The 243793-nt window shown below is 36.0% G+C and overlaps 2 protein-coding genes across 2 annotated transcripts; both read right to left on the bottom strand.

Moving 5' to 3' along the window:
- Positions 1 to 2826: 2826 nt before the first annotated feature.
- On the bottom strand, positions 2827 to 70843 carry LOC145666617 (uncharacterized). The gene is made up of 7 exons (XM_081734055.1): positions 70823 to 70843; positions 65921 to 65953; positions 60410 to 60472; positions 43081 to 43125; positions 36106 to 36138; positions 33879 to 33938; positions 2827 to 6744 (listed from the first exon to the last, which is right to left on the bottom strand). The coding sequence occupies exons 4-7, from the start codon at positions 43088 to 43090 to the stop codon at positions 3239 to 3241; spliced, it is 3609 nt and encodes a 1202-aa protein (XP_081590181.1). The 5' UTR covers positions 43091 to 43125; positions 60410 to 60472; positions 65921 to 65953; positions 70823 to 70843; the 3' UTR covers positions 2827 to 3238.
- Positions 70844 to 72272: 1429 nt separating this feature from the next.
- On the bottom strand, positions 72273 to 161760 carry LOC145666096 (uncharacterized). Its single transcript, XM_081733188.1, has 6 exons — positions 161507 to 161760; positions 151748 to 151832; positions 106853 to 108169; positions 84514 to 84546; positions 77622 to 77648; positions 72273 to 72323 (listed from the first exon to the last, which is right to left on the bottom strand). The coding sequence occupies exons 1-6, from the start codon at positions 161549 to 161551 to the stop codon at positions 72289 to 72291; spliced, it is 1542 nt and encodes a 513-aa protein (XP_081589314.1). The 5' UTR covers positions 161552 to 161760; the 3' UTR covers positions 72273 to 72288.
- Positions 161761 to 243793: the final 82033 nt, after the last annotated feature.

Genomic DNA, 243793 nt, shown 5'->3' with positions numbered 1-243793 from the left:
GGTTACTTATTTATAGATTCAGATCCAAACAATCTTAAAACATATTGATTGAATTATATGAAAACAAATATTTGTTTAGATTTATTGTTGTCTATATATCTGTAATAATATGTCTGTACAGTATATAAATATTTCTTTTAAAGAAATTGTACATTAATTTATCTAATACTGGTGTTATAGGAGGAGTGAAGGTTGTCCCACCTTGGAATGTATTTTCTTCAATGGGCGCAGGATTACGAAGAAAAGTATAAAGGCCTGTTTTTTTCGTCGGTGATTGTTCAATTTGTTTATTTTACATAAAATAATACTTGAAGTAAAATACGCTAATTTGAAAATCTTAAATTACTTGTAGTATACTAAATAATTGTAATATAAGAGTTATTCAGTTATTTAACTTGTTTTATAATAACACTAGCCTACGATGGTTCTGTTCTTCAACATTTGATTATGAATTCCTATGTATCTTGGTGCGCTTAATCCATAAAGGATCTCAGTTTGTTTCCATCACGTCGGAAGTGTTTGCAAATGGCAATGTACCAAATATAGTACTGAATATGTCGAAAAATATCACAATATGCGACGTAAAGACATAGTTGGTTTGTTCTGCAAAACACGTGGTATTATGCGGCTTAGCAATGGAAGAAAATAGAATAGAATATAATAGAAAATAACTAATGACGAGTTTAGGCGTTGTGTCGACGTTCCTTTAGATCTGTCATGCTGTGTTTCCGACTTTTCCGTGCATGTTCTTTTCTGTGTTCATTTCGATGCAACATCCAGCAACGGTCCGTCATCATTATTGTATTCCATCGTCCTTTGTAACACTTTTCCATTTCTTGAATGTCCTGGTGGAATCTCGCACCCATCTCTTCACTAACAGCACCCAGATTCTCGAGAAGTAGTCCAAATGGAAGTGTAGGAAATGAACCTTCAAACTCATGGAACAGTCTAACTTTTCGTACTTCTGCAGCATAGTATCAACAATAGACTTGAAATTCAGTTCCTTCTTGTTGCCCAGAAACTTGGTTACTACGTCTTTAAAGGCGACCCACGTTTCTTTTTCAGCAACCGAAATACGCGAAATACACTTGCTCTACGAACGTTGTTATCTGTCCTTTTTGCCTTTCCAACATGAATTTACCACAGATGCAACAAAATGAATCTGCAGACGTTTTAAAATCTCTTGTTACCATGTCGAACACAGTATATTTGCTGCTCCGCCGACACACGCACTTTTGATCGCGGAGGATACTTACGAACAGTTGCACCAACACTAACAGTTGCAGTGTACACCAAGTGCTGTCATCTACCGGTTTGTTTCCAACAATTCGCTTTCATCATAAACAAACCGATGGCACATTTCCTATGTTCTGATATCTGTCCGTACGTCTCATATTTGTAATGCTTAGACCTATAACACGTTGCGATACATTGCAATTGCAACAAATTCTGACGTGGTGGAAAAAATTACGGTCCTTTTTAAATTAAGCGCCCCAAGATACATAGGAATCCATCATCCAATGATAAGAAAACATGACACAACCGAAATAATGCAGGCCTGTGTAATCAATTGGAAGGCAGTTATCATCTTATCATATTCATTTGAATGTGAATTTAAAGTCGGTTAGTTATTTAAATTAGAAGTATTTTGTTTATTAATTTAATTTCGTTCTACGGTTCAAAATTGATTTATTTTTGAATACTTATTTTACACCATTCGTAAGTTATTATTGTGAAAGCTCGAGAGAGTACTGATGTACTACAAATTATCTAATTTCCGTGTTTATCAAGAGGAATTGTTTCCATATTCTTTTTATCAAGTCTATAAGAAAAGTCTTTCGTTTTTAAACCTCCAAAATAAGGTGTGATTTCTGTTGCATTGTTCTCCAGGATTATTCAATTGATTTAAGATGAGACAATTTTTTTTTTAAGTTAACATTGGTATTTCTTAACAATAAATATTACCACGAATTCAAGTTAAATAAAATGTTCAAAGTAATATCTAAAATGTTTAATAATTTCATATTAATTTTATTTTAGGTTTCCAACAAGAAAATAATTACGCAGAATGTATGTTGTGTTTCTTTCAACTTGCTTTAAAAAGTCATATTTGATAGATGATCTTACAGTTCTTACCTTAGATTTACTTTAGATAGAGTAGATAAGAACAGCATAAATGTGCTTTTTCTCAGGACAAATCTACGTCTCACCGTATATTAGCATTGCTTTTGAAACTAATATAGAAACGTCAGTTTTCGTCAGCTAATTTAATTTTGATTGTAGTTACCTTATGACACACTAATTTCCATAGATGTGTCATATGTTTAGCTTCGGTTGAAGTAGGTTAGTTTAACCTAGAGTTATTCAGAGCTACTTATGTTCACTATATCTAGCTTAGAGCTCTTAAACTTCTGTTAGACAAAAAGCTATTTTATTTTATTTTTTACTTTTAACATTTTCGTGCATGTATAAAGTTAATCTACACCTGCATTAACTAAACAATATAAAGGTATTCGTGAAACACGTCTCTCTCAAGCACTAGCGGAAGACTTGTTTATTGTCCATGCATGGAGTAATTTTGATGAATAAAATTTCGAGAGAAATGCTAAATAGGCTTTTGTTTCTTTACATAATTGTTTCACTTTTAGAATCATAAAATCATAACAGTTTGATAAATCTAATATAAATGTACATGTTTACTAATACACAGAATATTTTTGATAAATTTAGAATTCCACTTACTCCTCACAATGTATAAGTATTAACAGTCTTCCTGGAAAGTTATGAAATAACATTCGTTTATGTTATATTTACTTATATATCTTTTATTAAAATGCAACTTTAGTGCCTTATAAAAACAATAAGGACATTACTTGATTTACCATAACATGATACTGAACTGTAGCCATCATTATTTAAACATATATTATGTTAATAACCAAGATGCCCATTGATTCCTCAAAACATTTTTGTATTGGCATAGAAGATCAGATATAGTATCAGAGATCAGTATTACATATAATATATGCTGTGTTGCTTTGCTTGAAATTTGATTAGATGATTCACTATTTAGAGATTCACTACCATGGATTCGGTTTCCTTTTGAGGCAACAATTTGCCATTTGGTTCCATAATACATAAATTCAATGTTTTTACATAAAATTAATCTTATATCTAACACAGACATATAGCAATGCACTACTAGAATCATTTTTGATGTTAGAATTAGAAACATATTTTATCGTATTACTATAGATGAACCTGGCCCAGCACTAAAGTCATTAGCATATATTTGTCGGATTAAGCTGTAAATACCTCTATTGTTTTTTTGTATTTCTTCCGGACCAACATATCTTAGTTTACCTTTCCCAAATGTCAAGTAAGCAAATCCATCTGGTGTGTACAGAGTGCGGTATGGCCACGACCATATCAAACAATATTTGTCACTAACTCCATTTATTAAACATTTAAATGTTACGTAAGTGCCGCGTTTTTTAGGAGTTCCAAATTGGCCAGTATAATGGGATTGAAATGAAAATTTGTTGACAGGTGGTCCTACGTTCTCCATATATTCTTCATCTGTCTCGTAGTAGTCCCCTTCCTTCCATTTGTCTGCACCAAAGTCCGATCCACTCTCATAGTCATTATCTATCAATGGATGTAAAGGTTTGTTTTTTCTTCTTTTCTTCTGTTTTGTACTAATATCAGTGTTGAGGATATCATGTTCAGGTATCGATGGTTTGTCAGAAGTAAGTGGTAAAGCATCTTCTTGTAGACCATAATCAGAATCATCGTCATCATAATCATAAAATATATTATCATTCCTTGACATATAATTCTCTGGCGGTGGTCTTCGTTTGCGCTCTGGAACCTTTACACGTTCCCCATTACTAGTGATACCAAAATTTTGTTGCAAGCTTTGTGAATTTATTGATGCTGTAGATACATTACTTTGCAGTAAACTGTTTGTAGTGTTTAGCAAATTTGTTATAACGTCTAGTGCGTTTGAAATGTTTGTAATTCTAGCTGGTGTATCATATATTATAGAAGATTTGTTTGTTGCTAAATTGTTTAATATACTCGGAATAGTTTCTTGCTGGTCATATGAACTTCCATTTAAACTGTTTGGAGTAATTGAAGAGTTAATATTTTCTGATGATTTAAGTGTATTTCCACTTTCTGAATTTTGAACATATCCAGGAACATTCACCATATTTATCTGGTTCAGTACAGGTGTACTGGGTAATTGAGAGATCAGTTGTATAGGTTTAAACAACCTTACAGATTCGGAATCTTGTTTTCCGGGACTACTTTTGTTATAAACTGCAGATTCCATGCGTTGGTCCATAAAATTTGCATTTCCTGTTAAATTTCTAGTTTTAGGAGTTTCGCTTTCTTTTACAGGCACATTTTCAGAAAGTTCAATCCTTGAAGATATTCCAAGATTATTGTTTTGTTCCATAGGCATTTCACGAATTGCAAAATTTAATAGTCCAGTGGAACCAGCACTCTCGAGATTAATAGGAAAATTCTGTATACCGCTTCCTATATTACTGCTTATGTTATTTTTATCAGCATTTGCAGATCTCAAACCTAATCCTCCTGATGGAAGAAGTACACTAGGAACTTCTGAAATCCCAAAGTTGGGAACTTCCACATAACCCACAGTGCCTAGTCCTGGAACATTGACCTTCACAGTATTCTGATTTTTTGCTACAACAGGTACATTGTTTACTATTCCCGGTTGGGGAGATAATTTTTTTTTATTTTCATTATTCAACATAGATGCCTGATTGTTAGTCGTATTCAAATTCTTCGACTGTGATGAAGATGCCACAGGAAGGGGAATATTTTTAGGTTCAGAATCAATTATACTACTTGATTGGTTGTCTGTATTAAATGATCTATATTGGGCAGAACCATTACTACGGGAATTCATAAGTGATGTTCTATAATTGGGACCCTTCGTTGTACTTTCAGTGTTACTGGATATATTAGATACGTTCATTGTATTCTGCAAAAAGTCATTTTGAACCATAGGTTGTTGACCATATACAGTCGACTTGTTTGAAGTTAAATCCTCTACTTTGCTAGTACCCTTCAAAATTTCCCCATTTAAAGATTTCTGCATATTATTATTTAAGCTCATAACGGTGCCCGTTCCAAACAGGGTCGAGTTAGGAGATAAAAGAACTCCTAATCGCAAAGGACTAAAAAACTGAAAATTAAGACCGTTTGGAGCAGTTACATTCTGTACTATTGAGTTTTGAGTTGAATCCGCTAAGTTCGTTCCATTAACGGAAGATATTTTACTACCCATAGATCTCATTATATTTGGCAAAGCTGTAGTGGCATTTATTAAATTGTAAATAGAAAGTACTTTAGAATTAAAATTAGTGCTTACTTTAGGTCGATTTGTTACCGTACTTCCTACTTCGGGCTGATTAACTGCTGCATTGATTTGTTTCAAATCGGGACTATTGATAAAAACATTGTCCATAGCATTCGGGATATTGTAAGCACTGACACCGATGCTGGGTCTCTGCAACTGCAAAAACATATTACTGCTAATATTGTGAAGCATCGATGGTAATGTTTCAGTACTTATTATCTGAGAAGACTGGTTATAACTCTGTTCGTTTATCAACCCGCTTTGTGACGTACTCGTATTTGACACAGAAGACTGTGGAAGTGGGTCAGCAAAAATGTGCTCCGGATATGTTGTGTTGTACTGGGAAGGTTTGTCTCGTATAATTGTTCTTAAACCACTTATTGAAGCACCGTACGCAGTTGGCGTGTTTCGTACTCCTCCATTTTGATTTTTCTTAGATTTTCCCATATTTCGTAGTTCGGTTTGTGTTTCTTCTCTAGGTGATTGTTCATTAGATGTCTTACTTGAAGGACCCATTCTGAAAGAAACTTTGGGAAGTCTTGAGTTTTTTGGGCCATCTACAGGCGATATGCTTGTTTCCATACTTCTAATACCAGGTTTATTGCTATTAGCTACGTTTCCTTCATCATAGCTAGATGTTTTCTGTGAATTCATCGTCCGTAGTCCATATTGAGGATTTTGCAGTGAACCTGAAGATTTCTCAATAGCTTGTGCATCATTTAATGTAATAAGCTTTACTCCAGTATTTCTGATATTTGTAATTCCGAATTTGATTTGAGGTTGAGAAACGTAACCGATGTCTCGTGTTGGATTTAAAGGTTTGTTGTTCCCTCTTTCATTTTCTCGGTTAAGATCAACAATTTTTGACTGTCCAATATCAGGAGCTTTAAGTTTTGGTAATAAATATTCATTTTCGTTAGCGGAGCTAATGGCATGTACAGCTGCATCTGTTAAATCTAAAAACCTTTGGCCTATCTGATTAGATGGTTTAGCTGTTTTCTTTTCGTCTGATACTGGTACATCATGAAATACATTACGTTGTTCTGTCTCTTTCCTCGCTGTTGCACCAGTATCCATTTTGGTCTGCCTGGGGCCACCTATCTTAAATTTAATTTGTGGACGCTGAATTCTTCCCACTTCTCTGGGGGTGGAGCTACTAGGCGATTCAATATTCCTAAGCTTAATGTTGATCGAGGGACTTCTGTAAGGGCCTGTGATACCCATTGTGTTTACTTCATCTTCTATGGCGCTTGTGATTTGAGAAGGCGCGGCTATATCTCTTAGGTCTAGTTGATCCATATTGAATCCATATGCTCCAGCTGAACCTGGATTGGATATCGGAATTGCGTCACCTGAAAAAAAAACACCCAGATCAAAAAAGGAACTCTAAGATAGTATACTATCGATTGGATGTAATTTTTGAATAACAACTACATTTACCCCAAATGATATTGATTTATAAAAGAGGGAAATACTTCAACCATGCTTCATCATCTTTAGATTCGATTATGAATAACTGCATAAAAATACCTAGAACTTACTTTAATGTGTGTCTATTAGATAAGTAGGAATTTTGATTTGGGCCTGGTTTGAATGTGTGATATTTTTTTCTGCATTATGCAAAGTGAGACAGTTTCACAGTTTAACGTGGGATTTGAATCATGTAAATTCATAGAAATAGGAAAATGATAGATCATGTAAATATTATAAATATTACGTAGTTAAAATAAACCAAGAATATATACACCATCCGCCAATTATGTAATAAGACTGATTTAGTGACAAAACCAGATATTACAACGATACGTTGTATATACTTATATTTTTGGGGGGCAATGAGTATTTCTTTATATGTACTAACCCAGGTTATTTCGAAGAAGAAGTTAGTTACAAATATATAATTGTCAAATATACAGAAAGATATTCAGATGTCATAAAATAATGAGTTTGTCAATATCTGGTTGGCAGGCAACCAGATAAATAATAAATAAATAATATATAATAAAATGGAATCAAATAGAAACGAAGTGTGCGTATGATTTAATGTGGCTCAGTAATAAAGAACCAGTGTCCTGATTTATCGTTGTAATATGAAGTGGTCAGTGGGTTAAGATTTGTGAGTGAATCAGGAGTTGTGGATCAACAGGGCGTGACCGCTGTGATCCACTACCTACCGTGACCCACTCTGACCCATCGACCCATTCTGCTCAGTGAATTGTAGACAGCGTGTTTTGAACACTGGTGAAATTGACTACGTTTTACGTTCAATGACTGCATTTTTTCTTTCTTTTTCATTTGTTCCTATTTACATTTCTAATTTAACAAGAAAATAATTATAATAACAAGTGAATTGAAATTCACCGTAATATTGTCCATGATAAAAATTTTACCATTTTATATCGTAACGGTTAGATCCACCACTATTCTAACAGAGCAATGCTTGAGCGGTTGACCGTAGAAATTTAAACTCCAATTGGTGATAATGTTACAGCCTTGCTTTATTAGTGTAAACCCTTTAGTCAGTGGAGAGGAGGGCGTGGATCATGATTCAGTGTTGATGACGATGGATTTTGGTGGGTCAGAGTGAGTCGTGTTGAGTGGGGAGTTAGAGTGAGTCATAGTGGGTCGCGGTCTGTGGTGTGTCATGGTGGATCTTGGGTAAGAGTGGGTAAAGGCGGATGGTGGGTCAATGGATCGTGGGTCACCTTTTCATTGACCACACCATCTCTGGACGAAAGAATGAACTGCAATCTGTAAACCAATATATGCGTTCGAAAGAGTAATCCGTCCTCTACAATCTGGCAACATCCCATTGTAGCACGCAAAGCAGCATGACGTGAAATACAGGTATTATTACATTATCTTTGTTTGATCACAATAAAATCAACCTCATTACGCAATTGTCGGACGGAATATATATGCGCGTACGCTCTTTTATGTTTAGAATAAGCTAAAGGGAGTGACATTAAATATTGGATGGTAATAATGAAAAACATCTATTACTATATTGTACTATCATGGCGGACACGTTGAAATCTGCCATCTTAGATTCAGGTTCAAGACATTTTAATAAGAGGGGATCATATGACGTATTGTTTCAGAATAGCTTTTCACCACAAACAGATATATGGTAAGGTCGGCCGAATAGGGTCAGGAAAAAGAAAAAGAAGAATTACTCAGAATTACGATACATTAATTTCTTGCTTTTTCTTGTTTTATATACACACATCCTTCCTTCACATTTCTCAATTCGTTTGGTCTTCTTATTCGTAATTCTTAAAATGTTATTTTTAAAATTATAAAAGCTGAGCATGACCCTACTCAACCAATCTCTGTTGGGTGAAAAGGGTCAACGAGTAGGGTGAAAGGGGTCATTAAAAATCTGTTCAAATACATACAAATATTAGCATATTCACTCAAGATACACACAATAACATTACTACATTGCACACTGACAGACTGACAACCCGATATAGGAGCCTGGAACTATTCATTTTTAAGAAAATTGCATTACATTTTTATAAACTCGGATAGAAGTCTAAGAGGCGCATAAATACGAAATTTTTTTTAAAAAAAGTAGCTGATACAAATTGTGCATTGTATTAGTTGTTTAAGATAAACATTAGTTTTATACTGACACACAAGATAGAAGGCGATAACTATATATTGTTGTAAAAAATAAAAGTAATGTATTGATAAAGCCTGACACAGTTATTTCACTACGAATGTTGAAGAATCTAATAAGTCTCTGGTAGATTTTACGTGAGTACACTTTCGTCACATGGAAATTTCAAGTTTAGGTGTGCCTACACTTGCCACAAATAAAACACTTTTTACCTTCAACTCCGACGCAAACTTCATGATACCATTCTGTATCTTTACCTTGACATGTGATCCAAGAACCCAAGTCTTGTGAATGAGGATCCTTGTATGACACAAAGCAAAATTTGCACACTGTATTTTCCTCAGATTGCTTAGAACTTTTGTTTCAAAATTTTCTAAAAGATCTTCATCATCAGATGATGAAAATGTTCTATCGATTGCATATTTCCCAGGCGGTTATGATTTTTTTTTGTTCTTTGCGGCGGCTTCTTTGCTCAAACCACCATGGATCATTCTTCTGGTTTGCGCAAGAATATCTGAGGATTGTGCTTTCAAAATAGTTGTTACCATTCAATACCAGCCAGTCGATATAGCTACACGTGAAAAGTTGTGCTTCAACCCGTTACTTTCTGCGAGTACGTACGCAGTACGTCGTACGTCATTACGATCTAACCCAAACCACACTCAGACAGCTTCAGAATTCTGGATTCTAGTTCCTTCTCGTGTTCTTTTGAAAACACTGTCTGCCCTCAACGTTTTTGTACTTTTCAATGGATCACCTACATGTTGTTGTAGTCTTGTCTGGAGGCAAGAGTGTGGCACATTAAACAAATCTACCGCATGTATTTGGCTCCTTCGTTTTTATATGTCTTTATTGCCAGCTGCGTCTGTTCTTCTGTCCATTGTTGTTGCATTTTTCGCCGATATCTCCCCATCTGAAAAGAAAAAATATAAAATAAAATTAATCAGTAATATTAATTTTCTTACGGTTAAGTTAGTAAGCAACTTTAGCAAGTTAGTATATACGGTAAGCTAGAGTACACTTAAGTACATTTAGTAACTACGGCAACTTTAGTAAGCAGATATACTCGAACTGGCGAAAAAAATTACATGAAATTAAGAATGATATTCTAAATGCCTCTTGTAATATATTTTGTTATCGAACATGTGTGACCCCTTTCGCCCACATTTTACTGACCCTAATCACCCATATCCGTAACAAATTGTTTTATGAGTATTGGCAACACTGTCATGCACCTGCATCGCATGACTCCACTACCTCAGGTCACACACACTATGAAGTAACTATATACAAAATTTCTTACTGATACGATATAGTACATGAGAGAAACGACATAAAACAGTTACCTTCGAAATTTAAATTAAGTAAATTTTCCATGCACTTACCTTTTAGAGAGTAATTTGCGCTCACTTTTCTTCCTGAATGTACCTCCAAGCTACTTCTTTTCTTTGTTTTCTAAGACTAGCCATGTCTAAAGAATGTCACCAGACAGTAGCACAGGTTCGCCAATTTCTGTTCCACATTTCACAGCGTCAAATGCAAATTTGACCCTATTCGGCCGACCTTACCACGTATTATCTTATTTCCAACTAATCTTCAATCATTTAATATTTATTAATTTCATAATCTCTGTTAATTAATTTACGGACAATTGTCTTCGCAAACTTACAAGATACATTTGCCTCATATTGTATACTGTGAGTGCATTGAAAAATTTAGAGCTCTTAAAGGTTACAGGATACATTACTTACACTTATATATATGTTTCCATTCCGCCACGTATCAGAGCTGTTCTTTAAAATAATCACGTATGGTATTGATCAAATAAGTTATATTTACCCAGACTTTTCCGTTGTCTTGATAACCATGTACACCTTGTCTCAAAAAGGTTGAGCGCATTCTTTATTGGTGTTTTGAGGCAAAAATTTTCAAAGTCCAACTTCGGGTATCTTCGGGAAATAGTAAACCAGGTTCGAACCTCCAAGCCAGCCTTTGCAATCGGGAAAAAGTTTGCAGATGTGTTTTTCTTCTTTTAAATATAATAAGACTTGTTACCAAGTGTACAAAAAAAGCAACATTGATTGAAATATTTAATGATACAATATTTCGAAACTTTGTATTAATGTCAGCTCATGTTTGTTTGTCATTTAGCTCTCCATACGTGATGGGACATTTAGATACGTAAACGAATCTTTCCATATGTAAAAGAATGCTCAAAGTTAAGACATAGAATATAATTATCATCTGAATACTAAAATAAAAGTCAAAGTAGAACAAAAACAGCGTTTCTAGTGGGTATGAATGTCATAATTTTCTTGAGAACCGTTATACATCGCTAAAAGTACCTTAGCAGAAGTCCTTGTGTTATCTCACTGGTAAGCTGTCGGGTTTCAAATCATAAGGTTGTGAGTTCGAATCCCATCTGGGTCAATGCTCTTTTAAAAATTATATTTTCCGCAATGCATGAAAAATTATATAAAATAATGACATTAAATACATCAGTTGTATATATATATAACATAATTATATATAACATAATCATTGCAGAATGTAGTAATTATTATGTTTAAAATATAACATCTGAAATAGGTAGGTGTTCACAGTAGGTCTGTATTATATATATGAGAATGTTAAATACAAGTTAAGAAACTTGTTCACTAGCAATAAATAAATCATGTAGTGTATTTATTTGCAGCTATTTGTCATACAGATGTAACTTCTCAATATTCTCAATACAGCATGTCATTTACATTCGTGAAATACAGTATATTCCTACGGATATAGAAAGTGTGTAAACAGAGTATCCAAAGTCGGATCCTGCTTCAAGACACACAACTTTTCCCGATCCCCTTAACGTCACGGGAAGAAACATAAATTCTCTTTAGAACGGAATATCGTTACTTAGAGTCTCATTCGAATACGTTGAATATGCTTTTGTATATTCATTTCTCTCTCTCTCTCTCTTTCGCTTTGTTTATGTGTTGCGGAATATCCCAAGTTGAATACAACATTTGCAAAGTATATGACCATCAGTGTCATGGAATACCGGAAATTGAAAGTCCTGTTTCTTCAGGTTGGATTTGCGTGTTCATGTTAGCTCACTGGTAGAGTACGGGCTTGTTAATAAGGTCGTCTTGAGCTCAAAGCCTGCAGAATTTTTTTTTGTTAGTAGAATTGCACAGAAATCGGATTCAAGGAGTGGTTTACTTCTAGAAATATTTTCAGAAGCGTTTAGGTAGCCCTGAAAATGACTGTTTTCGGGAGTTAAGGCGGGGACATTAATATTGTGTCCAATACCGTTCTGAATTTATTACACGCCCCATTCTTCTGGGCATGGAATCTATTAAATGGGCGACAAATTTATCTCCTTCTCCTACCTCCAGCTATGCTTCGGAAACAAGATGCCACAGGTCATCCTGGGTTCTTGGTGGATCTGCCTCAGGCCAACTATCCCTTAGAGTACGCTTCACTTCTGCCCACATATTTTCCGTGAGATTGAGGTCTGCTCCACGAGGCAGCCAGTCAATTAAATCAATCTCAGGCTGCCCTGCGAACCATTCCTGAACCACACGGGAAGTATGTATTGGTGACTGGTCTTGCTGGAACTGAATTACATCATCAGGCGGAAATACTCGTACAGATGGCACCATGATATTACTCATAATATCTAAGTACTGAGCACTGTCCAGGTGTCCTTCAATTCTGTGAAGCTGTTCTGCTCCGCGCCTGAAAATCCAACCCCAACATGAAATAGATACATGGCCACTGCGATTTCAAGCAGCAACACATCCAGGGTCATATCGGGTGCCTCTCGGGCGATACACAAAACGGCGTCCCTCATTTGATGTTGTGAATATGGATTCATCTGAGAAAACTACGTTTTCCCAATTGCGACCCACATTCGCCTGTGCAAACGCGAGACGGCAAATTTTGTGGTCGTCTGAGAGTTTTTCCTTCACGGCAGCAACACAGCCACGTAACCCAGCATGACGAAGCCTTCGCAGAGCTGTATGCTTACTACCAGGAAAGAGAGAAGCTTCCCTTAGCTGTCTAGACGTCCGTAGTGGGTCTAACCGGGCTTCGTTTACTAATCTCGCATCTTCTGCTTCGGTTGACACATGCGGACAACCAGAAGATCGTAAATTACCAGTTTGACGTGTAGGACCATATTTCCGAATCCATCGCCTTCCTTAGAGGCCGGGACACCTACTCGCCTGCTAGCTGCAGTTGCAGAATAGCCTTCCAACTCCCATAAAGTAATTACTGCTGTACGTCTATCCATAGTTACCAATGTTCTGAGCTGTGAGCAGGAAGCAATAGGTAAAAGCTAGTACCTGACGTGAGGTTGGTTGATTGCACGACACGCCTATTGTGGGGAACGACTTGGTCAACGACTCGCGAAAGAAATCTGAAAATGGTGCGCCGTAATAATAATATTAAAAACAGTTTTTATAAAGGAATATTAATACATACGAAAAGCTGTTTAAAGAATGAATTTTTATACTGACTTTACACGTATAAAAGCATATACCATATACCAAACAGATTGAGCGATATGATGATAGCTGTATTGAGACGAACACTTTCGAAGTCCAACTTCGGGTATCTTCTGAAAACAGTAAACTAAAGCTGCTGGTTCGAACCTCCAAGCCAACCTTAGCAATCGGGAAAAATGTACAGGTATGTTTTTCCTTCTGTTAAATATAATAAGACATGTTGAAATGGTATTAAGTGTAGAAAAAAGTAAAGTTGATTGAAATACTTAATGATACAATATTTCGAAACTATATATTCACACTTTCGTTTCGTCATTGTGATTTCCATACGAAAAAAATAATTTACATATGAGCTCAGTTATATTTCAGAAGCAGCTTCCGAAAAGCGGTCATGTTAGCTCAGTGGTACACCCCCGAGCGTTTAAATCGTGAGTTCGATACCCGTTCAGGTGAGATTCTTTTATGATATTCTACTTTCCTCAATGCATGAAAATTATGTAAAATAGTTACATTACAATTCATCAGCTGTATATATCAGTTGAATATATATATTCATATCATTTCACGACATAAGCAATTCTTATCTTTAAAATATAACATTTGAGGTATTGACAGAACGTCGGTATGTTATATGTGAATATTAAATATAAATTAAGAAAATCGTGTAATAGCAATAAATAAGTTATGTAATGTATTTATTTGCAGCTATTTTCATACGCAGGTAACTTCTCAATATTCGCATTACAGCATTTAGGTAGAGAATATCGAAAATCGGATCGTGGTTCAAGACAAAAAACTAGCTAGCCCCAAACTGTCACGTAAGAAATTCACCAATCGCAAAAGTAAAGTGAAGAGATTGAGAGCGGTAATATCTTAATCGCTCTCTCTCAACTCTCTTATCTGCATTTATGTTCCAACATAACTCATGTATGCCTAGAGCAGGGTTTCTCAACCTGGGAGTCGTGGCCCCTAGGGGGTCGCGAAGATAAGCGGAAGAGATAAATATAGTTAGAATCTAATACCGGAAATTATTTTGAATTTTGTTCTGATAGGCATACTTTTATTTTTTATACATACTGTAAAGAACAATAAAAAATAAGTCTACTGAACATTTTCAAAGGGTGCAGAGTTGTTTAAAAATGAATTTAAATGAAAGACGTATGATATGATACTAATGAGAACTGTATATAGAAATACTAGAAAAATACACATGGAACAAAACCTGCACATTGAAATACAATTAAAATTGAAACCTAATGAGATACCTAAGCATGGTGTAATTTCACTAGTGCAGCAATGCCCGGTTCAATCTTCGTGACGAACATTATGAAGCCATTTTCAACTGATAAGCGATTTCTTGTTTTTGTTTTAATGTTTACCATGAAAAAAAAAATTTCGCACAAGTACGATGTAGCAAATGGAATTATCACTTTTAAAGCAGCAGATACCAGACCAGGATATTCTTCTCTTCTCATCAGGCAGAACTTGCCCAAGTCTTCGTTACAGAAAACCAGTTGCAAAGACTTGTAGCATGATCATTCTATTATTTGGTCAAGAAGTTGTGGGCTTAGATCAGATACGTTAATGGCCTCTTCAATGAAGGAGTTTAACATCCATCTTGAACCAGCACCTTCGTCGTTGGGAATATAGATAGTACAGTTACTGTATCCACTGTCAATGCCGGGCGCCGAAAAAAGAGGCACAAATTTCGGAGGAAGTGTGTTACTCATGTTAGGAAAGTAGGGATGCACGCGAGACAAGACGAGACGAGAAATGGAAAATTTCGTCTCGTCTCGCAACCTCAAACGTTGGTCTCGTCTCGCGTAAGGTCTCGTCTCGCGTCTCGCATAAAATTTTGAGTCTCATCTCGCGTCTCGCGCGAGACTTTCTCGCATGGTCTCGCAGTCTCACATATATTCTAGGTCAAAATTTTGCAATGTGTTATTCTATGGCTGTTGAATGATGATGTGATATTCTGTCCGAAGGCAGGTATTTGAGCTAAAGTCCCTTGGCAAGGTGAATGGTGGTTTGCCATTGCTTTCCATGGGATGAATGTTCATAACATCCTAAGGAGACGGAACCTAGAGTTCAATATGGTATTCGAACTTGTGTCCCCTCCGCTACAAATTAAAAGAAAAGTTGTGCTGGAATTTGATCGCTGGACCATTAATTTTCGTCAAATTAATAGCATAATTTACAGCAAAACCAGCATAAATTGTTGCTGGATCCAACATTGTTTTCCAGCTTAGAGGTGTCCAGCAATATTTGGCTCTTCTAAAATATCGTCGCCACTATCAACATTTACACGTTTTGGTCGTTTCCTTGAAGGGTGATTTTTCCAGTATAAAGATGTTTTTATACCACCAAAAGCGCTTGTACACAACAAAAGAACTCCTCACAACACAATACGACCCAATTCTTTTGGTTCGTTCGTGCTTGTAGCAATGTTGGATTATCGCATTTTATCAACTTTCGCTTTCAACTTATACTGCCAGATCTAGAAAATAAAATTTCTGACAGATATAGGGCCATTCCTACCATCTCCCACGAAACCTATAGGGACATCCTGCCAAACCAGTATTTGAATTAAACTTCCGAGCTAGAGGGGGATGTTTTTGATAAATATATAGAAAGAAAATACTTATTCCATGTAAAAATATCATGTTATTTCTGCGAGCCGGGCCGGGGATAAACTTTGAGAGAGAGGATTTCCCCGCCATCCCCCAACATTAATCGCTAGTAGTAATGTGAAAAAGACAGAAACAACAGAAATAACATATTTCGCAGCAATAGGGAGTCTTATTCGCTTTTCAGACCAAAAATAGAAGTTCATGTATTCGTGCGCGCCCGCGTGTATGTGTTTGTGTCGCAAAAAAAAAAAAGTCCTAAATCTATGCTGTAATAAATATCCAATTTACAAAGCTTTTCTTTTTTAGAAACTAAAGAAGGCTTTAATTCTGAAAATTAACCTTGATTAATAATAAATCTCATAAAATGTCTATTGCCCCAATCACTTTTTTTGTTCCTGGAGGCATTAACGCTCAACTTAGAAAACTCAATAAATGTAAAATTACTAAATATACAATTAAATGTAATTCATAAATGTTGCGAGACTGCGAGAAGTCTCGCGAGACTTCTGGTGCGAGACTTAACTGAGTCTCGTCTCGCATGGTTTAGTCTCGTCTCGCGTCTCGCATAAAATTTTCACTCTCGTCTCTCACTCACGCAAATGCGAGACGAGACGCGAGACGAGACGAGACGTCTCACGTGCATCCCTATAGGAAAGTGCATGTGCACATGTATAAAATAGAAGGAAAAACGTAATAAAATGTGCTGAAAATCAAGGAAAGGCAGGGTTTACTTTTGAAAATTTTATTGAGCTTCGTGCCAACCATGGTGGCGCTTCGCAGCTAGTCTGTCGACCTCACTCATATGTACGGAGACATCGTCGTATAGTCTCGCCCCGAGCGCTGATTTTCAATGCCACGGCACTGTTCACTATAAACAAGAAATGGATTCTACTATTATAGAAATAGGTATGTTAAAAATCCCACACAAGCTTATTATAAAACACAAATTATAAAAGGGTCGCTGGCAAGAGGATGTGATAAAAGGGGATCGTGATAGGAATTAGATTGAGAACCACTGGCCTAGAGTAATTTTAACCAAATTTCTTATAGTTTGAAAAAGAATGCTGTCGGGTTACCTATGGTGAATGGGAGGGGGATACATATAAAAGATTGCTAGAAAATGATCGGTATTAGTGTCGAATTCATAGTTTTCGGGGTCGCTTAGATAAATAGTGTGACTTTCGATTTCGCTTAACTCCGATTAAGCTCTCATTAGTAGGGATGGGCACGAGCGATTTTTCTTTGAAACTCGACTCGACTCGAAACAGACATCTTTGAGGTCTACTCTAGGACTCGGCGCGAAAAATATCCTCCAACTCGACTCGGATTAGAGTCGAGTCAAACTAAAACGAGCCAAATCCTGTGTGTAGTCCTACCGAGACAATACATAGACAATATAATTATTCTATTATCAATTATACTACTATTACTACAAATAATAATAATAATAATAATAATAATAATAATAATAATAATTATTATTATTATTATTATTATTATTATTATTATTATTATTATTATTATTATTATTATTATTATTATTATTATTATTATTATTATTACAACACCGTGTATAAACATGAACGATAGATGGTTAGTAAAGGAATACTAAAAGCTAGTTGACTGCCGACGTCGGTAGTCATGACGTCTACAAAGCAAAGACATCGTTCATTACCCTAAGCTGTAAGCGTCGGTGGACTACAGATGGTCAACTATTGACCTCTCGCCAAAAATTGGTGGCCCCGCAGCGACAATCCGCGGTGGCCCCAGTTCCATTTTGAAAACTTTACTACCAGCGGCAGAGACGCGATGAAACGACAACGAACCACAAAATTACTCTCCCAAAATATGTTAAAATGCCTATATGTGTGATTTGTTTATATTTAGGTGAGTCAAAAAAACAAAACAAATACCCCGGGGTGGACGCGAACTATCAATATTACGATTACTAGGCACGTGTTCTTCTGATTTCCCCACGAAAACGATCATAAAAAGCTTGCTTGTTGATGGATAAATCATTGACGTCTTAATTTAGCCAATCAGACAAGCCCCTACATCTCGAGTTCTAGGAGGTGATACTGTGAACCGTTTCAGATTTATTGCTTTCTGGTGGGGTACTATCTATGTGCAAAATTTGAGTATAATAGCCGACATGCATCTTCGGTGCCTCTTATCTTTAGTACAATTTTAACCAGAGATGGTGTGGGTCAATGAAAATTTGATCCACGAACCACCATGATCCAGTATCACCCACCACCCAAATGACCCATTGGCCCACTCTGACCCATCATCCATCGTGATCCACTCTGACCCACCGCCAACTATGAACCACTCTGAACCATTGCGACCAACTCCGACCCACCAACACCCATCGACATCAACTCTGACCCATGATCCACGTCCTCTTCTCCGTTGACTAAAAAGGCTACACTTGTAATAAAACAAGACTGTGAAATTATCACTTATCGGAGTTTGAATTTCTACCGTCAATGGCTCAAGCACCTCTCTGTTACAATACTTGTGGATCTGACCTTTACGATATATAATGGCAAAGTGTTTCTCAACTTCCGAATTAAAATGAATTTAAATTTATCATATATAATTATTTCTTTGTTGCCTTACAGACACATTTCAGTAGAAAATAGGATGAAATTTGAAAGTCTCAAATCAAGGAAAAGTAGACCAACGTAAAAAAAGAAAGAAAAACTAATTTTCTATATCATTAAGCACCTGGAGTGCCACTCTTTATCTAATCCACCTCGAAAATTATGGATTCGACACTAATGTCGGTCTTTATATATATATATATATATATATATATATATATATATATATATATATATATATATATATATATATATATAATTTTGATGTCAGTCCCTTTCATTTCTCCTAGGAGAGCAAACGGATACTGCCACCGTTAGGACTAAATTTGGTCTTAAATGACATTAAAATTTCTACCAATTAATTTAGCGACCAGTGTTGCATTTAAAAGCTCGGCGCCCCTACGCACTTTTGCTCTCGGCGCCCCCAATAACTACATATTTCTCCGCCCCTTCATCCCTAACTTAAAAATAAAACTTAATTCAAATATGCTTAGTTAGTGAATTTATTACATTTAAATACCACTCACTACATGCTACAGCTAGAACTACGTAACAAAAAATAACAAATGTGAAACGTGTTCTGAATTATTTTTAGATTTCTTACGCTATTATTATACATATTAGAACAGTAAAAGAGGATTGTTCATGAAATAGTATATTTGCTCTTGATTTTTAACATTTTCATACGGAAAAAATTAAAATATTATTCAAGTTTTAAATTTTGCACTCTGCAAATATATTGCCCTCTAGGCAGTGGGACTAATGTGAAATGTGGACTAATGTGAATTGCGGCGCTGAAAACTTACGATTCGATTCTAATATCGGTTGATTTCGATATTTTTATGTCGCTACGTAACCACCCTGGGTGCTAATGGGAGCTTAATTGGACTTGAATTGAAAGTATAACTATTCACCTAAGCGACCACGAAGCTATGGATTCGATACTAATATCGACCCGTTTCTAGCATTTTTGATATGTATCCCGACAGTACTCTTTTCCAGACTGTAAGAAATATAGTTATAATTGCACTAGATATATCAGAATTATGTTGAAACACACACATACATCCACTTTTATATTCTGTATAAATAGAGAGTGAGCGACCGAGCGAGAGAGAGCGACTAAAGGCATCACCACTTCCACATTGCAAAAGCATATATCAGGAATTGAATTGAAAATCTATGTAAAGACTTTCTGCTGTGGCGTGCTTCATAAGGACAATTCCAGTCTGCTCACGTGACCTTTGGGGTTCATGAATTTCTTGCGAGCGTTGCGACTTCGGATTCTCTGTTTATACCTTCTGTTTATGCATCGAATAAGTTTTCAAGAACATAAATGACATGCTGTATTATGAATGACGAGAATTACCCTCTATATGACAAATAGCTGCAAATAAATACACTACATGATTTATTTATTGCTAGTGAACGAGTTTCTTAACTTGTATTTAACATTCTCATATATATAATACAGACCTACTGTGAACACCTACCTATTTCAGATGTTATATTTTAAACATAATAATTACTACATTCTGCAATGATTATGTTATATATAATTATGTTATATATATATACAACTGATGTATTTAATGTCATTATTTTATATAATTTTTCATGCATTGCGGAAAATATAATTTTTAAAAGAGCATTGACCCAGATGGAATTCGAACTCACAACCTTATGATTTGAAACCCGACAGCTTACCAGTGAGCTAACACAAGGACTTTTGCTAAGGTACTTTTAGCGATGTATAACGGTTCTCAAGAAAATTATGACATTCATACCCACTAGAAACGCTGTTTTTGTTCTACTCTGACTATTATTTTAGTACTCAGGCGATAATTATGTTTTATGTCTTAACTTTGAGCATTCTTTTACATATGGAAAGATTCGTTTACATATCTAAATGTTCCATTACGTATGGACAGCTAAATGACAAACAAACATGAGCTGACATTAATACAAAGTTTCGAAATATTGTGTCATTTAGTATTTCAATCAATGTTGCTTTTTTTGTACACTTGGTAACAAGTCTTATTATATTTAAAAGAAGAAAAACACATCTGCAAACTTTTTCCCGATTGCAAAGGCTGGCTTGGAGGTTCGAACCTGGTTTACTATTTCCCGAAGATACCCGAAGTTGGACTTTGAAAATTTTTGCCTCAAAACACCAATAAAGAATGCGCTCAACCTTTTTGAGACAAGGTGTACATACAATAAGGAAGAAACTAAGAATTTCATAGCAGCGAGTTTCATTTGATTGTGAAACTAGACAGGCTTTCAAACGTTAGAGACAAAGTATTGACACAAATCTCTATACATACCACGTCTAGTCTTTAGTAGTTGTTTAAGGGCTTATATGCAGTGTTTCTTCCAGACCTGTTTTTTGGGGGACACTGCCCCCCAGAGCTCTACGAGTGCCCTCCGAAATAATAAGTATAATATAATAATAAATAGTATAGTATCAGTAGTGCCCCCCGGAATACTAAGTGTATCCCCCCAGGAACATTGTTTCTGAAAAAATACTGCTTATATGGAAACTATTATTTTGACGCTGTATCTGTATCAGAAACATATTTTGCACCATGTTTTCTCTTATATCCGATTGAGACAAAAACTTGTCATACTTGTCTCATGAAATTTACCAAATCTTATGCGTAGCATGGTTTGGAAGTCTAAAAATCATTCAAGATGTTTTGACATGGTTCTTTTTATTATTATTAATTTACATTTTAAGTACATTGTTTTCTAACGAACAATAAAGAGTTGACTTCAAGTGCGTCTATACTTAACAAATACGTATAGGATAACTTATTATGTAGATCTTATATGCGGAATTATGTGGTGTTATGTATTCTTTTTTAATATTAAAAATGTCAATTTGTGAGTAATACTAATTCCTAATAGTGCACAGCCGAGCTAATAGGTGCCGCTACCAGCTGGATTGAGGCCAATAGATGCCACACTAGCATACAGGTAGTTTGAACATTTAAAGTTATTGTGACAATTTAATTGCAACTTAAAAACTGCGTTGTTTTAGTTGAGTTTCCGTTTTCTATATAGGACCAGGACCGTAAACTGTGACCTGTAATATTTGTGTATTTTTAAGGGAATATAACGTGACGATTTAATTGGAACTTAACCCTTCAGATACGGCGTGGCACTATGAACACACAACTGAATTTTCCGACGATAATAGGTGTACTTTTTACACACAACATCTGAACAAAGAGGACGGATGAGGTTTATATGCTTCATTTCCGTCTAATTTGTAAAATAAGTAATTCTTATGTATTACAACATAATAAAAATTCAATGTGATAATTGTTTACTTTTATTCTTTTTTATATCTCTGAAGATAGAATGATTTAAAATAGCCGTCCCAAATAGACCAATGTGTACTATTTCATATTAATTGTTTGAAAATGGACGAGATGATACTGAACATGAACGTGTTTGCTGTTTATTATTAAATCAAGTAAAGAATTACAGTTTTTAATTAAAAAGGTTTCATAATGTTAACTTTTAGTGTACAGAGAGACAAAGACTTATGCGTTTCAACTAGTATATTTAAAGACACAACAATATTACTACCGCTGTGAAAAAACAATCCAATCGAAGTAATGGACCTGATCGCCAAAGGAAAAGAATGGATTTGGATTTCCACAGAAGTAATATTAAGTTATAGAAACATATATGTTAAATGAAACTTCCTGCTTATTTGAGAACGTTATATTTCCTTCATTATTTCTATTGTAAGTAAATACCAGTGTAATATATACTGAACTCAAAGAAATACGGTGTAACAAAATTAAAGATAATATCTAGCCAGCCATACAGCCATTTATAAAATGTAAACATTGTTTGATATTTGCAAGAGTTAGTTCATACATAAGATTTATTTTTCTTTTAAAGACAATCATCACACTACGATAGCCTAAAACAGGGATGGTCAACCTTTAATGCTTCTCTTTATCTCTTTTCGCGTACTGAGATGAATGCGTATTTTTTAAAAAGGAGCAAATTAAGAGCCTGCCTTACTAAAAATAATACAAAATTTCCCATTTTCTTTTGCCTATTTATTCATAAGTGAAAGGAGATAATAAAATGCAACTTACCACAATTGTAGATAATGTTATTCTACAATAGAAAATATGAACCTGAAGAATTTTCGATGTTGCCATCCATAGAAATTGCAATGTTGTCAGAATTGCAGTTCTCCTAAAATCTAAGTTAAGGCTGCAACTAGGGGAACGAACTCCAATGCATGTGATTATGTATAATGTTGTTTTCGTTTGCTGTGAATTACTTTTTAAATAAGAGCTGTATTTAGTTTGTAATAAACAAAATAGTTTTAACATACAGTTATTAAAATTAAATAATAAAGTTATTTAAAAAGTAGTTCCCAGTAAACCAAAACAACACGATATGTAATCAAATGGATTTGAATTCTTTCCTCCAGTCACTGTTTTAAGTTAGATTTTAGGGGAATTGTTATTCTGGCAACACTGTAATTTCTATGGATGGCAGCACTGAAAATTCTTCAGAGCCATATTTTCTGTTGAAGAATAACATTATCTATGATTGTGGTAAGTTGCATTTTATTATCTCTCACTTATGAATAAGCAAGCAAAAGACAAATGGTAATTTTTTGTAAATTTTTAGTAAGGCAGGCTCTTAAACATGAGCTCTTTCTAGCGTTCGTGTTAATGTCTGTCTGCGATACAAAATTTGGAGTGGTGGAAATAATGGCTCATTGCTGAGTATGCTATTATTATGTATATGGTATTTTAGTGTTTCATTCTTTTAAATTATTGATTTTGATTCTTTAAAGGGCCAGTCCTACAATATCCTGATATTCTTTCTGATTACTATCAGTCAGAATTAGATGTCAGGAAGTTGTCAGTTACTTTAACCCGTGGTTCGTTCTACAATGGACTGTGCCTGATATATACTCTGTCAGATAGTTAACCCGAAGCAAGGTTCTAACGGACCATTTGATTGGTTGGTTTTCTGTTGCTCATACTGAAAACAATTGAAACGTCAAGTGCGTTTTCAGTGTGCTTGTTTAAATTATCCTATTGAAAACATGGGAAACAGAAATGAGTACCGGTATTTTTTGTTATGTACGTTATAATCTAGGGGTACACTATCGTAAAGGCAAACACAAACTTAAGTAATAAACACTTTTTAGGCTACACTTACCTATGCATTGGTACCATATACATAGAAATTTGCTGTTCGTCCTTACAACCTAAGAAGCAATACTAAAATTTATAACGTTAATTTCGTTATATATTACACTCCATTTTATAATACTACACGTGATAACACAATCTGAGCTTTTAATTAATTCATTTACTTGACATTCCACCTCTAAACATATGTAAATTAGATTAATAATTTAGCTATGCTTTTACATATAATTCAATTTCAATAATTAAACTCTATATTTTTATATAGCATATATTTCTTCATCTCCTAACTACACAAATTACATGGCGCTTATATGCGGGCACTTGTAGCCAACGGATACTACTTATCGTTATAAATTGGCATATATTCGAATTAAAACTTATCTATCAGTTTGAGTTCTTATCTTGTCAGCAATTTCCTCATGCAGCTGACGACAAGTGTCTTTTGTCAATCGAAATCGATAAAAAATCTCTTCTTCAGAACATTTATCAAAGTGATCGATTCGTTGTCTGATGATTTTTGGTCTTCTAGGCCTCGCTATATATTGAACAATCTCCTCATCGTCCTCTGACAACATCAACAATTCTTCGATTTCGTCCATGATTCACTACACGACAACTAACAAGTAGCTGATAGCTGTTAACAGGCAATTGAACTTCCTGTCAAAGTACCAACCAGCTGATAGGGTTTATCAGCCACCTGATTGTTATCAGAACATTGTAGAACACTTATCGGAAAGATGTCAGGAGGATATTTATATCAGACAGATATCAGAAGATGGTAGGATTTTTCCCTAAAGAGACAATTTTTAGAGATACAACTTAATTGTTAACTTTGGCTATTGAAAAATTAATTTAATTTGAACAAAATTTGATTTATTGGCGGTTACAGTTACAAAATTAATAAATAGTATAATGAATAAGAGTGAATCTGTTATCCCCTCACAGGATACCGATTTTTCTATCCAATCCACAGCTCATAGATCGGAGAAAAGGGAAAATGACTTATATTATTGTCTTCAGTTTCATGCTCCAGAAAGGTTTGATCTTCTATCGCTTTGCAGTGGAGTGATCAGACGAGAAGAGCGGCGATGAGAGTGAGATGACCCCGCTGCTCCCACCCAGTTTTTTTATTTGGAAATTTATTATTTTTTCTTTTGTGTAGTAAAACACGTATTAAAAACCACTTTGATAGTCATTTATTTAAAGGTTGGGTGTATGCGGGTGTAAGACGAGTATGCGGGGTCAGGTTTTATTCAGTTGCCTATAGGTTTTCATCGTTGTTAGTCATTTACTATCTTAAAATGTTTTTAACACTTAAAGATTTAAAAAAAAATCGTTCGTCCTTCCTGGCGGGTACGTAACACTAGTATTATGTGCACAGCAATCCTGTCACTTTCCATTTTTGCTATCTTTAAATATTGCGTCCTTTAAACGTATTGTTGCTATCGTTACCATGGCAACGAGTGTTGGTCAGTTATCATCAACTCTGTGAATTATATACATATTTGACTTATATTTCATTCCTTCCATAGTGGCATTTTCCGTTTGCTAGTTCCTTTTTGGCACCAAGCTGTTATTATCGAAAATTGTGTTTGTAACGAAGGTTAAAAAAAAAACTCTTCCTAGGAAGAAAAAACTTCTCACTTGTTTGAGAAGAAACAAAGACAAATCATGGGAATTTTAGTTAAGAAGAAAATGTTTAATTTTACCACTTCACTCTACGTGATTGTTCTTTGCAATAACTTGGAAATACGTGTCGAGTTTGCAAGAGCTTTTTAAGTAAATTATAGAATTTCAAAACCACATTTCGTATATGAAAAAAAACACTCATTTACTTGCAGTAATTCGCTGAAATTCATGCAACACCTCAAGGTAAAACTACTACGGTTTATTTGCTTGAATATCATTCTTGAAGGCGGAATGATAACTGTAAAATTACAATAGGCCCTATTGTTATATCCGGTTTCTACCAGCTACAAAGGATTTTAAACATAATAACTGGAAAATCTAATTCGGAACTCAGAGGCATATGTAGAATTTCATCAAGATAAATTCAAGCACTCAGTTCCTAATTCGTTTTGTACAAGTGTAATTATGTTATTTGTTCCATATAATCTCGCTCAAGACGAGTTTGAGCCCCGAATATTTCTTATTCTACTGTCGAAACTTATTGCATTATGAACTCACCAAACATCTCCTTATCGAAGAGATAAAAAGTTGTTTAATTGAATTGTATAATGGGCGTCACAAATCTGTATACATGTAATAAAGTGTGTATCAAGGTAGTTAGATGTTAGTTACAATTGCCACTATTGTCGGACTTGTCATGCATTCATTGCTCTGTTATTCTGATTATTTTACACTTTCGATAGGAGTGTATTTTATAAAGCAAGGAAAGCTATTAAATATTTTCGCATCTTAAAGTGCGTAATTTTTTTGGCATTATTAGTCTATGGGCCAGTATAGGTAAGGTTAGTATAATTTGGGGGTACCACATTTCCTTCAAACTACAATTGTATTAGTAGGCTGAGGACCACGAGAAACCATGATAGCCGTCTCGGAACGGTAGCTGTTCAAGATGGCGTCGAATCAAAGATGGCGCCCGAGGATTTATAAAACTGGCAATATCTCGGCTCCTATTTATTGAATTTTAACGTTCTTTCTTTAAAATGATAGCTCATTATATTTGCAACAAGTATTGTTGTCATCATTTTGCCGTATCTTGAACGATATATGAGGAAAATAATTTTAAAAAAAATGAATTTGAAAGCGCTTTAAGTTTTATTTAATCTATATTAATCGTAACAATAAAAGACTTTTTGAAAAAATACTTTAAACAAAAGAAACGAGACATTAATTAGCTTTAGTTTGATGTATTTGAGAACATTCTATCAATAATACAGCCGGAAATATCAAGATTTGAATGTTCAAAGGTGCTCGCCTCAGCACTGCAATTCAATGTAAACAATGAATAGTGAGGCGGAATGTTTTCATAAACTGACCGAGTTAATGGCATTATAATTCAGAAAGTATCAGAGTCGTATATACCTTTGAGACCTGTATTTAAGGATAAGAAGAAAAGATGCATGGTATTTCACCATTCACCTTTACCAGAATATGTTGCAGGTAAGAAGATGGAGCTCCCTAACATTACAGCACAGAAAATTCCTGATTGCCTTGGCTTGTTTTCAAAATCTAAAGGGGAAAAAATTACTTTGGATTCTAAGCCGGCATTGCAACTCTGGAAATTAGACAGTTAACTCTTGGACAGGATTTAATATACTAGTCAGGAACAAGACCATAGCTAAAACAAATACAATAGCTTATTTGCTTTTATAAATCATCCAGCAACTGATAAGTCAACAGTTTATGTAATATTGACTGAGTGTAATCAAATAAATTCAAAACTAAATTTGGAAAATATTGTTGTTGTTGTAGATCAGGCCATTTTTTCAAAAGCAACAGAAATTAAAAGGACACATCTCAATGAATTTGACAGTATTTTCATAATGATAGGGTCTTTTCACATAGTTTGTAACCTACTTTCTAATATTGGAAGTTATTTGTAATGCTGGTCTTAGACTTAGCAGTAGAATCAGAAAGAAATGCAAATGGCTTCATTTGTCAAGTTTTAGATGGAAAGCAATACAACCGTCCTGTAAGACAGCACGAATGCGTCTACAAAACCTTAATGAGTATAATTTGAAATGAGTTCTTGGATCACGTTGAAGTCGAAAATATTCAGCTTCCTTTTACAATTACAGAATTAAATTAGTTATTTTGTTCATTTGCTGAAAACATATCTCAAAACAGTTTTGAAATGTACGGAGACGACAAAATCAAGGAAATTTTTATTCTTTTCGAAGGCTATATGAATCATTAGAAACATGACAATGGCGTACTTTGGTCTTTCTGGATGCTTTATATAGATTTACTGAAGTCACTGTTGGGCTTGATTTGAGCTCATAGGGAAGGTAATTGGTTTGTGTTTAGTGTTTACAAGAAATGATCCCATGGTGTTTTCTTTAGATGAACTATACCAGGCACTTATCAATTCAATTGGCTGAACTAATCCAATCGGAAAATACAAATCTCTCCATTTTCTGAGTTTTACATGTCTGTAGAATTATCTGTCCAGTTTAAATCAAAGAATTCATTTGCACAATTCCGGTTGATCAGGCTTTAGTGAAGGCAGTAAATAAAGATATACAGACAACAAGTGGAACAAAAGGATTTAGTTTAAAACTTGGAGCAATCAGTAAATACTATTTAACTGCAGAATATCTAGCATCAGCACTTCGGAAGATGCAAAAATTTGTGGAAATCATTCCAGATGAGAAATATCAACATCTGGATCTTCCCAAGACACGTATTTCTAAAGAGGAAGAGCAAGTCTCTGCCTTAGTTGAGCTTCTGTATAATGAGCTGATCAACCCTTTCAACAAAAATCAATTATGCACATTTAAAAGGCTTAGAAGCGCAAACAGAAGTACAAAATGATTTATTATTGGCAAGACAGAAAAGGGAAAAAGTTTACCAAGACTTCCAACATGATCGTTTTGAAAAGAATAATTGTTTCTTTGACTCAACTAAAAAATTCAGTAGCAAACTTTCAAAAATAACCAGAGGTTAGGTGTAAAACAATACCAAAGAAATTATTTTAAAGACAGATAGAAATATTTTTTGGAATATGATTTTGATAGCAGAAAACCGTAACCTAAACATAGAGGAAGTTTTCAGTCATCTTTTGGGTCTTTGCAATTGAGTCTAGCGAATCCTGATGATACTTGAAGGTAAATTAATAAAGCCACACTAGCAAAGTTTCTTGAGAGTATGCTTTCGCCTACACATCGTCCGCAAGGTAAATCTGCAACAGTTATTGACGCAAAGGAGCGTATTCATAAGTTACATGGAGAAAATGTACTTTAGATGAAATATCTAATTTAATATTGCTAGAAATTTTCAAAGTAGGTCATGTCAGTGACCGAATAGACTTAGTTTTTGACACTTATAAAGAGAAAATCAATAAAATCCACTTAAAGAACTTTGAGAGGTGCTGATGAAGTGATATCATTTCATGGTTTGAAGAGTGCACATAAAGTACAAACTGGAAGCGACTCTTACGAAGTAATGACAGCAAGAACAAGCTAACGAGAATCTTAGCAAAAAGTTGGCAGGAAAAGGAGAAAAGAACGGATTTGAAAGGAAAAATTTTGTTCGTATGGAAATAAGTGTTTAAAAACTACAGGAAAAGATATCAATGAAGTACCAAAATTGTCAAGAAGAAGCTGATACGAGAATGATGATACATATTAAACATCACTCATCAGAATTTTCAAATGTCATATGTAAATCAAATGACACGGATGTGTTCGTTCTGTGTGCATATGCGTCTGTACATATTGAAAATCGAAGTAATGTTTCCATTAAACGTGAAACAAAAAAAAAAAAAAAAAAAAAAACTGAATACGACTTATTGATGTAAGGAAGCTTGTCTCAGTTTTGTGATGTGTAGTCAAGAAAAATCAAATGCAGTTAAACTGTTGCGAAATGATGATGAATTTTTAAATTTATTTTCTCTCTTTAGAAGAGATTGGAATATAAATAGTGAACTACAAAAGTTTGTTTCCTGTATTTGAGACATAAGCGTATTGATCAAGTAAATGAGGCATACTACCAATATTTCGAAGTAAACGAGGTGTAATCGATTTTGTTCAACTTACTCCCTGTGAAGATTGCCTCTATCAGCATGCCCCCAGAGCAAATTACCAATCAGTAATTGTGAAACTATGCCTGGAGAACTTTCCTGAAATTTCCGAGCCTGAAACCATGGTTGTACAATTGACGAGAGTGCATATGTACCTGTTCAGTGGATGACCAATTACCAGCGCCAGAAGCTGTCTTGGGCTTTTTGAGTTGCCCTTGTTTTCGTAAATGTAAGCTATCTAGAAGTTCTTGTTTGCTTAATAACATGAAGTATACACCTGCTTGTAAGTTCCCAGACTGTGACAATCTACCTCAAACAGATCCTGAGAAGTATACAGTTAACGAAGAGGTAGGGTTTTCTGACAGTGAAGAGGAGAACTAAAATTTGCAAGGTAAGTTCACTTTTAAAGAGAGTAAAATAATATGAAATGTAGCTCGTTACGTATTTTTTTTTCTCAGAAGAGAAGTTTACTTTAAAAATCATTTTTTATTTGAGTTTTCTGAACGCCGCGCAGCTTTGAACATTGAAATCTTGATATTTCCGGCTGTATTATTGTTAGAATGTTCATAAATATATCAAAGAAAGCTAATTAATGTATCTTTTCTTTTGTCCAAGGTATTTTTTCATGAAGTCTTTTCTTGCCACGATTAATATAGATTAAGCAAAACTTAAAGCGTTTTGAAATTCATTTGCTTGTTATTTTCCTCATATATCATTCAGGATACGGCAAAATGATGACAACAATATTTGTTGCAAATGTAATGAGGAATCGTTTAGAAAAAAGAGCGTTAAAATTCAATAATTAGAAGCCGAGAGATTGCCAGGTTTATAAATCGACTCGACATCTTTGATTCGACGCCATCTTGAAAAGCTATCGTTTCGAGACGGCCATCATAGTTTTTCGTGGTCCTCAGGTACTAATACAATTGCGGTTTGAAGGAAATCTTGTACCCTTAAATTATACTCAAATCTTGTCTGGCCCATAGACTATATTGCAGATATTTTAAGTCGAAAGAACATTAAAGTCTGTTCCAGGCAACCTGATAGGAAATCCCCCTACCTTCTACCACTTACCACTGCAGAAGGAGAAAGGGGGTCGTTGACCTTCACTGGGAGGGAAGTTTTTCAAATAAGCAGAATCGTATAAACTCTAAATTCGTACCTCAATTCGCTCGCACCTGATGTTGAGAAAGCACTGCTTTTCCTTAAGCTATCAATACGAGTAACAAACAATTACTGTTTGTAATTTTTGTCTTGTAGAAAAAATATTGCATATTATTTATGTAATAAAGTAAAACATTTTGTTGTCTTAACGAATATCGAAAACATTAAAATCAATAAGAGCTTAATTTGCCCAATTTTGTATGAATGTGGAAGTTGATCCCTAATACAAATACAAGAACGGGAACTGTGGGGTTTCGAAAATAAAATGTTGGTAAAAATATTTGGAGCGAAAGAGGCAAACATTCAAATGAATTAAAACGCTATACAAGTTTTTACTTTACAACAACTACAGGTCACCGAGTATTACAGAAATAGCAAAGTTAATACGTATAAGATAAACATGAAACATTGCTTGTATGGGAAATACGCACGAAGTCACTAAGTCCTATTCAAAAAGCCTAGGAGAAGGAGACTATTAGCTGGGCGAAAAAGAAGGCTTCCGGACAATGTAAAGCAGGATCTTTGAAGGACAGTTGATAGCAAACGTGGCACAAGGTGATCTGAGAGGGGGCGTACCCCTAATTCGTGTTTTCTGACGGTTTTAGGTTTTCACCACATTTGATTGGTAACATTGCTTGGCATTGTCTGGCAACATTGCTATCTATGTTCATTTGTTTCCTGCTTGGTAACAGTTATTTGCAGTGAAGTTGGAATTATCAACAATGTAGGAGGTTGTGCATCTTCACCAGCTCCCTTTGCCTCACCTCCAAGAAGTCCCGATGTGACGACACCAGACAATGCTCTCTGGTTTCATAAAGCAATAAGTAAGAAACACTCGATATCACACAACGCAGGAATTACGAGCAGCTGTGGAACAAGCCTTCACCCTCGTGACTCCGGAGTATCTCCACAAAACATCTGCAAGAACTTGGCGCAGAATTCAGCTGTGTTACGACATGGATGGTGATCATACCGATGTTTATGACTCTTAAGACTTCAAGGTAACTGTGTACAGACATTCTACCATAACTACACTATACTGTTGAAACTAAAGGGGGGTACGCCCACTTACGGAATACCCTGTATTGACTTTTCACAGGTTAAAATCTAATGGAAATGTCTGTTCCTTTAGCCGATGATCCGATGAACCTTTGAGCTCTTTAAACCAAAGCGTTCGTTATTTCTGTATAACTGAACGAACTCGTATTTATTGTTACTCTTTCTTTCTTATACAATAATCAACTCTTGTTACAACATTAGACTACCCTGCAAGCCTCGGTCTCGGTGGCTCAGTGATAGAGCTTTCACTAGTTGTGCATGAGGTTCCTGGTTCGATCGCAGCTCACACTAAGTGCACTTCGTTTTGGACAAACACCGTGGGTTTCCTCGAGGATTTCCCGTTTCCTCCCAGTTTTTTCATTCTACCATTTCCTTCATTTCTCATCATCACCGTCTCCTTTAGCATAGCCGGTATAACCGTGGGACGTAAACTCAAAGATTTCATTTCATTTTATATTCTGCACACCATAATCGTCTCTGTCTTCCAAGTTAAATACTGCAAATGATTATTCCTATTAATGGAGAGCGATAATATTTCTCTTGTAAGACAAGAAAAAGTCATTTTTCTCCTGTTCTGCAAGAGAGGCTCTGCAAACAAAATTTATTATTGGAACACTACTATCAGTGTGTATGTATATAGTTTTTTTCTTCTTGTTCTTTTTTATGTAAGAACATCTATAAGTAAGAGAGAAAACAAGATGTGTTTTCTTATAGCATTTCAGATTCTATTGTTATCATCCTAACACTCTGATAATTTACACATACATATTGTACCTGATTTTCGATTTTACGCCGTGTGAGTGGATTCTTCCGTTTCCTCCCACTTTCGTCATTCCACCATTTCATTGATTTCTTATCACCGTCTAATTTAGCCTAGCCGGCATATCCGTAGGACGTAAAGATTTCATTTTCGGTTTTCGATTTTATGAAATTCTTGTATCAATAAGTAAATATCCATTCAATAAATAACCAGCGCTGTCATCCCTTGCCATTCCGACATTATGTCACAAGCCTGACTTCCAAAAGGAAGGAAAATAAGGAATACAACTGTTCAATAAAATTTCCATTATAATACCAATTGTTACTTACCTCACTAATACAGGCAAACGTAATTAAGTGTTTTAAAATACGTTGTGTTATTATGAAAGTTGTAATTTATTGTTTAGACATAATTAGATACACTATACTTCTGTGTACGGGGGCTGATGGTGGAAGACGGAACACCAGCATTCACCTGTACTTGAGCATGGTGGGGGGAAACTTCTTGTTTTTCCTATCAGGTTACGTGAAACAGGTTATAGTTTCATTACAATTTAACATTTTGTATAAACTAGGTTGTCGAACACTCAATACGTTTCGTACCATTTCTTAATGTGCTTAGTACTGAATACACTTAATGCAACTTGAGCTTCCTCGTGCCTAAGTGATTAGCGTAATTACATACGTAACTAAAGAGACTGGGGTTCGATTATTGGTAGGAGCTCATGTTATTTTTATTCCACATTAAGCTGCAGGTCCACGTCTCATCTACCCTTCCTGCTGAAAGGAACACTAAACTAAAAATGAAATGCAATCAAACATAACATAACTTAGCGTAAGTCCTAGTTTATAACAATATCAACTAATACTTCCAGAGGTTGCGCTAGAAACGTTTCTTCAACGTAGAAAATTTTAAACTGCAGTTTCTTAGATACTTTCCTGTATATACTTTCTTGGATACTATTACAAAACACACATGATTCAAAATAGAGCGTTTTAACTAGGATGGTAAAGGCAAATTACGGTACAGCTTTACATTTTCCGATAAAATAGAGTTGTATTTTAAGACTGTAATAAGTATCCGCATCAATAATAACTTACTAGTTTTCAAATGACAGTCTTTCTTGAATGTCACCATCGAAAGTGATTGCACACAGTAGAGACGCATATACTATAGGTTGACCGTCCCTGTGACAGACGCATAACAAACAATGTATAAAGAGACTTTTTTTTACTTACTCATTACTTCTCTTCCTTGATATTCTTTTGCTTTTGCAACAACATCATTTAAAAATCTTGCTGTTGTGAAAGAGAAAAGAAAGAAAGTTCAAAGAAAACATCTTAAATTAAATAACAATTGTAAAGAGATATTTATCGTAATAAAGTACCTGTACGAGAAGACTAACTGCCTTTTCATCAACATTAATTAAGACTACGCACTTTATCTTATTTGTTCAGCACCAGTCACATAAAAGACGGAACTCATTGCTTGAAGAGGAATCCGAACCAATACTCGGGTTTTTATCCAAAGGAAGCATACCCATTAAGAATATTGAATCATATACTTCATAAAATGAACTAAGAATTTTGAAAATAGTATTAAATGTTTTTTTATTATGATAATTGATACTGTTAACCGATACGTGGTTTTTAGACTCAGTTGATAATGAGTTCACTCATTCAGGTCAAGCAATCTCAACATTTTTAGAGCATTTGAGATAATCATTATATATTCACCAACTGTTGGTGAAATCAGCTGTTCCTCATGTTACAAAAAACAGTAAAGAGTTATATATATACTTCTTACTGACGCAATTTGACTTAGTAATATGAGGAGACCCCTTTTCTATTCCAGGCATGTCAGATTACAGTAAACAATTTGTCCGTGGATTTCGGTGGATTTCCTCCATCTTCCGTCCTCCAGGAGGTAGTCCTTGTAAGCTCAGAACAATAACTCTAGCACAATGTTGGGACACGAACGTATAAGCCTTTGGATAGGGATTACAGGTACTATGGATTTTAACAGAATAAATAAGGTCCTTGTAAAGGTTACCCTAACTAAAAAGAAAGATTATTGTCAAATCTTGAAATCGAACTTCACGAATTCTTGCCGATATATCAAATAATCAGAATATTTCTCAACTAAGTAAAGGGAGATCGCTAATAACAAAATGTAGCAGCAATAAATCAATTTTATCAGAAAAAAAGTAACGATCGATCATACCACAAATAAAAAGTGCTCGTACTTTGATAAGTTTCTCATTTCTGTTTTTGTATTGATTCGAGGATACTAAATCCAATGAAACTATTTTATAAAAGCATATCCATCCATGAGATGACCAGAACACTGACCTCAAAGTAGGGATCTTTTAAGTATCACTTACGCCAATGGTGAAAAGTGTCCACAATTTGATACATTTCTAATTGCAGTATTTATACTAATTTGAGAATGCTGAATAAAATGAAACTATTTTAAAACATATCCAGCCGTGAAGTGCCTAGAAAAGTGATCTTAAATTTGGGATATAATTAAACACAAATACCTCAAGTTTGAGACCATATTTCTCTTGGTTCCGTGTATAAATATGTTTGAAAATAATTTCGTTTGATTCAGAATCCTAAAATTAGTAGAAAACACGCTATTAGAAATATATGGAAACGTGGGTACTTTTACTGTTGGCATAATGGGTACCTCAAAAATTTCAAATTTGAGATTATTTTTCTCGTGAACTTATGCACGAATACGTTTAAAAGTATTTTCATTGGATTCGGCATTATCAAAGTAGTATAAAAAAAACGCAATTTTAAATTTATGCAAGTGTGGGCTCTTTTCTCGAGTAATATTATTATTAGTCCTTGATATTATGTATTATAAATTTTTCTATTGTCATCCTGTATTGAAAAAAGCAAGAACTTTCTCTTATGTTTTGATGAAACGCCAATAAGACAATGTTGGTTCTACTTCGAGCATTAAGTTATACCTTGCCTGAATGTTTGTAAGTGGTCTGATATATTTAGTACTGCTAACGTTATTCTTTATGCAACTTTGCACAATAACTAATTTTCTTTTAAAATGCGCTATATCTAATTTGAATTTTTCTTCTTTCCTTAACTCTTGATTAGTTTCTGCGAGAACATGTTAATATTTATATATTTACGAACACAGTTTACTTACTGTCACACTGTAGGCTACTTTCTAACTTAAGCACACACCCCAATCTATGGTATACTAACAGAAAACTTCTTTTATTCATGCACCTATTATTGTGTCTTAATTTTTCTTAATGCTCATTCATGGCATATTTAACCTAGACAAAAATGCCTGGTAAGACATATAAACATATAATTATCTCTTTACTGCTACGATGGTGATTTATTAAAGTCTATAATCAATGTGATATTGTAGTTAAAACCTGACTGTCAACAAATTCATAAATAACTTACTAAGCATAAAATATGTACTTACTAGCAACTTTCGATGGTTCTCCATTAACTTCTACTATAAAAGAGAAAAAAACAGTGAAGTTTTTTTAAATACAACTCGAAAGCTATAAGAATGCCACGTTCCTACCAAACTAGAATACAAATGCTTTATATGGAATTCTCATTCACAAATAAACATAACCAGATTTAAAATGTTCAGAACAAATGTTTAAGATATAAGACATACAGAAAAACCCAAGTAAAATGACATGTAATAGCCATCTTTAAACCTGAACTTTAATACAAATTCTACAATAAAGGCAAACAATAGAGGATTGTTTTTGAAAATAAATACGATTTCATTATCACGGTAAATACAGCTTTAACTCCAGGAATATTACACATCATAAAACTTAAAAGATGTTGAGCAATGTTAATGTACTGAAGAAATAGGAACCTTTAACGGCCCCACTTTCCAATTTCAAATTGATTAATTTAAAACGCTTGGAACTAATTAAATTGTTAATATCAGTACCTGCCTATGGGTCATTTATTACCAAGTTAACACTAGAACCAAATAATTGGAAGATACTAAGGCACTTCATAATGTTTCTCAGTACAAATTATTTATATTCATAAAAAAGGAAAAAAAGCCAGAAATATTGATTGGCTACTTTGCTTCCAAACGCGTCCTAAACTGTGTACACCTTTTCTTACAGATAATCAAATTATCTTTAATTACTACTTTTCTACTTAACATCTTAAATATGTTGGCTCTTCAAGATTTATTATACAAAACATAGGAGATTCAATGGGACGTATATAGTGGACTTCAGGACTTCAGGATTTAGGTGAATTGAACAATTTAATCTATTCCTTTCTAAACAATTATCTCTTATTGAGATAACTCACTACATAACTAACTAACTAACTCTGTGGCTTATGGAACCCGGAGGTTCAATGCCGCGTTCACAAAAGTTCTCCACTGACTTCTATCCTTAGCCAACTGGATCCAGTTTCAATTATGTATTCCTATCTCTGCGAGTTCTATCTTAATATTGTCCTCCCATCTGCGCCTAGGTCTTCCTAATGGTCGTTTCTCGATTGGTCTTCCAGTGAAGACTTTGAAAGCGTTTGGGCTTTCTTCAAACCTAGCTACATAACCGGCCCACCTAGGCCTCCTAGACTTGATGACCCTAACGATGTTTGGTAAACCGTATAAATTACGTAGTTCATCGTTATGAAGTTTCCGCCATTCCCCATTCTCGTTTCTCTTGGATCCGAATATTCGTCTTAGGATCTTGTTCTCAAATACTTTCAGTCTATGTTCTTCTCTCAGAGTAAGCGACCATGTTTCGCAACCATACAGAACAACAGGCATGATTATCGTTTTACATATTTTAAGCTTCAAATTCCTCGACAGAATTCGCGACGACAAGAGATTTTGAACTGAATAATAACAAGAATTCCCTGTTTTTAGTCGACATTTAATTTCTTTGTGAATATGATTTTCGTTTGTTAATATTGATCCTAGATATTTGAAAGTATTCACTTTATCAAAAGTATTATTTAATATTTTATTGCCGCATTACGGTCCCGACGCACTTCCATGTATTTAGTTTTCTCTGCATTTACTTCTAAACCCATGTCCCTGCAAGCGTTTAATAAGATCTCTGCATTTCTTTCTATTGTTCTCCTGTCATCCCCTATTAAACGTACATCATCAGCATATGCCATAACCTGGTGAATACCGTTCAACTCTAGACCCTGGTTGCAATCTTTGATTTTCCTTATAGCGTATTCCAGAACAAAGTTGAATAATAATGGCGACAACGCATCTTCTTGTTTCAGGCCATTTTCGACGTAAAAGCTCGTAGACAAAAAGTTTCCTACCCGGACTTTACTTTGGGATTCATTTAAACATATCTTAATTAATCTAATTAGCTTTCTCGGTATTCCAAGTTCTGTAAGAACGTTGTATAATGTTTCTCTCCTAACCGAGTCGTACGCCTTTCTAAAATCAATAAATAATTGATGTACCGGGGTATTGTATTCCCACTTTTTTTCGAGTATTTGGCGAATGGTAAATATTGGTTCGATAGTTGATCGATTTCGTCTAAATCCTCACTGATAATCTCCAATACTAGAATAAATACTAGAACATATCACGAGGACTATGCTCACGTAGCTCTAGAATAATGAAGTATTTCAAAACGTACTTCTTAATTCGACATAAAAGAACCAGCTAAATCACCAGACATTTTTGGTATTGAATCGGGACTAACTTAAGTAATTCGTATTTTGCTCATAAGTAAAGAGATATTAACGTCACAGAAACATAATTTAAAATCAGTACAATACCATAGAAAGCTGCGAACATTGTTAGAAGTAACTGCTTCAAATTGTGTAAGGAAGACATAAATTCAGAGAGTAAAGAACGGAGTTTGTGGACAATACGCGCAAGCAAACCAACATTTTAAAGAAGTCTAAAACAATTGTACTCATTTACTATAATATACAAACCATTGGGATGAACACGGAAAGACATTCAAAAGTAATCAGTGATTTATGTTACATATATATAAATGAGAAGATCCAGGAACATCATGAAGACAAAAGTTCCGTGGAAACAAATGATGACTTTTCATAAACGTAATATTCTATTTTACCAATACCAGTATCTTCTGGACACTTGGTGACATTTGACGTTTATGGCATTCGTACGTAATAAGTTGTGTCGGAATCTTAGTACATTGATAACAATTGATCTTTTATAGTTCCAGGACTTCATTTATTTGTTGGTTTGGCACAAACTTGCACTGGCGCAAATCCCGGGGGGGACGAGGGGGACATGTCCCAACCAATCTTGGACCTGGGGGGGACTGTCCCCCCCCAATAATCTGATTTAAAAAGTGCTTTTTCGGATAAGTGTCATGATTTGTGTCCGACTTCCCCAAAGGAATGTAAGATGAAATTGATTTCTCGTGGTTTTTCATTAAAAAAAAAAAAGAATCGTATTCTGTGGTATTTAAAACTGAACTTCGTGCTGTAGTGAGTTTAGTAGTCTCATCAATATGTATTAATTCCACTTCCGCTATTTGGTCACAAATTGCAATAAATGCCAGAGGAGGATGTGCTCCTCTCCTCATGCTGGAAGTTGTCTCAGCTGTAGGTACGGGCACAAATTCCGGGGAAATGGGGAGACATGTCCCCCCCCCCAACATTGGAACTGGAGGCTCTCCCAATAATCCGATTTGAAAAGTGCTTTTTGCAGATAACTGTGATGAGTTGTGTCCGACTGCCACAAAGGAAAGTGAGATGAAATTTGTTTCTCTTGGCTTTTCCATTTTTAATGAAAATGAAGGCGTGCGACTGTGCGTGACGTAACCTGATATGAAATCTTATCTCCTCCTCTCCCCTAGGCCCTAGCACACGAAAAGTATATAGACTATCCAATGTCAGTAGAACCCATCTTTTCAGTAAATGCGCATTTAATCTATTTGTAGTATCAGCCTAAGCATCTACTCATGCTTCGTAAGCTAACTAACTCTATAGCCTATGGAACCCGGAGGTTCAATGCCGCGTTCACGAAAGCTCTCCACTGACTTCTATTCTTAGCCAACTGGATCCAATTTCTACTTTGTATTCCTATCTCTGCGAGATCCATCTTAATATTGTCTTCCCATCTGCGCCTAGGTCTTCTTAATAGTCGTTTTCCGATTGGTCTTACCGCTAACACTTTGAAAGCGTTCCTACTTTCTTCCATCCTGGCTACATGTCCTGCCCACCTAACTAAGCCTTCTAGACTTGATGACCTTAACAGTGTTTGGTAAGCCGTATAATTTACGTAGTTCGTCGTTATGAAGTTTCCACCATTCCCCATTCCCGTTCCTCTTGGTCCGAATATTTCTCTCGGGATCTTGTTCTCAAATACTTTCAGTCTATGTTCTGCACTCAGTAAACGACCATGTTTCGAAACCATACAGAACAACAGGTATGATTATCGTTTTATACATTTTAAGCTTCAAATCCCACGACAGAATTCGCGACGACAAGAGGTTTTGAACTGAATAATAACACGAATTCCCTGTTTTTAGTCAACATTTAATTTCTTCGTGAATATGATTTTCGTCTGTTAATATTGATCCTAGATATTTGAAAGTATCCACTTTATCAAAAGTATTATTTAATATTTTAACCCATACATAATTTGCCGTATTACGGTCCCGACGCACTTCCATGTATTTAGTTTTCTCTGCATTTACTTCTAAACACATGTCCATGCAAGCGAGTCTCATAAGACCTCTGCATTTCTTTCTATTTTTCTCCTATCATCCCCTCTAAATTTACATAATCAACGTACGCATAACCTGGTGAACACCGTGCAGCTCTAGGCCCTGGTTGCTATCTTTGATTTTCCTTATAGCGTATTCCAGGACAAAGTTGAATAATAATGGCGACAACGCATCTTCTTGTTTCAGGCCATTCTTAACGTGAAAGCTTGTGGCCAAAAATTTTCCTACCCGGACTTTACTTTGGGATTCATTTAAACATGCCTTAATTGATCTAATTAGCTTTTTCGATATTCCAAATTCTGTAAGAACGTTGTACAATGTTTCTCTCCTAACCGAGTTATAAGCCTTTCTAAAATCAATAAATAGTTGATATACCGGACTACTGTATTCCCGCTTGTTTTCGAGTATTTGGCGAATGGTAAATATTTGGTCGATAGTTGATCGATTTCGTCTAAATCCACACTGATAATCTCCAAAAATTTCATCTGCGTATGGGGTCAATCTTGCTAATAGAATGTTTGAAAGGATTTTATAGGATGTTAACAGAAGAGAGATGCCTCGATAATTATTACAGTCAGTTTTGTCGCCTTTCTTGTGGATTGGAACAATGATTGATTCTTCCCACTCTTGTGGCAATTCTTCCTTGTTGTAGATAAGGAGAATGAGTTTGTGTATCTTGTTCCACAATTTTTTGCCTCCAGCTAAAATTAACTCAGCCGGAATTTGGTTTACACCCGAGATTTGTGTTTCTTTAATTTCTTTATAGCGATTTTTACTTCTATTCGATTGGGTTCTGGAATATATGGTTTTGCGGTGTGTATCTTCCTTTCTCCACGCACATTAGTTTTTGGCTGCGTGTTATGCAAATCGTCAAAGAAATCTTTCCATCTATTTAAAATGCTATCTGTATCAGTGAGAACTGTTCCATCAGCTTTCTTTCATATATAAGAACGAGGTTGATAGCCTTTCTTAAATTCGTTGATCCCTTTATACATGTCCCGAATGTTTTTATTTTTACTATTATCTTCAAGTTCCTAAATTTTAGCTTTCAAAATATCGCGTTTTTTGTTCTAAAAGTTTTGAAAGTTCCTCGCCTGATGTCTACGAAATTTTGTGTAGTTATTTCATTCAGATTTTGTAGCCAACGTAATTTTGCCTGTTTTCTCTTCTCTGCTAGTTCGAACCATGGTTTGTTCCTACGTATTTCCGCGTGTCCCAATTTTTCTTTTGAGAGAGGATGTTTCGTAAGCAAAGAAAATAATTCAATTGCTGGAATATTTTTCTCTATAATCTTAAGGTTACATCTGTTAAGTAAAGAGTATGACATGCGTCAGATTTCTGAAACGATTCCTGTAATGTTACTGAGATTATAATCATTTTGCTCAAAGAGTATTGTTGCGTCATACATAATTGATATTCTTTCTTCATAGTTTTGGGGAAGTCGTCATTTATGTTGTTATATTACTATAAAACAATTTTAACGTGGATCTTTGTGGATGCCTAATTAGAAACATACCAATTATAAATATGCATGTATTCAGATTTCAGAATGTTTTCACGGCAGTGATTTATAATACTGATATGTACTACTACTTCATCTACATCACCTAATATATAATATACTCTACAACAGTTGATCAGATCCATCTACCGTAATATGAGTTTCATCTCCCTTATCTAGAATAAGCCTCAAATTTGCCCACCTTCCAATGTTGAAGACAAACAATGGCGTATTTAGGATTTTCTTTCGAGGGCTATGTCCAACACAAGGAAGGAATCGGGCAATTGCCCACCTGAGTTTGAGAATTAAATAAATTTTAATTTATGCATAAATTGAAGTTATAATGGCAAGAATTGCAGACCGATAAATCCTATGTGATATAATACATAAATTTAGGAGTGAATCTATTCATACAAGAAAAAGGAAGTATCCTCTTGGCCTTCCTAATTTCCCGTGCTAATTATTCCCCCGTTTCGATTTTTTAAAATTCAAACATTTCCTTCATTTAAAAATAACTAAACGATATAATTTTTCCTTTGTTATAATAACTAAAGTCCTGTCATGTTGGTATCCGCGCAAGTTGGTGTGGAACACTAGTTTCGCTTATCAACTCCTCTTAGTTTTGGTGTTACTGATGACGGCCAACTTGAATCACAACTGACAACGGTCGATAAAGTATGATAGGCAAAATGAAAGTAGTAACGTCAAGAAAAAGAAAGAGAAAAATAGAAAGGATGACAGAAAGAACAATTAAGGACGCGGTTCTTACATGGAATGAAATTTGACAAATACAGTATTATTTCTAAACAAAAAGCATAAGAAAATGGAAAGTCAATGGCATTCTTAGAAATGGTAAGAAGGATTATTGTTGTACGTAGAATGCGCAAAACTAACAAATTATTTCGAGGGGAGAATGAGTCCGATAGCCTCCTAAATACGTCACTGAAGACAATTGTGCTCCCCTGATCCTTCACAGCATTGTTTTTCAACTTCATAAATATTTTGAACGTCGCTTATCTCTCTCTCTCTCTCTCTCTCTCTCTATATATATATATATATATATATATATATATATATATATATATATATATATATATATATGGGAACGTCTTACCCGTCCCCCCCAATGTTGAAGACAGATTTGCGCCTATGCAAACTTGCCAACGAAATTTACACTTATTCTAAGAAGTTGATAAGATACAAAATATTTATTGGTATTTACCTGCTGCCATCGGGTCATTTTGTTCTTCATCGAGAAGAAATCTTGCTAAAAGTAATCAAAAACAAGAAACAACATTGTTATTATTAATATTTCATAACTGGTTTAATTTATATTTATGCTCAATGATACTAATGCTAATAAGCAAGTTATTTGTTTCCCTCTAAACCACTTATTTAAAACTAAATGCTCGATGACGTCACAGTTTCCTGTTCGGTTTCTCACTAAGAGGAAAAGAAGTTGGCACGTAATGCGATGCTGATAAAACACAGTGATGACAAGAGAACAAGAACATCGTTAGCGTAGTCGATGGTGTTGCAAGTATACCACAAGTACGTATACATTGCCAACATGTAATTCAACGCCTCATCTTTCCTCATTATAATTCACTCGTTTGTTTTTATGTAAAACCGCGCCACTACCTTACACATAGACCAGTTGGAGATAACTACCTTAAGTAGATTAAATTCTACGATCTACGTATTCTACTTTCTACGTATGATTAACAATTTAACATAGAAAGTATTTTTTTTAAATACTTTTCAATACCTAAATAGAAAAGTACATTACTAAATTTACTATTAGAACAAAATTAGAAAAGATTTAGAACAAAACACACAAAGTAAATCAAACAAATACAAAAAAAATTCTTACTTGCGAGATATAGTAATACAACACATTTTTATTTTAAATTATTTCAAATGCTATTTGTGTGATTTAGAATACAAGATGTATTAAAATGAAACCTTGGAATATAAGGCAGACAAAATTATCTTGTATCCTGATATCTTCATTAAAAAACTACTCAATCAATCCATTAGTCAATAAATGTTTATAATTTCAGCTTAAGTAAGGACATGTTCCTATTACATTTGTGTTTGTTTTCTCTATTCTTTAGCCCTTTTAAGATTTCCACTTTTTGAGGTAAATTTTAGACTTTCATTCAAACAGTTACTGTTTCCTTACTATTCACCGTAGGATCATGGTTTATATCGTATTTTTCAGGATAGAGTGTACTTTCCAACGGTTCCACTCGCTTGTCAGACTATTATACACCAGAAACGAGAAATTCGGGTAAAACTGAGAGATTTTTTTAAAAAATTCGAAAATTTTTGCACCCCTCTAGCCTGGCCCTGGGTTCACGTAGGGATCTGATTTTTTTTTAATGTGTTGCTATCTACATAATACGTGTGCAAAAGTTTGACTTTCTATCTTCAAAACTAAGGTCGAGAGAAATTTTTGAAACTCTCTTTAGTATAAATTTTCTTTACTAGACTGTAACAAACCCTTTCCAACAGTACCACTCATATCTCCGTACCATACACCTGAATCGGAAAATCGAAAAAAAAAAAAAACGGATTTTTTCTGAAAAATCTCCCCCTCGGAACACTGCGCCACTCGGGCTACTTCCTGGTTTTGCGTAGGGGGCTCAAGAACATTTCAGAAATACTCAAATGTACACACAATTTATATGCAAAGTCTCAATAGGATATCTTGGAAACTAGAGGCGTGAAAAACTTTTGAAATTTGCCTTAAGAAAAAATAAAAAATCACTCTCTCCGCTCCATGTCTATGAAGTTAGCAGGCCACCTATGGCAGGCCAGAATTTCGACTTCACACATCGTTAGTGCTTCGTTAGTGCTTGTTAGTGCCGCAAACCCCAGTTAGTGTTACAAAAATAACGTCTCAATTTTAACAGTTACTATTGACCTGCTAACTTCATTCCAGCAGGCCAACATATCAAAATCACCCTATAAATGGAATTCCAGCGACAGTGCTCGTTAGTGCTATAAACATTAACGTTAGTGCTTCTATATATACAGTTTTTAGGGTAATAAAACGGGTCTGTTTTCTGAAGTTGGCAGGACACTTATGGCAGACCACGATTTCGATTTCACGCATCGTTAGTGCTCCGTTAGTGGTTGTTAGTGCCGCAAATCCCCTCGTTAGTGCTACAAAAATAACGTTTCAATTTTTAAAAGTCACTATTGGCCTGCTAACTTCATGCCAATGAACTTGGAACGTCACATATAGCAGGCCACAATTTCGATATCACACATCGTTAGTGCTTCATTTGTGCTCCTTAGTGCCGCAAACCCCATCGTTATTGCTACAAAATAATGTCCCAATTTTAAGTTAGTATTGGCCTGCTAACTTCAAGCCAAGGAACTTGCCAGGACACTTATGGCAGGCAAGACAAAATTTCGATTTCACACTTTGTCAGTGCTTTGTTAGTGCTCGTTAGTGTCGCAAACCCCATCGTTATTGCTACAAAAATAACGTATCAATTTTTAAACCACTATTTCCCTGCTAACTTCATGCTAATGAACTTGGCAGGACAACTATGACAGGCAACAATTTCGATTTCACACATTGTTAGTGCTTCGTTAATGCTCGTTAGCAGTGGCGTATTTAGGGGATGGCTTCCGGGCTTAAGCCCCCCCCGAAATCTTACTTAGTATAGTAAAGTAAATTAAATATCTTGCAGAATTTTAACATTTCCAGGCAAAGCCCCCCCCCCCGAAAGTTAACAAAGCTCCTCCCGAAACAAAATCGTAAATACGCCACTGCTCGTTAGTGTCGCAAACCATATCCTTAGTGCTACAAAACTAACGTCTCAATTTTTTAACAGTCACTATTGGCCTGCTAATTGCATGTTAATGAACTTGGCAGGTCTCCTATGGCAGGCAGGACAAAATTTCGATTTTAGACCTTATTACTGCTTCGTTATTGCTCATTAGTGCCGCAAACCCCATCGTTATTGCTACAAAAATAACGTCAGTCACTATTGGCCTGCTAACTTCATGCCAATGAACTTGGCACGTCACCTATAGCAGGCCACAATATCGATTACACACATTGTCATTGCTCCGTTATTGCTCGTTAATGTAGCAAACCCCATCATTATTGCTACAAAAATAACTTATCAATTTTTAAATCACTATTGGCCTGCTAACTTCATGCTAATTAACTTGGCAGCACAGCCATGACAGGCCACAATTTCGATTTCACACATTGTTAATGCTTCGTTAGTGCACGTTAGTGTTGCAATCCATATCGTTATTGCTACAAAACTAACGTCTTAATTATTAACAGTAACTATTGTCATGCTGACTTCATGTCAATGAACTTGGAAGCACAGCTATGACAGGCCACAATTTCAATTTCACACATTGTTAATGTTTCGTTAGTGCCCGTTACTGTCGCAAACCATATCGTTAGTGCGACAAAACTAACGTCTCAATTTTTAACTGTCATTATTGTCCTGCTAACTTCATGTCCATGAACTTGTCAGGACACCTATGGCAGGTAGGACAAAATTTCATTTTCACACATTGTTAGTGCTGCGTTAGTGCTCGTTAGTGCCGCAAACAACATCGTTACTGCTACAAAAATAATGTATCAATAATTAACAGTCACTATTCGCGTGCCAACTTCATGTCAATGAACTTGGCACGCAACCGATTCAGGCCACAATTTCGATTTCGCACATTGTTAGTGCTTCGTTAGTGCTCGTTAGTGTCTTAATTTTTAACAGTCACTAATGGTCTGCTAATTTTATGGGAACAAGCGAGCATATCAAAGTCACCCTATAAACGAAATTGCCGGTTCGAGCAGCGTGAATGCTCGTTAGCGATATAAACATTAATGTTAGTACCTCTATATATACAGTTTTTTTAAAAACAAAATGGGTCCGTTTCATGAAGCTGACAAACCATCTATGGCAGACCACGATTTCGACGTCACATATGGTTAGTGCTCGTTAGTGCCGTAAATCCCATCGTTAGTGCTCCAAAAACAACGTAGGGTGTTACCGGCAAACTGTAGGAGGTGATTCCTCAGATCAAAATAAGACAAAATGTTCATATGGACCTACCTCGAAAAGTACATAATTTCAGAGCTAGGTCTATCCAAAATTGCGAAAAAGCTAAACTTCAATAGGCCCTACTTCGAATTTCAGAAACTGTGGATGGTGGTTCTTATCAGGAAGCCACGCATACACAATCCAAAAGTGCATATTTAATTGATTGGTAATATGTGTAGAGGGTATTCCCTACAGGGTGTATTTCTCAGATATGTTTTCAATAGAGTTTTCAGATATACCCTGATTTCAAGAAGGGTCAAAAGTAGGCAGGAGGTAAAGTAGGCAGGAGGAAGTATTAAGAACAGGCAGCTCCACGTTTCTTTGTGTTCGGAATAACGCGTGATGATATGTGTTTCGTTACCGTATATTTCACGTTTCCGTCACTTATAAGCGTGAAAGAAAACATCGCAGCATTCGTTTTCCCGAGTAGTAGAGATCGTGCTGTTGATGATCCTTGACACTTCCGACATCGCGAAAAAGTATTCCGTGTTCACTGCTACCAAGACTTATCGTTTGCCTGCTTTGGATGAATCATAAAGTCAGAGCATATCTGAAAATTCGGTTGAAGGCATGTCTGGGAATTTCACCCTGCAGGGAATAATCTGTACACCAATCGAACATTAATGAAATATGCATTTTTGGATTGCGTATGCGTGACTTCCTTTACGCTGAGAAGAGCCACCGTCCACAGTCTCTCGAATTCGAAATAGGACCTCTTGAAATTTGGCTTTTTCGCAATTTTGGACAGCCCTAGCTCTAAAACTATGCACTTTTCCCTATAGGTCCATATGAACTTTTCTCTTATTTTGATGTGAGGAATCGTATCTTAAAGTTTGTCGGTATAGTTCATTAACACTCTGTATGTATGTATATATATATATATATATATATATATATATATATATATATATATATATATATATATATATATATATCCATTTTTCACACCTAAATTCGTGTCAACACGCCCTACAGAGCTTACAGCGGAAGACAATCTCGATTTCACTCATCGTTATTACATCGTTAGTGGTCGTTAGTGTCGCATGTCCCATCGGTAGTGCTCCATAAATATTAACTAGAATTTAAAAAAACAATTATTGGCCTGCTAACGCGTGCCAGCAGACCAAAGACAATACCTACTGCATACTACAATTTAGGTTACTCCCATCATTAATGCTTCGTTAATGGTCGATACTGAAGGATACCACATCACTAGTCCTCTACAGGTAACGACTACATATTTTAAATAAAGCCATTATTGGCCTACTAACATCGTGACGCAGGCCAGGGACAAAATCTACGACAGGTGACACTTGTCATTAGTGTCTCGTTAGTACTCCCTACTGCCGAGTATTATATCGTTAGTGATCCATAGATAATGGCTTCATTTTTAAAAAAGCCATTAATGGGGTACAACATAATGCCAACAGACAACGGACGAAATACACGAAAGATTACAATTTCGATTACACCCGTCATTAGTGAGTCGTTAGTGCTGCATATCCCTTCGTTAGTGCTCCAGATATAATGGATACATTTTTTAAAAGATCAATTTTCCATTTCTAATTTCATACCAACCTGTAAGGAACGAAACCTACAAGAGACTAGAATGTTGATTAAACTGGACATTAGTGCTTTGTTAGTGCTGGTTACTGTAGCACAGGCCTGCCCATGAATTGGCTCCCGGAGCCGAAGCGTGAGCGACAAAGAGCGGAGATAAGAACAGGTGAGCACAGGTGTTGGTAGCTCCGCCCCTTCCACTGCATCCGATAAGTGTTGCCAACCACACATGATGGTAAAAAACCTACGGCCAAGCCTGGTCACAAATTCGCACGATGTTGAAGCATTGAGCAGACGCAAGCGTGAAATGTGCAGGTGTGCTCTCCCCCTCCCCATTTCGAAAGCAGTGACGCTAAAACACTGCAGGAAATAAAATTGGTACGTTTTTTGATCGAGGAAGACGCATGATAGAGGTTACAGTTAGCGTTGAAGTAACTAACAAATGAAAAAGAAAGAAAGAAAGAAAGAAACTAATATTAAACATGTCAGCTTACAGACGTAAAAACGACTGTAAAAATCGGAAACGAATTGTTTCAGGCCTTTTTTAGCTTGCTTACACAATTCGTGACATTGTATTACATTAGCACTCGGTCTGTAACTTGTCACTCGCTTCACGTTTGCTAAGTTGTGAACGCCTTTCGTTGCTAGATTGATAGCAGAACGACGGGAGGTTGAAAATAATAATAATAATAATAATAATAATAATAATAATAATAATAATAATAATAATAATAATAATAATAATAATAATAATAATAATGCGTATTATTATTATTATTATTATTATTATTATTATTATTATTATTATTATTATTATTATTATTAGTAGTAGTAGTAGTAGTAGTAGTAGTAGTAGTAGTAGTAGTAGTAGTAGTAGTAGTAGTAGTATTCGGACCAAAGACGGATGAAAATGGGGATTGGAGGGGAAATTCATAACGAGGAATTGCATAGTTTATACCGCTCATTTAACATTGTTAGGGCCATTAAGTGTAGAAGGCTCAGGTGGCCATTCCGTGTAGTCAGAATGGAAGAAATTAGAAACGCTTTCATAATTTTAACTGAAAACCCAATTGGAAGAAGACCACTAGGAAGACCTAGACGTAGATGGGAAGACAATATTAAGATGGATCTTGCAGAAATAAGAGTACAGAGTAGAAACTGGATCCAGTTGGCTAAGGACAGAAGTTAGTGGAAATATGTTGTAAACGCCGCATTGAACCTTCGGGTTCCATAGGCCATAGAGTTAGTTAGATATTATTATCTAAAAGAAATGTTCAAATGTTGTTAAGAGACAATTACACAGAAGAACTGAGTTCCGACCAAACACTAATTTGCCGGAAGGAAATTCCAGTGCAGTCCAGCCCACTTTAAGCGTTATCCGTGCAATCCACGTTTCATGTTCAAGACATTGGGAATAATTGTTCGTATCATTCAGTTGGAACGTTCCCTTCCAAGTTTACGCTGTTACAGTAGGTCTACAACATCGTGACTTTCAAAACCAGTCAGTAACTATCGAAGAAAGACAAGCGTGTAGCTTCAGTCGTTGATATGATTTAACATTCTTTTTCACTTTTAACAAGCTACCAGCAAGCAACCAGCCAGGGACAATATATTTTTCCTTATTAAAAAGACACTCCTTGTTAAAAAAAAAAAAGAAAAACTAATGGTACCCACTAATGGTCACTCTTAAAAATGGAAAATCTCTTTGGCTCTCTTAATATTCTGTTTGATTCTTTGCGATCAAAGTAACATTAAAAGTGGAAAAAATGAAATGAAATATTTGGGTTTTACGTCCACGGTTATACCGGTTAGGCTAAAGGAGACGGTGATGATGAGTAATAGAATGAAGAAAGTGGGAGGAAATGGGAGAACCCCGAGAAAACCCACGCACACGGTGTTTGTCCACCGCAAAGTTCACTTGGCGGGGGCTGGGATCGAACCCGGGACCCCAAGCACCAGATGTGAACGTTCTACCACTGAGCCACCGCGGCCCCACTTTAAAAGTGGAGTAAGGAATACTATTCTTCCTATTGATAGTGTAATAGTGGCTTCTAATCTCCACAACCAACCCCTTGCTAAGCCTATTCGTACACACATACATGCATAAGCTAATTTTCTGGAGATAGTACTTAGATAATTACAAACAAGTGCTACAGTATTTTTTTTCGTATCAACAGATTATCTCTTTTCCTATAAAGCGAAACAACAAACCCACACTCGGATTAAGAACTTGATAATATATATTGAAAACTGGTTTTCCATTGGGCAAACTGGCAAATTTTTATAAATGTAAGCGATGGTTTGGTTCCACCACATCCTTCTTTAACAAAAGGAAAGAAAAAAGAAGAAAAGGAACGTACATAGTTTATCATTTGATTGCTGTTACCAGTTTGTGTTGTCTATAGTTAACGGTTACCACATTGTAAAAAGCACTATACACTAAATGGCAATCAGTTACCATGCATACTTTTTTTTATTTGGTAAGCTAATGATTACCGCCAAGGTTGACAACACTTCCGCTTCTCTAAGGACAAAACCCGAAGATTCACGAAGCACGAACAACGGTATTTGCTCATAGAATGCTCGTGAGCGTTCACGAGGAGAGTTTCCACTATCTGCTCGCCGTGGCCAGGGCTGCTGTAGCATATTGCACCGTTAGTGCTTCACAGAAAACGAATATATTTTTAAAGAAAGACATTATTGGCCTGCCAACTTCATGCCAGCAGATCAGAACCAAAAATGTACAGACCACAATTTTGGTTGCATCCCTCATTTGGGTTTCTTTAGTGTTAGCTAGTGCTGCGTATCCCATCATTAGTGCTCCACATGTAAGTGTAAAATTTTTACAAACTCCATTTTCCCCTCATAATTTCATGCCAAAAGACCACCCAGTAAACCTACAACCGACCACAATTTTGATTACACTTGCCGCTAGTGCTTCGTTAGTGCTCGTTAGTGCCTTACATTCCATCGTTAGTGTTCGCTGGTGCTGCATATCCCATAGTTAGTACTGCATATATAACGGCTACATGGTATGCTAAACTCTACCAAGGAAACGAAGCACGAAATCAACTGGAGACTACAATTTTGGTTACACCTGTCATTAGTGCTTCGTCAGCACGCGTCAGGGCCACATATTCCAATGTTAGTGATCCACTGATAAAGGCTACATTTTTTAAGAATGTCAATATTGATCTGCTAACATTATGGTAGCAGATCAGGCACGAAATCTACGGGGAACCACAATTTTGATTACGCCCCTCATTAGGCTTCGTTAGTGTTTGTTAGTGTGCATATCCCAGTCAATATTCCACATATATCGGCTACATTTTTTAAAAAAGCCATTACTGGCCTTCTAACTTCATTCTAGCATACCAGGGACTAGGGTAGACCAAAATTTTTATTACACCCTTCATTAGTGGTTTGTTAGTGCTCGTTAGTGCTGCATATCCCATCCTTATTGCACAGTAGATAATGGCTACGTTTTAAAATAATCCTTTTTCCCCTCCTAATTTTATGCCAACACTCAACGCACGAAACCTTCAGAAGACCACAATTTTGATTATTCCGGTCATTAGTGGTTCACGAATAGCAGCTACATTTTGCAAGAAGCAAGTACTGGTCTGCTAACTTGATGCCATTAGAACAGGGACGAAATCTACGCCAGGTTACAATTTAGATTACACTCGTCATTAGAGCTTCATTAGTCCTTGTTAGTGTCTCATATCAGACTATTGGTTCCTTTGGCCTACTAACTTTATGGTAGGAGATTAGGGGGAAGCTTACGGCAGACCACAATATTGTTTATACCCATCATTAGTGCTCGTTGGTGTGGCATATCTTATCGTTAATTCTCCACAGATAACGGCTACATTTTTAAAACATCCATTTTGCCCTTCTACTTTCATGCCAACACACCACGCACGAAATATGCAGACCAAAATTTTGATTTTATCTATCATTAGTGCTTCTTTAGTACTCGTTAATGCTGTATATCATATCGTTAGTTCTCGAAATATAACGTCTACATTTTTTAGAAACCATTATTTGTCTGCCAACTTCGTTACAACAGACAATTACGAAACCTGCTGAACAATTTCATTCACAGCCTTCGTTAGTGCTTCGTTAGTGCCAGTCAGTGCAACATATTGCATCGTTTCTGCTCTACAGATAACGGCTACGGCTAGGTCGTTACTGCTTTGATATGCCGCATACACCATCATTAGTATTTACATTTAGTGCCTATATTTTTTAAAACCCATTATTGGTCTTCCAACTTCCGACCTGGAACGACACCTACTTCAGACACAATTCAATTTCACACATCGTTAGTGCTCGTTAGTTCCGCAAACCTCATCGTTAGTGCTCTACAGAGTACACCTATATTTAAAAAAAAATCATTATTGGCCTACTAACTTCTTGTAAAAGGGCAGGTCAATAATGAAGTTAGTAAACCAATAATGATTTTTTTTAAGCAATGTAGGTGATCTCCGTGGAGCACTAACGATTAAATTTGCGCAACCAACGATGTGTAAAATTGAAATTGTGGTCTGAAGTAGGTGTCGTGCCAGGTCTGTTGACAGGAAGTTAGAAGGCCAATAATGGGTTTTAAAAAATAAAGGCATTATATGTGAGTACTAATGATGGTGTATGCGGCATATGGAAGCAGTAATGACCTAGCCATACCCGTTATCTCTGGAGCAGTAGCGATGGGATATACAGCACTAACGAGCACGTATGACGGGAGTAATAAACATTGTGGTCTGCCGTAGATTTCGCCAATGGTCTGCTGCCATGAAGGTAGCAGGCCATTAACGGCATTCCTAAAAAATATAGCCGTAATCGGTGGATTACTAACGGTGGGATATGCGGCACTGGAAATACTTACGAAGCACTAATGACAGGTGTAATCAAAATTGTGTTCTAGTGTGGATTTAGTCTCTGGTCTCCTACCATAAAATTAGCAGGCCAACAATGCCTTTCTTAAAAAATATAGCTGACGTATGTGGAGTACTTATTATAAGATATGAAGCACTAACAAACACTAACGATTTGATATGCGGCACTAAAGAACACTAAAGAAGCACTAATGACAGATGTAATCAAAACTATGGTCTGCCGTAGATTTCATCCCTAGTCTGCTAGTATAAATTTAGCAGCCAAAAATGTCTTTCTTGAAAGATGTAGCAGTTATCTTTGAGGAACCAATGGTCTGACATGCAACAGTAACGAGCACTCATGAAGCGCTAATGACGAGTGTAATCTAAATTGTAACCTGGTGTAGATTTCGTCCCTGTTCTGATGGCATCAAGTTAACAGGCCAATACTTCCTTCTTTAAAAATGTAGCTGTTATTCGTGATGCTTTAACGACGGGATATGCTGCACCAACGAGAACTGGAAAAGCACTAATGACCGGTGTAATCAAAATTGTGGTCTTCTGAAGGTTTTGTGCGTTGCGTGTTGACATGAAATTAGGGGGAAATTGGTTTTATTTTAAAATGTATCCGTTATCTATTGTGTATTAAGGATGGAATATGCAGCACTAGGAAACACAAACAAAGCATTAATGAAGCGTGTAATAAAAATTATGATCTGCCCTGGTTCCTGGTATTCTGGAATGAAGCTAGAAGGCCAGTAATGGCTTTCTTAAAAATGTAGCCAATATATGTGGAATATTAACGAAGGGATATCCAGCACTAACTAACACTAATGATAGAATATGCGGCACTAACGAAGACGTAATGACTGATGTAAACAAAATTGTGGTGTGCCGTCTATTTCGTCGCTGCTCTGCTGGCAATCAAGTTAGCCAGCCAATAATGATTTTCTTGAAGAATAAAGCCGTTATCCCTAAAGCACTAACGGTTTCATATGAGGCGCCAAAGAGCACTGATGAAGCCTAATGGGGGGTAGTAATCTACATTGTTGTTTCACATAGATTTCGTCTCTGGTCTGCTACCATAATGTTAGCAGATCAATATTGACTTTCTTAAAAAATGTAGCCTTTATCAGTGGATCGCTAACGATGGAATATGAGCTCCTGACGCGTGCTGACGAAGCACAAATGACGTGTAATCACAATTATAGCCTCCAGTTGATTTTGTTCCTCGTTTCCTGGGTTGAGATTAGCATGGTAATGATGAATTTCTTAAAATAAAATGTAGCCGTTATATATGCAGTACTAACGATGGCGTATGCAGCACTAGCAAACACTAACGATGGGGATGTGCGGTACAAACAAACACTAACGAAGAACTAGTGACAGATGTAAACAAACTTGTGGGTGACCGTCTATTTCGTCCCTCGACTGCTGAAGTTACCAGACATGAAGTTACCAGGAAATTAATGGTCTTCTTCAAGAATGTGGCAGTTATCTGTGAAACACAAACTGTTGGATATGCGGTACTAATGACGAGTGTAATCAAAATTATTGTCTGCTCTAGGTTTAGTGGCTGGCTTTTTGGCATTTAATTATGAGGGGAAGATGAAGTTTGTAGAAGTTTAGCCCTTACCTGTGGGACACTAACGATGCGATACGGAGACTAGCTAACACTAACGAATCAGTAATGACGGGTGTAATCAAAATTGTGGTCTATGTAGATTTGGTCCTGGTCTTTTGGCATGAAGTTAGCAGGACAAAAATGTCTTTCTTTAAAAAATATATATATATTCGTTTTCTGTGAAGTACTAACGGTGGGATATGCGGCTTGAACCAGCACTAACAAATCACTAATGTCCGGTGTAATCAACATTGTGGATCTCCTGTAGGTTTCGTTTCTTGCGTGTTGGTATCAAATTAGGAGTGAAAACTTAATTTAAAAAAATAACAAATTATATCTGCAGCACTAATGATGGGATATGCAGCACTAACGAAACACTAATGAAAAGTGTAATAAAAATTGTGGTCTACCGTAGACTTCGTCCCCGGTATATGAGCATGAACTTAGCAGGCGAATAGTTCTTTCCTTGAGGAACGTAGCTATTATCTGTGGAGCAGTAACGATGGGATATACAGCACTAACGACCACTAAAGAAGCACGAATGACATGTCTAATAAAATTTGTGATCTGCCGTAGATTTCGTCTCTGGTCTGCTGGCATGACGTTACCAGGCTAATAATGCCTTCTTAAAAATGTATTCGTTATCTCTGGAGCACTAACGATAAAATATAGGGCACCAGCGAGTACTAACGACTCACTAATAACGGATGTAATCGAAATTGTGGTCTGTCGTACATTTTGCCCGTTGTCTGCTGGCATAATGTTGCAGCCCATTAATGGCCTTCTTTAAATGTAGCCATTATCTTTAGAGCACTAACGATATAATACTCGACAGTAACATGTACTAACGAGACACTAATGATGGGTGTCATCTGTTGTAGATTTCGTCCTTGTCCTGTCGATGTTAGCAGGCCAATAATGACTTTATTTAAAATATGTAGCCGTTATGAATTAATAATGGGAGTAATCGAAATTGTAGTCTGGAGTAGGTTTTGTCTCTGGTGTGCTGGCACGCGTTAGCAGGCCAAAAATTGTTTCTTCAAAAAAACTGTAGGCAACATTTAAGAGCACTAACGATGGGACATGCAGCACTAACGACTACTAACCATGTAATAACGGTGAGTGAAATCGAGGTTGTGGTCCGCTGTAAGTTCTGTAGGGCGTGTTGACATGAAGTTAGGCGGAGAAAATGTATTTTACACACACACACACACACACACACACATATATATATATATATATATATATATATATATATATATATATATATATATATATATATATATATATATATATATTGTCTTTGGAGTACTAACGATGGGATATGCGGTACTAACGAGCACAAACAATATATGAGGTCAAAATCGTGGTCTTCAATAGGTAGCTTGTCAGCTTCATGAAACGGACCCATTTTGTTTTAAAAAAAACTGTATATATAGAAGCACTAACATTAATGTTTATAGCACTAACGAGCAGCAATGCTGCTCGAACCGGCAATTTCGTTTATGGGGTGATTTTGATATGTTGGCCTGTTCGCATAAAAGTAGCAGGCCAATACTGACTGATAAAAATTGAGAAGTTATTTTTGTAGCACTAACGATGCGGTTAGCGGCACTAACGCGCATTAACGAAGCACTAGCAATGTGTGAAATCGAAAGTGTGGCCTGTCATAGGTGGCGTGCCAAATTTCATTGGCATGAAGTTTGCAGGCCAATAGTAGCTGTTAAAAATTGAGATGTTATTTTTGTAGCACTAATGATGGGGTTTGCGGCACTAATGAGCACTAACGAAGCCCTAACGATGTGTGAAATCGAAATCATGGTCTGTCATAGGTGGCCTGCCAGCTTCATAAAACAGACCCATTTTGTTATCCTAGAAACTGTAAATATAGAAGCACTAACGTTAATGTTTATAGCACTAACGAGTACTAACGCTGCTCGAACCGGCAATTTCATTTATGGGGTGATTTTGATATGTTGGCCTGCTTGCATGAAGTTAACAGGTCAATAGTAACTGTTAACATTGAGACCTTATTTTGTAGCACTAACGATGGGGTTTGCGGCTCTAACGAGCGCTAAGGAAGCACTAATGATATGTGAATTTGAAATTCTGTCCTGCGATAGGTGGCATGCTAACTTCATAAATATCTCCACTCCTACTTGGGGCCATCCGGCTCCAAAACGCATCTGGGGTGTTTTTCTTTCATCTTTGACCAATAAAGTGCTCAAAGACGATACTACGCCACAGTAGCAAAACTTACCAAAAATCCTAAAAGGGTTAGTTTATGAAATTATTACACTAATATTTTTGAATTTTATCGAGAAATAAAACATACATAGCCAAATGATGGGATTGTTTTTCTGATTGAAATAGCACTGGTAAAATCAATTTTGCATTTTATTGAAATTAATGGAGGAAATAAAAATAGGTAAATTTAAAATGGAAATATTTAAAGTTGTACGTACAATATTATTAACGTTTAACGAAAAAGAAGTTGTTCAAATAAGTGAAACATACAACAGTCTAAAGATCTCATTGAGCTAAGCAAAGTCATACGCGTGAATGTAACAACTCATGTAAAAATTTAGAGATAATGGAGATAACTAATAAATTTGTAACGCCAAAAGTTGTTGATGTAGTTATTGAGGTGAAACTGCTACTGAATTATACTCTTATTAATCTCATTATTATGGTAATGGAAAGATACAGCACATACCAAATTTAATGACATACAATATAGCCTAAAATTATGATTAGCACTTAAATTTTATTTTTGTTAAACTAAAATATGTTTAACATACATCAGTCCATAGATCTTATGAAGTTAAACAACATAACATGCTCGAGAGTAAATTTTCATGTGTAGTTTTTGAGATATCTTAGAAAGCAACCTTTGTGGCGTTTTAAAAATATGCCGTTAGTTGCCAATACTAACTGATAATTTTTATTTTCCCAGAAAAATTATTTATTTATCCGCTGTTAATGTACCAGTGTACATTATTAACTAACATATTGTTATTTGTCTATCATAACGGTGACCCATATACATCTTATGCATTATTTGTCAACGTCAACCAGAATTTTAAAAAAAATCCGAAGAAGAGCGCTAGATGTTCATTAATATGGGTTAACATCATTGGTAATATCTTCTTGACTTCAAACACATCCTAGAAAAAGCCTGCTCATCGATGGGTTCTTAATTTCGAGCTAAACGTCCGCTTTTAATATCGAACTTTATGCAAAGTAGAACTATAGCCTAGCGTGAGATCCAAACTACATGAAATCTACGTCTCGGGTGAATAGTTTCCACAAAAGTACTGGATCATTCTTCATGCAAAGGAACACTCAATCAGTTTCTTCAGCTATGATTTAGGAAATCTGCGTCGGCGTCACTATTGTAAAATTGATTATAAATGTTTAATAATAGATATTACGGTCCGTGAAGTAGGCGGGCAAAAAGAAAGTATTGAACTTCAATCTCATGTGTCTCGAACTATACCTGAATACGTCTGATATAATTATTTGAGCATTCTCATCTTGGAAAAATTTGGCCTTTGTAATAGAATACCTGTACCACACGATTCCCCTGGTTCCTTAGAAATGTCAACTTTAGTGTTTTATTCTTTGAGGATAATAATTGAACCAACAAAATACTATGAAGTATTGTAGGAGAAATAGATATACCAAATCTTCGATCGGCGAGAGTTTTATTCCGATGACATGAGTCTGAAAAGTGAAAGTATCAGCAACGACACTCAACCACTTATAATAGTGATTCTCAGAAAATACTATTGAAGTGAATCCTCTCGGCACTTTCTCAAAATGTTTGACTATATCTGTGAGCAATTTCAAAATATCTTTATTAATCATTTGAAATTCCGGCTTTTATTAAAGTAAATTATAGACTTTCAGTCAAGCTGCTATAACATCATTCCTGTTTATCGTAGAATCATGGCTTATACCTCGTTTTTTTCAAAATAGTGCAAAATGTCAAATGGTACCATTTACATTTCCCTATCATGTCCCTGTGGCGGGAAATTTTGAGAGAAATAGGGATTTTTCACTGTTTTCTTTTTTTTTAATTTTGAGCTCTTCTGGAATCTCCTGTGTTAACATAGAGATCTGAAAATCAACTGAAAAATACTAATGGATGTACTAAATGTGTGTACAAAATTTCAAGCTTCTATGTTGAACAGTAGGAGTGGGAAAAATATTTACCAATAATCCTCACAATCCTCCAGATTACCGCAAAACACCCTGATCTCAGGTAAAAGATTTCCTAAGACATCTCTATTTATCCTAGGGTCATGTTTTGTACTTCATTCTCTTCAGAATGGAACAACATTTCAAACGGCATGATTCACATGTCTCCATCATGTATCTGGGGCGGGGAAATCGTGAAGAAAGGGATTTTTGGTATATATATATATTTACTTTTTGCCTCTCTGGACCCCCTCTGTGTTAACTCAGAGATCTGAAAAATCTGATAAATACTACTCATTAAACTGAATGTTTGTACAAAATGTCAATTTTCTAGATGCAAAAGTAAACCCGTCAAAAAATAATAAAAATAAGCCTAAAAAATTATTTTTAAAAAAGCTATGACGTCATCGCTTCCTATGTGTGGACGTAGAAAGGCATGAGACTATACGTAACGTGTTCTACAATGCCTCTAGACTTCAAAAAAGTCTAAGTAATAAGTTTTATTGATTTTTTTTAATCGAATAATGAAGACACTAGTTTAGTGCCTAAAATAGGTACCAGAACTCCAAAGGGGGTTAATGATCAAGAATAATGATCAAGGAGGTCAATTATGTATCTTCACACGTTTTCAGAAACACAAACAACTTTGATATGAAACTTATTGTAGCCTCCATTCAAGACAGTTGTATCACGTACTCGACCAACTTGTTACCTATGATGAAAAATTGATTCTGTGTGGCAATCAAAATCAATCCGTACAATAGCTTGGCCATAAGGAGGCTGTCTGAAAGAAACATTAATCAACATTGAGAACAAATAAGCATTTATGAGTGATTGTTGTAGAATACGCGTTGTTAAGATCTAAAGAAACTGGTGACGAACGTTAAATGTTGTGTTCCAAACAGTACTAATGTTGTGTTGTGTATCTTTCATGAACTCTCCCATACTGTTCCTACGAATTTAAACTTTTCCTTCCTTCATTCTATCGTCTACAAAAAACTTTCTTTTATCCAGTAAAGTACTTTCGTTCAGTCTGTTTGTCGACAAAATTGTCTATTTGAGAGTGACAGTAACTTCGAATGTAAAATTGTTCTTCCTTATGTTGAACAGCACTTACATTTGTAAACTCCAAATCGATCATTATTTTCTTAATATTTGGTACTTAAAGAGAATATTTTTGTTACTTTTTTTTAATTTACTTACAGGAAAGTTTTTCTTTGAATTTGTCTACTGCCGCTTTCTTTGCATCTTTTATTGCTCCAATAACTATAAAAGAAATCAAAAAAGGAAAAGGTGAAACAATATGCTGTAGTTTCATTTTCCTTGAAAGAATATATTAATTTTCATTTATCATATTTTGCTAATATGTAATATTTGTAAACCAGTTCATTATTTGTAAAATTTTTAGATAAAAACATTAGTTTAAGATACGCTAGTACATTTTTTTTAAACAACTTATGTATCGCTTGGAATTAATTCAGTTTGTAAAGCGAAATATTTAAATTTACGCTTATTAATATTTAATAAAGAAAGTGAATTGTAAACTAATTCGTGTAAAAGGTTGTATAATTAAAAGGGATAGCCCCAAGAAACCCCACATGCACAATTTTGTCCACCACAAAATCACATAGCCAGAGATCGGGTCGGTAACACCTCATATGAGTAGTAAGCTACCTGCCAGTTATCGTGATTCGTCCTTGATAATCCACTGTGTATTAAAGGTTTGTGCCACAATTATTTACAGTAATATCAGAAGCCAAACTAATTGTGCTTATTGAGTTTAAGACATAATTTTCAAAGTTTGGACTCGTGTCAATTGTATTGTGTTGTAACTCTTAGTTTGGGAGATTCATTACAATTTCCACGTCATTTTCAATTTTCAAACTATTTTCATGAGAAACATAGTAACCAAAAATAACTAGGTTGAATAAACGAGTCAGTACTGTTCTAGTTTTACATTTTCTACCCTAAAATCACGACTTACAATCCTAATAGGTAAAGAGTCCGATCTTATGTCTAAATGTACAGAGGTATTCACAATATTACAAACAGACTGTTACAAGGAGAAACAGACAGACCAAATGAGAAGTAGAATTAATAAAGAAGGAAATAAAAGGATCAATTAAACTAAGGAAGTAAATAAGGAATAATATTTGCTTTGCGATGTTGGAGTCTGTGAATCTCTCTTTTACTTACAACAAAGATGATTGTAAATAAAAGTATTGATTAATTTATTTGTAAATTATAATTAGTTGTATTCACCTTGAAAATGGTTTTATTTATAATTTTCAAATAAATTGTTCAACAATTTTATTTAAAATTATTTTCATTGTTGCCAGCTATAATTAATACCATAAGAGAAACAGTATGTGTGTTTGGGAAATAATTTCTATTGTTGTTTCTATATTACGATGTTGTAAATGTTGCTAAGTATTGTAAGCTACCGTATTCTTGCGTGTATAAGCCGTACTTTTTTCACCAAAAAGCAAACGAAAATGTAGTGTGCGGCTTATACACGCGAATGATTTAAAATTGCTTAAAGATAATTACGGTATTAATTTTTTGCGTTTGTTGTACGGTATTTACCGTACATCACAAGAAACACGTATAGAAAACAAATCCACAAGGCCACAATCAGACGAAACAATAATTCAACACAGGAACAAACACGTTAACTCAAATACCGCTATTGTTGATTTGAATCAACAATTACCTGTAAACGAACAAAAGATTCCTCTGCGATAACAATCGCGCACTCAAGAGTTTTCTCTACGAGAAGGCAGTCTGTCTCGTGCGCTGCACCTATACGTTACGAAGAGCGTGCCTTGTGGATTTCTTCTAAGGAAAATGTCCAAACGACTTAGCTACGACGCACATTTTAAATTGCAACTTATCCGATTCTCTGAGGAAAACGGGAACCGAGCTTCTGCACGTCATTTTCACGTGGATGAATCCAACGTGCAACGTTGGAAAAAGCAGAAGAATGAACTTCAAGCAACAAGGGGCAAGAGGAAGGCGTTTCGTGGAAAAGCAGCTAAGTATCCACAATTGGAAGAAAATGTTTTATCTTACGTTAATGAGAAAAGAAGTTCAGGTTATGCTGTTACAGTTGATATGATACGCTTTCAAGCTCTTGAAGAGGTTCGTCAGTTAAGAATAAGCCACGATTTTCGAGCAAGTGCTGGATGGTGTGCACGTTTCATGCGTCGGAATGACTTGTCACTGCGTCGTAGGACAACAGTTGATCAACGTCTTCCAGCAGACTTTGACGATGAAATTTTGAAGTTTCAGAGATTCATTATCCGTAAGCGACAATGCCAAAATCCAAAATCGGTAATGCTGATCAAACACCCATTTACTGGGACATGCCTATGTCTACTACAGTTTCGCCAAGAGACTCGCGCACCGTAAGAATAAAGACTACAGGTGGTGAGAAGAAGCGATGTACCGATATGCTGGCTGTTCTGGCAGATGGAAACAAACTACCACCCTACGTTGTCTTGAAGCGAAAAACTGTATCAAAACACATACCCCCGGGTATTTTTGTTTGTGCTCAGGAAAAAGGATGGATGGAAGAGAATCTGGTGTTGGACTGGCTACAAATGGGTGGAACAGAAGACCTGGTGGTTTGCTGAAGCCTAAAAGCTGGTGGATAGTTTGGGATAGCTTCCGAGCTCACGTGACTCCTCGTGTGAAGCGAACATTAAATGCGAGTAAAAGTGACATAGCTGTTGTTCCTGGGGGCCTTACTTCCATCCTTCAGCCCCTTGATGTTACTGTTAATCGCTCATTTAAAAGTTTATTCAGGAGACTTTACAATGATTGGATGATTGCAGGAAACCATGATCGTACACCCAAAGGTAAGATCAAATGTCTGACTGTGCGGCTTGTGTGTGAATGGATTCTGGCAGCCTGGGAAAGTGTTAAACCTGAAACAATCGTCAAATGATTTTTGAAGTGTGGAATATCCAATGCCCTGGACGGCTCCCAGGATGATATGCTCTGAGATATCAGCGATAAGGATCGTGATGCCAGTGATGCCTCTAATGCAGGTACTGATAGTGCAACCAACCTGTCTACTGGTAGTGACAGTAGTAGTGACAGTGAATAACATTACAACTGTACATTTTGAGCAACCTCTCTAGTGGTAGTGACAGTGTGATTTTATTTTAGAATAAAAAAGTCTTAGTGTGTGATAAGTACGTACACATGATTTTATTTTAGCTGTAGCTTGATAGACATTCTACCCGCGGCTTATCCTTGAGATTTTTTTAAACGGATGTAAAGGTAAAATTTTAAGGGTGCGGCTTATACATGAGTGCGGCTTATACACACGAGAATACGGTAATTAAGGGACTTCGTATAATAATCCATTCGATAGAGTGTACTTCTGACAAGGAAGATTACCACCTTTGATCGGGAATTCGGGTAAATTCTTTTTCTATTCCTCCTTTTCCTTGAGTATTAAAATTTAAAAATCTTAACCTTGTAGGAATCGCTTCTATGTCGGCCAGGGAGTACCGGCGTTTTAACAACTGGTTGAAATTAGTAGTGCATATATAATTTTTATGTTTCGCAAAGTAAATTAAAGATTTATCTATACTTTCATAGTGAGAAGCTTAAATTTCTAAGTGATATTCCCATCATGTGTGTTAATAAAATTTTCGTTCGTTGTGACAAGTAGAGAATTATATCTATACAATTCCGAATTTCAGAGCCTAGATCCGTTGTTAGTAATTGAACCCAAGCATTATATACTTAATACTAAATTATGAAATAATATGATTAGTTTACGTAAGAAAATAAACTAATGACGTGATTAAACTTAGTTTGTTAATCTTGTGTGGGGGCCGTGGCTCATACAAATATAATAAAATAAAAAAGTAAAAATTAAAAGTGGTGCAGCATTCATCTATGGTGGAAGAATTTCCTAGTATGGATCTCTGACCATATCAGTTTGTGGTGGAGAATATTATTTTCTATTCCCTCTCACGATTTTATTCTACCATGTCTATCATAATCGTTCAGTTTCAATATCTTCCTTTCAGTGGTAGAGCGTTCACCTCTGGTGCATCGGGTCCTTGATTCGATCCCAGCTCGCGTCAAGTGAACTTTGCGGTCGATAAACACCGTGTACGTGGGTTTTCTCAGTTCCCCCGTTTCCTCCCACTTTCTTCATTCCACCAATCTATTCATTTCTCATCACCACTGTCTCCTTTAGCCCAAACGGCATAAGCGTGTGACGTAAAACTTGAAGATTTTCAATATCTTCTTTACAGACCATAGTCTTCGAATGTAAAACAGGAAATTTCATCTTTTTAATTTAATTTTATGAAATTTTTACACTTTTATTCGCTATCATTTTCATTATGTGGTACATGTAATTACACCAGAAGGAATTGTTTGAAATAAGGTTAAATTTAAATCGTATACAACGCTAGATTGAAAGTATCTGTTGTTTCTATGGTAACACATTATGATTAACGAAATTATTTTAAAAATGTATACTACGCATAAGACGTAGATCCTAGTTAGGTAGTGTAAAGTCAAATAGCTTTCAAACTACACGAAATAGATAGATTCAATTACATGACAATTTGTTATACAAATTTGTTATCTTTGCCTCCCTATATCTCAAAATGCCGAATACCTAATTGCATAATGAGTGCTAGCGCCACTTATATTGTTTCCAATTCAGGCCTGAATGAATTTTCGGAAGTGCGAACTAGCTATATCGCCTTAGTACGTAGGTGTTTAAGGTATTGTTTGTTAGGAGTATGTATGAGGATTGAGTATAGCCCGCTCCTCCGAGTGATTTTTAACGAATTATAGTGATTCTAACGATTCATATTAGTTCGTAATGAATCGGAATCGAATGTTATAAAGATTTAAGATGTCAATCTTGTGGGAAGGAAACTTTAGTGTAAGTAGTAGTGGTTGTTGTTGTAGTAGCGATAGTAGTAGTATTAGTAGCAGTAGTAGTAGTAGTGGTGGTAGTTGGTAGCAATAGTTGTAGTAGTACTAGTAGTAGGAACTGGTTAGAAGCCCCGCAGGGGTTAATTGGGTTCTGTTCTCGATATAAGTAGTAGTAGTAGTAGTAGTAGTAGTAGTAGTAGTAGTAGTAATAGTAGTAGTAGTCATAGTATTAGTAATTGTAGTAGTAGTAAGAGTAGCAGTAGTAGGGTATAGTAGTGACTCTTCCAGTTCCGGTGACAAAGAACTGGGGGAAGCGGGCTATACACAAGCCAAGTATGATTTTACTTTGCTTTGTGAATGCCTCGTTCTACCTTTTGAGTAATAGTCAACACTTTGCACATATTTACACTGGTGAAAGCTACCCTAAATGTCTACGTTTTATCTGCTGCAAGATTTAAAAGCTTTGATTCAAAAAAGTTGAACATACTTTATTTAGATGGTCTAATTTAGTCAAAAGGGATCCCATCACATTTTTCTTCGTTATGTCTTGAAAATGATAAAAGCTGTCAGAGAAAATTCAATGTTCAGTATTTTCGTTTGGCCATAACTATAACAGGATAACAATAACAAAGTCAATATCTTTCTATTTTATTGGTAAAATTACTCTTGAACGGGCTTACACTATGAAGTTCAGTTTGTAGTATTTTAAAATCCATTTCAGTACCATATTGAAAATGAGGTAACTAGTATATTTAAGCCCTAGTATCTACAAGCCTAAATCCTAATGTAATGGCTTACCTTTGTCCGCTTTCTTTTTTAATAAATCTGTGACTTAAAGAACGGGTATAAACATATTATTATAATATACAGAAAAATATCAATATCAATGTTTACAAATATATGTTTACAAATTTAATGAATAGGCCAATGTTTAGAATTATAGACCAGCAAGATGAAAAATATCTCCTTTGAAACGCCCTCAATCAAAAATTATGGAATCTATAGCTAGCAACTTAAGGAATTATACAGGAACTAGTAAACTCTCTATTTAAATTTCCGTTTCCCAATTCTTCGGCTATGACGGAATGAATTGTATAAAGAATGTCACTAGACTAGCAAGGAGAGATAAACGAAATTTGATTACGGCGATACACTTTTAAGTATTAAATGAACATTAGTGATATTAAAGTAGAATTTTTTTTTAAAAAAAACACTATTTTATTATAATTGTAATCAAAAATTATCAATATTATTTTTCTCTTTCATCTAATTTCCAATGCAACAACTCATAACACATTTATCTTGAAAAGAAAGTTTTCAATATCAAAGTTAAATTTCTATATCGCATTATAGACTTAGACAATCGTTTCTGTCTGGAAATCCTTGTAACCGTAATTGTTTACTAAGAGCAAGAAATTGTACGGATTAGTTGCTAGAACATACAATAGTATGAAACAAAAATCTTAACGTTCAACTAGCATAGAATTGAATTCATATATCTCATTTACTGATACTTTCACTATTACTGAATTGGCAGAAAAAAATAAGATTCTTTCGATAGAGCTTAATGGGATTCTATGAAAATTAAATAATTTGAAACCTTTTCCCAACCCTTTTTTCCCGCAGGTAGCTAGGGTTGGGTTTTCGGATCGTTGTCCTTCACCTGTTCCTATCTTGTGCCATATTCACTGTGACACTATACTGCATCATATCGTTCTTCACCCAGTCTCCTCACTTTTTCATTGGCCGGCATCGCACTCGCTTCCCATTCAGTTCTATAGCATCTACTCGGTGAACTACGTATTCCAAAGGCTTTTATATCACATGCGCAAACCACCTCAGTTTACTTTCTTGCAGTTTTTGTACTACTGACCTCATCGTTTGCTGTTCCTCGAATCACTTCATTCTTAATTCTGTTTTTCCACATCACTCCATACACCCTCTGCTGTACCTTCATCCTCGTGTAACTTTTGTTCCCCTCTCTTCTTCGTCGTTCAATATTCCGCTCCGTATAATACGGTAGGTCTCACTAGTGTTTTCTAAACTTTAAGGCGAATTGATACCCTATGGTCACACAGTACTTCTGCCACTTCTCTTCATTTTGTCCGACCGTTGCTAATTCAGCTGTTTACATTTTCTTTTATTCCTACGTTTTCCTGAAGGATTGATCCCAAGTACTTGAATTGCCTCGTCGTTAACGCCTTTCTTCATCAAAGGTATTATTGTATTCACGATTATATTTTTCCTGAAAGGACAATATAAATATTCTGTTTTGATTTTATTAATTCTAAGATCATTGCTCTCCAATACTTCTCTCCAAGTACCTAATTCTCTTATAGTACTGTCTTGATTTCACTCAGCAGAACGATATTGTCCGCAAATAGCATACTGCAAGGTACAAAGTCTTGAATATTTATCGTAAGCTCCTCCATCACAACTCCAAAAAGATATGGGCTAAGAGTAGTTCCCTGATAAAATCCCCATTTAACTCTGAACTCTTCTGTCATTTCTGTCCTACATCCATCATACCTATCTTTAATAAGTTATACTGATGTATATGTTTGGAACACATATCTTCTTCAGTTTCCATCAATAAGATCCCGTGGCACTTCATCATAAGCTTTGTCTATGTCGATGAAAACTATATGAAAATTTTTCTGATATTCTTTGTACTTTTCCATTAGCATCTTACGTGAAAATATTGCATCCTTTGTCGAAGGTCCTGACATGAAACCAAATTTGTTCTTTAATTTCGATCTCTGCCTCAATTTTATTTCTATCACTCTTCCCGGAGCTTCAGTGCCTGGTTTATAAATTTTATTACCCTGTTTCCCTGTATTATTGCATATCTGAATTGCTTTTAAAAGCCGGTAGCTGATCTATTCTTTGGCAATATTCTTTTTTCAATATAATACTTAAATGTTGAGTAAACCATTTCACTCATTCTTTACTTAAGTTTTTCCATACTTCAATAAGAATATAATTCTGTCTTGAGGCTTTTTATTTTTAATCTTTTTATGGCATTTTGTGCCTTTAGCATGATGACAGAACGAGCCACTCCCTGACTCGTGGGCAGAAGTTTGCCAGTTTAGCCTGGGGTTTCTTCATTGGGAAGGTTATAGAAATGCTCCATACATTACTTCTTTAACTTCTCTTCACTTGTCAGAACTCTGTTATTTTCATTATTCATTCAGAGCACATGAGAAGTACCTATCTTTTGCCTCTCACTTAACTTCCAAAGTTCTTATTTTCTCCTTATTTTGTTTAGAGTTTTTTGTACAACTCATCATAAGCCTGGGCTTCTGGTGCACTAACTTTGTAGCCAGAGGTGTAAATACTTACTTGGGATAATAGTAGTTGCTCAAATGCTTAGCTGATGTCTGCCTTCATTGAGTTTTACTCTGTTTACTAGCAACGCCGTTGATCAAGGACATCAATAGAGATATAACTTTTCCCATAGCATAGCCTAGGCATCCTCGAGTACAAGTAACAGTTCGTACAGTGCACTAAAGACATACAGAGGACAACAACTATGGGATCGTTCTTGAGGGCACCCTGAACCTGAAACATAACATTAGTCTACAAGTATTATCGTCCTCGGTCTCGTTGACTCGTGCTCCTGCCTGGACTGCGATGGAGAAACATGGCTGTAGCAATGTCATCTTAAAGAAACATTACCAAATCATGTTTTAATATCGAATTGTGATTTCCTTTATTAACAAAAAGTTTTCTTCAGATATATAGTATGTTATATGGGTTGCATAGCTCGTGAAAATCATATTGGGTCGGGAAAATCATAAAAAGGGAAAAGTGATATTGGTCATATTCAATTACTAACAGAGAAATGAAATGATTTTAAGTGACATATTTAAATATATCTATTATTATCCATTTGATATTTCGAAGTATATCCCGTACACCAACTTCCTGTATACAATTCGTTCTGCCAGTATAGGAGAACCGTGAAACATGAATACTTAAATAGAATACAGTACATTCAATAGGTTTTAATCTAGAGCATATCAAAAGGTGATGTTTTACATTTTTTGTGGTTTAAGCATTTTTCGATCCATGTTTTTGCTAAAACTTTTTCTGTCATTTAATATAGAGTGTTCTCCCGGAATTTGGTCATTATAATTCTAAACATATAGTACTAATTCTGGAAAGAAATACATATACGCGTAGGCCTATTATGAAAACATAAATAGTTAAAGATAGTAGTCTATTATCTTATGGCCAAGAACAGAAATTTTACGTGAAAGTTTGATGGTCACTTTTCATTAGTTGCATCTTCTGATGAATTGAAGTTTTATTTATACACACATATTAAAAGTTGATTTTAAAATGTTGAACACATTAGAAACACCTCCCTCTTTTTCTTCCACCGTACATTGCATTACGTCCCTTTATGATATAGTTCCTTTTCAGTCAATGTCCAAAGCTTCTTATTTTCAATTGCATCTTATTTAGCTTCTTATTTTCAATTGCATCTAAAATCGATATATTCTCCCCTATCATTCCTAACACTTTTCCATTTGTTTTCTTTTCAAACCAGTTACTTCTCTTCATTCTTCTTCACATCCACGATTTGAAAACAAAGAGTACATTTATATGGTTTTTGTGTGATGTGTTTCTGCCTCATGAACAATACAACACACGACAAGAAACTGTTCGTACGAATATTTTCTTACGTCTTTATTGAATAACACACAAAGTAAACGTTTCTTACATGCTTGCTATTAGATTCCTATTCTTCCTTTTAGTCTACGTTCTCAACTCATGTTCTCACTAACAACACTACACAGGTACCGAAAAATAGTCACTTCTTTCTCTCTTATCTCTTAAACATGATTATACGCTGAAGTAGGGTAGTTTAACAATTCTGTGTATTAACACACATTTAAGTTTGGATACTTACATGCAAATTTAATTCTCTAACAAAAGTTTAGTTGCAATTTGCGAGAAAAATTGAGTAATAGATCATTAACAGCTAACAACAACGAAAGCAATAATGAAAATAAAATACTGGAAGTAACTATAGCAGTGGATACATATGCTTAAAATATCAATCTAAGGATGGCCTGTTGAAGTAGGTGTAAAGCTTTGCACCCTCAAAGCAATTCCGAGACTCCTATATTTGAATGAAATATACTATATCCTAAGATGAAGAAAGAAGGTCATTTTATTATGCAAACAATAACAGTACAGAGTATGAAACGAATTTTTGAACGTGGTAAGCACTTTTGTCGAGGTGGTAAATTTGCCGTATTATTGGACTTTATATAAGATCAAACCGAGTGACAGAGTTCAAATATACCTTCCAAATATTTTATATAAATATTTTCTTTCCATGTCGTTGTAAATATATAACTAGAATGTCCTATTTATCTATGAATACACATGCTATATATAGGTATCATATTTATGTGTTTCCAAACCATTTTGTTTCTGTACAACATTTTATACAGATAATTGGAAACTCCTTAATAGGTTTATTATATCAACCTGTAATTTATTTTATTTGAAGACATGAGCTTGCATTATTAATATTTAATAAAGCAAATTAACATAAAAATACTACTAATCTTTCAGATACAAAGTTATTTATAAGACAGGTCTATGAAATGCAATATTGATATAAAATAGTAAATAAAGAATATTGATGTATATAAATGCATTATTTGTAAATGTATTACTTACGGGTGTCATTTGACTTTTTGTTATTTTCTGATAGATAGAATTTAGAAGAAAAAGATAATTAACTTCATTTACTGTAAAGTTCCACTACTGATTAATAATCTTACAAATGCATTTACCTCTATCACGACAAAGTTCTTATAAATTTTCTACTATCTTGTGGATATCATAGCAATTTTCCACTAATTTGTAAAGTTGATAATTTTAATATGAGTAAGACAATAATCTTCCCTCTTTGCTTATTAACTCCTTTCTGCATGATTTTCTCTTAGCATATATATTGGTATATCAGTATTGCAAATCCTCGTATAGGAACATGAAAAATGAATTGGTTCTTCAATTTTAGATTTTTTACTTAATTCCGACGAGAAATAAGGAAGTGCCATATATGACACACTTCCAACTCACAAAGAACATGACTGATGACCCCAAAATCTCTTATTCATACACGTCAATACCTCCCACAGCAGACAAAACAGTCATTAATGCCTTTGATAAATCACAAAAAAAAGCTAAAGTGAAAAAAGAGTATGTGCCATATTGCACGGCATGCGGTAAAGGGTTAATTTGAATTCCAGATTCTTTAAAGAGGTCATGATCTCCGTGAGCATTTGTATACTCTAAATGTTATAACTTCAATATTTATTTATTTAAAATGTTAAAATTTCACTACTTATTTATTTAAAATGTTATAACCTCACTATTTATTTATTTTATTTTATTTTATTTTTATTTATTTTTTTGAAACGAAACCAGTGTTAAAATACAATAGTCTGCCTTTATATCAGGTTGTCTAAAAGGTATTGAACTTTGGGTCCAAACTTAGAATAAATTTATTGTGATTGAAAAATAAGTTATGTAACCACATATAATCAATACTGTTCAATGATCTGCCATTCTATGGGGAAAGACCATAATATCGTATCTATAGAATTTTGTGGTTCTGGTTTTAAAAGAATTGACACGTGGCTTTCACACGCTTCCTTCGAAACTATCTTAACATCATTTAAGGAGTTCTGCAAACATTAAAGCCAGTGATAGTCCAATGGTGCTAACTCTAGGGTGTAGGGTTAATGAATTGAAACCTCCCAGCTAGGTTCCCCCAATTTCTGACGGGTCATTTAAGATGTATGTGGTCTGGTGTTATCTGCGTGATATACGATAACCTTTCTGTTGACCAGCTCCTGGACTTTTTTTTTTTTTTTTTTTTTTTACGGCTAGTTGTTCTGATTGTTAACAGTATAGGTCCAAGTCTATGGTTCTACCCGGAAGCACCAGATAGTAACATAAATCGGCATCCAGTCCCACCAAACGTGCATTATAACTTTCCTGGCGTCAGTATGGACTTTGGCACACACTAATCTTTCAGACACAAAGTTACTTATAAGACAGGAGTATGGAATACAATATTGATATATAATAGTAAATAAAGAATATTGATGTATATAAAGGCATTATTTGTAAATGTATTACTTACGGGTGTCATTTGACTTTCTGCTTTTTTCTGTTAGATAGAATTTAAAAACAATATAAGTAATTTCATTTTCTCTAAAGTTCCACTACTTATTAATAATCTTACTAATGCATTTATCTCTATCACGATAAAGTTCTTATAAATTTTCTACTATCTTGTGGATATCATAGCAATTCTCCACTCATTTGTAAAATTGATAAGTTTAATATGAGTAAAATATAATCTTCACTCTTTGCTTATTAACTCATACCTGCATGATTTTCTGTTAACAAAAAAGAAATTCAGTTTTGTAAATCGTCATATGGGAAACTGAAAAATGAATTAAAACTTGAATTTTAGATTTTTCACTTAATTCCAAGGAGAAAAAAGTAAGAGCCGTATATGACACACTAACAACTCACAAAGAACATGCCAGATGACACCAAAATCTCTTATTCATCCACGTCAATATCTCCCACAGCAGACAAAACAGTCATTTGATGCCTTTGATAAATCACAAAAAACCTAAAGTGAAAAAAGGGTATGTGCCATATATGGCACAGCATGCGGTAAAGGGTTAATTTGAATTTCAGATTCTTTAAAGAGGTCATGATCTCCGTGAGCATTGGTATACTCAAAATGTTATAATTTCACTATTTATTTATTTAAAATGTTAAAACTTCACTATTTATTTATTTAAAATGTTATAACTTCACCCTTTATTTATTTTATTTTATTTTTATTTATTTTTTTGAAACGAAACAAATGTTAAAATACAATAGTGTGTCTTTATATCAGGTTGTCTAAAAGGTATTGAACTTTGGGGTTCAAACTTAGAATAAATTTATTGTGATTGAAAAATAAGTTATGTAACCGGGGAAAGACCATAACATCGTCTCTATAGAATTTTGTGGTTCTGCTTTTAAAAGAATTGACACGTGGCTTTCACACGCTTCCTTCGAAACTATCTTAACACCATTTAAGGAGTTCTGCAAACATTAAAGCCAGTGATAGTCCAATGGTGCTAACTCTAGGGTATACGGTGGATGAATTAAAACCTTCCAGCTAGGTTCCCCCAATTTCTGACGGGTCATTTAAGATGTATGTGGTCTGGTGTTATCTGCGTGATATACGATAAGCTTTCTATTGACCAGCTCCGAGAGCTTTTTTTTTACTCTCTACGTCTAATTGTTCTGATTGTTAACAGTATAGGTCCAGGTCTATGGTTCTGCCCGGAAGCACGACATAGTAACGTAAATTGCCGTCCAGTCCCATCAAACGTGCATTATAACTTTTCTGGCGTCAGTATGGATTTGACACAGACTTTGGAGTTTCTCCTCGCTTCGATCACAATATTTCTTGCACATTGTTGTTATAGATCACCCACTTTTTATCACTTATAATCAACAGCTTCAGAAATGACCCGAGTTACGTTTTACTTGAGATTCGTAAATAAATATTTATTCGAGTAAATGTTTTTGAATCAGATCATGAGGCGCCTAAACGTTAAGCTTCTTTTTGCGGCCACCTTTCTTCAATGGTTTTACATTGTTTTGTAAAGTATGATTTGGTCATAAGTGATGTCATAATTTCTTACATGCCTGTCTTGCTTGACTTTTGCCGGAATAACATGCACCTTTAACGTGCTTGGACCCTCACTGCGAAGAGCATCTTGCACACAGATATTTCCAGAACAAAAGCAAGTGACCATATCATTGGCCGGTGCTTTTGATAACAAATCCTGCATGTATGAAGCACAAAGTTATTTGATTATAAGAATTCCAGACACTTTTTATACATCTACTAGCTTCAACTATCAGTCATGAAATAACGTTGGACCTTGATCCGCTGCAACCTACATACTCACTGTAGGACACTTACGCCATTTTGTACGCAAGAGGCTCAATATCTTTTTTTTAGTACTAGATATTTGGTGCAGTTTCAGTATTCAATCTAGTAGGAATAACGAATATTTGTACAAAGCGTTAGTTATAAATATCACGGTTCCTTTTCTCGTGAATCTTGGCAACCTACAATTCCATTCTGCCTTAGTAAAGATTGACTCATGTCACTTTTATTTTTATCGTCATCAATCGGACCAGCATCTAAATATCATCATATAGGGTAGACATATGATTTCAGAGGCTAATTCGGGGCTCCAGGTATTAAAGATAAAACTTGTGGGAGAATTTACAATAGAATAATGCAATTAATATCATACAACTCCGAAACTAAGTTAATAGCAATCCTAAAATATGTCCCAAAACATACACGGAAAAATCCTTCATTGGCACTATTTGCTTTACCTCCTTGTAAAGATATAGTAGAATTTGGAGGTCAAAGGTTTAATAGAACAACCCTAGAATTCAGAAAGAGTGTTTGTCTGATGAATTTCTTCGGATGAAGTTCCGAAAACGTCAAGTACAATTTCGTGTTTTATTTCATAAATACGAGGGTGGTTCAATAATTATTGTTCCCGGGATATTTAAAATATTTTAGCTGGGATGGCTGAATCGGAATAGTGTAACCTAATGTCTAAGAAGCCTAAATGTTAAATTTGAAAACCATAGCTGCTATATTAATATTCTTTTTTGTCTTTTAATTTCTAAGAGGTGGCAAATAGCTTTAAAAATGGAGAAAACCCAACAACGAGTTGTCATCAAATACCTCCAGCAAAAGGGTTAAGCCCAGGAGATTCATGAGGACATGATCAGTGTGTTGGGTGATGGGGCTCCTTTCTACCAGGTGGTAAAGAACGGGTGCGGCGACTACCGTTGCGGCAGGGGAAGTTGTCAACAAGCCCCTGGTGCTGGTCCTCCAACAACATTGATGCTGCGCATGATACTGTTATAGCAGACAGAGGAATCACGGTGCAGTTAGCAGACATCATGCACATCTACGTAGGTTCGGTGGAAACCATTCTGCATGAATCAGAAAAGTCTCAGCGCGATGGGTACCCAAAATGTTAGCTTGTAAGCATCAGAAGGACAAAGTTCGATGTTCAAGGGCTGGTTTGGAGGTTATGGACGCAAACCTGAAACAGTTCTGTGATAGATTTGTGACAGTGGATGAGACGTGGCTCCTCCACTATGATCCCGAGTCCAAACGAGAGAGCATGGTGTGGTGGGACAGCAGTTCGCCTACCCCATGCAAAGTCAAGATGCTAGCATCAGCACGCAAGGTTATGGCCACAATTTTGGGATGCGAAGAGGGTGCCACTTATTGACTACCTGGAGTTTGTACACACTATCAAAGGGGGCCTATTATGTAGCCCTAATCCCTAAACTTGGGTGGAGAAACTTGACTGTAGCAGCAATGTTTTCATAAAGAAACATTACAAATCATGTTTTAATATTGAATTGTGATTTCCTTTATTAACAAAAAGTTTTCTTCGGATATATAGTATGTTATATGGATTGCATAGCTCGTGAAAATCATACTGGCTGTTACATAGAAAGGGAAAAGTGATATTGGTCATATTCAATTACAAACAGAGAAATGAAATGATTTTTAGTGACATATTTGAATACATCTATTATTATCCATTTAATATTTCGAAGTGTATCCCGTACACCAATTTCCTGTATACAATTCGTTCTGCCGGTATACGAGAATTGTGAAACATGAATACTTAAATAGAATGCAGTACATTCATTAGGTTTCAATCCAGAGCATATCAAAACTTGATGTTTTACAGTTTTTGTGGTTTAAGTATTCTTCGACCTATGTTTTTGCTAAACCTTTTTCGATCATTTAATATAGAGTATTCTCCTGGAATTTGGCCATTGTAATTCTAAACAGATAGTACTGGTTGTTGAAAGAAATACATATATGCGTATTATGAAAGCATACATAGTTAAAGATATTAGTCTATTATCTTATGGCCAAGAACAGAAACTTTACGTGAAAGATTGATGATCACTTTTCATTAGTTGCATCTTCTGATGAATTGAATTTTGATTTATACACACATTTTAAAAGTTGATTTTAAAATGTTGAACACATTAGAAACAAATCCCTCCTCTTCTCTCACCATACATTGTATTACGTCCCTTTATGATATAGTTCATATTCAGTCAATGTCCAAACCAGATTAACTTCTTCTTTTCAATTAAATCTGAAACCGATATATTCTCCCCTATCATTCCTAACACTTTCCCATTTGTTTTCTTTTCAAACCAGTTACTTCTCTTCATTGTTCTCAACATCCACGATTTGAAAACAAAGATTATATTTATGTAATGGCTTTTGTGTAATGTGTTTCTGCCTCATGAAGAATGCAACCCACGACAAGAAACTGTTCGTACGAACATTTTCTTACGTCTTTATTGAATAACACATAAAGTAAACGTTTCTTACATGCTTGCTATCAGTTTCGTATTCTTGCTTTGAGTTTACGTTCTCAATTCATGTCCTCACTAACAACACTGCACAGGTACCGAAAACTAGTAACTTGTTTCTCTCTTATCTCTTAAACATGATTAAAGCTGAAGCAAGTTAGCTTCACAATTCTGCTTATTAACACACATTTAAGTTTGGATACTTACATGCAAATTTAGTTCTCTAACAAAAGTTTAGTTCCAATTTGCGAGAAAGAATGAGTTATAAATCATCAACAGCTAACAACAACGAAATTAATAATGAAAATAGAATACTGGAAGTAACTATAGCAGTAGATACATACACTTAAAATATCAATCTAAGGTTCGTCTGTTGAAGTAGATGTAAAGCCTTGCAGCCTCAAAGAAATTCCAATACTCCTATATTTAAATGAAATATACTATATCCTAAGATGAAGAAAGGTCACTTTTTTCGCAAAAAGTAACAGTACAGAGTATGAAACGAATTTTGAACATGGTAAGCACTTCTGTCGAGCTGGTAAATTTATCGTATCATTGGAATTAAAATACGATCCCACCGAGTGACTGATTTCAAATATACCTTCCAAATATTTTGTATAAATATTTTCTTTCCACTCGAAGTACGGGTATTAAGTGTCGTTGTAAATATATAACTAGAATGTCCTATTTATGTATCTTCGAATACACATGCTACATATATGTATCATATTTATTTCTTTTCAAACTATTCTGTTTCTCTGCAACATTTTATACAGATAATTGCAAACTCCGTAATAATGTTTATTATATCAACCTGTAGTTTATTTTATTTGAAGACAGGAGATTGTATTAGTAATATTTAGTAAAGCAAAATAACATAAAAATACTACTAGTTCTTCAGATACAAAGTTACTTATAAGATAGGAGTGTGGAATACAATATTGATATATAATAGTAAATAAAGGATATTGATGTATATAAATCTATTATTTGTAAATGTATTACTTACTGGTGTTATTTGAATTCGTGCTATTTTCTGTTAGACAGAAATAAAAAAAGATACGTAATTTCATTTTCTGTAAAGTTCTACTACTTATTAATAATCTTACTAATGCAGGTACCTCTAACACGATAAATTTCTTATAAATTTTCTACTATCTCGTGGATATCATTGCAATTTTCCACTAATTTTAAAACTGATAAATTTAATATGAGCAAAACAATAATCTTTACTCTGCTTATTAACTGCTTTTAGCATTATTTTCTTTTAACAAAAAAATCAGTATTGTAAATCCTCGTATGTGAACTTGAAAAATAAATTGAAACTTGAATTTTAGATATTTCACTTAATTCCGACGAGAAATAAGTAAGAGCCATATATGACACACTTACAACTCGCAAAGAACATGCCAGATGACACCAAAATCTCTTATTTATACACCTCAATATCTCCCACAGCAGACAAAACAATCATTTGATGCCTTTGATAAATCACAAAAAAGCTAAACTGAAAAAAGAGGATGTACTATATATGGCACGGCATGCGGTAAAGGGTTAATTAGAATTTCAGATTCTTTAAAGAGGTTATGATCTCCGTTAGCAGTAGTATACTCAAAATGTTATAATTTCATTATTTATTTATTTAACATGTTACAACTTCACTATCTATTTATTTAAAATGTTATAACTTTACTATTTATTTATTTTATTTTTTATTTATTTTTTTTTGAAACGAAACAAATGTTAAAATACAATAGTGTGTCTTTATATCAGGTTGTCTAAAAGGTATTAAATTTGGTGTCCGAATTTAGAATATTGGAACTTAGAATTTATTCTGATTGAGAAATAAGTTATGTAATCACATATAATCAATACTGTTCAATGATCTGCCATACTTTGGGCAAAGACCATAATACCGTCTCTATGGAATTTTGTGGTTCTGGTTTTAAGGAAATTGACACGTGGTTTTAACACCATTTCAGGAGTTCTGCAAACATTAAAACAAATGATAGTCCAATGATGCTAAGTCTAGGTTATACGGCGGATGAATTAAAACCTCCCAGCCAGTTTCTTCCAATTTCTGACGGGTCATTTAAGATGTATGTGGTCTTGTGTTATCTGCGTGATATACGATAAACTTTCTGTTGACGAGCCACTAGAGTTTCTTTTTCTCTTTTTTTAACTTTCTACGTGTACTTGTTCTGATTGTTAACTGTATGGGTCCAGATCTATGGTTATGTCCAGGAAGCACCAGATAGTAACATAAATTTGCCATTCAGTCTCATCAAACGTGCATTATAACTTTCCTGGCGTCAGTATGGACTTTGACACAGACTTTGGAGTTTCTCCTCGCTTCTATTTTATTTTTTATTTATTTTTTTTGAAACGAAACAAATGTTAAAATACAATAGTGTGTCTTTATATCAGGTTGTCTAAAAGGTATTAAATTTGGTGTCCGAATTTAGAATATTGGAACTTAGAATTTATTCTGATTGAGAAATAAGTTATGTAATCACATATAATCAATACTGTTCAATGATCTGCCATACTTTGGGCAAAGACCATAATACCGTCTCTATGGAATTTTGTGGTTCTGGTTTTAAGGAAATTGACACGTGGTTTTAACACCATTTCAGGAGTTCTGCAAACATTAAAACAAATGATAGTCCAATGATGCTAAGTCTAGGTTATACGGCGGATGAATTAAAACCTCCCAGCCAGTTTCTTCCAATTTCTGACGGGTCATTTAAGATGTATGTGGTCTTGTGTTATCTGCGTGATATACGATAAACTTTCTGTTGACGAGCCACTAGAGTTTCTTTTTCTCTTTTTTTAACTTTCTACGTGTACTTGTTCTGATTGTTAACTGTATGGGTCCAGATCTATGGTTATGTCCAGGAAGCACCAGATAGTAACATAAATTTGCCATTCAGTCTCATCAAACGTGCATTATAACTTTCCTGGCGTCAGTATGGACTTTGACACAGACTTTGGAGTTTCTCCTCGCTTCGATCACAATATTTCTTGCATATTGTTGTTATAGATCACCCACTTTTTATCACTTGTAATCAACAGCTTCAGAAATGAACCGAGTTACGTTTTACTTGAGATTCGTAAATAGATATTCAATCCAGTAAATGCTTTTGAATCATATCTTGAGGTACCTGAACGTTAAGCTTCTTTATGCGGCCACCTTTCTTCAATGGTTTCCATTGTTTCGTAAAGTATGTTTTGGTTATAAGTGATGTCATAATTGCTTACATGCCTGTCTTGCTTGACTTTTGCCGGAATAACATGCACCTTTAACGTGCTTGGATCCTCACAGCGAAGAGCATCTTGCACACAGATATTTCCAGAACCAAAGCGACTGAACCATCATTGGCCGTTGCTTTTGATAACAAATCCTGCATGTATGAAGCACAAAGTCTTTGATTATAAGAATTCCAGACACTTTTTATACATCTACTAGCTACAACAGTCAGTCATGAAGTGACGTTGGACCTAAATCCGCTGCGACGTATATTCTCTGAGCTGTTGGACATTTACGCCATTTTGTCCGCAAAAGGCTCAATACCTTTTTCATAATACTAGATATTTGGTGGAGTTTCAGTATTCAATCTAGTAGAAACAACAAATATTTGGCCAAATCGTGAGTTATAAATCTTATAGTTCCTTCTCTCGTGACTCTTGCCAAAATACAATTCCATTCTGGCTTAGTAAAGACCCACTCATGCCACTTTCTTTTTTTATTATCAATCGGACCAGCATCTAAATATCATCATATAGGGTATCATAAATATCATCATTTATCATATACCAGCATCTAAATATCATCCCATCATATAGGGGATCATACATATCATCATATATGATTTCAGAGGCTAATTCAGGGGTCCACGTATTAAAGATAAAACTTGTGGGAGAATTTACAAAGAACAATGCAATTAATATCATACAACTGCAAAACTAAGTTACAAGCAATCCTAAAATATGTCACAAAACATACACGGAAATATCCTTCATTGGCACTATTTGCTTTACCTCCTTGTAAAGATATAGTAGAATTTGGAGGTCAAAGGTTTAATAGAAGAACCTTAGAATTCAGAAAGAGTGTTTGGCTGATGGATTTCTTCGGATGAAGTTCGGAAAACGACAAGTACAATTTCGTGTTTTATTTCATAAATACGAGGCTAGTTCAATAATTAATGTCCCCGGCATATTTAAAATACTTGAGCTGGGATGGCTGATGGGAGATATTGTAACCTAATGTCTTAGATGCCTATATGTTAAATTTGAGAACCATAGCTGCTATATTAATATTCTTTTTTGTCGTTTCATTTGTGTGAGGTGGCGCCTAGCTTGAAAAATGGAGAAAGCCCAAGAACGAGCTGTCATCAAGTGCCGGAAAAAGAGGTTAAGCCCTCGATTCATAGTGATGTTAAAATTGTTCCGCACCGTCACCTACAGACACACAAAATTCTCAAATCACAATTCAGCACTTAGCCAGAAGCGGAACTCAGATTTCTTCAGTCGCACCGCACCAACTAAAGCGAAGTTTAAACTTCCACAGTTTATATTAATAACAGAGATTGTGGAAGAAATACTATTCAATTATTCTTATACCAGACTGTAGAGCAGATAAAGCATTGAAAATTCAAACCGGCTGGCGCCGACAATCAGCGGGCGCCAGCGAGACGGCGACGGCAAGTCGACAAGTATGAAGTAAAGCCGGAGGGTCACATTGCAGAAAGTCGTCCTCGTCACACGTGGAGACAACAAAGGCTTACTATTGTTGTTGCATTGCACAATAGTCTTCCCCACGGCTTCTCGGGCATAAAAGTTTTCTCGATTACAGATTATTTAAAACATAAAACACGATGAAATGGGTTTTGAACAGTCTCGCTTGCAAACTGTATTATACAAAGCCAATACAAAATTCCCAGTTCATGCTTACATATTAAGTTTTGCAAAATCCAGCTAGATTCCATACAATTTGAGGAAGGATTATTTTAATGCTCAGCGCGTAGAAAGTTTTCTTTTTATTTGTAGACCTGTATCTAATTTTTTTCGTACTTTACGTATTTTACGTAAATTTCGCGTTTATACGCGTAATTACCCAACCCTGCGTAAGACATATCTGGAAGATCAAACATAGTCTCCATAAGCATCGACGACCTTCAGCCAATGTTCTGGAAGGCCATAGATTCCATCATGGTAGAATTTAGTGGACCACGAAGCGAAAAAGGTATCAATTACATTTTGCATCTCTACTAGGGATTCGAACTGGCGTTCTCTAAGACAGGGCACAAAATTTCCGGTCGCTAGGTTGAATTGGCGACTAGTGTTCCGTAGGAATGGTTTCTGCCTAAACTCACAGAGCTTCGCAGTTTCTGTTTCGCACGAAAATAATTGTGCGAGTGAGAATTATCATACTTTGATTCGAAAACTGCAATCGACATCTTTTACTTCGATGCAGAGAGAGCTTTAAACAAACGTCAAGCTAAGATAGTTTTTAACATGTATATGAATTGTCCAATTCAAAATTGATTATCCTGAATCTAATTGTTTCGTTTTGAAATGTTATGCTCTGATGTAGTCTCTTTGTCAAATCAAAGGCTGTAGGATGGAGGACCTCTCATAATTTGTACTTGAAAGATGCTGGTGACCACCATTTTGGGATTGGCGAGTGCGTCTGACTTCGAAATTTTGCTCTCTGCTCTAAGATGATTGTCTAAGTAATGCAACAAATTATATTTGGAAGGTGTAATGTCCGGGGAGTACAACGGATGCAATAGTGTTCCCCATCCCAGGGTCATCCTAGCCACGTGTGGTTTACCGTTGTCCTTTAACAAGATTACCCCTTTGCGTTCAAAAGTGCTGGATTCACAGTTTTGAGTTTTTCTTGAACACGGCTCAACTGCTGACAGTAAACAGTTGCATTAATGCTCTGACCAGCTGGTAGCAGATACGGTGCACGATGCCGCAAGCTGTCCACAAACACACAGGGGGACCTTCTTCTGCTGTAGTGCTGGTTTCGGCTCTTTCGGCACCAGTTCATGGGATGCTAACCAATGATGTCGGCACCGTGGAGCTCCATACAGGTAAGAAACACAAGTGTCTGCTCGCGTTGCCTTCTGGCCCGGAGTCAAATCATGTGGAACCAATCGACCCAACTTGTAGTGCTTCCCAAGTTGATGGAGTGTGGTTTCTCCACTCACACTGAATTGTAGTCCCAGTTCCTCACATGTCTGGTCACTGTTCGCCTCAATTGCTGACCGAAGATCTTCATTTTATACATGTGTTGGCCTTCCGGCACATGGTGCGTCTTCGAGTATTTCGTCACCGTCTTTAAACTTGTTAAACCACAGCTGCACTGTCCACTTTGCCACGACACCCTTACCAAAGTCTTGACATACCTTTCGCTCCGCTGTAGCGGTGTTTGACCCCAGTTTCTACTCGTACAGTATATACGCAGTTAAGAGCTCTGTGGCGGTCCCATGTTCACTCTATCCTTACGCAAATTCAAGATGTAACTGAAATGCGATAACCAGGTAGTATGTTGGATATACCTACATCAACAACTGACCTTAGCCTTATCTCCATTCGTATTCAACTCAGAATGTGAGGGAGAATTAAACACAGACTTTCGCAAAAGCGACAGGACTTTTTTGGTTACCTTTATATGTTATTAACTAATTTAAGGCAAAAAGTAGAGTACTTCAGAAGTTTCTCAAATAACGAAGATGAAACACAGTACACAAACTTCTCATTAAAAATAATTGGACATACACTCTAACGTTTTCGAAAAGGCACCTTTTAAGAAGGTTAAAGGTGAAATTTCAATATATTTTCTTCACACTTAAATTTTTGTCTTATTATTACGGGAAGACGGCTGAACAGTTTGAAATGTTTTTTTGAACGTAGTTAGCACTTGGGTCCAGCCAGAAATTTTATCATTTCAATCTATTGAAGTAGAATCCTATTTGAGTTAGTCAGATAAAACTCACGAGGAATATTACATTTTTGCCATTGCTGAATCAAAATCATGCTTTCGTTCAGTTTACTGCGTCTATTACCATGATCTTCGTTCATTGTTCTCTCGTAAGCTAATCGAACAAATTCTCGATTTGTAGATTAGTTTGAGGCAATTCTAAAGCACCAAGGATATATGAAACAGGAAACTCCTGTTTAAAATGGGATCATAACCACTTTGTATCCCAGGCAGTACATTTACAAATCATTCTTGAATGAGTGGTCAGGTGCTAATAAAGGAAGTATTTTAGTCATTCGAGTAGGCACAGACAGTTCCTGTAAGAGACAGTTCCATATTCGCTGTGAATATTTGACTCGGATATCCTGTTAGTCTATGAATGTACTGTACATGTCACGTATATGTGAGCGTAATTACCGTGTTTGAAAAAGAAAATAAAAACAAAGAAATTGAAACGTTGTTTATTTTGTCCTTATAATGTTTTATAATGCAAACTACTTAACACGATTTGCACTTCAATTTATAATTTCTTTTAATTAAAAAAACTGTGATTCAGACTTTATTTACTATATAATTTATTTACTCTTTACTATATATAATTCATAAGCAGTGGCGTATTTAGGGGGGTGGCTTCCGGGCTTCAGCCCCCCCCCCCCGAAATCTTACTTAGTATAGTAAAGTAAATGAAATATCTTGCAGAGTTTTCACATTTCCAGGCAAAGCCCCTCCTGAAAGAAAATCGTAAATACGCCACTGTTCATAAGTAAAACCTGACAATAGTAATCCCTACCAATCACTTACTAACAAACAAGCAACATAGTATGAATCAGCACGTAAACCTACTACCATAAAATTACTTATAAAATATATTAGTACAGGTAGATGCATTATATGTAAATTTATTACTTACTGGTGACATTTAGTTTGACTTCCGTGCCATTTTCTGTTCCAAGTAATGAAGAAAAATAAGTAATTTTATTTATTTTAAGATTCTCTAATTATTAGAATTTGTTATTAACATATTTATAATTTTAGATTCTTATATATTCCCTGCCATCTAGTGAATATCAGAGCAATTTCCTACTTATTTATAAAAAGAATCTTTTATGAAAATAATCTTTAACAATTAATTTTAAAATTCTCGGTCCAATGGTCGTTGTGCGTATTTCTTTACTTAACTATTTACTAATATTATTTTATGAAAACAAAATGTAAATGTTGAAAGACACTGAAAAATTGTGTATCATTCATATCGGTGCGGCTTCAGCAAATAATCATAATGATAAGCGAGACTTCCGGTGAAATTGAGTTTTTAGGTTGAATGTGTTGGGATCGAACCACAGAAGAGTATGTAGGTAATTTAATTTCGGAAATATATCAGCAAATGGCAGGAAAAGCTTGTTCGGTATGTGTCATTTGCGTTAAATTGCAAAGGAATATTGAACTTCTTTCTCAGTTTTTCTTGTCTTCTTCACCATTATCTGTGTTTATACATTAGGTGCATCAGTCATAAGGCCAAGTACGCTTAAAAATGTGGTTTTAGTGAATTACGAATACAACGATACTTGTATTTCATCACTCTTTATTATATCTTTATTTGTATTTTGTGGGCAGAAAATAGCTACTTTTAAATTATGCACAAGCTATTCAAGAAAAAGAAGAAGAAATATATGAAAAAAGGATATATAGATATAATTTCTTTGCAATTGTTATACGTTGCTATTTTGTTAATATAGTAATTCGACGATGTGAAATTTGTTGTCATAGCAACAAAGGATAAATAGTTATAATTTCGGATCCATCTTTTGTAAGCTACATGAACAATTCTAAGGAGTGTAATTGATTAATTTCTTATGTGACCTAATAAAAGGTAATATTTAAATGCAGTGCGTAAAACGTTTTATAGTGATTTTCCGTAACCTTGTTTATATAAATACACAAACTGAGGACCTTTGAGTAAAGACGTTCTATATATATATATATATATACTACTAGGTCTACGTTAGCTATAGGTAAGAATATTTTGCATCTTGTTCTCTTTTATTCTGTTCTAGTGGTGAAAAGAATAACCTAAGGTTAATTATAGGTCTATTCTGATCTATAGTTCCTCTTGTTGTAGGTAGAAATAATACGCAGTTTTGATAATACTTTTGGTTGTGCTTGTTACGTAGGAAGTACAGGACTGAATTAAAAAAAAAAGGAACGTAAGCCTTCATAGTATACAAGTTTTCAGTTGCCTACAGTAGATCTAACATACCATTTGCATTATTTGTATTCAATTGTTTAAGATGAATAAAGTCTTTGGCGTGGGAGACGCAGGTTCCATTCTCAGCGGCAGCTCATGTGGTTCGGATTCCACGTTAATCAATAGGTCCCGTCTCATATAGTCTCGCTGCTGAAAGGTACGTTAAACTCAAAATCCACTCAACTCAACTCAATAGTCCTAGTAGTCATTTTAATTATAATGTATAACTTGGAAATACGCTGAATATGAAAGAAATAGGTACAAAATATTCCAATATATGAGTGTGTCCACTTACCCCATACAGTGTGTCAACCAACCCACACCCGCGGCAAGTTGACACATTTCATTTAATGTTATTTTCACACGTCTAGCTTCCATAATATAATACAGATAATATTCCACATTTTTGTAATTCGTAGGAGATAGTATAACGAGTTTGCCAATACTTCCTTTTCTTTTCGTGAAAATTTACCTCACCAGTTATAGTCGACAAATGAAAAAGTGCGTCAACCATTCCCGGTCTCCCCTAGCAAGTTTGTTTCCGAAACAAATATACCTACCAGAAATCAAACGTGGGCATACAGACACAGAAAGTTCACTTGTTGGCCAGTGATCAGGTCAACAAAGGCGACAAAACTGACTAATAACACTGTTCAAGAACGAAAATGTAAATTGAACAAAATCAGCTAATTCTTATTGATTTTGTGGTGCTGATCACGAATTTGAAAGTTATTTTCGAATATTAGCTCTACTTTTCGTTTTACAGGCATGTCTAATAATAACGCTTTAAAAATAAATATATTCGCTTCGTTTGGGGTAAAATGTTACACTGATCCGGCAACACTGGAGAAACTATATGAACGCTTGGTTTCATTGTGTTCCTTATCTCAGTAGTGTTCTGCTATTGTTAGAAAAGACAGATTTAGTTCAGTTATCAGCGTTTTGGGTGTGACGTTTGTGTAGTGCAGGACATAAAAATACAACTACAAGTACGCAAAAATACTGGTATTTCGAATGTATATTTTTAAATAGTTGTCGGAACTATTTCAAGTGACATTTTGAGGATTTCAATAAACAAAAATGCCGCGAAATTGTGTAAACAGTGCGGATAGCTTCTGCTACGTGTTGGGAAGTGACGTTTTCCTCACAAAAGCAGACTATAACACCACTAATAAGAAAAGCCTATCAATATTACTTTGGTTGTAAAATTGGAGACCAAGATAAATCTCGGGTACCCCACATTGTGTGTAACACTTGTGACAGCAATCTAAGAAATTGGATTAATGGGAAGGGGCGCTCAATGCCTTTTGCAGTGCCCATGATTTGGAGGGAGCCAAGCGACCACATCAGAGACTGTTATTTTTGTATGGTTCCTTCCGTCAAGAAGGGAATTTCCACGAAGAAGAAGCGGGCCTTGATTTATCTTCACATTCTTTCTGCAATGCGCCCTGTTCCACATGGAGAAGGACTACTTGTTCCAGACCCACCTAAAGAATACGATCTTTTTTCTGATGATGATCAAGAAGTTGAAGCTCCTGAATCAAGTACTTCGAAGGACCCTACGTTTGTTGTAGAAGAACCTCCATGTGAACCACATAGACTTACTCAAGAGGAACTAAGTGATCTCATCAGAGACTTGGACCTTTCGAAAAACAAAGCCGAAATTTTAGCGTCACGCTTAAAGAAATGGAATTTATTGCAGGAAAAGTAAATATTTCAGTGTATCGGAATAGGGAGATGATGTTCACTTCATTTTTTTACTATGGAAGACACACTTGTAGCATGTACAGATGTAAATGGTCTCATGAGGGCACTTAAAATTAATTACGAACCTACGGAGTGGAGGCTCTTTATAGATACGTCCAAGGTGAGTTTAAAGGCAGTGCTTTTACATATTGGAAATGAACTTCCTTCAATTCCTGTAGGTTACGCAGTTCATATGAAGGAATCTTATGAAAACTTGAAACGTTTACTTAAAGCCATTAAATATTACAATTTTCAGTGGCTCATTTGTGGTGACCTTAAAGTAATAGCACTGTTGCTAGGTATGCAGTTAGGGTATACAAAGTATTGTTGCTTTATATGTGAATGGGACACTAGAGATCGTGGATCTCATTACCGCAAAAGTGATTGGAGTACCAGAGAAACTCTTCAGCCGGGAGTGAAAAATGTGCAGCATGAACCACTGGTAGATCGTAACCGAATTTTGCTTCCCCCTCTACATATTAAATTAGGTCTTATGAAAAGTTTTGTTAAAAGCATGAACCAAGAGGATGAGGCCTATAAGTACCTAAGAGGACAATTCCCTCGATTAAGTGATGCCAAAGTTAAAGAGGGTGTTTTCATAGGGCAACAGATTAGGCAATTATTCAAAGATCACAAGTTCGACGAAATTCTCCAAGGTGAGGAGAAAGCTGCGTGGGAAAGCTTGAAGAGTGTTTGTTCATAGTTCTTGGGAAGACACCGAGCAACAAATTACAAACAACTGGTAGCAAAGTTGTTATTGTGCTACGAAAATCTTGGTTGCAATATGTCTCTGAAACTCCACTTTCTTCATTCACATCTAGACTTCTTTCCCGAAGATTGTGGAGCAGTAAGTGACGAACATGGTGAGCGTTTCCATCAAGACATTGCAGCCATGGAGAAGAGATATGAGGTAAAGTGGAGTTCTAACACATTGGCCGACTACTGTTGGACTATTGCAAAGGATGCTCCAGATGTAACCTACAAAAGGCAAGCCAAGCGAAGACGCTCAAAATAAAATAAACATAATCCTGTACAAGGGATCACTTGAAACTTTTGTCTACATTGCAGCGTAGTTCTTGCACAAAAAGGTATTTGTACATATTTTTCATGTTTTGGTGTTAATGCTGATTTTTATTACGGAATTGTTAATGTTTAACTTGACCACGGTTACTTTATTTTCTGTATCGCTCTGAAACTGGTATTTGCGCAATTTTGAAAAAGGAAGTACAAGGGTATAGAAAGCTATAGGTTAGGGTACTTCTCAACTCCCCAACTTATCACATCACAGTGAAATAGATAAAAAAAAAGTGAAATGTCGGTTTTTACAAGGATTTTGCTTAAATGTTCTATAAATATTAATACATTTGTATATATACAGCTACTGTTGTACAAGGGCGTTTTTCTCACAACCTGAGCTAAGAAAATTCTTCTATTATCATTTCCTTTCATATTATGCTTAAATGAATGTAAAAATCGCAATTTCAAAAAATTTACATCCTTTGATCAAAATTTGTTGAACAGTGTAATTTCTCTTCTGTCAACATCATATAAAATACTTTCAAATATTCTATTAGCAAGATTGACCTCATACCCAGATGAAATTATTCGAGACTATTAGTGCGGATTTAAACGAAATCGATCAACTAACGACCAAATATTTACCATTCGTCGAATACTAGAAAAAAAGTGGGAATACAATACCCCGGTACATCAACTATTTATTGATTTTAGAAAGGCGTACGACTCGGTTAGGAGATAAACATTATACAACGTTCTTACAGAACTTGGAATACCGAGAAAGCTAATTACATTAATTAAGATATGTTTAAATAAATCCCAAAGTAAAGTCCGAGTAGGAGAATTTTTTTCCACGAGCTTTCACGTCGAAAATGGCCTGAAACAAGGATATGCGTTGTCGCCATTATTATTTAATTTTGTTGTGTAATACGCTATAAGGAAAATCAAAGATAGTAACCAGGGCCTACAGTTGAACGGTATACACCAGGTTATGGCATATGATGATTATGTAAATTTAATAGGTGATGATAAGAGAACAATAGAAAGAAATGCAGAGATCTAATTAAACGCTTGCAGGGACATGAGTTTAGAAGTAAATGTAGAGAAAACTAAATACATGAAAGTGCGTTGGGACAGTAATACGGCAAATTATGGATACGTTAAAATATTAAATAATACTTTTGATGAAGTGGATACTTTCAAATATTTAGGATCAGTACTAACAGACGAAAATCATATTCACGAAGAAATTAAATGTCGACTAAAAGCAAGGAATTCGTGTTAATATTCGGTTCAAAATCTCTTGTCGTCGCGAATTATGTCGAGGAATCTGAAGCTTAAAATATATAAAAGGATAATCATGCCTGTTGTTCTGTATGGTTGCGAAACATGGGCGCTTACTCTGAGAGAAGAACATAGACTGAAAATATTTGAGAACAAGATCCTGAGACGAATATTCGGACCCAAGAGAAACCGGAATGGGGAATGGCGGAAACTTCATAACGAGGAACTACATAATTTATACGGATTACCAAACATTGTTAGGGTCGTCAAGTTTAGGAGGCTTAGGTGGGCGGGTCATGTAGCTAGAATGGCAGAAAGTAGAAACGCTTTCGAAGTCTTGACTGAAAGACCAATCGGAAAACGACCATTAAGAAGACGTAGGCACAGATGGGAGGACAATATTAAGATGGATCTCGCAGAGAAAGAAATACAAAGTAGAAACTGGATGCAGTTAGCTAAAGATAGAAGTCAGTGGAGAGCTTTTGTGAACGCGGCATTGAACCTCCGGGTTCCATAGGCCATAGAGAGAAAGAGAGAGAGAGGCGATGAAACTGACCATTTAACTAACTAACAATTGAAGATGCTTTCTAAGATATTGTACCCAAAAATTGCCTTTTTCAGTTCTGTATGGAATTTTATTGGTAAGAAAATAACAATTAAAGTGACAAATCACAGGTAGCCAATCAGAGTCCTTAAATCTTAATTTAGTTGTATTCAATGTTTAAAGCCTTTAACATGTTTTGTTTAATACCAAGTTTTCGAGGCTTGGGTTAAGAGATTTAGAAGTAGACAATTATTATTATTATTATTATTATTATTATTATTATTATTATTATTATTATTATTATTATTATTATTATTATTATTATTTTGATGATAGCTTAACATTCATTTCAGAAGCGAGGTTATGTGAAACGAGGTCCTACAGATGAACGTGAGATCCGAACTACACTCGCTCCGGCCGGGAATTGAATCCGTAGATCCTAGGACAACAATGTAAACACTAATCGTTACCCAGCGGAAAGCTCACATTTTATTACATAAATGAATGATAAAAATGATTAAATTTACACTTGAAAATGTCGAAGATAATAGACAAACATTATGAACAATTTTGTGATAAATTAAGCAATGACTTATATTAAATTAAACTGCAATAAAGTGCAAGGTATTGGAAGTTAGAAAAATTATTATTTCTTTATGTTAAAACACAAGTTTCTAGAATAGATATGTAATGTATCATTTGAAATATACATATTGAATTCGATTTTCAATAAAGTCAGAAATATGTTGAGAGTTTTAAGCCTTGAGGAGCACACTTAAGATTAACGTCCCGTTGTTATAATGTTATCTTTGCAAACTGATTAGGGATAAATCCATGGAGTGACCCCTCTCGGAACCACAAACTCTTTTCCGATTTCTTTATAAATCAGCATAACTAATTGCATTACTACTATATGCAATGTGAGGTCAAAGCCTAATTTTCCTTTGCACATATGTTTGAAGGAACAAGCAAAGGTAGCGACTTAGGAAATTTAATAATGCCTAAAATCGTCTACTTTGTTTGATAACACCTATTTTTGATAGAACTATCTATATTATTTTTTTAAAAGGTTTGTGAATGTTTCGGAAGGTTTGCAGAATCTATATTCTTATACACAGGCGTTGGATACAAATGAAAAATCATTATGAAGAAAATAGTCTTCAAAGCGCCTTCTAGAACATCCCTTTTTAGTTGTTGTTGTAGTTGTTTTAAGTTTAGCGTCCCGTCCAGCAGCAAGGCTGTTGAACGCGGGTGCCTAACCGTATGAGCTCCGTTAGGTAGTTGAAGCTCATTTTTGAAAAACAGAAAGAAAAGAAAAGAAAAAAAGAAAAAGGTATCAGACCATTATCAGTTGTTACTCGTTGGAAATAGAACAAAGTTGTATTACACTTGATGTTGGTAAGCACTAACGAAACTAGTTACGAATTTCATGACCTAGAAACAGTCAGAGCCAATATGACTCAAGCATACCCGAAAACGACTAAAGATCGCCATACACATGGCTAATTCTAATTGTATCCTTTCTCACTAATCTAGTAGCTAGCGCATGCATCTTTGGTTCACACAGTTCCAGTTGCGATTCCGATGGGAAATCATTAAAAACTTCTTTCCACTAATATTTATTTTAATAACAATCCCTCTCCTTTAGGCTAGAGTGTATAACCGTGGACGTGTAACTATTTCCTCTTTTACGTTTATTTCATGATTTACATATAATTCGAAGAAATATTATTCTCTTCCTCTCATAAAGCTTCTAATTTTCTTTCTTCTTGATGTTTGCGTCTCTATCTCAATGCTCAGAAATTCAAGACAAATTTGCAGCAAGCACAGACAAATTCGCAGTTCCTTCCCCTTTTGTTATCTTTACGTGCTTAGCCAACGAAATAAAGTATGGAAAATAACGCTCCCTTACACAAGAAAATAGACCTGCTAAATCGGAAGCGTTTGGGAATGGGTGAATTGGGGAAGAGAGTATCTAAGTGCTGTTTGCCGTGATGCGAAGTGAAGTTCCAATCAATAAATATAGGCCTACAGTACCAAACTCAAAGACAGAAATGCCAAACTTCTGAAAATGAAACAATATTCACCATAAGACTTAACAAAATAAATTCAAACTATCTTTCATCACAACGCGGAGTTGGTTGACACGCATGTCAATCTACCCCAAGCCTTTTGTGTCGACCAACCCCATCGTGCCACGTCAGCTTATTTGCTTCCACAAACAATGACCATGAGTCATACACTGTTTCTCTCAATGCCTGTTGTAGGCGAAATAGTAATCTTTGAAATCCGTCGATCCTTGTTTTCTTTACTAATAAATTACTATCTCAAATCACATAAAAACTAGGATTATAAAAATTTACTTGCCCTCTCTAAAAAATGTTTTTTTTTTTCTTCTCAACTTTTGAAATGTTCTATATCCATGACAATACAACAGCAACTGCGTCGTTCGTAGCCACTATTATGACATGAATATAGGTGCATTTCGCCAGCCCCCCCACCTTGGAGTTTCGAAAAAAAACCTATGCCAATCGTTTGTGCTACGTTTGTGCCGGAATGTACCGCAAAAATTTTCGTTTGTGCCACTTCCGGTACGAAGTTATAATAGTTTTAAAGTGGGGGGCTGGGGAAACGGCAGCCCCCCTACCTTGGAATTTCAAAACGAAACCTATGAAAATCGTTTGTGCTACGTTTGTGCCGGAATGTACCGCAAAACTTTTCGTTTGTACCACTTCCGGTACGAAGTTATAAGAGTTTTAAAGTGGGGGGCTGGGGAAACGGCAGCCCCCCCACCTAGGAATTTCGAAACAAAACCTATGCCAATCGTTTGTGCTACGTTTGTGCCGGAATGTACCGCAAAAATTTTCGTTTGTACTACTTCCGGTACGAAATTATAAGAGTTTTGAAGTGGGGACTGGGAAACGGCAGCCTCCCACCTAGGAATTTCAAAACAAAACTTATGTCAATCGTTTGTGCTACGTTTGTGCCGGAATGTACCGCAAAAAGTTTCGTTTGTACCACTTCCGGTACGAAGTTATAAGTGTTTTAAAGTGGGGGACTGGAGAAACGGAAACAACCTAAAGTGAAATTACGAAACAAAACCTATGCCAATCGTTTGTGCAACATTTGTGCCGGAATGTACCACAAAAATTTTCATTTGTACCACTTCCGGTACGAAGTTAAAAGGGTTTTGAAGTGGGGGCTGGGGAAACGGCAGCCCCCCCACCTAAAAATTTCAAAACAAAACCTATGCCAATCGTTTGTGCTACGTTTGTGCGGAATGTACCGCAAAAATTTTCGTTTGTACCACTTCCGGTACGAAGTTAAATAGTTTTAAAGTGGGGGGCAAACTTCAGAAACATCAAATTCAATACAAGTAGAGTTAGAAACATTGAGTTAACGGCAATCGTTAGTGCACTTAAAAGCACTAAGCACTAACGTTAGTGCTATCATATTTTGGGATTTATTCAAGATTTTTGGTGGGGGGGCCAACTTCAGAAATATCGAATTCTATACAAATAAAGGTAGAAACATAGTGTTAACGGCAATCATTAGTGCCTCATTAGTGCATTTAAACGCACTAAGCACTAACGTTAGTGCTACTTTATTTTGAGATTTATTTAAAAAATTTGGTGGGGTGGTCAACTTCAGAAATATCAAATTCTATACAAATAGGGATGAAACATGGGGTTAATGGCAAACGTTAGTGCATCGTTAGTGCACTTAAACGTACTAAGCACTATCGTTGGTGTTACCATATTTTGGAATTCATTCAAGATTTTCGGTGGGATGGGCAACTTCAGTAATTTCAAATTCTATACAAATAGAGATAGGAACATAGAGTTAACGGCAATCGTTAGTGCATCGTTAGTGCACTTAAAATACTAAACACTGACGTTAGTGCTACAATATTTTGGGATTTATTCAAGATTTTAGATGGGGGCCAACTTCAGAAATATCAAATTCTATACAAATAGAGGTAGAAACATGCAGTTAAAAACAATCGTTATTGCATCGTTAGTGCACTTAAATGCACTAAGCATTAAGGTTAGCATTACCATATTTTGGGATTTATTCAAGATTTTTGGTGGGGCCAACTTCAGAAATATCAAATTCCATACAAACATTTAGTGCTTTCTAGAAGCACTTACGATACACTAATGAATGGCATTAATTTTTTGTTAGTGCTTGAAGTTGACGCAAGTTCACCGTGCCCTCCAAAGATATTGTACCTGTAGCACCTACACTAATGAAGTACTAACGTTAGGGGTTGGTGCACTAAGAACCACTAACAATTGCACTAGAAGATATCATTAGTGCTTTTCAATATGGCGGAAATTTGATGCAATTAAAAATTCTCAATAAATGTCTTATAGGAGTTTAGTGACATGTAATTGTCCATAACTACACTAATATTGAAGGACAAACGAAACTGTTAGTGTTTTCTAGAAGCACTAACGATGCACTAACGATTGCACTAGAATAGATCATTAGTACTCTTGAATTTGACGGAAATTTGATGCAATGAAAAATTTCCCATAAATTTATTATGTGTTTCGTTACATGTAATTGGCCATAACTAAACTAATATTGAAGTTCTAACTAAATTGTTAGTGTTTTCCAGAAGCACTACCAATGCACTAACGAATGGCACTAAATATTTTTTAGTGCTTGAAGTGGGGGCGCTATGTTCACTCTGGCCTCAAAAGGTATTTTAATTGTAGCACATTTACTAATGAAGCACTAACCTTAAGTGTAGATGCGCTAAGAAGCACTAACAATGCACTAACGATCGCTCTAGAAGAGATCATTAGTGATTTTGAATTTGGCGGAAATTTGATTCAATGAAAAATTTGCCTAAATTTCTTGTGAGTCTCGTGATATGTAATTGGCCATAACTACACTAATAGTGAAGCACTAACGAAATTGTTAGTGCTTTATAGAAGCACTAACGAATTGGACTTTTTTACCGTTAGTGCTTAAAGTGTCGGTGCGAAATTCACGCTGACTTCCCCATAGGTTTTTTTTACTTGTAACACCTACATTAATGAAGCACTAACGTTAGGTGTTTGTGCTCTAAGAAGCAATTACGATGCACTAACAATTGCACTAACAGAGATAATTAGTGCTTTTGAATGCGATGGGAATTTGATACAATGAATAATTCCCCATGTGTTTCTTATGGGAGTTTTGAGACTTATAATTGGCCATTTCTACACTAATGGTGAAACACTAACGAAACTACTTGTATCTTCTAGAAGTACTAGCAATGCACTAACGTATAAAACTAATTTTTTCGTTAGTGCTTGTAGTGGGGGCTAAGTTCACGATAATTTCGAAAGTTTTCTTTCCTTGTTACATTAGTGCTTCCTAGTGCACCAACACCTAAGTTTCGTGCTTCATTAGTGTAGGTGCTACACAAACCTAGCACAAACGATTGCAATAGGTTTTGTTTTGAAATTCCTAGGTGGCGGGCTGCGGTTTCCCCAGCTCCCCACTTTAAAAACCCTTATAACTTCGTACCGGAAGTAGTACAAACGAAAATTTTTCCGGTACATTCCGGCACAAACGTAGCACAAACAATTGGCATAGTTTTTGTTTCGAAATTCCAAGGTTGGAGGCTTCCGTTTCTCCACCCTCCCCCCCACTTTAAAACCCTTATAACTTCGTACCCGAAGTGGTACAAACGAAAATTTTTTCGGTACATTCCGGCACGAACGTAGCACAAACGATTGGCATAGGTTTTGTTTCGAAATTCCAAGTTTGGAGGCTGCCGTTTTTCCAGTCCCCCAACTTTAAAACCCTTATAACTTCGTACCGGAAGTGGTACAAACGAAAATTTTTGCGGTACATTCCGGCACAAACGTAGCACAAACGATTGGCATAGGTTTCGTTTCGAAACTCCAAGGTGGGGGGGGGGGCTGGCGAAATGCACCTCATGAATATCGGGAGTACCAACCGCTGAACGTGGAATTAATTTGCAGTGTGTCAACCACTGCAACCCGCCCCTGTCAACCGACCCTGTGTGAACCAGCACCGGTATCCCCTAGTAGATTGAGTTTCATATTAAACAACAATTTATTTGCTATTTTATGCTATATTTGCTACATTACAATTAATTAATTGATGTTTGCTCAGTGGGTTCCTCTCCGTTTCATACAGCCTTGACACTGAAAAGAAAGCAAACTGGTAACCCCAGCAATAAATAAGTTCATGTTTGATACAGTTTCCGTGATGACTTTTCTAAAGCATGGAATGCAAATTTCGATGGAAAATCAAGATGTAGATATATAAGGTATCATATGATCACATTACTTGTCAAACTGAAGCAGAAGGTGGAAAATTATGCTTCTAATTGGGGGAAGGGACAATTTCTCTTATATTAAAATTTCCCTCTATTTATGTCTAAATTACCGACTGTGGGAATTTGCTTAAGCTCGTGATTAAAAACTTAGTTTATGAACTCTTATATAAAATTAAGAGAAAACTAAGGGGGTAAACTGGGGTCAATTGTATAAGATAATTTCCCTTTGTTTCTTCAGATTGTGTCCAATGTGAGTGTTCATTTAATTTGAAGATGTGGTATTCGGTAAGTTAAAGATAAGATGTATATAAACTCATATAAAAATAAGTGAAAACGCATTTCAGCGTTTACAAAAATTCCTCCCCTAAGGGGGAAATGCCTATTGAAATGTGAAGAATGTGAGTTATTAGTTTGAAATTTTTTTGAGATTTGTAAGTAGTCTGCCCTTCAGGCTGGACTCATTGAATAGGTTTTAAACAATATTGCATTAAAGCATTTGGCTTAATTTACTGGTAGTTGTAATTTAGTATCTAATTAATTTGTGCGCGGATCTCTTCAGAAAAGTTTGAACATCACGTCATCCTTTATGATTATTTTAAAATTATTTTAGATATATATTGAACATCCTTTAAATTTTCTTAGTGGTAGTGGAAATTAATGCCCATAGCTTTTGCTAATTTGTTATTCTAATATGTAGAGAGACCCAGAACACCGCCTGTCCTATAATCTTCTGATTGCACTGCTAAGTTTCGCATTGAATCATGGTGAGAAAGTTACAACATCTGAAGATTTACTGCACTTGTTTTGTGAGGTCTCTATTGAGTTTGTGTATTCCTATTGGAAAAGATTGTTATAAGGGAAGACATTTTTTTTTTTTCATTACAAACATTGTTGCTAGAACATAATTGCAGTAAATCTCAGTAGACTTAGTGTATCTCCTAGGATTTTTTAATCATTGAATACGTATGTTGAAGGTATTGTGATTTTGAAAGGACAACCGAAATGCCAGAAAGTTGATAAGCAAAATAATTCGATCAGTTACTGGAAAACTGCTCATAAAATATTGAAATTGTGTAGGGAAGATAATCCTACACCTGCACTATAGACGTATTAATAATAATAATTTGCTAAATATTTTCTATGTTTGAAGCTATTTCTTGATACCTAGACAATTAAGTTAGGAATAATCCAATAGCGTCAGTTTAGGTTGTGCTTGAGAAGGGGAGCGGGACAAGACTCTCTGAAATTCAGAGTATTACTTTTTATACTATCAAAAACCAGGGGGAAATTGCCCTTTGCTCTCCCCAAATTATCCCTTGCAACTATTTACATGGTTTTATGTTTCATCTCACATTAAATAGTTTTACATATCATCACTGTTTGTCGAAAAAATGCCATGTGCAGAACTGGCAACTTTCCAAGATAAGGAAAAAAATGGGTTCAAATCATTTATATTATTAATGAGTGTCAATTTTGTTTCGTTATAACGAGAAAAGAATTAAGAAATCACATATATTAATATACGGGAAGACGAACATTCTGTTCATTTTGTAATATATAATTCATATTCGATGAAAATCTCACATACCTATTTTTCGATTCGCAGCGACGATATATTCAGCTGAAAAGTATGTATGTACACTACCGTATTGATCTCCCACAAATTTGATCATGTTTGATTTCTAGAAAAAGTACGCAAGTGTACGGAATTTAACATAAACGATGTATCTCTGTTCTCTGACAACGCTGCCATAGGTTTGACGTCACTCGTAACCAACGCAATTTGCACACACAGTTGCCGCCTCCACAAATATAAAAGCCGCGTAATACGTACATAGTACACTTGTTTATTTATTTATTTATAACTGAATTAAGCTTATCTCACTTCAACCAGTGTTTCATAAGAAATTTTAAAAGATACGTAAACGTTCTTATAAAACAAATAGCCGAGTATACAATATTTACTGTATTAAAGATTAATTATGAGCAAGCTGGAGTGGGTATGATTTTTAATATGTCGGTTCAATAATGTATTAGAGCCTAGATTATACTGTTTTTTTTCAGTTTATAGGAGGATGTTGCGTTGATTATGTCGAATACTTTCATTGATCAAACTATCTGATTACAAGTGTCATTGAATGATCATTGACCTAAAAGATAAATGTTATTATTCTGTTGTTCATATACATACATATATATATATATATATATATATATATATATATATATATATATATATATATATATATATATATATATATATATATATATATATATATATACCGTCAAATGGGGTGAATAGAAACATGGGGGTGAATAGAAACAAAACTTCCAGATTAGTTTTGGATTTATCTGGACGATAAATTAATCAAGAAAACTGAAATTTTTTAACATAGCCTTATACGGCTAAAGTGTTCAGGGCAGAGACAAAATGTTTTACTGAGTTGGAAACAGTGAGGTAGACGGCAGTAGCATTAATGTGTTACTGAAATCTTAGACGGTATTTTAGCGCTCCTCAAACTTTCTTGGTAAGTATGATATTTCCATATTTGTTGCATCTGAACATATGCCTATTTTGTAGTTTGTTGTTTCATTTACTGACGTTCATAGTAAAAGTTTTCCTTTTGTAAATTATTTTTAATCAAAATTTAACTTTACTGGGTTATTGTTATGATTTTTAATTAGTGGGGTGAATAGAAACACTTCTTGAGGAGTGGAAAATTCTTGAGGAGCGGAAAAAGAGACCTGGTAGAAATGAATCAACCACCCTTAAGGACAAATTTCCAAGTCTTCTTAAAAACAAGAAATGTGTGACAAACTGAAGGAGGAAAATATCAGGGCTGGATTTGAAAAGTGTGTAGCTTTTCCCCTTTGTCGAGGCCAAATGCTGAGGATGCTGCCAAAAAGAGACAATGAACGAGAAGAAACAGAACAGCAAAAGACATCTCAGACTGTAAACCGTTCCCTTATGGTTTTTCAAGAGCATGAAGAGAAGATGAAAAAATTAAACAAGAGAACAAGAGAGTAGGAATAGATGTTTCTGGTAAGAGTTTTGGTTTGTTTTCTGAAAATGATGCATTTTCATCAAATCACAACGAAACTCAATCTACCCTTGTATAGTCGGAAGAGGAGAAAGACAACACTCCAGAAGACAACATTCCAGACGATCACGAACTAGATGATGGTTTTCTAAAGCTGGTGATTTTGCTGTGGTAGTTTATGAGAAGCTAAAACTCGATGAGACTATTCACTACCCAAGTGCGAAAATGTGAACATGATGGATATTTGGGTGTTTTATAAGAAAGCACATAAACAATGAAATTTTCGGAAACTTCTGAAGAATCGTTCTTTCTACATTAGGATATTGTTACGAAACTGTTGGGTTTTATTAGGAGTTCGTCAGCACGCTTTAAGTATATGATAAGTTCCGGGCTCCTTCGTGGCTAAGCGGTTAGCGTACTCGCCTTTGGCTTGGGAGACCCGGGTTCGATTCCCGGCGGGAGCTCATATGGTTCTGATTCCACGTTAATCAGTAGGTCCACGTCTCATATACCCTCGCTGCTGAACGGGACGTTAACCTCAAAATCAACTCAACTCATGATAAGTTTCCCTGGTGATTTCAGTGGTTTAAATCTTATTCATATATCATCGAAACTGTATGGTCGTTTGTACCTATATTGTGCATTGTATTGTTTTATAAGTTTGTAACTTATGTAATACTGGTCTTATTGAACTTATATCGTGCAGGTATCAAATAAATAGTTCGTTTCAACAAATACGCTGTTTCTTTTTACATTTCCAATAGTATAAAAGAAACAACAATGAAAATAAAGTCATTGTTTCTATTCACCCCTACTCATGGGGTGAATATAAACATTAAGAAAAATCAAGGTGAAGAAAAGTGGAGTTGATAAATTAATATGACGTTTACTGAACTTCATTAGCATATTAAGACCTTTCTTTTGGAATAATCTGATACGCGAAATCTTTAACATCACCAGACTTATATACTCATATAGCCAAAAATGTGTTTCTATTCACCCCATTTGACGGTATATATATATATATATATTACCATGGTCATGTTGTTGGATACTTGCTTTCTGCCAAATTACGAGTAGTATCCGAAATGATAACAAATATTCTACTTACGTTAATATACTGCTCTTTCTAGAAGTTTCAATGTTAATATGGTAGATGAAAACCACTGCATGAAGTTTGCTCTCATCTAATGACGTAATGTATAACTTTTAGCATTGTAGAATTATATACATTTATTTCGATAAAAGAAAATAACATATAGACAGCCAACATTAAATTCGCGTTATCTTTGAAGATCTTGACGGATTGACTCTATTTATGAACACTTTCGAAACGATTGCTCTATCAGTTGCAGAAATCAGAATTCAAATATCCACTTTCATTCAAGAATTACCGGTATCTTTTTGGAGTAACGGGCAGGCGTAGGTCACCGTTACTCGTTAAGATGTTAACAAGAATAGTCTAATAACGCATTTGACCCAAATAATTGCTCAATCTATCTAGTAGTAAGAACATAATTTAAAAATCACTTTCGTTCAAGATTTATCATGTGGAGTAACATACGCACTTAAGTCAACGTAACCTGTTAAAGTGTCAAGATATTAATGATTTCACTTCATTATCAGACTCGGTCAAGAGAACAGAATTCAAAATTTCCTTTTCCCTCAAGAGTTATTGCTTGGAGTAACGGACGTACATACATACTAACATTAGAATATTCCCACTTTCATTATCTTAATAAAAGACCTAATAGTGATATTTCAAAAAGAAGAATCACTGTTTTTTTATATTCTAAGTTTTCTTTTAATGAACGGTAATTTATACTTTAATGTCCGACGATTATGCCCTTAAGGCTAAAGAAGGAATTAAGAAATTACCCTTTCGGACCCGGTTCATTTTTGGCTTTTCCCGACATTTTCAATTAGTGGCTTATTGCTCAAACACTATTTATCCGATTGACATGGTTAAATCCTTGTTTTTGAAACAGAGATGTGGCTATTGTTTGGTATAAGTTACATTACAGTGTTACCAATAGGAGCGAACTTATTGAGGGAAATGTAGGGGTGAAAATTTAGGAAAAAAATCCCTAACCGAATTTCAAGATTTTTGTAGCTGGCACCACTGTTACCACATAGGTCCAATTTAACTACAAAATTCTTCGGTGTATTGACACGCACGGTAAAAACGTAAAGTCGTTTTCAGTCATACAAAGACAGAAAGGAAAGATTCTGTGTCATCATACACATTAAAGTTTGACACCTTTTTACGCCTCAAAAGCAAAAAGCAAGAGATATGTTATGGCTACAGCTTCCATAATTACCCTATTGAAACTTTTTATGGTGCGTTCTGGTAGCTAAACACGAGGCTTTCAGGTAAGTGATACGTTTGTTTCAATGTAGCCTGCAAGAGGGAAATAATAGAGGGGAAAAGGGAAATTTTCCGAATTATTCAACTAAAATCGGTAATTATTACTTTTGCCTGGAAACACTGCCATCAGACAAACTCAAACTATCTGAAAAGAAACCTTGGGCCCCGCTAGTATATCCTACAAGTATCATGGCGATATCTAACAAAGTACACTGAGAAAAAAAATGTAGGTGGCGTACTTAAAAAGGTAGCTTACTTGCGTAATTCCTGTAGTTTTGGACTTAACGTACAGCAGACCTATAACTGAAAACTCATGTTTTATAATACTTTCTGTATAAGTGTCCCATCTGTACGTACTTTCCGTATGAAACAATATAGGCTGTCAGGATTTCACATACAAATGGACGTATATAACATATAGCTGACGAAGGTAACATAACTATATGCATGTGATATACGGAAAAGTGTTAAATGTCAGACATCCTGCAACGGCAGGATGTAACATCTAAGGGCAGTGCCTATGTAGCATACGGACAACGTATGCTCCGTACTGATTTCTATAGTAAGCAAGAGGATATCATATCTTTGTACAATATATCGCTGTCCGGAGAACGGATTTTTCTCTGTGTAAGCTTGAAATTTTATATATATATATATATATATATATATATATATATATATATATATATATATATATATATATATATATATACAGGGTTTTCATAAAGTATGGACGGATTTAATTCGCTTATAATTTACATAAAAATGCTCATATTGAAATCAAATAAAGTGCAAACGGTAGCGGAAGGATTAAATTTTTACCTGTAATCTGCACCAGCTCAGTTCATTCACCGTCACACCTCCAACTGGGCGCCTCATCTGAGAACATGATGGCTGAAAGGAGAACGTCGCCATGTTCCAACTGCTTGAGCATGGCGTCACAGAAGTTGAACCGGATGTCCAAATCTTCATCATGCAGATCCTGGACTATCTTGATTTTGTAACCTTTGGCCTTGATCGTCTTCTTGGCTATCTTAAACACGGTTGTCTGTGGAATTCCGAGTTCCATGGACCGTCTAGTAATCGACTTCTGTGGGCTGTTGATGATGCTTTCCCTTACCCTGCTCACTGTTGCAGGCGAGGTTGGCGGCCTCCCACTTCGAGGACGGTCCAGGACGCTTCCTGTGTCCAAGAACTTAGCATGCCACTTTCGGATTGCACTCTCAGTCGGTGCCGGCTTTTTGAACTCTTTGGTGAACTTTCGACACACCAGAATTGGTGATTTTAGCTCTGCGTACCACAGAACACATTGCGCTTTCTCTTTCACCGACGCCATCTTTGATACGGTAAAAAATAGTCTTCTCAGGGGAGTTTTTCATTTATTTATTTCTTTAAAAGACATACACACCAATACAGCTTACAACTTACTTTTAACAGTCAACATTGAAACAACAATGAAAACAACAATGGATGGAATTTGGTAAGAAACTGACCCTTGCCCTCCCTCTCTCAACGTGTTCAGAGTTGCCGCTTATCTAACAGTGTTGCCAACTAAAAATTTAATCCTTCCGCTACCGTTTGCACTTTGTTTGATTTCATTATGAGCATTTTTTTGAAAATTAAATCAATAAGCAAATTAAATCCGTCCAGACTTTATGAAAACCCTGTATAATCTCACTCTACCTCAGAAATTCACCATTTTCTCACCATTTACAGAACATGGTTTATTATAAACCTCAACTATATTTCCAAAATTACCCTATTGAAAGTTTTCATAGTACGTTGTGTAGGCTAAAGACTAGGTTTTCAGACAGTGATACGTTTGTTCGAATGTAGCCAATAAGAAGGAAATAATAGACCCAAATTAGGATTGTTTCCAAAAATTTCCCCTAAAATAGGGAATTGGTTGTTATTGGCTGGCAATACTGGTACCAGACAGACGCAAACAATCTTAAAATAAACATTGGTACACCACTAATATATCCTACAAGTATCATAGCGATATTTAAGAAATAAAGGTTCTAATTACAAGAAATAGTTTACGGTAAAGAGAAAAGTATGGAAAAACTAGAAAAATCAAGGATTAGGACCTAAATACAAATTTTTCGTTTGCCTCCAATTAGCCTATTGTAACGATATGTACCCACACTTGCTCGCTAAGGACCAATATTCGACTGGCGTAAGTTGACTTCCGCTCGGACGTATAGGTACGGATTTATAACAAAAATTTACAATTTTTTACCGAAAATTAGGTAAATTTTGATCTTCCTAGTTGGCAGCACTGAATGTGGGCCTGTCTAATTGATGTCAATATAAGGTATCTATAATATGTATCTACCTGACAAGTCTTAAGGAGCTCACTCTAGAACGAAGGAAGCTACAGGAAAAACAAAAATTCGAAATTCGAAAATTTTCAAGCTTTTGACTTTGGACTGACATTTGAGAAGGAAATTCGACAGAATTAAAATAAACTAATATGATAAACTACGATCCAACAATATTTGGACCAAAAATTATCCCGATATCTTAATTAGTGTCCACACAGTGTGTGCAACTTCCGCCACCAGTATCCGAAAGAGTTAACGGAAATCAATAATTGTAAATTTATATTTTTAATGTTATTATATGCAAGAAAAATTCCACTAAAACAGTGGAGAGACCTCAATCTATGTTTTGATGTATTCTTTAATACATTTATTTCTGTCTCTTCAGGATTTCATTTTTAAAAAATCTTCCACGCTGTGCTTGCTTATCCTGGTATTTAAAAGTTAGATTGACTGGAATACGATACTGTAATAATGTCCATAAAAATTTAAAGTTAGCAAAATAATTATTTTCTTAGGACTTTTAGTTCAGACAGAGAGTGTAGGCTTATATTATGAAATTGACACTTTAATACTTAATGCTACCATTTCACAATAGTTGTCCAGGAAAATGAGACATTAACAGAACTAAACGTCTCTCAGAAATCCAGTTTTGAATACAATGGGAGTTTTTCTATGAACAAATGAAAAAATGAAGGAAGAAAATCATCTGCAAGAATTATATATATATTGTTGGTCCTCTTGCTTTGAATACTCACATTTAATAAAGTAGAACAAATAAAAAGTTAGTTACTTCTTACTTTCAGAGATAACAAAAAAATCAGTATCACAATCTTTTGATCCAGTATATTACATCTACAGGAAATCAAACCTACAGTATTTGATTTCCTATAGATGTAATTTACTGGATCAAAAGATTGAGATACTGATTTTTTATCTCTGATAAGTAACTAACTTTTTATTTGTCCTACTTTATTAAATGTGAGTATTCAAAGCAAGAGGACCAACAATATAATTCTTCAATAGAGGGTAAACATTGCCCCCAAAGGACACCGAAAAAGTTTAACTATATATATTAAATTACTTAACTTAAATCCGCATCCAACAACAAATGGTAAAATACAATACAAAGATAAAATAGGTCGCACAGGGTGTTTTGAAGCATTGTTTAATATTATTCATAGTTCGAGCCAGTGGCGTATTTAGAGGGGGCTATCTGGCTCAAGCCCCCTCCCCCGAAATAAATTTGTTAGTTTTTCACATTCCACCCTACAACAATAAATATAATATTTCTTATCATTTCTAACAATTTCATTGACTTTCCATTTTTTTATGATCTTTGTTCAGAAATAATACTATATTTGTCAAATTTCGTGCTATGTAAGAACTGCGTTCTTTATTTCATTCTTTCGTTCATCCTACTCTTCTATTTCTTTTTCTTACACGGTTAGTTGTTATTTTTTTTTCATTTCTCCTATCATACTTTGAACCGTTGTTAGTTGTGATTGAAGTCGGCCGTCGTCAGTAACACCAAAACTAACAGGCTGATAAGCGAAACTGGTGTTCCACACCAACTTCCAACCTACACAGATATCAACGTAACGGGACTTTAGTTTTTATAGCAAAGGAATATTTACATCGTTTATTTTTAAAGAAAGGTAAATGTTTGAATTGAAGAAAATCAAGAGGTGGAATAAGTAGCCCGGAACATTAGGTAAGCCAAGAGGCTGCTTCCCTTTCCTTCTATGAGTAGAACAAAAGGTTAGATTCACTGCTAAAATTTTGTATCACTTATAGACGATTCACCAGTCTCGTACCATTAAAACTGCAATCAGTATATTTCAGCTTCCACTTGTCTCAACATTTTCTTTCAGGTAAAAACATACACAGATAAAACTGAATGTTTTCATTTTTTTCTAAACTGAAATCAGTTAAGTTGAAATGAGATTACAAATATTCAACTTGTGTTTGCAGGAGCATTATTTCAAATTTGCCTGGGGGGTAAGATCCTCCACCGACATAAGAGTTTCACGTTTTTTCCTAGTACATTAGTACAAAAATTGATTAAAATATTTTTAATTCTCAAACTCAGACAGATAATTGCCCCTCCTTCCTCGTGTTGTGCATAGCCCCCCGAAATAAAATCCTAAATACGCCACTGGTTCTACTTAAAGTTGCAGGGACTGCTTCACTAGCTGTTGAGATTTACCTACATAACAACATTCTTCGCAGTGAGGGAAGAATACATTCTAAATATGTTTTGAATTAAGGAATTATATTAGGATACCAATAATTCGATGGCACACCATTTATTTATTTGTTTATAATCACTTAAATCTTCATACTATATTTAAAATCCAATTAAAAGGCACTAACCTGTTGGATACACTCTTAAATCATCTGATGATGGATATACTCCTAAGTCCTCTTCGTCTGGCTCAGGCTCCTGAACGGCACCTCGTCTTTCTTTCTTTGTATCTGGCTCTCCGTCTGTAAACTCTACTCTGTTGACAGAAGAATCAGCAGGTTGATTTCTTTTTAATGTTTGGTTTGCAGACATAAGATTTTGGAAGAATGTTCGAAGTTGTTGTATATTGAGCTGACCACTTCGTGCATTCATTAAAGCAGTTTGGTAACTTGGATCAGAACCTGTGAGTAATCCTAAACCTGCGAACAGGCCTTCTAGAAAACTACTTACACTATCTGGTATAGCTGCGGCGCCTGCGCCTGCCCCAGCAAGTATACCTGCATTGCTACCGGAAGCTGCTCCTTGGCCTGCACCTAAACCCGCTCCTAATCCTGCTCCTGGTCCTCCACCCATACCAGCACCAAATCCTGCACCCGCACCTGCACCAAGACCTGCAAGAACGCCTGGAGCATATCCTTTATCTCTATTCATATTTAGTCGTAATAAACCACTGCCACGAGCAGTTCCTGCACCTGCACCTGCACCGGCATCAGCACCAGCTCCAGCTCCGGCTCCTGCTCCAGCTCCTGCTCCAGCTCCAAATCCTGCTCCCGCACCTGCCCCTAAACCAGCCAGAATACCACTGCCACCATACCCTCCAGCACCAACCCCAGCACCCAACCCAGCACCAGCACCAGCACCAGCACCAAATCCGGCACCTAGACCTGCACCTAATCCTGCACCTGCCCTAGCATTGCTTCTCGCTGGAGATACAGGTCGCTGACCGCTCGCGCGGGTAGTGTTTGTATTATTTGATGATGACGTAGATATCTTCGATGATGATTTAGTTCCGTTGTTTGCATTTGTGGTCCCCTGTGTATTTGACGACTTCCTCCCACCACTTGAGCTTGTATTGTTCTGTTTATTTGATCTTGACCGTTTAGAGATGGAACCTTTACGTGGGCCAGTTGCGTCATCGTAAAACCCTTCTGACCTTAAGTTATCTGGACTACTGCGTATGATTCTTAGTAATTGCAGATTGTTACCTAAGTCTGGTTGTGGAAATATATTGGAATCAGAATTAATATCAATATTTTTATCCACCGATTGTATGTGGTCATATTGAAGTTTCTCGTTACTTTCGTGCTGTGAATTGTCATATTTGTTTCCAAACAATATATTCAGAAATTCTCCGTAGTTATTGAATTTGTTTTGATTTCTATTCCCAGGATTCTTGGAACTTTCACTGTTTCCATTTCTCTTTAAGGTTTGGATGAAATATGAACCTAAAAAGATATACATATCTCAAGTGAGTTGGTGCACATGGATAATTATTTAAAGTTAAATAAAATACAGTTTACTGAATCTATTTTTGAAAAGAATAAATTATCGTAATTATACAAATCTACAAATTGATAATGAATATATGGACGTAATTATGCAAGTTTGCATTGTATAAGGAATACACAAGCGTAATTATACAAGTCTGATTAATGCACAAGCGTAATTATACAAGTTTGATTACGTACAATGAAAATACGGGCTACCCTTAAAAATGTATCTGCGGATTAGTGTTTACTAATAAAAATGATGTTCATGAGGAGAAAACAATAGTTTTGTAAACTGATAGTGTAGATTGACTTTATACTTCAGTAATAATGACTGGGAAGAAATATTGTTATTTGATTCTATTCTTAACCATTGAAATCAATCAAATAAAAAGTTTCTCATTCGCCAGTTCCATTCATCAAGTTTTCTTTCTTTTTATAATGTTTTTATGAAACATCGTTATCATATGGAACTCGATATCAGTGCCATGCCGTGGAAAATCGGCGCCCTCCCCCCGTACATATGAGTGAAGTTGACATGTCAGTCAGAAGCAGTGAAGCGCCACCATGCTTCGCACGAAGCGCAAGAAAAGTTTCAAAAATAAACCCTGCACTTCCTTGATTTTGAGCATTTTTTATTACTTTTTCCTTCCATTTTATATATATCTTTTCTTTTTACTCCCGAATTTTTCGTCCCCTTTCTTCGGCGCCCGGGACCGTCGCCCCGCTCGCTTACATCCCACACACGGCACGGTACTGTACATAAGGACACAAATAAAAATATTTGACTGACGACCATCCAGAAAGTAACTTTCCCATGCGTGCCATAGCTAGGAGACCGTATGTGGCGCGAAGCGACTGCGTTGACGTGAGAGCGTAAGGTCCTAGCTGGGCGCATGCGCCAGCGAAATTTTCCTACTGCTGTCAGAAGCGTCGTGGCAGGGATGAATATGGAAGTAGTTTCCTATTCCAGCTCCCACCGCGTGTGTAGTGCGAGCAGCTATAAAGTTTTTGAATGCACAGGGCATAACGCCGATTGAAATCCATCGTAAGTTGTGCCAGGAATATGGACCTAACGTTATGAGCAAGCAGATAGTGCGTTTCTGGTGTAGATAATTTGCAGCAGGACGCTAAAATGTGAATGATGAGGAGCGCAGTGGGAGGTCAACCGTCATCACAGACGACCTTGTGAATCTTATTCGGGAAAGCATGATGCAGAATCGTCACTTCACAATAACGGCACTCAGCGGTCAGTTCCCGTAGATTTCCCGCTCCTTATTACACACCATTGTCACTGCTCGCACTTCACACACAGCAGGAGTATTATTTTTCTATTGTAAAAAACTTTTTTCGTTTGCTCAAAAAGTACATATTTCAAACAGCAGTGTAGCAAACTACCTCTTCTTACATCACCAAATAATATATTCATAATAAAATCTAAAGTCCAAAAACTTGTTTGCAATGTTTTTAGTGTGCCTATTATTATTTAGCAATGAGTTATAAATTTTTAAAAAGGCGTAAAAACCCCAGGATACTAGAATAAACAATGTCAAATTAACCCAGGATCGAAAGTGTTAATATGTAGTCAATGGAATCCAATCACATGTGTCAAAGGTGATTGACTCACAACAGTACTCTTTATGAAAGCGTGTGAATCATTTTTGATTGTTAAACGTTTTTCTTACTCGAGTCACGGAAATAAATTATAATGCACCAAAGCGTTTTCTTCTTGCAAACTATGCAACGAATAAACATCAGAAATTTTATAGTTATGTCCTTCTGACTATCTGTTAACGGGTATAAGAGCAAAAATGGCAAGGGATCTCAAGAAGCGGGTTTTGAAATTAATTCTGCGTTTCGTAGGTTCCATCTCATCCACTAACTCTCTATTCAAACCGAAAATGCTAGAAATTATCAATTTCCTGTTTCAATGTTTATCGTCGTAGAACAAGTCCGATAGCTTATAGCGATGGGTGGATTTTCGGAATCTACTCATCTTATCAAGAAACATACTATATTCACCCACAGCTCTCTACTTATACCTGAATTGATTGAAATTTTTATTTCCGGTTTCACCACAAGTTTTCTATAGGACAAAATTGGTAACATATTCTGGGATCTATTCACCTCTAATTTTATTTCTCTACTGCAAAGAAAATTATACAAACTACTGTTTCCGGTTTAAATATGAATATTCATGTAGAAATATCAATAAATGGCATTCTGATATGGTTTAAGCACCTCAAGAATTAGTTCCATCTCTGACTTTACTCCCGTATTACAATTGGAAGTTACAGTTCTATCATGACCAGTTTCAGTATTGATTTTGCATTGTTTGGAAGTTTACCTTAGTTTCAGAGCGTGAAACTAAACTAATATGTTATAGAAACATTATCACGAATGTTCACAATGATGGACTTTAGACTTGCTCTTTGATTTCAGAGTTTCTCAACTCTAAAGGACGTGTGGTTAACTTTTACGTATTCGTTGTGCACAAATCGAAAAATGAAATGAAATCTTTGAGTTTTACGTCCCACGGTTATGCCGGTTAGGCTAAAGGAGACGGTGATGATGAGAGATGAGTGAAATGGTGCAATGAAAAAAGTGGGAGGAAATGGGAGAACCCCGAGAAAACCCACGCACACGGTACTTGTCCATCACAAAGTTCACTTGGCGGGGGCTGGGATCGAACCCGGGACCCCAAGCACCAGAGGTGAACGCTCTACCACTGAGCAACCGCGGCCCCTGTGTACAAATCGAGTAAGAACACTAACTATATGTGTAAAGTGATTGGAACGAAGCGGTAGGTGTCAAATATAGAAGTGGAGGACAGAAAATAGAACAGGTGACTAGTTTTAGATACCTGAGTACTACAATTAGCGATTATATGAAGTACGAACGTGAAATAAAATCAAGAATAAAAATGGTGAAAGAAGCCTTTAGGAAGAAGAAAAGACTTTTGTGAAACCATGAGTAAAGAGTTGAGAAAAAGATACAAAAAATCCTTCGTGTATGAGACATAGACATGGACATTACGCAATAATGAGAAACGACTCGTACCTTTCTAAATTTGTGTAAAGAGAAGAATGGAGGGAATTAGCAGGGTCGAGCGGAAAACGAATGAGAGGGTTTTACAGATGGCGAAGGATAAAAGAACAATTTTAAATATTATTGACAAGAGGGAGATAAGGTTGGGTCATTTTTTTTATGACGGAAGGATGTTATAAGGGACGTGGTAGAGGGTATGGTGGCAAGAAAGAGAGGGAGGGGCGAAGAAGACTACAATTAATGAATTATTTCAGAAGAGAAAAAAAAGTATGTGAAGACGAAGAGGTTAGCTAAAGACCGTGAAGCATGGAAGCTTCTTAGGGCTACCGCTCACTGGCAACATTTTGTCGGGCAACTATCTTGTTGCTCTGGCTAAATGCATTGAGTCTTATGGGAGTCCGCTCACTGAGGCGACAGCGACAGAAAAGTTGCCGAGGTGTCGCCAAGCAGGGCGACAGCAGGGCAACATCTCGGCGACGGAACAGTTGCGCAACATCTAAAAATGCATTGAGTCTTATGGGAGTCCGCTCACTGAGGCGACGGCGACAGAAAAGTTGCCGAGGTACCTCCAAATAGAAAGGTAAAAAATAAATGTTTTCTACAAGTTTTTTTTTCACGTAACAGTTCGTTCCATGTGTAGCGCGTGAAAAGAAGTGTTCGCAATGGAAACATACATTCTTTGATTAGTGACTAGCATGTCTTTAGTGATAAAGACTATGAAAAATTAATTGAGGATATAGAGCAGCGTTTCCCAACCATTTTCAACTTGCGGCACACTACGGGTGTAACTTGAATTCTCGCGGCACAATCATAGATATTATTATTATTATTATTATTATTATTATTATTATTATTATTATTATTTGCAAATATAAAATACCATGGTAATTCTTTTCTGTGATTACTGATCATCTTCTCACAGAGATGAAAGCTTGATCACTGGTTTTCCTCTATGCTAATTCATTATGATGATTTTTTTTATTCTAATTTTAAAATAGCAAAGAATTGCAATGAAATATAGAACTCAGATTTTTAAAAATACGCTTTCTTTTTCGAAAACTGTATCCAACCTTTATCTAAGAACGAAGATCACTAAATAACGAACGAACAAACAAATGTCTTATACTTTTAACTTTGCTGTTTTTACCAAAATCGGTGAATATTATTGCAATCACACAGCTTGCGATACTTCAAAGTCAGAACATACCTGTTGAATAAACTGTTGTTCTGTCATTCACGTGCGAATGAGTGTTCTACGAACGTTCACTTGACGCGTGCCGTACAAGTGCTTTCATTTCTCGGTGTTAGTATAACTCTCAATTGAAGCGTAACATAGCAGCTAACCGTAGAAATGTGTACGAGCAGAAATACTGTCTGCTACATAGTAATAGATGTAGAATAATATATTACAATTACAGAAATTTTTTCCATGGTAGAAATTCATAGTAATGTGAAATACAAAAATATACATTTTTTCGTATGTCTTGCAAATTGGTTGCTATACAATTAATAATTTTGTTTCGATTTCCTCGCGACACACCGGTTGGGAAACGCTGATATAGAGAAACGCTCAGCGTTAAAGAAAAAAATATGGAAGGAAGTGTGTTTCGCTGTAATAGGAAACTAGAATGAGCTTTCCAGCCAAGAAAAAAAACACAGGTAGGTACATTTTTCGATAATGACATATCGCTGTCATACTACACACTACTACTTTCATTAATTTCCCACAACTAGAAAAAAAATACAGATAAAATTATCATTTTCAAGTTTCTTTCCATTTCTAATATAAAAAAGAAAAAACTGTACTGTATAAAAATGGCCGATTTTAAAACGTGAAGAATACGCGGGAAGAACGAAGATAGCCAATTTTTATTTTATGGCTATACATAGAAGATTGAGAGTACAGTTACTGTACAGTGTTGTCGGATTGCCGCTTTTGTTAGTTTTGTTCTGTTAGTTATTTCCAGTCGTTTTATATTTTCGTTATTCTTGTTATCTTTTGATTCAAATAATTGTTCCCGTTCGTATTAGCTTACACAATGCCGTTATTTTTGTCACTCATTGACGTTCAGGGACGTCATTTAGGGGGGCAGGAGGTGCAATTGCTCCCCGAGAGTTTGAGGAATACATATACTTTAATCAATTGTCTACTAATATACTAGTACAAAACATGAAAATCTTATGTCGGTGGTGCTCTTGCCCCCCTAAAGTGAAGACTGAAATAACGCCCCTGTTGAGGCTACCTTCGAAAGTTTATTTAAATTTATTTATTTAACCATTGAAATGGGCGGTAGTTTTTTTTATGTCCGAAACCAGCGATTATGTGAACTGTTCCGGTGTCCGATTATGTAAATTGTGATATCAAATGCTCGGCAACTTTTCTGTTGCCGTCGCCAGTGAGCGAGGGTATGGCAACAAAACTGTTTTGTCTCCGTGAAGTTGCTGACTGCAGGCGACAGCGACGAGATAGTTGCGCAACTGTTTTGTCGCCAGTGAGCGGTAGGCCTTAGTTGCAGCAAGTAACCTGTCAATAATGGCAGAATACCTGTGATGATTGAACATTTTAAAGGTACTTATTAAACTTGTTTAATAATAATATCAGCATAGTGTCACAGCCGAGTGCTCACCTCTGGAGTAATAGGTTCCTGGTTACATCCCAAGGCATGTGAATTTACGGTATAATTCGATAAGAATGATTTGGTAGCTGCGTGAGTTTCAGTTATTGCTAAATATTCCGCAACAGACCGTCACATTGTCAAATGCAGGAAATGAAAATGAAATTATTTTTTCTTTTTAGTTTTACGTCCCACGTTTTATGCCGGCTATTCTCAAGGAGACGGTAAAGATGAGAAATGAATGAAATGGTGAAATGAAGAAAGTGGGAGGAAACGAGAGAACCCTGATGAAACCCACGCACAGGGTGTTTGTCCACCACAAAGTTTACTTGGCGGGAGCAGGGTTTGTACCCGGGACCCCATGCACCAGATTTGAACGCTCTACCACTGAGACACCGTGGCCCTTGTCAAATGCAGGAGTCTACAGTTAGAAAGAAAACTTTCATTTTCACTCAACTATTCTAAGTAGATATCAACAGAGTGTTGTGTTTGTAACTTCCTGCAAATTCAGTGTCTCAAACATAAAGTTTGCAGCTACACCCATAAGCTACGGATATAGGATTTCTTGAATTATAAAAGTAACCACGAAAGTTCTGTCGTTTTTTCACCAACCAACTTCGAACATTGATATGTCACCTAAGATACACCTGGAAGATAAAAAGTTGTCCCATCAGCACTGACCTTCCGCCAACTTTCTGGGAGGCCATAGATTTCATCGCGGTAGAATTTGGTGAGTCATGAAGCTAAGAAAGTATCAAGTACATTTTGTACCTCTACTAGGAATTTGAACTGGTGTCTTCTAAGAGGATTGTCCAAAGAATGGGACAGGTGATAATCGGATGGAGCAATGTCTGGGAAATGTGGCGGCTATAATAGTGTTTCCCATCCATGGCGTAGAATGGTGTGGGGAAACGTGGGGCTTAGCGTTGTCCTGTAACAGGAGAACCCCTTTGCGATTCAGGAATGCTGACTCCAGCGTTTTGGATCTTTCTTGATTAGAGCTCAACTGCTGACAATAAATTGTTGTATTGATGCTCTGATCAGCTGATAGCAGTTCCCGATGCACGATGCCACAAGCAGTCCACCAAACACAGAGAAGGGCCTTCTGGTGCAGTGCTTTTTTCGGCTATTTTGGAGTCCGTTCATGCGATGCTAATCAATGATGATAGCGCCATGGAGCTTCATACAGGACCCATTTATCATCACATGTCAATACTCTGTCCAGAAATGGTTCCTTTCTCAGACGAGACAGCAAAGAAACACAGGTTTCTGCTCGCGGTGCCTTCTCTCCCGAAGTCAAATCATGTTTAAATGTGGTCGTCGAACCAACTTGCAATGCTTCGCAAGTTGATGGAGATGCTGCCGAATGGTTTCTCCACTCACACTGAATTGTAGTCCCAATTCCTTACTGTTCGTCTCAATTGCTGCCTGAAGATTTCATTTTGTACATGTATTGGTCTCCCGGCACGTGGTGTGTCTTCGAGTGTTTCGTCACCATCGTTAAACTTGTAAAATCTCCGCTGCACTGTCCGCGTAGTCACGACACCCTCACCAAAGGCCTAACATATCTTCCGCCCCGCTGAAGCGGCGCTTGATCCCAGTTGAACATAAAGCACGTTTTATTGTTCACCTGGTTTGTAGTGATGCTACGTAATAACAAAAGAATCGTGAGAAGGGACGTTTTAAGGGAAATATTCTTCAATATCCCTCAATTAGTTTTCCTTCGTACACAGAAATGTCCCATTCATTACGTAAACGGAAAGTCCACAATCTTACAAATCGATCGAGGTATAACTTGTTCCAGTGTTGCATTATAGGTGTGATCTATGGTCATTTAAAGAGATCCCATCGATGTCTGTAAATATACACGGGTGCTAGAGGCTTAAGGTCTCCAGGACCCAGGTGTTGCACTTATATGTTGAGCAACAACTATTTTTTTGATTCTAAGGACCGTAAAGAACATTTCTAATATAGTAGCAAAGGTTCTCCAGGGAGTCCCCTTGGCCCTTGGTGTAATATGTTCATGAACAAAAATTGCTATGAAAAGGAAAACGGAACAGAAAACTCACAGCCTCATTTGGTTGGCAGTTACTCAACATATGTTCCGAACTATAGAAGGAAGAATACCACCAAACAAGGAGCAACATCAGAGGTAGTGATTTTACTGCTGCCAACACTAAATAATTTAGCGATATCTCGATCTTAGGTATACATCATGGATCGTAACTAACAAAAGTCAATAAGAATAACAACTGTATATTTCATTATGGTTTTTGATAATCTTGAAACCCACCAAATAACTTGGGACCAGTGAAGCCATATCTAGCATCTTGGTGCTAGATCTAGCATAATCCACATGCATTTAGCATCTAGCATCTTGACTTTAGCATCCTGGCCAAATCTAGCATAATTTCATTCTTCTCTCAGGTGAACAGAAAAAGAGCGAAAATTTAGATGGTTCAAGGACTGCCGGGAATTATTCCTTTTAGGTGAAGCGATGGTTGGAGCAATGGAACCTGTTAGTAATTCTGCAATTCTAATTTTTTGTTGAATTCACGGCAAACGCAAATGTTCAAAAATAGCAAACGTGACTCTGCAAAACATATTTACTTACCCATAGTTTTATTACTGTCAACTGAAACCTGAATGTGTGGTTATCTGGGATGTTTCTGTCCCTTTCAATTTACAACTTGGGAGGGAAGGGATGTGAACGTCAGGGGACAGCTAGTAATACACTAAAATAAATGCTTCAGGGCTATGTCGGAAGCAGCATGTTGTGTATATATTTCTTAAAATGTTATACATTCATAAAATATAAATTCGACCATCCTCCCCTATAACGCGCCATTTACCATCATTCCTGACACCATCATGTTAGTTGTATATGAATACAGTTAATACACTTCATTAAAATAATGAAGATAAATAGGAGTGGGTCTTTAACATTAGTTAGGAAAGATAATTTGAAAATCTGGCATAATTTACAAAAATCTAGCATAATTCAGACCCGTGTTTGGCATCATCGCGAGTCTCGAGTGTGGCAACCCTGCTTGGGACGCTGTTTTTTTTTTTTAATTCTGAATGCCCCGCTAAATTCAAAACAGTGTAAATTGAACAGTATGTAGTACAATCCAAACATTTCACAGATGGCACACGAACTAAAGAAAACATTTGTCTAAACAAAAAGACTTATATTAGAAATTATGTCATAAAATTAGACATAAGTTTTATAATAATTTATTAAGTCATTAAGAATATATTGTCTGTTTGCTCTTGACACATCAGTGATAATACAATTTTAAGAAATATTTGAATTTACAAAAGTAAGAAAAGAAGACACCGGGAATAACAATAAAAATGTATTAAGCTTGAGAAGCATATATGAGTCTCCGATGCAGCGTTGCCGATGTGTGTGTAATTGCACAAAGTGTGTGCAATTTTGGCCTGTTTGTGCATTTTGTGTATAATTTGGCACAATTAAAAATTTTGATCATTGATGATTTTTAAGAAGTTCCTTTCATTCAAATATTCTTTATTTCCATCATTTTTTTTCTGAAAATTGCCTTCTAAAAACTACGAGTTCCAACGCCTAACTCCAGGCCAGCGCAATAAAACCACAGGGAAAATAACAAGTTATTTGTTATTATTGTTAATCTCTTGTTATTTTCTCTACAGTATGATAAAACCTATCTTGCTTCCTTGGTACCTCACTTCTTGTTTTTCGGAGGCGGGTGTCATGACATCCCCAAGCAAAGACGCTTTGTTCAAGCAAGCAATGTGAATGAATGTTGACCCTCGATGTTGGCCAAAACATGAGGCGGAGGTGGTAAGAAGTCTCGTCTTCTCACCACTTGAGAAGAAAATGCCATTTTGCAAACAGATGAACGACAGAGTGGCCGATGTCCAATTAAAAACATTAAGTACGGTGAAAGCAATGGCGCAGACTTTCCAAGATTTATGTGGATGCATATCAATGACGGGTCATATTAGCCTATATGTTTTCAGGGAAGTCTCGATGTTTGATTGATTTACTTTTAGTTAAAATATTTTATGAACATTGTCATAAAGGCCTGTGCTGTGAGAAAGTAAAATATATCGGTACTATAAGGATAAATTGGGGCTGCCCTAGCTCGGTAACACGGCTGATTTAAACGCAAGAGAAACTGGTTCAAACCCGGGTTCAAGCTAAAAACCTTGTGGGTGCGCTGCACACACAAGATTATTTATGTTGGTGCCGGAGCCCTGGAGCACCCACGTAGTCGGTGCGCATGGTTGAAAGTAAACTGAAAGTGACAATGGGCGGGAAGGTGACGGTTTTACAATAATAATAATAATAATAATAATAATAATAATAATAATAATAATAATAATAATAATAATAATAATAATAATAGTAAATCAAACTCTGAATCCTTGAACAATTGCTGGCAATGTACACTCATGTTCAAAATGATTGTCGCATATCTATAACGGTCGTGTTGTGCGAATATAATTGGATAATAAACTCGCAAGGCACATCTAGTACTGTTAGTATGTGTATAATCGGGAAATGTATATTTGTGCTAAATTTCATAGAAAAAAATTATAAATACGAAAATTAGAATGAGCACATCAAAATGTTACTAGCCCTAAATGGACAAGAAAAGTTTTTTCGTTATATTGTTCTTATTTACAGATCTTTTAACATGAAATTTACCACACACATATGTCTGCCGATTATACACATAGTAAGAGTGTTAAATGTACCCTGCGATATCATTATCCAAATATATTCGCTCAACAAGCCTGTTATAGACATGCTACAATCATTTTGGACATGAGTGTACGTATAGGTATGTACGTCATTAGACATAATATATATATAGATAGGTAGTTATGTATTGTGTAATGGTGTGTGCACTGTCTTACAGCTTGTGTGTAAAATTGTGCAATTTGGACGTAAGGTGTGTGTAATTTTGCTTGTCGTGTCTGGCAACACTGCTCCGGTGATTACTGCTACGTTCTACTGATCTACTGCGAAAGAAAAGGAAAAGTGAACAATCTCCTGCTTTTTCCTTACTTCGAGAAGTTGAAGAAATTTATTATTATTAATATTGAATTTTCAATGTTTCCTCACATAAAAAGATGAAATTTCTTTGTTATAATACACAAAGCTCTGTAGAGCATATAGCTATAGAGCTTTACTGTATATAATATGAATCCAAAGAATACAACTGTACGTCATCTTCTATATGCATTATGATTAGCGTTTTACAAGTAAGTGCTGTTTAGATTGGGACTTTAGGTTGGAAAAGCGGCTTAGATCATTTCTTCACGATCGTCAGCAAGAAATCGTCTTACGCCACGATCACATGTGACTGTACCATTAGGGTGGTCCTTAGGTATATGGGAAAAAATAAATTTTCGAATTTCTTCCGCCGCACCCCCTATTTGTTTTCCTTTAGTAATAAAAACGTCATATACAAAATTTCACAAAAATCCATGAACGTTAACCCGTGCCGCAAAGCACTTGATTTCTGAAAAATGAAAAATCCATTAGAATTTCAATGGCACTCGATTTACTATTTGTCAATAAACGTATAATAATTATTACAAATGTAAATAGAACAATATAAAGTTTTCCTTCATAATTCAGAATTGACTGGTGTTCAAATACAGTTGGTTGGTTATCAGGAAACAAGCTATCAGCATCATAATCATCGTCATACATATAGTACTTATAGCAATACATAGAGTTATGAACCACTGTGGAGAAAATATTTGGATCTTTTCCTCATGCCACTTGTTCCTTAAATAAAATTTATATTAGTTAGGAATCAATCAGCTAGTAAATACAATAAAAATGATAGTGGCTGATATTAAATGAAGAAATGTAGATCGACTTAACGATAACTTTTGATTTTTACACAAAGTAGCTTTCCCTGGAAACAAATTTCTACAGTCTTGGACCACTCGCGAAAGGAATTGCTTCTTTTCGTCATTTCTAGTTAGAATTGCATTATAATCTATTACGTTTACGCTCTTTCGGCTGCGTCATTTGTAGCATACGGCTTATCAACCACTTTTTTCCAGAAAAGAAATTCATTATTTGTCGACCAGCAAACCGGATCAAGGTCCAAAACACCTATAGAAATCCAAAAAATTGCAAAGAACTTCTTCGTGTCAGAAAATCTATAATTTCTCTTCCTTCAACACAACCTATTTCTCCAGCGTGCAGTTCAAATCACTTCATCGTTTTATATGAACTTTTACCATTTTAAAATTTTTCAGCCATTCTTTTTTCTTTTGTTCATTACTGACATTCTCGTCAAAAAATGAAAGTGCCGCACACTCCTCTGAGAGGTACCAAAGATTGCAGGAAAACTTCAATAAAGCCACTCTAGAGATATCAAAGTTTGAGTTCGTACGTTTGAAGACTCTTCAAAAATTTAAATCTTGATGTGGTGCACGAGATGCACTGGGACAAGTAAACCACGCTTGTACATGCAACAGAACAAGAAAAATGCACACTTGATGCAGTCCTTCTTCCCGCTCACTTAATTTAAACTGATTACGGAAGAGAAATATTTTTAAGACATATAAGGCTTTTCCTATTCAACTCCCTGATGTACAACTCCAAGGAAACGGAAAGAAATACCTCCGGGAGGCGTATTTCGTAGAAAAAATATTGCTAACTCCAAAAGTTCTCTGTAATCTTCTCTGCAATGCTCCATTTCCAAATTTTGAACAGCATAAACTAGCATATATTTCTTCGTGTTGCACAGAACTGACTTGACACTTCGATCAGAAATTTCTATAACAAAATGAATGTTATCTCAGCATGAATGTGTTGAAATCTTGGGCACTCTTTCTAGAAACGCCCTACCAACCTCCCTATCAATTTCCAGAACGTCCTTTTTGCGTTTGAGAATTATGGAATTCCTTGTCCTCCTGAATTTGTATTAAGTCTAATGCATTTGATTGCGCTATATGAAATAAATCGGCTAACATATCTAAGAAATATGTGTCTTGTCTCTTCTTCCCTTCACCATTTCTTATACTTGATATTTGAAATCGACGCCACATTTCGTACAATCCAATGAGTTTACCGATAGACCCCCTACTGTCGCGAGTATCCTTGATCGGTATTCTTGCAAAGGTTACGCACTAAGTACTTGTCTGTTGGACGTTAACTTAGAACCCAATATCTGTTAACTCATATTACCAACGAGGTAAATACCACTGCGATAACTGTATTCACTAGTCATTGAACACATAACGATCACTTTGTTTATTTAAGCATACGTGATTATACAAGACCCACAAGGAAACTTCAATCCTCTGAAAATAACGTTGACATTATCATGCCAAAAGACTACAAATACGAAATGGCAATTTTTTTTTTTTTAGCTAGCCGGGGCTAGCCACCCGCTCGAGGGTTACGCCCTCCATGGGGAAAGGGAAGTAAAGTAAAGGGACAGATGGAAAGGAATGGGAGATGGGCTAAGGGATATTCAATAATGTTATATAACTTTAGTTCTAAATAAATATACATATATATATATATTAGGACATTACGATCTTTACGATCGTAATCATATGTAGAGGAGAGGAAATTGCACAATGAATTATATACATTAGTGAAAGTACTGTAGTTAGGTTGAATGACAATGAGGGGATGAGTGAGATAGTGATGAGATGAGGTGCAGTTAGACGACACAACACATAGGATAGTGTTAATGGACAGATGCCGATTATTCTTCTCGCTTGGGGGCTGCTCCAAGCATTAATGATGGACGGTGGGAAGCCCTGTTAGTGACAGAGAAGTTACTGTGCAGAAGATGAGGGTATGATATGCGATGGAGGGTGATCGAGAAGAAATGGTCGGGTGAGTAGAAGATCTGGATGATTTGGTGGTAAGGAATAATGATACAATGTGAAGAGAAGGGAGAGGGGGGAATGAGTGATGGGGTGAGCGATATCAAAATTGGTGTGAGCATTGATGGTATCTACGAGGAGTGGATGATGGGAAGAGAGGCGTTGCTGGAAGTATCGAAGGCGGAGTTTTTCTAAATGGAACCAGATGTGGGGAAAAGTCATGCGATCATAGAGCTCTGCAGTAGGACTAGGGAGTTTGATTCTGTATGCAATTCTAAGAGCGTGACGTTCGAGAATTTTAAGTTTTCGATAATATGAGAGGGGTGCCGAGACCCAAGCAGGATGTCCATAAGTAAGCACCGGCCGAAGAAAGACTTTATAAGTATTTAACAGTAATTCTGCAGAAAGACCCCAAGTTGTGCCAGTAAGACGTTTTAAGAGATTGAGTCTATTGTATGCCTTCTTGGTGATGTCCTGGAGATGAGCTTTCCATGTGAGGTGCCTATCTAAGGTCAGTCCTAAGTATTTAACGGTGTTAGAGATTGTAAGACGGGTGTCGTGAACTGTGATCTGAAGTAAGTTTGGATTACGGTGAATTTTGGAGCGTTTCTTAGGAGGAAGAAAGACTATAGTTTGTGTTTTAGCGGCATTGATCTTTAGTCGCCATTTATCGCACCAGAGAACAAACGCGTCTATTGCTGGTTGTAAGGCTTTGTTGATTTGGTGTATAGTGCTGCCAGTTGCCAGGAATGCTGTATCATCAGCATATTGAAAGATGTGAACATGTTGAGGGAGGGGAGGCATGTCGGCTACATAAAGTAGATATAATAATGGTGATAGTGAGGAGCCTTGAGGTACACCTGAGTGCAGAAAGATGGGATAAGAGGACTGTTGGTTTATGTAAACATAAGCAAGGCGGCCGAACAAGAAATTATAAATAAAACGGATATATGCAAGGGGAAGGCGAAAGTTGAGCAGTTTTGAAAGCAGACCCTGATGCCACACTTTATCAAATGCCTTCTCTAAATCAAAGAGTACCAGACAAGACGGCTTAGCGGTGTTATACTGATTATGGATATAGTTGAGGAGACGCAGAAGCTGATCGTTGATGCTGAACTTTGGGCGAAAGCTTGCTTGATGGTGTGGTAAGAGATGGTAATGAGAAAGATGAACATGAAGGCGTTTGACAAGAATTTTCTCGAGGATTTTTGTAAAGACTGGACTGAGTTGTATCGGCCGGTAGGATGAAACGTTAGCAGGAGGTTTATTGGGTTTAAGAAACATGAGAATTTTGGATGTTTTCCAGTGAGCGGGTACATAGCCGGTGCGGAGGATAAAGGTGTAAATGAGGGCGAGAAGAGTCAGCAGAAGCGGTGGACTTTCTTTAACATGTCGATAGCAAATGTTGTCAATTCCAGGAGCGGTATTGCGTTTATGATTGATGACATGAGTGATTTCTGTGATAGTGATGGGGGCAGTGAGTGCTTTATGAGTGGGTAGGTTGTGTGTCTCGTTGGGTTGAAGATGTGGTGAATTGAAGTTGAAATGATCTACAGGATGATGATGAAAATGCCGGGCGGATGGTAGAGGTGTGAAGATCTCCTGTAAGTAGGAAGCAAAAGCGTTAGCCTTTTCGCGGTCTGTGTGTAATGCTTGATCGAGACTTAGAATAGGATATGAGGTTTTAGTAAATTTACCAGCTAATGCGTTGAAACGTTTCCTATATTGCGAAGGGTGCGATGTGGTAGAAAGGGTATTGCAGGTTTTAATCCACTGTCGTAATTTGTATGCTCGGAGGTAATTACATACTGTGCGATGGAGGGCTCTATGATGCTGAAGAGCTTCACGGTTGCCAGTGCGAATGTATTCCTTATAAAACTGACGGGAACGTTTAATCAGAGGAAGGTAGTGAGGAGGGAGTTTAGGACGATGAGGTGAATATGTGGTATGAGGGATGAACTTCTCGGATGCAAGTTGTATATGAGTGGTGATAGAGGCGAGAGTGGAGTATAATTCATCTTCAGTAGAAGGGGGAGTGATTGCTGAAAGGGCATTGGTTAAGTAGGTTCGGTAGTTGGACCAGTCCGCTTTATCGTAGCGAGGGATTAGGCGTGGAGGCGGCGAGTCTGAGATAGGAGGAGAGGAAACTTTTAGAGTGAGTTTAATGGGCACATGGTCACTACCGAGAGGATCGAGGATGTCGATGATGATGCGGTGGGAAAGTGATGAAGATGTGATTTCTATGTCAGGGGTAGTGTTAGATTCGGGACGAGTTGGTTTTGGAAGTGGATGGATGATGCCTGAAGTAGAAGTAGTAATGAAATTGTGAAAAGCTGTCTTATCTCTGTCTGAGCGGCTATGTATGGAAATATCAGCTAAGATAAGATAATGTCGGAAATGATGAGAAATATATTGAAAGAATGCTAGAGGAATTTGATGACCTGGTCGAACATAGATAGTTGCGACTGTGACACATAGGGATTTGTAATAAAGAGTTATGATTAGATGTTCAGGAATGTTGGCAAGGGATGGAGAATGGATACGGTACGGTATGTGAGAGCAAAATCCTATTGCTACGCCGCCATTGGCTCGTCTTGCAGGAAGGTTGTTATCGTGTCGAATTAGTTGGTAGCCAGGAAGTTTGCAACGGAGTTTCGGAGTGAGACGGGTTTCATTAAGAAGGAATGTGTTAACCTGTTCCTCATGTAGGAGTTGTTCAAAGATGAGTTTATGAGTTAAGAGTGAGCGGATGTTAAGAAATAGAAATACAAGTGCCATAGTTAAAGCCATGAGCAAGATGAAGTTAAACAGTTGTTGCAAGTGGAGATGCATGAAAGTGTACGTACGGGCCATTGTAGGTTGCGTGAAAATCGAGGTGAAAGATGTTGCGAGCTGCGTGCTGTACGTGTTGTAACATTAATGGGCGTGCAAAAGGATTAACGTTTTGAAGAGTGAGGGTGACAAAGGCTAATAATTGATGAATGGAAACAGAATGATCGGGCTCTGATGATGTCTCGATGGTTTGATTTTGAGCATCATGAGTTCGCAGCGGTACCACAAGTTCTGGCTTGTCTTCTTCTGGAGCAGGTCGAAATTTACACTTGTAGCTGTACGTCGGATGTGTGCGTTCATGACAGGTGTTGCAAGTTGGAGCTTGTTGCAAATTCGTTCAGCTTTTCGTAGGATGAGGTCCAGTACAATATCCACATTTGAGGTGATTGGTGCAGCGGTGAGTAGGATGCACGTTGTATTCCTGACAGCGTTCACATCTGAGAGGAAGTGGTCGCAGTGAGTGGGATGGTTCAACTCTATGCTTCTTTTTGAAAATGAAGACACCATTATCCAGAAGGTCGTTGATAGTATCCTGGGAGGTGGTCAGAATTCGAACCATGTAGGTAAGTCCCTGATTGTTGCGAATCCGGATGCATTTTTTAAAGGTGTAGCCTCCTTCTCGTAGTTCAGCCTCTATTTCGTCATCGGTGATGCACGGGTCGACTCCTCGTACCACTACGGACATGGTGGGTGGCTGACGTGGTGGCGGTGGTTGCTTGTAGCGGCTGTTGGTGAGAGAAGTTAAGGTTGCAGTTTTCCCGAAGATTTCAAAACTGTGCTTGTCTCTGATGGTTTTTGCGAAGTTAGCCAATTTTGATTTGATGATGAATCCGTTTCGTGTTTCCACTATCTGTGAAATCTCGGAGCGTGGAGGATACTTGAGAATTTGCTGGAACAAGAGCTTCGAATTCCTGTACTTTGGATCATAGTTTTGCAGTAGGAAGCTGTAGATAGGCTGCAGAGGAGGAAAATCGTCGTCGATGATAAGCCGGTCGGAATCAGCGTCGGAACTTGATATGCTATGTGCGTCGGTATGTTTCTTCTTCGATGGTGGTGAACTAGTTGATGGTGCTTGGTTCTTCCCGTGGATTGGAGAACGAGAACGCTCGGGACTTGGGTCGGTGGACGTCTTATCACGATTTCTCCGCTTCTCGATCATCTTCAGAGGTGATGGAGGAGGTTGTCCAGTATCCATGAAGCGATGAAGATAACCGATCTGAAGCAAGACCCACGAGTATAGGATGATGAAAAAATGAAAATGAGGTTCAAAATATGCACTACTTGTGCACTTCAGCTAGCTTCCACTTGGGAGAATCCCTCAATCTCTTGCAGCCTCTCGCCCGCAACTGTGTTCGGATCACCGTGCGTCCACACGTATGCGATAAACACAGCCTGGACTTGGCAACAATGCCTCACTACAAGAGCTGTACTACGCCAGCTGGGAAAGTATGACAATTTTTTTTTTAACTGCAATTTCATTCCCAGTCGAAACTGGGCGGGCCACAGAAGGTAACGCCTTCTCCGGGGCCATGACAAAATTTCAATACATATTATAAATAGTCTAAAGATATTTTCGTTACAATTAGAGTTGTAATTAAAAGCAAAGAGAGAGAACGGTTTAGTTGTAAATAGTTGTAAAAAAAATAATTGACATTTGTTTATTATTTCCAATTTAATTTTGTTCATAAATCTCCTCTAAATTACACATAAAATGGAACTAAATACAAGAACTTAAGCCTGTGAACGCATTGCCATCTATTGAGCAACATAGGAAGCTACTATTTTCTAAATCGCATTCCTACAAAGAATAAATTGTCTTTGCGGCACCATTTATCGTCGTCATAACGAACTCAAATTTACACAGGACACTTTTCTCATTAAAAAGGAAAAAAATTAAGGGGTGCGGTCTCAGATATATACAACTTTAGAAATAAGGACCACCCTACTGTACCATATAGCTACGTTATCGCTACGTGCATGAAAAACATTTTTCCACTCCACTTTGCTCTTTCACTACGTTTTACTTCACACACGTGTGTATAAAATAATAATATAAATCGGGTCTTTTCCCTTTCATTTGTTCAACGTAGTTCATCGGAAATGAATTCTGGACTGCTTGTTTTGACTACTGCTCCCTTAATAATGGCAAATTTTATTGCCTCCTCCCCGGATTTACATTCAAACGCCACCACTGTATGTGTCTACTGCTTTCTCCTGTTTTTTTATCTTCGAATCTCCCGCATTTTCAACTGACTGGTCTGGCAACACTGCTTTGAAGGTCATCAAACGAGAAAATTAATAACTAACCTTAAAAGTATCCTTGATATATTTCAATGCATTGTTAGAGGTTTTTCCATAAAATTGGTTATCGTGTAATAGCTATTTTATACACATTCTTAGACATTCTTCGATATAATTGGTTAACATACAACAGTTATTTTATACACAATCTTAGACGTTCTTTCATATAATTGGTTGACTATAGTTGCCTTTTTATATACATTCTTTGACGTTCTTTGATATAGTTGCTTGCTGTAAAGTAACACCTTTTATACCCATTCTTTGACGTTCTTTGATATAATTGGTTGATTGAGAGTAGCCATTTTGTACCGTTTTTAGGCGTTCTTTGATATAATTCATTGATATAAAGTAGACATTTTACACCTGTTCCTAAACGTTCTTATATAAAATTAATTTACATATAGTCAGTGCCGTTCCATGGAAAATCAGCACCCGTAGCGAGAGAGAGAGAGAGAGAGTACACCGGCGCCCCCATACATAATTTTCCCTCTCTTTTCTCTTCTTTTTTCTCTCCCAAATTTTGCGTCCCCTTACTTCCGCGCCCGAGGCCCACGACACGCTACTGCTCGATATACCTCGTTATGAAAATTTCCTAATGTTAACACCGATCTAATGATAATCATATGGATTCTTCAGCCAGACTCCGGAAATTTTCTAGTATGGCAAAAGTAACAAAAATGATATATATTTCACAATACACTTCTGATTAATGGACTTCGATTTGTCGGATTTCGAAAGCAACAGACGAAACTATGACGTAGTCGATTCATTTTTGGATGAAAAAGTATTAAATTAAAAATATTAAACATACCGCATTATAATGTAAATTTTCAGTTTCATAGTTCTGATTTTAAACTTTATTTTTTTTTAATTTACTGCATTATAATATACATTTTCCGTTTGAAAGTCCTGATTTTAAATTTTAAACTTACTGCATTATAGTGTAAATTTTCTGTTTCAAAATTCTGATTTTAAACTATTTTTTAAATATAAATTACTGCATTACAGTATAAATTTTCAGTTTTAAAGTTCTCATTATAAACTAAACATTTTAAATTTACTACATTATATTGTAAATTTTCCGTTTGAAATTCCTGATTTTAAATTACAAATATTAAATTTACTGCATTATAGTGTGAATGTTCCGTTTGAAAGTCCTGATTTTAAACTAAAAAGATTTAAATTTACTACATTATATTGTAAATTTTCAGTTTGAAAGTTCGGATTTAATGTTAAATTGACTGTAGTATAGTGGTGTCTTCCAGTTTGGTCTATTCCCGTTTCGCCTAGAGACCTTCCAGCAACTTCTATCATTATCACAATTTCATCTTATCTGTAAGATGGGTATTTCCGATTTACCTATTCTCGTTTCGCCTACGCTTATTCGACGAGGGGTATTAAGTGTTTGAAGGAATTTCTGAGTGTTTAAGGTGGGAGAGCAATATAAAGGTAATGAAAATATAAATACAGGGTGCGGCAGCGCTCATAGAGTAATTTGACTTGCGTAGTGCAATGACATAATGCATGAATGCGTGCCAGCTCGTGGCGTATTCGTGTACTAATGAGCTGCCATTTCGAGTGTGACAGTGATATGGAGCGGTGTAGTGCACAATATCGTGCCTCTAGCAGTTGAAAGTTATTTCAAGAATAACGACTCTGTAATTGCTACCCAGCGTCTATTTCGTCAACATTTCAACTTGGGATGTCATGGGAAAGTTCCAGATGGACGGACCATTGTGAGGTGGGTTGCATTTCGCACAACAGCTTTTGTTTCCAATGGCAAACCGGGAAGAAGTGAAAGAACTGTGCGGACACCAGAAGCTCCACAGGAAAATGTTCGTGCTGCAATATTCTTCCAAAAACATCTGCTCGCCATCATTCGCAAACTGTGCATATGTCCGATCGCTTATTCAGAAGAATATTGCACGAAGATATCCATTTTCACGCTGTAGATTGTTCAGGAAAGTAGGCATCGCGATTGGGTTTCACTAGAAAGATTCTGCTTAACCATGCGTGATCTCCTTCGCCAAAATCCATAAATGTTACAGACCATCCTGATGTCAGATGAAGCTCATTTCAAGCTATGTGGTTCAGTGAATAAACAGAATATGCATTATTGCAGTGATGTAAACCCGCATGAACTGCACATCAAGAGCTTGCACAGTTCTCGTGTCACAATGTGGTGTGGAGTTGCTTCCTTTGGAATTATTGGCCCTTACTTCTTTGAGGATGAGGCTGTAACTGTCACCAGTGAACGCTACCTAAAGATGTTGCAAGACTTCGTTCTTCCCCAATTAGGTATGTTCGATATGGATGTGGAACAATTATGGTTTCAACAAGGCGGAGCGACCTCGCATACAGCCAGAATTTGCATGGATTTCTTGCGACAGAATTTTCCAGGTAGAGTAATTTCCTGTTTTGGTGACATTTCCTGGCCACCTCACTCACGTGGTCTTTCATGTGCAGACTTTTTCCTTTGGGGCTAAATGAAGCAAGAAGTGTTTCGAACACGTTGTGCCACCATTCCTGAGTTGAAGGATCGCATCAGAACTGCCGTCGGCAATGTCCCAGGCAATACGTTACGCCGAGTTATGAAAAGCTTCCAACGCCGTCTAGATGAATGTGTTGTGCAGAGGGGGCATCATTTGACAGGAGTCATATTCAAAAAGTAATCCACGCAATGGACAATGACTTACATATTCGCAGAGCTTGATCTTACCACCGCCGCTATATTTACAATGCGGTTCTCAGAATGCGTTAACGAATTCCATTGATACCCATTACCTTACAGCTATTTTGAACAGCAGAATCATTTCAGATTTTCCGTGGGGGTGGGGGGGCAAGTCCCATCCATATAAATAAAGTTTAACGTTTTTCTTTCTTATATAATTATCATATTGATAAAATGCATATAGATCTCAAATTCGCATCAAAGTATTGGAGGGGAGACAATTGCCTCTTATTCCTAAGCTTTGCATTTTTTAAGCTTCTCTATTCACACTTTTGTTTGTTTACACTTCTAAGAGAACTTATGAACATAGACTGAAAGTATTTGAGAACAAGATCCTGAGACGAATATTCGGACCCAAGAGGAACGAGAATGGGGAATGGCGGAAACTTCATAACGAGGAACTACATAATTTATATGGTTTACCCAACATTGTGAGGGTCGTCAAGTCTAGGAGGTTTAGATGGGCAGGTCATGCAGCTAGAATGGAAGAAAGTAGAGACGCTTTCAAAGTCTTGACTGGAAGACCAATCGGAAAACGACCATTAGGAAGACCTAGGCGCAGATGGGAGGACAATATTAAGATGGATCTCGCAGAGATTGAAATACAGAGTAGAAACTGGATGCAGTTAGCTAAGGATAGAAGTCAGTGGAGAGCTTTTGTGAACGCGGCATTGAACCTCCGGGTTCCATAGGCCATAGAGTTAGTTAGTTAGTTAGAGAACTTATTACGTTGCAAACTCGGTTAGTGTCACTTTTCTTCTTTATGCTTATTCGTAGACGCAGAGTTCATTTGTATGTCATGCGCATCCACTAAAAAATCTACATTTGCGTATAACAAAAATGATGTTCAAAGATTACATATTATATGAGGGATGTCAAGAAGTAAAGGGACTTTTGAGAAAAGGTGCATTTATTCTAATGATACAAAACTGAAACATACATTATTTTTTTTTTTTTTTACATATTATCCCTGTACTTCAGCGCACTTTTCCCTACGTTTCAAACTTTTTTGTATTCTGTCAAAAAAAAAAAAAAAAAAAAAAAAGCTTTTCGGTAGCACCTGTAAGGAATTTTGCACCTCATCAATGACTACCTGATGGTCGACGTTTAAATTTCTTAACTTTTGGTGATGATGGGTGTTTTCAAACCATGTCCGCAGCCTTACTTTCTGTTTCGTGGTGATGTACATTCATGACCAAAATGATTGTCGCATATGTATAACTGCCTTTTTGTAAGAATATAATTTGATATTGACTTTGCAGGGTACTTTTAATACTGATACTATGTGTATAATCGAAAAATGTATGTTTGTGGTAAATTGCACAGGAAAAAAAAAGATATAAATACGAAAATTAGAATGAGTAAAACAAAATGTTGCTAAATGGACAAGAAAGTTTTATTTTTGTTTTATTGTTCTTATTTACTGCTCTTTTGACATGAAATTTGCCACATACATGTCTTTGCCGATTATACACATACTAATATTATAAGAAATACCGGGCGAATTCGTTATCAAATTATATTCCTACAATAACATATTTATAGACATGCGACAATAATTTTGGACATGAGTTTACCTAAGCTTTATCTACAGTAACGATTTGCTGTAAAATTCCATCTCCCTCGTAACGATAACGGCCAAACGTTTATGAGAGATATCCAACCTTTGTGCCTTATGCTGCGCTGACAATTCTTTCTGGATTCACTTTGCACCCGCTTTCCGAAACTTTAACCTGCCATGTCGTCGTCAGTCGTAGACGTCGATAGCCTGCCCGATTTTTCCTCGTCACATAAAGAAATTCTTCCCTATTTGAAATGCTCTATCCATTCGCAGATCTTGCTTCGCGATTAAAAAAAAAAAAAAAACTGTAATCATACTGCGCTTGCATTCGACGAATAATTTCCGCAGGTTTAACAATTTCCGCAAACAAAAAGTGAATTACTGCCCTCATTTCCTCCTTGGTGCAGATCGTCAATCGAGCTGCCATGTTTAATGGTCTACTACACTCCAATGACTAACGCGCGGATAAGAATGACACGTTGTATAGAAGTGTTGCAGACGACATTAATTCAGCGCTGGATATTAGCAGTGTTACCAAACCCTAGTGCGAGAAATTGCAGAAGTCCCTTTACTTTTTGAGTTCTCCTCGTATATATACCAATAGAAATATCTTATTGAGCTGAACAAATACTCCCGCGTAGATTTTCAGAAAATCCAGTAAAACAAATTATTTTTGTATGCCAAAAAATAATCTGTAGACTAACTACCTATTAATATGAATCTGATATTCAAAAGTCATCTCGTCAGTTTTCTTATTTTTAATTACAACATTAGCAAGACGGGGCGGCGATTCGAAAAACAGTTGTATTAACTTTTAAATATTATGGTTGCTTTTGAAATTTTAAACATCCAGTGGCAAAAAAATAAATAAATAAATAATAAACAAGATGCTTAAGAGTAAATTTTTATCAGTAGTTTTTTGAGTATTTCAGAAGAAAATAAAGTATAAGGTGATACAAATAAGAAAAACTTATTCTCTGTTGCCAATATAAATTGATAGCCCTCATACTGCTTTAGCGGATTACTTACTGATTTCTTTGTATATACTTTGGATATAAAAAGTACACTGCTAAATAGCATTTTGAATCTATTGTTATTTGATCTCTAGTAAGAGTGATATACATATATATATTCCAACAGTAATACACTTTCGTTGGGCAAAATATGAACTTCAACTCTTACGAATAGTTCATGCCTCTTAGCAAACCTTCATAAATATTGATTTATAAAGGTGGTTGTGGACCTGGGGAGGTGTGACGCGTGAGCAAGGGAACACAAGTTACTTGCACAAATAAACTGAAAATCGTAATTACATGTAAATTACTACGAATGTTGTAACAAAGAGCAGTTAAATTACATACGTACAAGCTCTTAATAACTGTTGAATAACCACTATGGTTTCATTAACAATAAAGGTGGTATAACATAATATTGCACTACAATGGTATGCAGAAGTCTTAATGGAAATACAGGTAAATAGAAATGTGTATTATTATGATTATTATTATTATTATTATTATTATTATTATTATTATTATTATTATTATTTATTATTATTATTATTATTATTATTATTATTATTATTATTATTATTATTATTATTATTATTATTATTATTATTATTATTATTATTGGAATTTGCCTCTTTCATGTTGCATCTGAAATTGTAGGAGCAGTGACCGCTAAGAAAGAAGGCCTGAACTGTGCACAGTTTACTAAAGAAAACGTGAAATATGCAGGGTTTACAATGAGAGGCGCCAGGGGAATAAGATCGGAAATCACTGATTTTGGAAAGTAGAGATTTATCAAGTAAAAATAAATAAATAAATAAATAAAACAAAGGATTATCTTAGTGATTAAGTTCCAATTAATACTTATTATCTCCAAAAGGAAAAGGGAACAAATACAAGTTTTGAAGAATCGGTTATATACTTCACGGAAGTCGACAGTATAAGTTATAAATACAGTAAAGCGACGATTATCCGAAGTAATTGGGGGACATAGGTGTTCGGAAAACTGGTTTGTTCGGATAATCGAACTGTACTGTACTGTACTTCTACAGCCAGTGCCAAACCGACAGAAGTGTGCTGATTGTTGAAACACAGCGACTGGTGGCTTGGCCGGTCAGCAGCGCCTTATGAAGACCCCATTAGAAGCAATGTTCCGCCAGCGGTGGCTTAGTGCGGCGACTACTGTGGGAAACTTGGTTTGGGAGTGAGGGGGATGATGGACGGTAGGGTGGGAGAGTAACAGGTGCGACCGAGTACATAGTTCGGTTAAGCGGTCGTTCGGTTGACCGACGTTCGGATAATCGACGCTCTACTGTACGTTGAGTTATCCGTAGTTTAAAAGGAACTTTTCTTTTACCTTGTTGTATTTCTTAAGACGAAAGTAATAGCTAATTTACAGTTCCGAACGTATGTAATTATAGGTGCACTTCAGGAATTAATCTATCTTGTTATGCAAATTGTCATGATTAGCTGCGAAACTAATTTAATGTTGATAATTTGGTTGTTGATCATTCAATTACCTTCGAGTGGAACTTTTCAAATGCATTTACCTTTGTAATCACTTGCTTGTAAATTTTGCAAATTAAAAAGTTATTTTAACGTAACCGCTGATATGTTCCTGTTATCCAACAAAATAGTAAATGAAATGAAATCTTAGTTTTACGTCCCACGCTTATGCCGATTAGGCTAAAGGAGACGGTGATGATGAATAATGAATGAAATGGTGGAATGAAGAGAGTGGGAGAACCCCGAGGAAAACCACGCACACGGTGTTTGTCCATCACAAAGTTCACTTGGCGGGGGCTGGGACCAAACCCGGGACCCCAAACACCAGAGGTGAACGCTCTACCACTGAGCCACCGCGGCTCCTCCAACAAAATAGTGTCGATGAGTTTTGCTGAGGAGTAACCTATTTTGGGAGAGTTGATCTTGTGTATGATGCTTTGTACACCCCTCTACTGCGCCGGATTGGAGCTTCGTTCATTGTTCAGAGCCCACGCTACCAGTAGGTCCTTTCCTTCATAGTCTCGGTATTGTATAAGTACATAAAAGTAGAAACTTCAACTCAAAAATAGGACATGTTTGCTCAGTGGTACAAGAATAACCTCTAGTGTTTGGTTCTCCCGGTCGATCACTGGTCATATGAGTTTTGGGTGGCCAATATTGTGCTCGTATTATTTTTCTAGGGATTTTACCGTTTCCTTCAACATCTATTAATTCTTTCTAATTAATTAATGTTCATAAATCAAGCATCTCATTTAATCTAAAGGGCTAAATCGTGGGACGTAAACCTAAAACATTTAATTTTCAACTCAAAAAGTTATTTTTCTGCAGGAAGCACGTTTTCGTTCCCAAGCAACATATGAAATCCAAATGTCACAATATTCTGTAGCACCATGCCTCATAAACCCTCGATGTGAAGAAAAAAAATAATCTGCGTATAATCACTACAATCATTCGAAAACAGAAATGGTTAACAAAGTAAAAATTTTTATATTCGAATTCATCTGATTTCAAATTTATCTCTTCGAAAAAAAAAATCCATAATCAATACCTGAAAAATGCTTGTGTAACTACCAGTGGATTCATCTATACTAAAAATATGGGTATTTTTTACCTACTGCACTCTTTCCATGCACATCAAACTTCAATACATTAACGTTTGTTTGATCGAGCGAGACTCGTTAAAGTGAGCTACTAATGAGATTGTATGTGCAGTGTATATTTTTTTACACGTTCCTAATTTTCTTCTTTCTTTGTTTACGCTGCGCGTTTTTTTTTCTAAAGCTTCATATTCAGAGACCTATCTACTCACCCTGTGTGATTGCCTCGCGATCCTGGTCATCTGATTTCCCGAGGGACACGTTATTTTCGGGATCACGTTGTGCTTGTGTATTCGCCAAGTTTATTGCCTGCAACAACAAATACCAAATGCTATAGGTTTGCTTTCTTATATACTGGAAGTTTCTATTTTTTTTAAAATCTATCTTTTATTATTTTATTGAGTTTTATTTTACTTTATCCTTTTTTCTTTCTTTCTTATTCAATTCGATCTAATGTTATCCTAACAATCTGTTCCTACTTTGTATTGAATACCACTCCTATTTGATGGTTATCATTTAAATATGCAATAACAAATAAAACAAGATTATAAGCGTTTAACGGGGAGGAATTGACTTTAATAATAATAATAATAATAATAATAATAATAATAATAATAATAATAATAATAATAATAATAATAATAATAATAATAATAATAATAATAATAAGTCGAAGAAATAAAAAATAAGAAGAGGTATAGAAGTGTACCAGTAATATCAATGAAAACAGAAGTGTTTTTCAAAGGGCAATATCGAATCAATACTATTGGTAGTGTAATACTTGTCTTATTCTTACGTTGTCATCAATGATAAAACATCGACAAGACAAAACAAAATATGTTGCAATTAATATATACTGACAAGCCAAAACATTATGACTAAATTTTGAACGAAGTCGTTGGACTGAAGAAAGAGGCGAACACAACAGCGAAATCGTTTGCTACGTGGTAACATGGATTTCACTCGGTCAGTCAGTTCATGTTTGTTCTGGAATAGTGAACGAGGCCGATGTATCTGAGTTTGATAAGGGATAAATTGATATGACTAGACGGCTGGAGGCAAGCTTCTCGAAAACAGCGTGGCTTCAAAATGTTGGAAAAGAACGAAGAAACCAGGACCTAAGTACAAAACATGGAATGACTACACCTCATTACAGATATCAGACGTTGTAGATTGTCGAGGTCGGTACACCAGAGTAGGTCACAAACTTTGACATAATTAGTAGCAGACTTTAACAAGCTTTAACGGTTTACAAAGAACGAATGTATCTGTGCACTCAGTTCATTTTACACTGTTAGATATTAGAATTTGTAAAACAGGTCCCATACTTGTACCAATGTCAGCTGCGTGGCATTATCAATAACGACTGGAATGGACACGTGCGCATCGTCATTGGACTGCATTGCAATGGCACAGCATTGTGTGGTTCGATTAATAACAATATTGCGTTGATCACATCGATGCCCGGTCAGAATCCGTCGTCTTTCAGCAAAATAGATGTTTAAGATGTGTACAGAAGAACTGTATGAATCGACCGGTGGTGGCTTCGTTATGATTTGGGAAACCTTTATATGGTAATGTATGGTTCAGTACGGGTGTGAAGGGCTCCATGACGGCTCCTTGCTATCAACGGGGAATTGCTAATAAACTCACTCATGTTATCCATATTTCCAGTCGGAAATGTTATTTTTTAGCATGACAACTCTCCTTGCCACAAGGCTAACTTTGTGCTTCAATGGTCCCCTAGATCACCCGATATTAACTCAATTAAACATCTTTAAAATGTCATTGAATATTAGATCCTAGCTCATGGACCCCTCCTCCACAAAATTTACATGAGTTATGGCTTGTATGTAGAGACATGGTGCACCATACCATCATTGCTTCCCCGCCACACTACATTGTTGCTGTCTTCTAGCTAAAGGTGGATATATCAGATATTAGGTAGTAGTCATAATCTTCTGGATGGTCGAGCTCCTCCGTGGCTAAGCAGTTAGCGTACGCGCCTTTGGCGTGGGAGACCCGGGTTCGATTCCCGGCATGAGCTCATGTGGTTCGGATTCCACGTTAATCAGTAGGTCCACGTCTCATATAGCCTCGCTGCTGAACGGGACGTTAAAATCAACACAACTCAACTCTTCTGGATGGTCAGTATATACACACGAAGGAAAGCTACAAAAAACAAAAATTGTACAGTCATCAACATACAGTACACGACTGTAAGATGCGGTAATAATAATCTTGTTTAACACAGATCTTCACAAGCGTTCAATGAAAGAGAACGTTTGTTCGCTGGTGGCAAAGCGCTCACCTACAGGAATCACTCGTTTTATCCATAAGCACGCTTGTTTATAGTATACATCATTTAAGTGAGTTTCCTTGCAGATGGCCACTCTATTCCTACATTCTCGTTCTGTGAAATGTTCCAAACTAATCCATTTTGCTAAGGACCATCTCGCAGGACGTTAATAAAAATTTTAGTACTTTTCGTTTAATGGCATAAACCTACAGAAAATATTGCCATTGAAAAATTGACTGCCGACTCCACTAAACTTTGTCATAATGTGCAATGTACAGGGTGTGAGGTATCTGAGAACATATTTTGGTAACAGTGAGAAAGACCATATACCGGGTGGCCCAAAAGTAGTTAGTATACAGTATCAGTTCATTGCATTTTTTATAATTTCTTATTGTTATCCATCAAGTAGATTTGGTTTCTTTATTACTTGTTCTTAATGCTTTTTTTACCTTAAGCACGTAACAGCCGAAGCAAATAAACCCATAAACAAGAATGTTATACTTGATCAATGCAACCGTGTATACCTACATTTGGGCCACCCTCTATATTGAATGTCGAAATGTATCGATGCAAAATTTGATACACTGATGCATTAATGGTTGAAGTACAGATTCATTCATTGTAACTATCAGCAGCCTTTATAACGGTTTAAATGAGGGTTTGGAATCTTTAGCATGTATGAATAAGATGGTTCTTATTGATATTATTCATTGAGTAATTGTGGCATTTAGAGAATAAGGTATACTGCGCGACCATTTATTAGTGTCCCGTTCAACAATGCATAAAACCTAATCCTTTAGATGATTTAGATGGCCGCAAGTTTGTTGTGATGTGAACGTGAAGATTTGCTGCTATCCAATCCTGGTCGTCACAGATTTAAGCACATGTGCAGTGCCCTACTGAAACACGTACGGCCTACGATTGCACACGATGTCTATCCAGAGCTCAACAACTGCTTCTAGAACTCAATGTAATAAGCAGTATTCACTCGAAGACCTTATGGAAAGACCTGTAATGACGACATTACCAGGACTCATTTATCATGTTCACAGTTTGATCTTCATCAAATTTTTCATTGGAGAGAATTAAAATCGTGTGAGGCTCTTTCAGCTGTTTGACCTTGTTTAGTATTCGTTATGCTCGAAGACGGCATTGAAGTTGGATGTGCGATGACGTGAACTACCTCTTTTCTCACTGTATACGACTTGTAGCGAATTTCCTCATGCATCACTCTGCCCATTGTGCCTTCAGAAGCCTTCAGATATTTTGAAATGGTCTTCATGGACTTCCGGGGTTTGCATCCCATTTTCATTTCCTTTACGCTCTAAAGAAGGCGGGTAATTAATGAAAGTGAATTATTTTTTGTGCTCTCACACGGGGATCGAACCAGGTACACGTGCAAACGAACTACCCACTAGGCCAATGAAGAGGCCTACTCTTCGTTGGTGAATTAACAGATTTTATCTATAAATTTTGCACCTAATAGTTATTGGTTTATGTGTCACTTGGTCGGTCTTGGTTGTTTCTAAAAATAACTGTCCTTCAGGACGAACGGCTCAACCCTTGAGCCAGTAATTCAAACCTCTCTAGCTCAGCTCCTAATTAACCTAGAGATATGATTTTGGTATGTATCTTTTCAGAAAGGACGGAACTTTCTAATCCTGTGTATATCATTCATGTAATGGGTCCCGCCGTGAAGGGGGAGGGGGGCAAAGTTGGGTGTTTATAGTTTTCCCTCTCTCCCTTCAGAATTTGGGGGGAGGTACCCCTCTGATGGAGCTACAAGGATAAAAAATGGCATCCATAGAGACAAATGAACATACTAACTAGCCATATCCAGTCCATGACTTTTGGGCTTGAGAGGGGTGAATAGGAAGGGTATTGAATTTATCCTTTTTCTTATTGTATATTTTCTTATAAAGACAAAAATATATATTTCAAGTTTGAGTAACTCTGGCAACATTGTTATTCATCGTACGCAAGAAAAAAAATCTCACATTTACGACAGATATTTGGGACAATGATACACAAAAGTCAAACCCATCGGTTCAATACAAATGGAAAAAGAAATTCAGAACCCCACACCTACGTGACACATCCTGTATATTATTCAATATCCACTGTAATGTACTCTAACGTTGACAGCCCTAGCGACATTCCTAATTATCACAGACACACAAACCATACCTCGTTAAAAACCTTATAGATCAGCCATTCCAACAATGTAACTTTTGTGTGTCTCGGGCCAAACCAGTAAAAGAAGAAGAAGACGAAAGTCAAAATTTTGGGTGGAAAATCAAATGTTTCGAAATTTGTTGGTCTATGGCAACGCTGTTATTTTTCGTACGCAAGGAAAATAATTCTCACATTTGCGCAGACATTGGAAACAAAGATGTAGAAAAATGAAGGGTTTAGGTGGAATAGGAGTGAAGAAAAAAATTCGGAACGCCGACCCTACGTGAATCATCCTGTATGTTTTCGAGAGATTGTGGTATAAGCAAACATTGGCAGACTTGGCCACGTTCCTAATTGTCAAAAACATATCAGCTATACCTCGTTGGAAAGCTTATAAAACAGTCATTCCAACAAGATAACTTATTGAACAGACAGACAGACACACACAGAGAGAGAGAGAGAGAGAGAGAGAGCGAAAGGAAAACAGTTATCACCTCAGAACGCACCGTTCTATTTTTAGCCTGGTCAAAGTCAGCTGTAGCTATCAGTTGAACCTAAGTGTCGTAAATATGCATTTCTTTCAACTCCCTCCTTTGACAAAAAATCTTCCTGACGAAGCAAAAGGAAAGAAAAGCTATGATCTTGCGACGAACAATGTTAGGTGAACCAATACGAGTTTATTCTCTGCCGTTAGTAAGAGTGCATTCCTACTGCACTTACACGGTTTATTTTTTGCACAATTATTCACAATAACGGAGGTAAATGTGAGAATTATTTTTCTTGCATACGACAAACAACAGTGTTGCCATAGTCCGACAAATTTCGAAAAACTTGATTTTCCACCCAAAATTTTCATTTTTGTCTTCTTTTTCTTTTACTAGTTTGGCCCGACAGACACGAAAGTTATCTTGTTGGAATGTTTGTTCCATAAGCTTTCCAACGAGGTACAGCTGACATGTTTGTGACAATTAGGAGCATGGCCAAGCCTGCCGATATTAGCGTATACCACAATCTATCGAAAAAATAACAGGATGATCCACGCAGATTCGGTGCTCCAAATTTTTTCCTCCATTTCTATTGCACCTACACCATTCATTTTTTATATCATTGTCCCCAATGTCTGGCGTAAATGTGAGATTTTTTTTCTTGCGTACGAGAAATAACTGCGTTGCCATAGTACGACAAATTTTAAAAAAATGGATTTTCCAACCAAAATTTTGATTTTCGTCTTCTTCTTCTTTTACTAATTTAGCCCAAGAGACACGAAACTTGCCTTGTTGGAATGTGTGTGTTATACGAATTCCAACGAGGTATAGCTGATATGTTTGTGACAATTAGGAGCGTGACCAAGCCTGCCAATGTTAGCGTATACCACAATCTCTCGAACAAAATACAGGATGATTCACGTAGGTTCGGGGTTCCGAATTTTTTCCTCCATTCCTATTGTACGTAAACCGTTCATTTTTTATATCATTGTTCCCAATGTCTGGCGTAAATGTAAGATTTTTTTCTTTTGCGTACGGCAAATACCAGTGTTGCCATAGTCTGACAAATTTGGAAAAATAGATTTTTTCGCAAAAATTTTGACTTTCGTCTTCTTCTTCTTTTACTAGTTTAGTCCGAGAGACACGAAAGTTACCATGTTGAAATGGGTGTCTCATAAGGTTTCCAACGAGGTATAGCTGATATGCTTGTGACAATTAGGGGCATCACCAGACTTGTCATTGTTAGCGTATACCACAATCTATCGAAAAAATACAGGATGATTCACGTAGGCTCGGTGTTCAGAATTTTTCCCTCCATTCCTATTGAATCTAAACCCTTCATTTTTTGATATCATTGTTTCCAGTGTCTGGCGTAAATCTGAGATTTTTTTTGCTTGCTTACGGTATATATCAGCGTTGCCACAGTCTGACAAAATCTGAAGAATTGTATTTAAAAAAAAAAAGATTTTCGTCTTCTTCTTCTTTTACTAATTTGGTCCGAGAGACACGAAAGTTACTTTGCTGAAATGTCTGTTCTATAAGGTTTTCAACGAGGTATGGTTTGTTTATGTGTGACATTTAGGGGCGTCACCAAGCCTGCCAACGTAAGGGTAGACGAAAATTTCTCGGGAAAATAGGAACAGGATGATTCACCTAGATTCTATCTTCCGACTTCTTTTTTACCTAGCTATTGTACCTTTGCCCTTCATTTTTTGGTATAATTATTATCAATGTCTGGCCTACAGGTCAGAATATTTTTTCTAGCATACGACTAGAAACAGTGTTGCCAGACTCACAAATTTCGAAAAAAATATTTTTTTTCACTTTTTCTCTTTCATTCTTCTTCTTCTACGGGTTGGGTACGGTAGCCTCAAAGGTTATCTTACTAAATCTTTGTTTCATAAGCTTTCCAACAAGGTATAATTCATACCCATGGCAGAATTAGGAGGGGTGCTAGAGCCGCCAAAGTAAAGGTCTACGATTTTCTTGAAATCCCTGCCCGTCCTGAAAAGGTTAGCTTTTTAATTGAGAATTATCACTAGAGACCAGATGTTAAGCAAGATGCCTATTCTTCAATATTAAAGATATGATAAAATAAATAACGTTTTAAAGCTTGTATGAGAGATTATAGTTTCAATTTAAGCCAATTTTATTTTGCCTTTTTGCCTATTTCGCCCATTCCTGCCTAAATAGTTTCTTTAGTGTCTAATGTTGTCTATTCTTTCCATTTTCTTCAAAATAATACTTTATTGGGGAAAATATATAATTTAGTATTTCAAGAAAAGATTCTGAAATATAATAAATATAAAAGAAATTCCAGTAAGTGTTATTTGTAGTGATAAGATGTCGTGAAACTTTTGATTGCTGTATGTACTGATAAAGTATTGCGAACGTTTGGGCTGCTGTGTGTACTGATAAAGTGTATAAAATTTGGTATGTGTAGTAATAAAGTGCTGTAGAGAATGTATTTACCAAATACACATGGAATACTTGTCAAGCTTCGTTTTTATATATATATACAGTAAAAGAAGATATTAACAAACAAGTATTTTTCTATATTCTTTATATGTCTATATTCTTTATATTTCTATATGTTTTGGGTATTTATCTTCATTGTTTCGATTTACATTTTAGTGCCTATTTTTTTAAATTTTGAGTGACAATTTGTCTGCCTACTTTCCAAGTTTTTAGCGCCTAAACATCCGGTCTCTAATTATTATATTCACATTCACAATTTATTCGATAATCCACCTGTATACATTTCAATGTGCTGCTTTATTAAGAAGAAGTAATTTTAAATCTGCCTCTCGGCTTCGATCCATGGAAGGATTTAGCTTTATTCTCAGATTCTGCATCGTAGGCATATATTAAAAGTCTCTACTACCTTCATATATCAGGTTTCAGGTACCATTTTAGACTATTTATTAGAAATAGTGTCTCTTGAATTAATTCATAGAAAGTTTTAACCAAAACAAACTGTTTAATTTGTTATCAGCAAATAAAACCTTAATTTTTCTATACTTGAATGTTAACGTTTAAAAAAATTGAGTTTCTCACCAATAACAATATATGTTTCATGTAGTTAAGTGAGAATATCGAAAACAGTTATGCTTTCCAAATCTTGTACGAAGTAATATAAAAGACGAGCTTTCACTAGCAAACTGCGTTCCAGTAAACATTTTTTTAATTATTTTTTTTTAAAATGGGAAGACACCTTGTGTAATTTATCGTATCAAAAGACATACTGAATCCAGGACAAACAATAATTCATTCATACTTGTATCCACAATCTTACTGGAATCTTGTTAAACGGATACAACAACAAAAGTAATATACAGTATGTAGATAGATATATGTGTGTAGTAATAAATCACACCTTAATGCTTCTCTTAGACATGGAACAAGTTCTAACTTCGGTTACTTGTTATCTATTGTGTAATAATGTACTCTACAAATTTACTTCAGTATCCCCACCTCCTTTCAAGTCCAAACATCCGCTGCGGAAAACGAAAATCAAAGTCTGAAATGCCAGAACTTTCTATAAAGAAAAAAAATAACCATCTTCTATATAAGTTTGTTTTCGAAGGAAAAAAAATATAAATAAATGGCCAGATTATTCAAAAGGAAACCTAATAGTAAATTTTGAAGATAATTCACCCTTCAGAATGGTGTTTACTATCTAGTGATGTATGGTAGCAATTTTCATGATAGATGACGTCATAAATTACATGTTTTATACACTGAATGCTGACAGCCATTACTAATATCGGATTTAGTTATTCTTTAATGATAATATATAAAAGAGGTTTTGTCTTTATCGAAGTCGGGGAAAAGAATAACGTTGTGTACCGCTGCATCCTGTACAATGCTCAAAGCACGTCAAGTAAGAGTTTGTATCAGCTTTCACGAGTAGCACACGAAATGAGATGGAATCTTTAACTTGGAGTCTTAAGTTGCCAAGTTTAAGGTATCTTTAAAGTAAAGTAAGCACATAATTAATTCAAAATAATTGATTATTAAACAGTTGGCTGAATGAGAATTAAACAGGAAGGGGAAATAAAGTCTAGAAATCTTTGACTGCAATCGAACCAGAGATCTCTGTAAAACAAAGCAAATTTATTTCTACCAATGATTCCACGCTTTTGCTAATTTGCGGATATGTTTTCTCTTGATAGCAGGTTTAAGGACAAAGTGTGGTTTTACCTTTCAGGCCATCTCAACATTCAAAACAAGAGACGCGGGCTGCCGAAAATCTCAAATCTTAGAATCGAAAAACCATTGTACTCTGAAAACATTGGTTGGGGGCGCGGTGGCTCAATGGTATAGCGTTCACTTCCGATGAATGGGGTCCCTGGTTCAATCCCAGCTCACGCCGTGTGGACTTTGTGGTGGACAAATACCGTGCTCGTGGGTTTTCTCGGGGTTCTCCCGTTTCCTTTCACTTTCTTCACTCCACCATTTCACTCATCTCTCATCATCACCGTCTCCTTTAGCCTAACCGGCATAACGTGGGACGTAAAACTTAAAGATTTCATTTCATTTTCTAAAAAGATTAATGTATGGTCTGAGTTTCTGTTTTGATATTTAGTTCCTTTGTCATACCGTATTTTAATTACCTACAATTGGTATGCTGGTTCCAGGTATTCACAAATAGATACAATTAAATTAAGCACGTTGTCTACGGTAAAAGTAAATATAAATTAAAACTTGTATGATAATATTTAGACTGTAATAGTGGAGGCTGATGACGCAATACTTGTCCGCCATGTTGAGGAGAACGACGCCTACTGAATGTATGGACTACGTAGTGAAGTTCCTTAATAAAGGGTGTCAGATTTTGAAAAGCAAAACATATTGACTCAATCATTTGTGCCAAAGAAGACTTATTATTATTATTATTATTATTATTATTATTATTATTATTATTATTAGCGTCAATTACCCGCTTCGTTGGGTTGAAACAAAAGAATAGTAATATGTTCCCTTAATTAGTCACCTTTTTCTATTAATGACGTGCTCTCTGATATTAGTCATTTTCGACCATTTTTATATAGTGTATCTCTCCGTCCCCTTCCCCAAGTTGGAGGGCTGAATTTGGATTTAAATGGCATTGGAAGTGTTACTATTCATCTCAGTGAACCCAACAACTATGAATTCGGCACTAATGTCCGTGATTTTGGATTATTTTTATATATCTTCCCCTCCTTCTCTCCTAAGTTGCACCGTCAAAAAGAAAATATAAAAACTATCCCAGGCCCGAGCCTCATTTATATTGAAAATCTCATCGTCATCAGCCATGTAGTTTAAGAGTTATTAAGTCACTAATATAGTCACTTTTCTTTTATATATATATATATAGAAATAGGTTATTCCAAATCATAAGTGAGGAAAGAGTAGAACAACTATTTCCATTTGTTTGCATTTTTTTTTTTTTTTTTTTTTTTTAGGTGTTAACCTGCACAGTGCACGAACCTATGAGAAAAAATATTTACTTTATCTTTAATCAGCTTCTCAGGGATATGATCCATCTTCATTTGAAAACCGAAAACACAAGAAGTAATCCTTCTTGAAAACCGGAAGTGTTAGAAAAATATTACCATTTCTGGTTTTATTATTTTGATCCCCATAGGATAAAATGGTAGCGAATAACTGAAAAAACATTAACGGATTCAGTGTCCAAAGAATAGTTGCCACCATATACTACCTTAATAAAACAGTTCCCGAAATTCACTCACAAAATTAAAAATACAAGTTTATTTTTGAAAATTGATATTGTTCCCTTTGAAGTAATCTCCATCGACTGCAACGCACATATGCCAGCGCTTAATCCAGTTCTCAAAACATTTGTGGTACTCGATTTTCGGTATGACCATCAGGGTCGTCTTCCACTTTCGTATTATCTCTTCTCGGCTGCTAAGACGCGTTCCCTGTAATGGTTTCTTGAGTCGATAAAACAGAAAAGAGCCACACGGAGCTAAATCCGGTGAATTCGATGGCTACGGAATGGTATTCGTTAGTTTTTTTTTTTTTTTTTGATTCGTTGTTGCAAAATTAAGTCCATTGCAAAAATTGAAACAAACTCCCAAACAGATGTACTCCACACTGCCTCATTTTCACAAATGGTAAACTAGAATGTTTAAATTGAGAGAGAATATTGAAGACAGGTGTAGCAACCCACCAAACACAGTAATAGTCGTCAGGTGACTTGACAAGAACTTTTTGATCAAGGTAGTATTTCTCCTCTTTGGGAAATCTGTCATATTACCACTTCCAGTATCCGTTTGGATTGACACATAGCAAAAACATAAAGAACGGTGATCTTTTTTTTAAAAAAAACTGCAGACTCAAAGTCCATCTTCTCTCTTATTTCTCTTATGAAACATAAGTAGAGTGTATCTGATTCTTTCGATTTCAATATTAGATCGTCAAAAAGCAAAAACGGTAAGGGATAAGGAGGAATGGTTTCTTAAAGTGCACTCAGTATTCTGATGGTATATACATGTTTGCCATTATACAAAGTGTCCGAGAAGTCCTTAACCATTTCTTAAAAAAAAAAAAAAAAATCAAATGAAGTGTTGATTTTAACATCAAAGACGATACCGTAAGTCAAAGAAATCACAACAGTTTGACATGACCGCCCTCCAAATCAAAGCAGAATTTCTGTCTCTCCGTTGTGTGGAAAAAGACCCGCAGTGTTCTAAAACAATGACGAAAAGAATATTGATTAAAATAGATGATGAATTGATAGAAATATAATGCTTCACAATTTGGAACTGAGCAGTATATGGTCATCTCTGAGCATGGGGAAGTAATGTACAGACACCAGTAAGAATTTTTATACAAACAATGCATCACATATAAAGACAATTAATTCTGAAAAAAGCTTGAAGGATTTAGGAATTATATTTCTGGGCTGTCGGCATACATGACCATTTAACCCGTCACGTATGAGTAATGACGCCCCTGTTCTTGCACACTACCCGGGGAAAGGGAAGTAAGAAAGGATTGGGGAAGGAATGAACGGCCTGGGACTTACAAGTTAGATACACCCCGGTATTTGCTGGTGTGAATGAGGAAATCCTATGAAAACCTCATTCAACAGAGTGACCCAACCGGCAATCGAACCTGGGACCGCTTGCACTGAAGGCAAGAATGTTAGAAAATTCGCTATGCAAGGCCACGACAAAAGCTTGAAATTACAGGTAGGGTCTCGACGCAGAGGAAGAAGAACGTTCTGTGGAGCTGACAGATGTGGAAGACTTTTCCTACATGCATAGAAAGATTCAGGATCAAGTGTGAGTTACAAAAATTTAGGTATTGTACTATACTTTTTTATTAGAGAAATGAAAAAATGAAATGAAATCTTTGAGTTTTACGTCCCACGCCTATGCCGGTTAGGCTAAAGGAGACGGTGATGATGAGTAATGAATGAAATGGTGGAAAGAAGAAAGTGGGAGGAAACGGGTGAACCCCGAGAAAACCCAGCACGCGGTGTTTGTCCACCACAAAGTTCACTTGGCGGGGGCTGGGATCGAACCCGGGACCCCAAGCACCAGAGGTGAACGCTATATTATAGAAATGAGTTATGAATTCTCAATACAGAAAGACCTCCGAGAAAGAAGGGTGGGGTTTCGTGAGGTAGGTGTGCAAAGTATTGACATTTGAATGGTTGAAGGATACACTGGTTTACAACTCAAATACTTTATTCTTGTCAAAAAATTGCAGTACTACAAGAATACACTATAATGTGACAAGAAAACGGTAAAGCATGACATATATCCACACGAAATCCAACTTCAGAATAGACTCTGTCGAGCATGTCTGACATAACTGTCAAAACTGCCCGCTGATTTGTGTTTTCAGGAAGGTTATTACTAGGGCCCGGATAATTATGTACTAAAAACAATGAAAATATGTACATATATATGTACATAAAATCTCAATAATATGTAATAAAACCCTTCCAAAAGAGCAAAATATGTAAAATGAAAATACCAGCATTTTCTATTACGTTTTCTACATTTGATGTTGTAAATACAATATTTATTCAATTACAATGTTTACTACCTGTTACTTTTCCAGCATGATCTCCGCAACATTAAGAAACAGAATGAGTTTCAAATTTTCAGTCAGAAAACTTATCTTGTTATCGCGTATAAAAGAGTTTCTATGCACTAAATGGTCGTTTCATTTCACACAAAGTCTTGCTTCATATTTATACTTTCAGAAATCATCCAAAGGTCATTCAACTGTACATTACGGGATAATTCTAAACCACTGGCCTGCCTACCTGTACAACAGATAGTAACTTACCCTAACATAGCCTAACCTCTCTAATCTCTAATTAATCTTAATTAACCTAATTTGGGAAGGATTTTTTACGAAAACTTTGTTTATGCCATTGTACATCTAATGGGCGTCCAGCGTTATAGAACCTTCCCGTACATTACACACTCAAAACATCTTAGTAAAAAATATCGTGAAGAACAAAACATTCTCAATTAAACTTTTCACTATTTCAACAGTCGATCTCCGTAACAGTAAGGAACGAAAATTTGTTTCAAATTTTCAAACACAAAATCTCTCCTGTTATCACGCAACAGAGCTTTATATTGACTGAACGATCGTTCAACATTACACAAATTAATTGGTGCATACTTAAACTTGCACAAATCAGAAGGTGCGTATTCAATAGCCACGATATGGATTTAGCTTCACTTAACACTCCATTAATAGCATAGATTGTCTTATAGCCTGGATTTTTCTCCAAAACGAAAGTTATCTTCTTATTCACTGCATCCCCAACAGATCCTTTCACACCTACCAGAGAAGCAACTGTTGAGCGAACAATTTCAAGATTGTCTGAAAGGCTAGATTATGATTTCTCCAAGGATTAAATAGTACTACTGAGACATAAAAAATTGCTCTGAATGTAGGAAATATCATGCTTCAACTTCCCGTCATCAAACATTCGTTTCGCTATTTCTATGGAAGATGCATCTTCAGAATCAAAATGTAACACTTGTTTCACTGCATCAAAGTTCGTAACATAGTAACACACAGCATCAATCCAGCTTCCCCACCTCGTTAGTACCGGCTGAGGAAGAACAGGTATTTCAGGGAACAGTTCTTTAAATTTCTCAACTCTACTGGGAGCCTTGAAAAATACCTTCTTTGTATTTGAAATTAATGCATCCACTTGTGAAAATCTAGAACGAACAAATTTTGCAACACGATCAAATGCGTGGGCAAGACAAGTTAGATGGAACAGCTTCGGATACAATACTTGCAAAGCTTCTGCAGCTTTGCACATGTACGGTGCTGCATCAGTCACTAGAAGGAAGACATTGTTATGCTTGATACCATCAGGCCACAGAAGTCCCTTAGCATCATTAAAGAGTTTTGCAATGGCTTGATGGTTGCATCGCGGCAACAAATCACTAGTTAACAGGATAGGCTAGCTGACTTCATTATCTTTCAACAAACCTATTACAACATTACCAACATGTCGCCTCTCTACATCAGTTGTTTCGTCAATTGACACCCAAATAGGACCATCATCGCTTTCCCCACGAATCGAGTTCATTGTTTCTACATATAAATCAGGCACGTAATGCTTTCTGATTGTAGATTCATCTGAAACTGTTTCGTGTGTGTATTGTTGCAGAAATTCACGAAGTATTGTATTGTTTAGTTTCCAAATAGGGATATCAGCACATACCATAGCACGGCACAGATCACTTGAAAACTGAGACTTCCGTGGCCCTGGACTACTTTGAGCTTGAGATTCAGTTACTAGCAACTGCTTTTGTGGTTTAGGTTTTGAAGCTCGGGTCTGATGGCGTGATGTGGATATGTGTTGCACAACTTGGGAATGTTGAGCGCATGAGACACCCTTCTCACAAACCTGGCAATAAAGCACTTTTCCATCTGTGGAAAAATGCTCAAACTCTTCCGTGAAATGCTTAAGTCTTATTGACAACGGGATTTTGTCCTTTGGCATCTTGGAAACAGGATTTGCTGACAGCACAGGAGATTAAATATTCAATAAAATAGCTCACACTTTCCCTACGGCATGCGTTGTGGCGGCAGGCGCTTCACTTTTGTAAATCAAGAGTTCAGTGTTATCAATTGCGTGAATGCAAACTTCCCCATCTGATTTAATATTTTTCGCTGAAGGTAAATATAAGTGGGGCGAGTTTGCGACAAAAACACGATAGGCAATCGTAAAGCCGCGTCGCGATAGTAATTCGATTGAATTATTAATCTCACGTAAGGATGTGAGCGCTACTACCGCGACCGAAAGTGTACGATTGCTAATCAAATCAGGTTGTGTCCAACTCTCTCTACCAATCCGCCAAACTACGCTTCAATACTATTTTAAAAGGGTGAAACGCAGTGAAACAATAAATAAATAAGTAAATAAATAAAAAATTAAAAATTAAAAATAAAGCAAGTTCAAAGAGAGGTGAGTGTTTTCTTCTTTTCAAAGTCTATTGTTGAACAGTTTTTGTACGAAAAATCCCTATAAAACATAAAAATACCAAGAAATATGTAAAATTATGTGCTCATGAGTAAAATATGTAATTATATGTACATAAATGTAAAATATGTAAATATATGTACTTTCAAATGGGTGTTTTTAGGCACTATGGGTCACAAATGACATTATTACCCTGATTTGGTATAAAAATATAACCCCTACAAAAATATGTAATTAAATAATTATCCGGGCCCTAGTTATTACTATTGATTTTAACACAGTACATAATGTCTTTGACAAAATGTTACAAAGAAAATACTGGGATGGAAATGCACTTTTTTTTAGAGTGTAGCGAATTCTGGTAGCACTGCTTATATCTTTACCCTAAATAAACTATTTGAGTTTCTAAACAAATTAGTGTACTATTCAATCATCAAAGTACCATCATCACTGCACAGCAGCCTCACGAAATCTCACCATTATTTCTTGGAGGCACTGTATTTATAACATTCTTCTCCTTTATTTTATCCTCAAAAACTAAAAAAACAGACAAAATCAACTTTCCTGTTTGTGACATCAAGCATAAAACAGATGACAACGCCATTCATGCACACTCATAGAACTTGTGCTTCAACGCCATTCATGCTTGTGCAACTCATAGAACAATAATTTCAACAGAAAGCATAGGAACAAGTACAGATATATATATATATATATATATATATATATATATATATATATATATATATATATTACGAAAGGTCCATGCATACCTCATACAAGAAATGTATATATATACATTTCTTGTATATATACATTTCTAGTATGTATATACATTTCTTGTATATACATTTCTTGTATGAGGCATGCATGAACCTTTCGTAAAATAACTGAAACAAATTGCTCTATTGTAGCTTATTTTTCCTTCACAAGGAGATAACTTTTTTTTTGTATAGTGCAGAGAAATCGTATTCCAGTTGATCCACTTGCATTCCAATTGTAGCAAAGTATGAACGTGAAGGGTGTGGATACTGATTTCTTATTGGCGAATGTACACATTACTGCCACAACAAATTAAGCTTGAAAGTACTGCCTCATGCTAAACAAAACTTGATATCATTTTTTTTTCTTTTTTTTTTTTTTTGTGCTTTCTGTTTAACTTTATCCTTGGTCGATTATGTGGTATTTGATGTTTGGATGTCCATACCAGGGACCGTTTATTACTCCCATGTTACCAACATATACAAACATCACATGACAATTAATATTGTATGTGCTTTGTTCGTGCGAATATAAAACGCGTAAACATCGTATACCAATTAATTGTAATAATTGACTGGTTATGCAGAACCAGATGAAACAACCAAAAAACTATTTTATTTTCAGAAATACATAATAGGAAATTAGATGCTGATATTGTGGTGTAGAAAGGATCTACCTAAATTTTTAAAAAATTATCTCCAAGATTAAAAAACAGCCAACTTTATATATACATATCCTATTTAAGATGATTAAGGGAAAATTTACTTTACTCACCTAACTCTAAACTGCCACGATTCTCAGCATCTATTTTCCCGCCTACTTTATCCTGTGATGATTTTGTAACACCGCAAAATAGTCCCTGAAATTAGACACAAAATATAAAACGAAAATGTGTTTTTGTTTGTCAAACTACGAGTATTAATCTAAGTTTAAGGTCTTCGAGGACGGACACATTTTCCTTTCTAAAGAATGACATATTTTGCCTTGATTGACCTTTGTTTCTAATAATTTCACGGATTGGTATTCTCCTGCAATTTTTAATTTTTTAATTTTTTTTTTTAAATAATAATATTAATATCACATATATTGTAATTTGACCCTAGCTTTCGCTGCAAATCCGAGTTCTTTTCTCTTTAAGAAAAGTTTACAATAGTAAGTGGAATATTTCACTTCCGGACATCATTAAGATATGTTATACCTAAAGGTGTACGGTAGTTCAGTTGTGGAGCGCTTACCTCTGGCGCGTGGAGTACTTTTTCCGATCCCTGCCAATTAAGTTTGTGGTGGACAACATCGTGTCCTTGGATTTTCTCGAGTTACTCCCGTTTACTTCTACTTTCTTGTTCCAGCAATTCTTTCTTCATCATTCAGTTATCTCTAAATCATCCCTCTGCCTTAGCGTAACAGCCATAATCGTGTAAAGTTAAACAGAAATAATAAACGACTGCCCGGACACACTTCATCAGTGGGCATGAACCCCTGTGTTAACATCATCAAACTAGCCACCATGCAGATAGACATAGGTCTGTTTAAATGATCATATCTCCATCAGTAATCATAATATTCTAGTGTTTTAATACATAATTTCAATGATCTCGAATTAAGCTTTAAAAAAACGTTCTGTTTTTTTTCAACAGACTGATTACGAAGTTTTAGAGCCGAAAATTTGGAGGTGGATGGTATACTAGTAAATACTTTCACATCTCTAAAACTATTTTAACAGAATTTGTTTTACAACATTTGGGCATTTTTTTTTCTTTTTTAAGAAATAATATCCTGCTGAAGATGAATCGGGATGTTTCTGAGTCGAATTTTGCTCCTTTATTGCCGAAATCCAAGATTGCGACCAAAACAGCTACTGACGAATTAGTTTTTCAAAATAACTACAAGTATTGCAGTGTGCTATATCATTCCTAGTTTTTTACTCTAAAAGTCATCTAAAAGTCAGTGTAGAGAATAAATCACAATCATAGAAAGTATATTTCTTGTTTTTCACTCTCTTTCAAATTGCTGCCGCAACAACTCCTATACCGTTCGTCTGACCAAGAAAAAAAAAAAAAAAAAAACATCTTTAGGAGCTCAACTGAAGATCTTTCAAATAGTATATGAAAACATTATAAGATTCCCCCGTTATCTTAAGCGAAGATTTTGGGAATTTGAGCTCGGGGAGAATCCGTCCTTGTGAAAGGGAAGAAGAGTTAGCTGAAAATTATGTTCACTATCAATTATGTGTTCAGCTCATTTTCAGAAGGAAATTGTGTAATTATTCCATTTGATTGCAAATTTGTCCATCAATTGAGGTATGTTTGCAAGCGATCTTGAGCTTTTTGAGCACTTCTGGTTTCAGAATCAGAATTCAAGCAAAATCAGTGGGATCCTTGACCCTTAAAATATGAGACACTTCATTTCACAATCTAATATGGAACAGTGCAGCGTACGTCGAATTTGGCCCTCAACTTGACTTTCATGGTGTTTTGAGTCACTGTCAGTGATTGGATTGTACTTCGGAGGTGTTCGCATATAGTAATTTTTGACCTCCGAAAATCAAGAGAGTGATATAAGGTAAATCGAGAGAGCATGTGGGTTTCGGAATTAAAGCGCTGTGTTCCGGTCATTTATTAAACAATCGAAACAATATTCGGTAATAACAAAATTTAAATATTATTCTGTAGAAGCATTAGCAAACATTAGTACATTACACTTATAGTTTAGTAGCACAGTATAATTAAGACACTTATGAAAAAAAAAACATATAACTTCGAAAGCAAGGGAATACGGGCTAGAATGTAGAAAGTATGAGCAACACAAACATATTACTTAAACATTACATAATGCACATAAAATTCTTGCTACTAGTTACAAAAATTGTTTCAACAAATAAACTAATAACAAATATTATCTTAGGCAATGCCTTGAAAAAGAAACTTTAAATGAAAATAGTTGTTGGAAAAATTATTACGAGGAAATGAAAAATTTAAGAGTTCCGTTTAAGAACGATATGGGCAGAAAAATATCTTTTTTAGTTTTAAAATGAATGCATGCAAATTTACACAACTTCATAGTTTACATTTCACCCACTTTTATCCATTGTAATAATCATGGAACCACCCTAGGCACAGTGAACACCAAGAGTCAATATTATCTTCAGTTAGTTCGTTTGTCGTTTACTTACCCTTCTTCTCTTCAGATGAAAACTTCCTTCTATTTTTCAATTTCAGAAATTTTCATTTATTGTCATATTTTTTAAAACAAACTGCCGTGCCTCTTTCATTTATAGGAATATTATGGTGGAGGGAAGGAATTGAAGAGATCATCTTTTGCAATTTTCTGGAAGATGTGTTGATAATTTATTTATTGTAACAACACAACAGGCGATCTGCTCATTTACAGTGTTTGTTTATATATATGATGATGTCGTTATTTTTAGAGAAGAAAAATTACAGAAATTTTTATTCACTAATTAACTCAATTTATCATACTACAAATTGTATTCTTAAACACTTTTTCAGGCATAACGAATACATCTATCATTTCACATTTTTGTTCAATATTATTGTAGTAAGAGCTTATTTTCAATAAAGGCGATTTATATATGATGTCAGTACATGTTTTTTTACAGTACATAGTACTACTATTGCTCAACCTTGTTCTAGACATCGGAATATGCAGAAATATATTAGAACTTAATTCTATGCAGTCAATTTTATTATTTATTATTTTACGTAGAAAAACTAAATCATTAACATACTTATGTTGCTCTAATGTCAGTATATTGAAATTGTTTGTTAATTCTAGGTATGATATGTATGCAGGGTACAGTCCAGTTTTTTTTTAATACAATAGTAATCTCAAAAGCTTGCACAGTACCCTTTCAATCATTTGAGTATATTTTCCACTATGAGGAGTCCAAATAACACATGCGTATTCCAGGTGGGGTCTGATACAGGAATATTAAAATTTCAAGACTGTCATGTGGCTACGGAAATCTGTACTTACACGATAAACAAATCCAAGAGTCTTAAATGCATTGTTTGCAATAGTTTCGATGTGATCTCCGAAAGTCAGTTTTGGGTGGAAGGTAACACCAAGGTCTTTAACAGTTTCCGTTCTACAAAGGTTTACACCGTCAATAGTATAATCGTAGTTTATGTATTTTCCTTTGCTAGTAAATATGAGAGTTTTGCATTTAGCTATGATTAGACTAAATCTATTCGCATGACACCAGTGTATTACATTTTCCAAATCTTCTTGGAAGTTTTTACAGTCTTCAAGTGATTTAATTTGAGCATATAATTTTAAGTCATCTGCAAAGAGTAAAGTATGCAATTTCTTAATATGCTTAGTTATGTCATTGATAGTGATGTGAAATAACAAAGGTCAAAGGTTTGATCATTGCGGTACTTCCGATGTAGCATTAAAATTATGGGAGATATGATCTTTGTAAACTAAAGATTGTTTACGATCACGTAATTATGGTGCAAAAGTACTAATGCTAGCTTAGAAAGATTCATAGGAGCTAGTTTTTCAAGTAAGATATCATAGTTAACTAAATCAAACGCCTTCTGAAAGTCTGTGTAAATTACATCCACTTGTCTTCCTTTGTCTAATTCTGAAGTTATAAAGTTTGTTATAATCGCCAAATTAGTTGAAGTGGATCTAATCTTAAGAAATCCATGTTGGAATACAGAGATGCTGAATTCAATATGATTAAGTAAGCGATTGTGTATTATATATTCATAATTGTTTTTGCAAATGGAGGTAGAATTGCAATTGATCTAAAACTTTCTATATTTTTAGTATTGCTAGTCTTTGGAATAGGATATATCAAATTTTCTTTCCATCGACCTGGAAAAACATTATATTTTACGGACATGTTTAAAAGAATGTGTATTCAATGTTTTATGATATCAATAGTTCCCTTTATTATGTAGGTTGGTATAACCTCGGAGCCACATGCTGTTCTAGATTTCAACCTCTTAATGGCATTTTCGATTGCAGGCATTGTTATTTCGGTGATTTGGAAAGTGTCGAGTGATATACTTCTAGGTTCGTGTGACATTAGAACATCAGTGTTATAGCTCGCAGGTTCATGATTGTAAACAGACTTAAAATGATGTGAAAAAGCCTCCGCAATATCCCTGTTACATTGTAGACTTTTGCCATTATACATAAGGGAACTATTAGTAAAATGCCTTGTTTTTTTTCTTTTTGATAAAATTGCAAAAGTTTGTTGGATCATTTGCTATATAATTCTCGGAGTTAGTTACAAATTTTTTGCATGCTTTAGCAATTTTAGACTTTACCTCCCTCCTAAAATTATAGAATTTATCGCGGTAATATGTATTATTGTCCATTGTATGCTTCCACAAATTATTTCTGCGTTTACATACGTCATCAATTAATTAATAAAACGTTTTTACAGCGTTATTTACGCCATTTAAATAAGAGGAGCAATTTCAATTAAGTTTTGAAAGCTCTAAATACAATTTATAATAATCGGCTTTTCTGAAATTAAAACCAGATAGTTTATTGTTTATTTTTTGTTTTGGAGAACGTTTAACTGAAAGCGAGATGATTAAGGGGTGATGGTGATTTTCTATGGGTACCAGTGTTGAATTTTCAAGGTTTACTTCAATTTCGCAATGATGTCGGTGTTTCTTTTCTTTCAGGCCTCTGAATGCGTGAGGACCTTCTCACATCTGGAGAGATCTGTAAAGCTCCACAAGTCGGTGGCTAATCCAAACCAGTAGAAGATTTGCTATCTGGTATCTCCTGCTGTCCACTACGTGTTCTGTGTCAGAAACTAGAGAAGTTTCTTATCAAAATTGATCCTTGAGGGAGGAACGCATACCCAGGAATGGCGTACCCGTTCACAGGAAAAATCCCTGTGGACTTAAAACCGTTCACTGCTGCACTGGCAATAACACATGCGTTCTAAGCAGTAGCAAGAATTCGAGAGAAATGAAATCATGTTAAATTGCAACCTCTTTGTTGACGCACAAATTGGAAAACACATGTCTAAAACGAGGTTTCAAAACTTTGAAAAATGTACAGTCCGTGAGCTGCAGAAAATGTGTCATATGTGGAGGAAGGCACAATAAAGTTAGACCCTTTTCTTTTGCAAGTTCAAGCGTAGCAACGTTGTGTCATGAACGAAAGTGAAAAATATGTCTGAATTGACCTAGCCTACTCTGTTGTGTATATCTTTGAGTCAGGAGGTAAAGTGTCAAAAAGTTATTGTCTTTGTCGCTTACCACGAAAAATCAATGTTGAAGGCATGAAATTTCCTGCAGTTGTAAAACAGTCTATTAAAGAAACAGTTTCTTCTTTCTCATTAGCCCCTTGCCATATTTTGACGCGCTGGACGCGTTGCTTTTCACTTTTCACTTCCGTATTTTGACGCATGTCACAAGTTCCGATGTTTGAGCGGGTGTATCCCGCTTGCTGCCAATAGAAGGCAGAAGCTTACAGGTTTCCTGTGCTTTGTGAACATCTGTTAGTTTAAGTAAGCGCCAGAAGAGGCATAGATGTTTACAGCATTGCAAAAAAAAAAAAAAAAAAAAAAAAAAAAGTCATATGTGAAGGGGTTAAGGGACACACAAGGTACAAAAATTTGTCCTTTTTGGCTAAAAGATTTCGTGATTTATTTTTTAAGTTTCAGTTTGCTACACGATTTGGTTTATCTAACAGATTAAATTTTTCGAGTTTTCTTTCTAAAGGATTGTTGAACAATTTTTTTCTGATAATCCACCAACGCGGTGAATGGACAGTGTCTGTTCTTTTCAAATTGCAAAATCGGGAAGTCTCTGCAAAGATCCCATCCAGTTTCTTTATTCTTTTTTATTTTATGGCTGAAGCGATGTTTTATGTTCGATTTCATATACTTGAAAAATACTTTTCCACACTTAGAAAATACTTTGATGTTTAAGACTAGTGCCAGTTCCGCATGATCCACCAATTCAGGTTCAGGTTTTCGTCCCAATTTTGGCTTTATAGTAGTGTCGTACGTACTTTGGGCAATGCATCATCTCACAATGTACCTTAGTACGGAATATGTATCTGCTGTTTGCTATGAGGAACAGTTCTCATTTCGTACATCTGCAATAGTTCTTGCCATGTGTTTCACTTCCCATTGTTTTTTTTAATGTTCTAGTATGTTTACATGGCATCTGTAACACAAACATACACACAAAAAACAAAAACGAATAGACACTTTTGCAAAACATTTTTACCATATAAATTTGTAGTTTTTCCTAACACAAACCAAAGTGAAAAAAACTCTACGAAACTCTTGTTATCTGTAAGTATGGACTATCTGTCTACTTGTTTCAATTTCTGATATCTACAATCACATCTTTCCAATTTACTCTGTCCCTGGAAGAAATAATTGGGAGGGTACTATGCTGGTAATCTCCAAGTCGAACTGAAGAACAAACCCTACATAAACAACAGTCAGGCCAGCAGATGTAACAGGTATCATATCTGTAGTGTCCAATCTTGAGAACCTTGTATTTAAACGTGCTCGGTGTTGTTTTCAGAGGACTTTTATTTTCCTTTTGCCCACATTACACACATACATTCGCTTACCCTTATTTCCCCAATTGATTAAACTCATATTACCTCCTTTTTCTATATTTTATTCAAAGATGCAACATTGTTCACTTCTGAAACATAGCTCGTGCCTCGTGAATAAAGTTAAATACCTTAATCTATAAACTATGTAACTTATTTTTTTACAAATGTTCTACTTTTTTAAACAATATCTTATGTTCTATAGATACAGAATAACAACAGATATAACGGAAGGAAATTGTACACCTCTTAGTTTTAAATAACTATTATTCGCTTAAATTTTTGTCTCCGCATTTGCTGCAAGGAATCCACCAGTGCAGTGCTGCCAACTGACGCGACAAGAAAATTCCGTCTTGTTCTTGCTGTGATAGAGGTAGGAAAATTTATTTCCGGTCATAATTCCACCTACCCATATTCCCTCGATTTACCCCATCACACGCAATATCTGGAGCTATTTTTCAAACACAAATGTAGCTACTTTGGACCCCATCTTTGATTTCGGCCATAAGGAAGCGACGTTTGACTTGGAAATATTCAGATTCATATTTAGAAGGGTCTCATTATTCCCGAAAACATGCGTTGCCCAAATATCGTTGAAATCGTTTTAGAGAGGGTTCTTCTGGAATGTTTACGTTAACAACCCATTCCAGATTTCCACCACTATAACTCTTAACTGTTCGTGTCACACACACACAGACTTAAAGAGTACTGAACTTTTTTGTAGCTTAATTCAGGATCTTTCCAGCAGTGTATTTAAACATCACAATAATATGAATAGTAACGGACATATGATCACTTAAGTCCGAAATATTTTGGGAACATTAGAAATCCACCAACTACAATGAATGTTCCTTTAATCATCTGGTATATATTTATTTTCCACAAAAAAATATTGTTATGTGACGTAACATCCTACTATTGGGTTAAATATATCTTCTTGTTCTATTCACGCCTAAAATCTAATGTAAAAAAAAGATCAAATAATTTAACTCCAAAATAGATATATACCTCCTTGCTTCTTCTATAGGTTACTAAATATATTTAACATGACCATGATTTAAATTTGATCCAGGGTTGCCAGACGTCCTTTGTATAGAGGATTATCCTGTATTTTAAAGTCCATTTCCCTGTCCTATATTAAAGTTGTACAGGACGTATGTTCGTGTCATATTTGTTTCACTGTACCAACAGTAAACTCGATTACTAGTGTAGAAAGCCAAACAATTGCTGAGGGATGCGAAATCAACAGATAAAAACTCTAATGAAGACCATGGTTAAAAATTAATTGGTGTCGGAAATAGCTTTGATGTTCATGAAGTATCTGCTAATCAAAATCGTCAATTAATTGAGTGTTTTGTTTAAAAATTTAATATATTTTTAAATGTCAAAATCACTTTAAAATCTGCTTCTTTGTTTTTTTCTTCTTTTTACAATGTGCATTCTGTATTTACATTCTATATAAATATGGCAGCCTTAATTTGGTCACATCTACCGAGTTACTACAAATGATTGATCAGATTTCATAAATTCACTGGAGCTTTATTATTTGATATATTGTCACAAAACTTTGCAAATAAATTCTAAACTCAAAAAGTGTTTTTGAGTTACTGGTTCGCTTCTGATTTCTACCACGAGAGTGCAGCAGCGAGCATTTCTTCAAGATGGCGACAGGCAGTATGAAAGCTGATGTTGTGCTTGAGTTTCATTCACATTAGTCTGTCCTAACAGTGCAACGACACTTCCAAACGAAGTTCAACAAAGATCCACCAATTGACAAGTCTATTCGGCAATGGTATGAACAGTTTACAGGTTCAGGATGCCTCTGTAAGGGAAAATCAACTGGTCGGTCTACAGTGAGAAACAGTTGAGAGCATGCGAGCGAGTTTTGCATGAACCTCACAGAAATCGAGCAAGCAGACAGCTGAATATTCCACAACTACCGTTTGGAAGATATTACCGAAACCATTGAGGCAAAAGTCTTACCGTTTGCAATTGCTACATGCCCTGACACATGATGACAAAGCCAGACACTTTGAATTTTCGGCACAGTTGCAACAGCTTATGGATGAAAATGGGTTTTGTGAGAAACTCATCTTCAGTGAAGAAGCAACATTTTTTGTGAGTGTCAGGTCAGTAAAAAACATTTTGAGTTTCTCAATACGTGTACAAAGTTTTTTTTTTTTAACATTATGTCAAATAATAAAGCTACAGTGAATTTATGAAATCGGATCTATCTCTGTATGCTATACTATAAAATACGTTATTATTAGTGGCAACGTTTCTTGTATAACTTTGGGGATCCCGTTCAGGTATGTATTTTGGTTCCTGCGAGAATGAGAGTGCTCAAGTCAATTTAATGTGGCTCAGGCTCCTCTCAGCTTTCCCTACACAATTGGAGCTTGTTGCCAAAATTCGCCCACTTTAGAAATTAATAACGTAAAAATGGTGGCAAATATGAACAGATTTGTCTTCGAAAACATGTCTTCTCCTTCTTCTTCTTCTTCTTTTTATTATTATTATTATTATTATTATTATTATTATTATTATTATTATTATTATTATTATTATTATTATTATTATTATTATTAGCGAAGTAGCTCAAGTAGTAGAGCGTTGGCTTCGCATTTGGGAGGTCGTGGGTTCGAATCCCGCTGCCGACCATCCTGACTGAGGTATTCCAGGGTTTCCCCTCAGTCCTACCAGGCAAATGCCGGGGTGGTACCTATTAAAACAGGCCCTGCCCAATACCTTCCCAAATTATTTCCATTGTTATTGTTGTTGTTGGATATCCAGTGTAAAATGGCCTCTGAGCTGTATCTGGTGATAAATAAATAAATAAATAAAATAAATATAAAAATTTAATAATCATAATATTTGATAATAAGATTTTAAAATATAGAATTTTAGAATCAAATAAAACATATTTGTAAAAATAGTACTATATATGCAGTGATGTTTTACCTGTAGTAATAGAAGCAACTTGAGTAACTCATTGAGGAGGAGCATCCTCGAGAAAAACGTCGAATGGACATTTAGTCATAGCCTGTGTTCCATTCCTATGGTACAGCGAGAAAAGAAATAAACCACTTCTCTTGAACACTTAAAGTATGTAAATAGGATATCACTTTCCCAACATACAAGTAACAATCTGTGTATGAAAAAAAATGCCGCATGACACAGGAAAATTATATTTTCTATTGTTACCTGTGTCTTAGTTTATTGTTTCCTTTATTACAAGCAATGTATCTTGAAATCAAGCTGGTACGAATTATCTAATGTTTAAAAAAAATCTTGTAACTAACTTACGTTGTCGGAAAATGTATTATTATTACAATGAATGTTGATAAAACTCTGCTTTGTTATTTTAGAAACCATAACCATACTGAGAGATGTTTGTTTTATACATATATCCACGAAGATCAGCGCTGTTCACTAGAAGTCAATCCAATTATTGTAACTGGACTTTATTGAGAAAGAGAGAAAAGAATGTGACAATGATATAGAAGTTTGTATGAATAGTTATTACTAGTACGGTTTGCGCGAACAAAAGAACTTTTTTTTTCTTCAAGGTCAAGATCTACAGGTGGTATTATTCAAGAAAAGAAAAAGGTCAATCAGTTTATGTCTTTCCAGAGTTTGCCACGAGAGGGCAAGAATCGTCATCTACATAAGAGCTTCATGTTATTTGTTAGGGTATTAGTATACACATTATTAACAAGCATGTGTGTCTCAAACTTATGGAGGTCAATTACCCCCCTGCCCTCCTCAAATGACGCCCCCGAAGTCAATCTTCTTGCTTTCTCTGTAATAGAAGCAGATGACTGATCTTGTAATGTGGCAGCATTTGACATATTGACAGTCTGCGCGTTGCTCTAGTCTCTTTTCATAGTTTTACTACTAAAAAGAAACGTTGGTTTCACTTGTAATCAGTGGTGGATCTAGCCGAGGCCAGGGAGCGCCTAGGCCCCCCACAGTTTCTGGAGAGACAAAAATAATTCAAGCTATTTTTATATATTTTTGAAACTTTATAGTAAACTCATGATATACTTATCATAGTCTGGGGTCTGGTTGTCCCCCAGTTTTTATTTTCTAGATCCACCTCTGTAATCACAGTATAGTTTAATTATTGTATGTACGCGTCAATGGTGCGTACGCAAAACGTTTAGCCACGAAGGAGCTCAGTAAGGAATATTAGTTAAAAAGAGAGTAATGAGAAACAACTTCTACCTTTTGCATTGTTTTTCAGTGTAATATACGAGTTTAGGGGTGTAGTACAAACTTATATATACAATTAAATGTAATGAATTCAACATAATTCTAGATTTCAGGATTATTTTGTATAACTGGAGTGTGGAGTGAATCTAAGTATTGTTGAATTTTGATGTATTCCAAGTGAGCTTCATGCATGGCTATGGATGAAAAGGAAGTGAAATAAAATGTACCTAATGGCAACGAAAATGTTTCGGGAAGCTGCAAAAGTATTTCTTTAAATGTCGCAGCATATGCTTGCAGTATTCACTGTCTGTCTAAGAGTAATAACACATATAATAGCATGCGCGGAATTAAAAATATAAGTTGTTCATTAATTCCCAGTTTCAATATAACTTCTGCAAAACAAAGTCTCATTATTCATTACTATGATTACTTGATTAATATTATCCTTTCTATTTATTTGTTTTGCAAATGTATTATTAAATAAGCCCCTAATCTCATCACACAATTTTCCTGAGAGAATTTTAAGATGTTCATGAGCAAGGAATCAAATCTCTTCTTACATCTTCGTTGTTTAGGAGTACAAAGGGCTAGTATCAATGTGCGTTGCTCTTGTCAATTTACTTAATAAAATATGTAACACGATATGCGGTATTTTGACTGAAAAAGACAGTATCCTAATAGTTATACAACCTAAGCAACCAGGAAAAATAACATTGATATACAAATATTCAGATCATGTCTTGCCCCCCAATTTAAGCTTGCAACCGCCGCCACTGTCTCTCTCTCTCTCTCTCTCTCGCTATATATATATATATATATATATATATATATATATATATATATATATATAAAACAAGTAACTCGACACAGGTACAAAACCAATAGACTTCACTCCATGACTTCAAGAAGAACAAGCATGTACAAGAGATTTCCTAGGAGTGCAGTTACCGCCCAGTATCACAATACAGAAATGGGTAACGTATTAGAATCATCATCATCTTCACCCTCTCATCATAATTCATCAAAACTGTCACCTTAAATTCATGTGCATATTCACTTTTTCAAAAAGACGAAGTACAAAAATAATAAAAAATAAATAAATTAATAGGTAAAGAAGTTTAAATAAAACCTTAAAAGAATACATACCGGTACAAACAAAAGATGATTTTTCAGGAGTTTTTTGATTAGAGATACAATATTGCTCAGGTTATTTTCAACGATATGGGACAACATATCGCACACAGTACCTCGTCTGATCAAGAGTTTCTTTGACGAAAGAATTATTTCGTTAAAGGTTTGGGCACCGTTATCAACAGCTTTGAAATGACCAGAGCATTTGATGTAAATGTACCTATAGGGTATCAACATGTATACGGGTATCAGCCAAGAGCAATTCATGCTTTATAAAACAATATCCATTATCAATAATATTACGGAGTATTTCTCGAGCAGTATACCGTGCAAAACATGGAGCGGCAGGCATTGATGTATACAGAAAGGGAAAACCTTCAATACTCGCTGTGACAATAAGCGAAACTTCCAGATATACTTTACATGTAAAACATAATTGCATCTTCATCACCTCACTTAAAGAGAAACGAGAAGGCATTAAAAAGGGGGCTCCTCGAACTCAGCATTTTCTCTCTCTCTCTCTCTCTCTCTCTCTATATATATATATATATATATAATTTATTTTCAATTTTGTTCGCCTATAAGCATCCATGTGTTCTCTTATACAATAAACACATAAGACATTTTGTTTTCTCTAAAAGGAAGCTGCAGTATTCTTTGTTGATTTCAAGCTGACAAGAAAGAGTATAAAAGAAAGAAGAAAGAACAAGGTTTCTTTCATATTGATCCGGCAATTTGCCGTCGCTCTTCCGGCAGTTCGCCGGATGAGAAGTGTACCCTTTCATAGTACCCGGCGTTTTGCCGTGAATGAAAATTATGCGAGCACGGTTGCTCTGCAACTGAAGAACCAAAACATTGTGACTCTTGTCGTGTTGTGGTGGTTGCAATGGACAGATGCAAAAAGTGTCTTCTACTCGCCTTGTTAAGAAAGACAGAAAAAAAAGTCAGAGACACATATGGGTTCACCCTTTTTTAAAGAAGTGGTATTTTGAAGGAGATTTTTCTAAACTGTTTAGATAATTGATAGACTTGAGCAAAATAGCGGCCAGGATCTGAATATTTAACATATCATCCCGGTATTTACCTGTTGGGACTGGGAAAACCAGGATAAACTCCTTTCAGGATAGTCGGTGCTTAAGATCTATCCCAGAATCCAGTGGCGGATCTAGAAGGTTAAAGCTGGGGGCTGCCATACCCCAGATCATGAGTTTACTATAAAGTTTTAAAAATATACAAATAATAGCTTAAAATATTTTTGGCACTCTGAAAACTGGGGGCCTAGGCCGCCACTGCCAGAATCCCAAGTCAACACTCAACCACTAAGCCCAAGGTTGATCTGTAGGCATTATTATTATTATTATTATTATTATTATTATTATTATTATTATTATTATTATTATTATTATTATTATTATTATTATTATTTTAGTTGTACAGTGTATTTCGGGTTTATTCTTTTGTTTTAAGAGTTCCGACTATTGACCTAAATTTCGTTAAAGCACTGCTCTAGTCTCTGTATTCAAAGAACTATTCAAAAAATTACAACCATAGAAGTATTAAAGATTATTATAAAATATATAACGTACGGTATATTTATCAAATATCACACCATGAATTCTCTCTTGTTTGCGAAAGTACATAAAAGTATTATTACTAAATATGTAATATCGCTGAGTGTATATTCCAATTTTGGAGCACCACAAATTTATACAATTACAAGCTCATTTGTCCAGTGCTATCCGGACATTTATTTCTCCCAATCTTCTATTACATAGAAAAAATTATTTATATTGATTTGGACTCTCTAATTAACGATCTATGGATTCGACACTTCGGTAGTATCGTTTTTTTCGATTATTTTTACATGTCATCTTTTCCCATATATTTTATGTAACAAGTTTGTTTAAAATTACTCAAGGTGTTCTGGGCTAGAACATAACCACATACACAAACACACTCCATACTCCACACACACACACACACACACACACACATATATATATATATATATATATATATAACTAGCAGCATTCACCCCGCTTCGCTGCGGTCACCCCGGAACGCAATAAACTTTGTTACTTAGATAATTTTTACTTTTTCGCTTTCAAGTGATATGATAAAAACCATAGAAGATTGCAGTAAATGTTAACATTATATCGCCTGTCATTTATGTTAACCCGCCCCGCTTCGCTGCGGTCACCCCGGAACGCAATAAACTTTGTTACTTAGATAATTTTTACTTTTTCGCTTTCAAATTGCAGTAAATGTTAACATTATAGGGCCTGTCATTTATGTTAACCCGCCGAGTGACACGGTCATGCGGGTTGCATATGAATACGTTTATTTTTATACCTATGATGAACTAACAAAGGATTTGTACGTTATGGACACTTGAATGGTCAATTATCTCAAGACACTGGTAATTAAAAATTAAAGTGATATGATAAAAACCATCTAGGGTCCAAATCCTAATAACCCCCCAAAAATGAAAGAAATTGGTTCAGCCGTATTAGCGTGATGAGCTAACAAAGGATTTGTGCGTTCTCTTTTATATAATAGATATGGATGTAAAACACACGCATCCATATTATCGCAGCCACTCTCTACTCTTTCCTGGCAACACTTGCTTCCTGCCCCAACACCCATCCGGCAGTTTGCCGCGTATATGTGAAGAGCTTCATTCCTTGTAATGTCTCGCTTGGCTATACACGGCGATGTGCCGAGGCCGCATTCTAGCAGGGAGATCCGGCTGTTTTTGCTCGCGGGATAAATGGACGGCAACCGCCGTGCATATGTGAAAAGCTCCATTTGTTGTAATATATTTCTATCCTGTCCGGCAATTTGCCGTCGCCGTATACGGCAGTTCGCCGGATAATGAGAAAGGGCTCTAAGAAGAAAGATAAAACTGCCGCCAATAGTACAAAGTTATTACTTGATTGGGTAGTGTGGTTAGATATATACTTTATTTAATTCGGAAACATGGGTGATACAATTACTTTTGATACATTGAAAAAAATGAAATGAATTTTTTGAGTTTTACGTCCCACGGTTATGCCGGTTAGGCTAAAGGAGACGGTGTTGATGAGTAATGAATGAAATGGTGGAATGAAGAAAGAGGGAGGAAACGGGAGAACCCCGAGGACACCCACGCACACGGTGTTTGTCCACCACAAAGTACACTTGGCGGGGGCTGCTGTCGAACCCGGGACCCCAAGCACCAGAAGTGAACGCTCTACCACTGAGAAACCGCGGCCTCTTTTGATACATTGAATGATGCATGGGTAACATTTGGCCAGAGAATAATCTGGTACTTAGATTAGGGTCTAAATGTATTGTATATTTAAACGAAATGTTTCCAGGTAATCCCAAGGGGAGAAATTTCGTCGGACCCATTACTTTTTTTTTTTTTTTTTTTTTTTTAACAAGGGACATCTATCAAACGTCCGGCTCCGATTTCAATGAAAGTTTTGTTTCTGATAGAAGGGCATGTATGCATTATATGTGTTGACATAAATTTTTGCCATGGTGCATGTTTTCTACTTTTTAAATATTTTTTAAATGTTGTGATGTGGTTATTAGAGATTACTGCAGAAGTCCCTTACTACCCTTTGTAAACTGAGTGTTAATGAAAAAAAGTGAAGAACAACCATGTGGATACAAATAAGGCTTAGAGTGAAGTCGTATGGTAGGTATGATCTTGACGGCAGCCATATTGAAATTCGCCATTTTGAATTAAGGTGAAGTTTCGTTAAATTTGAATAGGGTAATATGATAAATAATTTAGGCCTAGAATTTAATAAGGAAAACAAAGATGAAGTTGGTTTCAAGATAGGCACATTTAGGGAAAAGTTACAGGCATTTAATTGTTTATACTTACAATGTGCGAAAGTCCCTTACCTGTGATTCTAACCCGCGTATTAATGATAATAAGTGAATAAAAGCTTCGGTAATACATATTAGGCCTAGAGAGAAGTGGTACGGAAGTGGTAAAAATTATTAAAAAATAGAAAAGATGCACCATGGCAAAAATTTCTGTCGTCAAAACTCTATCAGAAAAAAAAAAAAAAAAACATGGAAATCGGAGCCGGACACTTGACCCTTGTAAGCTACTTTTGAACTATTCTGTTTATATCACTATGCAAATTCTCCTAGTAAGTGCAACTGACAAATAATTAACTAAGAACAACTGACAGATAACATTTTCGAGGGTCCCCTTGAAATTCCTGGGGTTAAGTACAGTAACGAATATGTTTTGCGTATAGCCTACATTCATTTGCTCATGATTATAGACTGATAGTTATAGCAAAATGTCATATTATATCATTTCTATATTTTAAAATAAATGGAAATAAATGTGATTTATCGTGATCATTGGACATCTTTGACACTTTACAGTTGCTTCTGTAGTTTTGTTCCCCTTTCTACCGGAAATATGCACAAGTCGCATTGTTTGAAGTTTATGCGGAAATGTAGATCATCAGTGAGGTACGGAATTTAACGCGCTTCACCGGAGGGAATAACTCATGTTGACTAACCAAATAGCACACTTCCTTTAAAAAAAAATAATAAAAGGAGGAGAAAGTCAACTCTGACAAAAGTTATTTATCTTTTGGTATCGCTACATCGCCATGCATAAAGTAGGACTTTTCTATAAAATAAAATAAAAAAAAAATTGAAAGAACTTGGAACGGATGTTCGCCAAATATGAATTGAGTTTTTTTTAGCCTTGGTCACGGTATTACTTTTATTTGTAATTTTCGTTCTCTTCCCTCGTTTTAATGTGTTCTTATTATTGATAATTTGAAAGTCATGGTTATTAATTAGTGTTACATGCAATCCTTTAGGGTTCGTTAATGCATTTAATGTGAGTTTCTGTTAAATTAACGACATAAAAATACAATGAATATATATATATTTGCAATATATATTTAGTGACATTTCAATGCAATTTTAAGAGGGTCGTAGTGGTTCAGTGGTAGAGCGTTCACCTCTTGCGCGTGAGGTCCTTGGTTCCATCACGGCTCGCACCAAGCGGAAGTTTCTGGTTAACAATTACAGTGTGCGTGGAATTTTCTCTGAGTTCTTCCGTTTTTTCGCACTTTATTTATTCTAGCATTTCTTTCATTTTCCTTTATCACCATCTGCTTTAGGCTACACGCCATAACAATGGGATATTAAACTGAAAGATTTCATTTCATTTTATTTTTATAATGCCAATCTTGAAATGCACTTACCACTTTCGAGCAAACGCAACCGTAAACTTCTTGTGACATTTCATCAATTTCAGATTGAGTAATGGAAGAAAATCACCTACTGTTTTCTTGAAGTGCCCTAATGTATTAATATCATATAACATATTTAAGCATGCATATAATAATGTCCAAACGGGAAATATGGTTGATACTATGACAAGAAAGTATATATATGCAATACTGTAATGATCAATTACAGAAAATTGTATTGATTCGAAAAGTCATTGTCATCATATTGATTGAAGTACTAGGCTGGGTCATAAGCTTTGCAATATTCTGGTACACAACATACCTCTATGTATTATAGTACAGTGAAAGAGATTAAACCTCTCGTGTTGGACTGTCTAGAGCCACCTTTCTGTTAATTTCTTAATTAAACGTCTTTGTCACCTCTCACTCTTAGAGGAATAGAAATCAGTCACTGTTACTTCCACTTTCTGCTGATTGATGAAACATCGTGATTTCAGGAAGTGTGCCATGGATCGAAATAGGTAGTAATCCCAAGGAATAAGACCATGACAATATCGCAACGAATAGCACCATTGCGTTTTCATCATATTCCTGTATTTTTTGTTGCGTCTTTTTAGCCAAGTGATGTTTTGCGTTATCCTGTTGCAGTAGACCCCGCCTTTGGTTCATCAATGAAGGATATTTTGAGCATAGTGCAATATACATCACTCAAATTATTCGGAATAGAGATCGGCATTGATGGAAATGAATTATCCCTCGTAGTTCCATCTTACACCAAAACATGACTTTATGCTCGAAACGGCCCTATTTGACGACCGATTCTGGAAGTTGACCGTAGCTCAACTATTGCTTTTGCGTACTCATATCTTGGAAAGCTGCCGTGTCGTGACAAAACGCTGTAACTTTGGCGAAGAAGTTTTGCGAAAATGAGCCTTAAAGTTTTCATCCGAAAATGTGATCTGTATCGTGTAGAAATAGTGTATCTTGACTTTGGAAACACGTGGTTACATGTAATGTTACGTAAATGCATGTTGTGTGATTAAATTTGGTGAAAATTGATTGGTTGACCATTATTGCCTAGTTACACTGGTTCTACACGATACAGATCACATTTTCGGATGAAAACTTTAAGGCTCATTTTCGCAAAACTTCTTCGCCAAAGTTACAGCGTTTTGTCACGACACGGCAGAAAGATACACCCTTTTCGTCGCATGTGACAATCCGTTTCAGAAAATTCACGTCAAGCGGATTTTGCAGCGGCCCTGAGTTGAGGTCAACTCATATGGTACAATGTGGCAGCTTCCGACTGTCTTACCGAGTTTGTGAAGATGATGCACTTTAGTGGATTGGGAAATGCCAAGTTTGTTTGGCAATCATCAAGTGCTGATGGATGGATTTTCCTTAAAAGCGTGTCGCATCATCTCAGAATCTTTTACCCCGGGGTGCTTGAAACTTGGCTGATCGACGTTTGTACAACTTGAGTGAAATTTCTGGAACCAGTGAATTGTTGTGCTGTGGTTGACTGCATCTTACACTTTCGCATGACAAATGTTTTGGATTGCTGCTTCAGCATCATGCCCGAATTCGAATTCGTATAGTAATAATTTACGTATCAAATATTGTTGAACACTCATCATCACTGCCACTAAGAACTGGCTGAAGATACTGACAAAGTGGCGGTCTCCCTTATAAGAAAAGTAATTTCCCCATACTACCTTTTTGTCCACTTTGACATTGTACTTACGGTCAACTAAAGCGTATGCACGCACCTACTGTTTGGGTTGTGAAAATATTGTAAGATCTACGACCTAGTCTTGTACCATTTCTTATATTACATTGGAAAACTTACTTTTTGGTAATTAAATAACATACCTACTCTTAAATGTTATGTATTTAAATTACTAATTAAGGAATGTTTAAAGATGTGTTTAACAGATAATTGTGCAGATCTATGAAAAGCTTCCCCAAAAAATCTATTTTCTTAAACCAGTCCTTTCTTAGTTACTATATAGAGAACATACGTTGTTTTGTCAATTATTCTCGAATTTAGTAATGAATTTGTTGAGTTTTAAGAAAGATAATAGGAATATTATTATAGTTAAAGGATAAATGAATTGCTTAATATACAAATTAATAATAGTGTCAATAAGCACACTTTAAAAAATTCAAAAACACATAATCTGGTGTCGAGTTGTGCACGCCAATTGAAATAAAAAAACAACTAAGAGATGTTCTAGAAAGTGATTTATGTTTTGACTAAAAATCATCAATTTGGATATGTATGACAGATTAGATATGACAGATTTAGTAACAGATGAAAGAGCAAGATGTATAAAGGTGACCAAGAAAGTTCTCTCACTTTTTATGGAGGTCTGCGTTCCATTGACTCTCACACCGTGAGTTGTATGCGAATGGAGATAAGGCGAAGGTCAGTTTTTGTTGTGGCTATATCCAACATACTACCTGATTGTGGCAGTTCAGTTACACCTTGAAATTTCGTAAGGACAGAGTGAACATGGGAGATCAACAGAGCGTCATAAAGGCGTATGTGCTGTATGAGTTCAAAGTGGGATCAAACGCTCCTGCAGGGGGACGAAAGATATGCCAGGCCTTTAGCGACGGTGTCCTGACTACATGGACAGTGCAGCGGTAGTTTAACAAGTTTAAGGACTGTGACGAAACACTCGAAAATGTACCGCGTGCCGGAAGACCAACACATGTACAAAATTAACATCTTCAGCCAGCAATTCAGGCGAACAGTGGTGAGTCATATAAGGAACTGGGATTACAATTCAGTGTGAGTGCAGAAACCATTCGGCAGCACCTCCATCAACTTGGGAAGTACTACAAGTTGGGTTGATGGGTTCCACTTGATGTGACTCGTCTGAGGAAGGAGCCATTTCTGGACAGGGTATTGACATGTGATGAGAAGTGGGTCCTGTATGAAGCTCCACGGCGCCGTCATCATTTGTTAGCATCCCATGAACCTATTTCAAAACATTTGAAACCAACACTGCACGAGAAGAAGGTCCTCCTCTGTGTTTGGTGGAGTGCTTGCGCCATCGTGCATCAGGAACCAGGTGATCAGAGCATCAATGCAACTGTATACTGTCAGCAGTTGAGCCGTGATCAAGAAAAACTCAAAACTCTGGAGCCAGCACTTTTGAATCGAAAAGGGGTCCTCGTGTTAGAGGACAACACTAATCCCCACGTGACTAGGATGACTCGACACCATTCTACACTTTGGATGGGAAACACTATTGCATCCACCATATTTCCCGGTCACTTCACCGTCTGATTATCACTTGTTCTATTACTTGGATAATCACCTTAGAGGACACCAGTTCAAATCTCTAGTAAAGGTGCAAAATGCACTTGATACCTTTTCGCTTGACGTCACACCAAATTCTACCGCATGACATCCATAGCTTTCCGAAATGTTGGCAGTAGGTCGTCGATGCTGATGGGGACTATTTTTGATCTTCCAGGTAGGTCTTAGGTGACATACCGATGTTTGAAGGTGGTGAGTGAAGAGCGAAAGAACCTTCTTGGTTACCTTTATAAAATATTATGGTAAGTTTACTTGATATGCTCTTATAGAAGATGATTCTTATACCAGTATGATGCGAATAATTTGTAAGGCCCTAAGTTTATGGAATATTTCCAGTTAGTAGCAAGAAATTTGTCAGTATACTTGTGTCAATGAAAGTTAATATTTTTCTATTTTTCTTACTTAAAGTATAACTTTACATACACAAATTGCATATTGAGTGCCAAGGTTTATTACAATAGTTAGATATATATTTCCCATTGCACCCCTTCCTTCAAAGTTTCAGAAGCGTGCTTGATTGATATATCCATGCCTACCTTATATTGTCAATAACATTATTTGCTTTTCTATGTAATATATAATTTTACGGCAGATATTTTAAAGGAAGCAACTGTGTCATGCGTGAATCTTACGAAAGATGATATGAGATTATATTGTGATGCCGAAACGGAATCCTATTGTGATATGCTATATATATTTCAATAAAGATTTTTCTCATCCTTTGAATATTATATTACAAATTATCCTCCTCCTTGGTATGCAGTACTCTTGTATACATGGAAGTCTCTGAAATGTGCAATGACAATGAGAATTCGTTTTTCTATGAATAACATATTAAATTTTGTATTTACATAACAATGAATATCAACTGAGAAAGCTAACGCTTTTGAAATGAAATATTGTATATATACCGTACGTAAATGTACGCTTAGTTTAAATATAATATAATTTGTGGCTTAAATTAATAAAAGTAACAGGACATACAATAACAGTGCTCATGTTTTCTTTTTTAAAAATATTTATTAAAGATAGTGCAGAAATATATAGTGATACACATTTTGAGATATAAGTTGATATAATAGTAACCTACGATAAATGAAATAATTTATAAGTAGTGCATATAAAAACTAGAAGAGAATCAAGAGAACAAATCATAAATGGTACATTTTCTCAATGAAAAAGATGTGGTACACACCCTCACGATGTGTTTAAACTATTCTCAACATGTGAGGGTCGAAACCAGTGGCGCATTAAAGGGTGTCTTTCAGGTTTAAGAACTCCGAAATTGTATTTACTATATTAAAGTAAATTAAATATCTTGCAGACTTTTCACATTTCTAGGAACAAAGTTAACCAAGCCCTCCACCCCGAAACAAAATCGCAAATACGCCACTAGACGAAAGAAATTATTGTAGTGGTAATTCCCTGCGATAAGTCTCACAAATCTAGAACTTAAGAGTATAAACTTCAGATTTTTATATAACTGATGTCGTGAAATCCAAGAATTTGAGATCGGATTATCTTGTAAACGCTCTTCTGTCAATCCAGTATTCAGAAAATATATCTTTATCATGCAACCAGTGATGAAAAATTTCTACATCATGATATATTACCATGATCCATAAGCAAATACCTACCACTTGTATATATAAGTTATTTCTAATATGATACAGAGCACTGATCATTTTAGATAAAACCAGTGATGTAATACCACTAGGTTTAGTAGGTATACGCTCTACCGTTCTCAAAAATATAGCCTGTATATTCCCCTTCATCAACGTTCTTTCTTTCGTAAATTTAAGGTAGGTATATGCTAAACTATAAAAAATATTAGATGGGTGTACGCCGTACGTTTTCGTATACGTTCCATTACATTCCTAAATAAGGGTCTAGTATAATAAAATCCTAGTGACATTAAGATTGTCACTTGTGGACCACAATTTAATGTCTTCGCAAGATACAGTGAAAAGCAATATAAAAGAAGAAGGTCTACCCTACATTTACAGGAGACATTCTTAAAACAATTCCTTGTAATTTCCTTGTTATTTCATAGAATATGATAATTAAAATTTAATAAGCCATAACTGAAGACACATCACATCTCGACTTAAGTTTCACTGTCGGCAGAAAAGTATATCATGTGAAATAACTATCTAACTAACTAACTCTATGGCTTATGGAACCCGGAGGTTCAATGCCGCGTTCACAAAAGCTCTCCATTGACTTCTATCCTTAGCCAACTGGATCCAGCTTCTACTTTGTATTCCAATCTCTGCGAGATCCATCTTAATATTGTCCTCCCATCTACGCCTAAGTCTTCCTAATGGTCGTTTTCTGAGTGGTCTTCCAGTCAAGACTTTGAAAGCGTTTCTACTTCCTTCCATCCTAGCTACATGATCTGCCCACCTAGGCCTCCTAGACTTGATGACCCTAATAATGTTTGGGTAAACCGTATAAATTATGTAGTTCCTCGTTGTGAAGTTTCCACCATTCCCCATTCCCGTTCCTCTTGGGTCCGAATATTCTTCTCAGGATCTTGTTCTCAAATACTTTCGGTCTATATCATGCGAAATACTTTTTTTTCAAGTGATGTTCAAAAAGTTATGAAACTAGAAAATGATTTCCAAATAAATATCTGGAAATATGTGTCCGTAGTGAACAAGGATAATTTCCATCTACTATTGAAGTGATCATGTTCCATGAATGTAGCCAATAGTGAATATATAGAGTTGTGACATGTCTAAAGCTGTCATGACACTGTTATATGAATCTTCTCGAAATCATGATATGTACAAGAAGTGATGATTTCAGGGAACCGAAATCCACGTAATTCACCCTTCCGATCTAATCACGTCATATAACGTATCCTGCTCAACGTGGATCCTAAGTATTTTCAGTAATAGTAATTTTCACCCCAGTATATTAAAATCCTCTGGGGAAAATCTTCGAAATCATCACCGTATACAAGTATATTGATACTTAGAAATTTGGTATAGATATATGTGTAATATTCTAAAGAATTGCTCGAAAAATAGATACGCTTGTAAGAAGTATGACATTAATAATTATGTATCGAGAGTAAAAATATATATTTTCGGATTAAAGTAGTATTTTCTAAACAAAAAATAAGCCAGATCTAGATAAACTGTTAGCAGACACGTAAGTCAGAGCTTTATTCAACTACCAAGAGGAGATGAAGGAATAAATAAATAATTTTGAAATTATTGTTTTCTGTTCTGCTACCGGGAATCGAGCCCGGGACCTTGTACACTAAAGACACACACTAAACCAGCAGAGAAGATTCTGAAATGCTTTGCTGCAAAATGAAAGGAAAATCATTGCATATCAAGAGAACGGGTTGGATTCTAAAATTTGAAGTAGAGCATTCATTCTGAAACTATGATTCTGGGATTACCAAGTGATTCCGAAAGTAAATGTAAGTGTTCTCTGAAGAATATGAAAAATAAATAAATAAAAATTCCTGATTTTCAGATAATGAAGTTATAGTCGGTTATATGAATTCTTTAATTCGGTAAGTTTAATCTGTACATGGGCTTCCATTATCATTATTTTGAGCTTTCCAGAACGAATAAGCTATTTTCTAAACTTAAATAGCTCTCTAATTTCCTTCCGATGTTGGTCAACACTAAAGATATATTCACACGAAGAACTGATCCCGGAACCATGCGTACTAAGCATTCGGCTACACTGAGGTACGATACAAACACAACAGGTATAATATTGTGAAAGTCGTAAAATCTTATTTTGTGCTCCGTGACGAATATTTCTTTAAAACAGACTCGTTACTTTAAAAAAAAAAAAAAAAAAAAATTGGTAAACGCTGAATTGAAATATTAGTGCTTTCCAGAAATTGAACAAAATCAAGCCGAATTCAGATCCAGTGTTCTATATAGTGTTTCCTACTGTTTTCCTTGGGTACTGATAACTACCTGGTTCAGAGCTCACGTTTTGTTTAAGCGCAAATTTGGCCACACATAAAAGAAAAAGAAAATGTTACTTTAAACGAATTTTTGTTTATTGCATATACACGTATATCTATGTATATATATTAGGTATAAAGCGAAGGAAAGGATACTGATGTGTACATACAAATTTTACTTGGATTAAACATGAATGCTTCAGTGAACGATATTGTACACATACTTTTGAAATATGAAACACTTGACACAATGAACAATAAAAAAAATAAAATATCCATATGGAAAAGTAAATGAACTTAGAATATAGCCCTTAAAAATATAATACAGTTATTCCTCATGTTGCACAGAATATAACATTATTCACTCGGGTATTTAGCTTTTACTATTAAACGGAGAAGTAAATACTTGGAAGCTTGAGGTGAGGCTATAGCATGCCTTTCCTTTAAAACGCGAACTCTTTGCTTTTACTGCCATTCCGAAAGAACGCTTTTAGTTGACAGTTTTTTCCAGATTTGCTTCGAAAAAAAATTATAAATTTTATACTTATAATTAATGCAAATGTAATTATGGTATATTAAGTACTTTTGGCAACACGTATTTTTGTTTCGTGGAAAAATGAAATTTGCTGTGGAGGCAAAATAAATGTTGCAGACCAACTTTGGAGATTTAGTTTATAACTAATGGATATCTTATATGTTGGTTTAATGTAAAACAATTTAATAGAAAAAATACAGATTGGCAGTTCTGGAGAGTGTCTTTTACTTGCAATTTATACAGACTGCAAGCGTTATTTTCGCTCTAGTTTAGATAATAAAGCGTTAGTGTGCCGATTTTTGTACCTCGTTTGTTAATGTAACCATTTTGTATTTAAAGTATTTCTAGACGCTGATAATTACTCATATGAAAAGTATACAATAAATAGTTTTAGTAGCCAACATTATGAGTTAGTAATTTCACTTAAGAAAAGATAAAATCTTTGATTTTAAGAAGTACTTTGTTACTCGTAATTTGGATAAACATTTAATTTAATAGTGTTTTTTTATGTTATTCTTGGCTCCAACTTCTGTGAAGTACATCTGTATTCAAAAGTAGAAAAGTGGATATTTTTCTTGCTATAAAGCGTTTAAAACGAAGAAAGAAAATGTCTTTTTTTAAAAAACTTGAATAAACTGACGACACAAACTGCTGCACGTCTTACAAATAAGAACAAAAATAAAACGCTGAACTTCTGAACAAGACTGTACTATTCATAAAAATAAAAACTTAAAAAATAATAAAGTATTTATTTTTATGAATAGTACAGTCTTGTTCAGCTATTCAGTGTTTTTATTTCTGTTACTTGAATAAAATGTTAATTTTGCATGATGATTTAACGTTCCCGAAAATATATAGTTTGTCTAATAACTGAGTTGTGCGGCCACCAATCTGACGGTCACAATGGCATCCGTACATGTAAATCCTAAGAATACTGTACTATAATTTCCTTCCTTGTTGCAGTGGGGGAGGGGCACTGCGGCTCAGTACTTACCTCTGGTGGGTAGGATCCTGGGTTCGGTCTCCGACCAAGTAAGTTGTTTTTCACAACATCGTATCCGTGGGTTTTCTCGGGGTACTCCCGTTTCCTCCCAGATTCTCATTCCTCCAATTCTTCCATCATTATTCACTTGCCTCAATTATCTTCTCATTTGCCTAAAGGGCTTAATTGTAGGATATTAAACTGCAAGATTTCATTTGTTTTTCTTTCTTCCCTGCCGTAGGTAAAAAATACCAGGTGAGAAAATGAGAACAGTGAAAAAAAAAATATTCTCATTAGTGAGGACACTGAAAAGTGTAAGGCATTGTTTAAGGTTGTCATTTTATGAGTTGTGATGAGAAGCCGTGTGTTTATGGATTACAAGCAGTAGTGTAATGCATTGGCATCAGCAGCACATAAACTTTTTTTTGGGGTGGTGGTGAATGGGGTGTATGGAATACCGCCAGTAAAACAGCGGTGCTTTCCCGAAAAAAAATTAAAAAATGGTCTTCGTGCATTGCATTTTCAAGCATTTTTAACTTAAAAAGCAAACCAAAACTTAAAACCTCTTTTTCAATGTTTTTTCACCTTTGATAGTCTAGTTTTTTTGGAAAATGTGGTAGCCTATATTTACACGGCATGGGGCGTCCTCAGGTTGCGGATCGACATGACATGACATTTTTGAGTTTTACGTCCCACGGACGGTTATGCCGGTTAGGCTAAAGGAGACGGTGATTATGAGAAAAAATGAAGTGATGGAATGAAGAAAGTGGGAGGAAACAGAAGAACCCCGAGGAAACCCACGCATAAGCTGTTTAGCCACCACAAAGTTCACTTGGCGGGAGCAGGGTTGGAACACGCGACCCCATGAACCAGAGATGAACGCTCTACCATTGAGCCACCGCGGCCGCAAGTTGCTGATCGAGGAGAAGGCCTTTAGATATAGAGGTTAGCTGCGAAGATACTGAATAAGCAGTCGCGGGCAGACAAGGAGTGGCCCTCCAGCTTAGGAGTTTGGGTGAGCCTAACAAACTCATCCTGTAATAGAAAAAAAAGGACACTTTTTCAGAAACAATCACAGAAGCGTCGGACCAAAACTGATAACTTGGCATGAAAATGGACACGAGATTTGGAATATGGAATATTATAATTCTTTATAGGGAGGCGCGTTAAAATCCGTAACGAATGAGTTAGAGCAGCGTTTCCCAACCGGTGTGCCGGGCACACTGGTGTGCCGCGAATGGGCCGCTGGTGTGCCGCGAGGAAATCGAAACAAATTATTAATTCTATAGAAACCAAATTGCAAGACATAGGGGAAAATGTATATTTGTATTTCATATTACTATGAACCTCTACTATAAATCTACAATTTTAAGTTTCATTGTTACTTTTCTGTACATTTTTAATGTTGAAAAACGTATTTATCATTGTCATGACCATTATTGCTTCTTTATTGTTGCAGACTATTTCGTAACTTATAATTTTAACATATCATTCAATAAATTCCTACATTTGTGTTTTAAAAGTATAGGAGATTTGTTTATTTGTTCGTTATTTAGTGATCTTCCCTTTTAGTTAAAAGTTAGATACAGTTTTCGAAAGAGAAAGTAGATTTTTAAAAACCCGAATCCTATATTTCATTGCAATAGTTTTCTATTTTAAAATTAGAATGAAAAATAAGCAGAATGATTTACCACGGGGGAAAATCAGTGATCGAGTTTTCTCCTTTGTAAGAAGGAGATCAGTAATTCCATAAAAATACCACGGTATTTTATATTTACAAATAATATATATATATATATATATATATATATATATATTGTGTGTGTGTGTGTGCCACGAGAATTCAAGTTACACCTGTAGTGTGCCGCAAGTTGAAAAAGGTTGGGAAACGCTGAGTTAGAGAAATACAGGATGGACCTAGTGTAGAAGGCCGATGTCCTTCTCCATCATCTGCATATCGAAATGCAGATGAGGGGCACATTAGCATATTGATATGTAAATATGATAATTTTGTGGTTTAATTATTTGCTTAACATTAGCATATGCAGTGCATATTTATTTGATATTATTAGTAATGAAGTGTGAAACACCTAGCATAGTACGTAAATATTAATACAATATTGTATTATATTGTATTTATTTCATTGTGTTTATTCCATTTATAGGCCTTATATAGTGTATTACTGGGTTGCATAATATTACTTCGTTGTTGCATAATGCATAACTTACAGGGGATAATGGAAGATAATGAATATAAAGCAGAGATGAAGGATTAATTAAAGAGGATATGAGCAAATTCTATAAAAATCATCCTTGATTTTTCTGAACGCTTGGAAGAGAGCTAGAGCTGAGAAAAGTTTTTTTTTTTTCCCGACTTACTGTCGCCTATGTTACAGGATGGGAGGTCTCTCTCAACTCACCACGGAAAGAAATACCCAGAAGAAAAACTAAATAAGTATCGTATACACAGGAAGTGCCTATAGACTTCCTTTGGTGAATTTACACTGGGTTTGATACAGTGGGTTGAAACACGGAGTTTGTATTGTTTAAAATGCCATAAAGTTTTTCACTTCTACATGCGAAATTTTAGGTTTCTATAGGTGTGATTTCCAATGTACCTAGCGTCAGCGTCTCTTCCTCCCCCCCTGTTCACCAAAAACCAGTAACCTGGCTAGCGAGCCTCTTGCTTGGTTCCCAACATGCAACACCAATTTGAAAATGTATACTCTGATTTGACTTATTTTCTGTGTTTAATATTAATATTTACGTACTAAGCTATACTCGTTCTTGGAAAGACCGCATAAAATTCTGTTTATTTTTAACAACGTGTTTCCCTTATCGAACAAGACACTTAGATCTTGTATTTGTAAAAAATAAATAATTAACAAATATGTTTCCTTCAATCTCTCTCCAAGCAAGCATGGCTGCATTAGAAGCAGACACTTTGAACGACAGCCACAGAAATTGGGTGTACCGCTGCTTCTGAGAGAGATGACAGTTAATGAAATGTATAAATATGTATTCTTTGTAGGTTTAACTTTATTTTAATGTATAATATCATATGTTTCTATATTTTATTTGTATGTAACTAGCGAAGGAAAACAAAAGTAGGCGGAAATCTATCATAGTTTCTGCTGCAAGCAAAAACTTTCCGTGCTGGCCGTTACCGGAGGAGGGGCAGCACGTATCAGCCAAGAAAGGTGAAGTTGGCTACGGATGGTAGCTGAAGAAGGGCATTGACACAGGAGACCACCCGCAATATTCGCCCCAAGGCAAGTACCTTTTGTCAAAGGGTGCTTGGAAAAGCGAGTTTCTTCGTTTCCTGTGTTTTGCCAAAAACATATACTCGTTTTCCTTGGAGAACGGGGTAGTGGAAGCTAGACTCGTGAAGTAACAAGAGATAGTTTTGCGGTATAGTAGGAAGTCACCTGACTTCCCGTACAGAGTTCGATACCCAGGACACGGTGAGAACAATTGTTTCGGTTCCCCGGGATTTGTCCTGTGAACAACTGTATCGCGAGTGAGTTGTACAAATTTCTTCAAAATCACGATATAGTCCAGTGACAAACAGTGTATGGCTTACACACATTTGTAGCTATACGTCAGTGGTGCTCATTATATTCAGTGACAATGGAAGTTTAAAATTTGAAATAATTATTTAATTTTCGTCCATTCTCTGAGTGCTATGAACACTCAGTAGAAATCACATAATCTGAAATCTCATTCGCAACTCCCATTGCTAATATGGGACAATCGCATTTTGCCAACTATGGGAGAAAATTATATCCTAACATATCTCAAATAGAGATATAACGCCGAGGCCAGTAACGCTATTAAACTGTGCCTGCCCTTGGACATTTAGTACAAGGCTTACAGCAATTAATTTGCTTATTAATTTCGAGCTACTAAACATTCTTTCATAGAATGCTTAAAATTCTGCGTACCATATCTTCTACCAGAACATTTCGTGTAGTGGAATGAGCATCTAGGAGGACACTGTGTTCAATCAATTTCAGAGCTTGTGTACGTCAAGTGAAGTTTGAACAGTGCATCACCATATAAAAATCTTGTTTATGTTTATCTTCAATCTATGTTGTTAGCCCACAAATATAGTGGAATATGTTTCTTCGACAGTTAAATACATCTCTCCTCTAAAACTGTTAGAGACAAGAAACTCAAAATGATGAGGAGATAACATAATCTTGTAAATATTTCTATATAAGTTTTTTTATTTTTATTTATTTAATTAAAGGTCAGACAGGCCTTTTCAGGTTTTCAGTTCATTCTACATTATTTCTCATTCATTTTATTTTTTTTTCAAGTGTATCAATATACAAGTAACGTGTTTATGTGATAGTGCACTACAAAGGTGATAAGTATTTAGTGTATAAAGTGTAATATCATCTCATCTACCATGTGTGAAATGCCTGTTTCCTATGTGGGAAATAAATCTGTCAGCTCATACCAGAACAACTGTTTATTCAATTGCTGTAAGGTGAGTACCTGCACTAATGATATCTTTGTTTCAGGAGTGTGATTCAAGGAAACATTTTCCCCTTGATTGTGTATGTTAACCATCTCTCTATATGGGGCTCAGAGAGAATTCTGCCCAAAGAACAAAATAACAGCCATGAAATAGTGAGATCGTTTACAGGCTGCTACCTGTAAAAATTTAAAGTATAGATTTTTTTTTCTTTTAACCTATTTGAAACTTATAACTGACTCACTATTATAGCATCCTTGAGCATGGTTATTATGCAAATGGCCCTAAAATCTGCTGTTCTACAAAAATACATAATTTTTGCTCTACCGACTTCATAAGAGAGTGGCGGCCCTTACAGGAAAGAACCTGATCTCCAAGAGGGAATAAATAACTTCTTATATTTTTTGATATTTGCATTTTATGTAAATACTACAGTAAATTAAATATTCCCAGCCACTCTCCTTCAACATTTTTTTTTTATATTGTGTTGGTGTCGTTAGGTAAACAGTAGCTTTGGCTCTGGCCACCTAGCACCTCACAATAATAAGTGGCGACCCAGCTATCGGGCTAAAACTTCACGTGCTGTGTTAGCCACTTCACAAAAATAAGTGGCTACCCAGCTGCAGGGCACGATACTTCACGCTTTTGCGCCACAATAGTAAGTGGCGCCATCAGCGTCAAGGGCATGAGAGTATAATTCTATATGCTCAATGGTCAACATACAGTTGGTTTAGAATTTCGGTATATGTTTTGTTTTTCTCTCCCCGAAAATTTCCAAAAACGTAGGTGTCTTGTGTTTTGAAATTTATTTATGTTTAAATATTTTTGTCTTAACATTACTAGAGAATTCAGTTTATTTAGAACTTTGGGGGGAAAAAACCTTGTAATTCCGTTTTACTCGTAAATGGTGGTAACGCGAGCACAGGCTCGAAGAGGTAGAAATATAGATACCGAGTTTGCTTTTGAAGAGTTCGCTCAGAGAGCTGGGGAGCTCTCAGAAGAAAATAGTGTAAATGACGCGCAGAGCGCTAACGAGCGTCCGGTCAGCGTTGTGGGAGACGCTGCTGCAGTGGATACCGTTCCGCCAGTCCTCAGTAGGAATCCGGAAGTACCATTGCGGGAGGACAGGGAGGTAACCACAAAAAATACAGAACAAAGTAGAGTTAGCCCAGCCGGTAACACTAGTAGGGTATTTGAGAACATAAATAACATGAATATTGCTGCCATGTTTGGGGAGATTTTACTAAAATTAGAAAAAAATAGTAAAAGTATTCGGGAAGATTTCAACACCAAATTAGAGGAAAGTACGAGAAAACAAGAAGAAAATAATCGTAGTTTAAAGGAAGATTTGAATTTGAGATTAGTTGAAAATGCACAAAGTTTAAAAAAAAAGTTAAAAAAAAATTAGAAGAAAACTCAAAGGGTGTAAAAAAAGCTATAGAGTCAGTCAATGCTCGTCTAGAGGTCCGTTTAAATACCATGACGTCGAGACTCAAGCAGAGTAAACGGGAATTGACAAAGCGACTGGAAATCACCACAGTAGAGCTTAGGGGGAAAAATGAAGGCGCTCGGGAAGATCTCAATTCTCGTGTCACCGAAACCACTAGGAAGCTAGAGGAAAATTACACCGAACTTGCTAACAGTGTTAAACAGGTCTCGTCTCGTATAAAACAGACCACTCTTACTCTAAATAATCAGGTCAGGCAAGTGGAAGTAAATTTCGCTTCCCAACTAGCAAGGATCCGGGGAAAACTAAAGCAGGAAACGCCACTTGATAAGATCAGGTCGAAATATAACGGCAGCATCCAACAGATGCAAAAAACCGTTCATGACGTGTGTGCACAGCTCGAAAAAAAAATGGAGGAGTGGAAGAGCTCCATTCAAAAAAAACCAATATGGTAATAAAGGGGAAACTCGCTAACATCTCTGTCTCCAGCACACAAGAAAGAACACCATCTCCGAACAATGTCTCAAGTCGCAATCTGCCTGGTTCTCAACCTGGGAACCTCGCTACTTCCCGCGAGACAGAACCTGTCCCGTCAACGTCTCGCTCATGTAATCATGAGACGAGACAACACCTCGCCACTGCTTTTGGACTAATACACAGGGACGTAACTTTACCTGTGTATGCTGGAAATGAATCTGAGACCAAAACATACAACTTCCTCCAAGATCTCGACCGGTACTTTAAGGTCACTGGAGTACCGGACGAGATGAGGCTCAGCTTCATACCGCAAGCGATCCGGAATACTTGCTACCAATGGTTTCAAGTTAACCGGAACAAGATCCACACATACAAAGATTTTGTGCATAACTTTAAACAGTGCTACCTTAGTGAAGAGCGGCTGGCAAACCTAAGGGCAATGATTCTCACCTCCCACTTCGACACCCGTGTACACAAATCCCCCGCAGAATATCTGCTGGATTTGTTACATAAGAACAGTATACTAAAACCAAAAATGTCTGACGCTACATTATTGAAGGTACTTCCGCGTCATTTCCCGAACTGGCTATTTAGGGCGATAGTCTCTTCTCGCCCAAAGACAATAGCAAAGCTCTTAAATCTTGTACAGGAACTGCAGTCGTCGATAACGAATCGCGACCAGTTCTTCCAGGGTAACCAGAGGAAAGGGGTCAACATGCTCCAAGTGAGCGTGGAAAACGAAGACAATAACCCCTCTGGCCACAGTGGAAAGCACGCTGCTCGTAAGAAAAATAGAACGAGAGAAAATCAGCATCCTTACCAGAAACAGAGACATCAAAACACAAATAATAACCACCAGCGATCCCCGCCTCGCCATCCGAGCAGCAGAAGTGGGTCGTCTAGCTGGTCACGTGGGAAAAACTCCCACTCCTCTCACAACAACAACAACATTCGTGGAGCCCGCGGTAGGAGGGGAGGAACGCGCAACACGAATAGACCACAGGGAAATTCCTTCCGTCATGCGGACGAGGAAATCCAACTGCTGGAACACTATGACCGGGCGCCTCCTCCTACCAGCCAGAACCAAAACATGACCAGGAGTAACCAATCCTCTTCTTCTGCTCCCAGAGAATGAGGATTGTCCGCATGTGCTTGGGACAACGTTAAGATGGCTATGGAGAACACGAGTACATCTGAGTTGACAAATAAAAATTCCAAGTATGTGCGTAATTTAGAAGAAAATGTAGAAAATATTCATTTATATGAAAATACGTGTGAAACCGCAGTTAAGGAGATTTTTGAAAATGTAGTAGGAAAAGAAGAAGAAAATTGTAATATTTGTTCAGAAATAATAGCAAAAAAGCATTTCAGTGAAGGCATGTTCAAAAATAAGTTAACCTTGTTAAGTAGGACAGGAGAACACATCGATTTAGATAGGGCTGTATATGAAGAGGCCAATGGCATTTTTAAAAATTTATTTGATTCAAGTAATGAAGAACTACCCAGTAATAACGTCATCTCACTACCAGAGATTAATGTACTTTTATTTGGAAAGGAAGTTAATTCTTTATTAGATACAGGAGCTACTTGCTCAGCTATTTCTAAAAAAATTTGGGACTCCGTCTCAAATAGCCAACCCACACCCGCATTTTTGAGTGCTAAAAATATACGGGTTACGTCTGCTTTCGGAAGTAAATCAGCGACAATCATAGGCCAGACGCTGTTAGTCATTCAGATACATGGAAAGGAATTTCATACATTAGGCATCATTATTTCAGGTCTGAACAAATCTTTGATTTTAGGTTCCAACTTCTTTACAGAATCTCGTGCCGTGTTAGATTATGATACTGGCCTTCTACATCTCAAACATCCTCATGATGTAGAAGTCAAATTTAAATCTATAAATTGCGAGACTGAGGATCTAGTAGTTCGTTGTTTAGAATTGAATGGTGAATGCGAGAAACCATATAGTTTCATTGAGGAGTTAAATAATTTTGAGTGTAATTTTTCCCCGTCAAATGAAGGACGGAAGGCCATACGGGTTAGTGCACAAAATGAGCATAAGACCTGCAAAAAAAAGGCTGCTCGTGCCCCGAACTTGGATGATGGTAGATTCCCAAGTGCCCAAAAAATGGCAGTTCATGTATTCCCACCAAAAAAGTGGCTTAAAGTGAAAACACGTGCCTCCCATTCAAATATAAAAGATTTTGTAGCGAACTACTCAAATCTCTCAGCCTCCCAAAGAAAGAGTTTGAAAGCTGTTCTTTTAAAGCACCAGGCGCTTTTTGATATCAAGCCAGGTTGCATAACTAACTACGAGCACGAGGTTGGAGTAACGAACAAACGTCCCATAAAAACTAAATTGTATCCTTACCCAAAAAAATTCAGGAATTTAGTATCAAATAAAATTTCGCGTTGGGAAGCCTGGGGTGTAATTAAGAAGATGCCTACCGCTTTTATAAACCCTCTGGTAGTAACGCCAAAAAGCGACGGACGCATTCAAGTTTGTATAAATGGAAAAGCTCTGGCCAAAATTTCAGGGGATCTCTCCGACAAACCTATGCCACCCCTATCTGTTCTCCAAGATATTTGCGACAACTCTTGGTTCAGTTGCGTAGATGCAACCGAGATGTTTTTACAAATTAAAGTGAAAGAAAGTGACCAGAAATATCTTGGGTTCCTACATGAAGGCATTTCATATGTTTTTCAAAAACTTCCGTTTGGGACAAAACAAAGCCTTGCTTCTTGCGTAAGAGCATTAGATATGCTAATTGGATCAGAGGCTAGAGAGTACTGCGGCGCTTATATTGATGATTTAATTCTAGCCGACAGGAGCTTCGAAAACCATTTGGTACACCTCAACAGAGTGTTGGGTTTACTCACTGCGGGCGGCCTAACTCTCAGGCTAAAAAAGTGAAATTTTGACAGAAAATCTTTGCACATACTTGGACTACATCTTTCTCAATCCAGTATCCATGGAAATCTGGAGAAAGTAAAGCTGGTGTTGGATAATAGAACACCACAGAACATAAAGGAACTGCGTTCCTTCACTGTCAACTACAATCTAATAGATGTTCCAGCTAAAAAACTCTGAAGTTCTCCATCCGTTGTTCCCAACTAACACAGAAGAAGAAAAAGATAGAGAAGACACAGATCACACATATAAGCATCAAATACCGGAAGTGACAACTAGTGTATATAGTGTTAGTGTAGTGTATATTTCAGTGTATTAGTGTAAGTGTATGTATTGGGAACTTATATCATTTATGTTCATGTAATTCAGGGAACACTGAATTCTCTTATTTAGCTTTGAGTATTGATTTTCATTAATTATGTTTATTGTGTGTTTAACATTGATTTTTTTTTTTTTAACCTTGGATGTATTTTGTAACTCTAATATTTCAGGAACAAGAATGTGCCCTCCGTATGATCTACGTCCTGTGCTAGAAAGTACAGCACCTAGAATCATAGGGGGAAAATTTATGTAGAAGGCCGATGTCCTTCTCCATCATCTGCATATCGAAATGCAGATGAGGGGCACATTAGCATATTGATATGTAAATATGATAATTTTGTGGTTTAATTATTTGCTTAACATTAGCATATGCAGTGCATATTTATTTGATATTATTAGTAATGAAGTGTGAAACACCTAGCATAGTACGTAAATATTAATACAATATTGTATTATATTGTATTTATTTCATTGTGTTTATTCCATTTATAGGCCTTATATAGTGTATTACTGGGTTGCATAATATTACTTCGTTGTTGCATAATGCATAACTTACAGGGGATAATGGAAGATAATGAATATAAAGCAGAGATGAAGGATTAATTAAAGAGGATATGAGCAAATTCTATAAAAATCATCCTTGATTTTTCTGAACGCTTGGAAGAGAGCTAGAGCTGAGAAAAGTTTTTTTTTTCTTTCCCGACTTACTGTCGCCTATACTACAGGATGGGAGGTCTCTCTCAACTCACCACGGAAAGAAATACCCAGAAGAAAAACTAAATAAGTATCGTATACACAGGAAGTGCCTATAGACTTCCTTTGGTGAATTTACACTGGGTTTGATACAGTGGGTTGAAACACGGAGTTCGTATTGTTTAAAATGCCATAAAGTTTTTCACTTCTACATGCGAAATTTTAGGTTTCTATAGGTGTGATTTCCAATGTACCTAGCGTCAGCGTCTCTTCCTCCCCCCCTGTTCACCAAAAACCAGTAACCTGGCTAGCGAGCCTCTTGCTTGGTTCCCAACATGCAACACCAATTTGAAAATGTATACTCTGATTTGACTTATTTTCTGTGTTTAATATTAATATTTACGTACTAAGCTATACTCGTTCTTGGAAAGACCGCATAAAATTCTGTTTATTTTTAACAACGTGTTTCCCTTATCGAACAAGACACTTAGATCTTGTATTTGTAAAAAATAAATAATTAACAAATATGTTTCCTTCAATCTCTCTCCAAGCAAGCATGGCTGCATTAGAAGCAGACACTTTGAACGACAGCCACAGAAATTGGGTGTACCGCTGCTTCTGAGAGAGATGACAGTTAATGAAATGTATAAATATGTATTCTTTGTAGGTTTAACTTTATTTTAATGTATAATATCATATGTTTCTATATTTTATTTGTATGTAACTAGCGAAGGAAAACAAAAGTAGGCGGAAATCTATCATAGTTTCTGCTGCAAGCAAAAACTTTCCGTGCTGGCCGTTACCGGAGGAGGGGCAGCACGTATCAGCCAAGAAAGGTGAAGTTGGCTACGGATGGTAGCTGAAGAAGGGCATTGACACAGGAGACCACCCGCAATATTCGCCCCAAGGCAAGTACCTTTTGTCAAAGGGTGCTTGGAAAAGCGAGTTTCTTCGTTTCCTGTGTTTTGCCAAAAACATATACTCGTTTTCCTTGGAGAACGGGGTAGTGGAAGCTAGACTCGTGAAGTAACAAGAGATAGTTTTGCGGTATAGTAGGAAGTCACCTGACTTCCCGTACAGAGTTCGATACCCAGGACACGGTGAGAACAATTGTTTCGGTTCCCCGGGATTTGTCCTGTGAACAACTGTATCGCGAGTGAGTTGTACAAATTTCTTCAAAATCACGATATAGTCCAGTGACAAACAGTGTATGGCTTACACACATTTGTAGCTATACGTCAGTGGTGCTCATTATATTCAGTGACAATGGAAGTTTAAAATTTGAAATAATTATTTAATTTTCGTCCATTCTCTGAGTGCTATGAACACTCAGTAGAAATCACATAATCTGAAATCTCATTCGCAACTCCCATTGCTAATATGGGACAATCGCATTTTGCCAACTATGGGAGAAAATTATATCCTAACATATCTCAAATAGAGATATAACGCCGAGGCCAGTAACGCTATTAAACTGTGCCTGCCCTTGGACATTTAGTACAAGGCTTACAGCAATTAATTTGCTTATTAATTTCGAGCTACTAAACATTCTTTCATAGAATGCTTAAAATTCTGCGTACCATATCTTCTACCAGAACATTTCGTGTAGTGGAATGAGCATCTAGGAGGACACTGTGTTCAATCAATTTCAGAGCTTGTGTACGTCAAGTGAAGTTTGAACAGTGCATCACCATATAAAAATCTTGTTTATGTTTATCTTCAATCTATGTTGTTAGCCCACAAATATAGTGGAATATGTTTCTTCGACAGTTAAATACATCTCTCCTCTAAAACTGTTAGAGACAAGAAACTCAAAATGATAAGGAGATAACATAATCTTGTAAATATTTCTATATAAGTTTTTTTTTATTTTTATTTATTTAATTAAAGGTCAGACAGGCCTTTTCAGGTTTTCAGTTCATTCTACATTATTTCTCATTCATTTTATTTTTTTTTCAAGTGTATCAATATACAAGTAACGTGTTTATGTGATAGTGCACTACAAAGGTGATAAGTATTTAGTGTATAAAGTGTAATATCATCTCATCTACCATGTGTGAAATGCCTGTTTCCTATGTGGGAAATAAATCTGTCAGCTCATACCAGAACAACTGTTTATTCAATTGCTGTAAGGTGAGTACCTGCACTAATGATATCTTTGTTTCAGGAGTGTGATTCAAGGAAACATTTTCCCCTTGATTGTGTATGTTAACCATCTCTCTATATGGGGCTCAGAGAGAATTCTGCCCAAAGAACAAAATAACAGCCATGAAATAGTGAGATCGTTTACAGGCTGCTACCTGTAAAAATTTAAAGTATAGATTTTTTTTTTCTTTTAACCTATTTGAAACTTATAACTGACTCACTATTATAGCATCCTTGAGCATGGTTATTATGCAAATGGCCCTAAAATCTGCTGTTCTACAAAAATACATAATTTTTGCTCTACCGACTTCATAAGAGAGTGGCGGCCCTTACAGGAAAGAACCTGATCTCCAAGAGGGAATAAATAACTTCTTATATTTTTTGATATTTGCATTTTATGTAAATACTACAGTAAATTAAATATTCCCAGCCACTCTCCTTCAATATTTTTTTTTATATTGTGTTGGTGTCGTTAGGTAAACAGTAGCTTTGGCTCTGGCCACCTAGCACCTCACACTAGTAGGAGTTCAGGTTTGTTGCTATGTTCGGGTATGCGGTGCAAACACGTAAGAACATCACAGAAATTTATCTCCGATTCTTTGGATCTAGGCATGGACAAAATGAGGAGATTTAGTCCACAATGATATAAGCACATCTGTAATTTTGTATCCTTGCAACTTAAACCGATTGTTAAACTGGCAAGGAAAAAGAACCCATATACCGTTCATTGTGTTGACAGAAGCGATGTATGAGACTTGATCTCTGTCAAAATGTCTTTGTATTCTGTCAGTTAGACGTGACGAAAATGGAGATCCAATCAATTGGACGGAAATGCGCGAAGTGAAAGTGAATAAAGACTATCCAAACTGCATTCAGTTTAAGACAAGTCATTTTGAGGACATTACACAACTATTTCCCTGAAAGAACGCAGATTGAATCCACCAGATAGAAGTTCCTACTTTGCAGACTTGTCAAAAATTATCGCTGCAGAGAAGTACGTGGACTCGTTTTGATTGATTGATTGATTGATTTTAACGTCCCTTTCAGCAGCGAGGCTATATGAGACGTGGACCTACTGATTAACATGGAATCCGAACCACAGGAGCTCCCGCCGGGAATCGAACCCGGGTCTCCCACACCTACGAGGACTCGTTATCATTGTGTCCGGGCCCAACTCCAATCATTCGAAACCCTGAACATGTTCAATTTTACAGAAATTTACCACATTAGCCATCCTTCTCAAGTGCAATATCAAAGCATGCAATTTGCAAATTACTTTTCAAGATTTGATATTCTGGCAATGACAACTTGATAGCATTATTTTATGTTATGGTTAGTATGCTCTTAATATTGTGTTTCTTGTATTCTCAGGAATTTCATTTTACCCTCAAGAATCTCAGGAAGCATTTATTAAAATATTTTGTGTAATAAACACGAAGTTTTTCAATAAACGTGCAATATATTCCGATTGTTCATCTGTTAATGTAGTTCTGAGTATAAAAAAATATGCGTCGTATATTTCATACAAGAGAGGATTACCATCGTCACAAACTGTCGTATCTTTTTCCCGCCAAATTTTCCACAAGCTTTTACAGGCAAATTCCATAAAACTTTCTACACTGATTTCTTATGGTTTAAGTTATAACTTGGTAAATTTTCTTTCCTTTCGGTACAATAGATTTTGAGTTATGGCTGTTCAAAGTTGTGTGAAAGCCTAAAAATCGCTCTCCTGAAAAGTTTAGAAAACTGAGATACGACAGTTTGTGGCGCTGTCGACGATATGTGCACCTATGGACTGAAGAAGCTATACACATGGGCGCACCCACGTCAAGAGTCCACCAGGTTCAAACCCTCCCCCAAACTTGGTAACTTGATACACATTTGTATAGTTTCTTAAACATATATATATATATATATATATATATATATATATATATATATATATACAGGGGTGCCCATCCCCCCCAAAGCTGATGGCGCACTCCCCCCAAAAACTAGTAATGTCTTCCCCCCTCAAAACTCAAGTCCTCTAAAAACAATTGCCCAGTGTAGCAGTAGTTTTTATAGTACTAGTAATTGTTATTTTTGTTGTTTTTATTTCCTGTAGTAGTATTATAGAATGCTTGTAGTAGTAGTAGGGGCAGTAGTAATTATAAGAATGGCATTACTTTTATTAGTAGTATTGGTAGTGTACAATACTAAATATGTTCTATAAGGATATTGAAGGGTATAAAAACTTCTACACACTGTGTATGGCACAGGTATTCTTCTTTTACAATTAGTAGTATTATTTTTTTTTCTTTACAAAATATTGATATAATTCCCTTGTACATGAAAAGTAAGACGCAAGTTACAAGTTATTGAGTTTGATACCAAAAGAAAATGTTGTCCTCGAAATTAGCCTACAAAAAGAAGTGATATACAAAAAAAAAAAAAATCCTGTAAAAGAGCCAAGTACGAGTGGCCTTAAAAAGAATTGAAATCACAAAAATAGGCTCCAAGTTCTAGTGGACAACAGTTACAAACACTCACTGGCTCACTTCAAATTTAGATTTGAAACTTGGCTGTTGTCTGTATGGTTACCACTTGCTCACAATTATGTGAAACTACTTTATAATTTTCAACAGACAACATAGGCTAGTTTCAAATCTAAATTTGAAAGTGATTCCTTGAGTGTTTGTAACTGTTGTTCACCAGAACTTTGCGCCATCCTTTCATATAGCAACTTGCGCGGTACTTCATTCATAGAGTTTCTAAGCAGGGGGTAGGGGGATTCATTCTCGAGATTAAAAAAACAAAAAACAAACAAAAAAAAAAAAAACGCATAGTGTTCCAATGTTATTCTGACGACAGCAAAATTACTTATTCGACATTAGAGTAAAATTCTTCCCCAATTTTTTATTCCCCCCAATTTGTTTCTCGATGGCACAACTTGCGCCATTCATCCCTCCTGTGGGCGGCCCTTCTCTTTTAAAACAAACAAACCTTTCATTTCATACGGCTACTTGCGCGGTGCTTCATTCATCGAGTATCGAAGCAGGGGGTACGGGGGTTCACCCCGGAAAATTTTTGAAAATTAGCTTCTCAAAATCGTGTTTTAATGCTATTCCGACAGTAAAATTGCTAGTTCGAAAGTAGAGTAAAATCCCCCCCAAATTTTTTCTCAATGGCGCAGCTTGCGCCATACATCCCCCCTGTGGGCGGCCCTGTATATATATATATATATATATATATATATATATATATATATATATATATATATATATATATATATACACTTGCTTTGCAGAAAAATGGTTGGTGTAGGCTAACAATTTTGATCTTACACTTTATTTGTACTCTTTCTATATAAAATCAATCTAGCTCTATAATTTTTGTGAGCATATAGGTCACGGTACTTAACGAATATAAATATTTATTATTTTTTTAAAATGTAAAATAACAATGGTATTGGACTTTTTCCAAGAAAAAATCTGGGTGCGTATTTGCCTACGCATTTGCCTTTCTAACGGTCTGATACGATATAATTTATTCCACCTAGAATTCCAAACTTTGGAAGTTAACAAGTCCCGATTTATTTAAACTCATTTTTGATAAATATTTCGGTGGCAATAACAGTTTTATTCTAGGTGCAATGGAAAATATTCTTTTATTTTGTTAGACATTATCGTCGCTTGGCGTGAATTTAAAAAAGCAAACACGCTTGACATCTTTACGACTAAAATACTACTATTTGTTGTACTAAATATATATAATAAATAATTTGATTCAGAGCCAAAACCGGTAGTAGATGTCACTGGTGTAGGGTTGCCATTCGTCCCGGAAAATCCGGGACCGTCACGAAATCGAGATCTTTGTCCTGAAAATATTACTCGGGACACTTGAATGTCAAGGATTTTAGCGAAGAGGAAAGAAAGAGAGTGTTATAGTTTGCTTTTTTCACAGGATTAAGTATGTATATAATTTTTTCGCTTCAACTTCTGAGTATAGTAATTCAAAAATTGTAAAAAGATTTGAATATATATATATAAAAAAATGGATTTAATTTAGTTCACGATTTAACTACTTTGACATTAAACGAAGCATTCGTTTCATTGAGCCAGGGACAAAAGATTTTACTGCTCATCTTACTGTTACTTTTAGTACTCTGTTTCGATGTGCATCTTGCATCTGAAATATTTTAGTCAACAATCCCTGACCGATATTTTTGATAATTTTCCGCTGACCATTCAAGAAGAAGAATATATTGTTTTAATTAATAAAACTGAACAGATAATGAGCAAATGTTGTAGTATTTTTATAGAAGCGTATGAGATGGGAGCAAAAACATTTTCTTAATTAGGGAGGAGAAAATCTACTAAAATGACTAAAAATGTGATTACATTATAATTGAACAACTCTATCTAATGGAAGGAAGTAAATTAGTATATAACACCTTTTCATTTTAAGCATTTTAAAGATTCTCGGAGTTTAGTAGCGTCCCGGATTTTCATTTTTGAAATATGGCAACCCTACACTGGTGCAAATCCCGGGGTATGAAAGAAACATGTACTCTCCAATCTTGGAGCTGGGGGATTTCCCCCCCCCCCAATAATCCCATTTGAAATGCGTTTTTTTGGGGGAGAAATGTGATGATTTGTGTCCGATTGCCACGAAGGAAAGTGAGGTGAAATTGATGTCCCCCAAGAATAAGCCTCAAATCTGCCCGCCTCCTAATGTTAAAGACAACTCTGCTCCCCTGATCCTGCATAGCATTGTTTTTCAACTTCATAAATAATCTTATCTTGAACAGCATTAAAAAAAAAAAAAAAAAAAAAGATTATGGGAACGGCTTATCCGTCCCCCCAATGTTGAAAACAGATTTGCGTCGCTGGTGGATGTAAATGTTTAATTCGGTTTCGTTTATATAACTTGCCCCTATATTGTTTTCTAAGTAGTACAACCCTTCTTACTGGTCCATTCGCTAGCGTTCGTGCATTTGGATTGAATGGGACAATCATTGAATGCGTTATGATAGTTTGAATCCCTCCTTACATTGTAGGCAAGGGCGCCCATGTTGTGGTTTCCAAAGGGGGCAAGCATAAGCGACATTTCAAACGTAGTCTCAAATTTTGCGGTAACTATTCTAAAAAATATATTGGGTTTCTGATCTTCCGAAGCACAATTTCCTCTAAGGGGGGCTAGGGCCTCCTTTCCCCCCTGATTGGCGCCCTTGATTGTAGGTCTACGTCTCAAATAGTATTCCTACTGAAAAGGGATTACAAGCGTCCAGCAATAGTAAGTCATAAAAATATATTAGGCCTACCTATTTATTACAAAGTCGTATACTATTATATTATTTATGAAATCAGAAATAAACCTATGTAGCCACAATTATCAGTAGAAGAACTCATCCAAATGATCAGCTGGTACTAGTTAAAATTAATGTAATACTTAGTGATTTGTTGACAATGTCGTCCATGAACATTGATCTCCAGTTTCAGTCTCGTATAATCAATTATGAAAAACGAGGAATAGACACGAAAAACACACATACACAAAGAAGTAATATCTCAAGAAACAAATATAGGGTAAAATTACAGGGGCCGATCCACAAGGGGGCGATTGCGTCCCCTCAGAAGAGGAAACTTTCTTATTTTATACTGTATATAAATAAAACTCATCCCATAGTTTGGAGCTCTTAATTTTCCTTGATAGACTTCACCTTAGAAAGCCTCTTTATGTATGGCTTTGCCAAGTGTAAGTTTCAAGTCATGCTTGCAGTTCAGACAATTTTGATGTATAAACCTGTATGCTTGCGTGTTAAATTTAGCTTTAGAGGTTCCTTCTGCGAATGACTTTGTCAAGTGTAAATTTAAAGTCATGCTTCAGAGGTGTGTGAATTTAAAGGAACTTTAGGGTTATCCTTATATTAAGTACTAGCAGCGTTCACCCCGCTTCGCTGCGGTCACCCCGGAACGCAATAAACTTTGTTACTTAGATAATTTTTACTTTTTCGCTTTCAAATTGCAGTAAATGTTAACATTATATCGCCTGTCATTTATGTTAACCCGCCGAGTGAAGCAGCGTTCACCCCGCTTCGCTGCGGTCACCCCGGAACGCAATAAACTTTGTTACTTAGATAATTTTTACTTTTTCGCTTTCAAATTGCAGTAAATATTATTATAGCGCCTGTCATTTATGTTAACCCGCCGAGTCACGTGCTCATGCGGGTTGCATATACATACGTTTATTTTTACCTATGATGAACTATGGAGACTTGAATGGTCCATTATCTCAAGACACTGGTAATTAAAAATTAAAGTGATATGATAAAAACCATCTAGGGTCCAAATCCTAACAACCCCCCAAAAATGAAAGAAATCGGTTCAGCCGTATTAGCGTGATGAGTTCACAAAGGATTTGTACGTTCTCTTTTATATATATAGATTATTGCCAAGTCTGAAATAAGATTGCAAACGAGGAACTAGCAAGTTCGCTATAGCCTCGGTTAAATCTACACCCATATAAATACAAACTTGTGGAAGTCTACAAACTTGACCTTTGAAGGTTTGAGTATGGCTATTAAAAGTCCAGAATGCTTTTAGGGATACTATGTAACGACTCAACTTTGAAAATAAAGTGAGACCAATAAACATGCACAGAAGACACGCTGCGAATATAGATATAGCTTATTCACAATAAAAACGTAAACAAAGGTAAGGCTATATCCATCGTCCGTCGTTTTGGTTATTACTGTAAATTCACACAACGAGCATAGTCCGACGTTCATCTAAAACTTGTCGCGCATTTATTAAGCTTTAGTTAGCGTACACGACATCTACTGAAAAGATGGTGTAAAGATAATGTGTACTAAGCCTACAATGAAAAGAAAATTGAAAGTTCTATAAATTGATTTTCCGTGTAGAGCATTGAAAGTCGCATAAAAATAGTTAGATAGGCTTAGATATTTAATATGCCTATATACAGTATTTATTTTTCCTTTTAATCAAACACGTTAGCATGGAAATCCAGACTTGGGACAATTCTGAATTTCAAGACAGAAAAGAACACAGTCCTTCAGTCAAAACGAACTGCAAATTTCATTTGTATTCTTTACTCTTGTTGTTTACATAGACTCGCCGTCACTTTTACGTAGTTGATATTGACTTCAGTCCATAAAGTACTGGCAGAAGAGTTGATAAAAGTTGAAACATTGTCAATAAGAGAAGCATTCGTATGTGAAACGTCTCTAGATCCCAATTTTGCTCTGCTCTGCCCAGCGGAGCAGCATCACACCATACCCCCCCCCCTCAGGCCTTGGAAATTCGCTGCTCGATTGTTCGAAAGATACACACACACACACACACACACACACACATATATATATATATATATATATATATATATATATATATATATATATATATATATATATATATATATATATATATATATATATATATATATATATATATACACTATACAAAACTTTTCGTCAGCTACAAAATTTCTCTCTTCTGCATCCATGATGTGAGTTCTACATATAAACACATATATATAGACATTGTTCAACTGTTTTTTTTTTTTTTTTTTCATCTTTTTCGGACGGCCTTGTTTGGAAAGTTTGCTGTTACGAAACTTGCCATTCTTCTCACAAAACGTGTCCCGCTTCCTCATTTCTCTCTCTCCCTCTCTCTCTCTCTCTCTCTGTCGTTCGTTTTTCAACAGCAGAAATGACAGGATCTCTCAAGTTTTATTGATGTAGTTCCGCCCCCCAAGTGCATAGATGCTTGAAACGTGGATGTAATATTTTTTCTTCTTTTGCTACACAGAAAGAAAATAAATAATAAGAGAGAGAGAAAAAAGGCATTTGTCCGAATCGACGTAAACAATAAAGTATTCTTGTCGTCGTGAATTTTAACTATTGAATATATATATAACAGTGTGTGTGTGATGACCTATAAGTTCTTAACAAAACTCGATATGTCCTTATAGAAGGGATTCCTAAGCGATATGAATATATGAACATATAAAGTCAAGTTGAGCTCTCAAGTTGTGAAGTTGTTACTATTTTCTTGACTTATCTAGACTTCAAATAAATCTCTTATTAGTTTTCTCGGTATGTAATTAGTAAAACATCATCTGATACTCGTGCCCTTCATTGTCAAGATGGTAATGCGCATGGTTTTTTGTGGGTATTGAATCGTAAGTTCAATATCTTGCTAGAGCTTGGATTTCTAAATTCGGTAGAGATACTTGTCTAGCATGTGAATCCAAGTACTGGTTCAAAGTACTGGTTCATTGAGCTTCCCCGTCGCTATATGCTTACCATACGCGGCGTCGGTGCGTAAGTGAAGTTGTGCGATATTACGATATATTATTATTCCTTTTCGATGTTCGATTTATCTATATTTTTGATATTTCGATATATCGATAATGTTTTGATATTTTGTCGATATGAATTTCAGATATCTAAATCCAGACATCGCACAGCCCTATGTAGAACTGAGCGATATTTCGATATATTGATCGATATGCTTCGGCATTTCTTTATTTCTATGTTTTTCAATATATCGATATATCGATCATATCTGGATATTTCGATACATGGATCACTTCTCAATATTTTGTTTATCTGGATTTTCGACATCCAAATGTGGAAGTCTCACAGCCCTATTAGAACTGCCCAATATTTCAACATATCGATGCAAAATGTTGATGCGTTGAACTAGATTTCTATTTTTCGATATATCGATCATGTTACGATAATTTTTTGATATCAATTTTTGGTATCCGAGTTTGGATATCGCACTGTCATATAAATGGGACACAGATCCGATTCGCTGTGGGAACTCATGTGGTGCAGATCCCACATTAAGCTGTACGTCCACGTTCCATATACCCTTGATAATAGACGAGTATCTCCAAACTAACCAATCGTAGCCTATACCGCTTCGAATCCCTCTTCAAAAATAAATATTTGAATAACTCTAATATTCTACTCAGTTACATACGCTCTGCTGCCTTTAAAAAAAAAAATTGTCTTCAGTAGAGAGATTAAGTAGATATATATTTTTTCACACTTAATTTAGTGCTTACCAACTATGTGTCATGCATACCTATATGGTGTGTCGCGAAATTTTAGAATTGAAAAAGATCTTTAGTTAGTTAAAATCAATTTTGTGAAGACTAAAGCAGTTAATGGCTGTAGCGACAGCAAGAATGCTCTGAATGCTTCTTAAGCTATTCAGCATGTGCGGCCAAATTGTATTAATATATTGTTACAAAAACTGCTGCGATGTCTCCCCTGGTTCCAAACAATGGAAGGGAAACGTAGTTTCCATTGCAGAAGTTGCGTTGGAGAATTACGAGGAAGACTTATTTCTTCTCCTTTCCAGAGTCCACTCTAGTTGTCACATGCTTCTAGCCCAGAGCCATTTTAAGCTCTCCAAATCCACAAAAAAAGTACATTAAAGTTGGATCTGGAGACTTCACAGGTATTTTGTTGGAAGGAATGGCCTGTATTCCAGTAGCCTCGTTTGCTATCTTAGTAAGATGCGAGACACGATCTGCAAGGAAGCTTTGCCTTGATGGATGCAAACAATATTCAACTCGTGTTTGCACATTTCTGGTAGTTGTTTCTCACAGATGGACCACAAGATCTACTCCTGGTAATATTGCCAGTGAATTTTACAGTTCTTTATGCTGTGAATCTCCAGTTTGCCCCTGTGACTACCATGAATAATTTAAGAAAAATCTTTCTGCATACTCTAACATAACTTCTGAAGTGGATATACATGATGAGTCTTGGAATGCATTTGTCTATGTACATGATTTTCTTGGATTGCATCAGTCAAAAAGGTAGACTCACACCTCATCCGTTGCATAGTTGTAGCTCGATCTTTGTTTCGCAGATGCCGCCCGCAAGACTTAAGATGGTTTTCTGTTGAAGGGATCAGTAAGATGTTGAAAACAAGCCTTGAACAACTCTTCAAGATTCGGTCGTTCTCGTAAGGTGCAATTGACAACTCCCGAAGTCACATTGAGACGATTCGACATCTTCATTTAGGTCGGAGAATTCTCTCTCGTGGCTATTCTACAAAGTATTATGTGCATGTTGGTAATGATTTGTGAGCACGGCCCTGCTCTTGTTTCCTTTGTTGAACAACAGAACACTGGGCCACGGAATTCTTGTAGTTATCGATTATATTCTCGATTAAAGTCGGGCTAATATCACATCTCTAACTCTTACACCGCTTTCTGATCCTTGAAATATTAAATTTTGCATCGTAGAGGGCTACAATATAACCCTACCAAAAGCGACTTAGTTTTATGAGCATTTTCGCCCCAGGAAGAAAACTGAAACACTTCAGAAACTTATACAACGTACAGTTTGGGCGGGATTTTCGGCCCTACGAGAAAACAGTCGGGCCAGACCAAGGTCGGGTGAGTTCATTCGGTGCGGGAGAGGAGGAGGAATAGCGCTTGACCATACGCACACGGAACAGCTTTCTTTATAATATATATTATTAATAATAAATAAATCAAACAAGTGTGTTGTCATGTTGTGTGGATTCAATGAAACGTGTCTTCAGTCAAGAAAACGTTAGGAGCCACTGGCTTAATTGATTGCATAGAATTTCTTCTCTTTGTCTGTTACGGTTTTTTAATGTAAATCGATCAACTTTAAAACTGGAAGTGGTTGATTTCTGCTACTTTCAGTATGAATAGAGGATTAAAAGAGGACGGTATCTATTCTTAGAACCTTAAATCGATTCCAATAATTAAAAAAAAAATGCTTCTCGCTAATTCTTATCAATTTTTGCTTTATAAAGATCAATGTTGAAACTATTTAAGTTGTAGTTAATTTCTATCACTTTCCACTTTAGTAGATAGTTAAGAGTGGAAATCAAAGTTATTCTTGGGAAGCTTAATCAAATTTAGGAAACCTCTCCTCGCCATCTATTACCGCTTTTTCTTAATAGTAATCAACGTAAAACCGAAAATGGTTGATTTCCAGCAGTTACGGTAGATTAATCATCTCTAGCAAGGAGCTCAATTCCTATCATTTGACCATTAACATTTTGAGCAAAGTTCATGTTGATCCATCAAGTAGATCTTGAAAGTTTTTTACCTCCCGAATGAACACGGGAACATATATAGTAATGGAAATTTGGTTGGTAAACTAAGCTCCTTAAAAATAGAGTGAAAACATTTCTTTTACAATATTGTCATAATATTAAATACCAACTTCATGTTTCTGGATCAGAAAACAAGAAGTGAACATATTGTTAAGAAGATTTGAAAGGAATTACTTGTCGCAATGGATCATGACATTAAAGGAAAAATAGTGAAAGAATGTGCTTAATGTGTTGTTAGCACATTGAATACGTGCACTGTTTTCCTTATTCATCTATAACATATTTTGCTTTTTCTTTGCATGATTACCCGATGAATAGTCTCATAATCCTGATCAAACACCGATAAGTAGGTGCTCTGCATTAAATCAAACCCAGTACCACCAACATACCTAATGTGCTCGAATACATTGTAACCCAGTATTCGATTTGTAGGGGGGATGCCTGGGATTTCCGCCCTCTGGAAAAATCATCCCGGCTTCTGGTTTAGCTAATGTCGTCCCAATCAGGGATAATGGTTTTCCCCTCTCTGTACATAGTTCCTTTATCATGGAAATTATTTAAAATCACACTCTTAGTAGGCGGCTATTTGAACCGTTCGTAAAGTGTTTTTATTGCGCATGCGTACGCCTGGAATACGTTGACCATTTATTTAAATGCGGATGGCTAATCACAATGGGAAGCCTTATTTGCACACCGCCTGGTGTATGTATCGAAATCGAAAAGAACCGATCTTCGTCGACACTGAAATTTGCGATGTTGCCAAGTGTACTGTTAATACCATCGCAACCACAGCTAAGCCCATTTTCAGTGAGTGATCTTTTTACTTAATGAGAGAAGCATTTTCCAATATACAAAACGAAATAATTAATTTCCCCGAAATAACCGAGAAGATGCTTGGGCCATGGCAGTTAAAATACTATATTTCAAAAGGTGCTTGGTAAGTGATTTCAATCATTTTAATTGGAAAAGGATCTACAAATTTTGATGTGAATTGTAGTAAACAATCTCATAGCATGCCATTTATGTCTTGAGGTTGAGAAGTTTCTTTAATGCACTTTAGCATTATCCCATATGTTAATTTATTGAAGACATTATGAGACAAGCGCTATTATTATTACATATTTATATTATTATTATTATTAAAAAGCACTTTTACACCAATTTAAAATTACAAGAGTAAAATGTACTAAAGGGGTTATACAGTGTTGGACAAAAAAGGGGACACCCGCTCTTATTCTCCCCGGCCTTTGGCGCGGGAGACCCGGGTTCGATTCCCGGCGGGAGCTCATGTGGTTCGGATTCCACGTTAATCAGTAGGTCCACGTCTCATATAGCCTCGCTGCTGAAAAGGGACGTTAAACTCACAATCAACAATTATTCTCCCCGGGATTATTAGAATTTTGTGTGGAGTATTGAGTCATTGACATTTATATTAATTGTAGTACTAGCCCTTCTTCAACTAAATGTCATTGTTTTCCTTCTTAGATTTCCTTGCTTTTGGTGGGCATGGATCAAAAATTGCGGTTGTCCCTTTTTTGTCCAAGACTGTACTATTTAGAAAATTACCAAGTCTATACTTCATAAATCCGTCTTAAGTGAGACAGAATACCCTGTTCGTATAAACGTTCTTTTTTATAACTAGGATGTAGATAACTGATCCACCATACCCGGAACATTGAAAATTTTATTACAAGTGCCAAAAATTGAACAAAATACCAATCCTAAGTTAACATCGGGGCACAGGTTCCGCAGATGTGAATCAGGAAAATACTGACTTAGGTTACGTACGTAAAGTTAGGTTATTTTCTTTCGAAGTAGTAGACGCTTATACTTAAGAAAAACAAATTCCGTCTGCTCCGGTACCGTTTTACACTCATTCAGTTTGCTCTTGCCAGTCAATAGGTTAGCCCAGAATTGGACAATAAAAGATATGATATTAAACAATCAAGTGATTTTTTAGTAAAGGCCACTATTTTTCACGGATGTTCTTGTAGGCATGTAAAAAAAACATTTATCTACGGCATTCTTTTTTTTTTTTTTTTTTTTTTTTAACCTTTGACTAGTTTCGGCTTACTACTGCGATACCTTTACCAATGTCGGAATGTCGGTGTTGGATCAGTCATCTACACCCTTGCCATAATAAGCGATTGTAGAGGAAGGTTACCAAAGAGCACGCACTTAATATTCATCTTCAAAAAGCTCCGAAAGTAATGAAGCAAAAATTATATAAATTGTACATAATTTTATTTGAAGTTTAGGCTACATCGTAAGAAATCGAAAACTTTAAACTAGATGTAGAAATGGTGATATACGTTAAAAAGTTAAAAAAACGAAATGCGTACTCTTAAGGACCAGTGCCCCAAAGAGTGCGTTTTGCTGTCCCTAAGAGGGCGCATTCAACACCTATCATACTTGAATCCCAAACCTCTTCGTAAGACGAACACTGCTCATGTCACCATCGTTCACAATTAATGCACTGAATCCAGTCTTCGTCAATTGGTTCTTCATTCAATTCGTGACACATTGCGCATGAAGTTTTGGTTGATCTCAGATGCAGTTTTCTTTCTTGAAGTGGATGGTTCATCGGGATGATCAAAGAATTTTCTCTTTGACTTAACATTTCCTTTGACTCGTTTGCTCTGAAGAAACTTGAGAAATAGTAAAAATTTCAGATCGACATTTGGTACGTGCAATTTGTCGCAAACTTTTTGATTTCGGAAGAGGAATGATGTATTTAGGATGAACAGACGTGCTTGTTGTTGCGGCTTCTGTAGGTCTAAAACGTTTCCTTTCTCGATGGTGTAACGAAATTATAAGACTTCAGTTTAAAAAAAAAAAAAAAAAAACATTTTCTGAAAAATATTGTTATCTAACGATGTAAAAATAAAAAGGATTTTAAACTTTAATTTACCCTAAGGTTTGCTTCCAATTGTTCGTAATTTTATTCAAAATGTTAATTACTACTAATAAACACTACGTTATGTAACTACAGGTGATTCTAAATATTTTGCTTTTGCTTCCAACATTTTCTTTATTACACGTCCATGTGGTTTTAAAAATTATGTTATGAACGTACACGAAATTTAAAATATTAAAGAAAATCACGTATGGCAAGATAGCCCCCCCACTTTAGAAAATTGAAACAATGACTAGGTCATTCGTTTGTACTACGTTTGTACCGTTTGTACCGAAAATATTTTCGTTTGTACCATTTTCCTTATAGGGTTACTTGAGAGGTCGACTGGGGGGCTATCTTGGCGCCAAGATAGCCCCCCCGTATCACAGCCCAAAAAATTGGAATACACCATTTGAAAGCAAATCGTTTGTACCGTTTGTACCGAAAAAAGTTTTGTTTGTACCCTGATAGTTTTCGAGAAACAGGGGATGACATTTGGGGGGGGTTATCTTGGCGCCAAAATAGCCACCCCGTATCACAGCACAAAAAATTGGAATACACCATTCGAAAGCATATCGTTTGTACCGTTTGTACCGAAAAAAGTTTTGTTCTTACCCTGATAGTTTTCGAGAAAGAGGGGATGACATTTGGGGGGGTTATCTTGGCGCCAAAATAGCCACCCCGTATCACAGCACAAAAATTTGAAATACACTATTCGAAAGCAAATCGTTTGTACCGTTTGTACCGAAAAAAGTTTTGTTTGTACCCTGATAGTTTTCGAGAAAGAGGGGATGACAATTGGAGGGGTTATCTTGGCGCCAAAATAGCCACCCCGTATCACAGCACAAACATTTGAAATACACTATTCGAAAGCAAATCGTTTGTACCGTTTGTACCGAAAAAAGTTTTGTTTGTACCCAGATAGTTTTCGAGAAACAGGGAATGACATTCGGGGGTCTATCTTGGCGCCAAGATAGCTCCCCGTATCACAGCACAAAAAATTGGAATACACCATTCGAAAGCAAATCGTTTGTACCGTTTGTACCGAAAAAAGTTTTGTTTGTACCCTGATAGTTTTCGTGAAACAAGGGGTGGTATTTTGGGCGGGGGGCTACCTTGGGGCCAAGATAGCCCCCCGTATCACAGCACAAAAATTTGAAATACACCATTCGAAAACAAATCGTTTGTACCGTTTGTACCGAAAAAAGTTTTGTTTGTACCCCGATAGTTTTCGAAAAACAGGGAATGACATTTGGGGGGGCTATCTTGGCGCCAAGATAGCCCCCCCGTATCACAGCACAAAAAATTGGAATACACCATTCGAAAGCAAATCGTTTGTACCGTTTGTACGGAAAAAATTTTGTTTGTACCGTGATAGTTTTCGAGAAACAGGGGATGAAATTTGGGGGCTATCTTGTACGCAAGATAGGCCCCCTAATGTGTACTTTTTCCATGTCCATTAATAAGTATCATATGTTTATCCATGTGAATTGATGTGTATTTAGAATTCTGGTTCTGCATATCAAAATAAAAAAAATGAATTTTTCAGTAATAACTCAACGTTAGAATTGAATCGGCGAGTGGGAAAACAGTGTGAGTCCAAAATAAACCATTTTGAAGGAAAGGCAAAAATAACACTAAAGATAACTACAAGTTGTAATGAAGAGCAGTGCAATTTGCAAGACCTTGCACGTTATAACAGATTGCCATAATGTCGACTGTACATTTGTGGCATTAACTAACGAAAGTTATTTTTTCAAATATCTCAAAATGCGTTTTGTGGACTATAGTAGTTTTCCACTCACCGATTCAATTAAATTTTCTCTATTTCTGCCCTTTTCCTTAAGTAAATACGTATTATTCAGCAATGGCCTATTTGCTTTCGTCTATTGTCTATGAAAGCGGCAAACTTCTCGAGCCGTTAGTGTGACAGATTTAATAAACAGCTAATTTTTTCAGTTGGTGTAAAGCTGAAACGTGGAAGGACGCAGTTTAGGTGAGCAATAATTTCGTCTTTTAGTTTTCTTTGTTTAAGATTATTTCTGTAAATCCAGTTTCTTTCTGAATTTGTACACACTTCGTTATGCTTTTTACGGTATTTATTTACGGAAAAGGGCATAAATAGATTAAATTTAATTGAATCGTTGAGCGGAAAAACACTACTAGTGTACAAAACGCATTTTGAAATGTTTGAAGAAAGAACTTTCGTTTGTTAATGCCACAAATGTACAGTCGACATTATAGCATTCTGTTAAAACGTGCGAGGTCTTCCAAATTGTACTGCTCTTCATTACAACTTGTAGTTCTACATCTTTAGTATTATTTTCGCCTTTAATTGAAAATGGCTTATTTTGAACTCACACTGTTTTCCCACTCGCCGATTCAGTTTTAACGTTGCGTTATTCCCAACAAGTCCTTCTTTTCATTTGGATATGTACATCAAGAGATCTAAATTCACATAAATTCACATGAATAGACGCATAATACTTATGAATGGGCATGGAAAAAGTACATATTAGGGGGCCAATCTTGCGTACAAGATAGCCTCCCAAACGCCATCCACTCTTTCTTGAAAATTATCAGGGTACAAACAAAACTTTTTTCGGTACAAACGGTACAAACGATATGCTTTCGAATGGTGTATTCCAATTTTTTGTGCTGTGATACGGGGGGGCTATGTTGGCGCCAAGATAGCCCCCCCAAATGTCATCCCGTGTTTTTCGAAAACAATCGGAGTACAAACAAAACTTTTTTCGGTACAAACGGTACAAACGATTTGTTTTCGAATGGTGTATTTCAAATTTTTGTGCTGTGATACGGGGGGGCTATCTTGGCGCCAAGATAGCCCCCCGCCCAAAATATCATCCCCTCTTTCTCGAAAACTATCAGGGTACAAACAAAACTTTTTTCGGTACAAACGGTACAAACGATATGCTTTCGAATGGTGTATTCCAATTTTTTGTGCTGTGATACGGGAGGGCTATCTTGGCGCCAAGATAGCCCCCCCAAATGTCATCCCCTGTTTTTCGAAAACTATCGGGGTACAAACAAAACTTTTTTCGGTACAAACGGTACAAACGATTTGCTTTCAAATGGAGTGTTTCAAATTTTTGTGCTGTGATACGGGGGGATTATCTTGGCACCAAGATAGCCCCCCGCCCAAAATATCATCCCCTCTTTCTCGAAAACTATCAGGGTACAAACAAAACTTTTTTCGGTACAAACGGTACAAACGATTTGCTTTCGAATGGTGTATTCCAATTTTTTGTGCTGTGATACCGGGGGGCTATCTTGGCGCCAAGATAGCCCCCCCAGTTGACCTCTCAGGTACCCCTATAAGGAAAATGGTACAAACGAAAATATTTTCGGTACAAACGGTACAAACGTAGTACAAACGAATGACCTAGTCATTGTTTCAATTTTCTAAAGTGGGGGGGCTATCTTGCCATACGTAAGAAAATCTTCGTTCAGTTTCACCCACAAATTATGATTTTTATGAGTAAAATTAATGACGATTTTTAAAATTCTTAGTTCGTGGTTTCATTACATTATCCCACCAACTGGAAAAAAATCCTGAGCAACACCTTTAGTCTCTCTCTCTCTCTCTTTTTAAAATTCATTTCAATCGTAATCGAAGCCATATTTCGCTCAGCATCTTCCTCCAGAACACTTCCAGAATCTTCATTTTGATCATTTCCTCACTTCTTAGGACATCATCATCATACTATGAAAGGCAATAGCAAACTACCATGGACCAAAGGCCTACCTTCGGGCAGAACACCACATCATCATTGTAATTTAAGAAATTTTGTGAATTTAAAATACTTCTTATAGATGATGTACAGTTGGTGCTTGAATCGAAGTCATACAATTGCAAATAATTCTACAATCCATCCAAACATCAGATTACACTCCGAGAGTAACTGATGAGAAGAACCACATAGTCTGTAATATGAATGCCGCCACCCACACACACCAGTGTTGGGAAGTAAGGTAACGCAAGTAACGCGTTACTTGTAACGCGTTACTTTTTAAGTATCGTTTCCTAGTAACGCGTTACATTTTTTCCAAAGTAACTGTAACGGTAACGCGTTACAAATTTTTAAGTAACGTACCTAGTTTGCGTTACTTTTTTCGCGTTACATTTCGGATGAGTAACTACAATATATGTATTTTTTTTGGAAACAAATGTTTCTTTCTTGTAAGTGAATTTCTCAGAATGAAACAATCGAGCATGAACTACGTATGTCAGTGACCGACAGTCACAGACACACAGAGAAACAGATAAGTTCGTAGTGTCCCTTGCTGTTTTTTGAAGATGAGGACAGCCTTAGGGAAATCACGTGTACTGATTGCAAGCACCTGGAAGATTTTGTCGTAGATTTTGACAGCTCCAAATCAATACATTCAGTGAATAAACTATGAGTGACATGATGCCGGTAGTCTATTTTACTTTGATTGGTGTTGTTTTTATAAAGATGGAGAACGAAAATATTTTACCGTTCGCAAATTTGAAAGAATACTTTTTTCTTAAGAGCTGATGATGATGGTGGACAGAATTTAAAAGTAAAGTGTCTGAAGTGTCCCGGCAGAAAATATTTATCAACAACTAGGGTGCCATAATTAACGACTTACAATAAGGGGTTAATATGAATAAACTGTGTCCTGATGAGCAGGCCTACTTTATTACTAGAAAATAGTTTGCTGGTAATATGTAATATTGGAGTTCTTTCAGATCAGTTTGCTTATCCTACAGTCCAGTTGATTACAGAGTAGTGGAATGTTTCTCTATATTCTTTATTTTTAATTTTACATAACAACATTGTTATTATTATATAATTAGTTTAGCAGAAATATTAATAAGCAACCATTTTTTCTAACGCGTAGAGATGAGCACGAGTCAAGCTAAAACTCGACTCGACTCGAATTCAAGTCGAGTTTCGAGTCAAGTCAAGGGTAATATCCTCGAGTCGAGTTCCGAGCCCATTCAGTTTTTCACGTCGAGTTTCGAGTCCAGTCGAGTTTGATACATGGCACGTTCGTTTTAAGTCGTCTTGAAATCATGGCTTGATTACATTGGAAAACGAAAGCCATGAGAAATATAAGCTAAACAATAATATGGAATACTTTTATTGTTGCTCACGAGAGGGGACACTGTTCGCATCTTGTCTCGTCTCGATAGTGAGACCACAAGATATTTTTTATAACAAGCTCAGCTCGGCTCGGCTCAACTGAGAAGATGGCTCGAGCCGGCTCACTTGGGGTGAACCATCGGCTCGAGCTGGCTTGGTAGGGATGAGCCGTTTGCTCGGTTCGACTCAATTGAGCCGAGGGCTGTAGCCGAGTCGGTTGGGTGAGCTGTTGGCTCGGCTTACTTCTCGGTTCGGGTCGATAGTGAATGAGCTGTGAGCCGAGCTGCTCAAGTTCTTGACAATTCTAAACCCGGGCCGAGCAGTTTTGAAGATATTTGGCCAGTGACCTATAACTTTTAACATTGTTTGGCTCGAGCCCAAATACTCAACCTAGACCCTCAACCCAAATTCACAAGCTCGTGAACAATGTCTTTGACTCCTAGACTTCACGACTACCGAGGATGGCAATCAATTAGTTTTTAGTATTCAAATACAAACCGCCTATCTTTCATTTTTATATACAGTGTTGTTATAATAATAATAATAATAATAATAATAATAATAATAATAATAATAATAATAATAATAATAATAATAATAATAATAATAGCGGTAATAATAGTAGTACGGAAAATTGAAGTCATATTTTTTTTCTCATTTTTAAAGTTTCGGACCTAAAAGTAACGCGTTAGTAACGCGTTACTTTCGAAGTAAAGTAACAGTTACTTTATCGGGGCAAGTAACGCGTTAGTAACGCGTTACATTTTAAGAGAAAGTAAAGTAACTTGTAACGCGTTACATTTTTACAAGTAACTTACCCAACACTGACACAAACTCTCAAAGAAATTCTCCCAAAGAGTACGCGCGCGTTCTCTGGTAACTCACTAACACGCGCGTTCTTTTGTAGCTCACTAACGCGCACTCTTTGGGAAACAGCAGTCGACTCGAGTAAAATTCATCCATGTGGCTGCACATGCAAGACTCCCGAAACAAAGCCATGATAAGCAATTCTATCTGCATTCATGTTTTCTACCATACAACAAGGGTACTGTAGTTAGTTGCTATATCAGAATAATTTCTTAACTAAGAGTACTAGAATATTACATCAAGAATTCAGAAAAGTTATTTTTAGCTGTATTTTCTGTTTGCAGCGAAACGTTAACTTCCCTTTTCTTCGTATCAACTTTCACACAAAGACACGTCAAAGAGTGTAGCAATAATAATTCTGTGTGTTACCAGTTCAGCGTAATTGGCACTGCGCGCTCTTAGGGCGTGCGTACTCTTTGGTAACCCTCCTCTATAACCGGAATCTCACATTAAACTTCCCCTTGTATTTAAGGGCAATGCTTAAACAAACCATTTACAAATTTTACTTTAAGTAAAACATTGTCAAGATATTGACTTCGGGTTAGGTAAACTTAAACCAATTTCTTTCAGAAATAGTAAATTAAAAACACTTATGATACGAGGAATGATATTTCTAGATTTTGTCTTTTTTTAAAGAATTAACTAAATTTCTAACGTGCCACGCACGGTTCTGTTCACTTGTCCAAACGCCACTGTACTGAAAGCATGCGTGCGGAAATTGAAATATATTTATATAGTTACCAAGATTACGAAACTGTATTTAAAAGTGGAAGAAAATATAATCTCGTATTATTTTACATTGCTAGAGGTAGTAATACTAGAAAGGTTTAAAAATGTATCGATTTTATTCTACGTAACAGCAGACTTCAATCTCGCTCTCTGAAACACAAGCTGTAATGGAGACTGACGCTAGGTTTTCCGTTTCATAATGTCTTTTAAATTATACCTATATCGAGATCTCTATGAAGTGCATTCAAGGTACATGCAGCACAAATTAAATTCTTTTTTACTACAATTCACAAGCAAAGTGTGTGAGTCTTAGCATATAAATGATTGAAATCACGCAATTAAACAAATCGCGCCCCTGGAATAATACTGTCGTAACTCGAAATGGCCCAGGTTACAGCTTAATAAAAAAAAAATTTTTGATAAGAATACTGAATAGTGTCCTCGGTTTTCAAAGAATTACGCTTAAACTTATAGCCTAATTCTAAGAAGGACGGAAACTATCACAAACAAACCGTCTGTTTGGTTGGTTTGTAACGAGGTATATTTCGAGTTACGATAGTATTATTCTGGGGTTTCGATTTGTTACCCTCCCTGTTGCTTTAGATAGATCAGTTCCCATTCTAAACTATTCCGCCGTTTGTTGGATATTAATAAACACTATTTTGTTTCAAACATTCTTTCCGGGAAGCGTTGGCTTATTTGATCCACCATATGTATAACTGGCCTCAGTAAAATAGATGTGTTAGTTTCAGAAATAGGGTTGTTGAAGTTTTCCTCCGAAAACGTATTTTATTTCGGGTAAAACAAAACAAAACAAAAAAAAAACAAACAAAAAAAACAATAAAACCCACTTCAAAACCTATAGATCAGACTACAACAAAGATCTTACTTTGATTCGAGCATTTTCTCATAAAGCCGGTACCTATACCGTGTATAGTTTGCAGTACATGTACAACTCGCCATCTATTCAAGTAAAGAAATGTAGAGCGTAGACCCTCTATGCTTATCTCAACACGTCCATTCAAAACAGATCTATATAAAAGGGCCATCTTGTGGTGAAAATTAAAGCTCTATAGAAATACGTTACGTTAAGCCGAGTTCATTTTTTTTAATCGTCTGGCGACGTTTTTGTTCGATTTGTCACAACCAATAGCTCACAATCCCCGAAGTACGTTTACACAAGTAGAAAGCTCTTACAGGAGAAAAAACTCAATATAATTAGCTTTTAATTGAAATTATCTCGTTTTTTTCTACATTTTTGCCCCTTTAGAGGAGGGTTTCATCCCCTCCCTCTTGTTCGATTTTATTGCCCAACGAACCTGACCTGTACTTTGAACCAATAAACAATCTGTGAAAGTTCCATTTGAAACGGTTAAGGCGTTCGAAAGTTATCGTGAGACATACAGACAGACAACACACATGCCGAGTAAGTCTGATGTGGACCTCCTCTTTGCTTCGGTCAAAAAGCAGCAAGCAAACCCTTGCATTGTGAAATCTTAATTCTAAGTGTCAATGGTTGATATTTAGAGTGATAATGAATTTTGTTAGTTACTTACATTGTATTTACGAGTCACCATTACGCAGTGTTGGGTTAGGTACTCATTTTCTGTACCTAGGTACAGGTACTGCCCAATAGTTTTTTTTTCTTCATTCATAAAATAATACGTGATAAATTACAGGTTGTGTACATCACAATAAAATAGAAGGTTTATTTAAGCGAACTTAAATTCGTTAATATTCTTTAACAACGCTAGAGCTGCTTGTTTTTAACCAGTAACCATTTTCTCCAAATAACATTTAACTAGTTATACGCATTGTAACACCAAACTACTGTATAATAAAATTCGAGAATAAGTCATTATTTTAAATATTCTTTTCTATATAAATGAACTGACTCTTCAATGTGACCGAGGTGTTCATTTTTCCTCGACCTCACTCAACCTCACGCTCACGGTAGGAATGGAATTCGACCTCACGTTCATTCAAACTCACCTGAACTCAAGATCACTCGACCTCACGCTCACAATAAGAAATGGAATTCGAACTCACTCGAACCTCACTCTCAAGCTGTGAAGTTGAAGTTGACATTTCATATGTGTAAAAGTTCTTGCAGTGTTTAATATCTTCTATACCTTACCTTCTAAGTAAGGAGGTATCGGTACTTGAAGGTCCTTCTCCATAATTCAAGTTTACGTGGTTGCGATGGTATTAACAGTACACTTGGCAACATCGGAAATTTCAGTGTCGACGAAGATCGATTCTTTTCGATTTCGATACATACACCAGGAGGTGTGCAAATAAGGCTTCCCAATCACAATGCGGTGCAAACGCGAAAGCAATAAAAACGTGGAGAAAACGTCCACTCGAGCGTATTTGGTGCTTTTCGGAACAATAGACCGCCTGTTGTTTAAAAGATGTCTAAAGGGAGGAAAAAAGGAAAGACGTGTTGCCAGGCAAGGGGATTTTAGCAAGAAACAGCTGCTTGGAAGACGCTTTGTGCAGAGTATTGGAACTCTGCCATTATAGACCTGGACCTGGAAAAAAAGACCTAGAAACCCTGATTGGCTCCTACTATGATTTATAACTCTGGCGAAAGTAAAATTACTGAGTAGTCACCTAGGTCGCGTTCGCTCTGGGAGATAACGCTTCCAAAACGCATTCTCAAATAGCCACAGAGTTAGAGCATTCTGTTTTCTAAGTTTGGATGACGCTCCTTCTGTCTCACTTCCCTTTTCTTCTTTCCAGTACATGAGGCTGTATTTGTTTTTGCTAGGTACTCGCATAAAAATACCGTTTTGCGGAGTTTTGAACGAATCTCTTAATAAAACAAAACCAAAGATCTCTGTTGTTTCAAAGTCTGTAGTAGTGAGCAAAGATGAAGGGGAATATTTGATGTTTAAGCTTACCATTCAAACTCGGAGCACCGGACATCAATACACCAATAATGAATTTCTTCTTCCGCCGACAAGAAAAGAAACAATTAAGGTACTAGCAAAAGCACAAGTGGACCACAATTTTTCCTCTTTCTCCGTGCATCACATCACAGAAGGAAGAAATGTTTATTGGTCTTGCGGTCAACATATGTTTGAAATTTTGGATCCTACACCCTCCTCAACCAAAGGCAAGAATGAATACAAGTCTGTGTTGTCATCTACAGTAGTCTTTTTTAAACCATAAATTAAACATAACTATCTTACAAGGCTGTCTATATTCTTTATATTATAGAATATCTATAATAAAGAATATAGACAGCCTTGTAAGAATGTTATGTTTAATTTATGTTTAAGATGGACACAAGGCCTTTTATAAAAATATCTATGTTAGTCTTTTTTTAAATAGCTAATAATGGAATAGAACTGGAAAATTTGATCTCAGGAGAACACTGGAAACCTACACTATCACTAGAATGGAATGGTTGTTGAGAAGAAATAAAGTCAATGGGGAAAATTACATGTATAGAGGAAATTCAAATTATTATACATTCGTGCTTGCGGAGTCAATGCCATATTTGTTTTTCGTCTTCGGTTGTCGTCGTAACAGATCCGTTTGTGACATCAAGTTTAATTGCTAGTTGGGCGTAGGAAAACATACAGTAGATGCTTTCCTCTATCGGTCGTAGCCACATAGGGGCCAGCGTTAAATTGACAACAATACACTACTTCGGTTAATTTGGAGTTTCCAACAATCGAAGAGTTAAAGGGGGTTGCCAAGTTAGAAAAACCTTTAGCTGTCATTAAAAAAAATCTTGAAACCTTACCATATTTCACTATGTATACATAGTCTTGAAAGGGTCATAATACATTTTTCCCATCTTGCAAGGAGTCGAGCAGTGTGCAACTTTCTGGGACGTCTTCCTTGCTACCTGTTATCGCCCTCCCGCTGACATAATGGAAAAAACAATTTCGCCGCTTCCGAAACAACGGATTCTTTGGGACAGAGAGGGAGAGTGCGCCAAAATACACGTTTTTAATGAGGAGGTTCACTGTTTGTCCACTAGAGTGCAGTACAATGGAAATACCTTTCTTGCTTTCAAGAAGTTGTAATATGTAAACAGTAAATAGAAAGATCGGATTGCAAGGGTTTTTTTTTAATGACAGCTACAAGATTCATTTAACGTGGCAATGTGGCATTATATAGGTTCCATTTGGCTTTAAAGGAAAAGAAAAGAAATAGGCAGGGCCAGGACTTCAGAGTTGTTCGCAGCAAGTTAGATGTGAATGAGTCTCTCGTGTTGAGTTGATGGTAGCTGTGCGTTCGTTCTTGTGCGGAGTGCATTTTACACCGGTGTAAACCGAATAGATACTTACTTATATCGATCAATATTCTGGTAGTTTTTTATATTTGTTTTTTTTTTATCAAATCATAAACCTATGCGTGCGTATTATTTTTGAACATTTGTGTTCTTGTAACTACGTGCGTGTCTGTAGTACCATTTATGTACATCCGTCATAATGGAGAAAAAATGAACTACAGTGTCATTTTATGCTGCCAGTACGAAACAACAGGAATAGAGACCGATAAATACAACAGCAAATAAAGGCACTTCATCGGCTAAGCTAAAACCTTCTGATGAAGTGAATACCGATATAGAAGTCCCAGCAGCAGAAAGACGTGCTAAATGTGATGCTAATAGTATCGTTTTCACAGAGTCGGGAAACGAGAGTAGTGCAAATGTCGGTGGTTGTGTTGAATTATCTCGTTTTAATAACCGGAAGAAGAGCAGACCGGTGGTTGGCAATAAACAAAATGAAATTAGTTATTTGTTTCGTGTGAAGTGAAATTCGATCACTTAACGTAGATAGTATGGAGCTCGTACGTATCGATAATGCGTTTATAGACGGTGTTTCTGCAACTAATTCCAAGAAACTTAATGATAAAATTGGTGATCATGGGAGATGCAAGTCCCACCTCAAGTGCATGGAAATAATGGATAATCGGAAGAAACAGCACATTGAGGAATTCATACAAAAAGCACGAGTCTATGGCAACTCCAAAATGAAGAAAAGAATTAGAACAACAGCAGCACTCATGCGTACTGCATATACGATTTCTAAAGAAAATCTGTCTTTCTTGACACATTATTCTTTGGTTGAACTTCAGAGATTAGATGGGGTTTCCATGGGAAATATGTTATACTCCGATCATGCGTGCAAAAACATGATAATGTTTATTGCCGAGGAGATGAAAAAAGTCTTGCTAAGTTTATTATGGAGTCAGGAGAAAATGTTAGTACGAGTATTTTAATTGATGAGAGTGCGACAACATCTAATAAATCTTGTACGATAATTTATTTTCGTGTAGTTTTTGAAAGTGTTGCGTGTAACTATTTTTTTGAAATTGTCGAACTCGACAACAGAAAGCTTGTTAGAGACTTTATCTAACCATGGCATAACGGAAAACCTTCTGAAGAATCACCTTTTTGGCTTAGCAACAGATGATGCGGCAGTGATGCAGAGTTGTTACAATGGAGTTGCCACAAGATTACGTGAACTGTTGAACAACGACTTAATTGTGGTTTACTGTATGAATCATAAACTTGAGCTTACAGTTCGAGATGTGATTAAATCTGTCTCTAATGTGTATCATATGCAAGCATTTATGGATGCTTTATATTCAGTGTTTTCTCAATGCCCAAGAAACCAGAGACTACTTAAACAATTATCAGGCGAACTGTCAACAAATATTCTGAAATTGGATCGTGTGTTTGGAGTACGTTGGATGGCATCTTCATTCAATTCTGTGCGGCCACTGTAGGGACGTTACATTGCATTGTGCAGTCTTTTGGCTAAATGTAATAAAGATACAGAAATTCCGGTGCGTGAGATCGAAATTCGAGGGTTTAGTAAAGAAGCTAACCAGCTGGTTATTCATCAGGGAATTTATATTAACCTATAATGTTCTTGAAATTTTGAAAGATCTTTCGCTCTATTTGCAAAACAGAAGTGCATCTGCTCTGCAGTTGAAGGCAAACGAGAAATCGATATCAATCAACTTGCGCGTTAAAGACTGTTGATCCCCCGATATCAAGAAATGCTCTTAATGAATTAGAGCAAAGAAATACATTCAAAGGAGTGTCCATCACTAAGCCTACTGCTAGTGATAAAACAAATTTTGACCTTTCCGATTGAAATTTCTTCAATCCCTTTTAGACAGCATAAACTCCCGTTTCCCAAATGGACGTTTTCGTTGATGCTTCAGTGTTAAACCCTGCTTCTTGGCCTGTTGATCAACCTGAACTAGTGTTCCTCGGAGACGATGCGATCTCTCGATTATCCAAATTGTTGAAACAGTTAATGAATTGTGTTTCCTTCGTAGTGAAAGAATTTCGTTTATACAAGAACAATTCTTCTTATATGCCTCCAGCTGTTCAGGAACTTAAGAAAACTGTGGAAGTAATACCGATATCAACTGCAGAATGTGAACGTGGGTTTAGTGCTATGAATCAATCATTGTATGATCTGAGGAATCGTTTGCAGATTGTAACACTTAGCAAGCTCCTTTTTGTATCTATAAATGGTCAACCTTTGCGTTTCTTTAATGCCCAAAAATATGCAACAATGTGGATAAAATTGAAGCGTCACAGTGCTACAGACAATCCTACGGGGAAAGCAAGAAATGTCGAAGACTGTTCACATGCATCTCGCCTTTTCAACTAAAACGTAAGTAATGTTTTTCTTTTTTAAAAAAGACAACTTTAGTTTGTTGTATGTTCGTACTTTTTGTATTACAGTATCTTTACTAGAATTTATGTTATCGTTTTGTTACTTTTGATAGTTGAATGTTTTGTTTAGCTAGATTTGGAATTTGAACATAAAATTTTACTCTGATTAGAGGAGGCTCCAGGAAATATTTTTGGCCATCTCACAACTTTGAAGTAACACTGCTCCTAGTGTACATGCAAATGCACTACGCATTGTTATCCACCTATCCCCCCCTCAACTGGTCAATTAACAAATCAAACCCTGTTGTAACCAAATTTAATATGTCGTTAGTTGTCAGAACAGACAATATTTTTCAGTTTGATCTGCCAGTTTACTTATGCAAAGCTTTCGTAGAAGCTCGTGCAGACATGGCATCTATCTATGAAACAGACGATCCTAAAATGTATACACAGGTTTATTCCACTGGTAGTTTCTCAGCACAGAGGCTATATGGGACAAGGACCTACAATGTAAAGTATAATCTGAACTACCGTAATGCGTTCAAACTTGCAAGTTCTACACTAGAAATCGAAAAAAGACTGTGTACAAACAGCGCGCGCGCTAGCAACTAGACCATCGAGAAGAATTTCCATTCCACTAAGGTTCGATTCCGAATATTATATTCCGATCAGAAATCCCCGATTCACATTAGTATTACGTTATTTTTAAACAATCAAACAGATCTCCTCGTATACTTTACTTGTAGTGCACACTTCATAGGGTGGCCCACTAAAACTGCCCTGTCTCTCATGAGGTTGAATGAGTGGTTTTGTAAAAATAAATAAATACTATCTCATTGTATAGGAAAAAAAACTACACACATGCAACTAATGGAAAGATCTGTTATCACCAAATTACAGAAAAATACATAAGGTGCTGAAAATGTTCTCCGCGTGCATCAATGCACTTTCGTGCACGCCTTAACATGTTGTATACTCTATTCAACTCTGCTACATCAATTTGTCGAATTTCTCTACAGATATTGTTATTCAAGTCTTCTAATGATCTAGATCTATTTGAGTACACTTTACACTTAAAATTGCCCAAAGATAAAAATCACAAGTATACAACTCAAGAGATTACTGATCCGTCCACAATCCGTTACTGATTGCCCTTTCTTCTGTGCATTTCTGATGAATGAGTAACAGCGACGCATAGGAAGTGTGATAAATTGCCCCATATTGTTAAAAGAAGCCATAATTGAGTGGTATAGAACCAAAGTGAACAAACGCCATGAAGTAGAAAACAGAAAAACGTAGAGGTAAAGTTTCCACTCTTATGAGCTTTACTGTAAGCTTCACTTTTTTAACACGACAGTACATCACTTTATAAGTGCTACAGCGCGTTCTTTCTGCCAACACAAACAGTGTGCAAACTCAAGAATCAGAACATGCCAATATCTCAAAAAATCGGCTGAAAGTGGAGTTGGTTCACTCTGGTTCTACACCATCCAATTTCATTCCAAGAGTACCACTGTTCATAAAATTTTTAAAGATTACCATATACACATCAGCGTTTAGTGCTGAATAAAAAAAAATAGAACCCACAATCCTAGCGACATACACAGCACAACATTCCGATTTTTTTCTTCATAGAAAGTCTGTTGCGGAATCATGTGAGGATTTTCCACAGACTGCATATTTAATCTAAGACGGTATAATTTGAATTACAATTCATCTAAAGTATTTTCGCTTTTGGCGTCTTACATGATAAAGAAGCGGAAAGTGAAAATATAAAATTATTTTTTGACACCGCCTTGTATTTTTTTTATTTTTCTGATAATGTCGCCACATTACAAATTTCAAAAGGTTTTTATGTAGGATAAAATTGTATAATTTGGATTACGATTCGGCTGTCATTTCTGTTTAGAGAAATCAAATGATAAAGAGTTGAATCTGAAGATATTAAATTATGTTTAACACTACCTCGCATTTTTTTGCTTAAATTATAAAAAGTTGATACTGAAAATTAAAAAAAATGTTTTTGGTAACGGCTCTTTTTTTCGGCCTTTTGTAGTAACGTCCCCATATTTTAGGTGGGTTTTTGAATTACAGTGGACTTTATGTAGATTAAGTTTGTACAATTTAGATTTCGATTAATCTGAGGTCATTTCTGGTTTAGAGGTGATAAATAATAAATAGTCAAAATTATGGGCCATATTCTAACTGGCTGTCAATTGAAGTTAGCTTTGTAAAGGTTGAGGCTATAGAATTCAAATTACAATTGATCCAAAATCACTTCTGCTTTAGGCGTTTTTGTTTTAAAATTATTTTTTCATTATGTCTAACATTCCTCTTATTTGTTGTATTTCTACCGCACCATTACATGATGCGCGTGAGTAGGGCCGAAGACAGGAGGGTTGACGAAGACCTATCCCCAAATTTTTCCCTTGCTCATAATACTTTATCCCAGTGGTTACCAACCTTTTTCACCAGGTGCTCACTTTGTTAGCTCTTCATACTTCGTAAGCCTTGCGAACTTCACGGTCCCTCCCTTCCGCCCATAGTTTACACGTGCTTTTTCTATTACCCCTTCCACAATTTCAGATGCAGTATTCAATTTTTAAATTTCAATAATTATAATATTAATAATAATAAATGCAAATGATAAGAGTACTATTATTATTTCTATCAAGATTTCTGCTTGTGGCTAAAGTGCAGTGTTATTTTTTTTAACCAGCTTTATTCTTGGTGCAACTTTTGCTTACTCAATGGTTATTTGGTGCTTGTATGGTATTTAACATCTTTTGTTATAACATTAGTAGTATTTGTAATTACGAATTTCAATTTGTTTTTCAGTAGTTTGCTTTCTCTTTGCTCACTGTTCATGGTTCCTAGGTTGGAAGCTGCTGCTCTACCGTACGTAACCGTAAACCATAGGCAGCTATGATTCACTCCTAAAATGTGGCAATACAGCGATCGCTATGCAGATTAGCAACTTCTGCTTGGCTTCGTTCTATACATTCTAGCGAGCCGCTCGGGGGAACATAATGGTATGTCACATTTTCTATCTTTCGAGAAAACGGGAAAAAAAGATCAACGTTACCATGCACTTCAACGCAATGGTATATAGCAAACAAACTTCTTCTACCATCTGCAGGTACATATGCAAAATTAAACTACCTGCATACTATTCTGTGGTTCAATTCCAACCCATTCTGCCTAATAACCCAATTTCGTTAAAAGAGGCGCGTACCATTATGTTCCACCGAGTGGCTGTATTACTGTTTGACGCTTTCAAGTATTGCACGCTCTTATTTAAGGAAATGAACGACAATACGATTCCACGTGTAGTTGTAGGGATAAATTAAAATAACAACAACGTTTGAAGTACGCACACTATGACCACCTGCTGAAGAAGACTGCGTTTGGTTACAGTGAAAAAACGAGAGGACGGCACTTGCCACTGCACTTTCAAATTCCACTCGCGAAGCCAGCTGCTCCAGGGTCTAATAATAAATAATCCATAGTTTTTATTCTGCCGGAACAAATTGACAATTGCCTAGAAAATACAGTATGTACAACGTAAAAGAATTGATACAGACAATTCATTCTTTCTATAAACTCCAGGTATTTGAAAGATTTCTAGGTATTCTATGCGATGTCTAACAAGTAAGGGACCATATGGTTGTCGCGCAAATCAGATGCAGACATACGCCATCTGATTGAGCGTGAAAAGATATGGAGAACACAGAAATTTAAGGTGCTAAGGGCCATACGGAGCGGAGCGAGGAAAGAGGAAATATTGAATGTCGGCAAAATTGAAGAAAGTCAGGAATGACGGGAAAAGTTAATTTCGTGCAAACAGGGAAAGAAAGTCAACCAAAAGAAATAAACTAAACATAACAAGGGCATCAAGGACAAAGAAAGATTATGATCGGGGTAGCCATCCGGACCGCAGTGTTGCCAGCTCTGCATAACATTGATATGGAAGGTATAGCACAGTATAACAATTCATGCACAATGAAAAATATTAGTAACACAAAAGACAATTGAAAAGACTCTGTACACGTGCGTAAAAAGGCTTAACGTAGTCGTGAGTGAATATTACACCTGCGTGAATACAAATGGAGGAAAATAGAGAGCAGTACGCACCATTTGTAGTTTAATTGCAGTTGACGTGAAGATCACGAATGAATGCGTGGTCAACACACAAACATTTCTCGCAGTGAGCACAGCGGATGAAAGCAAGCTGGTCACACGCGTCTCTGCAGCATTCCTCTGTAAGTCCTTTTTCAAGGCAATATGCGGAAGGTGTTTCAAACTGTCCAGGATGTTCATTGGAGTAGCCACATTTGAAAAACGCAAAGTGTATCATCTTTTGGAATCACCTGTAGGAAAACTGGTAATGAACAAATGACTGAAGGCGAAGAAAGTTCTCACGTTGCCACACATTAATACTGGAGAACACTAACGTATCTGTGATGAACTTCACCGTGTTTTTGAATGGACGAAATAAGAACACATCAGCAGGTTGTATAAGGCCTGTACATTTCGGAGGAATCAGGTTTTTGTAGAACTGAACACCTGAGGAACTGTCATGTTGTAAAGAGTGTCATCCTTGTTTGGAGTCCTGGAGTCAACCAAAAGCAAAACACGATCCTTACCCTGAAGATCGGGCCACAAAACTTCTTCCAGGAAGATTTTCAAATCCCGTTTGGTCATATTTGCTGATCTGCTTGCATATGCTTTCAAATTGGGGAATTCAGCGACCATGCGCGCTGGAAAGTTACTACTGGGTTCCGAAACAAGAACATACATGTGTGGGAGCAATGTACCGTCCATCCCAATCACCGGCATAATCATATAGGGATGCGTCGTTGCGGTACCTGAACGATGCTCCCAAACACTTTCGTTTCTGTGTTATCATGTGTACCCCCTTCACTTTCATGTCTATATTTGTCCTCTCTCATGTACATTATTAACTCACGACCTTTTTTACACACGTGTACAGAGTCTTTTCAATTGTCTTTTGTGTTACTAATATTTTTCCTTGTGCACGAATTGTTATACTGTGCTATACCTTCCATATCAATGTTATGCAGAGCTGGCAACACTGCGGTCCGGATGGCTACCCCGATTATAATCTTTCTTCGTCCTTGATGCCCTTGTTATATTTAGTTTCTTTCTTTTGGTTGACTTTCTTTCCCTGTTTCCAAGAAATTAACTTTTCCCGTCATTCCTGACTTTCTTCAATTTTGCCGACATTCAATGTTTCCCCTTTCCTTGCTCCTCTCCCTATGGCCCTTAGCACCTTAAATTTCTGTGTTCTCCATATCTTTTCACGCTCAATTAGATGGCGTATGTCTGCATCTGATTTGCGCGACAACCATATGGTCCCTTACTTGTAAGTGTAAAATATGAAAATAAGACAAGCATTTAGCTTTTTGCCCTAAACTCTAGGAATCCTATAAGTTTATTAGGTTCACCGCACATACAATGCTTTGAAAATACGTGTAGCGTAAAAAGCTTATACAGACAGTTCACACTTTGCTATGAACTGTCACATATAAAAATAAAATTGAAATCTTTCAGTTTAACGTCCCACGCATATGTCTTTAGGCTAAAGGAGATGATGATTACGGCAAGTAAATGATGATGGAAGAATTAGTGGAATGAGAAAATGGGAGGAAACGCGAATACCCTGATAAAATCCATGGACACAATGTTGTTCACCACAAATTTACTTAGCCGGGGATCGAACAACGCACTAGAGGTAGCGCTTTACCACTGAGCCACCGTGCCCCAAGCTGTCCTATGGATTTATTAGATATTCAATAACTAACTAACTAACTCTATGGCCTATGGAACCCGGAGGTTCAGTGCCGCGTTCACAAAAGCTCTCCACTGACTTCTATCCTTAGCTAATTGCATCCAGTTTCTACTTTGTATTCCTATCTCTGCGAGATCCATCTTAATATTGTCCTCCCATCTGCGCCTAGGTCTTCCTAATGGTCGTTTTCCTATGGGTCTACCAGTCAAGACTTTGAAAGCGTTTCTACTTTCTTCCATTCTAGCTACATGACCTGCCCACCTAAGCCTCCTAGACTTGACGACCCTAACAATGTTGGGTAAACCGTATAAACTATGTAGTTCCTCGTTATGAAGCTTCCGCCATTCCCCATTCTCGTTCCTCTTGGGTCCGAATATTCTTCTCAGGATCCTGTTCTCAAATACTTTCAGTCTATGTTCTTCCCTCAGAGTAAGCGACCATGTTTCACAACCATACAGAACAACAGGCATGATTATCGTTTTATATATTTTAAGCTTCAAATTCCTCGACAGAATTCGCGACGACAAGAGATTTTGAACCGAATAGTAACACGAATTCCCTGCTTTTAGTCGACATTTAATTTCTTCGTGAATATGATTTTCGTCTGTTAATATTGATCCTAAAATTAGATATTCAATACAATGTTTTATTAAACACATTAATGGCGATAATCAGGGATGTATTCACAGGATGAGTTCTGGTGCTCAGGACCTCTTCCCCGAAAACCTGACTTTTTTTTTTGGAAAGTTGATCTAATTTTAGGGTTGGTTTCACGAATATTAATTAAATTAACCTCGTATTAAATTTGCACTACTCCAAAAACTTTAAAGGCCACCAAAAATAAATTTCTGACAATAACATTATCTTATTCATATTCAAGTGGTTTGAATCTGGAATATTGTCCAAATCTCCAGGAAAACCTAAAACCTATACAAATAACGAGAGAAAAATATACAAATTGAAGGTTTGTGCACTTCTGTTACTTTTCTCTTAAATATTTTGTTTCTCTCCTTACCACCCATTATATTTCACTTTTATCTCTAATCCTCTTTCCACACCCTGTTCGTGTCTGCTTCACTCATTTTTAATTCATTTCCCCATGCGACATCTGGACCAGTTTAGAAAACTTACCCCATTTGACTTGTTTTGCATTCGCCAATACTTTAGATATGAAATTTCGTTAACAGATGGCGCGATTCTGGCGTCAATGAAACAACACTCTCTTCGATACGCTACTGAAATTTATTAGCTTCCTTTTATTCTCTTGATCTTAAACATTTTTTTATTTTATTTCCGTAAGAAAATCATAATAAATGTAGACAACTTATTTTAAATTGCTTAATTATTTCGATGTCTTGCAATGCAAATAAGAGACAATTAGAATTACAATAATATATATCCTAACCCTAGCTGTGAATGAAAGTTAATCTAAAGAAGGGGTAACCTAAACCAATGTATGTTATACTGGATTAGAATTAGGAGTTAGATTTGAGGTGTATCGTGGCTAAGAGATTAGCGCAGGCGCCTTTGGGTGGGCGATCTGGGTTCGACTTTAGGTGGAACCTTATGTGGTTTGGCTCCCACGTTAAGCGTATTTACACGCCTCATATAGCCTCGCTGCTGAACGGAACGCTAAACTCAAAATCAAATCAAATTACATTACTGGATTTCCGGGCTTTTGACATGTATGGTTATGCTAGCCTGTCACGTTGAGGATGACATGTCTTGGCGATCACACTGTCCAGGGAATTGAGAAGGAAGTGAAAATGAAATTTCATCTTTTTTTTTACATCTTAGGATTATACCGAAGGGGCTAAAGGAGACGGTAATGATGTGAAATGAATGAAATAATGGAATGAAGAAATGGGAAGACACGGGAGAACCCCGAGGAAGCCCACGCACACGGTGTTTGTAGACCACAAAGTTCACTTGGCGCGAGCTGGAATCAAAACAGGGATCCTATGCACCAGAGATGAACGCTCTACCACTGAGCCACCGCGACCCCGGAAGAAGGAAGGGAATGTTTGGGACCATTATGTTAGGTACTATCCCGGAATTTGAAAGCTATTACACATTTTAATCATGTATCTCCACCGGAAATGAAAACCGGGCCCGCTTCGACCAAAGTCAGGACCATTATATTTTAGTGGAAAGATAGCATAGCGCCCTAAATAATAAAACAAAAAGTTTCAAGTCTTTGTAGTAAGGAATGAAAATTTAAATAAAGTGAAAGTTTTACATTTTATGGTTTTAATCTGTAGCCAAAAAGAAGTGGATAACGATTATGAGAATAATTGGTGGAATTATAATGTGAGAGAGCCTCGACAACGGAATGCCTTCAAGAAAACCCACGGACATAATGTTGTCTACCAAAAACTCGCATGGTATGGCAAAGAAGCAGGGGTTCTTCATAGCAGAGGTGAGCGGTTTACAACGTTTTATTTTATTTCGTCTCAATTGGGACATTTCTATGTCTTCATAGTCCACTAGTAATCATAATATGTTTTTCTCCATAAGTCTCCTGTCTTTCTCTAACCAATACTACATATGTCTTAAGGAAAGTTGTGTAATATTTCAGATGAGCGTGACTCACAGGCTGGCATGTTTTCCTTTTATATTTAGGATAGTTCTTGTCTCACAGTACTCTATACGCTAAACCATCAATTCTGAAACTCTTTTTGCCACTTGTCTCATATATTCAATCAATTTACTTGCATTTCCATAGATACACTTCCGAAGAGAAGGAAACTAGAACATCTATAGATCAGTGATACTCTACACGATGTTTTCTTTGTGAAAGATTCCGCCATACTGAACGTTCAATTTTTTTATATCTTACCAGCAGAATATCCGTTCTTCAGACGGGGAGAATACGTTAGATTTCGGACAAAAAAGAAGCAAAACTGTCACCAATCAACTTAGGATCCTCCAAAACTATTAATACGACACTAATATTGATCATTTTAAATAATTATTTTTACATGTCACCAGTCCCCTTAGGTGTACTATGGAACTGAATTTGGATTTAAACGGCATCGGAAGTGTCACTGTTCCTTTCAGCAACCCCGGAAACTATGGATTCGACACTAATATCGTTCATTTTTGATTATTTGTATATGACTTCTTCTCTCCTAAATTGTACCGTCAAAGTGAAATAATAAAAACCATTCCGGGTCTGAACTTGATCTATGTTCAAAATTTGATCTAAATCGGTCGCGTGGTTCAAGAGTTATTAAGTCACAAACATAGTCACTTTCATTTTTAAACAAATGGATTTCATTACAATTACTTCACTTTACAGGTATCTTTTATTATTTCCACAATATTACGTATTAAGTTAAAAAAAAGTGTCTACACATGAATATATACCACTCGATAGATCCCATTAACCTGAACGAAATGATGTGCATGAGTACATGGGCGTCTCTGACACGTTAAAATTGGGGGGATGGGAACGACTAGAATGCTACTAGACCCCACCTTAATTTACTACAAAATTATGAATAAATGGTAATTTATTTGAATTGTGAGCTAACTGGATCCTCATACTACCTTTACTAATACAATCGATAGGTTAAGCATGACGTATTTCCTCTAGCATTTGTTGTTCATTTATTTCCGATTGGTTCCAAAATCGTGACCTGCATATAGAACTTACAATTATATAGTTTACATTTACATATTATAATGAATGAGAGAATTACATCTTTTAAATTTTCTGAAAGAGGGAACTTTGAAGGCCAAACAGATCAAAGATAAGTAAGGGAGGGAATTTACTTGCATAAAATGAAGTGGAACATCCATCAGCCACCAGTACGTACCAGACGTATTGTTTGGAACCGAAAATGTGAGTTTTAGATACTTGTACTTAGGTTTAGTGCAGTAGTGATGAAATCACTTAACTCATACATTCACCACAATATTCTTCGATTACTGCCACAAATTTAAGTTTACATACAATATAGTTTTTAGGTATTTTTCCTTCTACCATACCTCCTACATGTCATTCGTAATATAATTTATTCTGCAACAATATCTTAACATGTTCTTAATTGCTTCCATTTATACTATTCTTTTTACTCGTTATTCCCAATGTACCTTATTGGTTCATTGTTCCAAATTTTACGTTCACTTCAAAGTAGCTACAAATTTCCATAACTCGAGTATTTTGTGTTGTTTTCTTGTAATACAACATTTCTGACTGTTACAATGCAATACGCATCATCCCAGTCCTTTCTGTAACTCTTCATTCAGCGACTCGTTTAGTAACAGTGTGCTTTCCATCATAATCATCACAATCTGCTTAAGGATTTTGTCACCATTTCCATTTAAAGTTAACATTTTATAACTACGTTAATAATACTATGTAGGTATTGCAATAGGCACCTAATCTACTACCTTGCTCAGACATCTATCACAGCCTCAATCATCTACCCATTCCTGCTTCAATCTTTTTCATATTTACTTTCATTTCATATTATTTTCAGAGCCTTTCCTTATGTTCTCTGATATCATGTTAATTTTCGATTCAGATTCTGCGATAACGGCCACTTCCTCCTTAGTCCTTCTATCTCCTATAAACAATATGTTTCTCAATCAAACTCTTATTCGATATTCTTCTAGATACGTACTCCTAAGTGATATTACTTGGAGATATCTTTTAAAAATCAAATATTTCTTCTTATTTCATTATCCTTTATCATTTGCAGTATTTCAACTTTAATAACTTGGTTCATATGTAAGTTTTTTTGAGTCTTTTGATCTTTTATTCTAAACTTCTTTAGTACTTGTACTCGAGTCACTTGCTGGAATTCTATGTTCTGTGACATATGTTGGGAGAGACTGCACTTATAAGGCAAATGAAAAAGTATATTATTCAGTGATGAAAGCAGTTTTTGTTTTGAACACAGTGATGGAGTTGTGCTTGTATGTAAACTTGCAGATGAACGGAAAAATCCAGCGTATATCCATTTGTCATATAGAACCCACACTAGGTTTTCTGGTAGTTAGTAAAAGAAGGCGTGACAAATAAGTTACATATCCGCCTTTCTTAAAGGGAATGCCACTAGTATGTTGTGCCTTCGTAGCATTGGCAATTCTATCCTCAAATTTTATCTGGACATTTGTCTTCATTTGCACAACACTCGTTTCCATACCGACAAGTGAACCTTTCACCGTCTACCCGGGACACTCCTTCTCTGGCCTGTTGGATCTCCGGACCAAGCCTTATTGGGGACTGTGGCGGGATGACACCTGACAGCCAGTCAAGCACAAAATGATCATTTCCTTGGCAGACATAGAGCATTTGTACAATCAGCTACCCATTTGAGCTGTTCCTTGCGTGGCTGCTTAGTTATATGTGGTATTAAGTCGAGTGTTGTACGTTTTTCAACAGTCTGTGTAACATGTTCAGCATGTCTCATCGATGTCATATTGGAAACAGTACCATCTACAATCCACTTTCTTCTTCTGTACAACTTTAACCCAGTGTTCTTAAGCATATTTGTAGCAATGTAGTTCCATAATTCTCATACAAATCATGACTGTCTGATAGAAGTCTTGTGATGGCGCACTTGATTTGATTACACATTTCGAATATTTCTTTTTTCTTCTTCTCCAGTATTGTTAATGAAGTGGGTATATTGTCTCCTTTTCTTCCTTAATTTCGCTATATGTTTTTGAACTTGTCACTTAGCATCCCAATTTCTTTGCCATCCTCATTAACTTCGTTTTTCGTTTTAATACCTAAGATTATGGTATTTAATCTTACTATCATTCACTTCGTCAATGTATTCTTTCCATCTTTCTTAAGCTGCAATTCTCTCATTAAAAGTTCATTTATATCTTTAGTTTCAATATTGTCATATTAGTTTTCCTTTACTACCTTCTATTTCCATGAAATTTACCTACAAATACATTATTAAAATTTCTCTTAGAAAAACTAGACGCCATTTCAACCACCAATCAGAAGAGTCCAATCACACATACATGAAGTATGTATTCCACACACTTTATTGCCCCATCATATTCGCCTGAAGATGAGAACAATGTCAGCCCTCGAAATGCTGCATAATACAACAGTATGTACTTGGCTGCTAGTCCGATAAGACCTGTTTACATATAAATTAATTTGTTTTGTCTCTCTGTACTTCTTCCATATAGCTCAGCATTGCTCATTTCCATCTCCTCAACAAAATATTGGGAAATCGTGTAAATCAAGGAAAAGCAAGTAAATTTATATACCTAAAAGGTGAAGCTCTACGGGTACCACGCTACTTATTAATCTATAAAACTGGTGCTCAAGTACACTGTATGTTACGTACCATTCCGTGGTGTGAATGAGGAAACGCTCACTCAGTATGGCTGAACTAAAGATCTTAACATTTTTTCGGTCAAGTGTCCCTACTAGGAATTGAACACGGGACCGCTTGCATCAAACAAGAGCATTAGCGACTATGCTATGCGCGGCCTCTACATACTGCTTGTAATTTAAACCATTAAACAATATTATTGAGATATAACTTATCAACGATTCTACTTGCAGCTAGTTGCATTGATCAGGTATTAAATTCAAGTAGCTTAATTACTACATGTAATTACCATGAACTCTTTATTACTCACTTATTTTATTTATTCAGTTAATAACTTTGATAATCTCAGTACATTGATCTCTTCTCCTAACCGACGTACTTGGTGTTAAATCACTAGTCATCTGTTGTCAAGTCTGATATTTCTCACTATTCAATACCCAACATAAACTTTCTAAATTTTCTCCATTCTCAATCGTTATAACTGCAATAGCTTAAACTAAATGTATTCAATCTAAACATTCAGAGTTTCCGGTTATAGCGTACCTAGATAACTGCAGGTTCTGTAAATGTAGTAGAAGTTTTAAAATCGGCAAAATAGACATTCGAATCTTCGTAGTGAATAACATGTTACTGAAGGGGATGTGATGTATTGGAACCTATATATTCATCGCGGAAAGAAGAAACACAGTGAATAAAGCCTAGCTAGACATATGTAGTGTAATATATCTGCAGGCAAATACCCGTTGAAGTAACGTGTTAACTTTTTTTCTCTTTGTACAAGCGTTCACACAACACCTCTACATTACCGTTAATTGTTATTGGTGATCTAGCCTCCAGGTTTACTATGGAAGACAGCTCGGGAAAAAGTGTTGTATTGTTCCCCCTCCTTACACTCCAAAAACGAGGGAAAAAAGTACCGAACAGCGTGAAATGAAAGAAAATGCTTGACGGTAACATGCTCCAACAAATGGTTGTTAATGGTTTAAAAAAAAAGAAAGAAAAAAGAGAGAGAGACGAAAATCATACATTGATTTACGTAAAAAGTGCTTTATGTGATTGCGCGCTAGATTCATTTTTTTCGCGTTTTTAAGCAATGTAATAAAACAAATTGAAAAAAGTGAATAGCCCATTTTGAGGTTAGCGCTGAAGTAACGTCAACTATATTGATTGATACCTATCATCTGATCTTTTCATGAAATTGCACGAATATTTTAATAACTGAAAATAATGATTCAACTGTTACTACTTTTCCACGCAATAGGTTGAGAATCAGAGTAACTTATATGTTTACACGAACTTAACCATAGCTACATTGTCTTGGTGTTGTGTGCTGATGTGCCTATCACCTATAAAAATCTTTCTACTCAGAAACATTTCATGAGAATATTGAAAACTGCAATTGATATACTTGTGTACCCATTCTATACTTTCGTAAGAAATACCACAATTAAGTATATACATCTTTTGTGACATTTGAATTATTGGACATTGACATCACCATAGCAAAAACAGTTTTTGCTTAATTTTGTTGCACTATCTACTGTTCAATACATTTCCTTAGACAGAATACACAACAAGGAATAATAAGATGTATCAAAGATTATTCAGTTAGTAATGGGAAATGTTGATGATCGGAATTGAAAAGTATTCAATCAAATTAGATTTCGAGCAAGCCGAAATCACATTTCTAAGAACACTGTTTTCGAAAACGTATGTTAGTGTGTGCAATTTCCATTTTAATCAGCTACTTTGAAGGAAGATTCAAGAATTAGAACTCACAAATAACTATAAATTAATTTAGAAGTTGTGGTTCTCCGGAATAACGTGTTCCGCTCTAGCATTCTTCCCTATATGGTATGTCGATGGTAGGTAGCTTTGCATATGGACGATGTGCCACACCACCTTAAAATTCAGAATTTTTTGATTGTTTTGTAGAATGTAGAATAAGCTACACCGTTCTTGACATACCCATCACGAACTGCTTGTACCAACAACACAGAATAAATTATTACCCAGTGTTGCAAATGTCGATAAAGACAGTGTAACACTTTCCATGTAAGGTTCCAAATTTTCTTATGGGACCAATAATGCTAGTTATTTATCCAAATTCTTGTAACAAAAAAAAGTGTTAATTTTATCTTGCCTCCATGACTTACTGATTTACAATAGATAGATATTCTGCTATTGCAGAAAAGTATGAGATCGTGTCTTCATTGGCAAAATATTGATAATGTAAATATATTATTAAATAGTGTGTCAGAAGATAAGACAAAATGAAAACAAAACGATTAACATATAAGAATATCTACTGATCTATGTTAAGGTGCACTATGTGCTAACTAAGGTGAATATTTATACATAGGTAAACAGTTTAGAAAAAAAAATGCGTTGGCTGCAAATAGTGCATCCAATAAACTAATAACTAAGGGTTAAGACAAGTGATTGGTTTTTATTTTCAATTTTATTTTTACATTTTTATTTTTTTATTGTTCTATTTCTTATTTATAATTTTATTTTCAAATTTTAGTCCTAGGAAAATAAATAACAAGCGTAGTACATATCATACGCAAATAGTGAAACTCATGCAATCTTTGTTTATATCAAAATTGGCATGGTGGTAGTTTGAAGTATTTAGCACGCTTTTAAAATATTATGTTATGATTCCCGAGTTATTGGCCATCAAAACTGCATTTTCACTTATTGTATATCGCACACATTGGATGAAATTCATTTGATTTAAACAAAAACTTACTTATGGTAGTACAGCTTCAGAAGCTTAGTGCACGTATCTTTGGTTTTTGAGTTAGCCAATCAAAGTTGGGTTTGAACTTATTAAAAAAGATAGTACTCGCAAACGACTCATACTATCGATGAAACAATGTCTGTGTTTAAAAGCAAAAACCGGACGAAATTTCGCTGCCACAAATTTCAGGGCCAACATTTTATATGACTATAATCTTATAGGATGAAATCTCGTCAGACCAGAATCTTGCTGGATAAAAAAAAAAACTTACATTGGAAAAAAATCTTGCCAGGACAAATTATCACAACGAGCTATTTACCTGCAGCATCAAAGGAATTTATATTCAACTTCATTTGTTTCTTGATGTATTCATTTGAATTTACACAATTATCCACCTTTCGAGTTATTTAAAGAGCTATTACGTTTTCGAACAGTACTCAATACATGTCATTATTCTTGTTAGTCAGTATGGGTGTTTCTAAATTTATATTGGCTACATTGATACAAGTTATTTTCATTCCTTTGGTTCAGGATTGCTGTTACAGACATGTGGAAGTGCGTAATTGAAATAGGAAATTAAACTAATTGACTAATTGTTTGTGCTGAAATTGTGTAAAATGATTGTGAACAGTGTCACTGTGTTTCATAACACATTTGATACAAATATTGTGAAAGGGAGGGAAATATATCGCTCTCTTTCATAATTAGTTCTGTAACAGCAATCCTGAAACAAAGGAATGAAAATAAAATGTATCAATATAGCCAATATAAATTTAGAAACATCCATACTGACTAACAAGAATAATGACATGTATTGCGTACTGCTCGGAAACGTAATACCTCTCTAAATAACTCGAAAGGTGGATAATTGTATAAATTCAAATGAATACATCAAGAAACAAATGAAGTTGAATATAAATTCCTTTGATGCTGCAGATAAATAGCTACAGGCAAATGGTTATCAATCTGAACCCAGATATTCACGTGGTCAATATAGTGCAATGCTCGGTTCATGTTGAATTTTGAATCGGATCCCATTAAGTGCCCAAAATGCAACTTTGTGGTGTTTTAGCACGTATGAGACTACAATCTGAACAATTTTGAACACATTCACACGGACATTTCTATGCGAAATTCAAAATTTAAATTTGAATTTGAATTTTTTAAGTGCAATATTTTATTTTAGAAGTTTTTAAATATAATACAACTTGTAGATCAATCTTTAGGCTTTCCAATGGTGTTTGTTTCATGTCCCTATTGTACATATTAACCATTTTATGACAATTTTTAATAATCACTGTAACTGAAAAATGATCTTTTTTAACATTTTTGAACACCCTGTATGGGAACACTTTCAGGAGGAGAGAGGTAATATTTTGGAATTTTTCATCTCTCACTGTAATAAAGTTGAGCACCAATTTTTACAAAAATCTAAAATCGTCAGGTCAGATTTTGTCAATTCATTGGATGATTTCAGATGGAATATCCGTTATTTATTTATTTATTTATTTATTTATTTTGTAACTTTCATAGCCAACCGTATTCAGACCCCACAATACCAAATTTTAATTGTTTTTCAAATTCAAATTTGTGGCCCCTGTGGCGTAGTCGCTAACGTTCGTTTCGAAGGCAAGAGCGGTGCCGGGTTCGATTCCCAGTAGGGCCACTAGTTCGAAAAGGTGGACAGCTTTTTCAGGCCAGCCAACCCGAGTGAGGTTTTTCATGGGTTTTCCTCACTCACACCAGGCAAATGCCGGGATGTTACCTCACACATAGGCCCCACGCCGCTTCCTTCCCCTCCTCAATCCTATCTTCCTTTTCCTTCCCCGGATCCTGTGCTCGCCGAGAAACGTCATTCCCGAACGTGACGGGCTTAAGGTTCTTGATACAGCTAACGCCATAAAATTGTATAAATATATAATATATAAAACTATATGAAGTGACAGAAAATAACCACACTTCTGGTTAATTTGGAAACTTCTAATTTGGCATGTTTGTTCATTTTCTCAAATGACCGACCAAAAAAGTGCCAAAAGTGAACATTTTTAGTTTTTAGGAGGTCTAATGGGAAGGAAAAAATTTTCTCCATGTTATTCTTATGGATGTTTTTTCAGACATAAAATCTTATGTTTTATGTACCTAGAATTGGAATTAAAAGTTCAAAGTCGGTATCCTTGTAGGTTTCCGATAGCATCATAGATGTAAATCACCATAAATAAAAAAAAAAACAAATTTATTGAGGTTTTATGGACAACTGAAAAATTGTAACATTCCGGGACTAACCCACAGGAAAATTCCGAAAAGTGAATATTTTGTATTTTTAGAGATCTAATGGGAAGGAGAAAATGTTCCCCATGCTATTCTTAAGGGAGATGTTTTGCCACCAAATTATTGTACACTTCGAGTAGGGACCCAATGGTCAGCTTTCGCATGGCTGTAGCTTTCCTGGTCTAACCCAGAAGAAAATTTCGAAGAGTGAATATTTTATGTTTTTAGGGGGTCTAATAGGGAGGAGAAAATTTTTCGCATGTTATTCTTATGGGAGATTTCTCAGCCTAAAATCTTATGTTTTAGGTACCTAGAATTGGAATTAAAAGTTAAAAGTTGGTATCCTTGTGCGTTTCCGATAGCATCATCCAAATAAATCACCAAAAGTAAAAAAAAATGAAACTTTATTGAGGTTTTATGGGCAACTGAAAAATCGTTCCCATGTTATTTAAATGGGACATGATTTGGCCTCCAAAGTTATTGGGCACTTCGGGTAGGGCCCCAATGGTCAGCTTTGGCATGATTTAGCAGTCTGGGACTAACCCACAGAAAAATTCCGAAAAGTGAATATTTTCAGATTTTAGAGAATCTAATGGGAAGGAGAAAAAACTCCATGTTATTTAAATGGACGTTTTCTTGACACATAAAATATCATGATTAAAATGGGAACAGGAATTTAAAATTCGGTATGGTTGTAGGCTCATGAGGTGCGAAACCGTAGGCTTAGCAAATTTTGGATTTGGCGACGAAGTCCCACCTAGCTAAAATTAGTCTAATTACATAAACCTTCAACTGTGCCAACTGCCAAGTCCTTAAAATAGTTGATAGTTCACAGGAACTGGTTAACTAACAAAATTTTAAACGAAAAAAATCAATTGAACGTGACGACAGTCTTCTAAGTACTAACTGCCGACTAGGCATTTTAATTTGTCAACTTGTTCAGAAGTTGGTAAATTTGGGACGAAGCCCCACCTAGCCAAAAACCTAGACTAATTATATATATCTCCAATTGTGCCAACTGCCAAGTCCGTAAAAGAATTGATAATTCACAACTGGGTAACTAAGAAAATGCCAACTAGATCAGAAGTCGGTGACTTTGGGAGGGAGGCTCCCCTTTTCCCCCTTAGCGACGTCCCTGGTCGTATGCAGTGTGGATCCTACGCACTTTGGATTGTACGCAGTGTGAATCCTACGCAGTGTGGATACGAAGTTTGGATCCTTTGCAGTTTGGATCCTATGCAGTTTGGATCCTATGCAATTTCGGTCGTACAGAGTCCTTGAATATAACCCTAATTGATAGCTGCACAGGTTAAACAAATTAAACACATACTAAAAATATATTTATTTGAGCGCATGATTAAAACTTAAAATATTTCAGGGCAACGGCGTAGGACCAAAACTGCATACGATCCAAACTGCATAGAATCGAAACTGCGTAGGATACAAACTGCGTAGAATCCGAACTGTATAGAATACAAACAGGTTTTGAGATGAATTTTTTGTTCCTACACAGTTTGGATCCTACGCAGTCTGGATCCTACGACATATTCTTAATCAGAGAAACGGCTGAGAAGAAAAATGAAACCAAAAAACTGAGATAGGAAAGTGTCATAGGACACATTACGTGGTGTTGTTGTGGTGACCCCCAGGATCCTCCGTGAAGGGGCCTAGTGATGGGCAGTGGGAATATTCTCGGTGGGACGGAATTTAAACATGGGAATATTCCCGGTTTTTTCCCTGGCCTATAAATTTCCGGGAAGGAATTTATTTCCATTTCTTTACTTTATCTTCCAAATTATAACAAACATATGACTAATTACTTTATTTTAATATATTATGATTTACTTCTGGGTTTTAAAGAGTTTGGAGGTTTAAAAATTTAAAATTATTTGACGGTACTTTATATACCTAATAATATGATTTTTTAAGTTCCATTTCCATTTGCACTAAAAAGTAAGGTAATTGTTTAGTATTGGGGGCCAAAACTAGCAAAAGATAGGATGATTTACGGAAGAAATGAGTTGATAGTGATGTTCAAGTAGTCAAGAAAGTATCGAACACATTTTTTAGGGCAATAGGGGATTTATACAAAACGGAAAGGTAAGTGGAAGTGAATTATGTGAGAAAAGAAAGTGAATTGTTGGTAACGAAGATAGAAAACAACGTTCCATGCGGTGCTCTAACCCGCCTTCATTCGCTAACGCTCGCTCTGCAATGCTGTCTGAATTTAATGTTGGTAATGTAATTTAACGTAACGTATTGAAACCATAAGACAACCGCACCGGAATAGAATATCGCAAAAAAGTAGGTGCAAAAGCTGCCCCCAATGCTAAAGAACGCCAAAATTAGCAAAGTACTAATTTACAAATGATGAAAAGGAACCATTTGTAAAGTAATTTAGAATTATGTAGAAATAGAGATGAAGTACTATTAATAAACCCTGAACCACTATTAGTAATAGACGTCGGTCTGTCTCCTCTCTCTGACTCGAATTTCTTAATAGGTACTCTGACTTTTTTACATGTGAATTAACGTATGGCATTTAGAGAAATAGGTAGAATGAAAGGTCGTGTATGGCAATGTTATGTGCTAAAATATAAAGATGAGTAAGTATCTTGCAAATTTTGTGAACATAAATTGGTGAGACATGTATCTCCTAGCATTTACCCAATCTAACTGGTTTATAACATTTATAAATTTAATGTGTTTATAATATCAGTAATAGAGTCAAGTTGAGAAAATCCATTTACATATAAATTTGAACTGTTACTATATAATTTTTTCACACATATTTAATTGATAGAACATATTGTAAATAAATATACATTTATGCCTACTCTCTAACATAGTAACATAGTACCGTTTATAATATACATTTTAAGGAATCCTCTGTGGACAACAGTAATAATATACTGTGATATAAAAATTAATTCACCTTTGAAATCATAATATAGTAATAGAATGCAATTTTCTTTCTGATTGTACATAAATTCCCGGATAAATTCCCATTTTGGGAATCTTCCCGGGAATCTTCCCAGGGAATGTTCCCGAAAAATATGTTCCCGGGAATTTACATATCACTAAAGGGGCCCAGGTGCAAACTTCAAATTTTTAAATGGGAACATGTATTGAATCATACCTCATTCGATAGTTCTTGAAAAACGAAACAACTTTAACAACTTTTCTAGGAAAGAATTTTTGATTTGGGTCACCGTTTTCAAAAAAGTGGGTCCTGTATGAGATAAAACGTCCAGTGCTTGTAAATCAGAAACGGCTGAGGAGTAAAAGATGAATCAAAAACAGATAGGAAAATGTGAAAAGGTGAAGTGGATATAGCATGGTTTTGGCTGTATAGGGCCAGCTATCATGGTACACTTGGGACACTTACAACGTGACATTTGACTTTTTGTCGCATGACATACATTGGGAATATCATAACAAACAAATTTTATAGGAAAAATGCGACTGTGCCACCATTTACATACAGATTTTGTTTATGTAAGCAAATAAAACGTCTAGTGAAAATAAATCTGAAATGACTGAAGGTGTATGATTAGACAAAGACAGCTAAGAAAATGTCATAGGGCAAATTTAATGCAAGGTCCTATTGTTTCTAGGACTGTTCTACCCGGGGACCACCCGTTTTCTTCATTCTACTATTTTTTCAAAAATTATAACAATACCGACTAATCTTATTAGGAGTCGTTAAATATAATACACAGTGTGTTTGTTTCGTAGCTTTTCCCCGGGTTCTCCCATTTTTCCACATTATTATTCTACTATTTTTCAAACTAAACTTCCTCTTAAAGCCTTTTCATAGAAAAGAAGAAATAAAATAATTCTCAACAACCTAGGTTTCTAGTACACACTGTGTTTGTCCCGTAGGTTTTTCCCGGGGTTCTCCCATTTCTTCCATTCTCATTCTACTATTTTTTCAAAGATAGTACCTTATTACTGCATAAGTTTATGCTAGGTTGGTTTTCAACAAGTTAGTCTTGTGCTAAATAATTACATTATCCGCATGGTTTTTCCTGGGGTTTTCCTGTTTCCTCCCACATTATCATTTTACTATTTTTTCAAACACTGTAAACTTTCTCTTAATTTCTTTGCATAGAAGTTAGCACAACAACTGAACATCTTAGGTTTATAGTACACAATGCGTTTGTCACTATGGTTTTTCCCGGACTTGTCCCGTTTCCTTCCACATTCACATTCACAACACACTGTATACACAGCTTAATATCAGAATATAAGAAAAAGGGGGCAGGAATCAAGCTTCATATAATTATTTATTTCTTACATTAGAAGGTCATTCATCCGGCATTACTTAACATTTTCTTTTGAAAAATTCATAGACGACATCAGACTTCAGTGCAAATAAGAGGCAATTTTACATCTTGTCTGGACAAAAAATTTCAAGGTGGAATCTACATAGATTTTGGGAAATTGCAGACATATATTTCATATTGGAATTGTGATTTCCATCTGGACTTCATGTATAGCTTGTATGATAAAATTTCATTCTAATGTATGGGCATTAATTAGTGCTGATTACAAATGGTGATAGTATCAATTTTCTTAATGTGTTCTCAAACATTTTTATCTACTTTTCAACAAATATTTCCAAGCAATCAATACCAATTATCTTTCTGTACCAAGACGGAAGTTGGTTGCAACAGGGAAGCAAAAGTATTTAGAACTGAGGTAAATGACAAACTGTTAACAAGAAAACATTGGGGAGAGGTCTAAGGAGTAAAAGGGGTGGTTTGCTGCATACTATTGCCAGCAAGAATATGTCGTCTCTCGTACATCACGGAGTTTCTTCCTCCTCCTCCGCCCTTCACCCCTAACATGCATCATAGTACTAGGTCAATGACATAGATACTCGCTTTTTTCCTCGTCATTCAAGTCAATCACGTGGAGTATGCACAAGAAACCAGTGCTAGCGCCAACAGAACAAATTTTTCATGCCTATTTGCTTGTAACGGACACTGAAAGCCAGGCACATAGCAGTGACGTCAAAGATACAAAAACTGTCACTTCACACAGCACCAAGCTTTCCTCTTAGCTTCTAGTTACTCCCCTGACTTCGTCCAAGAAGGACCTATCTGAAAACTGTTCAACATCATGTTATACCTGAGTGTTCATCGCGCTTTTTAATACGCTCACATAGAGTGTTCTGAATCTTCAAAAACAAATGATCCAATGATATAAATGAATGAATAAAGATTTCAACACTATTCGTTTTTCCCTTCCTTCCATATGCTGTATTCGATTCCTGCTGGATTATCTTACTCTAGCCCCACCTCACAAGTGCGCGCATTTAGTATATTCACACTATTGATTGTTTGAACAAGTAAAGATTTTACACCTCACAAGTTCACGTATTTTAGTATGTTCACACTCATTGAGTGTTCGAATCAATAAATGTTCCTTCACTCTCGTCCGTGGATTACTGTGCACGCCTTTGGCGTGGGAGTCCCGGTTCGATTTCCATTTTTAGCACACACACAATTTGGTATTTTCGGAATATAATACCTCTGAGCTTCAAATGGAAGCAATCTCTTAAAAATTACGAGGTGGTTAAATGTTTCTAATGTCATAGTTAAGCACTTACTGTGCACGCCTTTGGAGTGGAAGTCCCGGGTTCCATTTCCATTCTTTTATTACTACGAAACTTAGTTTCTAATCCGACCTTCCATAGGAATTTTTAACAGCGAGAAATTTAAAATTACAAGTCAAATAAGAGGCTCCTGGGAAGCCAGGGGATTATTTCTATGGATTTGAGGATCCAGAAGGTCCTAAAAGCAGTGGAGGGGTCCTGGAATCATTTTAACAACTAGTTTTTTAAAACGTTCACACTTAGTGTTCGAGTAATCATTACGACGGAATTGGAAGATACAAATGAAATAAAAAAGACAGTGCAGGGTCCTAAAACCATTGGAGGTGTTCTGGAACTATCCTAAAACCATTGGAGGGTCCCCAGATGACTCCTAAAACATCATTTTTTACAAGGGCTACAGGGATCAAGTTTTAGCAATTAATTTTTATACAGTACCTAGTTGGAACCTGGAAAGTCAGGGAACAACAAGTTTTTGAGGGTCCCTACACAGGCGCACTCTTCAGGAACCCTTCTCAAGCCATGGACCATGGTCCTGTTGTAACTACACAGGGGAACTCTTCAGGAATCCTTCTCAAGCCATGGACCATAGTCCTGTGGTCCCTACACAGGGGCACTCTTCAGGAACCCTCCTCAAGCTATGAACCAGGTCCTGCTTGGCCACACCAAGCAAAAAGGGTCAATGACATCACAAATGTCATTCAACTTATCTAGGAAATACTCAGACCTTGTACAAATCAAGACCTACTTTCCCCATGTATCACTTAACGTTACAAAACTTAGTAGACCACCTTAACAACTCAAACTCATTAGGAAGACGCTTTGTCGGAAGCGTCTGACCACTAAAACCTTGATAACTACTATGTGCCAGGAAAATAAAAACGTGAAATGTCTTAGGGAGTCATTTGAACCAAGAGAGTAGCCTATGTGTTTTATTTTAATTTGACGACCTATTCTAATGCTACAAGGAAATCAATTGTTACTACTGAAGTAATAACTACTAATATCTTTTCCTCGCTCTCTGAAAAGTTTAAAATACGATGCTTAAAATTTCTGCGTTGAATTTTTGAAAGAGACATGTTGATGTAAATTTCCGGATCTAGGAGAGACTGTTGAGTACGCAATTTGCATTTAAATTCGCAATTGCATTCGGTTCAGGTTAAGGCATTGATGTGATAATTTCAGAAGGGGGGTTATTACTCATACATTTCTACATACAGAGGTCAAACACGCTTTGACATGACACGTTCGGTCTAATTCAGCACGACTCAGCTCGGGTGATTTCGCACTGGTATAAGTTCGCTGACCCGAGTCAACTTGAGCTGGAGTCCAGTGCTAAAGCCCTTCAAATTCTAGTGGTTTCTAATTAACTTACAATGTAGTTGTATTATCAACAAATCACTTAAACAGTGTCCGTCAATCCGTATATATGTATTTTTTTAAAAAATCATTACATATTCGACGACGACAATTTCCTTTATACTTTTTTTCTTCTTCTTAACATTAATTAGATTTCCGATTTACAATCTATCGAAATCAATACATATTTAACATATTGTGCATATGAAATCATTTTAATTAACGATATAAATTTTATAAGACGTATTTTGTGAACATTTAGTGGATTACACACGTTCAATTATAACAGTTAGTTAATCGTATAGATACAATATAGTATGGTACAAATATTTAAAATTTTACATTAAACAAAAGGCCATCTTAGCATAAATATCCCTGACATAAGATACTAAATTGAAAGTTTGAACATCCGCAGAGTCTCCGACTTCAGTCTTCCAGCTTTTGTTTCCTCTTGTTATGGGGTAAGTCCGCTAATTTCCAACATTCTTAACATTCCCGTTGATGATGTGGTCATTCATCATTTGACAGAGGCAATTGACGTATGGAAGTTCTTATATGGAAATGATATACCATCCACATTGGAAGTATAGAAAAGCTGGGACAAAATAATCTTAAAATCAATTATTGAACAAGAGCTATTCTTGGATAATGTATTTGATATAGCTCGCTTTAAGGCCTTACAAGAAAAAGAATCTGGTGTATGGTTGCAATCAATTCCATCGAGGAGTATTGGAACTTTCATGGATAACAATTCTTTTCGTCTTTGTATTGCTCTACGCCTTGGCATGAACATGTGTAAAAAATTTACATGCATTTGTCGGGAGCAAGTTAATGAAAAGTGTTTGCATCCATTGAGCTGTCCCAAAAGCGCAGGCAGAGTGTCCCGTCAATTTGAATTAAATGATATCCTAAAGCGTGCTTGGCGTGCTTTGTGTTGATATTTTTGCAGCTTCTCATATCGTATCAACATCTAAAGAAACTGGAAGTGCGGCAGAAACATCGTGCAGAAGAAAACATTTAAAATATACATGATTAAAAGAGGACCATATTTTCATTCCCTTTGCTGTTGAAACGATGGGTGTTTTCAGCAAAGAGGCAAAGAATCTAGTGAAACAAATTGGTTCACAGCTGGTTTTGAAAACAGGGGATCCGCGAAGCAAACAATTTTTAATACAAAGACTCAGTTTGGCAATTCAGCGGGGAAATGCAACTTGTATTTTTAAACCATTCCCCACTGCTCCTATTATGGAAGAAGTTTTTTAATCTTAAATAGTTGTAGAGGACATTGAGGACGAAGATCGGCCTAAGTACCAAGAACATTAATTCTTTTAATCCAACTTTCTAATACTTGTACTTTATTTGTATTAATAGTTTACTATATGTTATTCTATGTATAGTATTGTGATGTAATCAGTATTGTATGTGCATTTTTTTCTCTTGGTGCACTAGTGACTGTATGCTGTTGTGTCAATAAATCACAAAGTTGCATTTTGTTAATTGAACATTTTTCTTATTTCTCCGGGACTGAGCTACTTAAAGAGATGTCAGAGTTTATTTTTCTGTAATGGAACAAATCTAAAATTTGGTTCGTTACAAATGGAAACATTTTTTACTGTTTAATCTTTATGCATAATTTGTTGGTAGCATTACAGAGATATGGTAACGAAAAGCACGTCGATTTCATTTGTTCTCTCCCTGATCAGATATGTACTCATTCATTAGTAAGCACTCTATAGCTCTGCTGAAGAATGTCTCTTCCTTTTGCTAAGCTAATTCTTTTCTGAGTTTAGTGTTGTGATTAGAGTAGGCATGAAAAGATATCTTTATAACTGAACAACAAAAAAATACATGCATATTGTACCGTAGAAAATATCACCATCCATATTTTAAC

This window comes from Thermobia domestica, chromosome 12 (genome assembly GCF_964235325.1).
Source record: "Thermobia domestica chromosome 12, izTheDome1.hap1.1, whole genome shotgun sequence".
Classification (NCBI taxonomy): domain Eukaryota; kingdom Metazoa; phylum Arthropoda; class Insecta; order Zygentoma; family Lepismatidae; genus Thermobia; species Thermobia domestica.
The sequence above is the reverse complement of the archived record's forward strand: the minus strand, read 5'-3'. Positions and strand labels throughout refer to the sequence as shown.

What these genes read in the sequence shown, in the direction of transcription:
- LOC145666617 (XM_081734055.1), bottom strand. An exon ending in AGAACCATCGAAAGTTGCTA is followed by an intron (nt 33,939 to 36,105) that starts GTAAGTACATAT and finishes CTTTCACAACAG; the next exon opens with CAAGATTTTTAAATGATGTT. An exon ending in TCAAGGAAGAGAAGTAATGA is followed by an intron (nt 6,745 to 33,878) that starts GTAAGTAAAAAA and finishes TTTTTTTTTCAG; the next exon opens with GTGACGCAATTCCGATATCC.
- LOC145666096 (XM_081733188.1), bottom strand. Translation starts at nt 161,551, where the DNA reads ATGCTCCTCCTCAATGAGTTACTCAAGTTGCTTCTATTACTACAG. An exon ending in TTTAAGAGTGTATCCAACAG is followed by an intron (nt 84,547 to 106,852) that starts GTTAGTGCCTTT and finishes TACTTGGAACAG; the next exon opens with AAAATGGCACGGAAGTCAAA. An exon ending in AGTCAAACTAAATGTCACCA is followed by an intron (nt 77,649 to 84,513) that starts GTAAGTAATAAA and finishes TCTGTCTAACAG; the next exon opens with AAAATAGCACGAATTCAAAT.